The 288,358-nt window shown below is 43.7% G+C and overlaps 3 protein-coding genes across 5 annotated transcripts; 2 read left to right on the plus strand and 1 right to left on the minus strand.

Moving 5' to 3' along the window:
- The first annotated feature begins 32,794 nt into the window (after nt 1–32,794).
- On the plus strand, nt 32,795–39,198 carry NEUROD1 (neuronal differentiation 1). 2 transcript variants are annotated; one of them, XM_048486126.1, is made up of 3 exons: nt 32,795–33,103; nt 34,692–34,813; nt 36,554–39,198. In XM_048486126.1, exon 3 carries the CDS (start codon nt 36,564–36,566, stop codon nt 37,650–37,652), a length of 1,089 nt encoding a protein of 362 aa, XP_048342083.1. In that variant the 5' UTR covers nt 32,795–33,103; nt 34,692–34,813; nt 36,554–36,563; the 3' UTR covers nt 37,653–39,198. The 2 variants fall into 2 exon arrangements, with proteins under 2 accessions (XP_048342083.1, XP_048342082.1); XM_048486125.1 differs by lacking the exon at nt 32,795–33,103 and having other exon boundaries at nt 34,572–34,813.
- Nucleotides 39,199–78,744: 39,546 nt separating this feature from the next.
- On the plus strand, nt 78,745–150,268 carry CERKL (ceramide kinase like). The gene is made up of 13 exons (XM_048484018.1): nt 78,745–79,307; nt 104,354–104,596; nt 111,772–111,903; nt 119,703–119,766; nt 122,328–122,470; nt 126,100–126,174; nt 127,685–127,862; nt 128,615–128,683; nt 131,813–131,838; nt 131,916–132,024; nt 138,113–138,209; nt 139,067–139,230; nt 148,424–150,268. Exons 1-13 carry the CDS (start codon nt 78,989–78,991, stop codon nt 148,491–148,493), a joined length of 1,689 nt encoding a protein of 562 aa, XP_048339975.1. The 5' UTR covers nt 78,745–78,988; the 3' UTR covers nt 148,494–150,268.
- On the minus strand, nt 148,825–221,356 carry ITGA4 (integrin subunit alpha 4). 2 transcript variants are annotated; one of them, XM_048484015.1, is made up of 28 exons: nt 221,009–221,356; nt 218,266–218,387; nt 201,205–201,311; nt 200,635–200,764; nt 198,661–198,728; nt 196,221–196,350; nt 195,548–195,633; nt 193,820–193,879; nt 193,594–193,731; nt 192,076–192,187; nt 187,930–188,024; nt 187,318–187,408; nt 183,444–183,489; nt 181,586–181,740; nt 179,871–180,025; nt 175,079–175,228; nt 170,840–170,916; nt 166,123–166,273; nt 164,293–164,391; nt 162,555–162,634; nt 162,107–162,196; nt 159,329–159,419; nt 157,935–158,042; nt 156,534–156,650; nt 155,771–155,890; nt 155,365–155,463; nt 154,538–154,657; nt 148,825–150,388 (listed from the first exon to the last, which is right to left on the minus strand). In XM_048484015.1, exons 1-28 carry the CDS (start codon nt 221,203–221,205, stop codon nt 150,311–150,313), a joined length of 3,072 nt encoding a protein of 1,023 aa, XP_048339972.1. In that variant the 5' UTR covers nt 221,206–221,356; the 3' UTR covers nt 148,825–150,310. The 2 variants fall into 2 exon arrangements, with proteins under 2 accessions (XP_048339972.1, XP_048339974.1); XM_048484017.1 differs by lacking the exons at nt 148,825–150,388; nt 154,538–154,657; nt 155,365–155,463 and having other exon boundaries at nt 155,787–155,890; nt 156,541–156,650.
- Between the last annotated feature and the right edge of the window lie 67,002 nt (nt 221,357–288,358).

Consider the following 288,358-nt stretch of genomic DNA (forward strand, 5'->3'; position numbering starts at 1 on the left):
CAGCCAAGCACTCTGGACTTCGGCTCTCAGCGGCAGGTGTGCATGTGGTCTTCATCCTCTGTTGTAGAAAGAGTGCCGTGGTCTGAGCCACTCATGTCCTGAAGGCTCGGATTGAGTGCCTCGCTATGTCTACCCTCGCCCAGGCGGACGGCATATTTTAGCCCGCCTGTTGAGACTAATGGAACCAGAATGGTTCCAAAAATGCTCTACGTGGAACTCCTCGCCTCACTAGCCACTCTAATTTAGATGAGCTGGTAGAGACCTTGGAGGACACCAGGCTCTCTACAGAAACTTCATCGACAGTGCATATCGCCCAAAGCGCCCTCTCCTGCGATTCTCAAGATCAACCCGCTCCTTGGTACACCCAGGAGCTGCAGGAAGAATGAAAAAAGGAACTGAGACTTCCGCAAGGCTGACGAGGGTGAAGGCGGGTACTTGCAATGAGGGTGCCAAGACACTCCTGGTCAATCGCTTATAAGAAGTCCTATGGAGAGTGCTGTGAAGGCCAGATCTAAGGGCATATTTTGGTTCAGCTTCCGCCATTGAGATCTCAAGCTAGTTACTCGCTACTGCAGCCACCGTTGTTTCCGTGGTAATTGGATCGTTGACGCACCTGCTTCGAGCAGAGTCCCAAAAGAGACTGGATTTGGCATTAGGGCTGTGGCAGGCTTTAAGTATTAACTACTTCAATACACAAAGTCCTGACCTCCCGGCCAACTCCTCCTGCCTGCCACTATTGATACGGTATGTGAACTAGAGGCCCCTATGGCCGCTCTTTGGGTCCTTTCTTGGACCACTTCAGCCATTTGACCTAAATCTAATGCTGATGACAGGCGGATCCTGATGCTGTATGATCTTACCACTTGCCGTCCGCCGTTTGACCTCGCCCTTGCTTCCTGGTTGGTGAAAGTCAAAAGGAGGAGCTTCGGAGCCCACCCTAAGTTGATATAGTCAACTGCTCCCCTTGCAGGCAAGGAGGAGTTTTCCCTAGGTCGGCTTTAAAGAGGCAGTGGTCTCGCCCGGCCCTAAAAAAAGACCAAGATTCTAGATCCTGAGATTCGGGCCACCACTTTGTGCTACTTTGATTCCTAATTTACCATTCTTGGGCAAGGTAATTCGAAGCCGAAGCTGATGTGACTCAGCACTCCAGCGATTCCTGGATGAATCAAACGCATTCTGATCCTTCCAGTCTGGCTTCCGCTGGTCAGCGTGGACCGAGACGGGCGCTTGGTCACTGTTGTGGATCGGCGACCTCAGAACTACACTCACTTGGACCCAGAGGCGTGTTCGGCTATTGGTGTTGTTAGATCTCACGCGCAGCATTCGGATATGGTGGTAGACCACTTAATTCTTTGGTCCACCATGCCGCTGGTATCGGGTCTGAGATTCAAGCTCTAAATTGGCTGATCTCTCGCTCCTCCGGGATCCCGCGGGACAGCCCAGGTGGCTTATTGGGGGTGCAGGATTCCCATAGTAGCCGTCATTTCCCCATTATGTACAGTGGGTGCGCTAGCGAGCCATACTCCCTCCCCGGATGCTTTTAATATCTTTACATGCAATTCCCTGGCGAAGTCTAGTTCCTCAAAGTTTTGGGCTGCAGTGTCATGCCCAATACACGCTGATGACACCCAGCTCTTTGTTCACAATGGAGGGCAGCCCCACCTCGGCCCCTGGATGCTGCTCCAGCCGCTGTTATCTTGATGCTGTGGCTTCTGGTTGGTTGAGTGCAAGTTCGGGCTGAAGTTGAATCCCACTCAAGACGGAGGTCCTGTGGCTGGGCCGAGGGAGTGTCCGGTGGCCTTTGGCCTGCCTACCAATTCGCCTGGCAAGATCGTTAAAACTAATCTTCGCCCTCGGCCAAAGAGCCTGGGGTGACTCTGGATCCGGTTACATCTCTCATCATTGGTGGTCCAGGTCACCCAATGACAGCCCAGGCAGCTTTTACCATCTCATGGCGGCAGGCACGGCTTAACTGGCCCCGTGATATCTCCTCCCATTCTGATCTGGCTTTCACTCGTGATCCGCCACGGTCACTCCTAGATTAGGACTACTGTAACTCATTTCACGCTGGCTTACCTTTGCTGGCCATGATCCGAAACTGAAACTCGGTACAGAATGCGGCAGCCAGACTCCTTTCCGGAGCAACAGCGAGGGGATCGTGATTACTCCGGTCCCTATGCACCACCAACTGCACTGGCTGCCGCATCAGAAAGTACCGGGTCATGCTTTAAAGTTTTGGTTTTGACCTTTAAAGCCATTTGCAGCCTTGGCCCTGCATATCTAAGGGACCGCTCTCTCCTCATATACGCCTTCTAGGCCCCTCCGGCTCATCAGACGCTGACCTACTGGTAATCCCTGGCCCTGCTACACCGGCTGTGTTGGCCTCTACAAAGAACCAGGGCACTACTGGCTTTACTGCTCTGGCCCCTACCAGGTGGAACAGGCTTCCAGGTGAGATCAGGGCCCGCATGGATTTACAAAGTTTCCGTGAGGGCCTGTAAAACTTCGGACCTGTTCCGCTTGTATGCGTTGGCTCAGCCGGATGATATCAACCGCTTGATAAAAAAGCAAAACATCTGGCCTCCCATGGGTTCATAAAAGGGGGAATAGAATAGCTGAAGCCATCTCTAGTTTAATATTTTATGTATTTTATGTATTTTAATTAACTTATATATATGATGTTTTAAATTTTTATTTTGTTGGAAACCGCCCTGAGCCTTCGGGGAGGGCGGTATACAAATACAATAAATAAATAAATAATAAATAATAAATAAATTACGTGTTATAAAAATATTTTCTGACGAGAGATCAGGCCCGATTTCAGTACCACTGTACTGGCATTTACGTTTTTCTTTCGGCTATGTTTTATTCATACAAAAGAATTATATAAATAAAGGACTTTCCTGTAATAACTGGGCATAGAAACGGGATATTCTGTGGATTTTTTTTTATATTTCGTGGATGTGCCTATAAGGACAGATAAGCCTGAGACCGATAGCTAATGCTAAAAGTATCCTGCCAGCCCTAGGAGATTGCTGGAGCTGCAGAGGCATATAGGCACTATAGGGACACGTGCAGGATCATCACATCTTCCCGGCGACGCCATGCCCGAGCTTCACACCTTCCTAGCTTTACACATGCAGGCTGACTTTTGGGCAAAACCGGCCTGCATGGGAGGTTAGTGTGGGCTTGAAACTGGAGGCAGAAGTTATGCCCAAGCCATGCCCCCATGCCCAGAGAAGAAGTTGCCCGGCACCATTTCCCTCATACTCTCTGCTGAGCTGCCATATTGCAGCTTCCTGGGGACCCCAAATTGTTTTTACCCAAGATGTAGTGAGTATGGTGGTAGTAGTAGAATGGGAGCTATTGATCAAGTGGATGTGAGGATCATGGGCTTTCTCAAGCATCCCCCCCAATTATAGATCAGCTGTTTGTTTATTTATTTATTTGATTTGATAAAACTGCCCTACCCTCAAGGGGCTCTAGGGCGTGTACAACAGCAAATAACAAGACAATAAAACAAATCTAATAGCCCCACTAAAACAATACAAAACCTTAAACTATTAAAACTATACCAGCAGCAGTAACCTACAAAAAATGAATGATAATAAAAGGCGCCTGGAAGGATCAAAACCCCAGTGGACAAACCCTGGGCAGGCAGGCATTGGCCGAAGGTCAGATATATAGCCAGTGCTAAAGGCAACAAAAGAAGGGCTGGACTCCAGCGGCACAGGGGCCCCAAAAAGCCAGTGGAACAACATTAGTTTTGCAGGCCCCGCTGAAGCTCTCCAGCGGTCCCGGGTGAGGGGTCCTAACTGCTGGAGGAAGAACATTCCACAGAGCAGGGAGCCTAGGGCAGTAAATATTCCCTGGCCCGCGTCAAGGCTAAGCAGCTGTATCATGGAGGGGCCGGGGGTTTTCCAGCCCCAGGGAAAGTTTATTCCTAGATGGATTGCATCTAAGGGGTAGAGCCTCCTACCTCGAGCATGTGGTATTTTTTTTAAAAAAATATTTTCTCCAACTCCCCTATGGTAAGTGTAGGAAAGCCATCCTTTTTGAGCTGCTTTGTTCACAGACCTGGTTAAATTACATAGTTTTTCAACTCTAGGATTGGAGTTCTTTTGAATAAAAAGTACACCTTGGAAGCATCACCCCAGGAAAACATCCAGAACATCTTGTGTAAGGAATTCCACTTAGAAGCTGAGAAATAAAAGGCTTTTTTTTGGTGTGTGTAAAAGACCGGGCTTTTATTCCAGACATCCCAGAAAAGCCTTACCACGCATTAACGACGCGGCAGGAATAAAGTCTCCGCCAGAAGCTATTGGTGGTTATAACTCTGGTCCATCCCATCCCCCCCCCCCCGATTCCTATGGGAACGGAGTTCTCTCATCTCTCTCGCAGAGATAAAGGTTGTCTCCGGGCCAGAAATCTCCATACAGAGATGCTGGCCCATCGCCCCTCGGGTTATGGAGATGCAGTCAAGCTGTGCCCAGAGGCTGGCTGTCCCGCTCATCAACAATTCATGTGAATCCTTTTACACTCTGCCTCCCTTTAAAAGACTCCTCTCCCCAGGTTTCAGCGCGGAAAGGTGCTGGCATGGAAAGCAGAAATGATATGGGTAGAATTGGGAAGGCCAATATTTTCGGAATAAACTCCATTGATTATACCCAGGAGGAATATCCCATCCCAAGCAGTACTAAATATTTGCAAAGCGCTTATGCATTAAAAAAACGATGAGTCCAGGGATGGCGCCACTTTTCGCGTGAATGCTTCAGGCCATCAATTACCGGTAGTCGGTGGGGTCTCTGGCAAGTGGTCAAGCCAGGCATCGGAAACGGGAGCCTCCTTTGAGCAAACTGGAATGGAAGACAGGATGGATATTACTTAGAGAATTCAGGGCAAGTCCAATCGGGCGAAAGTGACATCATTAATCACTCTTTAGTAATCTGGAAAGGTCCCACGAATCTTTTGCCCAGTTTTGAAAATTTTATTAACGTCTTCTGAGATTTTGGTAGACAAATACCGACCCAGGCTTCACACGCATAGCGGGAAACTGAAAGCTGCGCCATCCGGCTTGGAAGTTTTGGGGAGTCTTTAGCCTGCTGTAAGGCGTGTCTGACCATTTTCCACCCCTCGGCCAGAGATAGAAATCCCACTGTTGAAAGCTCCTCGAGGATCTTGCTAACGCTTCACGCGAGGTGGAAGCTGGCGGCAACGGAGGGATGGATCGACTCAGACACAATTTCAAGGGGTTTTTTTTTGTACTCGCTATGAACCGCATTATTATAGGGCGATTCTTGCAAACGGAATTCAACTCGAATCCTTTCTGTGAATTGTCTGGTGGTGGTAGTTGGTGTAAATAAAGCGTAAATATCACTGCTCCAAGGGTTCTTGTTCGCTCTTTCCTGACTCCACGCCACTTTGGAACGTGGCAGGGCGGTGACAGCAATACCGGGCCGGCCCCAACAAAACCTGGTAAGAGTGCTTTCCAGAAATTTGAAATGAATTGGGGCCCGCAGTGGTCGAGAATCTTCACCTTAACGGTGGCAGGAGGTAGACGAGCAACATGTTGAGATGGAACAGACGCCGCTTAACTTAGGAGCCGGGAGGGATGGAAGCACATGGGATGCAGAAATGGGCTTGTTTTAGAAAAATAAGTCCACCACCACCCACAAGATCACCAGGTGGTTGCCTTTGACTTTCTGGCAAATCTGCATGCAAAATCCATGGAGATGACTTCCCAGGGGCTGGTGGAGAGGCCACCGGAGAGCTTCCTAACAGACCATGGGGTTTCCCTTCAGAACGGCTTTTGGCTTCCGCGACAAACAGAGCAAATCCTTTAACTATATGTCTCAATGTCCTATATGATCGCCACCAAAAAAATTGGACGGGCGTGGGCCAAACGGCAGAGTTTTAGGAAGCCAAAATGTCCAGCCGAAGGGCATCACTTGACAGGCCTGGGAGAACCTGCTTACGGAGGAGGGGGGGGAGGCACGCATCAACAATCCTCAGCACGCTAAACACCACCACTCATTCTCCAGGCGCTAATTGGGGAGTCACCTTCCCTCCGCTGGTGGCTCCTCAAGCAAGGCGAGCTCCGGGCCTCTCCTCGAGGAGTTCATGCCTGAGGGAAAGGAGAGAGAGATTCAGGCTGGGAATGGGTAGAGAAGGAGGAGGAATGCGTCTGATCGACCGTGCGACAGCCAGCCCCCACTGGGAGGGGAGAGAACAGTGCCGCTGAATATCCCGCCGGGTGAAGGCAGCTCCACCTCGAACCCCGGCAGGCTTGCTTTAGAAGCGCCATCAGCCAGTTTATTTGTTTTTTCGAGGAAAAAATGGACAGTGAAAGAGAAATGAGAGAAAGAAATCGCCCAACGGTTGTGAAGTTCTTATGGACATCTTGAGGGGTGGAGAGGGCTGCCTAAGTTCTTGTGATCCGATTAAAACTTTTGAAAGGGGTGTTTAGCCCCCCTCCAGCCAGTGGCCATGGGAGTGGAAAGTGCTACTTTGATGGGTACGCAGATCTCTTTATCCCTACAGTCCAGTTGGAGCTCAGCTAATCGGCAATTTCTTTGATAAATAAGCACCACGGAACCAAAGCCTTATCAGCTCCATTTGGCTCTCTGCAAGCCAGGGTTGCTTGGCTAAGCTTTGTCCGGAGTAAGGCATCCACGTGAAACCACAAACGGAAGATCTGGGTCAGGGTGTTTCCAGTGATAGGTTCCGGTGAAGTAAAAGCCGATTTTAAAAGCTGAAAGGCTGTCTGACATTCTTTAGGGACCAGGGTATTCCCAGGGACTTGAAGCAGCCCTGTGATCTTTACACCCTAGTAGTGCGTAAGAGGTCTGCAGCGAGTGGGAGAGTCAGTTCTCAGCCGCACTGGGTGTATAAAGCTCTAGGTAGAAATGCTAGCAAACCCTAGGAAAGATTGGAGTTCCTTTTCGATTGCAGTGAGCAGGAAATGACCATTGGAGGGACTGGGTCACATCTTTAGCAGAAGGATCCATTTTTTAGCCCCTCGGAAGTGAGATCCGGTAACCCAAATAGTCAATAGAGGTTTGGTGGAAACAACATTTAGAAAGTTTGGCAAAGAGGGAGTTAAGTTGAGCAAGTGTTTCAATACTTCCCTTTAGACCAATGCTTCATGCTGCTTCCATGCTCTGTGAATAACCATTAAAACGCCATCTAGGAGTACACCACTACTCCCTTGTATAATAAATCATGGAGAATCCTCGCTTGATAAGGGCCATGCCTCCGGGGGGCCCCACTTAACCCAGCAGATGGCATTATTGGCATTCATTACTGTCCAAATTTCGTGTTAAATGCAGTCAAATGTTCATAGCCTTCCAAGTAATCCTGACCCTGTAGTAAGCTTCTCTTGAAGTCCAACTTGAAGTAAAATGCCATGCTTCCTTGCCCAATGCATCTAAAAGGTCCTTGATTAATGGGCAAAGGGTATTTAGTTGGACAGGGAAACCGTGATTGAGTCCCTCGGTAATCCGGGTGGGCAGAGCCTTTTAAAGACCCATCCTTTTTTTTTTTAACAAACAATACAGGAGCAGCATGTGTGTGTTGGTAGTTCACCGTGATGAACCTGCGGCTGAAATGCTTAGGTTCTTGCAATCTAAGAAGGCACGGTTCTTCCTCCTCATTGGGACTCATGCGCGGTAGAATTCTACCTTTGGGCAGTTCGCTCCTTAGCTGTAATACCATTTTGCAGTCAGTCTCTCTATGGGGTGGCAATTTCGATCGCATTCCCCTTGCTCCTGAAATACTCTTGGCTAAATCTTGGTAAGCGAATTGGAATGCCGGGTAGAATCGGGAGCAATTAGAAGCGTGCATAAATCGCTGATGAAGCCAGGGGGGGGGGCGTCAGGCAAGGTGAGTTTCCAATTCATTGTGTGTTCTCCGGTGAGGGAGGGTCAGTGAATTCTAAGATCCTTTCTTTCCAAATGAATTTTGGGTTCATGCAGCATAACAACTATGGCATGCCCAGAACTATATGGAGTGTTTGAATACCCGCTTCAGAATAAAACCAATTTTCTCCCAATGGTCAGCGAGCGGAGGAGGACCGGGTTATGCTTTTGAACTGGCCGGTCCTTCGACCGTAGAGGACTGTCGGCCCATTCACTGGGTGAACGGTATGGGCTTACGGGCCAGGGGACTCCGGTCTAGTCCAAGTTCCTCCGGCCACCAGGGGCCGCATTAAAACAATGGGATAACACCCAGAATCTACAAGGGCTGAGGCTATAATACCAGCATGCTTTAGCGGGGTTGGCCAGGAAACGCTTTTGAATCGTAATGGGAGCCGCTGCCTTCTTACCTTTCGACCGCATCTGAGTCGAACTCCATATCCATGGGGCTGAAGAAAGAGAAAACAGCTGCTTCCCTCCTCTGCAAGTTGCCTTCGTAACTGCTCTTTAGACGAATGCCCGCTGGGGGCGCCCGGATTTTGGCGCGGGTGTGGCTTTTTTTGCAGATGGGTGCGCCGGCCGGAGCCGTTGGCTTCTTGTTTTTCGGCAGTTGGCTGCTAGATGATCTCGTCCTCCGCATAAAGACACAATCCTGTGATCGGCGACGGGCGCTCGGAGGTGGTCTCCGGTAGAGGCTGCTGGGCTTGGCTATTTTGGGAGTCGAGCGGGTGGTCAGAGCGGCGGTTTGGGCGGGCGCATGCCCTCGCACGAAATTAATCCAAACGAGACTTCACTCTGGGATCCTAAGTCGCATCCAATCAGCAAATAGTGCGGGGATCCTAATTAGGAGAAACAATCGCTTTCACGAAGCTCTGTCAGCCGACAGCATCCGGTGAAGTATTCGGTGATTTCCATGCGCCAGGCCACTCAGGAGGGAGCTTCCAGCAGCCGCCGCATCGGAAATTCACGTAAAATTCTGCAAACAGCCAGGTTGCCTTTGCTGAATAGGATTTGATGGCAGAGATGGCTTCATTTTCAGCACCCGGATCTTGGAAGCTTGCAGCCCTTAAGGCTTGGAGGAACGCTGTCACCGCGGCGCAGTATCCTCATCTTGGCAGGATTCAAAAGAGTTCACAAAACCAGCTGCTGTCAGCTTCCATCTAAGACTCTGAACCGGATAAGTCCCGTGATTTTTTCGAAGGCTTCAGACCGGGTACAAATCGGCCATAGTCCTCCGCATGGGCATCGAAGTTGCAGGATGAAGTAGGAAAGTTTGGAAGCTGCCCCATCTAAACGTGGCAGGTATTGGAGGTCTGTAATATCCTCTCTCCATTTGCTCTTTACACTTCCGCTGGGGCAGCGGTTGGCGCAGGGTTGAGGCAGCGGCGCAGGGAGTGGGCCGTGGAATCGGTGGAGGATTGGGGGGGTACCAACGCCCGGTGCCGGGCTGGTGTTCTGGTGTGGGGAGCCGGTCCTTGGAAGGTGAAGCAGATCATAGCGCTGAGTAGCAGGGACTCTAGCAGCGCCGCCTCTCTGGCGCTTTGGCTGTACCCAGTGACAGTGGAGCTCCATCTTGGGGCATCTTTGTCCTGCTGCTTCTTCAGTTCCCTCTCCAAGGCGGCTAAATCTCTCTCCTATGCGCAGGTCAAGGCATCCTTGGTGCGATGGCGTACCAAAGCCAAGCTTTCTCCTCGCTCCAGTTTGGCCAGTTCGCCTTCGCTGAACAGCTGCAGTTAGTTCACTTTATGCGACGCATTTTGAGCCTTAACGCTTCGGCATATGGACGCTGACGTTTCGCAAAGTCCAGTTTGAGCAGTCTCCAGCGGACTTTATCATGGACTGATAGGTTCTGCACATATTACGTTGCAATGCAGCCGCTCTTTGGCACGCGGTCCACTCCGGAAGTTGGATTTTCTTTCGCTTCGCTGTTCCTGTCTCTTTGCAGGTTTTCACGCCTGCTGCAGCTGCTCTCGTTCCTCTTCCCATAGCTGGGCGCCTCACGGGCCCATGCTTCTGGGCATCTCAAGCGTCGCCCACTTCCTCATCCCAGCTCTCTTTGATGGGAGGGGGAATAGGATCCGGATAAGGGAAGGCAAAGGTAAAGCTTTCTTCGGATTCCTCTTTCATCAGAATGCTGGGACCTCGTGGTCCACCGGGGCGGCTCCATCGGGCACCCTATAGGCGGTGCAGCTGCTGATCGAGGGGATCTGGGGGGGTCCGATCGGGATAAGTGGTCCGGATCGAAGGGAAGGGTCCGACCGAGAAGTGGTAACGGATACCCCTCCCCAATCCCCGAGCATATAGTCCCGTTGGCCTAAGCGGGTGGTCTTCGGATCGGGCCCCAGTGCTTTATGCCATGGTGGACTCTTGGGAGCATCACCAAAATACGAGAGTCCAGGTGAATCGCTTCAATGGACTCCTGTGTTAAGCCGCGATGAAAGGTGGTCAGACCCGCCTCTTCCGCGGACAGGTTGCAATCTGAGGTTTGTAATCCACACGGAACGTGGGGGCAGACGAATATCCGGGATCCACAGGCGCCGATCCATAGACAGCACCCCAAATTCCACTCATGTGCAGGTCCACATGATCGCCTTCGCCCCGTCCCCCCAACGGAGTAAGGGAAGACTTCGTGTTGTTGATAACAGGGACGGGGAAAGAGTTACCAGCGAGACCAAGCTCTCCGGGCCCGGTTCCTCCAAATCCATAAGGGAAAGCCCGGAAAGCCCTTTGGGGGCTACCGCGCACCTTCCATGAATTCTGGAATATTCAACCTCTCCATGCCGGTGACACCAGAGGTCCACTGCACTAGAAGATAGGATGAACTAGGATTCCTGCCACAATGTAAGGAATTCCATAGAAGCCAGAAATAAAAGGCTTTTTTTTGGTAAAAAAAGACCGGCTTTTATTCAGACTATCCTAGAAAGCTCATTCACGACACCACGACGCGATGGCAGGAATAAAGTCTCCTGCCAGAAGCAAGTAGTTATAACTCTGTCCATCCCATCCCCCCTCTCCCCGGATTCCCATGGGAACGGAGTTCTCATCTCTCTCGCAGAGATAAGGTCTCCGCCAGAGTCTCCGCCGCAGATGCTGGCCCATCGCCCGGGTTATGGAATGCAGTCAAGGCCAGGCGGCTGTCCCGCTCATCAACACCATTGAATCCTTTACATCTTGCCTTTGGTTGGAGCTAGAGACAAAAACCCCCACAATGTATAAGTGCAAGGAGAAAACTGTTTTCTCCAAAAGGAAACCTATTAACTATAGCACCACCACGTGACCATGCTTAAAACATCACATTGCTAAGAAGAAAAAAGCACATCAAGAGCCGACCCAAGAGGCATTTTTTTCAATGCCACCCTAAACAGGTCTACTCAGAATCCAACTCAAAGGGGTTTACTCACAAGGAGTATCCTTAGAATCATGCTGTTAAGCACCTAAAGAAATATGATGCATGGTGGATACCATTATAACAAGCTACCTTGAATAATTTTCTTATAAATATGGTGGAGTGTAGATAGGAACATAAGAGACCAGCTGAACAAGATCAGTGGACCAGAATTCTTTTCCCCAACAAAGAATTCCTGGATTTCTACACATCCCTGCACATTTGAGAATCACTGTGGTGCGGCAGTTACTACATCAGAGGCCCTGGGTTCAAAATCCCTCTCTGCTAGGAAACTCACATTGTTTTGCCTCATAGAAGTGTTGTAAAGGTAGAAGAAGAAGAAGAAGAGTTTGGATTTATATCCCCCCTTTCTCTCCTGCAGGAGACTCAAAGGGACTTACAATCTCCTTGCCCTTCCCCCCTCACAACAAACACCCTGTGAGGTGGGTGGGGCTGAGAGAGCTCCGAAAAGCTGTGACTAGCCCAAGGTCACCCAGCTGGCATGTGTGGGAGTGTACAGGCTAATCTGAATTCCCCAGATAAGCCTCCACAGCTCAGGCGGCAGAGCTGGGAATCAAACCCGGTTCCTCCAGATTAGATACACAAGCTCTTAACCTCCTATGCCACTGCTGCTCCTAAGATTGATGATGGTCTTATCTCCTTAGAGAAAGGTCATGAGATAAAAGTGATGTTATTGGAACTTCTTTTTAGCCACGACCAACCCCTTATTCAAAATAATGCTACTAGCATGTATAAATAAATAAATAAATATAGTGCTTGGATGAAGAACCACCAAGAAATATCAAGGTCATTCTTCAGACAAAGACCATAGCAAAACACCTCTGTTAGTTTCTTGCCTTAAAAACCCTACTGAGCTACCATAAGTGAAATGCGACTCGATGGCACTTTACGTACATATTACTGAAGGAGCACCTTTTCTGGTGAATCTCCTTAAGCCATGAAGTTCTCAGAGGAGGTCTGTTGCTGCACATATTCACTGTAAAAAGGGCCTTTCTAGGAATGAAAATCTATGGGACGTTTCTACCAGAGAATCTCAAGGATAAATTCCATCATCCCAGGTTTAAAATCTTCCTTTAAAAAAAATACTTTTGAAAAATTTCTTCCTTTTGAATCTCTCCACCCCTCGCCCAGCAATTGTTAATTTAGTCTACTGTGGTTGTTCTATATAGGTTTTATAATAATTATTAATTTGAATGTTTGGGATGGGGACCATGAATGCAAAGGCAGAAAGGCAATACATAAATAAACATATACTGTCAAATAAATAAATATTGGTTGTTATTTCATTTGTTGTGATTGTCATTATTTTTATACATTTGTAGCCATCCCTGGAACTATTTAGGTTGGGTTTGGAAGTGGGATATAAACATTTACAATCAATAAAGGTGATAATATTCAAATCTATAACTTAGCAGAATTGTCCTGATAACTTGTGCTGACTCCATTTCACCTTGTGAGTCCTTGGTGCTCTTGAAAAACTAATACTAATTGGACTTCCTTGAGGACAGCATCCAAGTCATGCTTGAGAAGAGCATGCAATAAACGGAAAGAGAAAGTGAACAGCATTCTGTTTCCACTCTGTCATTTGAGCAATGTTGTTTTGAGGGAATGACATCATTTAAAAACAGCACCTTTTGACCAGCTGCTGTATGACTTGAAATGAAATGCGATTGATTTTAGTGCAGGGTTTGACAAAGTGTTCCTTTCACTTATTTAAGGCCTCCATTGTGTGTCCCTTATTGATGGGAGCTCACGCTGACCTCTGTGGTGAGCAACTGCTCTGAGGAATGCATCCTCCTCGCAGGATGGGTGAGAATTCACTGTTCCCACAGGGCTATGGATCATGAGAAGACAGGCATCCTAATCGGTCTCAGTGGTGGTTCTCAGGAAATCAGCCCCATGTCATGCTCTTCTCAACATCTGTTAGGGATGACATGTCAGGAAGGCCCTCCATATTTTTCCTCAGGCAAAGAAAAGAAACTAATGATTGAGGGCCATGAACAATGATACCGTGTTTCCCCGAATATAAGACAGTGTCTTATATTAATTTTTGCTCCCAAAGATGTGCTATGTCTTATTTTCAGGGGATGTCTTATTTTTCCTGTGTTCTGTTCGTCAGGCATGCTTCCAAACAAAAACTTTGCTATGTCTTACTTTCGGGGGATGCCTTATATTTCGCACTTCAGCAAAACCTCTACTATGTCTTATTTTTCGGGGATGTCTTATAATAGGGGAAACAGGGTAAAAAGGCCCACTTTCCTATCTCAGCCAGGCGGGCATCAGTCCAGAGCCGTACAAGGCCCAAATGGCACCCGGGGCCTGACTGGCTCCCCGTGCCCCCCGCTCCATAGCCCATTTACCTTGGCAGCCAGAAGGGAGGCTGGGGGCGGGGCTCAGGAGGGGCTGGCTCAAACAGGGGGCTCCCCGCTGTACAGCTGGGACTGGTCTTTGGTGCCAGCCAGCCGGGTAGCCGTACCGTGGGAGAGGCCAGGCATGGGGACCTGGCCAGCACCCGGTGCCCCCCCACATGACCCAAAGGCATGCACCAGGGGACATGGGTGTCCCCATGGGCAGTACGCCCCTGCATCAGTCTGATATAGGTTTGCCAACTCCAGCCAAGGAAATTTTTCAAGATTTTCCTGGGAGGGATCTCAGTAGAGCATTATACTTTAGACTCTGTCCTCCATAGCAGCCATTTTCTCCAGGGGAACTGATCTCTATGGAATGCTGTTAAGCAAGAGTTCATGTCATGTAGTGCTGGACAAGGAGAGGGGAGACCCCAGTTTGAGTCTCTACCCTTGGAATAATTATTCTCTTTCAGCCAAGTCTTCCTCACAGGTTGGTTGCAATGAGAAACTAGGCATGGGGTGAGTCAGGTATTCTGTCCTGAGCTCCTTTGAAGAAGACAAGACCCATGGAGAAAGAATGATCTCTTTGGGGCATTGCCATATGTGAGACTGGCACATGATACTCTGCTATGACAGCAGTACACATCCTGCATGAATAGTCTGTAAGCAGGGAAACTTCACATACCTATCACAGCATACAATATAAGAGACACAATTATCATGTACCAGGACTGTTTGACATGGGACTGAGTATTCCTTCTCAGGGGACTGTGCCCCCTGCTGACCCACAAGATGAAAACCACAGGATACATATCAAAGGCAATCTGGGATTCACAGCATCGTTGATCAGGAGACAATGATCTGAACAAAGAGATGGGTTTTTCTGAGATTATGCATGGTCACCTTTTTGTATGAACAAAGACAATGTGCAACTTTTGCATGCATGTGCAACTTCAATCAGGACTTTGAATACTAAAGCTGAAAATAAATGCATTGCCACTGTCCAGACAACACTGTCTAGACCATGTATATTAGGAGGATCTATGTACCAGCTTCCGGGTATGCATTGACTTTAACATCTGAAAAGGTCTAACTTGCATGCCTAGACTGTTAGTTAAATAATGTTTGAAATACTGCTTTTATATAGAATTTTTGTGTAAATTCTCCATGCCTCCATCTAAATGTATTCAATTGCCACTATTTATGCATTTTTACCACAGAAGTCACAGTTGCTACACCTTTCTCATTTATCCTTGAGGGTTGAAGAAGAGACCCCTGTACTTCTTGGAATGTGGAGTCTGGCTGACTTGAACAACTTCTAAAATTGGAGTTGCTATGCTCTGGTTGACTAAGACAATTGTCAGTCAGAGTTGAAAGCTTGTTTAACTTCTGAAGGGATATGGGTTTTCTTGTGTTTTACTCCACTTGTAAAAGTGTTTCTCTGTAAAAGGAAAGATTTTCCTCAGCCAAAAAGCTGTAAAGTTACACATTGAAACAGCAGCTATTTTGTAACACCAGTGCTAAACCCTACTAAGAAAGTAAAGAAACAGATCCTACTTCCTGGACATCAGTCATGGCTGCAAACAGTTAATAATTCTTCAAAATAATGAACTCACATTAGTATAGCCATCAAAATAAAGTCTGGGTCACATTCCTTTAATCCACTGAAGGAGTTTTCTGTCACAACCCTCCCTCAAAATACAAAAGGCAGTCATGGTGCCTCGCGGCCACCGTTATATTTAAACCAAGTTATTGTACTTTACATGCAGTATTAGTATACTATTGCAACTGGCATCTGGGACATATTACAGGGGTGTTGTTGAACAAGCCATCTAGATAAAATATGACACCAGCAACACAAAATTCTAGGCAGATTTTTAAAAATTTAAAAACCAGACCACACACAGAAACAAAACAGCTATACATGCCGGAGAATAATTGTTCTATGAATGTAAAGCAATAAAAACTTACAAAATAAAAGTAATAAAAAATTACAAAATTAAAGTAATAAAAACTTACAAAATGTAGTCTCTCAGGGCTTCAGAAAGCCTTTCAACAACCAATATGTTGCTAAAATCAATCTACAAACCATGCTAAATCAAAAAGGCACAATCTCTCCAAGAGACCAATGTAGAATGAAAGAATGAAAGAATGAAAAAAACCTGACTTCCACAGAGCCAAAAGACCCAAACTCTTTGTACCGAAAATACAGTCACCTGTTCTTTTTGCCAGAAGGCCAAAAGAGGCCACAATAATGAGTAAAAGTACAGACCAAATACAGCAAAATAAACTCAAGAATTAACAATGAAAGTATCACAAGAATGGAGAAAGTGTTCCATAATGGTAAATACTAGCCATTTTTTAAAAATACACCAGCTTACAAACAAAAGCACATAAATGAATGCACGACTGATTCATAAATGCCCCACCGTACCTTCTAAATAAGGTTGCCCTGCCTTTTTAATAGAGGTGTAATGGGTGTAAAATGCTTTTCATGGCATGAAGTTAAATAAGATCACCTGATAATTGTTTGCGATATTAAAGAAATAGCCAGAGGGACTGTTTTAAAAGCTAGCAACCTACTTTTGAAATATGTCTTTGTTCTGTGAGAAATATTTCCTTGCTTATTTCTGGTACTTTGTATTTTCAGACATAGAGTCAACAACATGTAGTGAGTCAACACATTCGTGCTTGGATTGATAAGGCATTTTATGAAGCATCAGCAAAAATTATAGAGATCAAGTTTAGAAATTAAGTGGGATTTTGCAGGCTACCTGTAGGTGGAGCTACTCACTTATTAATTTGATAGCCTCTCTGTGACAACTCTGCGCTTTCAAGGAAACGTTAAGGAAATTTTTTCCTCCAAAAGATAATCAGTCTGTCCCCTCTGGAACTGAGTAGTCCTTATTTTATGAGCGTAGCATGTGACTGATGTTATATAGGTACACAACTTATCCTACCTTTAACTGAAACATATATATTAACTAAATTGGGCTTCCTCCCTCCCATCCTAAGGATCTTCCTAGAAAGCTGTAGAGTGTCACTGTATTTCCACTCTCTGTTCCTTGACAGAAATGATTTGGCCTCAGAGGCTTTCAAACAGTTCAAATAGAAACATTTATTCAAACTCAGTTGTTTAATGTTGTCACAAAGAGAAAACAGGTAAGTTTCAAAATCAGGCAGTTATTTACAGAGTAATGTTGCTTTTTCAGTTTAGACACCGTTACCAGAATTGGACAATTTTCTCTGTCCCTGGCAAGAGATTACAAGTAACTTAATTTACAGAAAGTCAGTTTTCCTTGGGAATATATTATTCCAGTTAGGTCTGTGCACATCTGGATGCTGGAATTATTAAAATTCCATCACCACTAGATAGCTTGAGAGCAGTCCATTGTATACTCACAGTATACTCACAGGCTTTCTCCTGGAAGGCAGGAGGGCATCTTGCTGGGTGTTTCTTGCCTTTGCTCAGGGAGGCAGGAAAAAGAATTCGCCATTTCCTGTAGAGGCTCTGGACTCCATTTTGTCAGTAAACCTCCTGACTCAGCAGTAATAACACAGAAAAAGATAGACTAGAACAGATATGAATATCTATAACCAGAATAACTTTTAGAATCAGAGTAATGATAACAAGGAACAGATAACAGGAAGTTTTACGAATTGCATTTAAACTGTATATGATAGCACATGTTGGAGAAGGGACGATGCCAAGGGTAGGCCAAGATGCCCTCCTGCCTTCCAGAAGAAGGCCCCTTCACTGTAAGTATACAAAACCGTTCTCCTGGAGGTAGAGGGCATCTTGCTGGGAACTCCCAGAGCAGTGCCCCATGTTAGGAAGGGCTACTGTTAAATCTCCAGTATGTGCTCTAAAACTGTGCGACCAAAAGCGGACTCGGCAGCTCCCCATGCTTGTAGCTTATAATGTTTTACGAAAGAAGATGGGGAAGACCAGATAGCTGCCTTGCAAATTTGTTCTACAGAAACATGATGCCTGAATGCCGCATTTGAGGCGACTGATCTAATTGAGTGGGCTAGTATTCCATTGGGTACTGGGACATTTAGTGCCTTGTGCGCCTCCACGATGCAGGCTTTCAAGTTGGAACTAATAGCAGCCGTGGACATTTGATGCCCTAGGTTCGGGGGGATGTGTTTATGAACAGGCTTTCTGTTTTCCTAATGTTGTCGGTATGGATGATGAAAGCCTTTAGAGCACGTCTGACATCCAGATTGTGCCAAATCTTTTCCTTTGAATGTTTGGGCTGAGCACAAAAAAAGGGAAGCACGATCTCTTGTTTCAGGTGGAATGGAGAGCTGGCTTTCAGTTTGAAAGTGGGGTGGGTCCTTAGAATGACCCTGTCCTTAAGAAATATGCACAAATTCGGATTGAGCTCTTAGCTCAGATACCCTCCTAGCTGATGTGACAGACACGAGGGAAAGGACCTTCATGCGCAGCCATCGAAGGTTGATGGACTGCACTGGCTCAAAGGGAGACTTCGTCATGGCTGTCAGAACGTTGTGCAATCTCCAGGATGGAAACCGGTGGATTTGTGGAGGCTGAGGCTGCTGGACCTCTTTGAGGAATCTAATTATGTCAGGATGCTGAGTGACAGTAAACCCCTGGAAGGAACTCCACACTGTGGCAAGGGCTGCTATCTGTCTCCTGAGTGTAGCACTGCAAAGACCCAATTGGACACCCTCCTGCAGAAAGTCCAAGATTGTTGAGAGGGTTGGAGCCAGTGGATCTACCTGTTTCTTTGCCGCCCAACGCACAAAGGTTGTCCACGAGGAGTTGTGAATCCTAACCGTCGTGGGTCGGCGTGAAGCCAGCATGGTGTCAATTATGTCCTGAGAATAGCCTTAGGCTCTCAGCCTTTGCCATTCAACAGCCACGCGGTTAGACAAAGCCACCCTGGATTGGGGTGATGCAGTGTACCCCGGTACAGGAGATCATGGCTCTCTGGGATCCGGAAGGGTGGTAGCTCCTGCAGCTCCATGATTGCGGAGAACCATCTTGGCCAGAAGGGGGCAATTAGGATTAGACGTGCTCTCTCTTTGATCACCTTCTGAAGGAGCCTTGCGATGAGAGGTATCGGGGGAAATGCGTACAGTAGCATCCTGGGCCATGGAGACGTGAGAGCATCCACTGCCATCGTTCTGGGGTGGTAAAACCTGGAGAAGAAGGCGTCAACTTGGAGCATTTTCTGCCATTGCAAATAAATCCACCCCTGGCTGGCCGAACCTGTGTGCAACTTCTTGGAAGACCTTGGATTGAGGGCCCACTCTGCTTGGGAGATGATTGTCTGCTTAGCCAGTCTGATTGCAGATTCGATGTTCCCTTGATGTATTCTGCTTGCAGACTGAGGAGATGCTCCTCTGCCCAGGTGAGAATCAAAGAGGCTTGCTGCTATAAATTCGAGATTCTGGACCCCCCCCCCCCTTGGTTGTTGATGTATCTCTTGACTGCCATGTTATCCGTGCGTATTAGAACATGTTGGTGCTGGATGGTCGGTTGGAAGTGCAAGCGTGCTAACCAGACGGTTTTGAGCTCCAAAACGTTGATGTGTATGTTGGAGTGGTCTTGATACCATTGACCTTGGACGTATTGATCTTGCCATGCTGCTCCCCAGCCTTTGAGACTAGCATCCGTGAAGACTTGCATTTGCCTTCCTTGCCTCTGGAGAGGTTCTGTTTCGATGTCCACCATTTGAGACTGGTTTTGAGACTGGGGGACAATGACAGGTGTCGATCCCTCTTGTCTATGATGTCTCTTTGATAAGGCTGGAGGAATCTCTGGAGCAGCCTGGCATGGAATCTCGCCCACTGAAGAAGATCGATTGAGGCTATCAGCACTCCCATGAGCTTGCTGAGGAACAAGAGTGAAGAGCTCTGTGACCGGATGGTCAGTAAGGTCATCTGCATTCTGTCCTGCATCAGGAACAGTGTGTTTTATGTTGTGTCCAGAATAGCTCCAAGATGTTGAATTCTTTGTGATGGAATTAACATACTCTTTGCCCTGTTGACTAGAAAATCGAGATTTTGAAGTACTGTGATGGAGGTTGTGAGATCCTGGAGCGTGGATTCCCTCGAGTGAGATCGGACCAGAATATCGTCCAGGTAGGGATATACGTGAATCCCTTTCTGTCTGAGTAGTGCCACTAGGACAAGGAGTAATTTGGTAAAAACTCTGGGGGCCGCTGCCAGGCCAAAGGGTAATGCCCGGTACTGGAAGTGGTCCATGCCAGTGGAGAACCTGAGGAACTGCCGATGTCTGGGCAGGATGGGAACATGCAAATAGGCCTCTGTGAGGTCCGGGGAGACCAGGAAATCTCCTGGGCATAGGGCTTCTGTTATGGTGCGTAGTGATTCCATCTTGAACTTGTGGAGCCTCAGATACTTGTTGACTGTCTGCAGATTCAGAATTGCTCTCCAGTCCCCACTCTTTTTGGGTACTGTGAAAAAGTGAGAGTAGTGGCCCAAGTACCTTTCTTCTGGTGGGACCCTCTCGATGGCTCGGATGGCAAGGAGATGTTGGATTGTTGCCATCGTCCTGGACGCCTTCTGCTGTTTTTTTGGTACTGATCAGAGAAAGTAGAAAACATGGAGGAGGTAACCAAAGAAACTCGAGAGCATAATCTTGAGTTACCACCTCCCTTGCCCAGAGGTCGATGTGATCTCCCCTGCACTGGTCCCAGAAGTGGAGGAGGCGACCGCCAACTGGAGCAGTGACAAAGTCAAGATTGAGGGGGGTGGCATCCTGCTTGGAGGACTTGTCAAAACGGTGATGGAATGGAAGCTTCCTCTATATCCTCCCCTTCTGTGAAAGGAACCTCTGGACTGTCAGGAAGTAGACCTTCTGTCTCTCTTTTGTCTGGGAAAGAACCTTTGGGAACAAAAGGAACTCTGTGGCCATTTCCTAGGTGTTTCTCTGACCACGTGTGGCAGAGCTCTTTTCTTGTCCTTGGTCTCGATTAACAGTTGATTGAGATCTTTACTGAACAGCATTCCATGTCGGAAGGAGTAACCAGCCACTAACTATTTTGAGTGGGTGTCTGTGGCCCATACCCTAAGCCAGGCGTTGTATCTTGCCACTACCTCTGAAGCCATTGACCTAGCCGAAAGAGTCAGGGCATCTAGGGTGGAATCTGCTATAAATGATGCTCCCATGATGATGCGATCCAGACCCTCTTTAATGGCTGTCTCCTCTGGGGGAAGGAGTTCTAAGATACGGTGGACCCACACGAGGATGGCCCTAGCCACAGTGGATGAAGGTGCTATAGCTTTCATAGCAAATGCAAGGGACTCATGAGCACATTTTAATACCACTTCAGATCTTCTATCTAGTACATCTTTAAGCAATCATTCACAGTCTTTGGAAACTAGGCCTCTGTTTTGCAGGGCTGCTATGGGGGCATCCACTAGCAGCGTCTGCAGCATCTTATCCACAAACTCCGGAACTAGGTACATCTTTTTTGCTGCTGAAAAAAGAGACTTAGAGGAAGCCAGATTTTCCCATTCCTTCCTTATCTTTTGGATGAAGTATTCAGGGAGAGGAAAGGATGGAAGGGACATCTCTTCCTGGGGAAAGAAGTCCTTGCTACCTTTAGTGCACCCCTTAATGGGACTGGGCTGAAGGGTCGAAGAGGAAGGAGTTTGTGCATCTGTTGGGTCTTGTAAATCTAGAGCTGAAACTGTTTTGCTAATCAGGAAGGGCAGGTCCTCCAGACTGAAGCATCGGAAGGACTGATCTGAGGAAGTTTGAGGAGAGTCCTCGTTGTCTGAGAAATGTTCCTCACCTGGAAAAGGTTCTTCATCCTCCCCACTGTCCCCTTCTACTGTGGGGAAAATCCATGGGTGGCGGGTTGAGGACCCTGCCTGCTCTCTAAGGCCCCCGAGGGACTGATGTTGAGAAAACCTATGCAAAGTAGACCTGGCCTCTCTGACAGGATGAACATAGGTACCTTTGGGGGGATGGCAATCAGTAGACCTGGTTCCCCTGCTCTGGTGGGTCCTTTCCGTTTGTCAGCGTGGGGGAGGACAATTGCCAGTAACCCTGGCTTCCCCGCCCCTATGGTATCCTGATGGTAAGCTATCTGAGGGAGGAGAAGTGCCAGTAGCACTGGCTTCCCTCTCTACAGGATACTGCCCAGACCTTAGTTGCGGCTGAGAAGAATTGCCAGTAAACCCTGGCTTCCCATGCCTGAGATTCAATTGACAAGGAAACTTGGGGGAGAGGAGAGTTGTCAGTAACCCTGTCTTCCCTCTCCTGAGTCTCACTGGGACATGGCAATTGAAGGGGAGGAGAGTTGCCAGTAGCCCTGGCCTCCCTGCCCTGTTGGAGTCTCTCCATTTGTGTGGCAATGGACCTATTTAGAATTTCCACAAAGTCTGTGGAGGAGAGAGAGCTCCAGTCGAATACATTGCCAACAGTAATTGAGCTCCCCGCTCCCATTTCTCCCCTCCGCCATGCTACTGGAGCGCTCTTGCCTTTGTTCGTGAGGATCACTGCAGGGAGCAGCTGCTTGTCTCGACTGGCCGATCAAACGCGGGAGGAGTGGCTTGCTTTTTCTTCTTGCCACCAGCCACGGCGGCTCCCTGCATGTCTATGTTCCTTCACTTGGTTTTCTTCTTGGCAGGCAGAGCTCCCTGCTCCAATGCCTGCCCTGTAGATTCGTTGTGCTGGCTAGGCTCAGGCGACTGTCAATTGGAGCCTGCCGGTCCTGGGTCTGCTGTGGTGGTGGAGGTAAGAGGACTCCTGTTTCTAGCCACGGTCCTCGTAGCCTCCGCAGCCGAAATGGCAAAAATTTATCTCACAGGAGAGAAACGCTTGTCGGCCATTTTCCCCTTGCTCCTGAAAAACCTAAACTGGGTACCTCCTGAGACCTATCCTAAACCATGTTAGGGAGACAGGGGGGCCAGACTTAGAAAGAGGAGGAAAAAGGTAGGAGAAAAGATGAAAAATAGAAAAGACTGCTGGAGGAGTCGAAGAATCCATGCACTCCCTGTAGAGGCAGGAAAAATACTGACAAAATGGAGTCCAGAGCCTCTACAGGAAGTGGCAAATTCTTTTTCCTGCCTCCCTAAGCAAAGGCAAGAAACACCCAGCAAAATGCCCTCCGCCTCCAGGAGAACATACATTTACCCTGAGGTAAAATCTTATCAGTTTGACCAAACACCAGACATGGGACAATCTATCATATGATTATTCCTTCTTCACATGGATTATGATCAGGATTTTCTCTTCTGTCATCAGAAGAATCCCTTCCCTCTTCGGGTACTGACTGAATTAGAAGCCTCACTGTCTCTCAGCATATATTTCCCAAGGATAACCAATATCTCCATTCATGTCTCTATTAAACTGCTACCAGGGAACACAGATCAGACCAGCCACATCTGCCTGACAATCCCTATGGATGTCAGGTTCAGGTAGCTGGCTCATGGTTGATTCAGCCTTGATTCTAACCCAGTGGACCAACTCAGTCATGAGGAGCAAGACTGGATGTGGTAGGCCACACACTTCAAAGCACCTCACCTGCTTCATCAGGCCTCCCCAATTGAAAGTCATCCATACAGCAGACAAGACTGCACTCCAGTAACATCTTGAGATATGATTCAACAGGTCCAACTGTGATGTCTAAATTATGGTGGATATCAGTAATTTTATCTGCAAAGTACATTGCAGAAGAACCATAGTGGGTATGTATGTTTTCTTGGGAAAGCTCCACTGAACAGCCTTGTGCACTCATCTGTGTTCTGTCATATTCATTTTGAGTTTTTCTCCGCTAGTATTCTGTTTGACCAGACATTTCATAATCCAAGGCTCTTCAATAAACAAAGTGCTATTCCAAAATAAATGGAAGGAGAGAGGCATTCAGGGGCAATTGTAGTCACAGTCCAGGTAATCTCTGTTTTTTACAAAGTAACCAGGGCTGCAACAGGAACTCCTGCCTTGCTGACTGGAAGATCATCAAGAGACATTAAGAATTCCTCTGATCCATCAGCTTCATGTGATGGACCATCCTAATTGTCCCTCCACCTTATGGAGGTTCAAAGCGCCTATGAGTCTAAATCTTATCACATAATGGTTGGTTCTTGAAAAAGATAAACCAGCCAACAGTTGAAGTGCTACTTTAATTACATGATAATAAATATCAAGTGAACATGTGCACAATATTACTCATAATATTCATTAAAAAATATCAACCCACATATAAATGGGACTAGACACTCCACACAGAAAGCAACATACAAATAAATGTACAAAATTCAAGCATGTGTACAGATGCACTTTCCAGGATTATACTACAAAGTAGATGGGATCGATGACTCAGAAAAGTCCTTAATTCTTCGAAACATCGATCCAGATGGGGTCTCTCATTCTCATCCATTTTGCGGTGGTTAGATCACTTTGTCAATGACACAATTAGTATTCCTTGCCCACAGTGAAATTTTCCAGTTCAAGCAAAATGTTTTTAAAAGCTTGTACTTATTCCCTATGTGTCTTGGGCTAAGCTTCAGATTTCCAACATGTACATTACCAAACCATGTACCTTATCCAAATTAAGTGTATGCATAGCTGCAGAAAGTTCTTGGACAGACCCATAGTTGTCATGGTGGCCATGAAGTCCTGGGGTGCACCTGTTAGGGCAACCTCATCATGGACATTGAAGCCCCCAAGGACAACAAACTTCAGCATCCTCAATGCCAAGTCCGAGATTGCCTCTGTCAGCTCAGCCAGGGAGACCATTGGCCAGAGTGATGGGTGGCACACCAATATCTATTATTCAGCATCAGGTATATGCACTTAAACTTAGGACTCTGTAACAAAGCATCTTGTGAGTGCCTCAGATGCCCATGAGCACCCTCCTCCCTGCCCACCAAACCTAGGTAGATGCTGCACAAGGACGTTTGGAAGGGCCAAGCTGGGCACAACCTGCTAATAGGATGGGCACAACCTGCCAATATATTTCTCCCCTTACCAATCATCTTTCCCCACTGCCATACCTCCCTCTGCTCACCAGAACCAAAATGGTGGCACCTTCCACCCCATATGTTATAAGCTACTGAGTCTGTGGAAAGACAATATCAAAACAACAAATACTCCATTGTACTGAGACATTGATGGGACATGTCACTGAGTATTCCTGCATGGCAGTTGGTTGGACTTGATGGCCCTTGTGGTCTCTCCCAACTCTGTGGTTCTATAATTCTGTGTGTCTGCTTTGAATATGTGCCTTTAACAAGTGGGTGGTGATGGTTTCTATCCTTCTTCTACACTCAAGCAAAGCTGGAAGCCTTCCAGAGAAACATTTATAACAATAACTAGAACAATATTTCAATTTTGTGTGGATCATTTTTAATCTAAATTTCAAATGGCATGTTAAAAATATTTGATTTCTTTCCTGCTCTGTTTCAAAGATCCTTGCTTACACAATAATTTATGCTTGCTTACACAATTATTTATATTTTTACATCAAGGAGAGAGAAAAGATACCAAAGATAGCAAAAATATTCAGCTTAGGAGATATTCATTTTAGAAGCTATTCAACAAGCAATTGTAAAACTGGAAACAATATGTAGGCAGAATTTCTCATAATTATTTTCAAAGGAGAAAGAACAAAATTGGTTATTTTAGGGCTGATACTAAGAAGATTTCGATGGACAGTCTATGTAATAAATCATTGGGGCAGTGGTTTAATCTCACCAAAGCTTTAGATAATCTGCACACACCTGTATATGCTGTTTTCCCATCCCGCAACTGTCCTTAACCAAAGGGTAAAGAATTGTGGATCCACCTTTGCTGTACCTCATGCAAGTGAACATGACAACAGAGGGAAATGAATGGGAAACCTACAGAAAGTGATTCCATTATCCATTCTGAACCTTTGGATCTCAGCATGCCTCTAAAGTCAGTCTACACATCCAGAAAATTAACCCCATGCAAAGTTTAGCACCTATACTACTTCAGAATCCAAGCTGATCATCACAAGATTGAATGACCTCATGTTAAAAAACCCCAACTTCCCTGCAAATAGAGAGCTGCCAGGACCAACAGGTAGACTGTCTCACTTGGAGAACTGTTTTTCCAGGCTAAGATTCTCCCCTCCCGTCCAGTGGTACTGGAAGGAAAGGGTTGAAAAGGTACCTGGGATAGGTGTCAGAAACCAGAAAACAAAGCAGAGACCAGTGAAGGAATTTCCACTGAGGCCCCTTCCACATATGCAGAATAGTGCACTTTCAATTCACTTTCAATGCACTTTGCAGCTGGATTTTACTGTGTGGAATCGTAAAATCCACTTTCAAACAATTGTGAAAGTGGATTGAAAATGCATTATTCTGCATGTGTGGAAGGGACCTGGGTCCCCACTTAAAATGCTCTGATGTACTGAACAAATTTTAATTTATGTGTTAAAAATAAAGCTTCTAGTCCTCAATTGTTTCCGTTATTGTAATGTGTGTAAATTCACCAAAACAGGAAGGTGAACCTGTAATAGTTAGACATCTTAGATCTGAGAAGGAAATTCAACCCACAAGAACATTTAGGATTGGCCATTAATAATCATTTAGGAATATCAGTGTAGTTGTTGGGGATTAGCAGATAATCTGTTGGGACAGAAATTGAAAATAAGGTTATTTTATAGCTCCATTTTGGTATATCAGAGAAACTAATGAGGATGTTCAAGCAAAAGCATGTTTTTAGACATGGAATATTATTTCAATTAAATTCTTTCCATCATGTGAAGAGAGTAATGGGTATACCAGGAAATATTCATTTTGCAGATGTTCCTCCAGACCTTTGGTTGAGGCAGCTACAGTGTTTGGCCACTGGCTGGCCTCCCCGTACAGCCGATTGTCCTCCCGATTGTGATACCAGTGTGATAAAATGAAATAAAAACTACTTTAAATTGGGGGCAGGGGTTGCTTTTGTACTGGAATCCATATTGGAGCCTTCGGAAATTTTAAATTGTCAGTCACTATCATTTCATATACAATGAATTCAATTTTAATATTTTGATCGTTAGTGGCTATTTGTGCGCTGAATTGTATATTGTATTGTATATTTTAATAATGTACATAAGCCACTTTGAGCTCGGTGTTTGGCTGGGAAGAGCGGGGTAACCAATTTAATAAAATAAAATAAATGTTGTATCTACATAACTGTGTATTATCACAGTCTAACTGCTAGATTTCAGTCTGGTAGCAACATGAGTTTTGAGATTCAAGCTTTCAGGGGTGCCAACTCCTCTTCTCAGATACAATGGAGACACAATGAAGATATCTGAGGAAGGGAGCTTTAACTCCCCATGGTTTATATCCGAAAAGTTCTTGTTGCTCTCTAAGGGGCTACTGTTGCTCTCTAAGGGGCTACTGTGTACACTATTCTACTGTAACATATTACTAATATTACATATTACTGAAACACATTCACTGGGTAGAGACTCGGTGAAGTCCCTGCTTCAAAATATATATCATACATCTTAGAACAGTGATGGTGAACCTATGACACACGGATCAAAGGTGACAAGCCACAACAATTTGGGTGACGTGCCAGCATTCACCAATATCGGGCAACAACTATTCAACTGTTCGAGTTTGGTTCATTTTATAGTTATTTGACGTTTCTGTGTAGAATACATAGCACTATACATGATTGGACTGTATTTATTTAAATAAATTAATATGTAAAGAATTCTCTCTCTTTTGCTTGCGGGGGGTGGGTGGGTGGTGGTGGTGACATGCCAGAAGAGTCACATTAGGCATTTTCCAAATGTTTGACACGCTAAAAGGTTCACCATCAGTGTCTTAGAATTCAATGGGGTATACTATACTGAGTGTGAGATTGATAATACAGCTTCCCAGTGATATGTTTGTTATGTATTCACATTCATATCAAAGTCACACAAAAACAATTTTTTAAATCACAGCCACTTTCAAGAGAGCAAACCAACATCATCTTGCAGCCTGACCCTTTCCTTTTTCTGTCCCCTGATTTATCCCGAGAAGACTGTGCATTTTAAGGGCAGGAAAGAAGAACTTGCCAGGTCAGAAAGCAATTTCCCATGCCAGGTGCAGAGAGCAGGTGGTACACAGCATTACCTGCAACAAAAAGGTAGCTTAGGCCTATGGTTTTTATTATTGAACATGGAAATCTTATTGCATCCTGAGCTACTCTTGGTGTGGTGCCAAAACTCCCCATGTCTGCAGCATGATTTATTATGTGGAAATACCACCGAGCTAATCAGAAGGGTTACTAATTAATGCAGATCTGCATTTTTGCATAAGCAATTAGTGCAAAGAGAGGGTGTGTTAGAAAAAAAAGGAAGTTGGGTTTGTTTAATCTCAGCACCTATTCAAGCGGAAAGGCCCACCAGGGCAAGATGAAACTATCCACACTTGGAATGGTTCCCCCCCTTTTGATTAGTTAAAGGAACGTAAAGGTCAGATTATCAATGTTTAATTCAAATGGAAATTAGTTTATTAAAGAGGAAGTGGAAAAAATAATAAAACACCTCCATGTAACATATTATTCCAAGAAGGTGAGACTCTTGAGTAAATGGCTGGATCAAAAATAATGAGATTGTCCCACTACAAATCCTGTCTGAGAAGAGTCCTAGTTCCTAATAATAGACAGGGCTGGATTTGGCAGAAGTGAAAAAAGCTGGTTGGGTGGATACAGGATTTACAGGAGGCAGTTGTGAGGGCTTCAGCTCACCATGGGTGGTAGTGGGACCCGTTTATGCAATTTGTCTCTTTTTCTTTTTAATCAACTCAAATGTTCTCCTTTTTTTAAAAAAAAAAACTATCCTGTTTTCATAATTGTGTGTCAATGACCAAAAGGCTCACTTAGCAAGCAGATAATTAAAACCCAGGTCTGGCTGTAATTTCCATTAACTAAATAGAAGTTGTCATTTATAAAATTAAATGATATCATTTAGCAAGGGAGGGGAGAAAGGAAAGGGGCCATTAAAACGAAGATGTTATGGGAGTGAAATTTTCCCCACATGGCTTGCGCAACTGCAGTGGTAAAGACTCATTTCTCAAAAGGTCGTTCCTCTTGTAGTTTGCTCACTTGTAAACAGTTCTATCAATCTGAGTAAAATTATCATGCAGAAATGTTTTCCGCAACCATCACATAACCATTTTGGAGATCACAAGGTTCAGTATTTTGGATAGTTTGTAATCTATCAACTAATGCAACTGGGATAAACACATCTGTATTTATGTACAGTCAATCTTAAAGCAATACACACACACACACACACAAACATAGCTTCATCTACATGTAATTTAAATTCACAAACATCTCATCCCAGTTTTGGATTTGGGAACGGTCTGAGACTGGAGAGTCAAAGGCCTTTTCCTCCCAAAGGAACATTTTGGAACCAATCTGTTATGAATCTTCACTGCTTTTTTGACCTTTCCGCTTTTGTCAGCAGTTAGATTTCGGAAATAAATGTGTCAGGGGCTGATATTGACCAACACAAACGATTTTTGTGTAAAAAAAAATGTTCCTCTTGGCCATTGATCATGGAAACACCCCAGATAAGGGGGCCAACCTGGGAGCCAGCAAAGCACAAACGAACCCGCAGGTCAAACGGATGCGGTGAGCTGTCCAGGGTGCTGATTCCCGACCTTTCTCTTCCTTTAAATTGCTAATTGGCTCTGGCTGGCTCCAGGCGAGGTCCCCAAAGTTAGTTTCGCCCGGGGTGATTCCAGTCTCTCTCATGCATATATTTTTGCCTCCCTTCACGTCGTTTGTGCTGCTGAAAGCCCAACGAAATCGATAGATCACCTTTGTCCCTAGCAAGGCCCTCGCCCGTTACCTGGCTCCGACTTCCCCTCAGTCTGTTTCTATGGCAAACAGGTGTGAGACTTTTTGATCCAAGCCACGGCAAACACGGGCACGCCTCCCTGCGCTCTTGGCAGAGCAGGCTCAAATCTGGGTCCTAGTATTAATGAGCTTCGTTTGGCAAAATCCGCCTTTTTTATGACACAGGGCTGAAACTTTCACTCTCTCTCTTTTAACGAGAATGTTCTGTCCTCGCTGGATATTCCCCTTATTCTTTGCGAAGGCTGGGAAATGCAAATAAGCAGAGCAGGCAGGGCGGCCGCACTTCTCCTGTTTCTCGCAGTCGTAAATCACTCAATATAAGTCAGGCTGCGCATTTCCAATAGCTTTAAGCTATAACGGTGGGGGGAGGAAAAGGGGAGAGGCGGCAGAGAACACCCCCCCCCCCGCCATTCTCGCAGGTGCAATATGAATCAATTATCTTAATTAAGATAATGCCGCAAACCCCAGAGAGTTGCTTGGGATGGATTTTGCGCTCTGGACATCTCTAAGGCGTTTTTAATAGCATTTTCTCGTCTCCCGCGTCGCTTATCCAGACTCTGCGGTCTGCCGCCGTTCTTCCTTAGGTTTTAGGATGTCGATTTTCCCCCTCCCCAACAGGGTTTGCACAAAGTTCCTGGTTTGTAAACAGTTGGTTTCTTGTTTTCTGTTGAAGGTTTCATTCTGACTGAACAGAGCGAGCGCGCTGTTTGAGGAGCAGAGGAATTAGTGGCCGGGGGTCACGCACGCTACCCTTGAAACGAGTCAGAAAAGACAGCCTACATGAGAGAACGTTTGATAATTTAGAAAAGCCAATCCCATATCCCCCCCCCCCTTTCTCTCCTGTAAGGAGACTCACTCTTTTCACTTCTCGCAGATCATATCTGCGCCTTTCTTTCAAGGATCGGGCCCTTCCTCTAGCAAAATTAAAAATCCGCTGGTCTTTTCTGTACATCTTGTTACAAATGAGAAACCTTTTCTTCCTTTGCAATCAGACTGGTCTATCTTCGCTTGACTCCGTTACCTCTGCAAAGAACCGGCAATGCAATCAGAACCACCCTCACCCCTGCTCTTGCGGTGCCTCGCGGCCGTCCCCAGTGGGCTCAGACTGGAGTCACTCCGGATCGCACGACCGTGTAAAGGTCCTGGTTCCCCTGCTGGCTCCCTCCTCCCCCCACTCCCAAGCCAGGCGTCTCGGAGACGCTCGCTTTCCTGGTCGCTGCTGGGGCCGGCAGATGAGCGCGCTGCAGAGAGAGCAGATTTGGGACGCCGCCGAAGGCCCAGCCAAGCGTGAAAGAGGCTTTTGTGGAGGGCGCGTGCAGCTCGCGTGCCGCTCAGCCCACAGGAGCCCCTGGCCAGGCGGGGGATGGGGGGAGCGTGGGTGTCGGGTGGGGGGCCAGAGGAGAACGAAAGGGGGGGCGTCTGTGCAAAATGAGCAAGGGAAGGGAGAAGATTACAGTCGGTGGGGTGGGAGTGGGGGTAACAAAAGCAGGCTTAGGAGTGGTCATGGGTGTGGGGGGAGGGGGGTGTTACAAGACTAATAAAGACAGATGGAGGGAGCAGAGGAGGAGGGGATCGCGGGTAGGTGGAGACGCCGGGAAGCCAGGCTGTGGAAGGACGGCTGAGACCGTCAACAAACACCCGCCAGGCGCCCAGCTCGCTTCGCAGGCAGGCCTCTTTCTGTAGGAGGCTTTGGACGCGTGGACTTTGGTCAGGAAGACCTGGAGTCTCCGGCCCTGAAAAGCTCCGAGGCGCCCCGCCCGGATTAGGTCTGCCCCCCTTGCCAAAGAGGGGCTTCCCAAATTGCCCCTTGCTCCAAGTCACTGAAAGATGACTAGGGCCTGAATCTTCCACCGGCGCCCAACAGGCGAGCAAATGAAAGCCGTTCGAACCCGCCTTGGGTAAATTGCTCCCTGCAGCACTCTCCGCGCAGTCGGGCCCCGGGGCGCGGGCAGAGATTAGCCAGAGAGGGGCCAAGAAGGGAAGGAAGGGGAGGGGGCCCAGTCAGAATGGAGGAGAGGATAAGCCCCCAAGCGTCTGCAAAAAGGCGTTCTACCTGAGCGCCTCTGGCTTCTCATCTGCTTCCAAACTGGCCTCACTAGATAGACCAAGCTGGAGCAGCCCCCCCCCCCCGTTCCCCCCACAACGGCCTGCAGCTGTGTTGCTTGCTTGACCAGGAAGTTGCCGGAAGGTGGAGGAGAGGATTTCAAAAAGGCGGAAGAGATGGACATCACCGGTATAATCACCCCCTTCCCATGAACGGCACGGTCCAGCCTGGTTCAGTTTCCTTGTTTTGGTGGTGGCTCATTTCGAACTCTTCATAAGCAAAATTTTGCTAAAAACAAGGATTGGCTTATCTGGTACATTTTAAAAGCAAGCGGAAATACACCTCAGAATAATTTTCCAAGTGACTCAGTGCGTAGGTGTTAGTTTGGCATAGAGTGATTTATCCTGTCAGTCACAACTTTCGCGGACTCCTTCCTTCCTTCCTTCCTTCCTTCCTTCCTTCCTTCCTTCCTTCCTTCCTTCCTTCCTTCCTTCCTTCCTTCCTTCCTTCCTTCCTTCCCACCCGAAGATACCCCCAGAGGTCTTCTGCTGCCTCACTGCCTAAACTGAGCGGCGGTAACTTACTAAAGGCCACGAAAGGAAATTTCACAGCCAATATCATGTATCCAAGATTGGGCTTTCGCTCCGGACTTCATTAAAAAAAAGGTTTCTGGCCTCATCATTGCTGAACTTTGCTTGTTTTAAATCTGCTGAAAAAAGTCAGATCCTTTGACTGTTTTCCAAAGACCTCAGAGTGGGTTGAGGGGAAACTACACGACTTTGGAAAACATATTGCGGACGCATCTTTGGGAAGAATGTAAAGGCCCTGAGTGACCGGCTTTTCTCAAGATCCATCCACTACTTCTAATAATAACTTTTGGTAGTCTAATTTCTTAAGTTTATTTGCACCTTCTGGTTTCTAGAAACACCCGTATCCTTTCTTACACTTATACTGACTCCAGGGGGAATTTCTGAAGAATCACAGCCTTCAAAAGGAGGAATCAGGCAATTCCCCCTCCCCCCAACGACCTCTCATAGAAAGATGAATATGCAGCACCCACAACCCCATTTTCCAGAGCCGTGTGCTTGGGAGGAGCCCTCCTCTTCATTGGAAATGACCAGGAGTGGAAGACATCCCCCACCCCCACCCCCATATCTCGAAATTGAACAGGCGAAGATGAGCAAATAGGACAGAAGAGATCAGCCTTGGCCACTGACACGCAAGAATCCAGATATTTATAGCTCACATATTACTGTCTGTTGATCCCGTGTGTTTCCCACCCCCGCCCCCACTCCTTAGTATGATAATTCTGTAGAGCCACCGAGAAACATACTTTAAACAGCTCCAGCTAGGTAGTGGAACGGGGGGATGTCTGATCTGGCAGTTGAAAGGCAGGGGTAGGTTTCCCGAAGTCCACAGGTGCGCTCAACATAGGAATGATTCGTTTTCTTTCTTAACAGGGATCTAATCTTCCGCTCACGTTGGCCGCATGACTGAAGGCTCCTCCGGGTCTCACTCCGAGCCAGTGGCTTTAGGAGCAAGCCCAAGTAGATCTACTCGGCTGTAAGTCTGGTGGTACTCAGTGGTGGGGCTTATTTCAGTAAAAATGGGAGAAGGGCTGCAGCAATGCTTTGGGGAGGACGGGGGGGGGGGGGATACGACCGGATCCTTGCCAATGGATTGATTACCTAGTGATTGTCCCTCCGTTGACTTTTCCCTCAGCAGTGGTGTCAGTCAACAGGAGAGAACTTTGGCTTTGAAATGAGAGATGAAATAAGGAGGACTAATTCTCGTGGAATATTACGGGTATTTTTATACATGCACAGACACGCCCCCCCCCCCCTTTACAGGCAATTTCAGAGAACGGTCTAGAGGTGTTTGATACAGGCTCTCTTCAGTAGATCAGACCCCGGAAACGTGTTTGGCTGGGAGGCGACCCAGGAAGCTGCTTGGTGTTCTTCGGAGAAAGGTCGCGTCATAAAATAATAGTGCTCATTCGTTTAACAACAACAACAACAACAAAACAAACAGGGACAAAACTCCTGCTCTCGCATGCCAGATGTGAACCACCCACATTCCACCTTTGCTGCTTTTAAAAGGGCAGATTTGATATCATAAGACCAGCTGTTTTACGGCTGGACAGCAACGAAGCTGAAATAAAAACGGCTTTATTTGCATCCCGTGGATGAAACCTGCGACATTCCTTTTTCCAGGGGCATATAAGGAGTCTGGTTTTTGCAGCTGGCACTCCGAGGGCTTTGCTTCCATCGCTGTCCCTGAAGCCACGGGGTCTTGCCAGGGAAGAGTCTTCCTCCGCCCAGAAATCAGTGCTACTTGGACAGCAACTCGACTAGCTTTTGGCGGGGTGGAGGGGAAGGCTTTTAACCCTGCCCTGGCTGGCTAGCGGGAGCTGAAGGCGGACCTTCGTCTTCCTCGTCTTGTTCGCCCCAAGAAAAAGGCGCCTTCTGGCTTGGCTTCCCTTTGCCCGGAGTCGAAGGCGCAATCAGGTGTCCAGACGAAGCTCCGCTCCAAAAAGGCTTCGTAGCGCCCCAGCGGGAAAAACCACCCCCTCCCTCCGGGTGGGGGGGGGGTCCAGCTAAAGGGCTCTCGGGAGGAGGAGATTTCCGGCAGGTCGCAACTCTCCAGCTAAAGCAAGCGGCGATCTGGCCAGGCGCGGGTGGAGGATCTCTCCTTCTCCTCCACCAAAGCCAGACGGTCCAGCGAAAAGGGGGCCTCCTCCGGGCGTCGTCCAGCAGCCTCCCGCCACGCGCCCCGAGGAAAGGGTTAAGCTCTGCGGCGGGTGCTGCGAGCAGGTCTGCGGAGTCCCCTGTTGGCGACAGATGGCCACTTTCTTTGGGCCACAAAGAGGAGGGGACGGAGGGAGAGCTGGGCGGCATACAAAGGCACCGGCGCTCCCCTGACCCCCCCCCCCCTCACACACACACACACCCGCCAGGCGCATGACGCGGGTGACCAGATGGCGCGGGAGGCCGGGGAAGGCGGGCGCAGGAGGGGAGGGGATGGAGAGAGGGGATGGAGGGGGCGAGGCCTGCCAGCCCGCCCCCGGGGCGCCTCTGCGGCCCGCCCCCTTCTCTACCCCGCCAGAGCCAGCCTGCCTGTGCCTATATAACCGGAGCGTCTTCACCCGCAGCCTCCAAGGAGTATCTAGCCAGAAGTCCCGCGCCCCCCACCCCCACGCCCAGGCAAGGCTGCCCGCCAGCACCAGCCCGGCGATGAGACCTGCACCTCAGAGTAGCCACTGAAGGACGCCAGGTAAGGCTGGGGCGCCACCGGCTCTCCATGCCGAAATCGGGGGGGGGGGGGCTTGGTTTTGGTCCAGACCGGCGGGCTTTGGGAGGCAAACCCCATCAAATAGCTCTTCTTAAAGCGAGGGGAGATGGGTGGGTGACTTCGAGTCCAACCCAGTTGAAGTGGGATTGGCCACGCAGTCCTACAACCGCTGGCTCAGAACTGAGTCCCAAGAAATTGGCTTCTGAGAAAGACATCTCGTCTCCCCGGGATTGTAGGCAGCGCTGGGCGTCTGGACGGGGAGAAAGGCCCGGACAGGTGGCCACATCCTGTGCGCGGAGAGCCAGTTGTGGAGGAAAGAAGCCGGGGGCGCAAGGAAAGGGCTGCTTCCTGGCTTGTGACTAGGAAACGGTGTGTGGGGCTGAGGAGGATGGATGGGTGGATGGGTGGATCTGTCTCCTATGCCGCAAGTTGGGCTCAAGGCGGCGCACAAAGTAACAAATAAAACCAGAATAAAAACATTTAAAGTAGTTCATTCTAATGGCACCGATAAATACAATAAAACTTAGCACATATATAATATAAAATTATATTATATTATAAACTTCGAGTTTGGGCATAACGTTGCTTTCCCTCGAATCAGGGCTGGAAACTGACTTGATTCCTTGTTGGTTAAGCCAACAATGGGGCCCCCCGAAAAGCATGGCTACCTGTTGGGGCGCGGAGTGTTCTGAAGGAGTGCTGGCCCCGTTGTCCGGCCGTCCAACTGTTGCATTGATGTGGTGGGGCTTCTTGCCCGGCAAGGGGGGGGGGGCTTTCTGAGCCTTGGGTGCCCCCCTCGAGGCGCGTTCCACTCCATCCCCCCCTTATTAGAAAGCGCCTTTGCAGAACGCCGGCGCCGCGCATTCAAAGAGAAAGCGAACTGTTTATTAGCGAGGCGTTTCGTGCACCTGATCCCCCCATTCTCTGCTGCAGAGTTTTGCCTGACTCTGAACAGTTGGTGAGACTGTGGGACGGGAGGGCATCGGCAACTATTGTGGACAGGAGGTGGGAAATGGGAATAACAGGAGGCCAGCTTGCTCCGGCTGGGGAATGGCTGGCAATTTGCCCTGTCGGTTTTGCAGAGGATTTTTTCCTTTCCCTTTTTGCCCCCCTTAAATGCCCCCCTTAAATGTTATCTATGGCCAGTCAAATGTTTTCTTGAATCTCCTTTGGGTCACCGCCAGTAATATAATGGCGTTACATAACGCTATTTGAGAGGGTGGTTATAGAGAGGGAAAGTGTAGAGGAAATGAGAAGTTTTGTCGAAGGCTTTCACGGCCGGAATCTCCTGACGTTTCGCCTGCACGAAGATGCCAGTCACAGATGCAGGCGAAACGTCAGGAGAAAATGCTACTGGAACATGGCCATACAGCCCGGAAAACCCACAACACCCCAATTAGAAGTTTGTCGCTGGGAATGGGGAATGTGGAATGGGGCAGCCTCAGTATGAACCGCTGAATGCAACAAACGATCTTTCAGAAAAATCACATCCACACGTGGACATCTATATATTAGATGACTGTTCGGGATGGAAACTCCTATCCCAGTGAAGTCTGGGTCCCAATTATTGATCTGAGTTGCCTGCTAAATTAATGTGGAAGGGAAGTTTTGAGGGGCGGATCCTGTTCACGTCCTTGGCTGGGTTTCTCTTCTGCTCATTCCCCTTCTGCTCATGATTCTCTGTTTTAAAGGTGCTTCTCTTGTGGTTTCTTCCCCACGCAGGGTTTGCAAAATGACCAAGTCGTATAGCGAGAGCGGGCTAATGGGGGAACCGCAGCCCCAAGGTCCCCCCAGCTGGACGGACGACTGCCTCAGTTCCCAGGACGAGGCGGACAAGAAAGAAGAGGATCTGGAAGCCATGCACACCGAGGAGGATTCCCTGAGGAACGGCGAGGAAGAGGAGGAAGAGGATGACTTGGAAGACGACGACGAAGAGGAGGAAGACGAGGAGGAAGACGAGGACGACCAGAAGCCGAAGAGGCGCGGCCCCAAGAAGAAGAAGATGACCAAGGCGCGCCTGGAGAGGTTCAAGATGAGGCGCATGAAGGCCAACGCGCGGGAGCGCAACCGCATGCACGGCCTCAACGCCGCCCTGGACAACCTGCGCAAAGTGGTCCCCTGCTACTCCAAGACGCAGAAGCTGTCCAAGATCGAGACGCTGCGCCTGGCCAAGAACTACATCTGGGCTCTCTCCGAGATCCTGCGCTCGGGCAAGAGCCCGGACCTGGTATCCTTCGTGCAGACCCTCTGCAAAGGCTTGTCGCAGCCCACCACCAACCTGGTGGCCGGCTGCTTGCAGCTCAACCCGCGGACTTTCCTGCCAGAGCAGAGCCCCGACGGGCCGCCCCCGCCGGCCGCCTTCGCGGGCCACCCCTACGCCGCCTACCAGTCGCCGGGGCTGCCCAGCCCGCCCTACGGCACCATGGACAGCTCCCACCTCTTCCACCTCAAGGCGCCGCCCGCCTTCGGCGCCGCGCTGGAGCCCTTCTTCGAGAGCGCGCTGGCCGAGTGCGCTGCCGCCTCCAGCCCCGCTGCTGCTGCTGCCGCCGCCTTCGACGGGCCGCTCAGCCCCCCGCTCAGCGTCAACGGGAACTTTTCCTTCAAGCACGAGGCGGCCGGAGACTTCGAGAAGAGCTACGCCTTCACCATGCACTACCCGGCGGCTGCCGGCCTGGCGGGCGCCTCCGGCCACGGCTCCATCTTCTCCTGCGCCGCAGCACGTTGCGAGATCCCCGTGGACTCCCTGCTGCCCTACGAGAGCCATGCCCACCACCACGAGCGGGTCATGAGCGCCCAGCTCAACGCCATCTTCCACGACTGAGCCTTCCCAGGCGCACGCCGAGGGGGCAGAGACTGTCCGGAGGGGCGTCCGGTCACTGCCTTGCGGACAAAGGGTAGCCTCCTCCACCCACCCGGAGAGAGACCTCCCAGCGTCAGAGGATCGGCTTTACTGCCTTCAGGAGCTGCGGGGATGTTCCGCTTGCCTGTTCCCCTTCTGTCATTTCCCTCCTCGCCCAGTCGAAGCCTGCACCGGCAACGAATGGGGTGTAGAAGGACTGCGCTCGCCTCTCCATTAATCTGATCGGGACGACAAAATCACAAGCAATAATTAGGATCTATGCAATTTTTTTTAAAAAAAGAACACTAGTCACAGGCCACTTACAAAAAGAAAAAAAGGAAAAAAGAGAGAAAAGTATATATCAGATCTCTATTTTTCAATCAGCATTTTCCTACTTGTTGACCTTTTTTGCCCACATGCTGAATTATTTTGTTGTGATTTTGTACAGAATTTTTAATAACTTTTTGATAAACTATTTTAAACCATCCAGCTTCATCATTTTTTATATGTACTGGGGAAGAAAACGAAAGTAGACTTCTATCTAATTTATACAAATAATTTAAGTAATGTTAAACCAGCAAAAAAAAAGTGCTTAGAAGAAGAAAAAGTTGTTGTGTTGCCTTAGCACCTCCACCCCACCCCCACCCCACCCCCCCAGTTCTTTCCCAAATCCTTTTACAAACAAACAACAGCACAGCCGGCAATGTATTTCTCCTGAAACTTTCCACTTCCCTTCAAGAAGAACCAGCTTCCCACTTTTTTTTAAAAAAAGGAAAGGATGAAAGAAGGAAAAGATTTATTTTCTATTAAACCATATCATTTCAATACATTTCTTGCACAGCCTTGTATATACATGCATATTCTACTACACAATTGCCAATCTCCCCTTTATTTCAAATCAAAAGCTGCTTGACGATCACGTACGATTTGCACTGTTCGTTCATAAACTTTGGCTTCTTCTTCCCTCTTCCCACTCCGCATCCTAAGATTTTTGGAAGAGAATTTGGAAGACCTTCATGTTTCCAGGCAATGTTAAAATGCATGATTTATTACCCCTTACATAGTCATATGAATCGGTGGTTTGTCATACCTTCGTCCAGGAGCCGAAGATGAATCAGGTTTATAATGGTTGGGTTATATAATATACCGATTGTAGTCAGTAGTATAAAATCAATGCAAAACAAGTTGACTTCGTAAATAGAATATTAGTGATGCATGTACAATGCAGTCCAGAATAAGTGCTGTCTGAAATGTAATGCTGGTTCAGCTGAAATCAATCTGTACTGTAATTTTGTTCGTAATCCTGTAAATGATAATGTAATGCACACTTGGGATTTTTACGTGGGGCACACACACCACAACTTTGCAACAAGATATTAAGGAGCCATTGGTCAAATGTTGCATTTCTCCTTGCGTGTGATTTTATTTTTCCCTCCTTAGTGTTAGCAATTCCTATGGGATTGTTGTAATAGTCCATGGAAGGTGCAACCTTTATTATTTGTACAATAAACTGAAATTACAAAACAAAGCAAGCAACAGAAGTGAAATGTGACAGGAATTCCAGGAGGGTGATGAGGGTTGCAGAGATGCTAAGCTAGACACAGGATGTGATTGGGTCATAACTGCAAAAGCACTTAACCCAACTGTGCAGGTCAAGGAATAGTATCAAAATTCCAGGGAGCTGTCCATCTTCACAGTGCTGAAACACTACACTGAGTTTCAACCCCCATCTTTATATGGTCAAGTCATAGCTGACTTGTGGTGACCCTGTAGGGTTTTTCAATACAAGGAACATTCAGAGATGGCTTGCCATTGCCTATCGCCATGTCACTACCACTCCATGGAGGTCTGCCATCCAAATATTAGCCAGGGTCAGGACTGACAGTGTGTGACCGGCCCAAAGTTACCCAGAAAGTTTCCATGGTACAAGTGGGGATTTGAATCTGGGTTTCCCAAGTCTGAGTCTGACACCTTAACCATCACACCACAGTGGATCTTCAACTCCACCCTAGCCACCAAGAACCTCTGGGCATTACTGCATCCCTAACTGAAGGAGGTGAGGACAGCAATTGTGCTGAATGTCACATGTGTCCAGGCTTGCTATTTAGAGAGGGATGTCATCCCTACTTTATCTGTTTAAAAGGATGAGCGTTGCCTGAATAAAACAAAAGTCCAGTGGCACCTTAAATACTAACACCATTATTTAATATGAGATTTTCTGAGTCACAGCTAGCATCTTCAACTGAGCTCTGACTCACCAAAGCCCAGATAGAAATAAGCATAAGTCTTTCAGGTGCCACTAGATTTTTGCAAGAACAGATAAACACAGGTATGTTTTTGCTATCACCTCTTAAGTCTGACTTAAAAGTAGGAATATTTTGGAAAGACAAGAGTGTATTTTCTATATTCGCATGTCTGCAATTAGATGTGATTGTTCCTTAGGAGCACCTCTGGCTCTTGTTATTCCAGAGAAGAAAGGAGAAAAAAACAAGGAGGAAATTCAGTTGTAAATGTTCCAGGAAGTTTGATCCATGTTGAGTATCTCACCCCCACCTGCACCTCTTTGCTGGCTCCATCTGGAATGAGACCCTTTGCTGCTCTGACTTTGGACATATATACTCTAATGGGGAGAGCACTATAATTGAGATTTGGAGTCTTGAAACTGCCGGTGTATGCCTGTATTTATTTCACTTATACCCTGCTTTTCTCCTTACTGGGACCCAAAGCAGTACATATAATTCTCTCCTCTCTTCCATTTTATCTTCACAGCAACTCTGTGAGTGTATAACTATCCCAAGGTCATCCAGCAAGCTTTCATGGCAGAGTGGGAATTCAAACTTGGGTCTCCTAGATACTAGTCTAACATATAACCATTACATCTCACTTCCAAGTGTGTGTGTTGCTAATAAGGATGACAGCAACTGAACAGAGGTAAAGACGAAATTCTTTCAAAGATTCTGGAATTTTAGCCTTTTTTCAGCCTTTGAAGGCTCTGCTGACCTTCTATGCACAATTCTGTTTTTATTAAGCCAAAATTAATTGACTCTGCAAAATTGCTGGCAAATCAGGGATTGCATATACATACCCTCAAAGGATCCATTCCAGTCATGTTTCAATAAAACCAGACTTTGGGTAGCTTGTCCATTGATTTTGACGGGACAAATACAGCTAACTTTCTATGGAGTGGAACTGTGCCATTTGTGGTTTTCTACTTTTTGCATGATACAGGCACATGTACATGTAAAAAAATGCCACTTGTGGTTTTCTACTTTTTGTATGATATAAGTACATGCAACAGAAAATCAGAAGTGGATGAAGTTCCTTACTGCATGAATGCATATTAATAAACATGTGGTATGTGCTGTCCAACGTATGAAATACCATTCACCGGTTGACAGGAATTGTTAGGTTTTCTCAGACAGTCTGGAAACAGTAATTAACCAGGAAGAAATGAAATAAGCAAAAAAATGCAAAATGCAAATTCCTTTCAAGGAAATCAAAGCACTAAGGGTCCTCCTGCCTCATTCCCAAATCAGTGCAAATCCTACTTTTTTCTCAAAGTAGTTTTCACTGGAAAAAAAATACTACAGACACAAATGTTTGTGAGAAATGGCTTTGTATAACCCTTTCATGCCTTGCATACCCCCATATTTCATTTTAACAAAGTGGAGGATGAACAGTGAGATCTATAAAAGTGCCACATCCATTGTTAGTTGCAAATAAATACATAGGTACTGACAATAATATCAGTCATATTAACTTTTATCATAGAACACTGGCTGAAATTGCACATGTGCCATGACCAATGGGATTTGTGGTCAATTTCTGGAAAAGAAAAATGTCCGTTGTAATTCATGGCTTGGAATTTTGTTAACCAGGAAAGCAAAAGGAGCTGACAGCAGATGGACAAGTGCTGTGAAAAGTAAGGTTAACATCATGTCTGGAGCAAGCATATATCTTGTTCATATATCCTCAGGATTCATTCCCTTTCTCCCCATAGCATTCTGGACTAGTTTTGTTATTTCTGTTGCTATTTTCCTTATTGGAACCATAGCATGCGCAGAGAAAATCACCATCCCTTGCTAGACATGAGGGTCCAGACAAGGGATCATAATACGGGTGTCTTCTAGGAAAGTCTAATCATATGTCCTTCTTCTGTCTCCAGCTTTGCAATTAATATTTTTCTCCTGGATTCTACTCCTGCTGACTTTCCTATCTAAAAATATTGCTTACTCTTTGCCTTGTGGAATCTACATTTTGATGTTCTAGAAGTGGGACTTAAACCTCTTGTTTCTCCTTGGGGGCTCTCTTGTCCTCAGAGTTAACTTACCTCCAGAGACCTTATTTCTCCCTCAATATTCCCAGCATGGTTCTAAATAGAAGTTGCGTGAAATGATTGATACACAAATGGGATTCCAGCCCTCCTGGGAAGTCCCTTAATTTCTGAGCTACAAGGAAGCTTTGACAGAGCGTTGTTTGCCCTTCTTTCAAACATATTTGTGAGAGGTGGGATGAGGGCTAGGTCCCATGATATCCTTATGGTGTTCATGCCATTTTCACATTGGTGCTTTCTCAGAGTCATCGCTGATCAGGGGTCCCATAATGATGGTAGAACTACTGTCAAAAGCACCAGGGCACTGGAGGGAAGATTATTATCACATCAACCCTGTAGTATCTCTCTGAGGTGCCCCAAATGCACTGAGAGGTGCATTTGGAATTTCAGTCCATATGACTAAGGTGGCTCATGGTTAAAACAGTTACAAACAGGGCTATTTAACTTCAGGGTGGGAGAGGTATTTCTTCTAATTACATTTTGTACCCTGTAGGGAAAGAAACAGCAGCAGAGACACAAGAGAATCAGGGAGATGCTTAACATTTGCATTCCAACAGAATATTTTAGCTACCCCATCCTCATGGGGGTTTAAGGTTCAGTGGTAAAACATCTGCTTTGCATGCAGAAGATACCAGGTTCAGTGACTGGAATCTCTGGTTTAAAGGGTTGGGTAATAGGTGATGAGAAATGTCTCTGCCTGAGGCCCTGGAGAGCTTTTGCCAGTTAGAGTAGAAAACATTGAGCTTGATACATCCAATGGGCTGGGTGCCTGGTCACGCCGCCACAGCTGCACTGCAGCAACCACACCATCCTGTTGCCCCCAAGGAGGCTTCCCAGTGGCATAGAGAGGCTTAAGATGCAAAAAAGCCTCCCTGCTACTGGGAAGCCCCCATTGGGCTTAACAGACTTACGTCACTTTTTCAGTGGCATAAGTCTAAAACCCCGGCTGCTGGCATAATGGGGGCAATGGCCTGGAGGAAGATGACTAACATGGGCTCCTCCCCTGGCCAGGCCCCAGACTGCCCCTGCTACACCAGATTTGGATTCTCCCCCCCCCCCCCACAAGGGACTGCAAGAGTCTGATATACGCTCAAGCCATTATATGTGTTTTATCCGCCCCAGATGAAAAGACTCTCCCCAGTGGCAGCTTCACCCACATTTCTTCCAGACGAGGATCTTTGGATGCTTATCCTGTATGCTTCATATTTTAGACTTTGTTGTTTTAATCGGTTTCTGGCTATCTTGGAGATCATTTGATGAAAAGTGTAGCACAAATCTCCATCAGAGGGCAGTGACAGAACTGCCAGGTATGTTCCAGAAGTGGGTTTTTGGTGCTACCTAAGTTCTAATTGCCTTATTCTGTTTCTGTAATTTTGAGTTTGTTGTTGTGAGAGTAGAAGATCAGAATTATGTTCCGCTGCTGCTAGCTTTGGTGTAGCAGTAGACAGCTTAGGTGAGAACAAATGAAGATGCGGACAGAAAAAAAGAGGAACAGATGAATAACAATCTAGATAACCTTTTTGCCAGCAGCAATTAAATAATTCATTGTACTTTCAGACGGTTAATTGGCCACCATCTCAGACTTACAGAAACCTCTTCTGTGCTGTTCCTGGCTTCTCTCTTCTTCTTTTTTGCCATTCAGTCGCAGCTGACTTATGGAAACCCTATGGGGTTTTTAAGACAAGAGACATTCCAGAGGTGGCTTGCCATTGCCTGCCTCCATGTCATGCTCCTGGTATTCCTTGGAGATCTCCCATCCAAATACTAGCCAGGGTCAGGCGTATAATAACCTTTGAGGGGGACTCACTGGGGTCAGACCTGACGAGGGCTGCCAGCTCTGTTGGGAAATTTCTGGAAATTTTGGGGTGGAATTTGAGGATTACATGGAAGGAGAGAGGCCTCAGCTGGATATAATGCCATAGAGTTCACCCTCCAAAGCAGCCATTTTCTCGGGGTGGGTGGGGAAACCAAGTCTCTGTCATGCTGAGTTCAGTTGGAATTCTGAAGGTTGGCAAACCGAGGCCTGGTGGCAACCTCTGAATGACCTGATGATCTCCAATTTTCATGACTCAACCAGCCCTGATTCTTGCTGCTGTTCAATAACAGTCAGCTTATGAAAGCCAGTGTGGTGCAGAGGTTAGAGCTTCAGTGTAGAGCCTGGGAGACCCACGTTTGAATTTCTATCTTGTTGTGAAAGCTCACACGGTGATTTTAGATAGTCACATACTTGCAGCCAAACCTTCATCACAGGGTTGTTGTGCAGTTGAAAAGGAGAAGATCATAATGTAAGCTACTTTTGTTTCCACTGTGGAGGAAGTTGGGGGTAAAAATGAAGTATATAAATAATAAATATTGCTGAAGATGGGAGGTAGAGAAAAGGTAGGTTGTTGGATGAATGGGAAGGAGAGGATGAGATAGGCGAAGAGGAGAATATATGAGGGTTGCCAGTGGGGAGGAAAGAGGAAATACTGTGGGGAGTGGGAAAGAGGGAAAAGTGAGGTCTCTGCTGTGGAGAAAGGTAGGGTAAAAATGAAGTAAATAAGTATAGCTGAAGATGGGAGGTAGAGGAAAAGATAGGTTATTGCATGGCTGAGAAGAGAATGAGGCAGGGGAAGAAGAGAAGATATAGGGGTTGCCAGCGGGAAATACTGAGGGGAGGAGAAAGAGGGGAAAGTGAGATATTCAGCAAGTCCTACCTCCTCAACTCTCCAAACCAGCTACTTCCTCCATAGGAACGGAGGCTACCAACCTCTTGGCGGGTGGAGATCACTAGGAATTACCATTGATCTCCAAATGACCAAGATCAGTTTCCCTGAAGAAAATGGCTGCTTTGAAGGGAGGATTCTATGGCATATCCTGCTGAGGTTGCTTTCCTCTCCAAACTTCACCTCCCAAGACTCCACCCCCAAATCTCCCCAAAGTGCACAACCTTAGGTAACCCTAAGGAGAGAAGAAGGCAAAGAAAGCAGAGTGTCCAGGGGCCTTTGGGAAAGGGAAAGAAGAAATAGTTGGGGAAAGGGACATGGGATACCTCTGCAATTCCTTGCGGGTTTCCACTTGTAAATATTATTTCTATCCTTTTCAGTGGGAAAGTTTTTTTTGCCTTGCCTTGCTCCTGGACCCTTCCCAATGCTAATAGAGATAAAGCAAAACACTCCAAATAGAAAGAATGACAGAATAATGCTTAGGGGAAAAAATAAAATATGAAAAGTTGTTTAATTCATTCAGGTCCTATAATTCAGTATTTTTTTTCTTGTTACAAATCTACATTGGTCGAGCATTTTTTTTCTACAACCAGACAAAAGGATACTGGGCCAAGGTTATCTTATGTGGCTGTGGCAAAGGGGCAGAATACACTTGCCTAGAAGCCGGACTACTTTGCATCCTGTCTGCCCTGTCAGGTCAAGTTGCTTGCTCATTCTGGAAACAAAGAAGCAGCACCTAGCTGTCTCTCCGTTGTGCTTAGCTACAGTGAAATGAGATATGCATCAAGGCTCACACTGAGAAGGAAACAGCCTATACAATCTCATTGTATTCTCTTATTTCCTCCCTGAATTGCTTGGCATTTGAAACAGGTGAATTAACACAATGAAGGCTTCCTACTGTTTACTGCATTGCACCTCTTATATATTCTTGTGGGTGGTAGAAGGGTGCAGAGAGAAGGCTTCCCTTGATGTTAAAGTGTCAGTATATGGGCACCACAGATACATTTATATCCCACCTTTGTTCCCTGGAACTCAAGAGGCCATAGAGATTAGTCCCATTGAACCACTAATCAGATGCATCTGCACATTGCAAAAGCTGTAAAACTTGCGTGCAGCCATGCAAGTAATGTGATTTTCACAACGTAGGCAACAGTCACTCCATGGGCTAGACTGCAGACACAAAAACTGCCTGTTTTGATCACAAACAGAAAAGAGCTGGCATGTTTCTAGGAAGCACAAAACTCTCACTGTATGGCTGAAGCAAAGTCCTCATGTTATTCCCCAACTGACACAAGGACTTTCTAATATGTAGAGGGAGCCTATGTACCAGCAAGGTTGTGGCATCATGTGCCTCTGGACAAATTATTTATTATCTGAAATATCTATTAGATGCCTTTCTTCTTTATGGAGCTCAAGGCAGCTTACAATATTAATAAAATGCATAAAATATATTACATAAAAACATATAGACTAAAATTTAAAATCACAGTTTAGGAGTAATTTATTCAAATGCAGTTCTAAATAAAACCATATTCAGCTGCTTCCTAAAGACCGAAAGTGAGGGGATCTGGCCCATCTCCATAGGTAGGTTGTTTCACAGTCATGGGGCTGCCACTGTAAAGGCCTTCTCTTATTTGCCTACCAGATGAGCTTTTTTGATTGAAGGGACAGTTAGGAGAGCCCCTCCCTGTGATCTTGATTCATGGGCAGGAATATATGGGTGAAGATACCCCAATCTCAGATGTGTAGGCCGTTAAAACTCAAAAACTACATCTTGAATTGGGCTCGGGAGCAAACAGGAAGCCAATCTACTATCAAGATCACATGTTCCTAATAGTTGACTGTGATCAGCAGTCTAGCCACAGCATTCTGCATTAGCTGTAGCCTCCAAACACTCTTTAAGAATAGTCCAAATTACAGTACATTGCAGTAGTCCAGTCTGGAGGTAACTAAGCCATGGATCATTGTAGTTATGTCTGACTGACACAGGAATGCTGCACCAGACAAAGCTAGGAAAAGTTGGATACACTTTCTGCCATAGCTGCGACAAAATTATTGAGTCCTGTCCAATGCAGTTGTTCCATCTCATGCTGGGCATGGTCAGGATGGAGCCAATCACAGAACCTAAGAAACTGTGGGATCTGGGGCAGAAAGTGTAGGGGTTTATTCTCTTCTTCAGCACACAGACTCCTCCTGCCCCAAAGAAAGGACTTGGGACTGGTCCTAGAACAGACTGTAATACAGCAAAGATAAAAATAAGGACATTCCTTAGAGCATTGCTGTAAGCAAGGAATTAATGAAGGTGAAGTATTTTAAATGTTGTGTAGATTATTTCTAAGAAATGAGTGTCTAATAAAAGTACTCAGCAGCTCTTAATTTGATCATGTGGAGAATTGTATACAGAAATCCAATATGACCAGGGTTTCTACATTTACACATACACAAAGGGTATTGCTGAAAGTTGTCTTTTTTCATTTGGGTGCGGTTGTGACCTGTAATCTACACAGAAGAATATACAGTATTTATCTGCCTGCTTTCTTGTTGATGCAGCAAGCACTAGACTGCCAAACTAATGGTCCCTCCCTCAACATCTGATTTTGGAGCCCCTTCCTTGCTGATACTTGCCACAGGCTCAACCTGGCTCCAAGGCAGTGAGAGGTGGCCAGTTGCTTATTCCACTCTGAACAATCTTGGCATCTTTTCCAGAGAAGTGATGGCTCCAAATATGGTGCCCAGAGAATAACTTTTTGGCACCATCGTCAAGATGTTCAGCTGCCATTTTATTCATTTTTACTAAACACTGAAAATTTCTTCCTCTAGAGCCAAGGCCATGATCTCAGTTTATTATACAGCGTTTTTGGGAAGATGTGACACAGGTGGTGCTTTAATTACTGCCCCCCCCCCCCTTCAATCTTTCAGGTCGTTGCATACATGCTGAATACAAAGCAATCTGCACAAACTCACAGCCAACAGGAGCAAAGTAGCTATAAGCTCTGAATACAGACAGAGGCTTGGTATCACAACTAGATGCCAAAATACAAGACTGAAATTTGGTAGGTGTAGGCAAGTTTGTGCTTTGCATTTTTATTTAAAAAAAGATCAGAGATTTCACATTTCATGTTTTCATTGCTAAGCAATTTTACAGCCAGGATCCAAACAACTAGACAATGAACTCCACATGCTCAGGATTGTTTTTAAACACCGGGCCCCATTCTTCACACTGTTTTATTACTTCATTTATAACTTGATTGATAATATCTAGGCTACTCTTTGCAGGGCAGCTTACAGCAATAACATTTCAATTAAACAAACTAATTTCAGTTTACATATTATGGAGCCTCAATAACCAATACTGAGGGGAATGAATTAAAGATCAGTAATACAACTGAACATAAACAAAAGGAAAAGAGGGAGGAGAAAAGGGATGGAAATCAGGGAAAGGAAAAGGAAGAGAGGGGGAAAAGAAGGGAAAGGGAGGCCAGTTATGTTGGATGCTGTTCCTGTCCTCAACTGGTAGAACAGCTCCTGGTGGAACAGCTCCATTTTACAGACCCTGTGGAACTGTGACTTGATCCCACAGGGGCTGAGACTCATTCAACAGAGTGTTAAACAGGCCAGGGCTAGAGTAGAAAATGCTGTGGCCCTAGTCGAGGACAGTTAGATATTTTTCAGGCTGGGAACCACAGTAAGTTATTATTCACTCTATCACACATGTGTGCTTTAATTTTTAATATAAGCTTTAATTTTTATCTTTAATCTTATCAATGGATTGATATAATGATTTATTGATAGATTGATATATCTATCAATAGATCGACAGATCGACAAAAGAGGTGAACTATTAAAGAAAAGTCTTGAATATGGCATCTGTACACTCTGCTTGAAAGTGGGAGGTGGGGAGTAATGGCAGTGTCTAAACTGCAAAACTGAAAAAGCACAACACGAACTGCCTTTTGCTAAACTCCCCAGGTTTATGATAGTTCATCTCCCAATGTGCTGTAAACCCAAGTGTCAAAACCGATGGGTTTTTTCTGGTGTGGTCTGCAATCACTGGTTGCTCGTATATAAAACTACAAGGGTGGAGATGTCTCAGTTTGTTGATCAAATGCAGGAGCAAATCAGGTGTTTGGACTGATCGACTAGTCTTATTATTTTCACTTTTTTAGTGTTAGTATTGATTTATCAATTTATCGATACAACTATTCAATTTTTAAAAAAATCTAAAGATATGCAGGAGCAGGGAGTCCACAGGTCAACAGAAATGATACGACAGGACAAGAAATGGGAAGTAGTCAGCAACAGGGAGGAGGGCAAAGGGGGAGCATGCAAAGCAGCACAAGGAAGTGGGGGGGGGGGAAGACTAGGTTGGCTGGCTGTGGGCAGAGAAAAGAAATCCGGGGCAAAGCTGTGCTCACTGGCAAATCTATCACACTCCAGCAGCATAGCAAAATTAGATAAGTAGATTTGTTTGCCGTAGAGAGAGTAGAAAATGAAGGCAAGGCTAGAGGAAATACATCCTTACAAGAAATCTTGCTACAGCAGATATTTGCCTCTACCACGCAACAGACACCTTGTGCGTAATTGGCCCATCAGAAGTCAACGCAACTCATGGAGCACTGGATGAATATAGCTTGCCATGGTGTCCCCATAAGGACCCGTGCAACTGCATTTTGGACCACTTGGAGTTTCCAGATCATCCTGAAGGGCAGCCCTGCATACAAGCAAGTTATAGTAGTTGAATCTGGAGTGACCATTGCATGGATCACTATAGCTAGGTCAGGACAGAGGTCCAGTAACCTGGCTGGGCAGGGATGGTAGAAAGCCAGTTTGGCCACATATGCAACCTGTGCCTTCATAGATAATTTTTGAAACTGAGATGCCTTTCAGGTGAATTCTAATGTGGCATGAAGCTCTGCAGTTCAAAGAGTGGGTGAGAAACAGCAAATCTCATTAGACGTACTCAAACTTTTCCAGGCGTCTAAAGGTCCCCTGTGGAGTCCAGTTTAACTACTAGCACTGAAATATTTGTGAAAAGTTAACATTTAGCTCATTCATGACACAAATGCAGCAGAGTAGGTCCTGCACTTAAAAAAAAAGTTACAGGACAAAACAAAGGAGCGAGCAAGATTTATACATCTGATGAAGGGAACTTTTACTCTCAAAAGCTTATAACCCGGATATCTTGTTGGTCTTTAAGGTGCTACTGGACTCTTCCACTCTTCTACTACAGACCATTCAGACCAACATGGCTACTCACCTGAAACTATTTATATAGTTTGTCAACTTGATCCAAAGAGTTAGTAGATCTGCTCAGAATCATCTTCAGATCTATTTAGTAGGGCCTAAGGCCAGGAAAGTGTTCTTAGAATTACGCTACTAGTCCTGAATGAGGGGGAAATGGAGTGCTAGTTTCAAAGAGAAAAGTGAATTCTCTCCCACTTTCATGCCTTTTAAAGTGTTTGCCTCCCAAATAAGGATTCTTCTAGTCAGTCAAGGGGCAACTCACATGCCACAATCTTTTATTCAAAGGAAGGCACAGATGTTCCTTCTGCAGGGGGGGGAGGTTTTAATTTATGAAAATGATATTGTTTATGCATGAATGCACTCCACACAACACAGTGCTTCCATCTGAGGAGAGAAATACTGCAGAGCCAGTGCCAGCATCAGGAACATATTCTGCAAATTTAGTTGTTTAAATGTTTAATGAATATTTGGAAGGCATTTGCAAACCACCAGAAAGCTTTTCAATTATCTTCTCTTTCTCTCAGCTAATAATAATTTGCACCTCCTCCCGGCCAATGCAATTGACTTGAGAGGTCTGACAAATGTTTGTTGCAGCAGCACTTTAAAAAAAAAGTAATTAAGAGAACAAACAAGCTAAATTGGATATTGGTGAAATATTTGGATGAACCGATGATCAATTTTATATACTTCCTCTACGTTTAAAAAATATTTCTTGAAGAATAATGATTGGGATTTTTTAAATGTAAAAATGGATCAGAATTGTGTTTTCTTATATAAAGGGGAAATGCCTTTGCAATGAATCCTATGGGATTCCACAGCAGTCCTAAGAGTCTAGGCTAGCCTGATCTTATTAGAGCTTGGATTCGAAGTACGTGGATGGGAGACTACAAGGAAGACTGTGGCTGCTATGCAGGGAAAGGAAATGATAAACCACCTCTGCTCATGTCTTACCTTGAAAATCCCAAAAGGTGCAACTCAACAACACCCTTTGTGTACACACTGGATTCCAGACACTGTGGAGGATTTTAGGATTTTAAATATGTGCTCTGCTGAGGTGGCAGTGACAATGTGCAATGCGAAGCTCCTTGAAGTTTTATGACAAGGCTGCCCCTCATCCATCTCTCCCAACCTTGGGACAGAACCCAGACCTCTGCTTTGCCAGAGAGCTGGACAGCCTGCAATGGTGATGACAGAGAGCTCATACTGAGCAAGACAGATCTGGATATACAGCCCATTATAAAATTATGAAGCGCCACCCTAAGAAGTGTGACTCTTCAGAATCTTCTGAAGCCAAGTATAAGACTGGTTAGGATGGCTTTGTTAATGGGTCAGGCAGTGCTGGGTGAACTGAAATTTGGCTGCATCGAATTCTGCATTTTCTTTTGTTTTCTACTGTGGTTGGCATGTGAACGTGTTAATCTCCTTGGTTTTATCCCCTCAGAGTAAACCCATCCCTCACAAATAGCAGAGTTTTCCTTCAATACTTGAGAGGATGTTTTTAAAAACAAAATAAGATCTTAAATACTTAATATTGGTCTAGATTTTTAGCAACTAGGTTCTGCATGTAGATATAGTTTGTGCAGTCTTACCAAAGAGCAATAAGATACAAGAGCCTGCTGTTTCTTCTAAAGAACCAGGTTTAATTCCCTATTCCTCAAAATCTGGTTCACCAGATTAGTTTTCCCACTCATCCACATGAAGCATGTTGGGTGATGTTGGCCTAGTCACAGTTTTTTTCAGAACTCTCTCAGTCACCTATGTCACAAGGTGTCTGTTGTGGGGAGAGGTAAAGGAGTTTTTAAGTCACTTTGAGAGTCCTTACAGTTGAGAAAAGCAGGGTGTAAATCCAAACTCTCCTTCTTCAGTCTCTTCTAAAGTTATAAATTCCCACCAAATTGAATTGTGTTAGTCTGACTGGATGAAGTGTTAGCATTAACATGGCCTAAATATGCAATTTAGCTGGAAGACCGCTGTTACAATTTGACTTTTTCTCAGTTGATCAACATAAATTATATTACAGCATATTAGAGTGACGAGTTTCAAAAAATCTGCAGATGAGCTGCTGTTTCAATATGTACATACATATTTTTTCTACAGAGAAGGAAGTTTATTAGGCTTGCACAAGTAAGATAGCCCAGTGTTAGTCTCACTGCATTCACTTATTCTAGTGCTGTTAAATTGTCTACATGGTATGTTAAGCACTGAATAGCTGCCTTTAATTTTCAATTTACTGGGTTGAGATGCTTTGCACAGCAAACTGTGTGATACTGAATAAGGAAAGCACACATTACTATTTGTGATACACAATATATAGTGTTATTCTGATGGGAGACACTTTGCACAGCAAACTGTGTGATACTGAATGTTGAAAGCATATATTACTATTTGTGATATACAATATATAGTGTTATTCTGTACTGTACCAGCAGACACTGGGCAGGATTTTCGAAGAAGTGCGGCTGCATTAACCTCTCCCCATTTCAATGGATTGAAGTTAATAGATTATGCATAGCCACAGTGGTTTGTGAACTGTGTACAATAAAAATAACACTTGGTGCAATATACAAGAAAAATGAAATGTTCTGGGGACAATCAGGAATAAAATGTAATGCCTCCTTCTCAATAAAACAAATATATCTGGAAATTCAATAAAAAACAAAAGTATCTGTGGTAGCTTCTACCTTTGGAAATAAGCTGCCAGGAGAGGTCAGGAAGGGGCCTGCACTTCTTTCATTCCACAGAACGTGCAAAACTGTAATGTTCAAGAGGGCATTAAAAAAAGATAAATAAAAACTGGAAGAATGAACAGCCTAGGAGGGTAATTTTACAATGGAACAGTGCACTGTAATGATTACTGCTTCTACTGCATTGTTTTTATCTTGTAACCCACTCTATAGCCCACTATAGTTATCTACATTGCTCTCTAATACTGTAATCCTACGGTAGTCTTGTTGTGTTGTTCATTGTATACTGTTTGACTATACTCTTTATATCACTGTTTATCTTACACTTCTTGACTACACTCTTTATATCCTGCAATCTGCTTGGGGTCTCATTGAGAAAGATAAATACATAAATAGCTCCTTTCAGTGTAGCCTTATGGGATGCCACCCTTCTCTTGTGCAAAACCCAAACTATTTCAAAAATTTCATGCCCTCCTACCCGGAAAAATATGGGCCATACATACTGGTAGTAAAGAGGAAGCAACTTCTCTTGGGAATTTCCGGACCGATGTAATATCCCGGGGGAAAACTGGGATCATACATACCAGGTTGTTTGTATCTTGGTTTCTCCCATTCGCATGACTGCCCTTTATCACGTTAAGATCGGGAGGAAGAACTCCAGGTAATTATGCACGAGCCCCCGGTTTATTTTCATTTTCCACGCCAACGTTTCTGTGCATGCACAGAGATTCCAGTTTTTCCGACGTTCTGATTGGCCGCAGCTGTGGGGCAGGGGAGAGCAGGCGGCGAGGCAGGAAAAATGAACCGGTCCGCCTCCAGCAGTGTTTGCATGGGAGAAGGAGCGGTGTGGGGTTTTTCAAAAGAACTACCAATTTAGTGTTTTTTAAAAAACCTGGGATAAGGGAAATCGCACAGGGCGGGCCTGATTTAGGGCCGGAAGCCCTGCAGAAGTCATGCCCAAACTGGTTTCACCTCATCCCAGGATATTTGGTCCATGTGGAAAACACCTTCGCTTCTTCTAACGTGTAACGTGCCTGAAGGAACTTAAAAAGCCCCCACCAGTTTCCAAGTTGCAATGTGAATAAACTATACATCTCACTGCATTTGTAAACTATTATCTGTTATTCAATTTGTTCTTATTGCCTCTTCCCTCTGTTGACTCCTCCTCATTTTGAAATATAGAGAGTAAGCCTGCTGGGGTTTGATTTCTCTACCAGGAATTATAGCAGTTAGGAATGAATTTCTATCTGAAACATGGGATGAAGGAAGATACTTAAACCTACCTGTTTATAGCCTTGATCCAAATCACACACACACCTTTCCCCTGCAGCTGCTTTTTTCCCTTTTTTTTAAAGTCAGTCACTGATTTCCAGCTTCTTATCCAGTTGTACCCAGACACTGACTGGCAGAAGGTCACTCAGTGAGCTTCCTGGCTGAGTGGAGATTAAACTCAAATCTCCTTGGTCCAAGTCCAGCACTCTATCCATTAGAACAGGCTGGCTTTTTGCAAAACTCTGTGTATCAACAAACAAAAAAACAATCAATCTATACTAAACTGATCAAGTGGTCTCTACAGAAGCTCAAGTTGGTATTTCTTGTGACCTTTAAAACTAAAATGATAACTCTAAGAAGTCACAAATACAGAAGAAATATGAAATATTGTTTTAATGAATAGTTTGCTGTTTGCTGTTCTTGCAATACAGCATTGGAGATGAATAAATGCACAAAACCTAAGTTGCATCTTTTAATGTTAACAGCTCTCTTTGTACAAAGTCTAATGTTACATGCGCTTGTGCTATATTAATTGTATTACTTACGGATGGAAAGCTGCCAGTTAGATGTGAGTTTAAAAACACTGGTATGAATATTGACATGAGATGAAACCAGGACTCCATTAATGTCAGAGGCAAACTTCCTACGGAGTTTTATAGGAACAGGATTTCCCCTACTGTGTGTGTAAATGTCAATTTTAATCCTCTTGAACAAAACAAGGAATATGTCCTCTCTTAGTTTTTTCCCCCTTTAATGTGTTTCAATATGAATGATTTGTTGTAGCTTGGAACAATAAGATAGTTTTCACCAGTTATTTCAGACCAATGTCTTTAGGATATATTACAGGCAGTCTCAGTGATGATAGATTGCATATTTTAATCACGAGACATGGTTCATTCTGCACAAGCTCCTGAAAACATTTTGAAAACATTTGAAAATGTTTTCAAACTCCTTCTGTTTGTCTGCACTCACCTTGTCAAAATGATTCCTGGCCACCAATCAATTTATTTTTAAAATCTTGGTGGATCCTATGCTATGAAGCTGGAAAGCCTCTTGCTGCGATTCTCTAGATGTCATGTGTTCGTAGCCTTGAAGACACAACCCCACCCCCCAAGTTTAAAAAAAACTGACAAAAATACAGCACCAGTGCAAGCTCAGAAAACGGCACCAAAGAGGAAGTCCGAGAGGCATGGGAAACATCTTAAAGAGACTGCACAGCAAGTGAAAATGTTTTCATACAAAAAAACCCACTAGGAAACAGATTGCAAATAAAACATTTTGGGCTAAAAATGTGGCAGAACTCCAGGGAGGAAAAGCGTTATTTCCTGGCTGAAAACATTTTATTTGTATTGTGTGGAATTGATCTAAACAAGAGAGCCAAAATTTCAGCTTTCAATGCAACATTTTAGCAATGGCTTATTAGTTGTTTAAAGGCATAGGAGCATTCATACAGCCTGCCTTATTATGCCAGTATTGTTACCAAGGCAGTTTGGATTCAACAGTGTCTTCTGCTCTCCTAAGGATACTTACTCCATGGATGAGCACTTCCTTTGGCAGGGGAGGGAGGTGATATCTGCCAATTTCCACCTTGCACTGCAGACCCCCATTTCACCCTTCCACACTGTTTTTGAAGATCCCCTGACCCACAGCAATTTTAGAGGGGTCAGTGAGCTGCAACAGGAGGAAGGAGGCATGGATGTCTCCTGAAAGCCTTTGCAGTTCTTTGGCTCCAACTAGGCTTGAGCAAAATAAAAAAAAATGGTAAAATTCAGATTTGGTTTTTTTTTGGCTTTACAATTATTGAAAAAGCCAAATATCTGATTTGGGGAGATACAACAACAACCAAAACCCCAGTTGTATGGATCCCCAAAAGGGTAGACCCATCTCCCACTGCCCCTTGAATCAAACTTCACCAAACATTGATGCTCTTACCAGGAGAGTCTCCAGAAGCCACCCTGAAAGTTTGGTGCCTCTACCTTAAAAATGTACCCCCTATGGACACCCCCAGAAATTCCCCATTGGCTACAATGGAGTCAAGTCCAGATTTCACTTTTTTTTCATTTAATTTGTATCCCGCCCTCCCCCGAAGGGTTCAGGGATATCAAGGGATCTGGCAGGCTCTTCAGCAACTATCTATGGTGGGAAAAATTGCTGCCATGCTTCAAAATGGCACTGTGATGGAGATTGTATTGGGGGTTAAAGTGAGGGTCTAGTGAGGGTAGGGGCACCAATTTGCCTCAGGGCTACTGGTGCCTCTTCTCACAGGAACCAACCAACTTTAATGAAATTTGATTGGTTGGGGGCACAGTTCTGTGGGCACCAAGTTTTCCTTCACTCGGATGCCCATAGCATTGGCCTCTCCCAACCAAACTTCAGTAAAGTTGGTTGGTTCCTGTGAGGAGAATCACCAGCAGTCCTATAGCAAATTTGGTGCCCCTGCCCAAGCAAGAACCCTCACCCCAACAAATCTCCAGCACAGTGCCAGCCAGGTATAACAGCAAGCCCCCTACTTCCTACTGTTTCAAATGGGGTGGGGTGGTGGGAAACAGCATTTTTTCCTCCAGGAGAGCAGCAGATGCACATTCTCCCTTCCTAATGCCTTCAACAGCAACACCCCTACACCTAACAATAAAGCCACTCTAGAACAAAACCTAATCAAGACATGACAGAACCAACTACACTACAACACCATAAGAATGTGGACACAGTGCAGTGGCATGGCCATAACAGATCAAGACAGGGGACACGTTTGCCAACCCTGACCCCAACCAAAGCATCACACTACAGCACCTTTCTAAGTGGATAAACAACCCCCGCCCCCAAACCCTTGTAAATTAATGTGGGGATACCCTCAGGCCAAAGCAGCCCACAACACCACCAACCACAAAAGCAAACAAAACCCAGCAAAAACCACCAGGTAGGGAAACCACCAAAAAGTTTGGGGAACAAAACAGTCAAATATTACAAGAGAAGCACAAAAGAAACCAGTCAACACAGGGGGGAAAAGACCCAAAGGAGAGGATGCAACTGTGGGAAACCTTGATCAGAAAAGAAATCTTCAAACCAAGCCAAAACAAAACAAGAACAGAAGTAGCAGCACACCAGGGCGGGGGTGGGGTGGAGAGGAGAGAGATTTAACTGGAAGCTATAATGAACAAGAATAAAGAAAAAACAAAGAAAAACAACAAGCAGGTTTTGACACCCTTGACCTAAATTTTAAATAACAGTACTAACTAGGTCTGTGCAGGCTTAGCCTGAGCCTCCACCTCCCTTCCCCAAACCCACCAAAAACCAAAACTAGGAACAATGAAAACTGTAACACTGGAATACTTTTTGGGAAAAAATTAAACTTGGTTAGTGAGACCCTAGCCTTTGGGCCTATGCCCTCAGCCTTCCCCTGCAAAAACTACCAGAAACAATTAAAACAACAACAATAAAACATAACAGTAAAATATTCTTTACAAATAAAACTTGGTTCGTCAACGTCAAACCTTTCGGCATCTTCTCCAGACAGGTCTTTTCTCCAGGGCTGGTATACAGGTATCCCACAGAGACATCCTCTCCGAAGACCAGATAGAGGGAGGACAAATTCAAGGGAAATCCTGAACTATCACTCCACCTCAGTCTGGAACAAAATGGATGGTTAGAAACCAGCACTGCAATTTATACTTTTGGGCCAATCAGACAGGCACCCAAAATCCAGGAGTTCCCAGGGAATAAAAACCTCCCCTGATCGGCCAAGGAGCGGTGTTGGCAGTTGTGCTCACACTTCATTGGTCACTTCTTCTATCCCTGCTCAGCTTCCTCTATTCCCGCTCCTGGCCCTAAAAGTGCAAACTCTGCAAAGACCTAGCTAACTAGGTCCCTACAGAAATGCATGGCACTTATTGGCAGGGACTGGGAATCTCGGCTCTCCTATTTGTTGCCCTGGAAACAAAACACTGAGTGCAGCTGGGAAGGAGAGAAGGAGACTGCAGCCAGCTTCAGCACCATTGCTGAGTTTTAATCAGCCCCACCAGACCCCATCAGAAAGTCCAAAAGACACCATGCAATTGGTAAGTAAAGTGGAGGGGGAATTCTTGGGGTGGGGAGATTCTCCAGTTGGAAAATTTTTTAAGCCAGTTTAAAGGGAGTCCAAGCAGCTAGCTGCTATGGAAGGTTTTCTTTAAACTTTAAATAGTTAATATTTGATAAACCAAATAGATATTGGGCTTATCCAATTTTGTACGTATTCGGCTCAGGTTTTTTGGCACAGAATTTGGGGCAGAATAAAACCTGAAAAAGTCAAATTGGGCTTTCTCCAGTTTTTTGAAACTATTCAGCTTTATCAAATCATCAAGCCTAGCTCCAACGCATAATCATTTAACACCAGAAGAATGCTAGACCATAAAACTCCCACCAATTGGTCCTTTAGAAGTGGTGTTTGGTGGGTACAGTTATCCAACAATTACAACTTTCCATTAAAGGAGTGCTGCCAGGGCAGGAGCGGGGTGGAGTGGGGCAGATGGAGGACAATGGCTGGAAACTCTGCTTGCCAGCAGTCATCAATTTCATGTACTTTGCTAACCGTAAACTGTGTTGGAATTTTTAGCTGTGGAGAGTTGTTTGTAGTTCTGGACATTTTTTAAAAATCAAAATGGCAGCAAGAGTCAGAACCCTGCAGTGTGCTAAAGGCTATTTTGGTAATAGAAATAAACTACAGGGTTGTCACACAAGAAAACTTTACTGTTGTTCAAACTTACTCACGAGTATATAGTTGGCAAGTTAACTATCGTCTTACCCATACTGGGGAAAAACCCTAATTAGATCTAATTTAAATTATTATTATTTTATTTTATTATTGTGATTTGTTTCATTGTTATGAATGTACTGCAGCAAAGTTACATGTCACAGATCTAGTACCCTCCATACTGATGAGTGCTTCCTCTCAATTGTTGAAGGGTCAATTTATATTTTGCATTCTAAATTGCATAGCTTGTTTTCTGTGTGGAGCAAACATAAAGGGGGAATGCACACACTGTTGCTATTCAACATAATTCCATCACTGTAGTCCAGGGCCTATGGGGAAGGTGCACATGGAGATGCCACTTACATTAAATAAATGGGATTTATGTGGTTACCTGTGGATAAAATTGAAAAAACTACCAAAATGTCTGAAAGTTGGGGTAAAATCCTATTAATATTTGAAGATCTGCTGTTTGGTTGCTACCACAGGAAAATACAGGGAAAAAATATAGGAATACTCATTCCAGGATAAAGATCGTTAGAATAGACTACAATTGGGTATTATATATGGATACACAGCCTGTGGAAATATACCAATTAATTGTAAATATTGCTACCAAACTTTAGAAAGAAATGTTTTCCAGATATTCAAAACTGAATCGCAAATGTTTTCACATGGGCATCCTCACAAGGAAGAAGGGCTTTCCTTGTTCCTCACCTGTTATCTTTGTGTTAAAAAAATCAATACAATAAAAAGGTGTTTCAATTCTGTTACGGGAGTAGCCAGGAAAAGAAGCTTCAGGATTTGCCCCTCTGTTCTAATCCTGCCCATCTTGCTGGACTGATTTAGTGTTCAATCTGGCTCTCCCCCTCTACATCCATTTACCTAATGCACCAGACAAGAAATAAATCTCATATTTCAAGAGGAAGTTCTTTGGATCTCAATCCTGCTAGGGTAGGTGGGGCAGAGGGGGGGGGGATTTATGGCTACTATTTCATGTTCCAGCCTTATCCTTTTTATCTCACTGTCTGAGTCCCAGTTGAATGTGTTGGTATTAACTGGATTTACATATTCCTGTATTGCAGCTTGAGAACCCAGTCGGTTGCAAGCAAGCACCAACACATTGAATGTTGTCAACCACAGAGGTGCAAAAGCAGCAGTCTAACTTAATTTAAATAGTGCATGACCTGCTCACCATTACCCTAGGGCTTATGCAGTTGAAGCAAGTCAATAAATTGTGAGCATGTCTGTAGGGATGCACTGCTGACCCAGCAGCACCGTAAGTAGAGCGCTGGCACACCGGCGCTCCTACGGCCTTCTGGTCGCACCGCTCCCCCACCCCTCATCCCCCGATGAGTCACGGGTCATGAACTACCTGGCTCACAACCACCGGGTGTCCCGGACAAAGGGACAATGGTCTTGCCCCCAGGTGAGGATTAGGCCCAGACGCTGATGCTCCTCTCCGCACGTGTAGCAGCCAGGTGAGATCATGCATCACATGATGATCTCTCAGTCTCCCGCTCTCCGCCTCTCGAATTCCCCGTTCGGCCCTTCCTAAGCCCACTACGCCCCGCTAGAATCATAATAAAAGGTGCCAGGAACCAGCAGCTGGGAGAGTCACAGCTAGGAATTTCATCGGACACCAAGGCTCCGGCCAGCTGGCACTCTCCACCAGATGTTATTACCGCGTCTCGTCTTCGTCTGGTCTTGCGCAAGCTGACACCGCTGGTCAATTTAATTACAAGCTGGTGTCAAAACCTGGGAATCCTCGAACCTCCCACCCTGCTTTACCGTCGCCTACCAGGAAAGTGGGCAGCTGTACCCGGCGATCCGCTGGATCAGGCGCATCCAGGAGACCCACCTCACCGGTGTACCGCCTCGTCCAGCTGGATCGGCGCATCCAGGAGACCAGAGTCCTAAGATGTAAGGGATCTCTAAATAGATTCTTGTTTCCCTTACAGCCTAACCCTGACCTTTGAAGGAGATTCTTTTTTGGTCAGGCGTCCGCCAGGGATATGCACCCAACCTTGTGAGAATGCTTATCCTACGCCAGCTGTTGCATAGTAGAATTCCGCTCTCGGCGAGAGCGGGACCAGAGGATGGGTTAGTCCAGCGTATTATAACCTGTTGTTTGGCGGGGATGCTCATTTCCTGCCATGTGCGTGGTTATTGTTATTGTGCTTTCCAGGATGTCTGGAATAAAGCGGATTCTTATAATCAAAACGCTCCTTTTATTTCTTGCTCTTTGGGAATTCCTCTTACATTTCATGGCAGGAATCCTAACTCATTTTTTTCTCTCTTGACTGTGTTTGGATCTCTGGTGTTCTAACGTATGCGACGAGATTGAGTAATCAATTCTGACCATGTGGAAGGCACTTATAGCCCCCATAGTGGGTTTTCCCTTCGAGCCTTCCCTTCCAGACTTCGAGGGATCCGGGAGATGATCCGGTTTCGCTTTGGTGCTCCTCCTCTCCGACCTTCCTCGTCCAGTTCGAAGTCTGCCTCTCTCTCTCCCTCTGGGACGCATCGACATGGTTCAGATCGGTGTGGAGATGCATGAAGGACTTTTGGGGCGCTATTCATGGATCGAATTTGCCTGTTGATCAGGTTCATTTCCACCCGCAATCGTGTGGATTACAAACCCCAGATGCAGCCAGTCCCTGAGGAGGTTTGGATTATCTACCATTCATGCCTGACACCCAAAAAATCCCAATTTGAAAGGTTCCTGGACAAATACTTCGGAGGACATTCCTGTAGATCAGCGAGTGGCGCTATGGTACCGGGCTTCACCCAAAGTTACACAGCCGGATGCAGGGGCGATGGCGAGTAGGTTGGTCGATGATGATGGGAAGAAGGAGTTCCACACCACCTGCCGGCAGCACCAAAACCCGAGGGGCGGAAACGGTAATAATGTAAGGTGAAACTCTTTGGAGCAGTTAGGATAGAGGGAAAAAACCATCAGAAGGAGGGAACTGGATCCTCGATCCCGGAATCGCTTACCCATGCCCCTCGAAGAAAATTGGGACAGTCGCGGTAACCATGCTGCGGACGCCAAACTTGCCTTGAAGGCCGTCCAGCGAACGAACTGTGGGAGGAGGAGCGCAAGAATCTGCAACCGGGACCGCGTGAAAGTCTGGCAACTGATCGCGTGAAAAGCAACGCCAGGAAATCCAAATGGAGTTGGACCGTGAAAGCGTTGCGCTATACAACAGTATCAACGAGAGATCTAACGATTCATGACAAAGTGCTGGATCAGTCCAAACCTGGATTTACAGTGCCAGCGCCGACAACATCAAAACCATCCAAACCCAGAATGAACTGACTTTAGCCGTTCAAGCGACCTAACGAAGCGAATAGAATTGGATCAAGAGAACGGCTTTGCAGCTTTGCGCAAGCACTCCAAGATGCCTTAACACGCAAGGAAAGGGAATGTGGCTGAACGGGAGCAAACTCTAATGCATCGGCAACGAGGCGTTGGTTAGGAGCCCCAGTTGGTGCCTACACCTTCACCCCCCCCCCGCGACCAAGGCTCCCTCCCTCCTGCCGGAGGCGCTGGGCGCCACGGCCCGGCCCTTCCAGCTTTTCAACCTGGGGCACCTCCTCCTCAACCCCCTGCTCCTCCAGCTTCCCTACCCTATCCAGTACAACAACCAGCTATTGCCATCGCGGTAGCAGCAACCCTATACACGCACTCCAAATGATTGAAAGAGGGTTCTGCTAGACCCCCCCATCCCAGCTCGCTTTGATGGTACCAAGGCCCCAAACTTCCTTACTTTATTCTGCACAGCTCACGAATGCTCATATGCAAGAATTTCTGGGCGAGTCTATATGTCGCTTTCTGAAATGCGAAAAAATAATGGTAGACATTGGGTCGGTTGATGTTGGATGGGGTAGCCGCTGAGTGGTTTTGTTTCTCTTGCATATGAATTACCCAGGGTAGACGTATACCCGCACGGTAGGCGGGCTTCCTCCAAAGCGTTATGCATTCGGACTTCCAAGATCCCCAATGCTGAAAAAATGATGCCATATCCGCACAGTAAAAACCATCCAACAGGAGACGGCAGCTCAGCTCCTTTGCTGATTTTACCTTGAGGAATTTGCGGCGCGAAAGCGGCCAGTATTAAGCTTCCAATCGGACTGGCCCGGAAAGCGCATGAAATGCGCAGGTATTTTTCGAAGCTTAATGGATATTAAACTTCGTGAAAGCGGTGATTCCGACTCGGACCCCGGATCCATAGCGTGCCTAGCGGATTGGATCGAGCTCGGCTCGCAACGGGTTGCTGCCGTCTGCTAGCCTAAGCCTTAACTGGAGGCGCGCCGCCCGGGTAAACCAGCGCCAACATGCGCCGCTACCGCCGACTAGAAAACTGGCGCCCGCCGTGAGCGGCCGAGACCACGTCGGAACGCCCGTCGCCGCTTTGGGGATTGTGCCTCTATTAAGGGAGGAGATTCCTGGCCATACCCTGGCTGCCAACTGCCCGGCGAAGAAACGAAGCCTCCCCTCCCGGGGCCCACATCCGCCTGCCAAGCCTCCACGCAGAATCCAGCCTGCCAATTCAAAGGAGCGTCCAAAGTTATACTTTTTTGATGAGGGATGTCGGCAGCAGAAACCTGCGCTTAGTCTTTCAGCTGCACCCGTGGATCTTAATCCTTCTCCTGATCCGTGGTGAGTGAAGGCATGTTTCATTACTATTTTGACTTCCTTTAGCCAACCCCAGTAAACATATCAAGGCATTTTGGCCTCTGCACTTGTTGGACTCAGGTTGCTCCGCATTGTCTTATCTAAAACCCGCCAAGTGACCGAGGAAGAACTTCGGTTTAGACCGAAGATTCCCGCTTAGGTAGAAGCCTATCATTCCTTTCACCCAAAATGGACTGGTAGCCCACTGGGTGGTGAGGGTCCGCCGGTTCAAAACCCAACCGGTATACTCGCTGGGTAAACGTATCATTGGGAAAAAAGATTAGTTTCATTCTTGCTCCAGTTGCAAAAGCACTCCATTGTTTTAGGTGGCTGCCATATGGCTACTGCTTTACACTGCTAACCAACTTTCGCTTGGAAGAGGAGCGAATCCTTCAATTCTCAGATCCCCCCCCCGCGGAGATCACATGGATGGGGGGGGGGGGAAGATCCATCGGTAGGGGAGGGGAAGCAAACCATCAGCTACAGCTTGGGTCGTAAATGTACTGTCGGCTCCCCTTGCTGTAGCAAAATCCCTAAGCATGTGACAAAGACCTTATCTAGAGTTTTCCATCAACGGGAGTCGATCAGCTTCCCAGAGAATTACCGATTGCCAAGATCCTGCTACAACCCGAGCCCAATTACCTAAGGGGTAGGATCTATCGTTATGAGTCCCAATCAGGGAAAAGGGAGTCCAGCGCCTTCTTAGATAAAGAAATTTAGCCCAAGGGGTTTCATAATGACGTAGCTTCACAAAACAAACGCACTCCATGCCTCACTTCTGTTTTATTTTGTTAAGAAAAAAGGATGGTTCGTTAAAGAATGTGTACTGATTACTTCGCGTGGACTAAATGCTGTTTTCCCATCTCCAACAAATATCCCTTTGCCCTTAATAAAGGACCTCTTGGATGCCCTAGGCAAAGGCCGGATTTTACACAAATTGGATTTATTGCGGAAAGCGATATCGTGAACCGTGTCCATCGCTGAGGAGTGCAAATGTAACATGTTGGAATAGCATTTAATACAAAAAATTCAGGCAATATGAATATTTAATAAATGCCCCGCTTTCGGGATTAGCTACTTGGGGCCCTAGGGCTTTCTATGGCCCCTTTAGCAAACGGCAAGTATTACATGATTTGTTGTACAAGGGAGAGAAGTCAGATATTTGGATGATGTTTTGATTTACCTACAGACACTGGAAGAGCATGAGGCTTCAGTCCGGAAGTTTTACAACGCTTACTCTTGATAACTTCCTCTTTGCCAAGTTGTCAAAATGCTGTTTTCTACCCAAACCTCCATATGACTACCCACTATCAATATCCTCTGACGGGTCTAGAAATGGACCTCGCTAAAGTGGCCGCAGTGGTTGACTACCTGCCCCCCCACCAATAGGAAGGGAATTGCAATCTTTCTTAGGCTTTGCTAACTTTCTATCGTTGACTTCATTCCCCATTTTACAAACTTGCCTTACCGGGCCACCTCGATCTTTTACGCACTCAAGGAAAGGGACGCCTAAGCTGCCAAGCCCGAAGGGCCCTCCTCCCCTGGTCGCAGAGGAATGCCAATTAAGCGCTCCAGCAGCTGGAAAACAGCTTTCACAACTGGAGCCAATTCCTGAAGCACATCCCGACCCTGAGCTTCCTTTCATCGCTCACGCGTGGATGCTTTTAATAAAGGCTGGTAGCTGCCCTCTTGCAGAAAAAAAAATAAAGACACAAATTGGTAACCGCGTGCTTATTTATCCAAAAAAATTTTCTGGTTCCAACTAAACTGGACTGTCAGTGATAAGTAAACCACTGCCATCAAAACTTTATGCTGAGCACTTTACCATTATTAGAAGGGAGCCAAGCACCCCTCTTCTGCTAAGTCTGGTCGGATCGCCATAAAAATTTGGCTGCGCTTTCCACACCCCTCAAAATGTCCTCTAAACAATTACGCTATTGATTTTTTCTCTCGCTTCCTTTACTTGGGTCCATTTTTCCCGGTAAAAGCAATAAGCTGGCTGGATGCATTGTCCCACTCGGAGGGGACGATCCCCAATGAGGATATTCCACGCAGACCATTCTCTCCTCCCTCCCAGCTAGGATTATTGTCACCCGCTCACAATCCCCATACCCCCCCCACTCGGCCCCAGCCATCGTCCCCCTTCCTTCAAGAACTCAAAGAGGCGGGATTACGCCAGCTGCCAACAGAGGAAAAAAGGATGCACAGCCACTTTAGCAGGAATGGTGTCTGGAAAGGGTGCGGGGTGTTGGTACGCTCCTCCTCCTCACCCTCGAAGCAGGGTTCTTCAAGCATGCCATGATGCTCGCTGTGGTTGGAGCACTGGGGTTTGTGAAAACCCCTTCATCTAGCCATCCGCTAGTTTTGGTGGCTCTATGCAAGGATCGCTTGAGTCTTACATTAAAGGGCAGGTTCCATATGTGCGGGAAGCCAAGTCAATACCGGGGAAAGCCTCATGGGTTACTGAAACCCTATCCCCGCTGCCTCCCCGAATTCTGGCAGAGTTATTTCAATGGATTTTATCACTGGACTTGCCGTAACAGTCACGGGAACACTGTGTTGTTGTGGGTGGTGGTGAATCTCTTCTCCAAACAGGCGATTTCATTCCTTTTGCACCACCATACCTTCCCAGCTCCCAACCTAGCCCGGTTGTTCATTCAACACATCTATCACTGCCATTCCTCTCCTAGAGAAGGTTGAGTAATCGGATCGCGGGCTCCCAATTCATTTCTCGATTTTAAGGAAGGCTTTCCTGGAGGTTATTGGGAACCACACCAGCAGTCGCCCTACCACGCCTTCAAAGTAATGACGACGCAAAAGGAACGGATCAACAGAACACTAAGAGCAATATTTGCCGCTTGTTATACAGAAGCTACTATCAGGGACAACTGGGGTGTGAATTCGTTTCCCTTCGCCCAGGAGTATGCTTTACAATAATGCACTTCATAGCGAGTACGCAGAAAACCCCATTCGAAGTAGTCTCTGGTCGATCCTCTTCCCGCCTTGATTGCCCCAGCTGCCAAGCGGAGGTATTGCAGCCACCAGAATTCAATCAATGGATTTTGTCACTAGCTGAAGGCTGGAAGTCAGTTCAGTCTACCTTAAAACAGGCCTAAGAAGCCCAAAAGTTTCAGTGTGCAGATAAACACCGCTCAGAATTCCCCCCACGTATTGGAGCTTGGGTTTATTTGTCCACTAAAAACCTTCCAGACGTGCATAAATACTCAAAACTTGGCAAAGAAATTTGTGGGTCCCTTTCATAGATTACAAAAGTGGATCAATGATGTTACTGCTCGCTTAGATCTGCCTAATTCGCACTAAGTAACATTCATCCCAATTTCCATTCCAGCTTGCTCTAAGGAGGCTCCCCGGCTCTAGATGCACTTGGCACCTAATTCTCCGAGACACCCCAGCCAGTTATAATACCTGATGGACATAAGCATTATAGTGAAATAAGAGCGCCATCCTGGACTCTACGCTTCTTTACTTAAACGCCTACAATATTATCTGCGCTCATGGGTTGGCTATTCTTCTGGCCATAATCAATGGGTGTATAAGGGAGAATATCGATGCCCCTCTTTAATTGCTGCATTTCACCAAGCTTTTCCCGGACAGAAACCAGGGAGGGAAAAAAAGGCAGATTTCTTTAGGGGAGGCAGAGTGTAAGAGGATCTCAGTCGCTCTTGTTTCCCCTTACAGCCCAACCTGACCTTTGAAGGAGAGATTCTTTGGCCGGCCAGTCCGGCCAGGACCTGCACCAACCTTGTGAGAATGCTTATCCTCAGCTGTTGCATAGTAGAATCTGCCTCATGAGGAACAGGACAGGGGGGGATGGCTTAGCTCGTGCATTTATAACCCGTTGTTTGAGCTGGGATGCTCATTCCTGCCATGTCGTGTGTTATTATTGGTATTGTTTCCAGGATGTCTGAATAAACGGACTTATAATCAAAAAGCCTTTTTATTTCTGCTCTTTGGAATTCTTTACACAGTTTCAACTATGTGACATCAACATGTCCCTAATGCACTCTAAGTGATTTCCCTAAAGTGCTATAGTGAAACCATTGAGTTCTTTTGGGGATCCTAGAAATTACACTAGGACACTCTCTTGTCCCACTGAACACCGGTGGGTATGGGAGCTTGCAAAAGCAGGGCTTATACGACAAGCACTTGCGTTAACAAACTAAGCGTTAAGCTGCATGCAAATCCGCAGGGTCCCTTCTATAAAGAGAGGGAGCTGCGCAATTGGTTGAGAGATTGGGAAGCTCAATGTGTCCATGGTACCCGGAGGGGGGGGGACATTGAATCTTGGCGATTGGGAAAACATCGGTAGCTTAATTTTCAAGACACAGAGCACCGGTAGCCGATGTCCCCTGCTACTCGATCGTGGAGACAATGTTAGGGTCGCCATCAGCCTGCTGGTCTATGGCCCCTTTGCTGTAGATCAGCCCTCCTTCGCACCTTTTCAACTTCAGCTTCACCCCGGAATTTTCTCCTATCCTCCTAAGATTGGACGCTTCGTCCCTCCCTTCTGCCCCTTGCCCTTCCCTGCCTCCTTCAAATTCTCCGCTCGGCACCATTGCGCCTCCCTGCTCCGCCTTCATTTTCTGAAGCCATAGCTCCTCCGCCAGCCATATGTAATGGCGTGGTTTTCAGAAACCCTCGCAGAACGTAGACAGTCGCACTCCGCGAAAAGGAAACCCTGACGGAAGATCGATGCCGATATCCCGCCTCTATGCCCCGCTTCCCACTTCACCCAATGGATACCGAGGGGAGGAGGATGGTACTTGTTCGGGCGGGTTGTCGTAGGCACCGCCTTTAAGTTATAATCATCCTCACCGAAGCTCCGCCAAAGCGACAAGTGGACGTAGGGAGTCACCAGCCCCTATGGAGAGGCATGCTGGAAGTAGTTGCAAGTGAATCACCTAATGGTTCCGGATGACTGGAAGACCCACACTTCGTGCATGCTTTTTGGAGCCCTGTACAACATGTGATCAGGGAAAGCGAATCTCCGGCCAGCAACGCCCCTCGAAGGCTAGAACCCTTCTCGAGTTGGCCACGTTTCTACACCGGCCAGCCGCAACTCTTTACGGGCTTCATGCCTTCGCCAACCCCAACCTTGATCAGATTGTCCTGCCAGAGGCCACTCCCATACGGTCGCCTTCTCTGAGATGTTTACTACAAGCATGCGTTCATCAAGGAGTTCCCAATGCCGCCAGCTAACCTAAAGTTTCTCCGCTTATCCTGCAAAACCCCAAGAGCTCCCCACGAGCCCTGAATTTGTGAACAGGCTCCAGGAGGCTACTCTAAGAGGCAGAGTAGATAGCTGAGGGAGGCCCAAACGAGCTCTCATGCTCTCGGCCAAGGGAGAACGCTTCCACTGAGTGCCGCTTGAGCAATCAATGGCCTAGGGCAAAGATCCTGAACTGGCCGACATAGCTTAAAGTGCTTGCCAGACATCGGATCCCTCCACTCCACCTTAAGTTAAGCCTCCTGCAGCAAGCAGCACTCTCTAACGCTTGTGGGGACAGCCCCAGGATGATTGTTTTAATTATGGCAGGTCAGGACATTCTCGAGGGGAGTGTAGGTTCGCAACCAGCGGGGGGTCATACACTCCGGGATGGAGGAGGCTTTCCTCAAGAGACGGTTAAGGCCCCTAAGGCCGCTTAAAACCCGGACATGCCCCCCGTGCCAGAAAGGTTTCCACTGGAGAAGACTGACCGTCTGTCGAGGAAACTTCACCGGCATCTCCCCAGCCCAGACCAAGGAGGAGAGTACTCAGAACAGCCCAAACACCTCAAGACTCCACACCCAAACCACCTCCGTGGCAGCATCTGCGGGCCACGTGCACCCAGCCCATCTCCCCTTCAAGCAGTTCCCCATCTAGGTCCTCAAGGTTGCCCCAACCTGTAAGGAGCACTCTGCATCCCTACCGGGACCATTGGGCTGGTGTTGCCAAAGGCCTCCGCCAGCTGAACGAAGGGATTGTTCATGCGCCCCGAGTAATCAATTCCACGCACTAGGGACCCATCCATCTCCAAGTCTGCAGACGTAACATCCCGCAGGGGAGTTGCCCATGCGAACCAGCTTAGCACAGCTGATCCCTCCTGCCCCATGCGCTGCTCCGCCATCACAATAAAGGCTAACAATGCAGCCCCTGCAGCCACCAGAGGCGCCAGCTAGTACCACCATCGTGAAAGGGTGGAAACACTCCATCGGAAGCTCCCCGCCTGCATTATCTGGGAGCTCACCATGGAGGGGTATCATTCCGTTCATGGCCTGGTGGACACCGGGCGCTGGATGCGGGACCGGGCTATCAAGAGCAGCCGAAAGTGGCCTGACCAGTATTGGCCAACCCCAGAACCTGTCTGCACATCTGGGTGGTGGGGAAGACAAACCGCGATCGGAGCTGCCCACTGGGCCACGGTCCACAGCCCAGGAGTTCGGAAGGTACGCTCACAGTCCGCCCCATCATAGCTGGACATCCATGTCAATCTCTGGGGAAGGGACCTCATGAGCCAGGTCAAAGCGACTCCTAGTCTGGGATGGATAAACCCATCACACAGATTATTGATCCTAATTGTGCCTTCTACGAACTCATTGCTAACTGTTCACCGCAAGGGAAACTATTCCCCTTTTCTCCTTTTCCTTCCCTCTATTTTCAAGCCAGTAAAGGCAGGAGGGCCACAATTGGCTGGACTGGCCCTCCCTGGATTAAAATCTGGGCGATCCTGGCCCCAAGCCAGCACCGCCAGGACAGGCCTCAGGTTAAAAAGGGGCTGCCACCATTATGCCCCTAATACCTGTAAACCTGTTTGGGTTATGGCTGCTCACCAGCCTGGCAACTTTACTCAATACCACGCCCAGTTAGAAGGCGAATAAACCGGGCCCCTTAAGGAGCGGTTTCAGCGGGCGGTAATTCCCCAAAGATAATTCGATTACAAATTCCAGCACCATTTCCAGCCTCTACGGCATTAACCACCAAGGTCACAGTAAGTACATTTTCCTTGCAAAGAAAGGCCCCTCCCCTTTGTTATGCGTGGAGTTTACCCCTAACCTCCTGATTGCTTTTGTCTCCTGGATGCATCCACCACCCAAAATCGTGATCCAAGCCCCTTCTTTATGTTGCAAATTAGCATGTATACCCACAATTCCCCCCCAGGGTCCGCTTTGCCCCTCACTCCCTGGGAGGCTCGGACCTCGCTCTGACAGCACTTTGATGACGCTTCAGCTAGCAAGCCTATCAGGATCGCCACCCTCTGCCCTTCCTGTCAAACACTTAAAGAAAGAGGAGCGAAATTTGCGGCCCCAGTAGACTGCATTAGAAGTAACCCTTACGCAGGCTGCAAGATAAATATGCCTTCGTATATGAGTCGCCTTATATCAAACACTAAACCCAACAAAACTTGATTTTGACCTCCTCCCGCCATCGGGCTCTCCAAGCCTGGTGCAGGACCCGACCCCCCTCCTATAACCTGGGAAGGGGGTGTGTTTCAGTCCCTTCTTCCTACAGATCTCACCGGTGGATCCCACTGCCACATTGACAGGCCAGCCCATGGAATGGCGCCAGGAGGGAAACCAACCCTATCCCGGAGATGGAACTAATCTCTTTGGAGGATCCCAGCCCAGCGGCCTCAACGGGAACGCCGGGCCACCGACGGCCTAGACGGGTCCAAAGCATCCGGATGACCTGGGGAATGTCAGCAACGACGCCAGCCAGGCTCAAGAGCTCTGCGCCAGCAAGGCTACCCCGGAGATGCCTGCAAGGAACACTCTGTGCCGCCCTCTTTGCACCATCACTGCCAACCTCCGGGCGCACTCACCATCCTTGCTCTCAGCTCTGCCTCCTGCCAGTGGCAGTCGGCCACCCCCGACGAAGCTTTGACCAAACCAACATCTGGAAGGCAATTTGCTGCCCGCTGCCAACGCTTTCGATCCCTTCTGCCTTGGCCAGTACCTAGGAGTCGGGAGCCCTGCTAAGCTCCTGCTACTGCTCCCCGCTTGTAAAGCCCCTGGAGACTTCCTAGCGGGAGTCTGGTTTTAAGCCCCTTTATGAATGCTTCATCCATCAAGTACCTCTATGAGCGCCTGACTGGGGGACCCGCCGTCCAAACCACTCCGGCCGTCATTCTCTTTGTCACCAAGACTGTCACAATCACAAGTCCACACTTGCTCTCTCGCATTGCCGGGCGCTGCAAGACGAGACCGACCTGGCCCATTCCACCGCCCGCCAATTGGAACTGCATCGCACGGAGGACATTCCCCCCCCCGGGTGGTATGGAAATATCTCTTGCTCCCCTGGCGGGCTGGTTCTGGACTTAAGTGGGAGAGAACTCAACTACATCCCTGTGCTCGGCTTTCTGCCGGGACTCTCTTCTGCTGCCTTAGCCAGCGCCACCATGCGCCCTGCCTCGAGGCTCCACCCTGGGAGCTCCGGACGCCGCCGCCGCCTTCCTTCCACTCTGCTCCCTCGACCCTCTTGCCGGAGCGACGGGTTGCCCTCTCCTCAAGCGGGAGTTCACCTCCCCTCAGCGACTTCCCTATTGGGAGAGTCCCCGACTTCGCTTCTACAACGCTTAAGACCATTGGGTCAGGTTGGCCTGTGCCCTTCTTTAAGTCCATCAACTCCACCTCCATTGCTCTTGGATGCTCTGGCCTCCGAAAGCAGCTTAGGAGACTTCGGCCAAGTTAATTTTAGATAATCGTACAGCTTCATTGAGTATTTGTTGGTATTGCATCACCAAGGTTGTGAGAGTGTACATGATATGGGTTGTTTTAATCTTGCTTATAATTCCCATTTGATTCATAAGGAAAGTCGTGAACTGCAAGATGTTGTATCTAATCTGAAGTGAAGGACGCTTTACCCCACTGGTGGTCAGCCCCTCTGGAGCTGGCTACCCGGGGATGGTTAAGATGTCATTGTACAGCTATGCATTGGCTTGATTGTGTCCCTCATCAGTCGGATCTTGTTTCATTCAATGTATATCTAATATTGCTTTGTAACATGTGTAAGAAACCCTCGGGAATTTTCCCCTTACATCGCGAACTAAGTTCTAATGTTGCAATAGCAACTCGGCTAGCTTAATGAAACGGCGGAGGGAGACGAAGGCCCCTTTAAATCGCCTCTAACATTTCGGCCTCCCCTAATGTAAAAGGAGGAGAGATGTAGGGATACACTGCTGACCTAGCAGTACCCGTGAAGTAGAGCTGGCACACCGGGCGCTTCCCTACGGCCTTCTGGTCGTGACCCGGCTTCCACCACCCTCATCCCCCCCATGAGTCACGGTCATGAACTACCTGCCTCACAACCACCGGTGTCCCGGACAAAGGGACAATGGTCTTCAAGTTCTGTGGTGAGGATTAGGCCCAGACGCTTTTGATGCTCCTCTCCTCAAGACACATAGTAGCTTGTGGGTGAGATCATGCATCATACATGATCGATCTCAGTCTCCGATGTCCGCTCCGCCTCCGAATTTCGCGTTCCGCCCTTCTACACGCCCAGCTAGAATCATAATAAAAGGTGCTGTGGAACCAGCATGCGGGAGAGTGGCGATGAACACGGACACCAAGGCCTCCCGCTGCTGGCACTCTCCACCAGATACATCACCGCTGCCCTCATCTCGCTCTTTGTGCTGAGCCTCGCAGTCACCTAATTTCCACATGTCAGCAACAACCATTTGACCACTGAACAGATGCAAAACTACTTGAAATGCTATTCAGTTTGAATTATGAGAAAATTGTCGAGGCAATCATATGAAGAGTTCAGTTCAACCTAAAAGGGTCATTCTGAACAAGGAACGTTTGAATGCATTTTTTGTGTGAAATTCTTTGCCTTCTTAGTTGCAGGTAGTAGCACAGGTCTTACTCTTTACATGTAATTCACACAGTTATTTTAACAAACCTCTAACTGATTTTAACTTTTGTTCTGTCTTTAAAAAGTGAGGAGTTGGCAAGCTGAGGTGACAGAGGAGGCATTCAGCAGGGAAGAAAATTGCATGACTTTTCCTGAATTGCATTTCCTGAATTATGTGAACATTACCATCCTCCAAAGGATTAGAGTTTTATGGAACAAAAGTCAGAGCAGAAAGCTTTGAAATAGCCTCTTATGATGAGCAGTTACAGATGACTTGTAAACTCACAGTAGAACTCCTTAACCCACAGAGGAGTCAATTAGCTACTGTTATAGCAGCTAGCCATTTTATTTTACCACATCTTCACCAGTGACGAGAAATGTAAGGTAGCTAACATTAAACCTTGCTACCTTGCTGGGTTAATCCAAAAGTATATGTGATCTTATATTCTAAAAGTCAAATGTACCCAATTTCTGAAATGGGTTCAGATTGGGCAAAGAGAGACAGTTCTGCAAACTTGGGGAACCCCCCCCCCCCCCGTTTGAAAAGAAAATCTGAACACTTAAAAATAATACATTGGAAGGGTTTAAATGCCCCCCCCCCCGCCCCGCAAACCAATAACTTTCCATAGGATGTCAGCATCCAGGCAGTTTTTTGGATCTTCACTGTGATTGTGGCTCCTGATGACCAGGCTACTGCTGCAGCTCACCCAGGGGCCCTGCTGCTGCTGCTGCCATGGAATCTTCTGGGGGCCCTGCTGCCAAGGTGGTGGTTCCTGGCAACCCTGCCACTGATGTCATGGCTCAAGTTGGGGGGCGGGGGAATGGACTGGCATAGTAGGGAGAAAAAGAGAGAGGGGCACATTGCCGGAGAAGTGGTCAGAGAGAAAGGGGAAATATTTACATAGAGGAGGAGGTTTGCATAGAAGGAGTGATGGAAGATTGGCCACGAAGGTGTGGGAGGAGAAAGAGAGGGGGAATATTTACATAGAAGGCATGAGGGGAGAAAGAGGGGGCAAGGAAAAACAACAACCAGATATGGTATTGGGGAGAAGGAGAGGAAGGATTTACTTGGAAGTGGTGAGGGGAGAAAGTGGAGGAGGGGGGGAAGGAAGATTGATAGAGAAAGGGTGGTGGGAGAAAGAAAGAGGAACGGGTGAAGAGAAGGGGGGAAAGGGAGAGCTAGGGGGATGGGATGCCATGTGGATCTCTGTTTGTTCAGCATTTATTTTCCAACTGCAGTCTTCTAGATGAGCAATATTTAATAGGAATTAGGAATTTTGTTTATGGAAATCCTTCCTACTGTTATTTATTTGTTGCATACTCTTCTGAGCCTTAGGTGCCAGGTGGCAACACGTACCCAGTTACAGATTCAATGACTGAACCATTTCAGCCCCAAAACTCTTATCTTTAAAGGGAGCCAAAACATAGGTTCTCTTGATGAGTGATTTAGCAGACTTTGGATATGGTACTCAAACTGCTGCAGATGGAGCAGTATTCACCCTTAAATGTCAAATTTGTATCTTGGAAATCCTCTTCAATCCAGTAGCTAGCATATATAGTCTGGTGTGACTTTTACAACCCCAGTAATTATACCAGCTGTATCTTCTCCTGGAAATCCACAACCTTCTGACAGTTATTCATGCTGCAGTAACATTGGACTTGATGATGACCTTTGATTCAGAATACACTAACAAGCTTATTAACTGGAGGCTACTGTAATGACCAGACAGCCAGTGCGGTAGAGAGGTAAAGAGCAGTGGACTCGAATCTTGAGAACCGGGTTTGAGTCCCTGCTCTTCCACATGAAGCCTGCTGGGTGACCTTAGATCAGTCACAGTTCTCTCAGAACCCTCCCAGTCCACATAGAGACGGGTGATGGCAAAACACCTCTGAACATCTCTTGCCTTGAAAACCTTATGGGGTCATCTTAAGTCAGCTATGACTTGACAGCACTTTACATACAGACACTGTAATGACCATATTACACCTATCCTCTAAGAACTTCACTGCAATCAAATGTGTTCCTAGACACAGTTCAAAGTGCTGTTTAAATACCTCATCTGATTGTACCTACATTGCCCTATCAATAATTCTGAGGCCTCTACCATTGGCTTTATCTTCTGAACTAAGGTAATGGCTACTGGAGAAAAGGTATCAGAATTACAAAAGCAGGATTCCTTTCAAAAGGAAATTTGCCAGGCATATTCTTTACAACCTTTTCAGCAACAAGCACAGGATGGTCTGATTAGGTCTCTCCCCTCCAGAGAATGTTATGATTCCTTTTGATTTTGTATTGTCTTTTTAGTCTGCTGTTGTTAATTTTGACGATATCAGCTCTTGTGTTCCTACTATTTTTATAACCACTAAAGTGGATGGAAAACAGTGCATACCATCTCCAGTTCCTGGAGGACGTGAGATCAAATAGTATGTATGTATGTATGTATGTATGTATGTATGTATGTATGTATGTATGTATGTATGTATTTATTTAATTCAATTCAATTCTTTGGGCTTTTATACCGCCCTATCCCAGGAGGGCTCAGTAGATTATGATGATGACTATAAACTGTTTTTATAACAAAAATTAAGTTCTTGTTGGTAATTTCAAGACTGCCTTGCCCTAGCCAGAACACTGCAAAGACAAGAGCTAGTCTACTCCTTCATTGAGCAACACAGCCAAACAGTGTGCCAACCTATTGTCGAAGGCTTTCACGGCCGGAATCACTTGAAGAAAGTTGTATTGGGCTGTACATAGCCAGCGGTTGTACTCTAGCAGCTGCTAGAACACGGCCATACAGCCCGGAAACCACACAGCACCCAAGTGTTCCAACCATTATAAGTAAATGGCTATTTATATTAAAAGGGAAATTCAAGGAAGTGGTTGTGCATAAATCAGCAGCCAAGATTACTCCTGAAGGAACACTTTTATTTATCAGCACAATAAGTCTTTGTTTTCTGCCTGCTATGTTTCCTGACACTTCCATCCAGTTCTGCATAGCATACATTACTCTCCCTTTAACATTTTCTCCTCAGAGAGAATCAGAATCTTTATTATGGTCATAGACCAGTATAAACCAGCACAAGGTAAATATAGTATACACAATTAAAAGAAAGCAAAAGGCTTAAAGCTAAAAAAAAGGGGACAATGAAATTAACAGATGAAGTTCTGTAACTATAACTTTCAAATCTAAGCTTATTTTATGGCACGGAGCCTCCTATTTCAGGTGCTGCTGAACAGAACCTAGCAACATTATATGTTGTATCAGAATTGGTATCTGTGAGAGCAGCATAGGCGTATAAAATTGTCCTCTGTGCCTTGGTAACCCTGAGATAGGTTAGGCTCTGAGACTATTGAACAAATACAAATAAATCATTTTAAACACGGGCTAGTTGCTTGTAGTATCCTGTTGTTTAGCAACTATTTTTCCTACATACAAACATCGCTTTCCCCAATCATTATGGTTATCAGAGCCTTTGATGAGCTCAAGGTGTGATAAACGAGAAATGTGTTTTCTACTAGGAATGAGCAGATGAGTCATAAGGGAGGATGCTTGTGGCAGGACAAGATAAGATTGCTGGATGACTAGGCTGAAGGAAAGGCTTGTATCAGATTGTACCCATTGAACATGCTTAACTTCTCTGATGACAAACTGTATTATAATGAACATACAGGAAGAATTTGTGAAGGGGCCACATATTAAGGAGGAACATGTAAATAGGTGAACTGGAAAGTTGTGACTCTAAGGCAATCCAGTAAAGGCAATCAATACATTCCTAAGCGGGCTTTTAAAAAGGTTTCCTTTGAGGCTAGGATTGGAAACTCCTTGTTACTGGGTAAGGGTTCCCCCCCCCATTTTGGATTTCGCACAATAAATAAATCCCATTTAATTCTATTACATTCCAAATTCCTTTGGGGAACCAATGGGGCTCCCCTAGATGTGTGCCTTATGCTGCGCTAGCATAGAGATGGAGCCAAACAACTCCTAGAAACCTTGGTACTGGATATGGTACTTATAAAATATTGGCTGCATATACATTTTCTAGTGGGATCCAATAGCATTTAGATTCCCTCTCTGTTATCAAGATCACTCTTTTATTTCAAGAATGGTATAATTTTGATCTTTAGAAAGGTTGAAGCTATTGGTTTCCCTTGCCAAAGTCCCACCCCTTATGCCTGCCAAAGGTGGAAGCCTTCCAGACTAGTTAAGAATAGGCTCTTGGATCTTGATTTTCATAATTTGACCTTTGCCGCCAGAGACAACTCTGTTCTCCTGACTACATTTGACTGATAATCCCATGAAGGCACTATGGCAGCAGTATCTGCCTCGCTAATTAATCCCACCCAGAGGAGAGGCACTTGGCTACTGCAGGGATGTAATGCTGCCATCAGCTCTGCTGGAGGGAAGATTTAAGAATATGGAACGCTCTAAAAAGAGTTTGTTCATGCGGGATATGACCATGGTTGGAAACACTTGACCATTCTTTGTTTCTATGCCCTAAATAATAATAAGATAATGCATGAAATACATGAATTCCATTTTCTTGCAATGTTCTCAGTGGCATGAGTGTTATAAGAAAACCAATCTCCTGAACAGCTCTGATAAACTGGAGGCTGGGTGCTCTTTTGTGAAACTGGGTGTAAATTTTAAACTGGGTGCTCTTTTGTGAAACTGTTGTAAATTTTATACTGGAAATTAGTAGTTTTAACTGCATTTCTTAACCTTGTTTTGTTTTAAAATTTTGTCCTGTTTTATATGCCAATAAAGACTTGTGTTGTGTGACTCTAAGTACACTTGGCCAATGGGGGAACAGAGAGGGTGTGGCGAATTCAGGAGAAGGGAATAAACCTGCTGTGGATATACTGTTTTGGCAGTCTGCCCATGCGGGAAAGGCTCCCTTTTCTTTGCAAATAAAGTGACTTAAAACTCTCTTCTGTTGGCTTGATATTTGGCAAAGAAATATTGGGCACCCCACAGGTAGCGTACATGGCTACCTCCATTTTATCCTCATATCAACTCCAAGAGTTAGGTGAAGCTGAGAGGAAAGAAACACTTGGCCCCAAAAGCTAGGTTGAAACCCAAGTTTGTACCAAACCCTCATCTATTACGGGCCTTCCCTCCAACCATCTGCGAAGGGAGCAGGAGGGGGACAGAGAGAGATTTTCAGAAGAGGTGTCCCTTCTTTTTCCATCAGGGCTAACCTTTCGAAATATCACCTGGCAGGGGATGATGAGAACTGTAGTCCATAACATCTGGAGGGGCGTGAGTTTGACACCTACTATGCCCTAGTGATTCCAGGGGTGAAAGCCTTGGACAATACTAAATTATTTGTTGGACTCTTTTAGAAGCCATCTGTTGATAGTAACTTGTTCTTAATGTCTGGGTTTTATTACATGTTACTATTCATACTGATATTGGTCGGATACCTTTCGATGGAAGCCGCCCGCCCTGGCCCATGAGGGGAACAGAGGCATTCAAGCACAACCAATCGCGGGCTTCATTTTCCCGCCTTTTTACTCAGACCGGCCCACAAGAAAGTTTCGCCCGGGGCAGAGCGCGTGGCTGGTCGCGTGACCTCGCCGAGGGAGGCGTTAACGGCCGAAAAAGAGGAGGGCGGCGGCGCGCGCGAGGGCGCCTAATAGCTCAGAGGCGAAAGCTGGCGCGCGCTTTGTGCAAGCGGCTGACCTTTCCCCTCCCCCAGTCGCTTCACCCGGCCCGGGATGAAGGCGGAGGAGAGTCGCTCGCTGCCTTGGTAGCAGCTGGGACGCGCCGGGTCACTTTTCACTCTACTTCGTGTGAGGGGAGGGCGAGGAAAACAGTCCCAATGCATCGCCCCAGGAGAATAGCGTGGGCCGAGAGCCGGGGGGATCCTTGCGGGGCGGGACGGGGCGAGGGGCGGAGGGAAAGCGACGCCTCCTCTCGCTCCTCCTCCTCCTCGTCTGCAGCGGTGCAGCTGAGGTATGCGGAGTACCCCACTCAGGAGGGGGTCCCCCGGGGGTTCGAGAAAGAGGAGGTGACGGCAGGGTGCGAAGGTGCGCAGCCTCTCCTGCGAGGGATCTTCCGGATCGGCAAGAGGAGTTGCGACGTGGTGCTGAGCGCCAAGAGGCTCAGCTGGACCCCGATTGAGCCCGAGAGCCCCACAGGTGAGTGGGGAGGGGGGATGCAGTTGGGCGGGCCTTAGAGCGCGTGTCGAGTTGCAACCCCTTCAAGGGTGGCTTGCACATTCCCCCTCCCCAATTACCCTCAGACAACCACAAAAAGCAATGCTTTCTTATTCAGCCTCAAACAACCACAAAAAGTCATGCTTTCTCATCCCCCCAATTATTATTCAGCCTCAGATCAGCACAAAAAGTCATGCTTTCTCATCCCCCCCCCAATTATTATTCTACCTCAAACAACCACAAAAAGTCATGCTTTCTATCGACCACCGAAATAACACGGTAAGGAAGTATAACGCCTTTTATTATAACCGTCCCCACACAGCCTTTGTGTAGCGAGCATGCATGCATTCTGCACGTCCATCAGTTTGAGAATGCCAAATGGTCCTTTGCTTTTCAAATAAAATTGGAGGCCAGTATCTGGACTTATGTGAAGTTTAATTGTGCATTTGGCTCTTCACCTGTTGTTTGTAACGCATGCTCAATGCAAACTTGCCTACGTGTGGATGTATTTTAGTTTTAATTATTTAAAGCATTTGTTAGCTGTTTTTCTCTCTTGGGGAACAGTTGTAAACGGTTAAAAAGTCACAAATAAATACCACATGTTAACAGTGCAGTCCTAAAGAGAGTTACTCTAGTGTCAGCCCATTCATTTCAGTGGGCTTAGACTGGAGTAACTTTGCACAGGATTGTACTTTAAGTCACAGATGCATGTTATGTATGGGCACAGTAAGTTGTTTACAGGGCTAACTGCATGAGCTTTCAGGTTTGTTGGAATTCTTCATCAAGCTGGTTATGAAAAAAGAAGAGATAAATATGTTTGTTTATGTTCCTATGGGCTGTTGTTTACATCCTGGATATGATGTTAAGCCTTTGGTTTTGATGTTGGAAACACTTTATTTATTTTTCTAACACCCTATTAAGTCTTCCTCTTCCTCCTATTCAAGTAGAGCAGTGTAACAGAAGAGTTAGTCTCCATAGAGAAGAAAAGTTTTAGTAACTTAAAAGGATTAGATGTGTTGGCTGATGATTTGAACGAAATGCTGTGCTGGAAAACCTAGCAAGAGAATTGGCATCTGAAATCAAACATGTGAGCTAGTCTTTAAGATGCCACAAGACTCCCAACATATGAAGAAGTAGACTCATCTGCAAAAACTTGCACTGGAATAGAAATTAATTAATTTTTAGATACAAGGTTCCTGTTTATTTGTGCTGCAATAGACTGATGTGGCTACCTCATCTGGAATTATTATGCAAAATTTCCCTTCTATCCAGCCTGGTCCTACTGCTGGGGAGTTTCCCATCCTGGTTGTACTTTTGTTTCCGGAATGCCCAGAGATATGTCTGTGCAACTCTGTCTTCTTGAAACAGTATCGTGTAGTAAATTATGTTACCAAAGTACTTCTAATTACTTCTTGCAATTTGCCTTCTGTAAACAAAAGAAGCAACTTGTGTATAAAACAACTCCAGAAATCTATGTATTTTGCCATTGAAGTACTTTTTTTCTCCAAGCCAATTTTAACATTTTAGAATAAAAATTACACTGTGAATTTATTAAGAAAACACAGATTAAGTGATCCATTTTTAAATGTTTTGGAGAGATACTCCCCTTCGTGACAACCTGATGACCCTTCTTGATAACCTGGAGAATATTTAGATTACTACAGACAAGTCCTGTGAATAGAATACACCAAGATGATTTTTTAAAATGTTTTGTTTTAGATGTTTTGTGATGTTCTCCTTTAAAATTTATGAGAGTTGTTTCTAATTTCTTAGGTTCAAAAAGCATTATAGCATTGTACAAAACCATAATATTTGGAGTTAATACAGGATACAAAAGAATCTGCAAATGAAACATTATTCTTCAGGTCACAGTGTGTTTTCAAGGTCTGAATGTTTGAGTACTGTTTAGAAACACAGTGACTTCTGTCCCATGAACCAATTCTGGTTTTGTGAGAATTGTTTTACCCCAAGATACTGTAAGAATTTGGCTTCTAGTACAAATGTAAACCAGAAGTTACAAGTGTGAGTTTTTACAGGGTTGCGTAAAGGTAAACAGTGTCTTCAAAATCAATCACATACATGCACTCCAATTTAATGTACCTTTATGGGGAAGCAAGTTGGATTTTTAGAAGTGTACGGGAGGCTGGCAAGACAAGTGCTCCGAGTGCGTCATTAAAAACACACAGAAAGGGTAAAACCTGAATTGAATAATTAGTCCACCCTGGTCAGTAATTGATATTAATAAACATAGTCTATCTGATAAGAAACTTTTAGAGTTGCCTGTAAGAGGGTGGAACCCCAGAAATATATAATTACATTAACTTGATGAATTTAGAATTGAAAGAAAAATGCAGTATGAAATCATAACATTCAGAGTTCATTTGTAGGTAGACATCTCCCCAAGAGAATATTCAGTAACAGGATCAGTGGTTCATCTGTTTTGGACTCACTGAGTACTGAGTCTTTGATATTCACTGAATACCCTTTTGTTTTGCATTCAGTACAAAACCTTTCTTTTTCAGCAAAAAGATGACAGAGGATTTGGAAATCAATACATCTCGTCTTCCTGGACCTTTTTTGTGGAGGAAGGCTCCCCTGGGGTCCTAGTACTTGCCCTCTCTTCTTATTGTCTCTTTAAGAGCACGAGAATTGTCTTTAAGTAACTGGGCTTGATCAAACCCCCCCAATATAAGCTGAAACATTAAAGCTGCAGCTCTTTGATAAAGAGCCGCTTTTTTAGTGCTCCATGGCCACACTATCAACCCAGCACATTCCGCTTTTAAAAACAGTTGCGCCCACCATTTTGTTACTTGAGGCAGCACAGAGCCTACAAAATGGCAGGCTATGTTTAACATTGCAATGGATAATGGATAATAACGTTGCAGTGGATAATGAAGCTGTCAATTTTCACGCCCTAAAAGAGAATCTGGTCCTCTTTGACATGTGGAGGCATGCACATCTGGTTCTGCCAGAGCACGCATTGTCGTCTTTTTACTGAAAAAGGTATAGATGTGGATGTATGATTTGGCTGTGATGAGAAGCAATGAGAAATAGTGTGGGGAACTGTTGGCTGTTATTGCAGACTTTTCTTCTCTTATGTTTATACCATTCCACTTGGAGTGGTTTACAGATGTCTGAAGCAGGCCATAGTGATCTTGAAGTCTTCTTCATTCAGCTCTCTGTTTCAGTATGTGTAGGGCTCTACTGAGTTGGCAGGTAGGTGAGATAGAAGAAAAATAGTTTTCTTACAGTGTGGTGGATGAGCTAATGAGCAAATATTTCATTTGCAGTTGTACTTAACCAAACCAAAGAGCAGAACCAGGCCATGGTAGTATTCTTTTCTCCCCCACTTTTTGGTTTTCCAGGTGTTTTAGATAATGGTTAATAGGCTGGCCTGTAAATCTTGTTTTCTGCTTAGCTGCAAGCAAATGTGAAATATGAAGTTTGGGATGGCTCTGTGCCCTCTAGATTACTGCAGGAGAATTGGGTACTTATTTTTCCATAATGACATATAAGAAACAGAAAATATTGTGGAGGGCCGGGCCAAAAGGCTGAACTCAATTCTGCATAATAGGGGCTGATAAGTGACAGACAGGTGCAATATGATCAACTTGGAATCACTGGCACCAGTTCTGCATACAACACTGTTTGAAGTACAAAGAATCACAGAGCTTAACCTACCTGCATAGATTGTCCCCTCAGAGCCAATCCAAGCAAGTGGGGAGACTTTAAGTCCCTTAACCTACTTTTTTTTTTATCGACTGAGCTTTTGAAAGATGCCCCAAGAAGCCAGTTGTCCCTTGCTGTTTGCGCGGCTTCTGGCGGGACTCTTCATGCCTCAGCTTCCCCAGCATGGGCGGGGGGGGGGGGGGGCGAGGCGATTTTGAAAGCCCCGCAGAAGCTGGCAACCAAGGTAACTGGCTTCTGTGGGGCTTTCAAAGGAGTGGGGAACGCTTCAGAAAGCCATCTGCGCAAGTACGAGGGAGTGGCTCTTCTCAGAAAGAGCCCTTTCCGGCACAGTGGCAAGGCAAGTGAGGGTAGTGATGAAGGGGGAGGGGTTAGCTGGAAGAATGAGCAGTGTGATTCCTAAACAGGGTCCCTCTTTAAGGCCAGGGCCAGGTCTGTCATATCGAGGGCCAGTCAGGGTCATCCGCGCGGTCGAGATGTGGGGTCTCAAGGGCTGTACAATGTCCAGGGTCTGCTCCTAGTGCCCTCCTCAATGTTTTGGTGCAGTTCATTTCCTTTGAACAGGGGTAGAATCCTCTTTGGCGGTTTCTCCAGATGTTCAGGAACTACAATTCCCATCAGCCTCTGTCAGCATGGCCAATTGGCCATGCTGGTAGGGGCTGATGGGAATTGTAGTTCCTGAACATCTGGAGAGCCGCAGGTTCCCTACCCCTGCCCTGGAACATGAAAGTTTAACTCTGTGTCCAGATCATGCTATGCTCTCTTGAGCTCTCTTGTTCTTACCTAGTTGCATGCAAATTGGATATTGGCAGATGTCATGAACTGACATTACTTTGGTTAGTAAATCCCTTTTCACTGACTTTGCTTAGCTTTTAGCCATGCTTCACATGTTTTGAGTTTAGCTATACACCTCACACACATTAAATACACTTGAAAAATCTGAACCTTAGATAATGTAAATTCGCTTGTCAGGGAGATAGGAATGGATATGACTCCAATGAATGTGAAATGGCCTGAAATATTTTTTTTTACTTTAAGTATTTACTTTTTTCCCTGGAGGGACCAAAAGCAAATCAGCATAAACATCTATTACTCTCACAAATTGACTTAAGCTGTAATATTGATTTTTTTGCTGCAAAATGGTGAGATGAAATTAGACAATTGTAAGTGTGTCTACATTTTAAAACATACATTTTGATATACTTTATTTTGTCATGGCTGGTCTGTGTTTACTTATTATCTAGAGGCGTTCTATCAGAAATACTGAGATGGGAAATGATTTTAGAGAAGTAATGATTGTCTGTTTTCTTTACCTTGTTCTTCTGTTTTTTTCCCTCCTGAATGTATTCTTTTAGAAAATTTCTATGGTGCCTTTCAGGGGAATCTGCCCATTTTATTATTGTTAATAGTGTATCTTAATGTTTAAAGAATGCCTACAAATCAGAATTGTTGTGAATGTCAAGCAATATGTATTTGCATGTTTATCAGATTGTTAAAATCTTGATGTATCCTCTTCTCATGAGAGAAATTCGGATATTATTATCTGCCACTTATGTCTTCTTATCGGGACATTCTGTTGGAACATACTGTGTTGTGCATTTGATACATATTTAACTGTTCTGCCATACGGGTCTGCTATTATTTTAGACACCAACTGATTTTATGATAGTATTGAATTTCTTTCACATATGTTTATGTTTTTGTCCAGATGAACTCAGCACATCTGTTACTTTTTGTGGTGGTATCTGCTGTCTCCTTTTAACTTTTTGTTAATTACAGCTGCAACTTGGCAAAGGTTTTAGTATTTTGAACTCTTTTAAAAACTTGTATATTTGGCATTAATCCTTCTTTTAATTATATGGCTTATTGGCTGTAGTCTTTAGCCTAAGCAGACTAGTTTTAAAAAATGAATTTTCTTTTTCTCCTTCTAAGCTCTCTTAAATTATAAAAGTTCTAATGTTTTTATTTTATGCTCAATTATTTAAAGACCATAGATTTAGTAATATTCGTATACTTATCTTGCAGAAGAAAACTTTTGATATTGGCTTATAAATTCATTGTTCTCTAACAATGAGGTTATCTATCTCTTGATCTTCACAAAGTACAAGGCATTCAAGGACTAAGTGATAATGGAATAAAAATGCCATATCATCTGTATACAATAGGATGGAAAGATCTTGTTGGTTAAGAATAGGTGCATAAGTGGGTTCTGATTTGCCATTAATCAACTGTTAACATTTCAATTTTGTTGTGTCTTGTCATAAACTGTTATGTCCACATATTAGACCCATTTGTGCAATTTGTAGAGTTATATACAATAGAAATGTTTAAAATATTTTAACTTTCAAGAATTAGTCGATATATTCAGTTCTGCACTGTATACAATAGTTACATTCTGCATGACTGATCTGCTGATATAAAAGATATTGGGAATCCACGTGTCAGTTTACAGATTGCTTACATCTGTATGTACTCGCATGCATAAATACTTATTACATCTTGCACGTGGAGTTGTTTTCACTCTGACAATACTTGCTAGATTTGTGCTGTTATCTGAATCTTCCCCATAAGAAACATCTGTAAACAATGTGGGATTTGTTATCTGTCCTGAGGGAAGTTTACAGGATGTAGGAATGGACCCAGTCATTAGAATCCTTGTCCATTCCTGTATATAGCTTCTGAGTTGTCTCCATTCTCTGGTCCAGTCATTGAATTCTGTACCAGATGTCGTCATTCTTTTCCTGGAAATTTCAAAAACTGAATGTATGAGGACTCCGACAGATTTGTGCGGACTACAGAAAAGTTCTCTGAGAGTCTTTCTTGATTTGTTGAACTACATGTTATGGTGAAATTGAACTACATGTTCAGCTTCACCATAACAAACCAGTATTGTTACCTCAGTTCTTGTAGTGATGGGTAAACTCCTCATTTGAGAACAGTGCTCTGCAAACTGTTGCCATTTTTTTGAATGGGAAAATTTCTTTGTAAGCTGAGTTTGGCATTCAGATCTAGTTGCGAAGCCAGTTGGATCACAGGAAATGTGATGACATTTGAATGCCTGTTCCTCAGTCCCCCTCTGAGAGCTTGTTCCTATTGCCACTAATCCTGTGGCAGAGTGGGGACTTTCTTTCTTCCTGTCATCTGGAATTATACAATAGTAGTACACTTAGCAACCATAGATTCTCCAGGATGCCTGATGATTAAGGCTGGCAACTATCTGAAGAAAAGATGCCCTATTCCCGTGGTGGCGAACCTTTGGCACCAAAGGTTCGCCACCACTGATAGAGGCTTTATTTGTGTAAGTTAAGTGCTATCAAATCCTTTCTGACTCATGCTGTTAGAAGGTGAGGACATTTTTCTCAAGACATTTTGGCAACCCTACTTACAATGGAATCACGTATTATAGCAATAATGTGCCCATGGCACATTACGAAACCTGACTCTACTTCTCTCTCCCTTGTCTCCCATGTAGCATATAAATATAAAAGGCAGAGCTGTTATCAGTTGTAGTTGGCTTGGACTTCACCCTAGTGTTGCATTCACTCAGACAGATTTTGCTAATTTAATGAAATACTTTAATGCAATCAAAGATAAAAGTTTGATAACATCAGAGTAGTTTTAGGTGCATATGATATGAATAATAAGGTGGCATTGAGTGGGAAGACTATGAAGAACTCCACTTTTATAATGGGGGAGGGCTTTAATTTCTGATTTACTCTTAACTGTTCACAGCCAGAAAAAACGATTAACTTTCTTTTATGATTGCAATTATGCAGCTGTTGTAATAATAATTTAAAGATCTTCTCTGGCTGTAAATAGTAAACCAATAATTAAAGTTCTTCTCATCTCAAGGGAGCAGGAATTGAGTAGTTACAGGCTGATTTAGGGATCCTGTGTCTTTAGGAACAAATAGGAGGCAACTAATTGAAGTTGTAGAAAAGGAGGATCAAGCCAGTTTTTAAAAGGTGTAAGGATACAGCTACAGGACAACAGTTACTGCATAAGTATACTTTTGTGTAAACATATAAACTGGATGTTGCCTTGGGGATGGGAACTGTTGGATTTTTATTGGAAGATAGTGCTATGTCAAATGTGCATAATTACTGTTCTAGTTATGTTTCCAGTTGACTGAAGAAAAGCAATGTCTCTGCAGTGCTAAAGGGAAAAAGTCCAGAGTAAAAGGAACCCTACATTCATTAGTATGGTGACATTATGAGTAGAACAGATTTCAGAATTTGGCTTCACACATGTCAGTTCATGAAGGAGTTGTAACTCATAATATGCCTAAACTCGTATGGCACTAACTGCCAACATCTGGCAACTTCTGGCAGCAAATCAATATTGCTTGACACAATCCCTCCATCCTCCATGTTAGTTGCTGCTTGCTAATGATCTAAAGCACTATGCTGTCAATCTTTTTGTTATCTGCCGAACTGCTCAATGGTTTTCAGTCGGGTAGATTTATGATTTAAATTATTAGTCAGTAAGACTTGATTTAAGTCACAGTTTTCTCCATAAAGTTTAATTCTTGCTGATATAATCTTAATATTTACCACTAGATGAAGGTTTTATTTTTAGGATAAACTTTTTTTGATTAGTTTTACAGTTATTTCAGAAATTACTTGGTTATACTATTAGAAATACATTGATAGATAATTATGAAATTATTGTGAGGTGAATTATCTTCATTTCTTTGTGTTTTACATGCATACTAGCCTTATCCATAGGTAGAAGAACTTCATCAAAATATTCTCACTCTGGATATCTTTTATGGCCTGCTGACATTATAGATTTTCTGCTCCGGGTAGAGGATAAAATGATAAACCTCTGACAATGATAAACCTCCAACAAACACACAGAGATCCCAAGACTTATGGAGTATTCTGTTTGAAAATTTTCACATTCATTTTTACTGCTTGCCCCTTCTTCCTCATACTTAGCTCTTTGTGCAGATCTATTCCATTCCAAACAATCTTCTGTTCATTAAACTTCTTGAAATTTAGCACTTCAGCAATAAGGGGTTGGTTCTGTATACATAGATTGCAAAGGAACAATGGGATTAAGGTCTTTTTCTCAACTCTGTTTTTTTAAATAACATTTTTACTGTGAAGAGGAGGCACGTTTATCTCTGCCTACATGAATTCAGTTTGAGAACTGTAAATAAAACCAAACATATGTGAAAATATCTGTGAAAATTTTTGTGAAATATTTGTGAAAATTGCCCCGTATAATCTTACAGAAACCACATTGTGAATGGATATCAAAAATTTTAAACCTGGCATGAATACAGTCTCATGCTACATAATTTAAAAACTAATCTTTGTTTTATGATGAATACCTTTTGGAGTGTAATGTATCTTAAACACAAAACTAGGTAGTTTTCAGCTAAAAGCATTTTATTTTTAAAAAATCAATTTAAATTTTAAAATCCTATTTAATTTTTTTAATCAATTTTTAAAAAATCATTTATTTTTATCTCTCCTGTTTTTTAGGATCATGGCCACAGTTGCTAATATAGGATGCTGAATACACTTCAGAATTGTGGTTGATTTGAAATTTGATGTACGAGTACAGATTAGTAAATGCTTATTGGAAAGTTGAAATAAACATATTTGATTATGCATGTATTTTGTTTTGTGTTGCTTAAAATACAAAGTTTATTTAAATAGCCTTTTCAAATATATCCATGTGTTGAAGTACTGCTGCATTGCTGAGTATTAGAACACAAATAAATGAACAATTCATGTTTTGTTTTAAGGGAGACATATCTGCAGTAGGTTGACAATCTCATTTTATTTGACCCACAACAACATATCTTTCTTGTATATTTTATACTCATCAATGAGGTATATATGAAAATATGTTTACTTTGGCAAACCTTTCAGTCTCTGAAGCAACAGATGTTTTTCTTTGCATAGTAGTGTGTATCCTGGAAACGGAGTAATTCTTAGAAAAACAAAATTTTTAAATAGATGATATAATTCCTGGTATCAGCAATAAATAATTGATTGTAATGTAGTTATATAAATATTTTTGAAAAAATAAAAATGAAAGTGTTAAGTCTATTCTGTTCAATTAAAAGGTCAGTTCGCCACATTCTCTAAAAAGTATGGTCAGTGTAGTTTACACATTCAAAATACATTGTAGTTTACAGATATCACAATACATTGTAGAAAACAGCAAGAGTCAAGAAAAGTTAGTAGAAGTAGTATGTAACAGCAATACAAAATACAGCAAAAATTCAGGAATAGGAGTTAATAAATAGTTGAACAGTAAACATAAATAAATAAATCTAATGTATTAACAGAATGCTTAGTCAGAAAGCTTTCTACCTGGTATGTATGACTTTAAAAGGCTGGGTGCTAGACAGAATGCTCTGGAAAAACATTCCACAGTGGAGGCAGCACTATATAAAAAAAGCCTGTCTGTAGTTGCCACTGACTGTTTATTCCAGAACTTGAGGGGGGCTTATAAATCAAAGCTCCATATGTTTAGCATTTTAAATATAAGAGCCAACAATTTGAATTGAGCAGAACATGAATTGACAGTCAATGTTTTTCTTTTTAAAACGGCAGAATAAATTCTTCGTAATTTCAATCAGAAATCTTTGCTGCTGCAGTCTGCTTCATGTGAAATTTCTACATGTAGTAATCTAAGTTGGATAATAGCAGATCTCAATATCAGTAACAAAGTCTTGCCTTGTAAGGAAGGTCTGCAGCTGGGGCAGCATCCTGTGAAGAAAGCACTGTTAACCACAGAGGAAATCTGAGTTTGCATATGTAGAGACAATTCTCCCACTGAGCAGAGGACTTCTTGTGGGTGTTTCTTGTTATCCAGTCAGGAAGACAGGAAATTAACTTTTCCCCCCCTTCCTGGTTGTGATCACTTCCTGGTTTCCTCCGTTCTCTTCCTGCCTAGCCAGGGGAGAGCAGCTCTTAGGTCGTTTTTTTGCGACTTTAATTAAATTCTATCGTCTATTTGCTCTCTTGTTTTACTCTATAGTTAGTTTGCTGTGTTTGCATTTTTATTGTGTTATTACTGATCTCAATCCCTTTAATCTCTATCACACTCCTACTTTCTGTTTCTATTCTCATTGATTCCCTTCTCTCCCCCACGTGCGCCCCCCCCCACCAAGCTGGGCAAGAAGAGTAAGAATCAAGAGTTCTTTATTTAATAATCTCATAAGGCACTCTGACTGAATGTCTGAGTATGCAGGGCTCCAAAGACGACACATTCCTTTCCGGGGACAACTTGCAACTGCTATAATGGCTGAGCCTTCTCCCCCCTTCAGGCAAGAAGAACAAGAGTCAAGCACTCCTTATTTTATCAGCTTGTAAGGGTTCGAGAGATGAGATGATGAGGACGACTTGCAGGCCAAGACAGATCCAGATCTGAGAATCACATTGTCCTGGGCTGTTACTATCACGGTCAAATCCACAGGTGGCAAAACTGTTCAGGCAGGAGAGCCGGTAGAAAAGTACACCAAAACCTCTCACACAATAAAAATGGATTCTTCTAAAGACCAAATCAAGCCTGAAACTGTTGCGGGCTACAGCAATGGTGGGGTTCCCTCCTTAGAGTGTTCTCTCCCTGGAGCATTGGACCACAGCCCCAAGTCCTCCTCAGGAGTAATTCCTAACAAACGATAAGGAGTACTGTAACCACCCGATCCCTACTCTCTGCCACCAGACCTTTACTCCCTTGAAAGAAATATTTTAGAGGAGCTGGTCTTATCCTTGATGCAACAAGGCATTCTGGATCTGCTCTCCAGAGATCAGAGCTGGACCTCCATGCCTATGGTCATGAAGGAATCGTGGGATGGGGAATAAAATTGCAGCCAACTAAAGCAGCCTGAAAGAAAGCAGCCTCTTAGACACCTGACTAACCCTATAGTCAGGGGTCTAGAAGCTCAGATAGTGACTCAGATTCTGGAGAGGAGGGTAATTTTTTCTCTTGAGGAGTAGGAGGATGGGGGAAGGTACAGGTCCCAGAATGGGTTGAATGATTCCTTAAGGTAAGGATGTCTAGTACCTCTTTACTAAGACCTTAGCAGCCTTGAATTGGAGAGTTCCCAGGAGGAAGGGGAAAATGCCCACACCAGACACAAAGTCCACTTGTGTAAGGCACAAATAATTTTTTCCCAACACTGGGTAAGAGAAGGAAGTCCCCCTCTTCCCCAGTTTTTTGTGAGGCAATTGAAATCTGAATGGGAAAAAGGCCCATTTCAAATAGACAATTTTCGTAGCTTTGTTAAATAACTATATGACTTAACTGCATGTGCCAATAGCTGTCTTGAAGTGCCACTTGTGGATAAGCAGGTGACAGTGCTACAGTCTCCGGGCCTACTGTGGCAAAGGCCATATCAGAGATGGCTTAGAGAGGAGAGTCATGTAAGATGCCTCAGCTACTTCCTGAAGGAAATCATCAACTTCATGGAGAGGCAAATAGGCCATGCAAAGCCTCAGCATTCACTGCAGATATACCTTAGATGTCCTCTCCTTTTGATCCTGGGCACTGGCTTCAGCTGCAGCCACTTGACACAGGCTTTGACTCAGGGCATGGCTCACCGATTACCATTCAAAAACCACTGGTTCAACATATCCCTTTCAGGGAGACAAATTGTTTGGGGAATTCCTGAAGAACATTCTGGTGGAAGTATAAAGTCAAGGCCCCTTCTTGGAATCTTAAGACACCAAATTTGACGTCCGGTCACAAACTCTTCCTTTCGTTCCAGTCACATGCTTCCAAGGGTTGAGCAAAAGCAGAGTGAAGGCAGCTGGAATAGTAAAAGATCTCAGTTTTGAAGGGGTCAATTTAAAAGGAAGTTTATCCCCAGGAAGGACAGGGTAAACTGATACAACAAATCCAAAGAGGAAAAAAGATCCAGTCCCTTGTTCACTGGACATTCAGGCAGCAGAGTCTGTGCCAGATTTTGAAAAAGGCAGTGGAGTGCCCTCTATATTCCATACAGTGCCCAAGAAAAATGGGAATTGGAGGGCTATTCTAAAGTTTCTCCATTGACTTGTAAAACTGCAGCACCTTTGCATGGAGACCTTGAGAACAATAGTTGAGTCTCTCCGGTCAAATGAAAGATTTAATTGAGGCCCACATCCATATCTGCATTGTCTTAAAGCACAGGACGAGTCCCACTACCAAGTCAGGGCTCTCTCATTTGGACTCTTTTTCACCTTGAGGGTCTTCTCTAAACCTGGTTAGTAAACCTGGTGGTGAAACTCAGTGGAGGAAACATTCTTATCTAAATGATCTCCTTGTGAGATCACAGTCCTTTCAGCAATCTCAGAAGGATACTCAGACGGTTTGCTTTGTTTTCAACAGCATGGATTTCTGGTTAATGTCAAAAAGAGTCCTTTCAACCAGTCCAAAGATTAGAACACCTCGGAGTGGTTATCGCTCCTTGATAGCAGACAAAGGTAAGAAAATCAAGGACCACATGCTGGCAGTCATAAATTAAAATCCTCCCCACTCATGACTCTCTCATCTTTCTTGGGTCTTTTATTATCTAACATAGATGCCATCCAGTGGGGGAGACTTCTTTGGAGGCCGTTCCAGCAACTACTGCCTTACCAGGAAGAGATCAGCCAGAGGCACAATCTTTCCCTACCAGTTCCGACTCAGGTGAAACTCGACTTGCCCTGGTGAACCAAATCCTTGAATGTGCTACATGGCTAGTCCTACTGGATGACGACCACCTATGAGATATTTACGGATACCAGTCTATCCGGCTGGAAAGTGATGCTAGAGCAGGGGTAGGGAACCTGTGGCTCTCCAGATGTTCAGGAACTACAATTCCCATCAGCCCCTACCAGCATGGCCAATTGGCCATGCTGACAGAGGCTGATGGGAATTGCAGTTCCTGAACATCTGGAGAGCCGCAGGTTCCCTACCCCTGTGCTAGAGGGTTTACCAATCCAGGGACAATGGTCCATCAGGGAGCCCTTCCTACCCATTACCTGGTTGGAAATTCCTGATAGCATTCAGTTCACCAAGCAACCTTCCCACGGACTATTGAGAACTGACAATATTGTCAACAAGCCCACCTGAATCATCAAGGGAGATCTTGGTTCTTAATGCTATATACGATGGGCATCAAAGTGCTCACCATGGCAGAGAGGAACCTCCTCTCCATATGTGCAAAGCACATATAGGGCACCAACAACACACAAGCAGATTGGCGTTTTTGCAGAGACATACAAGAAGTGGTATGGAGTCTGAAGAAATACCTCCTCACATGGATAACTCAATAATTAGGCCACCCCAGTATAAACCCTTGCTCATCCCCTGCGAATGGCCACACTATTACTACCCAGTGATACTACCCATGATATGACCATGCACTGGCCATAGCCACAGATGCCCTGGCATCACCTTGACCACTGAAGATACTACTTGCCTTTCCTCCCATGCTAGTCCTTCCTGGGCTGTTACACAAATATGGGCGGGGGGGGGGGGCGGAGAGAAAGTTGAAGTGATAGTGATAGTGCCTTATTGGCAATTACGATCATGGTTCTCCACCCTGTTCCAGATGTTAACACTACCTCCTGTATGCTTACTGTTGAGCAGAGACATGTTGCAGCAAGGGCCAATATTTCATCTGAATCCTTTCAGATTGAATTTGACCATGTGGAGGTTAACAGGAGGCCCTTGATCAGAGAAGGCTTGAGTGAGGTGGTCATCAATACTATCTTAGCCTCTGGAGAAAGTCTGCCATCAGGAGTTATGGCGTGATGTGGGAGGCCTACATGTGTTGGTGTAAATGGAAGAAATTGATTCCTCTTCTCCTGGACGTTCCTACTATCTTGGTGTTCCTTCAAGAGCGTCTCCAGATGGGCATCTGACCAGCCGCAATCAGGAGGCAAATTGCAGCACTGGCCACAGTTGTCCCATGGCTAGATGGTTGGCCTCTTACTCAACATCCACATGTGCTTATGTTCCTTAGAGAAGCCAATGTGATGGATTTACTGACAGCACATATGTTTCCTATGTGGATATTGTGCAGTTTTCAGTGCACTCACCAAGCAATCCTTTGAGCCTTACCTTTGGTTACAATGAAATTCCTAAGATTAAAAATGATTTTTCTGATAGCAAATGCATCAATACATTGGGTGTCTGAATTTAGTGCCCTATATGTACATCCAGATATATGCATATTCCAGCAATACTATTATAAAATGTTTAAAGTCATGCAATGTGGAAGCATCTCGATCTCAAAACCTTGAAATTCCAGTCAGAATCACAGCACATTCAATGTGCAGCTACCAATGCTGCTTGGAACAGAAATGCTTCTAGTGAAGCAATTTGCAAAGCAGCCATTTGGTCTTCAATCTTTACCTTTATCAAGCACTATAAAATTGACTCAGCTCTTTGGACGCAATCTTTCGCTAAAGAGTTTTACAGCATGTATATCAGTCTAACTAATGGTGACCCACCCATTCTTTGTGACACTGCTGTGGGAGGTCCCACAAAATGTCCTCTGCTCAGTGGGAGAATGACCATTGGATACTTAACTGAATGGTCCTGCTTCTCTGAGCTAAGGAGAACATCTTGCATCTTGCAAAGGTCATTGTGACTATTTTAAAACAACCTTCTTTACTTCTGCTTAGTCTCCTACCTAAGTCTGGGAATAAGAGTTAAAATAACATTTCAATGATAGGATACCACAAACTCTTTACTCAAGCTAAGCCAGTTCCCCTTATTATTACTATAATTTCACATGGCTTGTTTCCATGTAGGGTTCATGATCTCTAACATAAACTTTTGTGTGGTTCAAGGAGACTCCTTTCTCCCTTTTTCATCTGAGGAAAGGCTGCTTGGATCTATACATGTTCTGCATGACAAAAATGGCCAAGAAAAGCCTACTGAAATGTATAATTGCAACTACTTTTCAAACCCGGCAAGCCAACTCTTCGGTGTTAACCTTAACGAGTCCTATTTGAAGAGAAGAATTTAGAATCTGGGATTTTTTCCTGCAGGCAAGTGAACATCATGCCTATCACTGGCTGTCAGAAGTCATTGCAAATGGCAGGAAGGGTCTGAATGAAACCCCAAGATTCCCTCATTTGCATACCAATTTCTTAATTCTATCTAGTATGTGTAAATTGGCCATCTGGACCTTCTGTATATATTCCAGTTGGGGTAGGCGATGCGGTTGGCCATGGATATTGAATGACCAATGTTGACTCTTCCATGCAAACTCAAAAAGAAGGGGGGGGGGGTAGCATTTAAAATCAGAGGGCTTCAGTCACCACATGTTTCTTACAGGAACTGCTGTTCTGTATACATGGTATCCTTTCTGCTATACTGGCTTTCCAACTGATGAGTATAATCTTTAATGTGTATGTACTTTGTTATTTAGAGACAATTGGTAGAAGGAAGACAGAAATAAAGAAAAGAATATAACTTACATATGGATGAAACATGATGCACAGTAAAATGAATTCTCCTTTTTACCACATGCAATTAAAATGTATTAAAAGTATAAATATGAATTTTGCAAACCCATGTCAATCTACTTTTATGTTTGACAATAATAAATAAAAAAACAGTGTGTGTAACACCTCTATACAGGTCTCACTATTATTGAAAATACCAGTTTTTTTAAAAAAAATAAATAAATTTCCAATCCATCAACTTACTATTTCTGACCTGATTGACAAATCTGATTCACAGGTGGCTATCATGATTACAAGTACCATGCAGTGCAACACATGGCTCCAAACAACATGGGGGAAAGAGTGCACAGTTTGACTGGAAGTTATTTTGTGGTTTGAATGCCAGGCACATGTGCATTGCACCTAGCGCATCAGAGGCACAAATAACCTCGGTGTTTAGTCCACTCGCTAGTATATAAAATCTGAAAGTTGTTTTTAGTGAAAAATTATATATGTGTATATGTGTATTGATAAAATGTGTCAAATACTGTAAATGTATACAACACATCTTTTTGTAAAAGGGCTAGTTTAAAGCTTGTAAGCATACATGCATTCCCAGCTGTCAATGTAAATCTCTCAGTCTCCTTAGTAGAAGGAGCTTTATGCAGTTTTCTTGGTTTTGTTGCATGTGTGTCTTGTCACAATGTGTGTGTGTTTCTGAGTGTACTAGCAGCTTGAGTGAAGGGGAAGCATCTTGCATGTCCATCCGTGTACAGTTCTATACTGTCTGCCATTTTTGTATCTGGTTGTTTTGACCAATGTAAAAAAAAAAGTTTTACAACCATATAATTTTATATTTGTCTGAAATAAATAAACCATTAGCTACCTCATTTCGAGGCAGAAAAGATATATGTAAAAGTTCTAGTAATTAGGGTAAATTTGTATGTATTAAACATTTAACCTATCCATGTGTTTAAGTCCCTTAACTATTTAGTCATCTATATTATGATACTGCTGTTAAGTACTATAGACTACTGTAAATGCACAGATACTTTCCTATCTGCCGTAGAAGCCCAACCCTCTGAAGCTTATGGACCAAATGTATCAGAAATCACCATCAGATGTAAATAAATATTGTATGACTCAGCCCTGGGCTCATGTGCATCTTGTTCCTATTTCATTCACTCCAGTTAATTGCTTCCTGCCAGTGTAAATCATGGTTTACCATTACAATCCTGATTTGATTCTGAAGTAATGGAAAGCTGGGATTCGTGCTTAAGAGCAGGTAACTAATCACATTGGAGTGCATGGGATAGGGGGAGGTAGCATGCAAGCCCAATCTTTGGGTCTGTAACTATGAGCTGACCCACAGAATTCCAAGCACAGGATTCTTATCTAGAGTGGAGCAGCACTGAGGCAATAGGAGATCTGACCAGATTGTGTAAAGGATGATAGCACATATATACACTAATCAGGAGGAAAAACCTAGGAATGAACAAGACCATGAGAAACCTTTAAAGAAAAACAGATTTATATTACAAATATGCCTAGGAGAAATAGCCACTGAACAGAAAAATACATTATGAAGTAGGAAAACAAGACACAGAACTGATTACTGAGGTAAGAAGAGAAGTATGAGAAGCTATCAGACCAATAACAGAATAAACAAGACAGCAGGTGACCAAAACTGAATCTCCGTTTGCCTGTCACGGCCTTGCAGTGAGAATGCTGATTTCCATGTTATGTTATAAAGGTAATTAAGGTACTTTATAAATAATACAAATATTATTTATTCATGATGCGATGAGCTGTGAATAGTTTCAAGTGGATAAAGTATTCAAATTAATTATTATGTGAGGAAGAATGGTTCTGTTAAAAAACAAACACTGTTTAAGCCTCAACAAAATACCACTTTATAGATATGCTGATAAATTAGTAATATAGATACGTACTTGTAGCCAAATAGAGCATATCATTTTAATGTACAGCCTAATGAGAGCAATCAATAAAAATAATTTTAAGATTTTAAAAATGTTATGAATACTTTAGCGTAGATAAATGCTCATCACTTAATGTCTGCATCACCAAATAGTCGCTACCACAGAGCTAATGTTACAGAAGGAGGACTTTCAAATTCTCTCATGTATTTCCCAAACAAAATGGGTACAATTTATGTGGGTCATTTACAGTTCAGTCCTGTTTGAAGGGGGGGGGGGGAGAGCGAAACTACTCAGAAGGCAGTTTGTGGCAGTTTGACCCTTGTGGTGGCATAAACGCCACTTTCATTGGCATAAAGGGTATTGATGCCAATTTAGAGGAACTTACATTGGGGTTGGGGAGTCTTTTTCAGCGTGATGCCCGGGTGCTGCTGCAGCTGCAGTGCCAGTGTTCTGGCATAGGAGCCTATATCGGCACCAAAGGGAGCATTCCTGGGGGTAAAGCTGGTTGACTTCCTGAATTCTTTGAGTCTGGGAATGCCCCCATTTGCCACCTGGCAAGATCAGTTGTTCAGCCTATTTAGCTGCATAGGCCACTTTCAAAGGTAAATAAGAGTTTGGATTTATACCTCACCTTTCTCTCCTGTAAGGAGACTAAAGGTGGCTTGCAATCTCCTTTCCCTTCCTCTCCCCACAGCAGACATCTTGTGAGGTCGGGGGGGGGGGGGGCTGGGAGAATTCTGAAGAACTGTGATTAGCCCAAGGTCCCCCAGCAGGAATGCACGAGTGCAGAAATACATCTGGTTCACCAGATAAGCCTCTGCCGCTCAGGAGGAGGAGTGGGGAATCAAACCCTGTTCTCCAGATTAGAATCCATCTGCTCTTTACTACACGCTGGAAAGGGGCAGTGCCATTCTTGGCCTGCTGTCTGTGGCTCAATGAGCCTGTTTGGAGGCAGCAGCTATCGCCCTTCCCCGCCCCAGGATAGTTCTGCCTGTAATAAGCTCAAAAGAGATACAGTGTAGTGAACATGCATGAGTCATAGGGCCTTTCCCCACTCTCGTTAATCCCCCCTGTGCTGCGCACTGCTCTCAGCGCGCAGCATCCCTGGCACGCGCCCAGGCATCCCCACGACCCCGCGCTCTGCGTGGGGTCATCAAAAGGCGCCCTTAAGAAGAGCGCCAGGGATGCCGCGCGCTGAGGGGGCGCGACAGCGGCAGCATCGGGGCGGCTGCGCTGTCGCCGCCCCTGTTGGGAGTGCCAGGGGACCCCGCGCTACTCTCCTCAAGTAACGTGGGGCTTAAGGTAAGTGGGGAAAGGCCCATAGACCTCAAAATCCACCTGTTTTCCTTTTAATGTTCTGTAACATTGAACAAGGGATTGAGCAAGATTGAATGAAAATCTGATTGTACTGAGCCCATGGTCTTGTGAGCATTCTGTGAGTTAATACTAATTGTGTTTCATTTGTGTTACCTTTTGATGGATATATACGTATGCTGCTTGGAATGATCGCAGCAGCCAGTTGTGTTCTTTGTGACACAAACTGGGTACAGAGATGAATAGAAAGGCAGACAGTATGCATTGTTAATAGTTTTGGAAAAAATTCTCCCCTGCTAAAGTCTATCAGCTCTGTCAAAGATGATCTTCAGAGAGAATCATTCCCTTCTTTCACAAGAGATAACCAGCATTGTCTAATCCAGGGGTGGGCAACTATGGCCCTCCAGATGTTCGTTGACTACAATTCCCATCAGCCCCTGCCAGAATAGCCAATTGGCCATGCTGGCAGGGGCTGATGGGAATTGTAGTCCACAAACATCTGGAGGGCCATAATTGCCCAGTGTTGGGTAACATGGTTGATGGGGTTTGCCAAACCCCATCAACCATGTTACCCAACACTGCATGTTAAGTGTGATAGATGTGGGTCTTCATTCATTGTGTAGGAACTTTTTGCATGCACAGGACTTGGTCCAGAAGAGCAGAACTATTGGCAGAACTGTCTGTGTTCTTAGTTTGTCTTTGTTTGATAAGATAAATTATATTAAAATGCATAACAAAATTCTTCATAAGTATAAATTTGTATAAAGCAATACATTAATGAACAGGATTCTAACTGAAAAGGTTTTTTATTTTTTATTAATGAGACTCTCTTCATATTGCTTGCTGGGCATCAAGAATAGATGAGCAACTCCACCAAGTCAAAATCATTGTCGCTTAACCAAATGATGAAGTGATTTTACATCTATAGTTCTATGTAGTTTCTGCCCAGTTTGTGTGGGTGTATACATCCAAATGCATAACCTAGTTCAGGTGATCTGTCCATGTAGCATTATTTTCAGCAGGATGCACACTGAAATGGCCACCTGAATGCACATGACATTGAAAGCAATGCAGTGCAAATAAACATTTGTACTGCAGTGTTTTTCCATTCTGGAATCAGTTCTATTGAGGGAGTTAGTTGGGCTTGGAGAACATGCACCGAAGGAGGAGTGGTCTCTAAGCCAATCCCTTCCCCCTAATCCCCAAACAATTTAAACAATCAGGTGCCACCTGGTGGATTCTCTTCTTGCCCAGAGCTCTGTGGTGCCAGTGGGCAAGAAGACTCAGAAGACAGCTATGCCCAGGAGCTCAGCTTGTGGCAGCCATCTGTCATAGACTCTTTTTGCCCAAATACTTCTGAGAGCTAAGTGTGAGGACCTAGCAAAGCCATGCTGACTGAGGCTAAGCTAAGCCAGTTTCAAAATTCCACTTCACTCTCCTTTAAACTGCAGACAACTTAAAGGATCCAGGCGAGTAGTGCTTGGAGGATGTATGCTGAAGGGTGTGTAGCTGCCTTGCCAGTTTCTTTCTTCTATTTGCATAAGGAGCTGAATGATAAGACACTAGGAAGCATAAAGAATTCTTTCCCATTATGTTTTCAAGGCTGAAGGGAAGAGGAATTTTCCATGAAAATTTTATGTGTTAGTTAAGCTTAATTCTAATTAGAAACCATTTTATTAGAGCTGTGTTGCATAACAGTATTGTATACCTTAAGTAGGTGCATATCACATGCTGGTAGAAATTAATGTCTCTCAGGCATACTTTAATGTATTGAAAAAAGTGAACATGTGCAGAAACTGAGTACAATTAACGTCAAGCAGATAAATCCTGCTCTAATCCTATTTATGCTCTACATCAGGCAGATGTGCCAAAATTGATTTAGACAAGCTCTTGGCTTATAATAATAATTTTTAAGTGCCATGTAGTATTATTTTTAGTAAGGCTTTTCTTTAAAATGCTAAGCGATCTTAAAAAGAGAAGCAAACTTAACAAGTGTAACCTACTTTATGAAGAGCTTTGCTTTTATAGTGATAGAAGGACTTGGCAGGAAAGATTAACTTTATTCCTTGTAATTAAATTGACTTTCAAAATACAATGGGAAGTGGATAATGAATTAAATAAATAGCATGATATCTAATGTATAAAATCCTTTGTAAGGACAGATGGTACCCTGTATCCTTGTAGGTAATATGAGAAGATAGACAATGTTTTGAAACAGCTAGCAATACTCAGTATAATACTAATGAACAGAAAATTCTTTGATGGAAAAAATAATTCATGAGTGATCTAATTTATCTTTTTGCAAGTATGGCTTATTAAGAACATTTTAAATATGGTAAATACAATTTTTTTCTTTTAATGCAATAAGAAATTATTGTTATCATTCCATAGATTTAACTTCAAGTGAAGTTTGTATATGTACATCTGTTTGTGTGTGTGTGTGGATTTGGCATATTCTTAAAATCTAGAGATTTCAACATTAAAAGTTTGGAAGTAAACACTTAAGTTTTAAATTGTAGGTGTTCATAACCTGGAATACATACTAAGTTTGAAATATGATGTAAAATAATAAAACTAACACTATTTTCCTTTCTGTGCAGGAGAAAAGACGTGCATATATATCAGCGGCTCTTCTTGCTGTTGAGAGTTAAATAAAAACCTGTTAATAGAATTGGAAGGAGTATTAGCAACTTCTAATCAAAGCCTGTTGGTCTCTTTCCTTTTTAATATTGTTGAATAAGATAACCTTACATTGGCTTCTTTGATAGCGAAGTTCTAAAATAGTTCTTGATTTGGTTGAGTTGTATTGTACTCTTAATAATTGGAATCTGACTGTTGATTAATAAAGGTAGAAAGATTTAGTACTTGGATTTTCTGTTTTCTTTCTTGCTAATTTAATCATGAGGTAGGGCAACTGAAATAATGACGATCTTGGGACTGTTCATGCCAAGGAATGCCTGTTGCATTGAGATCCTGAAGAAGTGCATGGATGAAACTAAGCAAAGGGATCCAAAATCTTTGTTTCTTCATAGATGTTGTGGCTATTGAACTTTTAACCATGAAGAGGAGTTACCTATTCCTTATACTTGATGCCACCCCCCAGTAAATAAGAGCAATTTGCATGTACTTCATTGTGATCAAAAGCAGGGTACAATTGCAGGTCTTCTTTAAACATGCTTCCTGAACTTTTTGTGTTCTCCAGTTAAGTAACAACAGGTCTTGGTTTGTTATTTCTGCCGGAGAGCGGGACTGGTACAGTTCAGTGTTCCCCAAACCCCAATAACAACACACACTCTTGTCTGTGGGTTAGAATTTTGGCCATAGCCAAACCATATTTATTGAAAATAAAGAAGCGTGGGGATCTGATCTGTACACTGGGCAGCCCGAGTGCTGACCCCAGTGAAACCTTCCTCCAACCCGTTGGAGGGAACCGTTAGCCTTGCGCAGCAATTGTGGACCTCAGCTGGGCGGACTACCTCTTGCTGAAGAACTGTTTTCACTGCATAAGGAGGGCAAGCCTCAGTAGCCCCTTGTCTGGACGTCCTGACTTGTGGCTTGCTCCATCCCAAACCTCTTTAAGAGGTATCACCAAAGAGGGCAGCTCCCTAGCTCCCCTTGCCATCAGATCAGTACCCATGCACAACCCGCCAAAAGAACGGGGGAACTGCCCCCGCTCCTGCCAAACGCTTCTCATTTTCAATGGCAACCCACTACTCTGCCCTCAGGCCATGCTGCCAGAGGTCCAAACCCCAGACCAACACATGCACCTCTTCGACCCGAAAAAGTGCCTGGGTCCCCAGTGTTTGGTTCTAGGGGGCAACACGTTGGAAAAAGTGACAAAGACGGAAAGGTGTCAGTAGCACTGAGTGATTGACTCTTTGGAGGGTAGGATATTTATTGGATGAAGAACTACCTCTGGGAGTGTCAGGATAACCTTTGGGGGCTGTTAGGACAACCTCTGCAGAAGTGTCTGGGTGGATTGTTTGAGAAACATAGATTGCATTTCAAGGTAGTCCGAAGAAGTTAGTTACAGAAGGGAGTATCTGAGTTATAATCAGTGGAGGTAATGACCTCAGGAGTCTTCTTGTGGCTGGAAATGAATATCCATTCAGCAGGGCTGCAGTATCATGTTGAGGACACATTCTTCCTTGGCTGTGGAGTTGAAAATGTGCTGACATGGCAAGAAAACTGAGAGCATGAGAACAGGAAAACAATTCCTGGAAGTTTCTTGTAGGTAGACCTGGCTATTGCCAGAGAATGGGCTCCTAATCTCTGCAATGACAACCCTTTAGGCTGCCACATGGGCAGCAATAATGTAGCGCCAATGGGGCAGGAGGGTGCGACACCTCAGGTGGAGCTGCAGTGGGGGGCGTGACTGGGCTGTGTAGAGGGTGTGGCGGGGCATTCCGAAGGTGTTCCAGGGCAAGGGCAGGCGGTGCTGTGGCAGGGGCGCAGGGTGTGTACCCTGGGCGCAGTTCCCCCTTGCTCTGCCCCTGGTGGGCAGGGATACCTGTGAATAAGCACTCTACCCCAATATGTCAGGGTGGTATGGTACCAAAGGGGTTTTGGCATCTGGTCATGGCTCACCCACCCCAGGGGGAGGGGGAGGAGGTCTGTTATTTGGTTGTGGCCCACCCACCCACCCTACAGGGAGGGGAGGGTTAAGGAGGGGGAGAAGGGAAGAGATCCATCATCTGGCCATAGCCCACCCACCCTTCAAAGGGGGCTGGGAAGGAGGAATGGGTAGGGAGGGGTAACATGCTTCCTGAACATCCTCACTTCAATTAAGTAATGAGGGCTCTTGGTTTGTTGTTACTTCCATTTACAGACTTATCTCACCTTACTCACCTTTCTCTTTTACTTAAGTTGATCTTGTCTTGACCAGTGGGTTGGCTCACAGCTTCTGACATTATAAGAATAAAGGAGGGGGAGAGACTTCAAAAGCATTGCTACTTTTCCATTCTGGTCAAGAGCATCAGAGAAAAAATGTCTTTTAAAAGAACCTCCCTGCCCCTAAGTGAGCGTGGGAAATGAGTAGGGGGTAGACTGGAAATGTGCTCCTTCTATTACCAGTTTTTCTCCTTAATACTTCTACAGTGGAAATTGCTGCCATGTGTGTGGAGATCTCCTGGTCACTAGAATGCTCCAAATCACTTTGTTGCATGTACTCGACTAGTCTGACTAAGCAGAACTTTTATGGTCAGACAGAAGAGGAGTTTGAGTAGTACAAGCTTCTTCTGTCAGAGTTCTTTGGAAAACTATTTGCAAAGCCATACTGCTTTGATGATGGACAGTGTTGGTGAGGTTTATGCTCACTCTATAATGATTCTTCCATTCTTATTCCACAATAACTGGCAGGCTAAACAGGCACTAGAGTTAACCTAGCTTTAATCCTTTGTGATGTCCTGGCATCAGTGGTGATCTGGCTATGTTCACACTCTGTAAAGCAAGTGAACTGTGGCCTTGAACACTTGCTTAACCTTCTAATCGAATAACTATACATATTCTCAGAAAACTGACAAGGAAGGAGAGGCAACACTTGAGGGGATCTAACAAAGAGAAACAAAGAGAAACTTGGATACATCTGCAAAATAATATTAATGGCATTTAATATGTATAGTTTTCTTTAGAACAGAGGTATAAATTATTACATTTTTGAAATTGTTTAACTACAGTTCTTAATTCCTTGTTTGGGCAGGTGGCTCCGGCATAGACTTGCGGTGCAAAGAGGAACATGTTGAAATGGAAGATATCTTTTCTGTAAAACTGAAACGTCGCCGTTTGGCTGGACAGCAAAAAGGTGGCTTATTATTGGGCATCACGCTGTTTGTCTGCCTGAAAAAAGAACAAAACAAACTTAAGGATTCCATACTCAATCTCAGTAACTTAAGTGAAGACCACTGTCACTTGTGGTTTAAAACTTTTAAGGACCTTTTGAATGGTAAGTACTTCATTTGTGTATTTTGTGAGAAATCACACTGATTTTATTAAGCCCAGTGTCCAATCTTGTCTTGTTAGGTATATGGCCCCCTTGCTAATTGTGGTATAAAGTGGTATCTTTTTACAGCATCGGCCGTGTTGGTAGGGCATTAGTTTGCTTCATAATATTCTTTACAAGTACAGCTCACAAATTGCACTTCTATATTTTTACTACAATATTGGTATCAGCTAGCTGTTTTAGATATTAAAATGGTTTTCTGTTAAAATTTAAGGGGCATGACATCAGTTAAGGAAGCATGAGTCTTTGTTTTCCTTTTAAAGCACCTTGGCTTTGATAAATTTCCAAGCAAGGGATGTGGCATAGAACAGTGTATCTGTGGAGGCAGTACTGCTCTAAGCTGCTACTGTTGTGGAACAAAAGTCTATGGCTGATTCCGCATGGGCCAAAAACAGCAGTTTGAAAACGATGTGAAAATGGTGTAAAAGGGTTTAAAACAGTGTAAAAGGGTTTATACTGTTTTCACACCGTTTTCACACTGCTGTTTTTGGCCCGTGCGGAATCAGCCTATACTGCAGTGTCTGTTGCACAGTGAAACAAATAAGCTTCATGGGTTTTATGTTTCAAATCTGTGTGGGTTTAATTCAGTAGGGCCCCCCCCCCCCCCCCTCCCCGCGCCTCAAACTAACTGAGGCTGATTGGTAGGGAATAGGCAGTGGAAGGTATGTGTATGAATATATGTGTGATAAGGTGAGACACTATAGTTTATGACTTGAGTGTTTTCTATTGATCCGTGTAGATCCGAAGTTGTGGTAGTCATCTGTACATCTGGTAGTCATCTGTACAGCGATACACTTTGTTGATTCCTGTCTTTTCCTTGTTGCTTTTTGTGATTTGCATTGTGGCTTAACCATTGGAGGCACATGCATGTGACTTGAAACAGAGAGGTAGACTTCAGAAATTTAGTTCCTTTTCATACTGGATGTAGTGTTTTCAGGATGATAGGTGCACAGAGAAGTGTCAGCCGCACTGATTAAAAGACAAAGGTAAATGTTTATTAAGCAACTACTTCAGACAGAAAAGCAGACAGGGATATCTTGCAGCTACCTTGCTAGCTAGGGAAGAAGGGAGGACACAACTTCATAGAAGGAGGAAATTAGACCTGAGAGTATCAGTCTAAAGACAGGCAAGAGATTACTCAAAAGGACAGAGGGAACTCTGTTTCAAACCTTACAACTCTTATCTAGTTGACCACTTGCCCACCCCATGCTGAGTCTTCCTCTCAGTTCCTTTGAATACTAGAAATTGCTACTTCAAACATATAACCTGTCCATTTTTGTTTTTAGCAGCTGTATGAACTAAACACTTGAATATTAGAGTTACAATGGGCCATGTAAAATGTAGTTTCTCATTTCCTTTGAGAAGATTGATGGCTAATTTTGTTGTTCAGTAGGACAATTTTTGTTATGTCCAGACTAGTACAAGTGAAAGACATTATTACCAAAGTAAATATTACATAATGTGAACAGCTGGAAATAAACTTTGGTTTCCCATCAAAGGCCTGGAATGAAAACAATGGAGATGAGCTAACTGAAGTTGAGTATTCTGTTGAAGATAACTTCAAAAACCTTTACTGAGAGTTTTTGAGTAAAAGTGCTCAAAACCTGATGTGATTTATTCTGATGGGTTTCTATAGCTCTTTCCTCCTTTGAAGGACTCTCTTTAGATTTGATTGAGTAACTTTTCCTGTGTCCCAGTAGTACCATGGTATAAAGAAAATAAAATATTTTTAAAAGTTGACAGAAGTTCGATTTGCTTCAGCTTTCATGAGGACAAGCTTCAAAGCACCAATGTTGTCACATTGGACTTGATTAGCAGTATTATGCATTCATGTTTAAAGGAATACTTATCTCCAAGTTTGCTTTTGAAGTTTTGAAAACTTTTTAAAAGGAAGATTAAAGCCCACTTGGTTTAATGACTTATTCAAAAATACTACTGTATTTCATGTAAATTAATATTTTTATGAGAGGTTAAACATCAAAACCAGGCTAAGTTAACACAGCCATATTTTAATTCTTATCATACAATAATTTTAGGTTTACTTCTACAAAAAAATTGCCCATCTATTGGAGATGGGTAATATTCTAATCTGCATTTGCATTTTAGGATCTGAACTTTTATTTGACTTTAGAAGTGAGTACCTGAACACTTTGTTTTCAGGATAAAAGGTATATCTGTAGAACAGATGTGTTCTATGCACTACTTTTTCACAACATGCTTCTCAAACAAGGTTTTAATGTGAATGTCTAAAGCATCATCCGTGAAAGTTTAATTATCTCATTAATGTTATACATTAACATTGTAGCATCACAAGTGGTATATCTCTAGTTAGCATGAAAAAATGTTTATTCACTTCATTACTTCTGTCTCTATGTAGCAATTTTCTTATTGCTTGTTGTATAAAACATTAATAAACATATATGACTGTGACATCATTTCAGGCTCTTAACTTTTATAAACATAACCCTGCTGCCGTAAAACTAAGTGCTGAAAACAGCACAGATGTGAGTCTGAGGATAGCGTCTCTGCTGCCCTGTGAGTCTTTGTTTTCAGAACACCCTGATTAACCCCTAGCTTTCATGGTTCATTGATTCACTAATAGATCAAGTTTAAACTAGTGCATATTAGCACATTTGTTACTATTCTGTTGTAGACTGCTGTTATAGTACAGAAAGGAAGCGACCGTCAACAATGCAATAAAATATAGCTTTCAATTATGGCAGAGGCATGTACATGATGGTTGTAAGTGTTGAAACAATTTAACTTTACCTGATTTAAAGTTTATCTTGAATAATATTGCGTATTTTGGGGAGGAAAGAAAAAATGTCCACTAAAAGGATAGGGGAAATCTAGATTTTGAAACAAGGAAAGTATTTTAAATGGATTAGGATCAAGATTTCATTTACTATTTCTGGAAGTAATTTCCCACCGTTTCAGCAACCTACCTGTTCTTTCTGTCTTACTTCTCACTTGGTCGGTTCTACCATCTCCTGGCCGTTCACAGTCATGGCCCTGCTATTTTGGCTGGCTACCTTTTCTCCCCTTGCAGTCTATTGTCCCTGTAGCTTCTCACTGACTTTTCCTCCTTCTACCATTTCTTTGCCTTCCCGTTCTTGGACATTGTTGCTACCAACTTCTCATCCAGCATAAGATGTCACCAAAACATTTATATTTGATGTCTGTGCATGAGCATATGTCATGGTTTCCTTTTTTTTAAATTTCAAACCCCAATTACGTTTGTTAAATATTTTTTTTTGTAAAACTTGGATTTCCCCCCTGGTTTGTAGAAACTTGCACTCTAGTCCGGGAATACTCCCTTCATGCAATTTTTAAAAATCCCATGTGATTATTAGATATACAGTTGTTACACCCCAGCATGTTAAACGCTGACATAATATGTTTGCCTAATAATATTCAATAGAAGCTTTTTTAACTAAAAATTTACCCTAACCCTAACCATGCTGTTCCCTATTCTAAAACCAGCATTTTTTTTTACAAAACCTTAAATGTTATATCCCATTCTTCCATTAAATTTAGACGGAATCTGACATATATTTCCCAAGCAACATTTAGAAGACTTGTACAATTGTCAGTTGTGCCCATCTTCCATCTTTTTGGACTCTTGCTGAAAGTATGGTTGTCAAAGATAATTTTGCCATCATTAGTCTTATCTAGAAATATTTTAGGCAGTGCCTGTCTTTCAGAAGACCTTTACTAGGGCAATATGACCTGATTAATTTTTAGCTTCTGAATTCAGCTGTTGTTTGCATCCCACAGTCTGGAATTAATATGTTAGAACATGATCTGCTGATTGATTGACCCTGTAGCCACTTTTGGATTATATTGACTATCTAAACCCATTTTAATCTAGCACATAAACCATCTTGGTTTCTCTGTACATGAGGCCTCTGGGTGGAGGAGTCCAAGAATTTGGTGTGTGAAAGATCATAATTGAGGTCTGACTCTATTTCTGTGACTAGCCCAAGGTCACCCAACAGACTTCCTGTGAGGGAGTGGGAAAACAGATCCAGTTCACCAGATAAGAGTTCGCTGCTCATGTGGAGGAGTGGGGAATCAAACCCAGTTCTTCAGATTAGATTACTCTGCTCTTAACCACTCTGGTTCTCCAGTATATGCAAGCAGATGGCTTCAGTGAGGAAAGCCACATCCTAGGGGACAAATGTGTATGCACCCAGCATACGAATATGCACTATATTGCAGTAACACTGTCTAGAGGACGTTCGTTCAGTTATTCAGCTGAGGAGCACTGAGGCATAGCAATGAATGATTGCCTGAATGCATGGCAGGGAATTCTGAAGCAGCATCCCATTCAGATGTAAGGCTAGTGAAGTGAAGAGTTCAAGACCTAGTTTAAACTTGTGCTGCAAACTGGCATGAGGCATTTATGAATAGAGATAATAAATATAGAATGAATGAGCTGTGCAAGGCTGAGAGAGCCATAGCACATCTCCATTTGAAATTACAGCATCAGCATTGCTCCCTTTAGAAATAGAACACTGCTGGATGCGTACACACACACGCGCGCGCGCGCGCACACACAATTCCTATCCCCCCATTTCATTCCAGCCACTTTTTACAGAAATATAAAATTATACATAAAATGCAATCAGATACCATATCTGTTCTGAAAACAGGAACAGCCAGGCTAGGCGGACTGTATCGTCCTTTCAAAATGAGGACATTCATTACCTATATTTGATACCTCCATAATCCTGGAAGAACTGAAGCACTGACTTGCTTGTGCGTCTACAGCTAAGAATAACTAGTACAGATGAGTCAGTCACCATCATCAAGAGCATTACGTGTTAGCTCTAAAGAAAAGAGGTTTCAGGTCAGGGTTCAGAGACCTGAAACAGGGTAGGAGGGAAGGGGGGGGGGTGATAAAGAGAAGGCAGAAAATATTCTCCAGAGATTTTAAAAGGAAGTGCCTCTCAGCGAGGATTTGATAATAGTACTCCTTCACAGTTGTTGCTGAGATCTGATACTATAATTTACAGAGTCTGCAGATTACGCATCATGCCACACAGAAGGAGCAGGTGCAAAAAAAATTCTGTGCTTGATGAAAGGATTGTAAAAACAGGAAAATTTTAAAGCTAACGTCCTACATACATACACATCTCTACACTTTATCAATTAGCTGGATTTGCCAGGAAGCTGCTCAAATTTAAATTTAAATAAATAATACAAATATTTAAATAATGTTAGCAAATCGAGGTAAACACACCATGTACCAGAGGCATAGCTAGACCAGAGTGCGCCTGGTGCACACTCTGACTTTTGCACCCACACAGTGCCCCCCCCCGTGCCCCCCCCACTTACTTTTAGGAGAGAAGAAGGCCGGAAGCCTACCTGCGTTGCCTGGGGCTCCTGGGAAATGTAGTTCCCACCAGACCCAGGCAATGCAGTCAGGCTTCTGGCCTTCTTCTCTGGCCTGCTCCTTGCCTAAAAGTAAGTGGGGTGGCTTGCGCCTGAGGCACTGTGAGGCCTCTTGAGGGGGATTTTTCCACCCCCCACGTGACTACAAATGGTGCGTCTGGTGCGTCGCGCACCCCCCATCCCCTGGTGGCTTCGCCACTGGTCTGTAGAGGCTTCATATTCCACATTTAGCCCAGTTGACCTGACTGATTTGCAGCAACCTTGATAACTATAGATAAGCAGACTATGTTTACATATGTGAGGCAGAATTTTTTCCATGGAAAAAACTTCTTCCCTATATTATCCATTTTAATATTCTAAAGTATTTGAACTTCACAAAATTAGAAACTACAAACATTTTATCTCCAAATTACCAGACTTTTTTAAAACTAAAAATAAACATGTTTATGCTAGATGTGGCTAAACATGAAAAACGTACTTCTGCCGTGCTTCTTTACACCCGTTTCAAAAATTTATTTGGAGCAGTCACACTAGCTCCCTTCTAAACTGCAGCTTTAAAGAAGCATCTATTTTTTCATCCCTCAATGAACGTTCCTTCCAAAATCTCTAGTGTTAAATGCAAATTAGATACAAAACGCAAATTAGATTGTCTACAGGTGAGTTCTCTCTTTTGCCCACTGAAAGTATGCAAAAGGAGGGCAAGTCATTCTCGCCAAAAAAAAAAAAGCTTGGTTCTGTATACTCCCTTAATTTTGATAGTCTGCAACAGTCAACGGTGAATATTAAAAATGTAAAAGTGTCTTCTTCCAGTGTGCTAGTGATGGTGGAATGTGGCAAGAGACGTTCAGAGGTAGTTTTCTATTGCCTCCCTCTGTGTGGGCTGAGTTCTGAAAGAATTGTGACTGGCCCAAGGTCAACCAGCAGGCTTCATGTAGAGGTGCAGGGAATCGAATCTGGTTCTTCAGATTAGAGTCCGCTGCTCTTATCCACTACACCACACTAGCTCTCATTGTACTAGTAGGCTTCTTTTTTTTTGAAGAAGAAAGTTGGATTTATATCCCCCCTTTCTCTCCTATAGAGGACTCAAACTCCTTTCCCTTCCCCCCTCACAACAAACACCCTGTGAGGTAGGTGGGGCTGAGAGAGCTCCCAGAAGCTGTGACTAGCCCAAGGTCACGTAGCTGGCGTGTGTTGGGGTGTACAGGCTAATCTGAATTCCCCAGATAAGCCTCCACAGCTCAGGTGGCAGAGCGGGGAATCAAACCTGGTTCCTCCAGATCAGAATACACCTACTCTTAACCATTACACCACTGCTGCTCCTAAAGGCAACATTACTTTATGAATTGGTTATTTAAAAGATGGGGAAGGAAGAATGGAATTCATTTCTTACTAGGGGAACACTGGAGGATCAGCCCTTAAACAAAAAATATAAGTTAATATAGTTTAAAGCAACAGAGTGCTAGTTATGTAGGAATCAGGAAACTGTAGCTGTTCAATGATGAAGGAAAGACATTCTGCACATGTTCAGAGGTTAATTTTTCTCACTTTCTTAGTGGTTGTGTGGGGAAGAAAGCTGGTCAATAGCAAGCAATTGGAAATAGGCACTGTGGGGGGAGAGAAAAACCCTGTTTCTTCTTATTGTTCAAGCTATCTGTTAACTTTGTTTGAGTCAGTTACACTTTCCTCTAAAAACTTTAATTTGGCATTTGATTTACTTTTAGGTTTTTCCAGCAGGCCAAAGTCATTAAAAGTGTTTGTCAATCCAAACAGTCATAAACGAGAGGCTACTCACATTTATTATGATCAAGTTGCACCTCTCTTTAAGTTTGCTGACATCAGAATTGACCTCACAGGTAAGGTGTTTTTGCAGAACACAACTTAAGCACTTTTGAAGCTGACCCTTTTTTCCCAGGTATGCTGTTTGCACATATAATAATGAGATTCATTGGTATAATGGAAGGCATCTGACCCTGATCTTTTATGGAATCTCTTCTTCCCTTTAGTTGGCAAATAGAAGGTTGGTGCTGTCAGCACAGGGCCCAGTTGCATCATTCATTCATTCATTCATTCATTCATTCATTCATTCATTCATTCATTCATTCATTCATTCATTCATTCTGCAATTTTTCCACTGCCCATCCCTTTTAGGCTTGCGGTAGTTTCCAACATTGATAAATAAAGTCTTAAGGTTAACATCTAAGTTAAAATTAATCTTAAAAACCTAACAGTCTATCAGTATTTGCTAAATTTGTCTAAATACAACCATTCCATCTTCCTGATGGAAACTACAGTTTATTTCAGATGAAGCATTTGCAGAAGAAGACAGTAGAAAGGAAATGGGGACATGAGTAGGGTGAACAGAGGGGATGGGAAAAGAAAATGGAAAAGAGACCTGAGGCCTGCAAGGGGAAAAAGGGAGAAGGGCCTGATGATAATATTGCTGTGGCACGCCTGGAGGAGCAGCTCTGGTTACAGCCCCTGTGAAATAGCACTAAATGCAGAAGGACCCTGGTCTCCCCAGACAGTGTGTTCCACCAGGTAGAGGCCCAGACTGAAAAAGCCCTGGTTGAAGCTAGCCAGATCTCTCTCAGGCTAGGGAACACCAGCCGATTTTCATTTGCCATTTGTAACCATGGGACATATTGAGAGAAGTCGTCCCATAGATATGTGGGCCCCAGACCATTTAGAGCTTTAAAGGTTAGTCCCAAAACCTTAAAATTGACCTAGTATGCCAATGCAGCACCGGTCAAAAATGTGCGTGCCATGAGGACCCTTTTAGGTCTGACTTCTGCAGTCTGCACCAGCTAGAGCTTCCAGATCAATCCCAAAGGTAGTCCTGCGTAGAGTTGCAGTAGTCTAACCCAGGGGTAGGGAACCCAGGGGTAGGGAACCTGCGGCTCAACAGCCGCATGCGGCTCTTCTGCCCTTGCACTGCGGCTCCATGAGCTGAGCCGCCAGCCCCATCCTTGCCTGCCCTGCAGGCACCAGGGCAGGCGCACCAACTGCCCACGGCCGGCTGGGCTGCGCCGCGGGCTTCCCCTCTCGCCTGCCCCATTGGAGCGGGGCGGGCGCTTTCCCAGCAGCCGGCGAGGCCGAGCCACCGGCTTCATCCTTGCCCGCCCTGCAGGCAGCAGGGCGGGCTTCCCCTCTCGCCTGCCCCGTTGAAGGGGGTGGGCGCTTTCCTGGCGGCTGGCGAGGCCGAGCTGACAGCTTCATCCTTGCCCGCCCTGCATGCAGCAGGGCGGGCGCACTAATTGCCTGTGGCTGGCTGGGCCATGCCGCGCTGCGGGCTTCTCCTCACGCCCGCCCCGTTCGAGCGGGGCAGGCACTTTCGCGGCAGTCGGTGAGGCCATGCCATGGGTTTCCCCTCTTGCCCTCCCCGTTGGAGTGGGGCGGGTGCTTTCCCGGCAGTTGGCGAGGCCGCGCCATGGGCTTCCCCTCTCGCCCTCCCCGTTGGAACGGGGCGGGCGCTTTCCCGGTGGCCGGCGAGGCCGAGCCGCTGGCTTCATCCTGCCCTGCCCTGCAGGCAGCAGGGCGGACGCATCCATGCGCTTCTCAGAATGAGCGGAGTAAAAGGTAAAATAACCCCAATATATACAGTGTTATCTTTATTTTAAATGTCAAAAATTATTTGCGGCTCCAAGTGTTTTCTTTTCCCGTGGAAAACGGGTCCAAATGGCTCTTTGAGTGTTAAAGGTTCCCTACCCCGGGTCTAACCTATAGGTGACTGTCTAAGGGGGTTCTATCAGAAGCAGCATTTGATGGGTATCAGTGAGCTGCCTTGTGAGTCTTTGCCCTATATTTTTTTAAGAAGATGTGTGTGTTTCAGTTGCTCAGTAAACTTTGGACAGCTCAACATTCATAAAATATTAGTTTGGACTGCTAATAAAATATCACAGGCTGGGATCCAACAGGGTCATGTTTGGCATTTCATGTGATACTGGCAATTTTCAGAGCATTCTCTCTCTTTCTGTTTACTGAAAATCTGCTGAAAGTTGGGACTCTCTCAATAGAGTGCAAAGAGATGCAGCATAAGGGGGAAAAACCTGTGTATGTGCATGCATGCGTGTGTGTACCTTGCACAACCAGGGCTGTTTGAACTTGACCCTAGTTTTGTTTCTAAGGGGGTAGCCTTAGAAAAGTAAAGTGATTTGTAGTTTATTTTATAAACTACTAGGAATTTTCCCCTCCTATTTACTAGATACAACTTCATTAGATTATGGGCTACATGTTTTCTAGTTGTCCAAAGGAGGAAACACTGATTTAATGCCTAGTTTAAATAACTGATTAAAGTTTATACGACAGGGTAAAATTAAGCACATGAATGAACTGAATAATTCAGAGAACATTCGTTTTTTAAAGATAACACTCCTCCTACAGGCTAATTTGGCAAATTACATGTACTGTAGTTTTGTCAAATACATTTTATTCAGTCCAAGTAGTTCTTAAGTTCAACATAACTGAGTCCCAAGGAGTATTTTTTTCTATTTGTGCACAGAGTGTTTTTAGAATGATGATTGCAATGTATTTACTTATTTTAGTATAAATGTTTATGATTATGTGGTTTCATAAGTTCGATATTCCTTTTGTTGGTTAGGAGACAGGAGGGAAGGTAAATATTTTGAATAAATCACATGACACTGATTTCATGTAAGACTCTAAATACATATTTCAGCATTGACAAAATATCTAGGAACATGTACACACAAGAACTACCAGCTATCCTTAATATCAGATATTGGTTATCCAGAACTCTGATATTTCACTAGACTTTCTCAGTTGAAAGATGATTCATAGCAAGGCTGTTAGTCTGAGTGAAAATGCAGAGAAGGTGATTTAAAAACACAGAAATGTGTGTGTGTTTGTTCTGTGTTCACAAATCCAGGGGGAACAGTATATTCTTATTAATAAATTAGGATCCAGAGACTTAAAATGGGATCTCTTCTACCCTGTGTGTTTCCCCAGGGCTGTCCTGATGGGGAGACCCTTGAGAACAGTGTGGGATGCAGCATAGAAGGCTGAAGCTCCAGGTAGAAATTAGAGGTTCTGTTGTGTGGGCAGAAGTGCTTTCCCTTCATACAAGAGATACTTTTGAATCCATAATGTACAATGTCAGGAAATTCTGAAAGGCATTTTTCCCCAGTTTAAAAACCCCAGGCATTTTAAGATAAATCGAAATGCTTGCAATACTTCCTTATCAAACCAAATCTTATTTTACTGCTTTAGCAACATAAAATAAACCATTTATAACACAGCATATAAAATTTTACTATATGCATAAAATTGTACTATATGTATGATCATTAAATTTAAAAGTATAAAATGCCTTAGCTTTCTGCAAGCATTATTGGGAATATTCGCAGTATTACAAAAAGAACGGTTATACGTAATGCTGCCTTTGCACATTTATTTTTGCCCTCTGAAAGATAGGAAGAATACGTTTGAAAGTGTAACACAAATTTGATAGTAAACAGAAGCAAATGCAATGATCTGGATATATAGGCTCATGCAGTCAGAATTAGATTAACAGCATATTTGAACATCAAGTTTAACTATATATTGCTGATAACATTAAACTCCTCAATAATGTATTATCTTTACACACATAGTAAATTAATTGTGCACAAAATTAATCACATTTAAGCAATGAAAGTGTCTCAGAAAATATGTTAAATGCATTAGGGACAGCAGGAATTTTTACCATGATAGTTTAATTTGAGGTAAGAGCTTAACAATTCAGGTTTCAATCCTTGTTGTTTTTTCGGGTTCCAGACTTGTGGGACCTTTATTTAAGTGTCTTGGGCAGCTGATTATAATGATACTGGCACCAAATTTGCATTGAACCCAGTCCTTCCTCATGGAGGTACCATACCATCCATCAGGACACACAGACCTTATAAGCAGTGGTATCTCCCTTTAATATCAATACTCAAAATTCTCTTCATTCCTGCCTCCACTTGAGCTACTGCTGGAGGTTTCTGTTCTATTGGAAAAAGGGGCAATCCGACAGGTGCCCCCAGATCACATCAAGAGAGGGCTATCTGCTAGATATTTTAATAGACTCATTCTGGATTTACATATCCTTAATAAACATCTCAAAGTGAGGAAGTTTTGTATTTGTCCCTAACTGTTGTTCTCCCATTGTTGTTAATTGGTTTGTGGTGTTGGATTTATGGGATGTATACTTTCATATTTCAATAAGGGAAGAATGTAGACAGTATCTGTTTTTCCAATGTGTGGAAAATAGTTACATGAAACTAGTTACGAGTATACAGTACTACTTTTCAGATTGACCATAGCTCCTAGGATGTTCACTGAGTGCACAGCAGTGACCTTATTTGAGCCTTAAGGGGTTCATGGTCTTTTTATATCTGGATAACTGGCTCTTAGTGGCAAACTCCTCTTTATTGGAGGACCATGTGGCTTACTTTAGACATGCTGAATTCCTTCAGCCTTTTGGTGAACATGGAAAAATCCATTGTACAGACAACCCAATTGGTTGATTTCATTGGTGCTTTCAGGGCCTACAGAGCATTTTAACCAGAAGATAGAGCATTCTCTGTACTTTGTACTGTGCAGCAGGTTCAGAGGAACAGGGACCAGACTACCAACCATATACAGAGGCTATTAGGTCTTATGGCCTTCAGCATTTTGGTGGTGAGACATGCTTGGCTACATTTGCTGCCTTTATAGAACTGGTTTGTCAGGAACTTTAACTCCCACCCCAATAATCACTTTCAAAGATTGTCCATTCCTAGGTCCTTTTCTAGGGAACTGTCTTGTTGGAAATGCTCTTGAACACTAACTTGAGAGGGTCCCTCTAGGTAGGATCTACAACACATAGCATTCAGATATTTACAGATGCATCCCTGAATACTCAGCATAAAGTGGAGGACTTACCCTTTAAAGGGAGCCAATTTGTTATTTGATAAAGCTGATGTTACAGTCCAGTTCGTCATATCTTCCAAGTTCCATTTTTCCCAAAACATTATCTTACCTATGTTTTCCCCTAACCCAGAGTCTGATGCAAAAAGGAAGTTACATAGCCTGTATGTGAGAAGAGCCTTACTTTTTAATTTACATGGGACAAAAGAATTTAGGAAGGATAAGCCTTTATTTGTCACATATGCAGGTCCCTCTAAGGGAAAGAGAATCATCATAAACCCTGTCTAGATGGATAATAACAATAATAAAACCATGCTACAAGATAGCAGGGGTTCAGTGCCCATTGGGGGTTCATGCACATTCAACAGGGCACAGGCTGCATTCCAGGGAGGTGTTTCAATGCAGGAAGGGTGCAGAACAGCAATTTGGCCATCAGCAGATACATTAGTGAGACATTACTCTTTGGATTTGCAGTCAAGAAGAGACAACTGTGGGAAAAGCTACTCTGCAATCTGTCTTTCAGTAAAAGTTTCTTGGAACTTTTCCCACCTCCTGTGTGTGAAGCTTGGTAAAATCCCAGTGTGGGGCTGCACAGAAGACCAAAAAGGAAGACAGGGTTGCACTTAACGTGTAACTGATTTTTCTTGAGGTCTTCTTTGCAGGCACACATTTCCTCCCTCCTGCCTTGCTGCAAGTTGCTGCTATGAGGGATTGTGGCAGCTCAGGCAGAACAGAGGATAGGGTGCTCTGCCTTTAGACATGTGACCTTTTTGAGAGAATGGCTCGAGGGCTGCAATAATGGCAAGAGCACCCTCCAGATAGCAAGTTTGAGACTTCTCCACTGCTGTGCTGCACGTTCACAGTCCCAATGTGTGCCTGCACAGAAGACCTCAAGGAACATCAGTTACAGGTAAGTACAACCTTGTCTTCCTTTTGCCTACCCTGAGCCTATTTCCTAACAACTTCATTGGGTGCCCCCAAGGTATTAATGGAGAGCACCAAATATTGCACCTTTTGAGTAGCCTTAACATTTTATGTGAACAGAGCAGGGACATTTGAAGATTAAGCTTCTACCCACTTAACTTTACAATTTTAAAGGATGAGAGGGAGAGGCTAAGCTGCACATCGATGAGAGTGGGACAATGCTGTTTCGGGTCAGTCCATTCTCCTCTTTTGGCTCTTAACATTTAAAGGTCAAGAGGACAGCACACAGAGTAACAATATCCTAATTCTGTTGTGTGGTTTGAGTTCCTTATGTGCAACACCAGGCTGGAAACAATACTGTGCTGTTGTAGAAGGCTACAGGTTCCCCATCCTTACCTACCAGGTGAGGTTGCTTAATTACACATTATGAATAGGCAGAGTTTGAAATGGTTTTTGAACAGCCACACAGTGCATTTTAACAATATTTTTAGGCATTGTAGGGAGAAAGAGAGAGCGAATGTACAATCACAGAAGACAGACAAGCATGAAAGATTAATGTAATCTTGCATATAATAATGCACATTCTTACACTAAAAAATCCATCTGGAAGTGTCATGTCAGTCAGCAGAAATCCTTGATGAGTGGATGCAGCTGGGCTGTCTCTCCTGGCAAAGATGCCCCAGAAAATGTTCAATGTGGTTACAATGCTTTATGCCATCTGTAGGATGCCAGTTTATTCTCTCTTTGCTGGCATTTATTGTACTGTGTAGGATATCACCAAACAGAGACAGCAATGCAGAGTGACAGATTCATTTCCTCCAGAGGCTACAGACTCTGGTGTAGACTTGTATTGCCACCTTCCTTGTGTTAAATTCTTTTGTTACTGGTATTTGGTAATATTTCTTATTTACTGTCGTTAGCTCGTCCAAGTTAGAAATTTGCATATACTGATACAGACTCTTTTACATGTTTACATAATTCATTTATGTTTATAATATGGTTACTTTCAGCAGAAATGTCAGTTATGCCTGTGCTAATGAGTCTATACTATAGGTCACAGCATGTTATTTAAATGTAATATATTTTGCTGAGAAAATAACAAAGTATTTACTTTTTGTTTACAAACAGTTGAACAAGTCATGAGATGTACCACAACTTTTCCTCCATGTTCAAATCATAAGGAGGAACTAATTACTCTGACAGCTGTCCACAAAACTTCACAATTAGTATTGCATGCTCACAGAGACTGTTCTATTTCTAGAACTGCCTTTGGTCACAATAGTATTATTATTAGTAAGCATCGTAAAATAAATTCTCTTTGACATATTGTTCATAAATACATTAATTTAAATGATCAATAATTGTTCTGCCTTTTCCCTCTCTCTGTAGCATTTCATCTTGGTCTGTTTTTGAGATTGTATTATTTTAATATCTGGGGCCTTTCTGTAATATTAATATTATTTGACCACTGAAGAAGGCCAGTGGGCCAAAATGAATCAGGGCCAATAACAGTCCTTTGTATTTGTGCACATTTGTGAGGCTAATATTTGGGCCAGGATGTATTTTTAAGGAATATTTTAAAATGTGTGTACACATTAATATTGCCTTAGTCTTTTTCTAAATTCTAGAATTTCAGTATTCAGCACTATTTTAACAGTCAGGAGAACTTGTGCTGTTTCAGGACTAAAATGCCTGGAATTATTCTGAGTACACTGAAAGTAGCTCTCTGGAGAGTGGCTTATGCCTTCTAAGATATGATTATCATTTTAATGTTAGAAATATAGTGTTGTTTGAAATTGCTCCTTTTTTTCCTGTGTCATAACAAATTATGCTTCTTTTGTAGTTACTGAATATGAAGGACATGCTCTTGCAATGCTTAAGGAATGTGACCTGAAATCCTTTAATGGGTAAGAGTATGTTTTTTCTTCTTACTGTGAAAGTGGCATTAACTGAGGACAAATATGAGAAGTGATGGGGGCGGGAAGGCCCTTCGCTTTAATAATGACTGAGATTTTATCTCTTATTGTATTGCAAAAATCTCACAGATTTGCCCCTCCCCCCCAGTTATATTTGCATTAGCTGTGGAGTCCCCTTATCTGTATAGACTTCCGTATTGAATAGGTCAATCCATGCTCACAAGAGCTGTCTGTGTGTCAGAGCACTCATGTGGTTGAAGATCAAGTGTTTATGATCAGATCTTCTGAATACTGCACCCCTAATAGTTCAAACATGATATAAAGATTTTGCATAAGAACATTTGGGATGACAGACAGACAAACCTATTGAAAAGTTTGGGATCTTCATTGCAGGCCTAAGGATGGTTGTCAGTTGTATTTATTTTCTTATGAAACTATCAAGTCAGCAAGAATATGGTAATTGACAAAGTGGAAATTAAACCATGAGGGCAACCATGCTGGACCTGCCGGTGTAGTATGTCTAGTCCAGCATTGTGTACAATGACCAATCAGGCCGGGCCATAAATTTGACAGTATGTTTAAAGATAACCCTTATGCTCAACAGTTCAACTTGATCTAATGAGATTATTGAGATAGAGACTATCATAGCAAACATATTATCCAGCACTCATTAAAGTTGCCAGTTAATCAGATGTGCTGGATACTCAAGCTTGTTGCTCTGTCCTGCTTACTCATGGTAAACCCCAGCTCATGTCTGGTGGGACCTTTCTTCTCACAAACAGCGAAGGTACCCTGTGCAGCATGCAATCAATTGGGTGGCAACAACAGAGGGGGAGGAAGAGGAGTAGTAGTAGTAGTAGTTTGGATTTATACCTCACCTTTCTCTCCTGTAAGGAGACTCAAGGTGGCTTACAAACTCCTTTCCTCACAACAAACACCTTGTGATGTAGGTGGAGCTGAGAGAGTTCTGAAGAACTGTGATTAGCCTGAGGTCACCCAGCAGGAATGTAGGAGTGTGGAAACAAATCTGGTTCACCAGATAAGCCTCTGTCACTCATGTGGAGGAGTGGGGAATCGAACTCAGTTCTCCAGATTAGAATTCACTTGCTCTTAACCATTAGACCACGCTGGCTCTCTACAGTTTAAGGTAGGCTGAGCAGGAAGGAGGCACCAAGGGTGATTTGAGCTGGCTGTAGTGGCTGTTCGAAACTCAACTATAGCTGGAAAGAGCCAGACGTGGGGTACATGTATGCCCAAAGATGTGGGGTATGGTAGCTGAGGGAAAGAACATGCCCTTAGACCCCCCACTGGATAGCTGAATATTCTGGATAGCTAATGTGGTGGATAACAAAGCTTTTTACTGTTCTTTAACTGAATTTTTAGCCTGGATATACATACATACATACATACATACATACATACATACATACATACATACATACATACATACATACATACATACATACATACATACATTTATTTATCTATCTATACTGCCCTATCCCCAGGGGGCTCTGGGCGGTGTACAACATAAGCTTCCATCATAATTACAGGCAAACAAAAGGAGCAAAGACTAGATACAAATAAATAATTTACACATCATATAGGCTCCAACAATTATAAAATGGAACTATTAAATCCCTTTTAAAATTCCCTTAAAACAGCGGTTAATTCAATAAATACAATAAAAGGCATCCAGCGAGAACCCATTTTTAAAACCGTCCCCAAGAGGGAGAAACGGCGGGTCCCATAGATGTTAAGGGACCCTTAATATGGTGGAGCAAACAAGACGGGGCACTTCACTCAGTGGCTGGACTCTCCAAAGGCCCGGTCGAACAGCTCAGTCTTACAGGCCCTGGGGAACTCACTGAGATCCCGCAGGGCCCGGACAGCTGGAGGGAGAGTGTTCCACCAGGCCGGGGCCAGAGCCGTAAAGGCCCTGGCCGCGTGGAGGCCAGCCGTATCATTGAGGAGCCAGGAATGCAGAGGCCGAGCAGGGACATATGGGGTAATGCGTTATTTTTCAAATAATGTTCACGTTTGCTGAGACTTGAATAAAGACAGAAGAATAAGTGGTATTTTGTTTATAGCTGCATTAGTAAAGATAACAGAAACTGGAACAAAGTAATTCATAACATTGATTTGTAGTATATTTTGGCAGCTTTCTGTGGTAGTTATTTCACCAGTAAAAATGTTAGGGCCAGCTTCCTATTATTACAGTGGTTGTTGTTATTGTTACTATAATAGTTAAAAAATAAAACAGTAGTTTATGCATGTTTTATGTAAAATAATAGCTAAAACTAGTAAAATGCGTAAAATTAAAACTAGTAAGACATTCAGAGTTCTGTAAAATATATAGGCATGATGGCTGAAATTAAAGCTTTATTCTTGTGGCAGTGGAAAGAAGGATTCTCATAATGAGTTTGAGTGAATCAACAACATAGAGATTTAATTGGCCTAGAAAACTTCTGAAAGTAATATACACATGTGTGACATCTGCCAGTAAATTGCTGTTCTTGTATTGAAGAATCTTCTATTTCATTCTGTTTTAGGGTGGTTTGTGTAGGTGGAGACGGAACTGCCAGCGAGGTGGCTCATGGTATTTTGCTTAGAGCCCAGATAGATGCTGGGAGGGACAGTGATGATATCCTTGAACCAGTAAAAGCACAAATTCCTCTTGGAATAATACCAGCAGGTAAGAGTCTAGTATAATAAATATGAATCTGTGGGTTGATGTAGATAGATTTTTGGAGACAGTGGTAGTGATAGGAGAATCTCTTCAGTATTTTGCACTGTACTTAACTTTCATGATATTTTCCCACTCCAGCCTTCTAGTTTTCATTCTGAAGATTCTAATGATTTGTTGTATGACTCTTCAAAGAAGATTGTATTTTCCTCAAAGTTAAGCATGACTGCGTAAAACTAGCCTTTGCATCTACCGTCGGACCATTAGTGGAGACACAGTGTTTTCACCATAGTTGTAATAGTTAGCTGGCTTCATTCAGACTGCAATCCTAAATAGTGCTATATACCCTTGTTAAGCCAGTTGATATCCAATGGGTTAGAAGAGTACAAGTGTTTAGGATTGCACTGTTAACAAATATCTGAAGTTTTTTTGAACAGTGGTTCCCAACTGGTGGAATACAGAAGTTGTCTAGACGGGATGCAGGGTTTTCATGACAATTATTAATAATTTGCTCTTCCTTAATCTCTATATCCACCTGCAAGTTTGATAGCCGGCTGTACTGGGGGATGACTATTTCTGGAAGATAGTTTGTTCTAGAACCGTGATGGCGAACCTATGGCACGGGTGCCAGAGGCGGCATTCAGAGCCCTCTCTGTGGGCATGCGTGCCGTCATCTCCCCCTTCCCCCCTCGCCCAGCCAGAGATGGCTGCCAGGAAACACATTGGGAGTCACGCTGCACAGGCTGGCTGTGCACAAGGTGCACAAGGTGCACCCCCCTCTTGAGTCGACCTGATTTGCTGTAAGTACCATCTACCGCCCCACAAATACCCACCCTCCCCCACAAAGCCTGGGAGACTGGAGGCTGGCACGCTTTTCTTGGCGTGTAACTTTTGGGACCAAACTAAAACTTTGGGGGTAGGATTAAAAAGCAGCAGTCCGGGTGAGGGGCTTCCATTGGGAGGAGTGTGTCTGCCAAGAGCAGGGCAGGCACAGTCCACCCCGATTGGAGTAAACTGTTTGTTAAGGGTTCCCCGCCCCTGTGAGAGAGAGTGATGGGGCTTTTTGTACCTGGGAGCCCAGGGCGGGGAGGAGAGATCTTGCAAGGTCTCTAGGCTCGTGACATCAATCCCGTTCCCACAGGATCAAAGCAAAAGTACAAAAGACAAAAGGCATTTCACATTGATAAAGAATTGAGCTAAACCAGGCCCCGACCAACTGACAGGAAAGGGAGAGGAGCATCCCTTACCAACCTGGGCATCCCTTCCCCACCCCCCTTGTCAGAATTAGGGCCATTCTGACAGAGGCAAATGTGGGACAGAGAGGTCCATTTCAAAACATTCTCCATGCTTTTATTTTTCTGTTCCTGTTGCATTTTTGTGGGAAGTCAAGTGCTGTGATGACATGTGAAGGAAAAACCGCAGATCAGATGGCTGCTCCACAAATGTAGCTTTTCTGAAGTTATCCCACCCTTTGCACAGCATTCTTGCTTAGGATTGCCTTCCTTGACTGCCTTTTTACTTCTATTTTGTGTTGGGGGGTTTATTGGGTTTCGGAAAGCGAAAGTTTTACTTCCCTCTCCCTCTGCACCCCTCCCCTTTCCCCTGCCAGGCTCCCAGTGTGATAATAGTGTAATTATTTCATTATTAGCATTAAACCTAAGACCTGGTTTTGGGGCAGCAGTGTAGGTAACCCTGTTAAGTGCTGTTAAACCCCACTGATTTTCACGGGAAGAACTTAAATGCGATACTTTACCCTGGAGTAAGCTCGGTTGCTGGCAATGGGGCTTGCTTCTGAGTAAACCCTCCTAGGGTCGTGATTCACCCATTCAAAGCATTGCATGGTTGCTTCAAAGCAAAGCCACCGACTACCACCAAGCTTACCCCTGAGTAATGCACACCTTGGAGCCAACCATTTTTTCCTAAATTAAAACCTCAGTATTCAGGTTAAATTGCCGTGTTAGCACTTTGCGATAAATGAGTTTTGGGTTGCAGTTTGGGCACTCGGTCTCGAAAAGGTTCGCCATCACTGTTTTAGAAGAAGGCGGGTTGTGTTTGCCAACAACAGCTTCTGTGGGGTGGTCAAAACCATAGAGTATCAGATGGAAGTGGTCCTATTAACTATTAGGCATAGTGTTTGTTGCTATGGAAACTGCTGCTGAGGAACTCAAACAGAAAGATTTGGATAGAGGAGAAAAGCAGGAAGGATATGAAAAAGCAGTTTAATTGCAATAAAACAAAGGGAAATTTATGTACTGAGTGTAAATCTTACAGTCTTAAATGATTTCACTCACATTAAATCCCTGCTCTCAATTAATTTGTAGAGAATAAAATATTGTTATGAGCCTTAATTTCCACGATATTTTGGGCAAAGAATCACAGTGCTGGTGCAATTTTCATGAGACTTCTAGATATGCTTGACTAGGAAGTCATTACATCACATTTATCTGTTTAGATGTGGGAGACATTAACAGACTTATGAATATTCATGTTGTCTGGTTAATTAAGTTAATTGTTCTGCGGGAGTGCTTGCACTTCCAAGGACATTTTCCCCTACAATTTCTGTCTGGTACCTTCATCAGTCATTCTTTACATGAACTGCTGATATTTCTGTAAACATTCCTGTTCTTACGCCGCCCTTTGGAAGGATGAATTTAAGCTTTTCAACAGCATCTATATTTTATTGCTTGGGTAGTTTGTGAAAAAAATGTATTTATTTAAACTAAAAGTCACATCTCAATCCATCTTCAACGAGCTATGAGTGAGTTCCTTACAATTGTGACTGGGTTGTGCTGTGACTGGGAGAACGTGAAAGCCATTTTTCCTGAGATTTTTGTATCCTTCATCAAAACAGTAATATTAGGATGGAATTGAGAGCTAAAAATAATGAGTTATCCAAAGCCTTCCTTTGAGCATAGAATGCCAGTGTGGTGTAGAGAGACTATAAGAGTAGGATCTGTGCGATCCAGGCTGTAATCCCTATTCTTTTGGAAGCATGAACCACTCAACCTAACCTTGTGAGGACAAAATAAGGGAGAGTAGAATGATGTGAACTACTCTGGGGGAAATGGGGTCTAAACAGAAAAATATGTAATGTGAAAGAGTCAGGATTTGTATCTTTTCACAACATATTAGATTCAGTGGTTGTGTGTTTTTGCATTTTGGCACAGTATGTATTGTCCCAAGTCAAGAAACAAGCAATTGGATCTGTAGGTGAACTAATGCTACAGATCTAAGTGTCTCCAATGGGATTTAAATCCTATGGACCTTCCATTATGCGTGTAGGATTTGACCATGGAATATTTATCTGTAGAGCCTCAGTCTAGCAGCTGAAAAGGTAAAAGCAGAAAGGACAGAATGTGGCTTGCTTTAAAGATTCCCAGATAGGTATTCCACCAAATAATGCATACCCTTTTTGCAATTTAGCGAACTATTAACAATGCTTAGAGGGGAAGGTATTTGTAAGCCTTTCTGAGTGTCTGATTCCTTGAGGCTTTTATGATTCCAGTTTGGACCAATTGTTTTATATAAGGAGTCTCTTTCCAATTAACTCCAAAGGCCTTTTAAAAATATTCAGAGTGAAATGTTGTCTTGCATGATGTGAATTAATTCACTCTCTTTCCCCTGTCTATCATTTGCAGGTTCCACAAATATTTTGGCTCACACTCTGAATGGAGTTCAACACATACGAACTGCAGCATTGAACATAATCCTGGGCAAGTGTTCTTTATCACTGTATCTGAAATTTTCAAAAAACAAATTTATCTTTGCTAAATGGTGTTCATGGTGGTGTATTTGCAGTTCTAAAATTATATACCATAATTCAATTTTTCATACATTAATTTTTCACACTGATAATAATAAGAGAAATAGAATGACATGTATCTGAAACAGTTGTATGATTCAAACGAGGGTATCCCAGTAACAATGAAGTGTAAGGGACCTAGTTAATGCTTGCATGTGAACATTTTCTGGGTGTGCAAAATCTGATGCAAGTGACTGCTAGCCCCAGAGTCTTTTATCAGGCTTACATTAATCTTAACTACTGTGGAGTGGGGGGAACTGGTTTTGAATGTGGTGCCTCCACTGTTTTTTGTGGCCTGAAATGGCACAGGGAGGTGATCTTTGCCATGTTGTAGAAACGTAAGTGTAGTGGACAATGAGGCCATTTCAGCAACATGGAGGAGAGAAGGTTTAAGCCCTTTCTTCTCTATGTGCACCATCCCAATACAGATCTGACACCTCCACAACTCAGAATAAATTTCCAAATATGGAACTGACTGAAAATCACAAGGATTTTATAAAGTGTGAATCGGTCTTGAGTCATGTGTCCAGCTCCCCACTCTTTTTATTATGCCTTCCTCACCTTCACTTTTCCATCATTGCCTCTTTCTTTGCTGGTGTGCTGGCCCACAGTCCCTTGTGAAGGGGGGAAGTGCTTGCATTCAGAGAATTGGAAGCATCAGGTGTTGTGTCCATCTGTTTAATTCCAGTTTCACCCCTTGCACACTGCCCCATAAGTGCTACGTACCAAATTCTGTTTGGGAGTTTTGAAGTTCTGCACTTACTAGTTGCAGGCAAATCATGCCTTTAATTGTACATTTTTTAAAAATTGATTTTATAATTGGGAATATTAAAATTGGTGCATTCCTTCTGTATATGTAGAAATCCGATTTTTTTTGAAGAATGTCATTTTTTAAAATTAGAATTAGTTTTGCTCATAGGCAGCCATATTTTATTTGCAAGGAGGAAGACAACTCAAGGTAGTACATACAAACTTGAATTTGTATGAACTCTTGAGATGTGTGAGTTGATCTGCCTATTTAGTTACTTGGCCCAATTAGATTACTGTTCTAGGTATGCTGATTAACTGATGGCTAGTTTATGTGGTAGCAAACTGTCCCTTGAAAGGATCCTTAACTCACACCTCTTAGACCCTTAAAATATAATTAGCAGTGTGGTCGGATACCAAGAGGATACTAGTATAGCTTTTTAATTCTGGGGAGATGCTGGTGTCTTTGCCCTCTCCACCGGCAGGGGTGCCCCTCATGCATGTGGAGAGGACAAACACATCTGCTCAAGCATGCGCTGCACCTAAAGCCTGTTTCATCCCCCCCCCCCCCCCCCCACGGATTGGGCAGTAAAATTATTTAACAATTCAACGTTATTTCAATCCATCCTGATCCCTATGAGGATCATTAAAGAAAAAAATTGTTTCTATTTCAGGACATCTTCAATCAGTAGATATATGTTCATTCAGTAGTCCGACCAAACTGCTTCGCTTTGGTTTCTCAGCTATGTTTGGTTTTGGATCAAGGACTCTCGCTTTTGCTGAAAAGCATCGATGGATGCCTTCAAATCAGCGAAATTTTTTTGCTGTGATCAAGACACTGGCAAGGCTGAAGTATGAGAGATTTATTTTATTTTGAGTCCTTTTTAGGATAAAAAGGCAATTGTAGGATGTTTACCTAACCTTACCTTTTAAAAAAGAAATACTGATTGAAATGTATCAACTCACACAAGTCCCATAACTGTTTAAATAACTTGAGAAAATATTATTCAGATAATTTGTATAATTCCCAAGTATGCCCCCTACCTGTGGATACATAAATCCACAGATGGGGGCATACTCACACCCAAGAGGTTTTTCTTCGAATTTTCTTCAAGTTTGCAGAAAAATATGAAAAGTTAAAAAAGGGGTTGGTGGGTTAAATCCCTCTGACATTATAAAAGTGTTGTCTGCACATGTGGGGAAGGAAGAAGCCTCAGTGTGCTCAGCAGCTGAGGCTGGGAGCCTTGCTGGGCCTATGATCTTTGGTAGTGGTGGCAACGAAGGGGTAGATGCTGCAGTGAGTTCAGCAGCAGAAAGGGGGAAAGCAAATTGTGTGTGTGTTTTTTTTTTTTGGGGGGGGGGGGGTTAAGCCACAGAAGGCCCAGCAGCTAAGGCTAGGAGACTCACTGGGTCCAGGATTGGTGGTGACGGTGGTGATGGAATTCTCTTCCCCACAAGTGGGTTTCTTGTCTAATGATAATCTGCACTGGTAATTAATGCTAGTCTTGTAATATATCAGAGCAAGAAAAATTCTGTAAAAATTTTAAGACTATATCTAAACAGAATTGATATAGTGCCAGTTACTTCTCTTGTTCTCTTCTCAGATCAGAAGATTGTGAGTTATCATTCCTGCCTTTGATGCGCACACAGCAAACTGCCCCAGAAAATGATGGGTAAATAAAAATCAGCCAAGCAGTCACACATTAACAGCAGTTTCAGTCCAGTTAGCACATGTTGGGACTAACTTAAGCTCCCTTGATCTCAGTGAGATTGAAGGGTAGTTGGATCAGGTCCACTGTACTATTAAAAAAATATCTTCTGAATAAAGAAAGTAATTAGATACTTTATGGTTTTAGGTTGTGACAGAGGCCATAAACATCAAATCCGTTGAAGTCATTGGACTTAGAAGGGAGTAACCTTGTTTGCAATTGCAATGTTCAGGGTGTTAATATATCTTCATTGGAAGTAATTCCTTCTTATTTCAGAGTGGAACCTGCTTTAAAATAATAAAAGAAAGACACAAAGAAAACCATTGCTAGTATCAAAATAAAATGCTGCCTCTCTTTACTATCAGTTTTGGTTGCATGCTGTAAACTCTGGATTGGATCCCTCAAAGTACTAATAGAACAGTTTCTTACAATAACATAAGTAGTGTGCATAACCATTACCAAAGCAATGTACAAAGTATGATGCAAGACTTGCATAGTGTTGCTTATTTTGTTTGTTGTGCCCCCGCCCCCATGAAAATGGACTCATAAGCTTTGCAAAGGCCTTTCTGTAATTATTCTTCTCACTCTTCCACTTTGCTCTTCCTCTCTCCCTATTCTCTTGCTGCTTTGTCAAATATCTTCCAATTGTGCATTATTCCCAGTTCCTTTGTCTTTTTGCAGGAATAATTGGTCTTGTCTTCTCTGTGCCCTTAACTGTGTGGTTATTATGAGCATGTATGTCTCCTACCAGTATGTGGCTTTTGTGGAATAGGCAGAGCATCTAGAAAAATGGTTCTCTCCTGTGGCTTGTCCTCTGCTGAACTGCTTTCCTCCTCAGGTCCCTCCTCTATGGCTCCTTGTTTGAGACAAGTAACTGGCTCGCCCACCTGCTTCTCTGTTTCCTCCTCCTCAAGTTGCCGTCTTCTAACTTTGTGAAGCACTATAGAATAACAAGTTAGACAAATACAAGTTCAACAAGATGTGGCACAGCAGGGGCGTAATGAGGCAGCCCTGGGCAAACTGTAGCCCTGGGCAAAACCTGAATTGGATGCCCCATGGGCGGCCACTCCACCACGACCAAAACTTTTTTTTTTGCACCAGGACATTGGTGCCTGCAGGGGGTGACATATCAGCACCATAATTTCAGCATATCATCAGGAGACTGTCCTTATGCTACTCCCCAAGTTTGGTGAGGTTTGGTTCAAGGAGTCCAAAGTTATGGACTCCCAAAGGGGGTGCCCCCATCTCCTTAGCAAAGAATGGGGGATGGGGCACCCCCTTTGAGGGTATCATCTGGAGATGATGGCACCCCCCAAGTTTGGTGCAGTTTGGTTCAGGGGGTCCAAAGTTATGGACCCTCAAAGGGTAGCCCCCATCTCCTTAGCAAAGAATGGGGGATGGGGCACCCCTTTGAGGGTCCATAACTTTGGACTCTAAATACCTAACTGCACTAAAATTAAGGGTACCATAAGGACAGTTTCCAGATGATACCCTGAAATCTTGGTGCCAATACATCCAAAAATGCGCCCCCTGCAGGAACATCCCAGAAATTTGCCCAAGAATCTTTGTTCTACATTGAGTTTTCTGTATTGCTGTCCATGGGGGTTGCATGCTGGGGGGGGGGGGATTTCTGAAGTCACAGTCTCAAAACTTTCAGGGTCTCATCATGAGACTGCCCTGATGATACCCCCCAGGTATGATTCAGTTTGGTTCAGGGGGGCCAAAGTTATGGACCCTCAAAACTGTAGCCCCCATCTCCTATTAGCTCTCATTGGAAACAATGGGGGATAGGGGCACCCCCTTTGGGAGTCCATAACTTTGGACTCCCTGAACCAAACCTCACCAAACTGGGGGGGTAGCATAAGAACAGTCTCCTGATGATACGCTAGCCTAAAAACTGCTCCCCCTGCAGGCCAAAAATGGAAAACCACTAAAATACCCAAAAACGAACCCAGCATTTTGATGCCCCCCACAAGGTGATGCCCTGGGCAGCTGCCCACCTTGCCCAATGGGCATTACGTCAGTGTGGCACAGCAACGTGAGCTACCAAAAGCTTATATGACGTTCAAATTTTGTACAGCATGTTACACTGAAGGCAGCCAAGGTTTAAGGCTCCTTCCGCACATTCAGAATGATGCACTTTCAGTCCACTCTCACAATTGTTTACAAGTGGATTTGGCTATTTCGCACAGTAAAATCCAGCTGCAAAGTGGATTGAAAGTGCATTATTCTGCATGTGCAGAAGAGGCCTAAGTAAATCAGAGCCTGTGAAAGCACAACAGATTTTTTGGATCAGGCACACCAATAGGTTTCTGTTAATCTTTTGTACTTGAGTGTGATGGTGACCTTTATTGAAAGACAAGTCTCTGAGATGTAATCCTGCAGATTCTTTGGTAGACATAAAATATTTCTGGGTTTGGTGCTGTTCTGCCTGGCAACGCTCCTTCATGTCCAATCTTGAAGTCTATTTTGAAGGATTGCCATTTAAATCCAATGTATGCCATGCATAGCATGTCCTTGGCCCAACAGGGTCTTCCAAATTCTGATCCTGTGTAGCACAGCCCTTAAAAAAGAGCTGGTAATAAGGAGATACAAATCAGCACTGACTTCCACACGTCTCGAACAGGGCAGCCATCTTTGCAGTTTCCCATCCCATCCCTCTAGGAACCATTTTGCTAGGCAGGAAGTGACAGAGCTACCTGTCCAAAAGTTTTCATTTTCTGATCATCCCTGCTTGAGAACCTGCTGTATCAAGAGTGATTACACAACAGTATACCTGGACATGTATATGATTCTGATTGACATATTTAAAGAAGAATTACAGAGGGAAGTTCAAGAAATTTTGTTTCAAGATAACCTGAATTATGCCTTGTATGAGTGAAATGTTTGGTTGGGATCATTTAGCATGACCCAGTATTGCTGAAAAAGAGCCTTTCCCACTAACACAACAGCCCTTGTAATACAACATGATATCCAATTTGCTTGAGTTAAAAACTTTCATTTTTCCCCCCATTAACGCATTGTGTTTTTATTAATGTGTTATTTTACACCCTTCACTGCCTTTACTTATTCTAACACATTTTTTATTTTTAGAAAGAAGCAAGAAAGGCTTAACTCTGGTAAGTTTTCAAGTTTAATTACTTATAACGGGGAATTAGGGTATCCTGGAAGTAATGAAGTGTGATGTTATATTTAGACAGCCAGGATCAGCAGGACAGGATCCAGGGTCATTTCCTGAATGTGAGCATTATGGCAATCCCTTGTCTATGCGCAATGGCACCAAGAGGCTTGGCACCTAATACCAGGTCAGTAAGGGTTTAGAGAATTACAATAATGTCTCTCAATTCTGAGATCTGATTGCAAAATCCTTGCTTTCCCTCGAATGCATGCCTGCGTCATGAGCAGTCTAGACCTGCAGAGGTTGGGGGAAGGGATGCAAAGACTACAGTGGGATGACAGTGGACTCACACAATCTGAGGAACTGTAATCAGTTTGTGGATCAGGCGCATAAGGTCAAGTCATCTAACTAGAATAATCATTGGATAATTACAGTGATTAAATTAGTTTACAAGTCTGACTTAAGTGGTAGTCATCTACTAATAATCTCCCTGGGGCTTTGTTAATGGGAACTCAGTTCTTTGGATTTGACTGATTTATTTCAGTTTATTGTGGAGACTTAATTGGCAAAACAGATGGAAGCTGCAGTTAAAAAAAGCATGCAAAAGGAAACGTAGCCCAATGCAGGACTAGGATCATATATAAACAGTAAAACAATCAACTTTCTTACTATCACTGAATCTTTGGTTTTGTCTGACGAACATTTGTAAAAGCAGTTATTTACCGTTGCATCTTCAGTGCGGTCCCTCATGGGGAACATTTCAGGCCAGCTGGGGAGTTAGACTATCAAGCTTCTAGATGACTTTTTAGCTCCTGAGGAATTCTCTGCCCTCTATCTCAAGCCGAAGCTTTCCTATCCAAAGATATGCATGAAAATTTAGGAAATACTCCTTTCCCCCAATTCTCAATTTGCTAACTAAGAATGAGAATTTTTTCTACTGGCTTATATTTTAGTTGCTGTGGTGAGGAATTTTGAGAGGATGGCTTTTTTAAAAAAATGTCAGAAATGTAATACGACGATGGCACAAAACAATGAACATATTGAGTGCCTCTTCTGTTTGAGCAAAGGCCACATTGTGGAGACCCGCCAAGCTTGTCACCTTCTAATTCCTAAGGCCAGGCAAAAAAGGCTGCACATCATAAGACCTCTGCATCATAAGGCCTCCCTGTGGGAAAAATCCCTCAAAGCCTTTGACCTGCTGGCCGAAAAAGCTCCCAAGGACTCCCATATGCCTTCTGTGACTTCTGTGACTTCAGATTGCCCCATGCCCACTTTGGAGTTGACTGGTTGAAGAGCTGTTACACCAGTCTCCTGGAAACTGGGAACAGACCACTACCATCTCAGCATCTATTTGGTGCTGAATGTCTTCTCCATTGAGTTCTCGTGTTTCCTCTCCTTGATATTGTTCGTCTTTATGCACTTGAGGCCAAGATACATCTCTTCAGTTGGCATCTATTGGCATCTCCCTGACTCTGGGAAGTAACATCTCCTCAACTCTGAGAAACAACATCTCCTTGACTCCAAGAGAAAACATTGCCTCAACACAACTTTCACCTCAATACTGGGGACATTCGCCTCTGCCCCAAGCATCAAAATGGAGCCAATGCAACTCTGGAACAACCTGGACTTCAGAAGCCTATTGGGGCATCATTCCATTCTGCATCATTTCAGTTACACCAGAAGTCCTTCAACATCTAGGAGGAGATGGTCTTCAGTGCATTCCTCTGACAGGGGTGTCTTTGAGGTACTCGTGCTCAGTGAAATATTTTGTGGAGCTTCTTCAGTTCACCAGGACTGTATGAAAGGTGCATTGTGCTAGCTTCCTTGGGACTGTTGTTCTGGAATGCATATGTCCCACTGTGGACAATGGGGTATCCCCCACCCCCAGTTGTCATCGTCCACAACACTGGCACAAGGCTCCTGGAAGCAGCTTTCGTCTACTATAGACAAGCTTACCACCTCCAAATCTCACCTTTCACCAGAACATGAGGATGCGTCTGATATCGAATCTGATTGAGAATTAGATTGTGCATTCCTTCCCCGAAGACACCTTGGGGATCCTTCACCTGGTTCCCCTACTGAGGATTTGCAACATTAGTCAGAATAGTTAATCAATATGGCAAAGGCCTTGGGTGTGGTTTACGACCAGACCAATCCTAGGTCAGCTGACCCTGTTATGGACATTTTATATTGTCGAGATACAGGCCTGGTAGCCTTGCCCTTGATTAAGGGTATCAAAGGTATCACTGAAAACATGTGAGCGAAATCATCTTCCAGCCAGACTTCTACCAAGAAGATAGAGAACCTCTATAAAATCAAGGAACAAGGTTCTGAAAGCTTCCACCATTCTGTCACCAACTTCATCGTGGCAGAAGTGCTACCTTGAAGATATAAAAAAGGCGCTCACTCTGCACTAAACTACAAGGAAGGGTGAAAACTGAATTATTTGGGGAGAAAAACCTACTTGTCCACAGACCTGGGTCAAAGGGTCTCCAACTTCATGGCCCTAATGGGATGCTACCATATGTCTTTGTGGGATCACTTGTAGAATCAAAGAGTTGGAAGAGACCTCAAAGGCCATCAGGTCCAACCCCTTGCCATGCAGAGATACACAATCAAAGCCCCCTTGACAGATGACCACCAACCTCTGTTTAAAAACTTCCAAATCAAGAGATTCCACCACTTTCTAATGCAGTGTATTTCACTGTCAAACAGCCCTTACTGTCAGGAAGTTCTTCCTGATGTTCTGGTGGAATCTCTTTTCCTGCACTTTGAATCCATTACTCCTTATCCTAGTTTCTGGAAGAGCAGAAAACAACCTTGCTGCATCTTTAGCATGGCATCCCTTTATGTATTTAAACATGGCTATCATGTTACCCCTTAACCTTCTGTCCTCCAGACTAAACATACCTAGCTCTTCTCTTCCATTGGGCATGGAATCCAGATCTTTTATCATTTTGGTCGCCCTCCTCTGGACCCGTTCCAGCTTGTTAATATCCTTCTTGAATTGTAGTGCCCAGAACTGGAGACAGTATTCCAGGTGAGATCTGACCAATGCTGACTAGAGAGGTACTATTACATCCCTTGTTCTAGTCACTATAGTCCTATTGATGCAGCCCAGAATTGCATTGTCTTTGTTGGCTGCTGCATCACACTGCTGACTCATGTTCAGTTTGTGGTCTGCTAAGACTTTCAGATCCCTTTCACAAGTACTGTTGTCAAGCCAGGGGCAATCCATCTTATATCTGTGCATTTCATTTTTTCTTTTTAAGTGTAGTATCTTGGATTTATCTCTGTTGAAATTCATTTTGTTAGTTTTGTCCTAGCTCTCTAGTCTGTCATTTGAGACTGCTCAAAAGAGCTGAATGGCAGTAAATAGAGCTGGTGACTCACCAGAAGCCCTACCTCTCAGAAGCTGTGGAGAAGCACACAGCCAAAAAAAAAGGGGGGGGGGCCTCAAGCCCTCAAAAAACAAACACACAGGCCCTCAAAAACACACAGTTAAAGATTTGGTTTTAAGTGTATTGCTTTGTCTCAGTGTATTGATGACATTTCAGAGGACGCAAAGACTGTGGTTAACATCTTGTTTGAAGAGAGGTGCAGATTTGCAAATCAACAATGCAGATACAGCTCTTAGCCACAGAGGTTGCAAAATTGGTGGATAAGGTTGTTGTGAGGAAATTGCCCACACCTATTCCTGATAAGGGTTTTTACTCCAGGTATTCCTTTACTGATAAAAAAGGAGCTGAGAAAAGACCAATTTTGGATTTGGCAATTACAGCCCAATCCAGATCCGGGAGAGATCTCTGCAGTGGCTGGGGGCAGCATGGTAAAGATGGTGCTACGCTGCCTCCTAAGTGACTTTGGGTGATGTGGAAAGGAGGGAAATTGAAAAACCCTCCTGCGATCCAAAAAGCCTCATTGCAGAAATAGACTTACACCTCACTTTTCAGTGGTGTAAGTCTGCCGTCACAGACGAAGGCATTCCTGGGCTGAAACCCTGATGGAAGCTGATTAGTCAGCTCTACCCCTGGAATTCTCCCGGCCTGCCCCCCATGCGCCAGCATGCTCTTAGACATCAGCATTATTCCCGGGTGCTGTGGAGCTGTATAGTACCTGCATGCTGACGTCTTTGCTTTCTCCACTGGCACTGGTGCTCCTTATTCTAGTGCAGTGGTTCTCAACCTGGGGTCGGGACCCCTTTGGGGGTCGAATGACCCTTTCACAAGGGTCACCTAAGACTCTCTGCATCAGTGTTCTCCATCTGTAAAATGGATAAATGTTAGGGTTGGGGGTCACCACAACACGAGGAAATGTATTAAAGGGTCGCGGCATTAGGAAGGTTGAGAACCACTGTTCTAGTGGGTGGGCAGACGTGCCAGCATGGCCCTCCACTGCTTCCATAAACTGTTCCCCCAATTTGGATTGGGCCCTAAAGCACCTCAAGATTTAGAATGATACATCTTGCTGATATCCTCCCCTTACTGTCACAGCATTGTTGGTCTGCAGTTCTAGATTTAAAGGACGCTATTTCCATCCATCAGTTACACAGAACTTGTTTTGAGATTTGAATGTGAAAGAATCTACTGTGAGTATACTGTTTTACCATTTGGTTTAGCAACAGCTTCACAAGGTTTCGTCAAATGTGTTTCAGCTGTGGTGGCTTCCCTGAGGGTGGAGGGCTGCTCTAGCTGCCCTTACCTTAATGACTGATTCTTCATCACAGTCCAACCTGTACTTAGCTGTAGACATTTTGAACAGACTGTGGTTTGTAATCAACTTTGAAAAGTGCCAGTTGCAGCCCACACAGTCCAGTAGATTCACTTGAGCTGTTCTGAATGCTACTGAAAATAAGATGCTTCTGCCAGTCCCCAGAGTGTGAGCCATTCAAAAATTAGTTTCTCAGTTCTCTAAAGAGAGATACCAAAAATTGGTCTAAATCCAAATATTACTGGACCTTATGACAACTACCACAGCTGTGGTTCTTCACGTGCGAGTTTTACAAAATTGGTTTATGAGAAAATTCCGGTTGAACTTAGATCTACAATGGCATAGGGTAGGCTGTTTATTCCAAGAGTTATTACCAGATCCCTCACATGGTAGAACAGTGATGGCTGTCTGTTCTGGGGTATTGATCTGGGTACACTCCCTCACAATCTGTTGATTTTCATGCATGCATCACTAAGTGGTTGGTGTGTGTGATTTGGCAACTCTGTGGTACAGGGAAAACTGTCTTGGTCTGAGTTTGTATGTACATAAATGTACTCAAGAGCCATTAGACATGCTCTCACCTCTCTTTCGGTCATCATTGCAGGGAAATTATTGTTGATTACCACGAACAGTATGTTGACAAAGTACTATGTCAATAAGCAAGGGTGTACGGTCTCTCTTACTCCATGCAGAGAGTAAGGATCTGTCAGGATCTGTCTATGGCAATGTGCTTTTCGTTGCAACATTTCCTTACATGCCATACACATAAAAGGTGAGGACAGCAGCACTGCAGATTTTTGCCAGTGTTCTTCCAAACCCAAATCACTAGAAGAGCAAGCATTACACACATTTGATGTTTGGAGGGCGCTGCTTTTTTATTTACATCGTACATGCTCCTTTGTTGGACCGCTGTGTCTTTGTTTAAGGATAATATGCTGTCTCTTACTGCTAGCCTCCGAAGCTGATTATTATGTGGAGAAGATCTACACACAAAGCTGCCAGAGGACAATTCTGCCATAGATATCATTCAGGGAACCACAAGACCCAGCTTTTAATCTGAGTACTACCTCTGTGGGCCGGTGGCATCTTTGTAAACATGGAGTAGTGGTGTCCTTATTTCTCTCTAGTTGAAGAGTTTGGATTGTTGCTTTTACTTTATCAGTTATTATAAATGATATTTTAAATCAGTACAATGAAAACTCTATGACTAAAGGTTTTTTTTTTTCTCCCCAGGATAATTTGTAAATTATTTCAGAAAAATGGAAACATTAAAATGCAGTTTTTCTAACTTGACTGAAATGATTAAGAGACTGAGATGTGATTCAGTGAATTCCCCGTCCAAACCTTGTTTCAGCCATGAATTCATTGTGGCCCCTTTTCTGGCTTTGGCCCCCATTTACAGCAATAGTACTTATCTTCCATGTTATGGGTTTGTTTAGAGATTACCAAGATAACATACTTTTAAAAATATTAACACACAGGAAGGGCTGGTTGCAGACATGTTATGAATGAGATCAAAATCAGATGTGAAATTGATTGCTATAACTGAACTCTCTTCTGTTTAGATTGAATGATGGAAGCATATCTCTTATTGTTGTCCGGAACACCTCTCGTCCAGGATTTATTAAACACCTGAAAAGATACGCCAGTGTAAAAAACCAGGTAAAGGCTTACTTACTTAAAGTGTTGTTTAACTAGTTATACTTAACATCACAGCAGAAAGCAATCACATAAGGCATAACACAAAACATCTGAAGCAAAACTTATAAAAGTGCAAAGAAAAAATTTTAACATGGAGGTAAATAAACTAGAGAAGATATTAGTGTCTTCATAAGAAGACTTAGGTTCTTGTCGAAATACATTAGCCCACTTTTATCTGATTTCTGAAAATCACCAGACTAATACCGATTAGCCTATTTCCGTCCATCTGTTGTGGTTATTTAGACATCTTATAGATAGGAGTCATAAGGGAATAAAGCTGCTAAACTGATTTTGAAAACCAAGAAATACTATATTTAAATGTAGTCTGTATTGGGATTAAGGGAAATGGTGACTCATTTTAATTTTCTGGATGAAATATTTAATTTTTCACTTTATGCAGAGCATGTAGGGCCAGTGCATACAAGACAATATACGACAGATGCTCATACAGCACTCTTGGTATACAGTGAATCAAGAAACTATTTGGAAACTACTGTAGCATTAGAGAGGAACGGTAATATTTCCAGTGGAAAACTACCTTTGATTTCCTTTCAAGGAAAGAACAATTAGATCATAAAAGGAGAATCATGTTGAGCAGCAAATAATCACCCCTTATGCTGGTCATACCCTGACATGGATGGCCCAGGCTCAGAAGCATGGATGGTCAGATCTCAGAAGCTAAGCAGGAACTAAGCAGGGTTGTTGCACAGAGGCAGGCAATGGCAAACTGCCATAAAAAGCATAAATGAAAGAAGTCTTGACCTTAGACACAAGTTAGAATTTAACTGTTAATATTGTGCAATTTTTGTGTGTGTTAGTTCAACTTTCCCTTTGTTGAGACGTACACTGTTGAGGCAGTAAAAGTTCAGCGAAGAACGAAAAAGGACTGTGTCAGTGAAGAAAATGTAGAATCTGCAGAAGAGACGTATCCTTGGAATATAGATGGTGATTTGATGGAATGGACATCAGAAATCCTTGTTCGGTAGGACAAAACAAAGCATATTAACAAGAAGTTCTAATAGTTAGTGGATCCATGAGTTTCTCTGATCTTAGTGTAAATTTAATGTGTTCTCATTTAGGTCTCTAAGATTCAGCATGCTAAGAATCACCTTACATTTCTGCATACAACTAGTTTTGCTTATGCACAATAATCCCCCCATAGATTTCTGCATATTCCTTTAGACACTGTTCTGGTGACCAGCAAATATGTGCAGAAAGCACAATGGCCACAAGAGCAACTTCATTTTGGAAATTAAATAGTGATGTAGTGGTTAAGAGTGGTGGACTCTAATCTGGAGAACTGGGTTTGTTTTTCCTGCTTTTCTGCATGAATCCTGTTGGGTGATCTTGGATTAGTCACAGTTCTGTCAGAGCTCTCTCAGCCCCACCTACTTACAAGGTGTCTGTTGTGGGGAGAGGAAAGGAAGAAATTTGTAAGCTGCCTTGAGTCTCCTTACAAGAGAGAAAGGTGAGGTATAAATCCAAACTCCTCTTTGTCCATTGAGGGGCCAGTTTGACAGTATTGGACCGTTTGATGTAATGATTCAACTATGATTGGGAAATTCCACTTTACAGTGAAGCTCATTGGGTGACCATAGGCCACTAGTCATTCTGTTTTAGTATAGTAAAATGGAGGTGGGGAGCCCTGATGTTCTTCCTCTGAGTATAGAAGGATTCCCACCATTTAGTCAGGGAGGAAGGAACAGACTTGAACTTTCTGCTTCCTGTGAGGGTCATCCATCTCTCCTCAGTTTTTTTCTAGCCTTGGGAGAGCAGTAGCCAGTTGCCTGTGCTGTTTTTTTCCCTGTGCTGCATATTACCATATACCCAATCCTTCTCATACATTATACCTTATATCTGCTATTCAGTTTATTTTTCTTAGTCTTCCATGTATTCTTTCCTCTCATCTTCTGTTGGGGTGGGGGAGAGGAAGAAAGAAGTCTATCCCCTGAGCCCTGCGGGGATAGGGCGGGATACAAATTCAATAAATAAGTAAGTTGGTTATTTTTGCAGGGCTTCTTTCATAGCTCTTAGAAACTTCTAAAGGCTTGTAAGGTATCCCGCTCGGGCATCCAAACCACAGAGAGACAGCTGGCAGCAGATGGCTTCTTATTCCTTGAACAGGTTGCTCCAGTCTCAGCTTCTTTGGGAATGGTACCACCATTTACAAAGACCAAAAACTGCACAAAAAGGCAGAGGGCAGACAGAATGGCACTTGCCTTCTCAAGGGTTCCTGTCCAAACACCAGCCACGGAAACTACTCTAGAGGAGCCTTCTGCAGACAGAAAGCTTCCATTCTTACTCCCTCTGGTCCCTCCAGGGAGAACTGTGCTGCAACTCTGCAAGCTGGTAATGTTTGTTTCCTTGATGCCCCCTGATCTAATTAACATCACTATGGTGATGATGGGGGAACAGCTTAATGCAATCCTGCATCAAATGGTTATTGTAACAGAAGGCTGTCCATTCTACATCCCCACTTCCAGGGAACCAGGCTTCAGGGCAATCAAGAAAGGAGCACTGCTTTTCATGGGCTACCAAAGAGGCAAGGAAGATGGGGAAGTCTAGCCCAGTTAAGAGGTGGCTAGTTCCACATACAGCAGAGCGGGATTCAAGGAGGAAGGAGAATTCCTCTTGAAGGAAGAAGAGGAAATTCAAATTCTTGAGCAATCAGTGTGCTTTTTCAAGGTGAAGGACTATCAGTACTTGCTGACCAAAAACATTGGCCGTCTTAGATCTTAAAGAATCTTGGGGAGGGGGAGTGAAGGAAGACCTGAGAAAATATCTAAATATAAAAGGAACCGAAAGTTCTTTTCCAATTTGAGTCCAAGTGAGACTTAATTTTTCAAAAAGCTACTTAACACTGAATGGGCAAACCTATGGGCGACAGTTTCCAGGATTTGTTAAAAAAAATTACGTTATGCCAGCCTATAATGACAAACGTCTTCAAGTTTTTCTTGTAGACACAATGGTGCCTCCTCTGCAGTCCTCTGGCATACTGTGGGAAGATGGTGAAAGACAGAAACAGGATAGCCTGGAAGGAAGATCAGACCAAGCCTCAGAGAAGTCCCATGAGACCATTAGAGTGGCAATCTGGGCATCTGCCCCTGCCTCTGTTATTTCAAGAGCAGCTATTACCTGGGCCCGCAAGATTCTTCAACAGTTACCAGAAGATGAGTGTAGACTTCATGAAGGGGCTTCTAAGGGCACTGTCCTTCACAGCACATACAACCCTGGATTCAACTCTCTTTTCAGCAAGGTCAAGTGCATCAGCCACAGCTACTAGATGCCTCCGTTCATTAAGGGCATGGCAGGTGGACTTTCCCTCAAAGGCAATTGTCTTGGTGTACCTGTTCCATGGAGACAACCTCTTTGGGGAGGCCCTGATCACATTTTGATCAAAACCTGGGACAAATATAAGGTCATACCCAGAACCCTGAGAAGGTCTGATAAATGCCAAGCCAACAACTATTTTTTTCATACAAACATTCTCTTCCAAATTTTGGACAGAAGGACCGAATGGAACACCTCTAGAGAGGTGACCAAGAGGACAGCCTTCCACTGCAAATTTCCAAACAAGGAAAACAGACAGGATGATGACCCAAAGAACAATAAGCCTGACTCCTTAGCGGCTCCAGTGAGAGGAGGATTATTCCTTTTCCAGGAGCCATGAATTCAATCAAAGGTGGACTCCTGGTTGATAGAGGGGGTGGCAATGAGTTATGCAACAGACTTTCTCTTCTTCCCACTAGAGTGCTTGGTTGTCTCTCCCATCACTTGCAGTGCTCAAAAACAAACAAACAAAAAGGACAGAATAATAAGTTACAGACCACCTCCTATCCATTCAGGCCATTAAGAGAGTTTCTGCAGTAGAAAAGGGCCAGGGAGTTTACCCTCTCTTCTTCACTGTTCCCAAGAGGATTGGGGACTGAAGAGTTCCTAAACCATTTCATAGAACTGAAACACTTCCAGATGGAAACTTTAAGGTCCATTTCGGAATCACTACAACTGGGTGAATTTCTGACTTTCATCCAGCTGACCAATGCCTATCTCCATGTGCCAATTTTCCAAGGTCATTAGACGTTCTGTTGTTTCTGAACAGAAAAAAGACACTACTGGTTCAAAGCACTGCCTTTCAGTCTCTGGATGGCCCCATGGGTCTTCCTGAAGCTCATAATGAACATCGTGGTGCAGCTGAGACAGTGGGAGACTTGCTTCCATTGCTGTTTGGGTGACCTTCTGATAAGGTTGTGACCAAAAGATACCAAAAGGCTGTGGCAGACATGCAGCAGATGCTATCTTGCCTAGAAGATCACAGGTTCATTGTGAACAGACTAAAAAGCTCATTAATACCATCACAAGTTCTGAAGAAGAAGAAGAAGAAGAAGAAGAAGAAGAAGAAGAAGAAGAAGAAGAAGAGTTTGGATTTATATCCCCCCTTTCTCTCCTGCAGGAGACTCAAAGGGGCTTACAATCTCCTTGCCCTCCCCCCCTCACAACAAACACCCTGTGAGGTAGGTGGGGCTGAGAGAGCTCTGAAGAGCTGTGACTAGCCCAAGGTCACCCAGCTGGCGTGTGTGGGAGTGTACAGGCTAATCTGAATTCCCCAGATAAGCCTCCACAGCTCAAGTGGCAGAGCGGGGAATCAAACCCGGTTCCTCCAGATTAGAGTGCACCTGCTCTTAACCACTATGCCACTGCTGCTCCTGGAACACTTAGGAATTGTAATTTTATTTATTTATTTTATTTATTTATTGTTGCATTTTTATACCGCCCTCCCCCGGAGGGCTCAGGGCGGTGTCCAACATTAACAACAGACAATAAAACAAGATAAAAATAAATTAAGACTTAAAATGCAGCATTCGATATCAAACCTTATTTAAGTTTTAAAATAGATGGCATCCGGCTATTAAAACCTCCTCTTAAGAGAGGGACAGTGGGTCTAGAGTGTTTCTCAGCATGTTTGTTTCGGGCACCCACATCAGCGGCTGGTCTCCCCAAAGGCCCGGTGGAAAAGCTCAGTCTTACAGGCCCTGCGGAACTCATTGAGGTCCCGCAGGGCCCGGACAGCTGGAGGAAGAGCATTCCACCAGGCAGGGGCCAGGGCCGTAAATGCCCTGGCCCTGGTGGAGGCCAGCCGCATCATAGAGGGGGCGGGGATCACCAGCAGATTGGCCTCCGCAGAACGCAGAGACCGGCGTGGGACATATGGGGCCAGACGGTCTCGTAGGTACGAGGGTCCCAAGCCGCGCAAGGCCTTAAAGGTTAAAACCAATACCTTGAAGACAATCCGGAATTCAACTGGGAGCCAGTGCAGGCGACGCAACACGGGCATGATGTGATCTCTAAAGGCACCGCCCGTGAGCAGACGTGCCGCCGCATGCTGGACCAATTTTAATTTCCGGATCAGCCGCAAGGGGAGGCCCGCGTAGAGCGAGTTGCAATAGTCTAATCTGGAGGTGACCGTTGCATGGACCACTGTGGCCAGGTCCGCTTGGGAGAGGAAGGGGGCCAGTCGCCGGGCCTGGCGAAGATGGAAAAACGCAACCCGGGTTGTATGGGCCACCTGGGTCTCCATTGAAAGAGACGAATCCAGGTGGACCCCCAGGCTGCGAACTGAGGGCCGGTGCCAATGAGACCCCCTCCCCCCCCGGGGGCTGAAAGGCCCCTCCCCCCCCCCCCCCTCGGCCTAGCCAAAGGATCTCCTTCTTTGTTGGATTCAGCTTTAGCCTGCTCTGCTTCAACCAACCAGCAACCGCCTCCAAACAGTGCTGCAGAGCTGCAGGGGCGGTGACGGCTCCACCGCCCATCGACAGAATGAGCTGGGTGTCATCAGCATACTGGTGACAGACCAGCCCAAAGCTCCGTACCAGCTGAGCAAGGGGTCGTATATAGATGTTGAATAACAGCGGGGACAGCAGCGCTCCCTGAGGTACACCGCAATAAAGCGGGCACCCTCGGGAGGCCTTGTCCCCACACCACACTTGCTGACTCCGGTCCCGGAGAAACGAGGCAATCCATTGAAGGACAGTGCCCCGCACTCGAAGCTGGCCAGGCGGTGGGTCAAAAGATCGTGATCGACCACATCAAACGCTGCGGTAAGATCCAATAATACCAGCAGCGCCGATCCGCCTCGGTCAAGCTGCATACGGAGCGTGTCTGTGACGGCGACGAGAACAGTCTCCGTCCCATGCCCAGCACGGAAGCCGGACTGGAAGGGATCGAAGGCCGATGTGTCCTCCAGAAAACCTTGAAGCTGCTCCAACACCACTCTCTCAATTACCTTCCCCAGAAACGAAAGATTCGAAACTGGGCGGTGGTGGCCGGATCACTAGGATCTAATGACGGTCTTTAAGAGTGGGCGGACCACTGCCTCCTTCAACCCACCAGGAAAGACTCCTTGCTCAAGGGAGCTATTGATAATATTCAACAGGTGGGGTCGTAACTCCTCTCGGCATGTTTTAATAAGCCAAGAGGGGCACGGATCCAGAGGACAGGTAGTTGGTCTAACAGCAGCCAAGGCTCTGTCAACAGCGGCTTCCGAGAGCAGGGAAAACTGGGCCAAGCAAGGGCCAGAAGACGGCAAGGGAGCCTCCAGTTCGCAAATTGTCTCCAAAGTGGCAGGAAGGTCCTAGCGGAGCAACGCGACTTTATCTGCGAAATAGATCATAAATGCCTCAAAGCTAATAGCCAAGTGATCATTTTTTGAACCCTCTGATAATGAGGTAAGCGACCGAATAGTTCGAAACAATTGTGCTGGGCGGGAGCTAGCAGATGCGAGAGAGGAGGAGAAGAATACTCTCTTCGCCTCCTTCATCGCCATCTCATAGGCCTTCATAAACGTCCTATAAGATGTTCGCGCAGCCTCGTCACGAGACTTCCTCCACACTCGCTCTAGCCGTCTAAGCTCCCGTTTCAGACAGCGTAGCTCCTCGGTATACCAAGGAGCCAGCCGAGACCGGGGTCGTAGAGGGTGCCGGGGAGCAACAACCTCGATGGCATTAAAGAGGCGGGTATTCCAATCCACCACTAGTCCATCGAGGGTGCTGGTGGGTTCAGGATCCCATAGAGCATTCAGGAATCCAACAGGATCCATAAGTCTCCGCGGGCGAGCAAAAATCCGCTCGTCGCCTAGACGGGGGTGTTGTGGCATGTTCAACCGAACCTTCAGGGCATAGTGATCAGACCATGGCACTCTATCACAAGAGGATATGACCACATTTACACCCGACCCAAAGATCAAATCCAGAGTGTGACTGGCCTCATGAGTGGGGCCAGAATTTACCAAGGAGAGACCCAGCGTCGCCATGGATGACACCAGGTCCGCGGCTACCGCACATGAGGCAGTGTCGACATGGACGTTGAAGTCCCCCAAGACAATAAGTCTGGGGAACCGCAGCGCCCAGTCCGCCACCACCTCCAGCAGCCGCGGCAGGCCATCCCCTGGGGTGCTAGGCGACCGGTACACCAGAAGGACAGCCAACCTCTCCGATGCCAACCACTCCAGGCCGACACACTCCATACCAGTGATCTCCGGGACCGGGATGGCCCTAAAAGGGATGGAATCACGGATGAACATCGCCACGCCTCCCCCCCGGCCCTGTGTTCGTGATCGGTGGAGACACGCGAAACCCGGTGGCGCTACCTCGCCCAAGGCGACGGTCTCGCCTTCTTGCACCCAGATTTCGGTGACACATGCCAGGTCCATCTGCTGAACTCCGAGAAAATCTCGGAGGACTGCGGTCTTATTATTTATGGACCTGGCATTTATCACCAAATTGAAAGATTTGCACCATCTGGTGTGCCAGCCCAGGGTCATTGGAAACCAAAGCTCCTTCAAAAATACAGGAGCAGTGGGCAGAGGTGCTAGTGGTGACACCATTTTGGTCATGGAGATTATGTTTTTCTACTGTGAGATGAGTGTGTGTGCGTCCTCCATTCAGACAACCATCACTCAGGGACTTGCTTCACCAGGGTCCGCGCTTGGTGGTTGAAAATATAGTTACAGCAAGGTATTCCACATGGAAAGCCTTTGTCAGGTGGTGTTAGAGAAAAGGAATTGACTCTCTCCATCCAGAGGTCACCAACCTTCCAGACTTTCTTCAGGACAAGATCAAGACAGGTTTGAGAACTGCGTCACTCAGGAGGCAAGTGGCTGCAATATCAACAGTGGTCCCTAATCTTAATGGCTGGCTGACCTCACAACATCCACATGTCTGGGTTTCTAAAAGGAGCAACATAGAGAGATACTCCCCAGGTTTATAGATTCACAACCTCACAGCTAAATACGATATTGATAGCTTTAATAAAGGCTCCATTTGAGCTGATCAGACACATTTTACTGAAATACTTACAAATATAAGTGTCTTCCTTGTGGTCATAACTTCTGCCAGATGGATGTCAGAACTGGGAGCCTTGTCGATTGATCTGTTCCTGTGTGTCTTCCACAAGGCAAGGTGGTGCTCAAAACAAATCCCTTGTTCTGCCCCAAAGTTAATTTAGCATTTCATAACCAGCAGAAGATTAACTTGCCCTCATTTTATCCTAACCTCACACATCTTAAAGACAGGATATGGCACATGTAGGATGTTAGAAAGTTAAAACCCCTCATTGTAAGGGCACAGAACTTACATAGGACCGACACCGTGTTTATATCAATTTCTCTGAAAATCCAGGTGCCAAAATCTCTGCTTCAACCTCAGTAAGTGCCTCAAGGACCGTATTATTGAAGCTTAAAAAGCTCATAATTTTGAGCCTCCATCAGGTATCATGGTACATTCCACAAAAGGCATGGCAACCGATGCTGCCCAATACAAGAACGTCTCAGTGGAGGAGATGCGCAGGCGGCAACATGGTCATTAGTTTCCACTTTCATTCATCATTACAAAATTTACATGTATAGCTTAGCTGATGCAGTATTCAGGAGAAGAGTTCTGCAGCATGTTGAAGGTCCAAATAACGATGGCCCATCCAACAAATAGAAAACTACTCTGGGAGATCCTAGAAGATGTTCTTCGGCTTAGGGAGAACTATCATTGGGAACTTACCATGAAGAGTCCATCTCCTCCGAGCATAAGAGGACATCTTGCGCTCTTAGTCCATTGTTATGTTAAGGCAACTGAGTATCTTCCTGTTTTTCTGTAGTTCTTTAGGGCATGTTTTTTCCCTATATTTATATATTGTGAAAACTTTTCTTTCTGTTGTCTGTTAGCTTTGACTATTCTGAGTTACAATTAACAGTTATGTTTCTAGCCACTGGTGTTTGGAATTTACCGGAACTGAGGAGAGATGGGTGTCTCCCACAGGAAACCAGAAGTTCAAAGTTTGTTCCTGTCTCCCTGGCTGTGGTGAGAATTACCTAGACACTGTCCTCCTATGGCAAAGGAGAACTTCATGGGAGTTCTCAATAGTTGTCTTTGGAAGAAGGATAAATAATGGACTGTTTAGACAGTCCAGAGTGATAGAGCCAGTTGGGTCATGTAGATGGTTTTATCTTGCCACCTTTTACATCTAGAGTTCTCTGCAGATGTTACATTGGATGACTGGAATCATTTCCACTCTTATGATATTCCCAGGTTAACTCTCATGGATGTCTCTGTGTACTATGTCTGTGTAGCAAAAACTAAAGTGAGACATTTATCTCAGCTTGTAAGCTTAATCTTTGAGAAGACATGCAGTTAATCCTCATTTGCTTATTGGTTACAAACACTACACAAAACATGCTGATGTTGTCATTTCACTTGTATATTGTGTGTAGGTGGGATTGAGGTTAATTATTCATTGTTCCACGTGTAAACAAACTCCACTTACTCATTGTGTGATTCTCCCTTACTAAATAGTTAAACAGTAAGGCTCATTCTGCATAGCATATTTATGAGTTGCAGTCATTATCAATGAATTTGTTTTCCATTTATAAAAAGGGAAAACCATAAATCAATGAATTTGTTTTCCATTTATAAAAAGGGAAAACCGTAAATCAATGAATTTGTTTTCCATTTATAAAGAGGGAAAACCATAAATAGGCTGTGCAGAATAAGCCTGAAAACAGTAACTTTTTGATTTGTCCGTAGGGAGATTTTCTTAAACTTTTAAGTTTTTGATAATTTATTTCTGTGTTTAGACAAATGCAACATAAAGTGACAAAAGTGTAATGAATTTTCCCTTTTCTAACATTTTAGGGTTCATCCTGCATTAATTTGTCTATATGGAAGCAATGCCGATACAGTAGAAAACCCAAAAGGATTATGAAGTTCTCTTTAGAAGAAAATGATGAAAAGCAATTCCCTATTTTTCAGCTGAATCATGTTTACATCTTGTATATAGCAAAGTACTGTAGATTTCAAACTAAATCTGGATGAGAAATTCCTGATAAATTCTTCATTGGTATTTGATGCTTATTTTATGTCACACATCCCTTGCTAAACAGTCTTCCACGATTAAGCATCAGTCTTCTGTTTTAATTGTCAATATTCCAGATTTTAGGAATTCACTGTGAAACAGTACCAAATGAAACTGTTCTGGCTATTGATAATGCAATTTCTAAAAAAAGAAATCCCCAGTAAATATATGTGGCAAATAGTATATGTAATGGTAATTTTATTTGAGCAGACAATATTTTAGTACAGCAGTTGAATTTTTTTGTTATTTTGTGTGTTTAAATCCAGCCTTCTCTCTGGACTCAAGACTTGGGACCAGCAGCATCTCCTACTATTGTAAATATTTTTATTTCACTTGTTTGTCAAAAAAAATTAAGAAGGAACTACTTACATAGAAATCTAATTGTTATTCATTCTGGAACCATAACCAAATGTTTTAATTAAAAAGTTGCACTGATTCTACTCAGATTTAACACAGCTTTCACAGCCTATTGTTTCATCTGATGGGAAAGACCCTGTAGGGTAGGCTAAACCTATCACCATCATCCACAAACACCTCACTTTTTTTTCCTCCACAGCTGTTAGGTCCAACTGCTTGCTTGTTTGTTTGGCTTTGGAGACATAGACCGGTTGTTGGAACCTCAGCACACACCGTTTATCATTCAGATAGGCATATCAACACAGACGTGTTGCTTCGGAAATTACGTGATTACGATCCAGCAGGATCAGAACAAAAATGTGTTCCCATTAATGACCCTGCCTGTGAGTCACAGTTGACATCCCATTTCCTTTTTCTATCCACAGTGGGATTGAAGAGGCAAGGTTGGTTAGCATGCTAGGCATTTTCCAGTGGCGGCTGCAGGGCAGGGAAAAATACATTTAATAAAATAGCACCAGATCACTTTTTACCACATTTTTTCCTTTCAGTCCTCACACTTTGAAGCCTTTGACAATACAATTGGCCTCTGTTCAAATGTGTTTGGCTTGAAGTGCAATATTTTACCTTCTCCCTGAGCTGTACTATTGAGATCTTTTACAAACTAGAACACCATATGAAACTGGAAGATCTAAATCATTGCTTGCTGAGTACCATCTGAGAATTGTAAAACCGACACTTAACTCTTCTATAAGGAATGAAACATGCAGTGTTTTAGTATGAAAGATATGTTTGAAAGGCTGCATATTAACTATGAATAACTACATCTGTCAGATTTAGCACTGTACATACTGTACAGGCATGCTCCAGGGAATATTGATAATTTTTATATAAAAATATACTGAAAACATGTTGTACTGCATTCTAAAAACATATTGGAGGTACTCTTTACAGCTATGTCAAGTTTGCCCACAATATTTTGCTACTTACATTCGTGACTTGTCGATCGTCTGCCTAGTAAAGCTATGCAGAATGTGAAAATGGGGGAAATCGAATGGCAGTCTCAAGACTTCGTGCTTCAAGTATAAAACGACATTGCATTTCATAGTGCTTTCTTAGCAATCAACAGTTCAGTCTTTTTGTGCTTATGTTCCTGTAAAACTAGAGGCTGATCTCTCAATCATATCTACCATTTTTCTTCATACATTCTGACATGCATTTTGAGACTCGAATCTGTCCAGTCTTGTAGTAAATGTCTTTGGTAAAACTGATCATTGTCTACAATATTTAATTGTCACTGGAAATTTGGTTGCTTAGTCTTCCATTTGGTTGCTTTGTCTTCCATTCTCTTCTTGAGGAATAAGTTTGTATTTTCTTTGGAAAAAGCCAACCTGAAACACACAAGTTCAGAATTCATTTTAAATGTTGGCATGTTCATAATACAGATAGCTACAGATACCTTTATATGATCGTATTACTACTTTGTATATTATATCAGTGTTTCCCAGTTGGTTCATGAAGTTCTTTGGGGGACTCCAGGGATCCACAAGCCCTTGGCAAGGATAGAGGCCAACCCCTCCTCACTCCCACCCAACTAATATGAACATTATCCTCTTATTGTCAAAGGCTTTCACGGCCAGAATCACTGGGATGCTGGGTGGTTTCCAGGCTGTATGGCCATGTTCTAGCAGCATTCTCCTGACGTTTCGCCTGCATCCGTGGCTGGCATCTTCAGAGGATATGTTAGTTGGAAAGGAAAGCAAGTGGAGTATATATACCTGTGAGTAAAGGTCATTGGGTGAGGGCATCTGAATAGGAGTGGCCTGCAAGTGAGTAACAATGAAGTGTAGCATGCGAGTAACAAAAGAGATAGCAAGGTCAATAGGTGAGACATCTGAATAGAAATAGTTCAACAAGACCAAGAACAAGCCACATGAACAAAGATAAAGTGATCCATGCAACGGTCACCTCCAGGCTGGACTATTGTAACTCGCTCTATGCGGGCCTTCCCTTGCGGCTAATCCGGAAATTGAAGCTGGTCCAGAATGCAGCAGCCTGTCTTCTCGCAGGTGGTTCAGTTAGAGATCATATTACCCCCGTGTTGTGCTGCCTGCACTGGCTCCCAGTGGAGTTCCGGATTATCTTCAAGGTGTTGGTATTGACCTTTAAGGCCCTTTACAGCCTGGGGGCCTCATACCTGCAAGACCGCCTTACTCCATATGTCCCGAGTCGCTCTCTCCGTTCAGCAAAGGCGAATTCACTGGTGGTCCCTTATCCCTCTATGATGTGGCTAGCCTCCACCTGGGCCAGGGCTTTTACAGCCCTGGCCCCTGCCTGGTGGAACGCTGTTCCTCCAGCTGTTAGGGCCCTGCAGGACCTTGGGGAATTCCGCAGGGCCTGTAAAGCCGAGCTGTTCCACTGGGCTTTTGGGGAGGCTGGCTGCTGAGTCCGCCCCTCTCTGTTGCCCTATGTATCATCGGCTTATCTGAAAATCTGCCAGTCCCCTCCCGGGGTTTTACCCAACAACATCCATCTAATTTATTAATTATAGAAGGTAATTGCTGCTACTGTTTTTATTGTATTTATTGTTTTAATTGGGATTATTCGATTGTTTAAGTTGCAATGTATTGTGTCTGGTTGCCTGTAAACCGCCCTGAGCCCTTCGGGGGTAGGGCAGTCTAATAAATCGAATTATTATTATTATTATCATCATCATCATCATCATCATCATCATCATCAATAATAATAATAATAATAATAATAATAATAATAATAATAATAATAATAATAATAATAATAATAGAGCCATCTAGAGGGAAAGTGTTCTTACCATACATCAAGGGAACCACTGACCGCATAGGAAAACTGATGAAGAAGCATAACCTACAAACAATCTACAGACCCACTAAGAACATTCAACAAATGCTATGTTCAGCAAAGGATAAGAGGGATCCTCTGGCTACTGCAGGAGTCTACCGCATACCATGTAGCTGTGGACAAGTCTACATAGGAACTACCAAACGCAGCACTCCGACACGAATCAAAGAACATGAAAGGCACTGCAGACTATTTCAGCCAGAAAAATCAGCAATAGCAGAACACATAATAAACCAACCTGGACACAGAATATTATTTGAAAACACAGAAATTCTGGACCACTCTGACAACCACTACATCAAACTACACAGAGAAGCCATTGAAATCCACAAGCACATGGACAATTTCAACAGAAAGGAAGAAACCATGAAAATGAACAGAATTTGGCTGCCAGTTTTGAAAAACACTAGAGTCAAGACAGTGACTAATCAGCTCCACACAGGCACAGTATGACTACAGATAATCAAAGGGAACAAAGGCCAAACTACTTCTATTCAGATGCCTCACCTATTGACCTTACTATCTCTTTTGTTACTCACATGCTACACTTCATTGTTACTCACATGCCAGGCCACTCCTACTCAGATGCCCTCACCTATTGACCTTTACTCACAGGTATATATACTCCACTTGCTTTCCTTTCCAACTATCAGATCCTCTGAAGATGCCAGCCACAGATGCAGGAGAAACGTCAGGAGAGAATGCTGCTAGAACACGGCCATACAGCCTGGAAACCACACAGCACCCCATTATCCTCTTAGTTATGTGGGGGGGGGGGGAAGCAGAGCCTCTCAATTTCTAGGATAAGGGATAGAATCATAGTCATCCTTTTTTGAAGGCTCTTTGGAATGATGGTGTTTTTCCTCATCTAAGCAGAACAAAAAAAAATTGTTCTGTGGTTTCCTGCTGCAGGAAGGATTAGTAGCTATAACCCACCCCATTTACTAAGAAGACCCCCTCAGCTCAATGAAAGGTTTCCTGTGGGCTGCTGTCCAAAGTATCACAACTGCTATTCATTACAGAGGTGATTTTCTCAACTGTATCCAAGGAACATTCTTAACATTTATACAAATAGCATAATAAAATGTAAAATGAATGTACTACCCAAATTAGTAGTCTGCCATCAAGTGAATTATTGTGGGGAATTTATGCAAGAGGTGGGTAACAGGATATGTATGCCAGGATCCTTCTACAGGAGTTTAGACTTTTGAATAATGAGATCCATATTGACAACAGGTTTTTAATTGTTTCTCAGAACAATAATGAAAACTACTACAGTCATCTTAGATACTATTGAATGAGGTTTTGGACAAGGTATAGGGTGAAAAGCGAAAGCTGTTCATGACCAGTGTACCTACACTTGAAAGGAAAAGGTAAAGTCCGGGTGAGAGCTGCAGCAGCCCTAGCTTCCTACTTTATAGGGTAAAAATGTAGCTAAGTGATGCTGAATGATACTTAGTTTTCATGAGAGCAATAGCTGAGAGCCTTCATAAAAACAATATATTCTCTCTGTTATAAAATAAAAGACACATTAAGCAGCTGAGTGAATATTCTTTCCTGGGAAAGGATTTTTAAATGTCAGAAAGAAAAACTGCTGATAGTTTTCTATTTTAAAGGATAGGTATTTAATAGGGGGTATTACTAATTCTGTTTAAAAGAAAATATCTTACAAGAATACTGTAATATTGATGAGATTCTTACAGTGAAATAGACGTATAGGATATATAGCAATGTGTACCATTAAAAGTATGGGTGGGGTGATGTCAGCCCTCCTTAGCTATTAGGTGTGTCCTGTCTATTTTTCCTCTGATGTTGCCATGTGGGACCACACCTATCCTTGAGGGGTTTGTGTGTGTGTTATAGTCCTTATAACTGGCCCTAAGGATTATGGGAGTAGTCTGATCACTAACGCCTGTATTACAAAAAAACTAATTGGTGGAGCAAGACAGACAAAAGAGGGCCCAAGATTCACATCAGACTCCTACAAAATTGTTCTGCCATGTGATAACTCATCTGTGGTCCAGTTATTTTGGAAGAAAGACTAAGACCGTTTCCGCACGGGCGGAATATGGTGGCCTGGGGACGGCAAAAACGCTGTCCCCAGGCCGCCATTTGCACAGGGGGCGCAGCTGCATCGCAGCCGCGCCGCCCGACTGGCACCAAGCCGGCGTTTCCGGAGTGTGCTGGGAAGCGCACTTTCCCGGGAACGCCGGCTTCAAGGCGCCTCCCCCTCACTCCCTCCCTGCACTTACCTTGTCCCCGGGCCTCCGGCGCATCGCCGAGGCCTGGGGACACGCCCCCCTGCCCTGCGACGCTGGAGCAGGCGCGCAGGGCCGGGGGGGCGTGTCCTCAGGCCTCGGCGACGTGCCGGAGGCCCGGGGACATGCCGGGTCGGCCGGGTGACAGCGCTCTGTGGCGCCGTCGTCCCAGCTCTTTCTGGGACCGTCCATGCGGACGGTCCCAGCATCGTCGGGTCGGCGCAAAATGCGCCGACCCAGCCACTTCCGTCTCCGTGCGGAAACGGCCTAATTCTTTTCTGGGGTAAGAAATCCTTTTGGGGGGTTTGTTATCCCTGAAGTTCTCAAAATATGACAAGACAGTCAAAGAAGAACAAAAAAGTCAAACAACCATTTTTCTACTGTTAAAGCATACACAGAACTTACCTTCCATAAAACATATGAAAGAAACAGAAGCAAAAGAACTCCAACTATTGAACCAAATCCAATAAACAACATTTTAACACTCCATTTTGCTTTGCGGTTGTGCAATCCTTCCAGAATGACCTGCAGAAAATGAAGTACAACAAATATGACATAAACAACCAAGAATTAAAAGATTGTTCTGAGGGAGGTGTGTACATTCTTCATCCAACCATGAGTAAGCCTTGTATGGAAGGCAACTGTGCCACAAAATGCAAGTATCAATTGGAATGGATACAATCAGTTATAATACTGCTCTTCCCAGCAAGTGTGTTTCGATTGGAAGCCAAGATTAACACCAAAGGAGGGGACAGTCTGTGATGCATCCCAGATCCACTTGGAACTTTGGCTGTGATTACCACAAATGCAGTCTAGAAAAAACAGATGGCTAGATTGTTGGAGGACACAGTATTGATCACAGCTGCAACCATATATCTCTGGTTCTATGAGAAAATTGCTTCTAATTACAAACGTACTGGAATCTGATGGATAACCTGGGTATCTTGACAAAAACTAAATTGTGCCATGGAGTATGTTAAGTATGATAGGATTGTTACTGTACAGTTATGACTATACATTGATTAATTTCTAGACAGAAAAAGGCACTCAGTGTGCAATTCTTCTCTGCAAATAGTAAATAGCTCTGTTATGACGGATTACCAAAACCTGCCACTCACCAGCTGTGACCATTTGAAGCTGAAGATCTTGTATCTAACTATTCAGATTTGCCTGATATGCAGTACTTCTAAACACTGCTCTTTTCTAATTAAGCATGGTTTAAGAATACTTACATATGCAGTTTGCTTGTCTTTGTGTAGTTCAATAACTTTAGGATTCTGACCCGATGAAACTTTGCCTCTCACTTCAAATTTAAGTGCTGAAGCTGCATCCTGTTTTTAAAAGGAATATTACAATCTTTAATAACAAATGCTGCAAGGCGGATCAAAAGAAAGATACCATGGAAAGGAAACCATGGAAAACAAAATGGAAGTTATAAATTTACTCAAGAGAAAGTTGGGAATCCAATTAACTTTAAGCACTTTTTGTGAATTTTTCGACCCTTTGATTTCTGCTACATGCATTTCAGCTTCTGCAGCTGAAGTCAGTCAGACTTAAAATTGGACAGGGTCTGGGCAAGGATCCTGATTCTCAGATACAAGCGTTTGTAAACCTCAAGGTGATCAAAATATTCCTTACCTCATTTAGCAGTGATGGGGTGGCTTCTAGATAGACATGAACAGTTGCTTCTTTCCCACTTTCCAAGTCTCCAAAGTTGCAAAGTATTTGCAAGCACAGTGGGTCATTTTTCATACAGTACTGAAGACAGAAAACATCATATACTACTAAGACATTGTTTTCTTTAAAGAGAGAAAATCATGAACTGTTCTCATGCAGTATGATTGGTTCAAGGAAAAACCACCACAGTTTCCAAGACCCGGTGAATAAAACTTCAGGCCATAGTTTGGTCTAGTTGCATTGTGTTTTCTGTTATTGCTGCTACTAACATTTATTCAGGGACAACAACAAACTAAATGTCATGCACACCGTTGGGTTGCTATGCTCCAACAGAGCAGCCAATGCATTTGAACCTGCACTGGATTCTTGAATTTGCTTGACATATTTGTGGAAGTTCTATACTCTGAGGGAAAAACTAGTTTCAGTCAAGTTCCTTGAAAAAGTTCTCCAGTACTACCCCATCTAAACTGCCCTGTTCAGTCGATTCTTCCTTCCCACAGCTGTTTCCACCCTGCCCATATGACATCCCATCCTATGCCTTTCCCAAGTCTCCTCTGGTTTCCAGGGGCTGCTGTTTGGAGGGCACAGTGGGGTGTTGTGAAGAAATTACTCCACATGCAGAGCTGAACTCATGGATTTCTGGATCCAAGCCCATATATCTAATAAAATCAGGGTTTTTTTTAGAAGTTCTGAAACAAATGATCAAATACATCAAAGAGATTACCAATAACCTCTTGTCAGGCTTTGTAAGGAAAGTAATCAGATCCTTCAGTATGTTTTCATTTTTCTCCGGCAAGATGCATTCTCTATCATTTTTGTAGACACATTTTCCAACCGTTGTCTAAAAATGAGCAAGATCACAATTATCATTGGATTTAGAATACTAATAATATGGCACACTTCTGAATCTGTCATACTCCACCATTGGAAACAAACTGTTACTTAGAAGTAAGACAGTGGCCAATTACGCACAATGTGCTTACTGTGTGATGGGGCAAATGTTTTAAGCCCTGCTTTCACATTCCATTCTCTCAAGCACAACTTTTAATTTGCTTCACCACCAGAGCAAGGAAATTGGCCAGTGAACACAGCTTTATTTGTTATATTTTTATTTGTTATATTTATATACCGCCCTCCCCGAAGGCTCTGAAGATCTTTGCCCCGAAGATCTTCCCTCCACCCACAGCCAGCCTTCCCTTTCCCTCACGCCGCTTTGTACACCTTCCCCTTCGTCCCCCTTCCATTGTCAGCTGCTTCAAATAACAGAAGCTCACTCACACAACACCAACCTCTAATTCTCTTGATATTTCAAGATATTGATACAAAGAGCTTAGAAATAACAAGCCTCTGTCTTCTAGTGACAGCAGCATCAGCAGCTGTGTTGTGTGGAGGGAAGGGGAGGGGGAGAGAATATCTGCTCTAGGACAGTCCCTTTCATTAGCAGCTTGTGGTCCAGGCTTTGGCTCATTCATTGAGGGGAGGAGGATTACTTTTGGAAGAGCACTATCATTATAAGTGCAGCTTAAAGGGTTAAGCCAGCAGTTTTGACTACCAGGTGTAATGAGATCTGTGCCTTCAAGAATCACTTGATGAGCAGAGTTAAGAAAACCAGGCCTGGATTGCTCTCTGCAGAAAAACTTTGGGGAAAGGAGGGAGTGCCTCCTTGTGTTTAAACAGAGAAATATGAGGCGAACCTTCTGCAAGCCCACTACATAGAGAAGAATCCAAAGGTAATTGTGCAATGCGTAACGGGCCATATACAACAATATTAAAATGAAGTATTTCTTTGGGCTGGGATATTCAATTCTTAAGCATTGGCCAAAATTAACTAACACTTGGGGGGAAGGGGAAAAGCTGGACTAACATCTAAGCCTCATCCATAGTTTTATTTCATTCCTTCTTTTTTTACCTTACTGTTGCACTGCAGAAAACCAGATTTTCAAATGATCCAGCTTTCATGGGCAAGTCCTGCTAACAGGATGGAGATATCTCACGGTAAAGAGAGGTTGCCCAAGTGTTTTACTTTTTCCTGAGACCATGTGATCACACCATTGTAATGCATAGATCAGACTGACAATGATACCTCACTTGAAACACTATATGACCACGAACAAACTAGTCATACCTGAACATCAAAAATGTTGAACAGCCGGATGTCTTTTGGTATAATAGAATTGGGTATCTGTATCTCCAAGGCCACATCAGGAGCCAGACTTAGGCCAGGATTACTGACCTGAGAAGTAAAATAAGCCACGGTCAGGATAAGGCTGAAGCTCATTCAAAATTTCAGGAGAAGTTGGACATCAGGGGCCACAGTCAGTCAAGCCTTAGTAACATTCAGGCTGGGCTAACAAATTCTGTGTGAGGCACAGGCCAGCCACATGAAGCACACAATTCCCATCTGGTGCCAATTATATTGGCCATCAGAGTACTTCAAGGTCCAAAGAGTGCTGGTGATAACCTTTAAAATACAAGAAAAGCTTGGGTCCAAGGTACTTGGAGAACATCTGCCTCTGAAGCAAGCCTGAGATTTATTGTAAAAACAGTCAGGCCATTTCTGCATGGCCAGAGGCAATAGCTTCCCACCAGCGACGATAGAGTGATGCGGCTGCCAGCAGAAGGTAAGGACGCGTTTGGGGCCGGGGAGGGGAGGGGAATATGTGGCTGTGCGGAGTTTGCTCCATTTGTGCGGAGTTTGTTCCGTTTGTGCGAACGGCCCCAGAGCCTGCATCGGCATGATTAATGCCAATGCAGGCTCTCTCCCTTGGCTGTGCAGAAACAGCCATTTGTTTCAAAGTTTGTTTTGTTTGGATATTTTAAAATCCACCTCAAGTATTTGTTTTGTTTGCTTCTCTTTCATTTTTTATTGCACATTACTTAATAAGACAGCTTAATACAATGAAAACAGAGCAGAAATACAACATGATTATTTTTTTAAGTAAACTAATTTTGTGAATGGTCATAAGCCCACCAAGAATATGCCTGAATACACACATCTTGTGGTCAGTGGTTGGATTCTCAATGATCTATTACACTACTTCACAACACAGAAAATCTTATACACATTTCTGTTTCTTAATTTTGAATACCCTCTTGCACGCATGGACAGCAAAACTATATGGTATTTGAAGATCAAAAAACTATACAAAGTGAGTCTTCTTCACTGAACCACTGTGAATAAATAATTATATTGTGGAAATTATAAGTGGATTTCAGTGCCCACAATGTGTGTCAATATTTATTGATATTGATAGCTGCTTGATAAAAAAATGCATTTCCATATGAAGTATCGAAGTGAAGCGCAATGATTGTCCTATTTACTTATAATTTATTTCTCCAAATCCAAATCCAAAACCTTTATTAGGCATAAAACCAGTGCCAAGAATTTCAAATACAATAAAAAGATCATTATTGCTCAACTTGCAGTACACAGAGCAAAAACATAGCAATAGCTTCAGATAATTTATTTCTCAAGGAAACAGGGCACAGGAAATATTTCCCCTAACAAACCACACTTACATGGAAAGTAAAGTTGATCATTTCTTTCATGCAAGTAACCGCTACATTTTCTTCACTAGGTCCATAAACAAATGACATTGGAGATACAAGCCTAAAAACAGGTTTTCCGAAAGAAAGGATAGAAAATACAGTTTGACGTTTTGTATAATATAAGGCCATTTAGTTCTGCTTTCTTCAAATGATACCCATTCGAGTTCTAAAATCTAAATATTTAGTGTTACACTGCAATAGAAATACATTTGATTCCAGGACAGTCTGATTCTATAACAGAAGACGTGCTTAACAGAATTTGCCTCTCCTGCCTTTTAAAACCCCTCTCTCCTTCCTTATTGATTATTTGTAGCTTCAACTGTGCATCATTATCCATATCTAACAAATGCCACTATCCATGCTCCCTGCTGACAACTTCAAAGCTCAGAAACCAGAACAACTTAACTAATAAGTGTCTTGCATATTTCAACTGGAAACTACTTTTTAAAATAGATGTTAAAAAAATTCTGTCCTTCACAGTCTCATCCAAAGACTTGGGGTAGGGGAGGGTTGGAAGGTGTGGCTTTGGGTGGGGGGAGGGTGGAAAGTTGAGGCTTGGGGGTGAGGGAAGGGTTGGAAGGTGAGTATAGGGGTAGGGAGAGTTGGAAGGTCAGTATTGGAATGGGGGAGTGTTGGAAGGTGATTATTGGGGGGGGCAGATAAAATTATTTTTAAAAAATAATGTTCAGAATAACAAAAATGGGAGTTTATACAGTTAAGTAGTTAACATCCAAATGCCTTCCCTAAACAAAGATAGATGTGTACCATCAACTTAAAAAACAAGAGCAATTAACATTTGTTTTTTAAATATACAATTCTAACAGCCTCAAAATCCTATCACTCTGCAGATATTAGCATTGGAGCAAAGTCTGGAATTCCACATTTGGAATATTAACTTCCCCAGCAAGTTTTGGTTTATTACAAGCCAAGCCCAACTAGAACGTGGATTCAGACATACCCTAGCTGAAACTCAATCCAAAACCAGCTGTTTCAGATCAGTGTGGGACTATCTGAAATAACCCAAAACACTTCTGAAATATACTTTCCAGAATTTTGAGAGTATTTTGGGGGAGATGCAGGAGCTGGGATGGAGGAGCTGCATCCAGCTCTTAGCCTATTCTATTCTATATTCTATTCTACTTCTTACTTGGTCCTATCCCAGCCAAGACCAGGCTCAGGGTGATTTACACATATCAATTTAAAACATTTAGACAATCACATTTAATAATTTAAAACCAGAATTAAAACCTAAACAATAAAAGATGGTAATACAACAATATCCAATGAACCCTTAAGCTTATCAACTATCTCCAACTCCCCACACCTTACTTCTAAATTGTGTGGATGGGGAGTAACCACACACTGTGTAACAGCTGAGATGGCTTATTCTCTCCTTCCCTTCCCCGTTTCTGCTGCATTTTAAAGATTACACCTTTTTTTTAAAAAATGGGGTATTTTTTTTAAAGGACAATTTTTAGAAGCTGAAATCATGCCCTTAAAAAAAACCCCTGTAATAAAATGATTTTTTAAAAAAGTGTTCACTTCAAGCCACAAACTTGTTGGGAACTTAGGCTCAGCTCAGTTAGCTTTGCTCCAGGCCTTCTTATCACCTAAGTGTCTCCCTACCTTTTCTTGCAGAAGTATAACTGACAGCAGCAGCGATTATAAGCACTGCTGCCCAGCTCTTCAGGAGACAGTAGATGCACTGGGAGCAAAGCCCCAGCAAATGTCATTTCTCATTATAAATATTCAAGAGCCCTGGACAATTGCAATTCCCAGGCAGGGGCGTAGCTACAGAAAATGGCTCCTGGGCCAAGCACTGAAATTACACCTCCCCTTGGACTCCACTGCTCCAGCATGGCCTCCACAGTGGGGCAGTGAAGTCTAGGGGAGGGTGCCAAGCCACCCCAGTTGTATTAACAGGAAGGGAGGAAGGGGGAGAGAGAGAAAAGAAAGAAAGAAAGAAAGAAAGAAAGAAAGAAAGAAAGAAAGAAAGAAAGAAAGAAAGAAAGAAAGAAAGAAAGAAAGAAAGAAAGAAAGAAAGAAAGAAAGATTCTCTGCCTGGACTTTGCCACCCCAGCTAGGTTTTTGCAGTCCTTCCTCACTGAGGACGTCCTGTAGAAGCTGTGCTGGGGTGATGCAGCAGAGGCCATGGAGGCAGGGGGGTGCCGAGCAGAGCAACCTTCCACAAACCCAGTGCAGACTCCACAGTTCCTCCTCACTGAGGGAAGACTCTGGAGGCCACACTGGGGTGGTGGGGGAGGTGCCAGAGTCTGAGAAAGGGAATCCTCAGCCTGAGGATCCCTCCACCTGTACTCTGCCTCCCTTGTGCGGCCTCCACAACCCTCCCTAACTGAGGGCTGTGAAAAATGTGCTATGAAAGGGCTGTGGAAGTCGTGATGGGGGGAAGTGCAGTGGAGTCTGGGGAGGGTGCCAAGCTCAACTATGCTAATTTGACCCTAAACTGCATCAGGCCCCAATCACATGTTTCAGGCAACCAAATTACAGTTTGAGCCCTGAATAGATCGCCCAAGTGTAATAGATCTATCCAGGGGTCTGCAACCTGCGGCTCTCCAGATGTTCATGGACTACAAATCCCATCAGCCGCTGCCAGCATGGCCAATTGGGGCTGATGGGAATTGTAGTCCATGAACATCTGGAGAGCCGCACGTTGCAGACCCCTTCTATACATTGTTTTTCAATCCATAAACAGTTTACATCCATTTAGAAATTCAACACTCAACTTACCCATGACCATTCAGCTCCACCTCATACTTCTGAGGCAAAATTAAATTTAGGCTGTTATCCAACAATATGTCCCCATCTTCTTCATTTTCACTAAGGAAGGAAAGAAACATTACAAAGTTACTCCTGTATGCAATACCGATAGTTCTTTATTAGGCAACCATTCCTCAACTGTACATTCTAGTGCATTCCAGCCCGAGCACTCTCAAGCCCCCCCCCCCCCCAATTTAGGGAAGAAGCATTTTATGATAATACCTCATGAGGTTTTTATTTAGTCTGTAAAAATGGATTCACCAAAATAGTTCTTCTTTAATTTAGTGGGGCCTCTGCACATGGTGCAATACAGCATGCTTTCTCGCATCATTAATACTTCTCCTAATTCCCCAGCCTGACTTTTAAATGTAGGGACAATATTAGTCTAAGATTGTAATCTGCATCAAACAACATTTACCAGGTTGCATTAATGCTGATGATGAGGTCATCTCCTGCCCTTGTAAGTGAACTCGCATCCAGCAGAAAACTAAAGTCCAGCTGTGGAATAAAGGCAACATTTTAGGTACAGATTAATTAATTAACTTTATTTATAACCCTCCTTTCTCGCTGGAACTTACAGGTAGTTCATAAAATTTAGAAAACCATTCTGTATCTGTAAGATATCCACAGTACATTGCAATAGGACTAGGATTACATAACTGTAGGGAAGACAAGCCCTATCCTGGATAGTCAAGACTAGTCTGATCTCATCAGATATTGAAAACTAAGCAGGTTTGGCCTTGGTTTGGATGGGAGGCCACCAAGGAATACCAGGGTCTCTCTGCAGAGGCAATCAATGGCAAGCCACCTCTGAATGTCCTGAAATGGCAATCAATGGCAAACCACCTTGAAATGGCAGTCAGAGGCAGTCAACGGCAAACCACCTTGAAAACCCCACCAGGGGTTACCAAAAGTCAGATGTGACTTGATGGCAAAAGGAAATAAGAGGGGATAGACAATGCAAACAAAAAAAACCTGTCTAAAGCATGACATACTTTGTTTAAAATGTGGGTTATCAATGCAGTAAAAGCAAAGTAATACATACAAATAAGCCCTACAATAACTACAATTCCTATTATAAAAGTCACCCCCATTAAATTGCAGTTCGAATCTCATTATACACCTGCCCTATGTGCTAATCACGCAAAAGAAAGATGAGAATAAGCCGCAGCTGTAAAAACATACATAAAGCTATTCATCCTATTAGACCAGGGGTAGGGAACCTGCGGCTCGAGAGCCACATGCGGCTCTTCTGCCCTTGCACTGTGGCTCCACGAGCCGAGCCGCCGGCCCCATCCTTGCCCGCCCTGCAGGCAGCAGGGCAGGCGCATCCATGCGCTTCTCAGAATGAGCAGAGTAAAAGGTAAAAACCCCCCATATATATAGCAGTGATGGTGAACCTTTTTGAGACCGAGTGCCCAAACTGCAACCCAAAACCCACTTATTTATCGCAAATTGCCAACATGGCAATTTAACCTGAATACTGAGGTTTTCGTTTAGAAAAAATGGTTGGCTCCAAGGCGTGCGTTACTTGGGAGTAAGATTGGTGGTAGTTGTTGGCTTTGCTTTGAAGCAACCGTGCAACTCTTCCAACGGGTGAATCACGACCCTAGGAGGGTTTACTCAGAAGCAAGCCCCATTGCCAGCAACCGAGCTTACTGCCAGGTAAAGGATCACGCTTTAGTTCTTTGCATGAAAATCAGTGGGGTTTAACAGCACTTAACAGGGTTACCTACACTGCTTCCCCAAAACTAGGTCTTAGGTTTAATGCTAATAATTGAGCCCAGCTGCCCAGGCTAGCCTAAATGGGGGGGGGGGGGAACCCCTTTAAATACTGAGAGGGGGTTCCCCTCTGTTTGGACGTGCCCACAGAGAGGGCTCTGGACGTGCCCACAGAGAGGGCTCTGAGTGCCACCTCTGGCACCCGTGCCATAGGTTCGCCCCCACTGATATATAGTGTTATCTTTATTTTAAATGTCAAAAATTATTTGCGGCTCCAAGTGTTTTCTTTTCCCGTGGAAAACGGGTCCAAATGGCTCTTTGAGTGTTAAAGGTTCCCTACCCCTGTATTAGACTATAGGTGTGTTCTTGGACATAAAGTGAAACTTAAAACAGTAAATGAAGAAAGTTGTTTTCAAAGGAGTTCTTTGTTTTACCTTTGACAGGTGATCTACATATAAATATCCAACACTGCAGTCAAGTCTCACGGCATGAATTTCCTTTTCTGAGACTTCACAATGTATCTGCTTTTCTTCCTAGGATAATAAATGAACAATGTCTAAATCAGCTGACAGAAAGAAAAAATGGAACATTTCACAAATTTACACATATTTTTAAAATCATATTCACATATGAGTATGCAACAATTTGCCACTTTTACTTGATTTGGATGCAGTATTCTCAGGGGTGTATCTACAGAAAATGGTGCCCAGGTCAAGTATTGAAATTGTGCTCCCCACCGCTCTGCCCAAATCTGACAGGTCTTCCCCATCTTGGAAGATCAGCTCTACAGCGGCCAAGTCTACCCATGCCTTTCACCTGCAGGTTAACCAGCTCTTTGGAAGGTTGGACTACCAACCATTAAGAATTGGTAGACCTGGCCCCATTGCTTCTTAATGGCAGGTAGACCAGCCCTCTGAGTGCTGGCGGCTTCTTGCTTTGCAAAGGAGCAGCCTGGGTACCCGTAAGCAAGTAGCACCCAGGTCTCATACCCCGGCTTGTCTCCCCCTAAATACACCAGTGAGTGTTCTTTAGACTTTCTTGGAATTATTCTACTTGCTTCCCCATGTTCTCCTTTATGGGTTGGTACTTTAGATATTTACATTATTAAGTATGATCTCTGTACTTCAAAAAAGAAATAATGGCTAGACCAGGAATCCCCACCCTATTTTAGCCTGGGGACACCTTTGGAATTCTGACATAGGATGACAGGTGGAACCACACCAGATAGAGCCAACCAAAAACATGTCAGAAAGTGAGGTTATGAAGGATAATAATATGACCTGTATATTTCAGATAGAACCTCTGTCTTAGGATCCCTTTCAAAATGAATATATTGTTTAATGCCTGTGGATTATGTCCATTTTTTGCAAATATGTCAGGACCCTGAGGTGGGTCACAGGACTCCCATTTCTAGATTGTAAGATCTTGTAGAATCGTAATTTGCTACTTTTGGAAGAACTTGCTCTTAGTACAGTAGAACCTCGAAAATCGGTGCCTTCGACAGTCGTCGATTTCAGAAATCGACAATTGGCAGGCGCCAATTTCCGCCATCTAAAATCGTCTGCCGCCTCGATTTTTGGCGGCCACCAAGGTACGCAAATGCCGTTGCGCGTACGCAAATGGCGTTGCACATGCGCAAATGGCGTACCTCGAAATACGCCATTTTCATAAATCGCCGATAATCTCCGGACGGATTAGCAGTGATTTTCAAGGTTCGACTGTATATGTAAAACAAGGGCATCATGGTCTTCTCTGCATGCTTAATGAGAGGGGCAGTAGAATGGCAAAGTGGGATCAGTGAGCAGAAGAAAAGATTCTTTTTAAGCAGAAGCAGGGCTCTTCTCCCTCCTGTCATATGATTACATCAGTTACTTCCTGTCATGTGACTGTCACCTACAGGTTAAGTAGGGTTACCAATATTACAACTGATCTCCAGACAACTAAGAACAGTTTCCCTGGAGAACATGGCTGCTTTGGAGGGTGGACTCTATGGCATTATACCCTACCAAGGTCTTTCCCCTCCCCAAATACCTGCCGTCCCCAGGCTCCACTCCCAAAATCTCCAGGTATTTTTCAACCCAGAGCTGGCAATCCTAGGGTTAAAGGTAAGCCCTGTAAAAAGTTGAAAATTTCAAACCATTTTTATTAAGTTGCCGATGGCTCACCACTTCCCCCCCCTGAAAATTCAGTCCTGTCACCCTTTATTTTTTATAAAATCTACAGTAAGATGGGGGAGGGGAGAAAATATACACTCAGATTCTTACCAGCTCTAGAATTTTGATGAAATAAAGACCTTTAGGGAGTTGGATGTGGAGGGCAGTTTGATAGGCATCGTCACCCGCATTGTGCAAGGTGACATTTAACATCAACGTTTTCATACTCCCAACTGCAAGATAAGATTTCTTTTCGTGTGGCCTGTAGGAAATGTGAATATGTTTAAAATTTATGTTCAAAATTTAAGCAACCAGTAATTGATTTCTGGGAGAGCCAGAATTTGCTCCCAACCTAAGTATAACAATGAACAACCCCTCATGGAACAATTCAGCAGCCTAAGGTGATCATTAGTTTGCTCTCATTGAGAACCATGTTCTAAATCAGTGGTTCTCAACCTGGGGGGTCAGGACCCCTTTGAGGGTCGAACGACCCTTTCACAGGGGTCGCCTAAGACTCTCTGCACCAGTGTTCTCCATCTGTAAAATGGATAAATGTTAGGGTTGGGGGCAGTGGTGGGATCTAAAAATTTTAATAACAGGTTCCGATGGTGGTGGGATTTAAACAGTGGCACCGCCGCACACATGCACCTCCAGTCCCTATTGGACAGGGAGGTTGCTTTAGTAACCCCTTCTCGGCACTCAGAAAAAATTAGTAACCACTTCTAGAGAAGTGGTGAGAACTGGTTGGATCCCACCTCTGGTTGGGGGTCACCACGACATGAAGAACTGTATTAAAGGGTCACGGCATTAGGAAGGTTGAGAACCACTGTTCTAAATTAAAGAACCACATTCTCCGTTTTTCAGGAGGTACAAAAACAGTTACATTCCATTACTTTATGATCTTGTTTATATAGGCACTTGGTAAACTGGCCACCCAAGCTCACATACATGATCAAACTATCTCATGTGGGCACTCTCACTCTAAGATAACTGTCTCTTACCATCTTGCCAAGTTGTAAGGAAGTCATCACCACACATCAAATGCAAACATTTGGTAGAACAGTTGTCTGTATCCATTTACCCAGCCCATACGAACAACTATAAAATTCTGGGATAAACACTCTCGACTCCAATGTGGCCTGATTATCTGGAACACCCCGCAAAAAGGCAAGTTGGATTTTTGCCAAACATCCAGTGCAAATATCTAGCAATATTGTCATCTGTGCGAGCTACTGTCCTGGCAAAGAATAAATAGATTTTATCATTTCCCTTCTGATCAGGAATGTACTGGTAATCTACACTCTGCGGAGTATAGAAGTTGGGCCCAGGGTCTCTTTGATATTTCCTGTGTAACAGTGAAACATAAGTTTCAGGTTTTCCTACTACATACAGTGCCCAATTTGGATCATGACTGTGGCACCTATGGAGGGGCTTCAGCCCCCCCCCCCCCACCGCACATATATTCCATTTTCCTGACCCAAAATGATCTTGGGGGAGGCACTATTTGTCCTGTTGTAAAAACTCATAAGTGTACGTACATGTGGCTTTCCCTGAATCAGGAAAGCTGTCTGGGGGAACTGAGGAGAACCTGAAATTCACATGATTCTGAAATATAATGGACAAACTTTAATTCAATTAATGTTATGTTTTAAAGATAAACTCAAGGAATTAGATATGTTATTTGTTATAATGACTTATTCAATTAGTTATTTAATAATACATGAATGGCTAGTGATAACTTGGAAGATGTAGTTAATCAACATTTGATTTTTTAATTGTGCTATAACAATATTAAAATTTAATTTTAAGGTAAAGCACAAGCTTAATTTTTTATATAAGGAATTAGATATTTATTGCCAATTAATAATCTGATTAAGTATTTTTTCCACATATTTAAGGTGTATTATAGTTGCAAGCAAATCTGTAATTGCATTCTTTTCATATTTATGTAAATGATTGTTACTCTTTTTTCTCCTTATTCCATAATGTTTATACTCAAAAATTCACAATATATAATGTTGTATTAAATTTAATGTAATTTTTTTATTGTTAAATAATAATTAAAAAGAGGGGCTGTGCAATTCCCCCCTCCCCGAAAAGGTGGGCCAATCGGTATATTCTGTGAAGAGTGAATTTGTCTTACTCTCTCCTCATTACTTGGTAGGGCTACTTGAATGACTAAAGTTGGTTACATGTACAATAGTATGGTAAACAGACAACTGGTAAGCAATTTCGGTAGTCGTCATCTCTTGGCCCAGATCGTGCCTCTATTTTTGGCTGGGATCCTTTGGGAAAATATGCTTTCTTCACCTATTCACATTACTTTAAAACGTTACTAAGCACATCGATGTTTAATGATGCTTCTGTGTCACCTTGTGCAGCTCCAAACCCTGCTCTTCGATTTCTGTCAAGGTTAATATAAAACAGGACCCGTGCACATGAGTGAACATGTCTATCTTATGTTCCACCCGGTGCTCTCTAATCACGTTAACAAGCAAAGGTACCTGAGAGGATTCAAAAGTAAACTTCAGTTTGACATTAAAGTTTAATTAAGACTTGCAGAAGAGCCGCCTGGAAATAGACATTTATCAAATATTCTGGCTTGAGCCCAACACATTAGTCACTGAACACCCCGGGGAGAGAAATTGGCACTTAGACATGCAGCAGAAGGTAAAAAACACTGCATAAGAAGCTCAGTCCCAAATTCAAGAGAGAAACACAAGTGTGAACATTTCAGTCGCTGAACGTTCTAGAGTTCTTTTTTTCGCATCTAAATAATTGGTGTTCTCTTTCCTGCTGTACGTTTTGCTTCATTAACATGAAACAAAAAAGAAGGTAACCCCAAAGTGAAGTTTGTACATGCATATGATAAAATCACAAGGTACATATTTGGGAGTGAGAGAATGAAGTGCGGAGAACTAGTAGTTTTATGGCTTATTATTATTCATTAATCAAATGCAGAATATCTATATAAAATAAATACATCAAATGACAGCCTAAACTAAGGCTAAGGCAAACTGCAAAGTCCTATCAGATCCAGAGAAATGACATGAAGTTGGGGAGAAGCGGGAAAGGGAAACTGCAGAAACTACCAATTTAGTCTGGATCCAAGCCCGATACGTGAGACTCCGGAAAGAGCAGCTGCCAATCAGAACAGATAATCCTGACCTTGCTAGGCCAGTCGTCTCACTATAATATAGCTTCATGTGTTCATATATTTATGTGGAGCAACCACATACTGCATTAGAAAGCAATAAATTTAACAGGCCAATTCTATGAGCAGGGAGCAAATGGGGTCTGGGAGCCAGTGCAGGGCCATGCTGGTGCGTTTGCCCACCCGCTGGTGTAACTGGCATTTATGCCAGCAGGAAGGCCAAACTGGGAGGCAGGCGGGTGCCATGAAATTTGGTGGTCTCCAACCCAGAAGAGTGTCCGGCCCTCAGAGATGTGTCAGCATACAAGAAGATGCTGGCGCAGCTGAGGATGTTCAAGGGCGTAGCCGACATTAGTTGGCTTCCACCAGGCTTCAGAGCCAGGAACACCTTTAGTATAGCCTTCAGACTTATGCCACCCAAAAGGATGGTATAAGTCTGTTTTGGGCTATGGAGGGCTTTCAGGAAGCTGGGGAGTTTCTGGCTGCTGCCTCCCTGCACTACTTGGAAGCCCTCTGGAGGTGGCACGGCAGTAGTGCCATTCTCGGCCGCCTGAGCCCTGTGGATTGAAAGAGTATTAAGCAGACTGTGACTTCAAAGGATCGACAAGGAATGTAACTCAGTGATCCCCAGGATGCTCCCCCATCAATGTATTTTCTGGTACATACTTGCTTGTTCCCCAAAGATAAGACCCAAATCCTGGATTTCCTTGGAGCCAGGAGCTGCTTGAGAAGACTCCAAAAGGCTTCATTTTTGTGCCTGCGGGGAACATCCAATTGGAAACAGCTTCCTCCATCATAAGAGGATGTTTGGTTTGAAATGTCACAACATTTGTTGAACTTCCCAACATTTTGTGATTAGTGCTCCCCAACCAGGGGCTTAGCTACAGAAAATGGTGCCCAAGCACTGAAATTGTCCGCCCCGGCCCCCGCCCCGGCCCTCCAAGACTCTGCTGCCCAAGCATGGCCTCCACAGTGGGGCAGTGGAGACTTGGGAAGAGGGAGGGGGGTGCTGAGCCATCCTAGTTGTGTTAAGTGGAAGCTAGCTAGCAAGCTGTGGGAACAATGGGTAGAAGGAAGAGAAAGAAAGAAAGAAAGAAAGAAAGAAAGAAAGAAAGAAAGAAAGAAAGAAAGAAAGAAAGAAAGAAAGAAAGAAAGAAAGAAAGAAAGAAAGAAAGAAAGAAAGAAAGAAAGAAAGAAAGAAAGAAAGAAAGAAAGGCAGGCAGGCAGGCAGGCAGGCAGGCAGGCAGGCAGGCAGGCAGGCAGGCAAAAAGAAGACAAGAAGAAAGGCAGAAAAAAAGGCAAATCAACGAAAGATAGAAACAAACAAACTAACTAATTGTGGGAAGAATTAAAGGAAGAGGAAGAAAGGAAGAGAAAGTCAGAAAGACAAAGACAGGCTGAAAGACAAAAGACTCACAACCTGCTCTCAAAATTCCAAACATGCCCACAGGATCAAACTTTGTGGCCCGTGGAGTGCCTGCTTAGGACTGCTCTGGACTTTATTGCATTTTAAAAACAACATATTTCCTGATCATTTTTGTTCTACTGGAACAAAATGCATCTAGTTCCACCTATTTTTGAAGGTAGCTGGTAATCAGTTTGTGTAAACTCATATTCTGATCAAGAATCAGTGTATCTACCTTTTTCATGAGAAACAAGGCATACTACACTTACTTTGGAAGTCCGAGGTTTCCAGAAACCCGCAAGTCAGCAGAACAATTTTCTTGAGTGCAAAATCTTGCAAAAACAAACTGAAAGTAAAAAAAAAATATTTGTGTTTAAATACAATACGGTATAAGGGATTGGATCCAACAACTTCCTTCCTCTAAGCAAAGAGCCTTTCCTCTGCCGAACAAGAATTCTTCTGCCAGACACTTCTTACTTAATGGAAGAGAGTAGTTGGACTCAATATAATATCAGTAGTCTCTGAAACAGCTTCTTTCACCGGGAAGTTCACAACACTTCCTTCAAATTGTATATCTTGAGCCACTCTCTGATAAATTACTTCCTTTCTGTTTCTGATTCCTTCACTTACATGAAGGAAATTATTTTTCCATTCCTGTTACCACAATACAAACACAGAAGGAATAAAATCCCTTTTATTAGGACCACCCCCACCCCGCACACACACTTTATGGCAACCCCATAGTTTCAAGACAGGAAACATTCTAAAGTAGTTTGTCATTGCCTGCCTCACTGAAATGTCCCTGGGTCTCTTTGATGGTATCCCATCCAAATATTCTGCTTAGCTTCCAAGATCTGACAAAATTGGGCTGTCCAGGTTAGGGTACCAAACAAGAAAACCTAGCACAAGGTGCCAGCTTTAAAGTTCTTCAAAACTGTTTGTCAGGTGATTAAAGGGCATATGCAATTAAAGGTTGAACTGAATTGAATTGATTAAAGGGAGATGCCGCAGATCATGAACTTAAGGCTCATGTAAGCATCCTGTGTAGCTATGACAAGTTTTGCTGCTTAGTCTGAATTGCAATCCATTGCTTAGTTTCTTCCCTTCAAACTAGAATCTCAGATACTGACTTCTTGCTTTACAATCATGGTTTGGAGACAAGGGACAAATTATACCCTGTGAGACAGACAAAATGCCGAACATTGGCTTGCCATACATGTGGAAGTGATAAATTTCTGAGCAGTGTGCAACAAAGGAAGAAGTGTGCAAGACTGAGGATTTCTAAGATTCATGACTGTATAGCAGAGCCGTAGCGAGGGGGAACTGCGCCTGGGGCACATGTGTGCCCTGCACCCTGTCATGCACGCCCCCACCTTGCCCTGGAACGCCCCCAGAACAGCCATGCACTGGCAAGTGCCCGGTGCAAGATGCTTCCTGGGCGCTACGCCACTGCTGTATAGTTTTGTCTATATGTGAGAATGCAACATCTCTCATTGGTGGAACTGGCTGTGGCAAGTTCCAGATTCTTACCAAAAGCGCCAAAAGAAAAACGAAAAAGAGAGAGGGAATCCTCTATGTAACAATTTCAACCAGCTTCTTAAAGAAGCGCTTATCAAAACAAAAGAGCATCAACATCCACTGCATTAATGACAAACAAGAGTTTGCAGTGGCCTGCTTTGGACTAACCAGGGATGCTCAGACATTTGCAGGTCTGGCTCCTGACCCATTTGCCAGCCACAAACAAGGACCTGATTTTCCATGACCAGTTCTATAGTTCACCACCCATTCGTAGCTGTTCAGCATAATGCTCCACTGTATTCCTTCTTATACATGAAGTTCGTTATGACTGGCTTTTCGCACATACACACTCTCACACACCCACATCCTTTCGCACATACACACTCTCACTTTCCTCACACGCTCACATCCTTTCCAATGGTTCAAACTGACAAACCTAGGCCCCTTCCGCACATGCAGAATAATGCACTTTCAATCCACTTTCACAATTGTTTGCAAGTGGATTTTGCTATTCTGCACAGTAAAATCCAGCAGCAAAGTGCATTGAAAGTGGACTGGAAGGGCATTATTCTCCATGTGCAGAAGGGACCCTAGTCACAAATCAGTCACAAATCACACAGATCAGTCATAAATGCTGTATTTGAAGAAACCTTTTCCCTGCAGTGTTTGTCTACGTAGTCCTTAATGATGTTAATGGCTGCCAATTGGTCTGAATTGGCAGCGTCTTTGCACATTCACCGTTTCGTAAAACCCCCACATGACCCTGTTTGGCTGCAGGTCATACCAATTCTGCATGACCAAACATCAGCTCACGTCTAACACATTTCAAACAAGGTAAGTTCAACTGACCAATACATTCATGGCATAATTTGCAGCATTCCTCGACTCAACAGGCTTCAGACAAAAAAAGGTCTAACTCTAAAATCCCATGATGAGTAGGGAATGATCACAACTTCGTGTTGAATGCTTTCTGCAGAGTTGCATAATGTTTACGTAACTACTGGGTGATGAAAAATCCAAAGGCCCTATAAAATTAAATGATTTCCAAAACAGAATGGTAAGACTGGGAAAGAAAAGCTAAGCTGCTTTGCCACTAAACTGGGAAGCTAGCAAAGACAAAATTTTCATTTGACATTTTGCTGCAGTAGGCTTGTAGCTAGTAAGAAGCTTCGCGAGATGAAGAAACAAATCCATTTGACCTTTCATCACAAAAAACATTTGTCCGGGAAAACATTTATTAATTTAGAAAGGGTTATTATCTTCTTATCTCCACTCTCAGTACTGAAAAACCTACGATTAGAAAAGTTGTCCTGATCTAGACACCACTGCAAGCAGCAGATGGGTGCATATAAATATATATTCTTATTAAGTCTGGAGGGCTACTTAAGGTTTCCTTTGGAGTACAACAAGCAATTACTCCAGAGTTCATATTCCCTGAAAATAAGACAGGGTCTTATATTAATTTTTGAACCAAAGGATGAATTAGGGCTTATTTTCGGAGTAGGGCTTATTTTAGGGGAAATACGGTACCTTCACAATTCATTAAGGCAGGCTCTCGGCAGCTTTCCCGTCAGGTGAGATGCAAGCTGCATCCTCATTGGCAGGGAGTACCTTGCTGGATCAGACCATCCTGATCTGTAACTACCGGTAGGGCTTATTTTTGGAGTAGGGCTTATATTTTAAGCATCCTCCAAAAATCCTGAAAAATCATGATAGGGCTTTTTTTCGGGGAAACACAGTATCCACATTTTCTCCACTTCTGACCCTTTTGAAACCATCTTATCTGGGCTTGGCATATTTCACAAGGAATCAAAGTGTGTCATCTCAGTAGCCTCACACATATGATTTCCTTAGTAACAGCAGGGTTTGTGATCAGTGAAGAAATAGTGCTAAGCACTCATATTCTTGGACAGATTCATAACTGGGAAAACTTAGAATGGCCCCGAGAAGCTGTTGCATATCAATCCAGTTCTCTCTCACACACATGGGCGAACAAAGCTTTAGAAGGTTCCAATTACCTTTATTCCAATAATTTCAAATCAGGAAAAGAAGAAGAAGAAAAGGAGGAGTTTGGATTTATACCCTGCCTTTCTTTCCTGTAAGGAGACTCAAGGCAGCTTACAGACTCCTTCCCTTCCTCTCCCCACAACAGACACCTTGTGAGGTAGGTGGGGCTGACAGACTTCCAACAAACTGTGATTGGCCCAAGGTCACTCAGCAGGAATGTAGGAGTCAGGAAACAAATCTGGTTCACCAGATAAGAGTCAGCCACTCGGGTGGAGGAGTGGGGAACCAGGCCCGGTTTTCCAGATTGGAGTCCATCTGTTCTTGACCATTACAACACTCTGGCTTTGCAAAATATATGAAGATTAGGGTAGTCCATGTGAGGCTGCTATATTGTTTTTCCCTGCTGTGTTGATGGTTAGTTAGTTAGTTAGTTAGTTCGTTTGTTTATTCATTAATTATATTTCTATACCGCCCTCCCCTGAAGGGCTCAGGGCGGTGAACAGAAATAGAGCACATAAATCAAAAGCTAAAATCAATTAAATATTAGTTAATTTTTGGCTCTATATAAAATAACCCCATCCCATTAAAACGCAGCATTATTAAAATCAACATAATAGATGGCGCCTACTATCAAGTCTCCTAAAACAAAAGGGGGAGGGGGACAGCAGGATCCACTGATGTTCTAAGTTATTGATCCTCTCCTGGTCAACTCTTTTAATCCTACTGATTCGTGTGTAGGAGCAGAGAAACAAAACCAGTTCACCGGACGAGAGTCCACCACTCATGTGGAGGAGCAGGGAATCAAACCTGGTCCTCCAGATCAGAGTCCACCACTCTTAACCACTACACCATGCTGCCTCTCCAGTAAGAAAACAAAAATCTGTGAGAAAAAATTCTGACTTTGCAGGGCGGATGGAAGGTTTGGCTATTATAATGGAGAGGGTGTATGTAGTTTCACAAATGTGAGTAGTCCACAGTCTTACCTTGCTGTGCACAACATTGTCTTCTTTTCTTTGCTGAAGGACAGGCTGGAGGGGTGGGAGTTCATCGGCACTTTTTCTTTTCAGAACATGATGTCCGAGGTGATAAGTGGCTTCCACACGTATAGGAGTCAGGATATCCCTTACATCTTTCTATGAAAATTGGAAAGCTTACGAGTGAGTTATTTAGAAAATATGAAAACACAGGCTCTCTCAAGTCAGAATTTGAAGGTAAACAGGAAATTACCATGGGCATAAGAACAGACGTCTGCTAGATCAGACCAGTACATCATCTAGTTTAGCATCCTGTGGCCCCTTCTGCACTTGCAGAATAATGCACTTTCAATCCACTTTCACAATTGTTTGCAAATGGATTTTGCTGTTCTGCACAGTAAAATCCAACTGCAAAGTGCATTGAAAATTGACTGAAAGTGCATTATTCTGCATGTGCAGAAGGGGCCTTTGACCAACCAATTGCACTGGTGGATGGCCAACAAGAAGGGAATAATAGCTAAGGCTGTCCTGGAATGTTGCCTCTTTGGGGTTTCAAAGGTTTGCTGACCCTGTATATGGAGTTCCCTTTAGTCCCCATGACTAATAGTCATTAATGGACCTCTCTTGTATGATTCCACCACCCAACTGCAGATCCACTCAACACACATCTTAAGTGCTGCACCCAGCGATACATTTTTCCTTTAATTCTCATTACAAAATTAGCACAGGGGCAAGCAGCTACAGACAAAAGCTTACAACACAAATGGAGCCACGGTGGCAAAGCGCCAGATTTGCATACAGAAAGCTCTGACTCTATTCCAATCTCAGCCTCAGTAAAAGGATCTCAAGCAGAAGGTAGAAGAAGAATTTGGATTTATAGCTCCCTACATCTCACCAGCGCGGTGTCGTGGTTAAGAGCAGGTGCACTCTAATCTGGAGAACCAGGTTTGATTCCCCGCTCCGCCACTTGAGCTGTGGAGGCTTATCTGGCGAACCAGATTAGCTTGTGCACTCCAACACATGCCAGCTGGGTGACCTTGGGCTAGTCACAGTTCTTCAGAGCTCTCTCAGCCCCACCCACCTCACAGGGTGTCTGTTGGGGGGAGGAGGAAAAGGAGATTGTAAGCCCCTTTGAGTCTCCTTACAGGAGAGAACGGGGGGATATAAATCCAAACTACTCCTCCCCCTCCCCTTCCTATAAGGAGACTCAAGGTGGCTTCCAAACTCCTTTCCCTTCCTCTCCCTGCAACAGACACTTTATGGGAAATCTGGAAAACAAACCTGGTTCACCAGATAAGAGTCTGCTGCTCATGTGGAGGAGTGGGGAATCAAACCCGGTTTGCCAGTTTAGAGTCCATCTGCTCTTAACTGCTACACCATGCTGGCTCTCATCAGGAAAGACCATTGTCTGCTTGAGACCACAGAAGATCATTACCAGTCAAAGTAGACCATACTAAGCTAGAGATACCAATGATCCAATCTGATCACAGACAGTTTCATATGCTCATCTATTCTCATGATTTCTCCAATTTAATCTACTGTTTGGACATTGCACATTAGTATTTCAAAGTCTCAAAGGCTTTTACACGCACATCAGGTTCTGTACTCTAAAAATGCACATGAAAGAACCTGTACATTTAAAATATGCATAAAAATATTGCTTCTGTAGTCAGGAGTGATCTCCTAATACAGCCTTCCACATTTTCTTCAAAAATGAATAAGAGGAAAAGAGCTAATAAAATATCTTATATGACAATGCGGACATGAGAGGTTTGCAGGGTGGTGTATTGTCAAAGGCTTTCACAACCAGAATCAACTGCCTGTTGTTGGTTTTCTCACTGTACCATGGAGAGAAACCCATCTTACTGTTACATGCCTCTGAAGATGCCAGGCCCAGACGCGGGTGAAACAGAAGCTAAAACCACCAGGCCATGGCTACATAGCCTGGAAAATCCACAACAGCCAGTTTGCAGCGCAGTCTTAAGCAGAGTTGATTTCGAAGGCTTTCAGGGCCAGAATCACTGTGGCGTTATGTAGTTTCCAGGCTGTATGGCTGTGTTCTAGTAGCATTTTCTCCTGATGATTCGCTTGCATCTGTGGCTGGCATCTTCAGAGGATCCTCTGAAGATGCCAGCCACAGATGCAGGTGAAATGTCAGGAGAAAATGCTACTAGAACATGGCCGTACAGTCCGGAAACCACACAACACCTCAGAGTTGATTCCAATTGCCCTAAAAGGGTGTACTTAGGATTTTATTGTTAATAGTCCAGTTTTTAAAGCCTACATTTAGAGCCATGTTTAAAGACCATTTAGTGTTCCTGGATTTATGGGCATTTTAAACAGAGATTAAAAGACCACCTGTGTTAAAAAGTCTCACAGGGTGATAATATCTGACATAAATTAGTTCTTGAATGAGCACTAAAGCTGATTCCCCATTTCCCCTGTTCTGATTATATTTAAGATATCATTGCCGAGATGCATCAGAATGAAGAAAAGTAACTGTCTCCTTCGGAATCCCTGCAGTATGTCAGAATAAGTAAATTAGAAATGAGTCTATTCAGTTTCCTTTATATCTTTGTACGACCTAGCAGTTTAACTCAACCATCTTCAGCATGAAACCTTGTTTTGTGCAGGAATGTTCCAAATCAATACCTAATCAAGCCACTGGTGAACACAGAGCAGCTTGAAGCGCTGAGCATTATGATGGCAAAGTCGATTAAATTATTCCCTGGGTGGTGTAGACAGACAACCACCCATTCTCCCTCCACATGTCCCCTGCTTTAATTCTTATCTACAAGCTTGCTTTGACCAATGCATATGTTATGTAATTCATTCTAATTTTCCACAATGCCTTCCCTGCATCTGCTCCACGTTACTTCCATTATACTAATTAGCTATTAATTATTATACCCTGAGATATTTAAAATGCACAAGACCTGCTACAAGGATTATGTCTGGCAGACACACTTAGCTTTTACAGCTTCACGTATCTATAAAAATCACAGAGGAAGGAAGAGCTCTTTACTGAATTATCAATTCAAACTAAAGAACGAAGTTAGGTCAGAACAAAGTTCATCCTGCCGTGTCACCTTTTCTCTCTTGACACTTAAGATCTTTAGCGCAAAGAACCAATGAATCTTTGGTGTCAACATTCTTCAGAAGAAGGAAATTTGGAGAGTCTGTTCAAGTATATATATTGCCATGAAGTCACAGCTGACTTACTACAACCTCATAAGGTTTTCAAAGCAAGATGTGTTCAGAGGTGGTTTGCCATTGCCTGCCTCCATGTCATGATCCTGGTATTCCCTGGAGGTGCCCCTTCTGAATATCAGCCAGGGCTGACCTTGCTCAGCTTCTGAGATCTCATGAGATCAGGCCAGCTTGGAGCCATCCAAGTCAGGGACTTCCAATACTAGAACTTTATTCCTTACAAGCAGGTGAGAGCAGTGCCTACTGTCTTGAGGAATCCATCGATATATTTGAATGAAACACAAATCTGCTTTATTCATAATAAGCATATCTAAATATACATGCAAAAGTTCAGAAAAAAACCTGAAAAAGTTGCAGCCCATGGGAAAAAAATCTTTTAAAATATTCTTTTTATTATTCATTTGAACATTTTGATACCACTTTTCCACTCAGAGCCCACAAAGTGGTGACCATAAAAATATTAAAATGTTTAAACAATTAAAAATACAACCGGTTGTGGTGGGTTTTCCGGGCTGTGTGGATATAGTCTGGTAGATCTTGTTCCTAACGTTTCAGCTGCATCTGTGGCTGGTGAAATGTTAGGAAAAAGATCTACCAGTCCACGGCCACACAGCCCGGAAAACCCACAACAAACTGTTGAATCCAGCCGTGAAAGCCTTCGACAATAAAAATACAGTTAAAATAATTCAATAAAACCACACATAAAATAAAATTAGAAATAGGGCCAATAATCATTATTAGGGGTAGGCTTGATGAATGAACCCTTTAAAGATGATTTTTTATATAAGGCAATCTACAGCATTGGATAATGATAATTTCTAGGTAAACTGTAGATGTGCTAGATGTGGCTAGTTTTGTCTCCAGCTGTTATGGCATAATGCGGGGGTGGCATTATGCGGGGTGGCCCTCCAGATGTTCATGGACTACGATCCCCTAAATCAGTGTTTTCCAACCTTTTCGAGGTCAGGGTACCCTTGACCTCACTCTTCATATCTCACGGTACCCCTGCCGCCACCCTCCACCTTCCCCTCCCATTTCCCCTGCTTGCCACACACCCCGCCTTCCCCTCCCAGGGTGAAGGGAAGCACTGGGGGTGGGGGTGGCTGCTGACCTTGTGGCAGGCCCTGCCCCATGGGCCAGCTCCATGTCCTTGCTGGCGCCGGTGGGAGACACCACAAAAATGAGGGGTGGGGGTGGTAGTGTTGCCGCGGTACCCCTGGGACATGCTCACGGCACCCCAGGGTACCACGGAATCCTGGTTGAGAATGGCTGCCCTAAATGCAGGCAGGGGCTGATGGGAATCGCAGTCCATGAACATCTGGAGGGCCAGAGTTAGACACCTCGGTATAATAAATGCGGTAATGCACTACTGAAAAGCTCAAACTAACTCGCTCTTCAAATATGCGGCTAGCCCTACTATGAATCTGTTGTTGTAGTGCACTGGCTCTCTGATCTCTGCAGAACAAATTGCTGCTAAAGTCTACGAGCAGAGGAAACCATTTTAAATCCTGGCCAGCTGAAAGTCCTTAAGTCAAAACTGCTGCCATCTTGGAACCAACTATTATAATATTTAAGACAGAGAATACATTACCCTCATGAACGCTGGGTGATCTCTGCAAGTGACATTATTGTTGTAAATTTCAATGCTTCCAGGGATAAATTCGGACGTTCCATTAGAGGAAAAATAAAACCTTGCAGGGGTTTCTGACCTCCTGCTAACATCCAGGCTTAGATTATAAAGCAATACTGTAAAGTTTTGGGGAGAAGAATAATAATAATGTAAAAGGATGGTTTAGAAAGACAGCTCCAAAGGTATCTCCATTTCATTAAATTTATGGTGATTTGCGGAAATGCTGCACACAATTTCATAATGACATTTTCAGCCATTCTAATTACAAGATTTTCTTTCAGACCCCCCTGGGAATAGCAACAATATTTCTCTGATGCCATTTCCAAATCTTTTCGTGCCTAATGCTTCTAAATGTCCTTAATGTGATGAAAGCAGAAAAAAACCTTTTTTAAAAAGTTTGATCAAAGAGGCTTTTTTGTTCGTTCAGTTTATTGATATGCGAACATTCCAATATGTTTCTTGGGATCATATAGTGCTGCCAACCTACTGACATCCCTTTATAAAAAAAAAATAAACCACTACACACATGGTTGAAACGTGAACATTTTAATTGATATGATCCTGCATTGTTGACTTCAGTTTACTTAGAGTTGTATAACCCTACTTAAGATTGTTCAGTATCACTGTTTATTCATAGTTTGCCAAAGCAAATGTTTTGCCCCTTGTTATTATAGTAACAGGTGAAGGATAAAAATCACACTGATTGTAGTGGGGGTAGATTGCACTCTTAACACTTTTGACATGTTTATGTATGCTATGGTACTGGTGCTGATTTTTGCTCAGTATATCATGGCCCTGTGGGGTGGTATGGAAAGTAAGAAGCACTGTAGGAACCCAGCAAACATATAGATTTAAACCAAAATGATCCCCATTAATTTAGAGCATTGCTGCTCAAATAGTTTGCAAGTGCAAACTATCAATGGGTCATGTATGCTTTACTGGTTGTCATTAACTTAAATGACAGGCTCAGCAACAGCCATATAAGGAATTACCGGTATGTGCACACAATCAAGCTTACACATCAACTAAAAAAAAAGAATGGCAACAATCTGTGCAGGGGTGGAGCGAGGGGGAACATGTGCCCCTGCCACGCCACCGCCCTGGAACACCCCTGCACTGGCGCGCACCTGGTTCATCGTGCGCACACCCCCTTGGTGCTACACCACTGAATCTATATGCAACAAGTGTGGAGACTGGCAAAATGCCCTTTTCTGTTAATGTTGCTAGGCGTCTCTCCACCCTGCACCCAGGTCTAGCCAGGCTCTGTCTTTGCTCCTACCAAGTATTATTACGCTGCCTTTTGATCTCTCAGCTCCCAGGATTTGTTCCCTACTTCTTTAGGGTCTAAGTCTCTAGCAACCTGCCAGTGCTATTTGTAGTACAGTACAGTAGTACACAGACATCATTCACTTTCAAGGGAGGAACAGAAGCAAAACTTGGACACGTTAGCCAAAATTAATATCAATCTTACATTTTGTGACTTAGCAGTGTTTTAATAATCCTTGTCTGGACAGTATATATGACCTGTAATATGTTACGGGATACTGAACGCAATTGGCGTTACCCATTGGTTACATTTTGGTGGATTATCCTGTAATGAATTTCAGCGACATGTTGCTGGTAAGATATTCTTTTTGAGCAAAGAAAATAACTTATGTATGCAGCCAAGCACTTACCAATATGACCCGGAGCAGCTCGGCCGTGATAGGTAAAACAGATCTTCAAATTCACACACACAGCTGGCTGTCCATTTTCCACACATTCCAATTTACTTCGATTTACTGAATGAGGGTGCTCAAAGAATGCTTTAACAATCACTACTGCTCTTGTCCTGTGAAGTGAGAAGAAATCAGGTCACAAGATGCCCCTTTACCATTGTTCATTCTAGATGGCAGTACTGGCCCAGGTACCCTCATTACTCTTCTACTAGAAAGTCCAAAACACCATAATTTATACTCTACTGAGACATACTCAAATGAGACACACTCAAATTTATACTCAAATGAGACAACCCTCCATCTTTTCCTTCTTCCCATAATGCAAGTGCTATAATCTAATACCTACAGCCGTGGTGGCAAACCTTTGGCACTCCAGATGTTATGGACTACAATTCTCATCAGCCCCTGCCAGCATGGCCAATTGGCCATGCTGGCAGGGACTGATGGGAATTGTAGTCCATAACATCTGGAGTGCCAAAGGTTCGCCACCACTGACCTACAGCAATTACACCAGAGTCTGTGAGACTGCACAAAGACTGACAAAAACAGGATCTTAAGATCTTGACCTAGAAAATTCCCCTTTAAATTTTGATTTGTTTTAACATCTAGGCCAGAGATGGCGAACCTTTTTGAGACCGAGTGCCCAAATTGCAACCCAACCCCCACTTATTTATCACAAAGTGCCAACCCAGCAATTTAACCTGAATGCTGAGGTTTCAGTTTAGAAAAAACTGGTTGGCTCCTTCTTCCTCCGCCCCACCCGCTTGAGCAGGGGCTAGCCTGCTCTAGCCTCCAGCAAGTCCCACGAACACCGCTTTGTGCCTCTCTAGCATCTCTGCCTCCTCTGCCCCCCCCCCCCCGGCAGCAGCCACCTGGAGCACAGGCACCAGGCCCACCAGCCGGAGCGCGGACGTTGTGCTTAGTGGCCCAGGTCAGTCTAGATGTGTGTGGGTGTGTGGGTGTGATTTTCCGCCCCCCACATGATGAACTCTGTGTGCGCGTGCCCACAGAGAGGGCTCCGAGTGCCACCTCTGGCACCCGTGCCATAGGTTCGCCATCACTGATCTAGGCTGATGATGAGTTACAATGAGCTTGAAAGCTCGCACAGTGTTTTGTGTCATTCTGTTTGAGCCTGATAAAAAAAAGTGCCTCGTTCTGGATTGTGTGTGGGCCAATATATCTGATGGCAATATTATTCTATTACAAGATTATTCCATGTGAGCCTTCCAGTAGGCTCTTGGGTCCAAATGGGTTTTGAACTTTAAAGTCGTAAGCAGTCAAGAACGGGGGAAGCTACTCGTTCCTTAAAATCTTCCCTAGAAGCCCTGTCAAGCATTCCTCCATCATCTATCAGGCGAAGTGATTACTTAGGCAGAATAGCGAGTCTGCCCATAACTGCAGGCCTTCCGATGCTAGGCAAAGAATGTTTTATTCTGCCACTTAATGGCTTGGGCTGTTCTGTTACATGCAGCAACAATGCCTGCTGTTATATTTCTTCTACCTCTACAAGCATCTTGAAAGGTATTGCTGTTGTTTTTAATGGTGGAATATCTTAGCGAACAAAACAAAACACACTGTTGAAATGATGATTTTAAAGAACTCAGGGCTAGAAAATCCCTCAGTGGCATTTTTGTGTTGTCAGAGGTATTTACTTTAATATGCCGCAGTCGTTCAGAACCGCAGAGCTTAACTACCAAATGCAGAGCTTAGCAGAGATTCTTATGAGGCCAGTATTATAATGCACATTTCTTAATTGCATCTCGTAATTTACCATTATGTCCATTTATCCCTAAGCACTGAAATGTGTTGGCCTCACCTGAGTAGCACAGCAGAATCCGACAGAAAAGCACCAATTGCTACATCTGCGGAGAAGAAAAAGTCCAGATTGATGATGCTCATTAGTCACAAGGAATCGTTTCTCGGGCACACAATCCCCTCATTCCATTTTCACCTCTGGACTGTATTAAATCACTATTTGTACATTATTAATTAGAGGGGATATGAGGATACATGAAGCCACATATATCACTAAAACTTTTTAAACAGAGCCAGGCAGATCTAGCTGCATTCTCTCTTATGGCACGCATTAAAATAGCATTGTGGCAATTTTAAACACCATGTTTAACGTGCAGCTCAATCTCCACACAAATTTTGAAGTTAAAGACAATTACTTTAGAGCCATTCAACCAGAAAATAGTATTTCTAAACAAAATATTTATAAGGTGCAACATTTGTCCGCTTTACATTTTTGACAGAAAATGTGCAGTATGAAACAAAAGACAAAACTTGATGATGGGTGTGCCCAGCCATTCCAACAAGCAACATAAATATAGATGTTACAGCAGAATTCCATGAGGTCTTTCCAGCACAATTGACTTTCTGTGAAAGACTACAGAAAGCAAAGACCCAATGAATGAGTCAAAGACTCCACAAAAGACCCAAAGACTCCACTGATATCAGTGGAGTCAACCATGAGGTCAGTGTTTCACTTTTGGTGGCCCTGTCAGACACATTCCAGAATCACAGATGGCAGATCTACATCACAGGCTCAAGTTGATTGAAAAGTCATCCCCTCCCCCACCCACCCCCGCCTCTTGAAGGCTAAAGATTTCTCAGGCACAACACTCAAGGGAAAACTGTTATATAAACCAACATAAGTCTTCAAAGCAAATACACCCAGGATCTAGTATACTTCTGTTATGGCCTTAACAGGGGTAAGGGTTTTATTGAAGAGAATCTCCACCAGCTGCTAAAAAGTGTAACAGCACACATATAGTTTTTAAAAGTAGCAAAGGAGAATGAACTCACATTGGCAGATCAGGAGAGGGGCCAAGAGGAGATCTTTTAGACTGTATAATACGAAATAAACAAGCACTATGGATCCTTTCTCTCAAAACTAAGCAAAGTTCGTGGGTGCCTCTCTCTATTGCGTACTTCACCTTTCGGGCGGAATTTACAGGCAACCACGAAATAAACAAGCACTATGGATCCTTTCTCAAAAGGGGAGGGGAAGGGGGGACAAGCTAGCTAAAACACACAAAGGGGTCCCTAACAGTATGATTGTCCCTGTTGAGCGAGATCCCCCTAGGCTAAAATTATGATTTTCTTCCTCCCGCGGCAGAGAGTGCCAGGTTACGACCTTAACCTCACCCACTTGCAATACAGACTGGCTCACTGATGGAGCTAGTGGCCAGCTGTGGGCGTCTTGATGAGGCAGATCAGAAGATGAAGGAAAAACCACCCAAAATTCCCCTTTTTCCGTCTCTAGACGCACACACACACTGTTTAAATAAAGCTCTTGCAGAATTCCAATGCCAGAAACTTCTCTACGTCTGCTCACCAGCAAAGCAGGTCCTGCCTAGCAATTCTCCACCAAAACTGTTATGGCCTTAACAGGGGTAAGGGTTTTATTGAAGAGAATCTCCACCAGCTGCTAAAAAGTGTAACAGCACACATATAGTTTTTAAAAGTAGCAAAGGGGAATGAACTCACATTGGCAGATCAGGAGAGGGGCCAAGAGGAGATCTTTTAGACTGTATAATACGGGGAAGGAATTCTGGCAATGGATATTCCACAGAGAAGCAAGAGTCCAAATTGAATTTAAATGTTTTATATAAATTTGTTCAAAAAATACAAACACACAGTAAGACACAAGAGCACATACATTCAAGTTCCTGGTATATAAAAAAGGTTTTAAAGATAGATTGGATGATAGAAATGGAGGGGGGTTTTCGGGGTAATACGTTACCTAAATTCAGCTGAAGAAGATCTTGTAGAAGGCAAGAATTCAAATGACCAGCATCTGAATCCAGGCGAAGGACGATATCGTGTCTCAAACTGACCAGACCAAGGAAGGTACAGGCTAGTAAGAGCACATATGTTGGGGTGAACTAAACTTTTATACCCTTTTGCCCAGGTGGGGCGGGAACAAGTGAGTTTTAAGTTTCATTTTTCTAAATTCTCTGGAACTTCCCATGCTGGGCTTGGGGGTGCTGAGCCCTATCTAAAAGCTCTTCTATTGTTCTGAACCTTGGGACAATGGGAGTCAATTGGTCCTAGATTATATCAGGAAGCACAGAATGGCTTTATGCAAAGTAACTCTTACAGTCTTTGCCTTCAGTATTCAGATTTGAATGAGGCTTGATTGATTCAGGATGGGATCTTCTTGTAGGGAGATCATATCTGGAGGTTGGGGAAATGCAAGGAAACAACCATCTGTTGCTAGAAGAGATAGTGAAATTCAGCAACTGATGCTAAAGTGGCTTTCCATATTCTTTGTTTTAACAGTATCTTTGCAAGGTGTGGTAATCAAGATCATGCCCACAAACAAAATGAGACCTCCAGGTTATGCTGGAGTAACTCATTATCTTAACTCAGCTTTTGTTAAAGTAGTTTTGACCTTTTGGCTGTGTTCTGCCTTCAGCTTGGACACTCTGCTAACCACACAAAAATATGAGAGGTGGCTTCTGCCTATGTAGTTTAACAGGAAAATATTATGAAATAATATATATATATATTATAGGATTGGTCAGAGGGCTTACACTTCCTCTTTCCTATTCATTTACAAGCAGGGAGAAGTTTTGATATGAACAGTCATCAGACTTTTTGTGCTTGGAAATGTGTACTACAAGAACAAGTCAATGGGAACAAGAACAACAGTGATTGGTGTTTGGAATATGCTGCCACAGGAGCAGCAGCAGAAGGCCATTGCTTTCAGGAGCAGCAGCAGCAGCAGAAGGCCATTGCTTTCACATCCTGCACGTGAGCTCCCAAAGGCACCTGGTGGGCCACTGCGAGTAGCAGAGAGCTGGACTAGATGGACTCTGGTCTGATCCAGCAGGCTCATTCTTATGTTCTTACGTTCTTACTACTATGCTTGAGTGCAACATCATGAAATATACAAGGGTAGCAATATAACTCCTCACCAGCATAAGTAAATAATTCTTGTGCAAAGTGAACTCTGATCAATATCTCAGCTCTTCTTGGGTGCAGAGGAGGACAGAAATGTGAAAAAAATATAACATTTCTTGAATTTCATTTTTAGAGGACTAGTCTCATCTGTTCCCGCTTTTTAAAATTGGTCCAAAATCTCTCCTCACTCCTGTGGCATGTTGCCTGATCCTATGCTGGTTGCTTATCAGTAAGATCTATCAAGTTCAGCAGGACTTGTTCAGATATATACGTGCAGCCTTGATGTTCCCTCTTTGGATACAACAACTAAACAACAAATAATGCTATCAACACTGGGCAAGAAATCACTCAAAAGGCACAATTACCATAAAATTGCTATGTAAACACCAAATGGTCCATGAATATACAGCATAATTTCAGAGCTCTGAATATTCTCTCTCTCTCTCTTACACACACACCAATTAAAAACTCTTAACAGAGCCACTTTTATTTTCTGCTTCTTTGTTGTCTTCCTTCCAAACTGCCAAAGTCCATTATATGGCAAGAATAGTGGGGGGAGGGGGGAGGGGGTGTTTCTAGGATAACGAAATTAACTAATTAGCTGATATGTAACCTGATCATATTAAAAAAACCTGTGCTGATTTATCAGTAATTCATAACAGTTTTATTGCCTTATTGATGCTTGGGTTCTTATTTAATAATATGCAGTCTAGAGAGAAGTGGGTACGAAAAGCACTAAATAATAATGTAGCCTTCCCCACTGCAAATGCTTCACTTACCAGAATATCCATTATTGTCCACATCAACATTCCCAGATATAGAATGACCAAACATACGTAATGAGTTGCTGATTTGGTGGCCTTGTATTCTCTAAAAATAAAAAAAAGACCTGACTAATTTTTATAAAATTGAGGATTTTAAAAAGATTTATTTTTCAGAAGAATGAATAGATGTAGTTAATGCTTGTAGAAAATACGGTGATTCCCCACCCCCACCCTTTCATTCATTGTAGTTATTCTTCTACAGACTGAAAAAAATGCCTTTGGGCCTTTCCCCACTTACCTTAATCCCCCCTATGCCGCGCAGCTGGCGCAGGGTCATCACAAGGCGCCATTTAAAAGAGCGCCAGGGATGCCGCGCGCTGAAGGGGCGCGACAGCGTCAGCGTCGGGGAGGCTGCGCTGTCACCGCCCCTGTCGTGGGGAGTGCCGGGGGACCCCGCGCTACTTTCGGAGAGTAGCGTGGGGCTTAAGGTAAGTGGGGAAAGGCCCTTTGAGGGCCCTGAAAGGAACAGACAAAGCAAGTGTTATAGGAAGGGACAGTGTAACTTATATGCTATACTCAGACAACCCTAAATATTTTTAGACCTCATGATAGCCAAAAGAGACTCACCTGTGAGAAGGTAGGTGATATTCCATCTTCTCTCCCATTGTATATATAAAGTGCCCCTTCTAAATCATTTTCCTGTGGAGCCCCAATGGCTACATCTGTAATAACATTACATGGAAACAGTTAAAATAATCGCTATATTATCTATACAATGCTTCATCCATAGGTGTCATAGCGCCTTTTTTACATACAAGACTAGAACGTTTCCTCACTCATACCAGCGGAGGAGACGGTTTCTCAACTCTATTGGCTGTTTCTAGAACAATCAGAAGATGGGGCAAAGATGGCTTCATGGGTAGAGGGAAGGTACGGTTACATCAAAGGCTGCACCTCCGAGGCACGGGAGGAAACAGTCAGGAATTAATGTACTTCAGTTTCTAATATTGTGCTCATCTATAGTTTACCTTGTACGTCAGAGAAAAGTTACCATTTGTTTTTACTGTTTCTAAGGAATGATTTTGTTTTTGTAACTAAATCTAAACAGTATCTGAGGCCCCTTCCGCACATGCAGAATAATGCACTTTCACAGTTGTTTGCAAATGGGTTTTGCTATTCCACAAAGTAAAATCCAGCTGCAAAGTACCCTGAAAGTGGACTGAAAGGGCATTTTTTCTGCATGTGCAGAAGGGGCCATAGAAAGAACACCACCTCATGTTTTTCTCACAAACCAGGCCAGCACGGCAGATACAACAAGTACTCCCCTTATCTTGCAGTGCTGGTGTCACCTACCTGGCTTGGGAGGCAGTTTCCGCTCCCTTCTGTTTCCTCAAAATGGTGGCTGAGATCTTGTGGCATAGCATTGGTCCCTTCTGCACATGGAGAATAATGCACTTTCAATCCACTTTCAATGCAGCTGTGCGGAATAGCCAAATCCACATGCAAACAATTGTGAAAGTGGATTGAAAGTGCAATATTCTGTGTGTGCAGAAGGGACCATGGTGGGATGTCATGTTTTTCAAGTGCAATTTTAAAAATTTCTCCGTGGGGATTCTTGTGCAAACCTGGGGTTGACCTAGACTTGTACAAACATCCTCCTCTTCTGAGCCTAAACACAATGAGTAGATGTAATGATGCACATGCAACAGTCACAGTGCAAAATTAGATACAGGATGTTAGCTTTATCATCCAGGAACCTGCTTAAAACCAGACTTGGGGCCAGCAGAACAGGGTCACAAATGGACCAGATAAGATTTCTGAATGCTCAGGTAATACCTCAGATACACCAAAAAAAAAAAACAGCTTTCACTTCCTATAAATATTTTCATCTCATCCTCTTTCTTTCAAAGGCTCATTCCGCACATGCAGAATAATGCACTTTCAAACTGCTTTCAATGCTCTTTGAAGCTGCGCGGAATGGCAAAATCCTCTTGCAAACAGTTGTGAAAGTGGTTTGAAAACGCATTATTTTGCATGTGCGGAAGGGGCCAAAGTGTTCAGGGAAAAACCCATAGCTCTCGCTTTCCTCCCTTTGTCCTAACAACAACCCTGCATTGCAGGTTAAGCTAAAAAAGAACTATTGGCAAAAAGAATAACCAGCGAGACTCCACAGCTGAGTGAGGATTTGAATCTGGATGTGAACTAAATTTCCTAAGCCCTAACCTTACACTTTAACTACAACACTCTAGTTCCTAAAAATATTACTTTTTTAAAAGAAAGAGAGATGGGGAAAAGCTGGCCCTAGCAGGGTTGTTTGTATGCATATTCCTTCCCATGGGAATAAAACATTTGAAAGTTAAAAGTTCTGATAGTTAGAAAGCAGGAGGGGTCAATTCATCCCTTAAACAAGGGTGTGTTTTAACAATTGGGGACTACTGAAAAGAGACATGCCAATGGATCCATCCAAACATGAAATTTCTTCAGCTGCTCAAACGAACGATTCTGCTGTCCTTCACACAACTCCCCAATATTAGTGATAATAGCTCAATGCTGTTTCCATAGGTCAAAGAAACTCTTTCGAAATGCTTTTAGCAAAAAGATTAGATCTTTGCTATGGGCAGGGTATTCAGTGGAGAAATGAAGGCAACTGGGCTTAAGCAAGTTAATGCATTTTATATGCCTGGGTAGTTTTATACCTGTACGAGTCTGAAGACGAAAGAATAACATCCCTCTCTATTACCTAAAGCACAAAGATGGCTGAACAGCAAGAGAAAAGGATCTGGGAGGGCAGATGGAGAGAAAAAGTGCTTTTTTAAAAAAATGCTTAAAAAGAAATTAAATGGGGGGGGTGTTAATTAGAAAGCTTCGAGTCTGCAAGTAATGCCACATAAAGACAAGAACTAAAAATAGATACCAATTAACCATGAAGGATTTCTAAAAAAAAAAAAAACTTCACCAGTGAGATACTTATTCTAATTAAACAGAAGGAGCCCAAGCTACCCTGTGTTTGGATCCTAATAGATACCACTGATTCCAATGGACCTTTCTTTCAGGTAAGGCTGCATACAGTTACAGTCTTTCCCTTCTGCATGCTCAAGCCCAGCTTCTAGCTGTCCTGGCAACCCATTTGACTAACATACCAATCAATGACTCAAATATCAGCCTCCACCACTGCTTCAGACAGACTATCTATCTTTTAAATAAATAAATAGAGCACAGCATGAACGCTCATTTCAATGTTTGTTTAGGATCTGAAAAGAACACACTGGCAAAACTCAGAGAAACAACTCCAGTAAAGGGTGCAAGTATTCTCCATGTCCATCTTCTTAAGGAAAACAGGAAGAAGTAGGACAAACCTCTTTGCCCAACCCACACTAAGGCCCCTCCAGCACATGCAGAATAATGCACTTTCAATCCACTTTCAATCCACTTTGCAGCTGGATTTTACTGTGCGGAATAGCAAAATCTGAACATAAGAACATAAGAACAAGCCAGCTGGATCAGACCAGAGTCCATCTAGTCCAGCACTCTGCTACTCGCAGTGGCCCACCAGGTGCCTTTGGGAGCGCACGTGCAGGAGGTGAAAGCAATGGCCTTCTGTGGCCTTCTGCTTGCAAACAATTGTGAATGTGGACTGCAAGTGCATTATCATCTTGCATTATCAAGTGCATTATCATCTTGACTGCAAGTGCATTATCATCTTGAATAGAACGCTGTAGTATGCTCAAAATGCAGCAACTACACTGCCCTGGCATTGAGACCACAGCTCCCGTCTAAACCAAGCTTTCCAATATAAGGTCCTGGCTTCATTCAAAGCTAAAACTAATCGCAGAAGAAGAATTATGAAGTAAACTCCCCTAGCTCAGATTTATTTGTAAAGTCAAGTTTTCATAATTTTAGTCTTTTCATTGCTCTGTGGTTCCCAGTAACAGATCCAGCTGGATTTCTAAAAACTGTTCCCAGTAACAGAGCCAGCGGATTTCTAAAAACAAAGTATAAAAGCACTGACTGCCATACTAGAAGAGGGGAGAATGACCCTCAAAACTGAATTTCAAAAGCAGAAACTAAAAATGCCAAACTTTGCCCAAATTTTATTGTGGCCCTTCAAGCCAGCCAATGGCTGGATAGGATAGATAACTTGCAACTCCACAAACTTCATAAAACATGGCTGTTGTGGGTTTTCCGGGCTGTGTGGCTGTGGTCTGGCAGATCTTGTTATACACAGTGTATAACTGACGTCTCTCTGTGATACACCTCTGAAGATGCCAGCCACAGATGCAGGCAAAACATCAGGAACAAGATCTACCAGACCACGGCCACACAGCCCACAAACCCACAACAACCAGTTGAATCTGGCTGTGAAAGCCTTTGACAATTCATAAAACATGTTTAAAAGATGCTAACATTTCTCTTTGCAATATTGATTTAGTAGTGAAGCATTTCTAAATGATTACGGGATTAAGCAGAATCTAGTTTGGCCTGCTAATAACATTAACTAAGGCCCCTTCCGCACACACAAAATAATGCGTTTTCAAACCACTTTCACAACTGTTTGCAAGTGGATTTTGCTATTACACACAGCTTCAAAGAGCACTGAAAGCGGTTTGAAAGTGCATTATTCTGCATGTGCGGAATGAGCCTATGATAATGATGAATTTTGTGGCACATCAGAGAACAGAGGGAAATACACAATAGAAACAGAAATAGAGGTGGGTTCAGGGGCTGTCCAGTCTTTATTTTTGTTAAAAGATGTAAAAAGTTAATTAGGAATACCTTCAAAGCCATCATTATCAATGTCTCCCAAATTGGCAATGGATTCTCCGAACCTTGCTGCATACAAGTCACTCCCAGCCAATGCTATGTCCAGTTCTATCATCTTCGATTCCTAAAAGGAAAATACATTCGTCTGCAATACAATGATTCTAAACATGGGGGGGGGGGGGGGGGGGGGGGGGGCAAGTGATCAACGTGCTGCCCAGGGGAAAACAGCCCTATGCACTCTGCCTTCTGAAAAATGAAAACAGGAGTACTTCTGTGCAGGCACAACCAGCCAAAGTTTAAGATGAATGAGATAACACTGAGAGTTAAAGAAATGTTTAACTTTTTAAGTTAAGTGATCAGCTTCGGCTGGATCATGTTTACTTTATACATTGTACTTATTATATAATTGTATATGTATTGTTATTGTAAACGGCCCAAATTTGAACAGCGAGGGGTGGTATAAAAATAAAATAAAATTTTAAGTTATTCCATGTTTTATATTCTGCTGTATTTTTGAATGTTTTTTTTAAAAAAATAACTTTTATAATATTTCTATTATTTGTTATCTTACACAGAGATTCAGGCAGGTTCCCTGGAAAGGAAGAATACCGTATATACTCGTGTATAAGTTGACCCGCATATAAGTTGAGGCACCTAATTTTACCACAAAAAACTGGGAAAACTTATTGACTCGGGTATAAGTCGAGGGTGGGAAATGCAGCATCAATTGAGGCATCAGTAGGTTAAATGTTTTTGAATATTTATTTCAAAGAAAAACAGTAAACTGGCTCTGTAAGTGGAAAAGAGGGTCAACAAGAACAATATGGTATCAACAATAACTTTAAAAGTACAAAAACCTTAGCTCAACCAGCAACCAAGCTAAAACACAAGAGTTAAAATCCTTCAAAACTGGATTCCTCATCATCATCTGTATGTCCAAATGTAACCCAACTTAGATTTTAAGAGGGATATTATCAGAAATGAAAAATCTACTATTAGCTTCCATTGTAAACAATGGGGGATGGGGCATCCCCTTTGGGGGTCAATAACTTTGGATCCCCTGACCCAAACTTCACCAAACCTGGCTGGTATCATAAGGAGACTCTCCTGATGAGACCAGCCAGGTTTGGTGAAGTTTGGTTTAGAAGGTCCAAAGTTATGGACCCTCAAAAGGGTAGCCCCATCTACTAATAGCTCCCATTGAAAACAATGGGGAATGGGGACACCTCCTTTGGGGGTCCATAACTTTGGACCCCCTGAACCAAACTTTACCAAACTTGGCTGGTATCATCAGGAGAGTCTTCTGAGGGTACCCTGAAATTTTGGTGCCTCTAGCCTACAAACTGCGCCCCCTGCTGGCCGGCAAAGTAAAAACACAAAAAAATTTTAATGACCCGCATATAAGTCGAGGAGAGCTTTTTCAGCATTAAAAATGTGCTGAAAAATTCGACTTATACATGAGTATATACGGTAAACGTTTTCCAGATTTAAAAACCCTGTGAAGTAGGTTATAAAGAAATTATTACTTACGGAGCCTGAGTTCATGTATACATAAACCCTTCCTTCTTCTCTGAGCTCACTGTGCATTGGGGCACCCACCAGTAAGTCCGAGAGGCCATCCCCGTTGAGATCCACTGCACAGACAGCTGCTCCAAAATAAGAACCAAGCTGACAATCCATAAGAGAGATACGGTTACAGAAATATTTAAAGCAAACACTGTAAACACAAGTCAAAACCTTAATCCACAAACATTACCTTTTTACCCTCCAGTTCCGTCAAAATGGGTAGACTTGTCTCCAGTTTAAAAATATATGCCTTAAATAAAGATAACAGAAAGTCTTCTTAGGATTGCACTATAAAAGTCGATGATTACTAGGAGAAAGTAATATATACTTAGTATGAATCTACTGAATACAGCAAGAGGACACGCCTCTCACTGCTGTCTACTCCCAAACCATGCAGATTACAGCAAACTGTAAACCTCTAGGTTTCTGCCACAGATTGACAGTCTTCAATCACTGAAACAATTCAGCATGTAGGCTAACAGCTCACATACATCAGCTTCTGTGATCAACTTAATACAGTTCTGAGTGTCATAAGTCACAAGCCATCTCAAATGCAGACTATTCCTATGAATCTAGATGCCAACCACTTTTACATGAAAACAATCTGCTTTAGAAAATATAGGGGGAAAATAACCCTTGGGGGTCAAACCAGATAAGACACTGGGTCTTCCATAACTAGAAATCCCAGGATATTTTTAAAATTCATTTATCTGGTGGACTTGGGCCAATTCTGACTAGGACTATGGCATGGAGGACGGGGTTAAACATTCCCTCTTTGCCTCTTTTCCCCATGGCCTCCAGGGAGTTACTATTAGCCCCAATGAATAAATGTAAAGGTTCAGACACTTGTACCTCAACATTTACGTCAATGGAATCATTTTAGATCAAAAAATGACACAGGGTGAGATCTGGATCAAAATTAGGCCACCATGTGTCTCATTCCAGATTTTTTTTTAAAAAAAATGTTTGGAGCTCAAATCACAGAATTTCCAATCTATTAGGACCTATTAGGCTCAGTTTCAATATGGGAGGAAAAACCTTCAAGGATAGATCTCCCTGGTATCTCCACTATACCCAAGGCCCCAAGGACTCTAGGAACCTCCCCCCCCCAAACAACAGCAGCAGGTTCACTTTTGAAAGCTCATTGGCTCCTTCCACACATGCAGAATAATGCACTTTCAAACTGCTTTCAGTGATCTTTGAAGCTGTGCGGAATAGCAAAATCCACTTGCAAACAGTTGTGAAAGTGGTTTGAAAACACATTATTCTGCGTGTGCGGAAGGGGCCAGTGTGTGGGAAGACAAAGAATCTTGTGTGTCCCTGCCCTCCTCCAGCAACCCCACATTGTCATGACAGCCATTCCTTCCACACTACTGAAAACACTAAGGCCGTTTCCGCACGGGCGGAAAATGACGGCCTGGAGACGGTAAAAACGCAGTCTCCAGGCTGCCATTCGCACGGGCGGCGCAGCTGCAGCGCAGCCGCGCCGCCCCCGCGCCACCCGGCTGGCCCGCAGCCGGCGTATTCCGAGAAGCGTTCTTTTCGGAATACGCCGCCGTGAAGCCGCTGCCGAGCGAACAGCAGCAGCTTCACGGCGCCTCCCCGACCCGGCACTCACCTTGTCCCTGGGCCTCCGGCGCATCGCTGAGGCCTGGGGACACGCCCCCCTGCCCTGCGCCGCTCGAGCACGCCGGACACGCCGGAGGCCCAGGAACAAGCCGGGTCGTGCGGGCGCCGGCGCTCCGTGGCGCCGGCTGCCCGCCTCTTCCCGGGACCGTCCATGCGGACGGTCCCAGCGACTTCGGGTCGGCGCGAGAAGCGCCGACCCAGCCGTTTCCGCTGCCATGTGGAAACGGCCTAAATCTGTTCTTTACAGAAAAATATATGACACCCCTGTGAAACAAATATTAACTCTTACTTTACCAGTCTGTTCCTGTTGGGGAGCACCTCCAACTATTTCCACACTGTTTGGAGAGAGGAACCGGCCTGCTCCGACGGCATACCCTGTGCCACAAATTAATACAGCAAGATTTGAGTTCTGTAAAATTTACATCAGTACTTTGTGCTGATTCATACAACCATATAGAAACACGAGGACCACCGGAAAATGTGGCTCCTTATTTATGAAGAGCTGAACAATTGCACTCACAAGCAATTCACACCTCAGAACAATAGAAGATAATGTAGCTGATATTCAGTGCTTATAATTGCTAGCTTAGCATGGGCTAACTCCGTACATGCAGAATAATGCACTTTCAATCCACTTTCACAATTGTTTGCAAGTGGATTTTGCTATTCCGCTCGGGCCAAAAAACAGCAGTGTGAAAATTGTGTGAAACTGGTATAAAATGGTTTAAAATGGTGTAAAAGGGTTTACACTGTTTTCACACCGTTTTCACACCACTGTTTTTGGCCCATGCAGAATCTGACTGAGAGAATGTTATCATTTCAGCTATTACAATCAAGTTCTGCCTTTCCTGCAACTTTTACCCTGTCCAGCAAGGCCAAATACAGACAGTGGAAGGAAACATGCTCTTGGCAGCTTTATTAAAGTGGAGATATAAAACATACGGGGGGTGTTTCTCAGTTACCTAAATAACTTCCAAACTTTACTTGATTATCTGCATCCACATACGGGAGAAAGGTATTTGCTGTTTTGTTGTATACAAAGATGGAGCCAGTCCAATAAGTTGATCCCGGAGCTCCCATAATAATTAAATCCTGGAAGAAAACAAAAGGCTTATGTCTTAAGTTCTCAAAGATAATCAGAGTGAGTCATATTGATTCCTGCTCTGTCTGGTTTATTGTCTGTGGTATTACCTAGCTTTAGCCAAGTTTAGTCAACTTTTATATTGATCACTAGGTACGGTAAGCCAGAACACGCATGAAATGTTTTATATGTTTTAAAATATGTCAGCTCCTCTGCTGCTCAGGATTAAGTCTGACATCAATTCCAAGTGGGTCACCAGCAAAATAAAAAACCGCCCTTTTCAATATTTTAGAACTCATCATTCTTATTCAGAACTTAAAGGAACACAGTGAAGTACGCTGATCTTTACAGCCATAAAAGAAGCCCTGTTAGGCTCATTATTGCCTTGAATAGGTTATTCTGAATCAGACAATATGATCTTCCACTCTATTCTATTATTTTTATCCTTCAGGTAATTCTGTACTTTTTTATTTTAAAAAGGTAGCCGACATGTTTTAAATATCTTGCTGCAATGTATTACCCCTGTTTTAAAACTCACTGCTTTAGGAATAGCCTCCTAATATTACTACAGTGGTTCTAAATTGGCAATAGCACAAGGAATCGTCAGTCAGTCAGTCTTTATTTGTTAGCCATAGGCCTTTCAAATGACAAGACAGATCCACAAATTAAAACAGGAATAGATTATACCCTGCAGTACGGTTGCCTGCTTGAGGAATAAGCAGGATACTGAGGAAGGTGTGCTACTCGAACAATAGAGATTTCCCCTGCCACCCTACCTAGTGGAGGCAGGGTGGGAGGCTACCAGCAAAGGGTCTTCCACAATAGTCTTAGTCCTAGCAGGTTTCGCACATCAACAACTCACAACCCTCAGCATTGGGCATTGAGTACCATTGAAGGGGGAGGGGATACAGTGGTCTTGGTGGAAGAACTAAGGTCCTTTCCGGGCCAATTATCCCGGGGTGGGGGCGGGATCAAACTAGGTGTGGGTGGGAACTTCGCACAGTTCCTGCCCCTAAACCAGGTCAATCCCACTTTAAACTCCCCAAGGTGGGATATTTGAGTATCGCACTAAGAGGCAGAGATGGACCTGCAAGGATCACACCTTCAGCACAGTGCAGGCCCATAGCTACTTAGTAGCTAGCAGAACCAAGTGCAGAACAATTTCACATGCTTAGTCCAGGGTTTGGTAGCTGCTCAGTACGGCTGCACACTTGTCTGGGTTCTGCAGTGGTGGGTCACTGACTCCCAGGACCTTTCAGTAAAGATGCCATGACCCTCTCCTGCATTAACAGCGCTCCTCTTGGGGACCAAGATGTTCCCTGAAACCTAATCCATGAGCTACAACCACACAGCAGTGTGGCAAAGTGTGCTGCACTAACGTATGGAAAGCATGAAATACAGTCACTTGTGCTACATAAGAAGAACCTTCTGATAGGAGCCGTCTAGTGCAGCATTCTGTTTCTACCAATGGACGATCAGAAGCTCCCAAAAACCAAACATCATTTTGTTTTGACCTTAGTAGCTGGGTTCACAGGTACATTTCAGTTTTATAGTATAAAAGTAGAGCTACTAATAGTATAAAACTAGAGCTACTAAGATGTACTTAAAAGCAGCGGGAATGAAATTAGAAACCAACAATGCAACTCACAAAAGCTTATACCCCAGACAATTTTGTTGGTCTTGAAAGTTCTACTGGTCTCAAATTTTGTTCCACTACTATAAAATAACATGGTTACTAACCAGCGTTCCCTATATATTACACAGGTGTGCAGCTGAGTAGTCACCGTATTGGTGGGGGCCACCAGACAGGGGGAGCTCTTTCAGGTGACTCTCGTTTCCACTCAGTGTTTGGGAAGTTCCGGACAGTGGTGGGGAATGATAGAGGGACTGTTGGAGACTGTTGAGAATGATAGAAGAACTGGTAGGGAATAATAGAGGGAAAGCTTCCCTATTATCTAGAACAGGGGTCTGCAACCTGTGACTCTCCAGATGTTCATGGGACTACAAATCCCATCAGCCCCAGCCAGCATGGCCAATTGGCAGGGGCTGATGGGAATTGTAGTCCATGAACATCTGGAGAGCCACAGTTTGCAGACCCCTGATCTAGAATGTTCTTCCATCACGTAGAAGATACCAATGAAGAGAATAAATAGAATTAAGAGAAGGTGACCATGTGGAAGATTCAGCAGATCAGGATAAGTGAGGATTTATGGTTAGCCCTCCTCCCCCACCCAAATATATACATTTCAGTTCCTAGGACATAGCAGCAGCTTTAATAGAGAAGTAATATCCGGGGGGTGGGGGGGTGGGGGGGGACATACCTCTATGTAAAATGTATGTATTCCAACCTGGCATGCTCCATGTTTTTCTCCGAATCTTTGCAGGGCATCTGAATATTTGCAACAGCAAAATAGGAGGAATAATTTGAGGTATTCTTACACACAAACTCAGAACAATAATCCGCTATGAATAATATCGCAAATTCTCCACAGCTGTTTTGACAAAGGAGTTGAGATTAACTACTGACACAGAACCACAGGATAATATCCGGCAGGGCAATGACAGAAGACGAAAGGATTTGAAACGTGATCCTGATTTCAGAACTCTGGCTTACTGGATTCAAAGAAAAATCAACACGTTCATTTTGGAAGAAATTATTCCGGTCAGCAGGAACTTCAGTACAGTGATTTTTTCCAGAAGCATTATGAACAAGGTGTATTTATTGTTCGTTTAATTGGTTTTCTTCCAGTTCCATTTACAATTTCAGACAAAATGTGATGAACACCTTTATGATATTTCCCAGAGGACCCTCAGAGACAATGAAAAGGTGCTCCTATAATGCAGTTTTTAACAGATTCTTCTCTTCAGCACATTTGAAAGGAGGTAGACAGCGGGGGTCAGAATTGAGCCTCTCTCGTTAAAAAAAATGGACACAGACTAGAAGACACTTCAGGTAGCCTGCTAGAGTCAGGAGCTGAAAAGGAGCTAGGAACTAAATTTTCAGAACATGGATGAGCAGAGTGAATCTTCTCCCACCATCCTCTCTCTTCAGTTCTTCAAACAAAGATCCAAAGTTAACAACATATCCAAGAGCAAGTTCTAGCTATGAGAAGGGAACCTGGTGAGAACCCACCAGGCCACTGCACATCCTTGTGAAACACAGTTTGCTCTCCCGTGATCATATCTGACCTAGAATGCAATCTGAGCCAAGTGCAAGAAGAAAAACTATGGAAGACTCTTCCAGACCCAGGATCCACTTTTAATCCAGGACAGCATGAGAAGAATGACTAAACCATACACATGCAGCAAGAGCTCACATGACTCAGTCATGTGACAAGAAGAATCTTTGGACCTGTCCTTGCTTTAAAAAAACCCTCCCCATTGCTGAATAACATTGCTTCTCTGTCCTGCAGCTCATTTTGGCGTATGTGCAAAGGGTGGATGGCGCCTTGTTTTGGATGCATGTGCAACAGCCACAGGGGCTTCCCTGCCCCTCCCAAAATGGTAAAAAAATTGTGACTATAGGAGCTCCCAACCTGGCATTGGGGTTCTGTGAAGCGTTTGGGGGTCCTCACCTATAGGATGAAGGATCTGGACTGCACAGTGATGAGAGGAGGAACCCGGGAGGGGCATACTGTCAATATGCAGTTCTAAACTATGTATTCTCAGCAATGGAGGACTCATGTTGCCATCCACTCCAGGCTAATTATGGGACTGATAGTATTTCAGAAATCTTCTACTGACAAACTCCACCCAGTTGCCAAGATTTTGTCATTCCTGTAAAAAAATGCCAGTTTGGCTTATTTGTCCTTCAACCAAACTAAACACTTTGACAGTATCTCTTATGTAAATGATTGTTTGGGGATTACTAATCATCCATCCATCCATCCATCCATCCATCCATCCATCCATCCATCCATCCATCCATCCATCCATCCATCCATCCATCCATCCATCCATCCATCCATCCATCCATCCATCCATCCATCCATCCATCCATCCATCCATCCATCCACCCACCCACCCACCCACCCACACATACATACATACATTCATATATGTATATAAAAATGGCTCCTAAGGTAGCCTTTGTATTTATCAGACCTCCTTATCCCTGTTTCTCTTTTTTTTTAATTAAAGTTTCCTTACATTCATGGTTGCTACACAAAATAAAACTCGGTATAGATAGATTTGCAGAATTTTGGCTTTCACAGTTGTCAACATTTGAATTTTGGCTTTCTGTAAACCAATAATATAATGTATTGCTTCTGTCAATCAGCAGAACCCTTACTTACCCCGATAACAAGGACATATTCTTTGACTCAACAATGTCCGAAAATCAGAAGGTATTTCATAGCAAATGCCGTGAGGAAGTTTGTCATTATTTTTCATATGGTAGATATTTTTCCATCGATGGCCACAAACCTATGCAAAAGCAGAAGAAGAAGAAGAGTTGGGATTTACATCCCCCCTTTCTCTCCTGCAGGAGACTCAAAGGGGCTTACAATCTCCTTGCGCTTCCCCTCTCACAACAAACACCCTGTGAGGTGGGTGGGGCTGAGAGAGCTCCGAGAAGCTGTGACTAGCCCAAGGTCACCCAGCTGGCGTGTGTGGGAGTGTACAGGCTAATCTGAATTCCCCAGATAAGCCTCCACAGCTCAGGCGGCAGAGCTGGGAATCAAACCCGGTTCCTCCAGATTAGATACACAAGCTCTTAACCTCCTACGCCACTGCTGCTCCTACGCCACTGCTGCTCAAAAGGAGGTTTTTGAAAGCAAACCCCCCCACAAAACCCCCCCACAAAGGTTTTTGAAAGCACCCCCCCCCTCAAAGTTAGCCTAACAATGTTATAAGATGATACTTACAACAATAGATCCATTTTCTCCAGGCTGCCTTGACAAACTAACTCCAAGCCACTGATTGTCTCGTTCTTCCACACACCTCTTTCCACACCATTCTCCACTTGGGTGACCTATAACCAAGGGGAAAAAATAAACTGCAATCTGAAACTGCCATAAAAAAAACTATCACAGAGTCCTTGCAAAGTTGTCACACAAACAGCCTACTGAATAATTAGCCCCCTGGCGGCAACTGGTGCCCAGAATGAGAGTGGAATAGGGTGGGGGGGGGAGTTCCAAGCATCCCTAATCAGAGAACAGCACTTGGAGAATTTAGGCTGCAAAGGCAGGCAATGGCAAACCACCTCCAACCATATCTTCCCTTGAAAATCCTATGGGGTCACTATGGCCCTTTCCACAGAGCCAGAACAAAGCAGGGTGCATCCAGGGTACATGAGCCTGGTGCAGGCTCAGGCCATTCACACAATACCATTCAGGTGGCCCCAGAACTAACGTGGGTCACCAACGTGCCTTCGCACGGAGGCTGATCTTTTTCTTTTGCCTTACCTCCCACCGATGCGCAGCTATGCAGGCAGGCATACCTGAACCCCCAGAGCCTTGCTGTCCCCAGAAGTGCCTGCGTGGCTCGGCAGATGGGAGCCAGGAGTGAGGGGGAGGAAGCGCAGCCACATAACATGCCTCCTCCCCTTGGCTGTGAGACGTGTTAAAACAAAAGAATCGTCCACGATTCTTGAAAAACCCATGCTGAGGGGGAAAACCTGGAGCTGACTCATGTTAGGAGCGGGATCCATGCGAAATCCCCCCCTCCCAACCTGGGTTTTATCCTGCCCTTAACCCGTGTTTATTGGCCCATGCAGAAAGGGCCTATAAGTCCCCTGTGACTTCACAGCAAAAGAAAAAGAAAAAAAGGAAACAGTACACATAAGTTATGGCACAGTACACAAACGCCCACTGTTATTGTACACAGGATGCTCATCTTTTCAGGGCAGAAGGTCTGTAGTGCAGAAAGGAGCAAAGGAAACACCACCCACCACTGTATCATAAGGTTCAGCTAAGTTTAGGCCTCTTTGCACTTGCCCCAGACTGAATTGGAGAAGTCATCTGCTCTGCCAAAACTCTGCCAAGCAGAGCATCGTTTGGTTTTGTTAGCTCCAATTACCCCTGTCACAAGCCTTTCAAAAATATCAGAATCTAGAAGCACCCAAAAAGGTTGGCAACACCATTTCTACATTTCGTTACTGTCGTGTGTGTGTGTGTCTTAAGTGCTGTCAAGTCGCTTCTGACTCATGACAACCCTATGAATCAATGTCCTCCAGAAAATCCTATCGTTAACAGCCTTGCTCAGGTCTTGCAAACTGAGGGCTGCGACTTCCTTTATACACTCCATCTCACGTTGGGTCTTCCCCCTTTTCCTGCTGTCTTCAACCTTTCCTAGCATTATTGTTTTTTCCAGTCACTCTCATCTTCTCATTATGTGACCAAAGTACGACACAAAGGGGCTTTCCGCACTACAGAAGGGAGCTGGTTGACTCGGTTCCCTTCAGTGGGGGGCGATTCCAGGCTGTCCGCACAGCAACTTACTTGGCCCCCTGGAACCGAGCTAAGTGGGCGGGATCATCTTGGTGCCTGTTTCGCTCCTCGATCATGATTGGAGCTTGTGTTACCACGGGAAACGGGAACGTTCTTTTTTTTTTTACAGTTTACAGTTACATGCCCGCCATGACTCTCCCATTTTGCATATGCCACAAAAGCGGCTCCTGATTGGTTGAACGGATGAGGTGTCGTTTCGATGCATCCGCACTTCGAAGCTTCGAAGCGGTATCAACCTTGTTCCAGTAGAAAGGTGCAGTTCATAACTGCGACAGGGATGTCGCAGTTCTGAGGGGGGGGGGACTGAGACAAAACAACGTTGAGCTTGGTTGCGGTGCAGATACACTGAGTTGAACCTAAGTAGAAACCAGTACAACTCAGTAAGTGCGGAAAGCCCCAATGAGTCCCAGTTTAGTCATTTTAGCTTCTAGGGATAGTTCAGGCTTGATTTGACCTAGAACCCACTTATATGTTTGGTTTTGCTTGGTTTTGTTTTGGAGGTCCATGGTGTCTGCAACACTCTCTTCCACACACAACATTTCAAAGGAATCGACTTTCTTCCTGTCAGCTTTCTCCATCGGCCAGCTTTTGAATCCATACAGAGTAGCAGAGAACTCATTATTATAGAGACACTGACTGTCAATAGTCAGCTGCATCCCTGCTCTCATGATGGTCAGTACATGGGGAGCTCTTGCCTACTGTCTTGGCTTGAATATTCTACTTGAATATTCAATGGGAGAGGATAGCTGGATCTCTACCACAATAAAGCTACAGGAGTTATCTTGCCTTCAGCAGCAGTGGCGTAGGAGGTTAAGAGCTCGTGTATCTAATCTGGAGGAACCGGGTTTGATTCCCAGCTCTGCCGCCTGAGCTGTGGAGGCTTATCTGGGGAATTCAGATTAGCCTGTACACTCCCACACACGCCAGCTGGGTGACCTTGGGCTAGTCACAGCTTCTCGGAGCTCTCTCAGCCCCACCCACCTCACAGGGTGTTTGTTGTGAGGGGGGAAGCGCAAGGAGATTGTAAGCCCCTTTGAGTCTCCTGCAGGAGAGAAAGGGGGGATATAAAACCAAACTCTTCTTCTTCATCATCATACAAAGAAAATGATGATGACGCTTGTTTCAATGCTCTCAACAATCCGTAGTTACTACTGGTATGATGCTCCTGTGAGTTCGTGTTTCTGCGAAGAAAATAATGAACAGACACTACCAACATGAGAAAGGCTCTGTGTGTGTGTGTGTGTGTGTGTGTGTGTGTGTGTGTGTGTGTGAGAGAGAGAGAGAGAGAGAGAGAGAGAGAGAGAGAGAGAGAGAGAGAGAGACTGGCTTCATAGGTAAGTGAGGATTTGAACCCAGTATTACTCCAACATTTTAACCACAGCACCCACACTGATTCAACTCCACTGTTTCACTGAATTCAACAGCCCCAAATCCAAGAGTAAATAAGTCAAGTGATACAACTTGGACCTCTAGTATGCTAAGGACAAAACCAGACACAACAGCATCCTCGTAGCCATCTCAAGGACTCCACTATCATTTTAAAATGTCATAAGGGTCCAATCCTGATTGGACTTGCAGCACAACAGGCTATGTGCTCTTGTCCCCTGTGACAGATCCCCCCCCCAAAACACACACACCTTATCTTCTTCAGGCAGGAAGCCACTCACTGACTTGTCCTGTCAGTTTTTCCCACCTTTTACCCTTCAGGGACTCAGGTGCTTCAGAAAATGGTAGTGTTTGGTTGAAAGCACTTCCCCTCAGCCCCATAACACACCTAGAAGGAGGATGACCATTGGCTATATTCCTTTCCAGGCACAACTCTCACAAAGGCACTCTAAAATAAATACTGGAGGCAGATTTAAACTTAAGCAGCTTAAAGATTTATTAACAGACAGAGGAGAGGAATAATAACTTAGAGATGGTTTTTGATGAGGCAAATAAGGCAGGAGGTAGGATAAATGTATATAACTATACACAAAAGGTTGGCACAGGTTTTCAGAGGTTTGTTTCTCTACACAGCACTTAACAAGATGGTCAGTTTCAGTTCAGCTTAGATGTTACAGTTTCTTAAATTTTTCATAGATTTGTACAGTTCCTTTAACTTTACAGATGTTACTGGCTTTTGGCTTCTTCACATGCAGGGTCCTAACACTGGTTTGGTCCTTACCTGTACCCTCACACAGCCCACACAGTTAGAAAAAAACCTCAAAATAAAACATAAACTCTACTGAGGTAAACCAAAGCAAATCTCAATACCTCAGACCTGCTGGTATAAAATAATCCTTCTTTCACTACAAGATATTTCTATCCTGGCTTATTATGGCCCTACAGCTTGGCCCTCCAAGAAACCCTTCCACCAGTACACTTTGTATGTAATTTGCTTTTACCAAGGACTCAGGCTGATATCAGTAGCACTTCCACACTTTGACTACCCAGTGTTGATTAGTTTTTCACACACAGTTAAGACAGACACTCCTTAACAGAGCTTTCCATACACTGTTCTAGCTCTTGCCCCAATTCTCCACTTCCCTACATTATAGCTATGATGTAGCTATGATGGTCTGAAACAGTCGAAAAGAAATGAGTCCAGTGGCACCTTTAAGGCCAGCAAAGTTTTGTTCTTGGTATAAGCTTTCGTAAGCATGCACATGGAAGTTATGCCAAGAATAAAACTTTGCTAGTCTTAAAGGTGTCACTGGACTCAAACTATTTTCCGCTTCTACAGTTGTGAGACTTCACCACCACCCTCACCTTGTTAATCACAAAATTCTTCCTCTTCCTCTTATGTACTGATCGTTGTGCTGTGCCTGCATGCCAGCTGAGCCTCAGTTCCGCTGGTGCAAAAGACATTGCTTGCTTTTAAGATGCAGTGTCAACAACAAAGCAGTGCAGACAAATCATAGTGCCGTTTGGGTAGAATCTGGGAAATCCCCCACTGTGTTTCAGATCACATATTATCACGCTTGACAAGTCCTTATATACCTGGCTCGTGTGTGTGTGTGTGTGTGTGTGTGTGTGTGTGTGTGTGTGTGTGTGTGTGTGTGTGTGTGTGTGTGTGTGTGTGTGTGTGCTGTCAAGTCACAGCTGACTTAGGGAGACCACCAAGGGTTTTCAAGGCAAGGGATGTTTGGAGGTGGTTTGCCATTACCTGCCTCCACGTGGACTGTGAGAGTGCTGAGAGAACTGTGGCTGGAGGAGTGGGAAATCAAACCTGGTTTTCTAGTGTCCACTGCTCTTAATCGCTACGTCACGCTGGCTCATATATAAGAACCATGTATTCCGAAGCTAAACATTCTCTCCATCCTCAAATCTGAAATGGTGCCCCTTCAAACAAATTTGAGCCCATGATTATCGGAAGGAGTCCCTGATGCATCAAATTTCAGTAAAAACCACTCCCATGAATTTCTGACTTCCCTCTGCAAAAATAGTTCTGAGCCGCCCAATTCTGGAGAAAGCGGGGAGCAAAGCAGCCGTAGTAATAACAAATATATTTTTGCTCAAATTTGACAATTCCTCAAGGCAATCTTTTAAGAAAGATGATGGAATAAGAACGTTCACCAACTTCAAGATCCTGCCTCAACAGACATCCTCCTTTTGTCATCTTTATCTAAGCATTTCTCCTGATGCTGTTTCATTTGGGTCAACAGGCCTTGTATTTCTTTGTTGCATTTCTTTGTTGCGAGTATAAGAGACCAGGAAAGGCTTTGAAGTTCAAAAACATTTTGCCTGCATGCCTGCCTTACCCACAGTTAGTGGAATTTCGTTAAAATATTCCCAAATTGGTCTCTTTTACAGCCTGTTGCCATTATAGGTTCTCCCTTCCAAGGAGAGAATAAGATGATAAACCTCCTCACACTGATCTATACACACAAAGATCCCACAACTTGTGGAGTATTCTGCTCAAACGGTTTCACTTTCATTTTTACTGCTTGCCCCTCCCTCCTCACCCTGAGCTCCTTGTGCAGATCTATAAACTTTGCACTTAAGAGGAAAGGGGCTGATTCTGTGTGCACAGAATTGCAAAGGAACAATGGGGTTAAAGCAGTGGTGGGATCCAAAAATTTTAATAACAGGTTCCGATGGTGGTGGGATTCAAACAGTGGCGCCGCCGCACACACGCACCTCCAGTCCCTATTGGGCAGGGGAGTTGCTTTAGTAACCCTTTCTCGGCACTCAGAAAAAATTAGTAACCATTTCTAGAGAAGTGGTGAGAACTGGTTGGATCCCACCTCTGGGTTAAAGGCTTTTTCTCAACTCTGTTTTACAACATTTTTGCTGTGAAGAAGAAACATGTTAGCTCTGCAGTCACAAATTCACAGTTCTGAAAAATGCAAAACCAAACATCTGTTATAATATCTTCTAGACAGAAAAAAAAATGCCCCACAGAGGCTTGCAGAAACCTCTGGAAAAGCATGACATTGTGACTGGATAAATGGAATTTATTTACCAAAAAAAAATATTAAACATTTCATGAACAGGTTGGACTCTTAAACCCCCATTGTAGGTTTGAGAGATTTATGTATGATAATAATAATGCTATGTAAAATCTAAGTAACAATGTTATTTTATGTATAAAGATTTGTAAATATATGTAAAACATAACTGGAAATAAAACTTCAAAAAAATTTTTTCATGAACATACAGCCTCATGCTATATAATTAAAAACGAATCCTTATTTCATGATAAATAACTTTTGGACAATAATATATCTTAAATAGAAAACTATATTTAGATAGATTTTTTCTTTTAAAAAGCATTTTGTTTAAAAATTCAATTTAAATTAAATACAGATTAGACATGCCTTTTCAGGGACTATTTATTATTGTTAGACTAGAAATATTTGTGCACCATCTTCCTTCCAGAGGCAGCTGACAAGGTACCAGAGAACAAATTACCACAGGATATCAATAACATCAACGTGTACTTTTTTTTAAAGCCTACTATAGACCTTCCTGCCCAAACTTTCCATCCATCATTTCCCTCAACTTCTGAGGTAAAACACAGCAATGAACTCTCTTAAAGACAAGAAATGAAGGTACCCCTCTGAAGGTACCCCTCACACCTCTCATGATACATCTTTCAATAATATCATCCTCTTGGCCATAATGCCCAGGAAGGGATTTAACAGAAACAGAGCTCTCTGTGGGATGGGACACTGAAAAGATGATTGCATGAGTGGAGAAGTTCATGGAGGACTTTAAAAGATAACAACCAGCACCATAAAATATTCTATGTAGTACATTTCTAAATTGTTTATTCTAGTTGCTCAAAGAAACTTAAAAGAAAACAACCACATTAAATCTAATCAGAAATTAGACAGGTAAAATATCATTACAATCATGTCAGGATTTCTTTTAAAAAATCCTATACAGCATGCCCATTCCATAAAGACAGGGCCACCATAGAAAGCATTCTTGTCTTGGCAATCACATATCTTGCCTCCTTCAAGGAGGGAAGAGAAAAGTAGCCCTTGTTTGATGATGATGTTATCCATTCAGTCGTTTTCAACCCTTGGCGACCCGATATGCAAGCTCTTTCCACATTTTTTGATTAAGTACTTCTTCTTTCAGCTGGTTGATGTTCATGCCTGTATCAGCTTTTATGGTATCTAGCCATCGTATTCTTTGGTGTCCAGGTCTTCTGCCACTGACAAGTCTGAACAACATAGATTTTTCTAGTGAATTTGATCGCATCACATGGCCAAAGTATGTAAGACTGAGCCTGGTTATTTTCTCTTCTAGTGATGTGTCTGGTTTTATGCAGCTGCGTTTATCACCCTAACTGTCCATGGCATGCGCAGTAGCTTTTGCGAACACCACAACTCAAACGCGTCTATTCTTCTTCTGTCGGCTTTCTTTGTAGTCCAGCTTTCACACCCATACATGGCTATGGGGAAGATGATGGCTTGGACTCACTAGCCTGTGCTTGGTTTTGATGCTGATGTCTCTGCTTCTCCAAATTTTATCCATGCTCAGTATCGCGCTTCATCCTAATGCTATTCTCCGCTTTATCTCAGGAGTTACGTCTCCATTACAGTCAATTTTTGCGTCCAGGAAGATGACGTCTTGGATGCACTCTTTAGAGTTTGTTTAGAGAGCCTTAAGGTCCAGACACATATTGGCAGAAGTGCCTTGCAAGGATGAGGGACCTGGACTATAAATGGCTTTGAAGTTAAAAAAACAGCACCTTGATTTGTTCCCAGAAGCAAAAAAATAGCCTGTAGAGCATGTGGGTCGTGCAATTAAATAGACCCCAGAAAAAAAAAATAGGTAACCAGCATAGAGGCCCCTTCCGCATATGCAGAATAATGCACTTTGAATCCACTTTCACAATTGTTTGCAAGTGGATTTTGCTATTTTGCACAAAAGTGCATTGAAAGTGGATTGAAAGTGCATTACTCTGCATGTGTGGAAGGGGCCAGATGCTGAATGACATGTATTCAGATAGATTACTTTAGAACGCCTGCTACATTTTCTTTTGTTCCCACTGGTACATTCAGATTCAGCTGCAAGGGCAGGCTCACATATAGCACATTACAGCAGTCCATTCCAGAGGCAAACAACATGGATCAGCATAGTTGATACAGTCTAGATAGGGAGATAATCCATGAGCCAGATATAGCTAAAATAAGGTGTGTTTATTCACAACATCAACCTGTTCTTAATCAACCAGCTCAAAACGCCACCAAGTTCTGTGCATGACACATCAAAATAATTTTAACTCGTCTAAAACTGGTAGATCATTAGTTTACTGCGATTCCAATTTTGGCACAACGTCCAAGGGAATGCGATAGCTTACATCTCAGGGAAACATAAATAGACTTTGAACGGGGCATTTAATCAGAGTCTGAACAGGGTAAACAATATTGTGTAGAAGCAGGTTGTCTGAAGAGGTTGAAGGCTGAAGTTACCATAGTTATTTTAGTTTCATACAGGCAGAAATGTTTCTGAAGTGGCGAACTTCTGCCATCTCAGACATTATTTACTATAGGAACTTATACTTTACACATTCATAGTTCCCCAAAACACCCAAAACCTGTAAACACAATGTAGCATTTTCAGAGAAATGCATAGGTGTACTCTCAGTAGCTGTTTGTGGCCCCACAGACCACACAGACTTCCTCCTAAAACAAATAAGGCCAGGATGTGTAGTTAACATCTACTGCATACATACACACCCTTCATGTTCTTTGAAAACAGGTACTTCGTGAGCCCCAACTTTATTGTTTTCTAGTACCTGCAGTTATTCAACCACATCTGAGAAAGTTTTTGCTAGCAGGCTGTTTTCGATGTTGGGGGTAGCTAATACTAAGTAATAACATCTACTAATTTTCTCCTTAGAGCAAAACAATATTGGATGGACCTAGAAGCCAGGATGGCCTATGGCAGAGGTGTAGGTTATGTCGCAAAGGGTGCTCCCTTAAAAGATGATAAATTAGCTGTACAATTATGGGGTCCCTCTTAATACAGAACTGCTTTTATTGCTGTTAGTAAATAATGCAATGCATGGGGGGGGGGGGCAGGCACAATTAATGTCATCCACTGCACAACATCTTCTATTAATTAAGCCATCATTCAGTTCCAGATTCTGCACATGTTCAGCATTTGCAAGTAAAATAGCTATAACGTCACCAGCAAATACCAATAGGAACTGTACCTAGCACTGTTGATGGATGTGAACCATTGCCTTGAATCTAACATTTAACAACACCTTGAACCTATATCCACAAGACAGAAAGATACTAATAGGTCAACTGAAAAATATGCAGTTAAGCGAACAATTAACATGTAAGCAGTGCCCCCCCCCCCCACGTGGGGCACAATACTTTTCAATGTGAAAATTATTTATTTACAAGATTTATATTCTGCTTTTCCGTCCTCACAAGGGCCACCAAGGCAGTTAACAGTTTAAAACACACATGATAAAATCATGTTTTAAATCCATTAGAATCACCCCTGAAAAACACACATCGTTCACACAATTAAAAACAGAGTTAAAATATGTACAAGACATAAAAACAGTAATTAAAAAAAACTGGTTAGGTAGGATGGATTTTTGAGGGAATGCCAAACAAAACAAAAAAGTCTTCACCCTCAGGTGGAAGATGACAACGGGTCAGACATACTTCCCTGGGGAGAGAATTCCAGAGCATTGGTGCCGTGACTGAGAAGGCCCTCTCAAAGGACAGTGTTCACTCTATTTAAAGTAATAAATTGGATCCAACCAGCTATTCTGCTGGTGAAATAGAATAAAAATCACCAAAAAGACCATGCCGGAGAATACCAAGACCTTCATGGACAAAAGAAGAAGAGTTTGGATTTATACCCGGCCTTTCTCTCCTGTAAGGAGTCTCAAAGGGGCTTACAAGGTTCTTCCCTTTCTCTCTCCACAACAGACACCTGGAGAGAGAGGTGGGGCTGAGAGAGTTCTTAGAAAGCTGTGACTAGCACAAGATCACCCTGCAGGCTTCATGTGTAGGAGCAGGGAAACAAACCCAGTTCACCAGATAAGAGTCCACTGCTCATGTGGAGTTGTGGAGAATCAAACCCAGTTCTTCAGAGTCCACTGCTCTCAACCACTACACCACACTGGCATATGCGATAGGGAACTGAACTAAAGAGTTAGGTGAGATTGAGTGAAAAATCTGGCTTCATCAGACTTCCTTCTTTTTCAGCTCTTGGTTTATTCCTTTAACAAAAAATATAGATTTTCAGGTTCATAAAAGCTCCTAAGAACAGTCCTGTTGGAGCAAACCAAACGTCTGCCTATCCTGACTGCTGACTCCTGAAAAGCCACAAAGAGGTCATGAAGGCAACAGCCTGGGAGCTCTTGAAGGGAATTCCATTATAATATCCCAAGTAATGATAGCTTTAAAAGGGGCTTGGACAGATTTATGGAGGAGAAGTCGATCTATGGCTACCAATCTTGATCCTCCTTGATCTCAGATTGCAAATGCCTTAGAAGACCAGGTGCTTGGGGGGAGGAGGAGGAGGAGGAGGAGGAGGAAGAAGAGCAGCAGCAGCAGCAGCAGCAGCAGCAGCAGCAGCAGGCCATTGCTTTCACATCCTGCATGTGAGCTCCCAAAGGCATCTGGTGGGTTACTGCGAGTAGCAGAGTGCTGAACTAGATGGACTCTGGTCTAATCCAGCAGGCTCTTTCTTATGTTCTTACTAGCGTACCCGGCCATGCATTGCTGTGGCTCAGTCTGGTGAAGTGGAAAAGAAAGAAAAGGGCAAGCGAACGGTTCGAACATGTGTCATTGCACAATGCTTGCAAGGGAGGGGAGGGGCAAGGGGCCCCTCGCTCCCCTCCCTCTCTCCCGTTCCCTTGCATGGCACCCTGCCTCCTCCCTCCCTAACATTCCCCTTCCTCTGCTAGGGTGGGTGGCCCATGTCCAGATGGCAGACCCCGCCCCTTTCACTCCCTTCCCTTGCAGGTGAAGTGTGTTGCTGTTGACGTCCATCAGATGGCGCTGTTGCGGAACCATACCACGGTTCCAACTGGCACAGTTGTGACACGTACACAACAGGAGGTGTGGAAACAGTATGAAAACCTGGCCGCACGCAAATGCGACATTGTATGAAAATTTTAAAGCAATCGGTCCAGCCGTTTGGGAGCTGACCTGTAACCCACAAACGCATGGTTAGTTTTTTATATAGAGAGATGTTCTTAATACTACAGCGTTTTCTATTTTGTCTGGCACTCTCTCTGGCCCTCCTTCCAGTATGAGTCTGTATCAATATGTTCACCTGCTTTAATGTTTTATATATTTTCATATGGATTTTAAAGGTTGTTTTGATTTGTCACTTTGGGGGGCCTAAGTTGGATAGCAGGTGGCATGCAAATGTTTTAAATAAATATGTTGTCAGAGCATCTGACCCTAACGTGGACTTGAACAGACAATCAACAAGATACAGCCTTATTTCCTGGGCGATCGCTAAAAAGATCCCAGTTGCATTCTTTTAAAAAATTGGATTCTGAGCAGTCAGCACATTTACTTTCATTGCTCACAACAGCATTTGCAAATTTACTCATAATGAAACAGTAAAGCATAACTGATTGAATTAGCCATCAACAGATAAGATTATGACTTCAGCTTGTGATCATATCACAGTGCTGACATAGCCATTTGTAAATCATTTTGATGAAGTTCCCCCAATTAAAACTGTCAATCTGCTGCATTTGGATACGACACTCTGGAATGGGTCAACCTGTGACAATGGATCTTTCTGCACAACACAAATCAAACGTCATGACATCAGAAAATAAAACATTTTCTGGAAGACTTCTGCATAGTTTCCCCAAAACATCTTATTCTGAAAACTCTAAGCTGTCTAAGTTCAGTCTAAGAAAAGTCTAAGGACTTTTTCCCTGAAGCCATTTTTGTAACGTTTTCTACTTGCTGTGTGGTCAGCAGAAAATGTTTTATTTTTCCTGCCTGGCTGGTAGAACTCTCACTTACGTTTTCTCTGCCACTCCTGCCAACCATTTTCTGCCACTTCTCTGATTCTCTGTGAAGCCCACCATTTGTGGAGTATTTCCCACAGACTCAGCTGGCCGCCATTTCAGTGATTTAATCACATGAATGAACTCAGTTTTTCCTGTAGATTATGGCAACATGTCATTTTACGTTTTCTAATTTTCGGTGAGGTGTCTTTGATGCCAAAGAGACTCAATATGAAAATCTGAAAGTTCAAAGACACCTCACCAAATTTTTTTGTAAAAGGAAAATGGCAGACAAAAGAACCATTTCCCCCCTCAAACTCATTATTTTTCAGCGGTATGTGGATTAAAAACGGCAAAAAGATTATTTTTGAAATGTCACCTAAACATTTTCAATGGTCTGTGTGAAAAAGGCCAATGACACTAAGGTGCAGTAAAAGAGAGAAAAAGGAATCCATTCACATTTTGGAATGTACATGTGTTCCCTTTCTCCTATTGCACCCTACTATCATCATCATCATAGGTTGCTTAAAGGAAATCACAGACTTGTTGATACATTAAGGAAGTGTGCAGACTTTCCTGACCCCGAATGCCTTACGGCCCAATCCAATGGGGGGGGGGGGGATCACATAATGGAGGCAGTGCAGGGCTGTGCCAATGCGTTTGCCTCCTCTGCGGGCACATGGAGCACCCCTGCTGGCAGAGGGGGCAAAGGCGCTGGCGGCCAGCCACCCCTCAGCTTCATGGCGGTGAAACCTGGAAGTCCAGGCCACTGTGGAGTTGCACTGGCATTCCATTGGACACTGACACAGTAGATGGGTGGTTTGGGGCATTCCCGGGGGTGGAACCAAAATTAGTTGGTTTCTACCCTGGATTTGTGGGCAGTTGCACCGCCACAAAGGGCTTGGCCTTACACCACACTTTCAGGTGGTGTAAGTCTATTAAGTCCTATGGAGGTCTTTCTGGCAGCGGAAGGTTTTTTGGGGGGAGGGGTTCTGCCTTCCTATGCTGCCAGAAAGCTCTCTGGGTGACCTTGGGACCATCTCTCTCTTTCAGCCTCACCTTCTTCACAAGAGGCTGCTGTGATGACAAAACAAAAGAGGGAGAATAATATCAAAAGCGATTTCAGACCCCCATTAGGAAGAATAGGTTCTATGTTTATATTTATGGCAAAAAACCCATGTCCAGCATACCAGAGTTCCTGCCAGTCAACGTGATGCAATGCTCCTCCTATAAACATCAATCAATCGATAAATAATAGTAATAAAATTCCCTCCACTTATGCCACTCTTCACAAAAGGAAGGCAAATATGATTGTGCAGAAATCCACCCCCATTTTATGCTTAGATCCTTGTCAATTACCTAACCATCTATCTAGTAGTTCTTTCATACAATCACCAAAGGAGCTCTCACCTATCGGACAAAAATAACTCTCACTCTCCTTCCTCCTATCCATTTAAAAATAAAATAAAATGAGAATTAATGGTTCTCTTGGTTGTTAGATCTGTGATGTGACTGATGGGAATGCGAAACGGAGAGAATATGAAATGTTTTGGGGAAGGTCATAGATGGTTGCTAAAAGAGCTATTTCCTGTGTTTCATCACTTCAGTTACCTAAGTTTATATGTGCACACAGTTTCTAGAAAGACAGGCATCCACAGGAAGGAAATTGTTCAAGCATTTCTATACATGTCTATAGGACATGAATTAAAGTTATTCAGTATCAATGGCACAGACAGCTGCTTGAAATGTGTTACTGTAGTGCTAGTTACAGGACGGTTAGCATTAACTCATGCAACATATGTGCAAACACCACGCAGAAATGATGCCAGATATATGGTACAATCACAGTGCTAGAATCTACAGTAGGCCAAGAGAAAATTATCCATTGCTTGTTTTTACTTATATTCATCAACTGGAACATGGTACAGCCTGTAACACCAGTGATGTGGATGAAAAGACAGCCAGAGGATGCTTCCTACCAGTTACTTCTTCAAGTGCTGAAGTATGCAATCCTCAGTTACCCTCATCTGCTATCCTCAGTTACCTTTCCAGCTCTAGGTTTTATACGAGATGTTAGTGCATCTATAAAGAAGCACAAATGTCCACTATTTCTGACCAGACATCCATCATATGACCATGGTTATTGAAATGCCTTCCTGGAACCAACAACAAAGGATTCTTAATCATTCTCAGCTTTACCTGTGGGTATCTAGTTCAGCCTGCTGTACTAATTGGCACGTTTAGCACAAAAATGCACCAATCAACCCACTGGGAGGAAGCACCTCAGAATTATCCCAGTCTAAAGCCATTGATTTCAGTAGATTTAGACTGGAATAATTCAGCATAGGACTGCATCAGGTTCAGGAGCATTCCCACAAAGAACAGCTTCAGTTTGCAGCTTGATCTGGCAGGGGAGGGAGAAAGAGAACATTTAAGAGCTTTTCTACAAACAGATAACTATGATTTTAAATTTTCACTAAGCCACTAAGGAGAGTTCTGTTAAACAGCAGTACTTAAATATATATGCACAAGTGCTAAAGCAGCATCCACAAACCATCACATTCAACAACACAATCACTCTGCAGTACAGCTGAGTGCGGCTTTATCTCAGGACCCTTCTGCACATGCAGAATAATGCACTTTCAACCCACTTTCAGTGCACTTTGCAGTTGGATTTTACTGTGCAGAATAGCAAAATCCACTTGCAAACAATTGTGAAAGTGGATTGAAAGTGCATTATTCTGCATGTGTAAAAGTGCCTTTAAGCTCCCACAAGTTTACATAACAGCCACCTCTGGTCTCTGGAGAAGCAAGATATTATTTTCCCAAATAACAAGAAAAAATACAATAATCTACCCTAATATCATGTAAACCAAATTCAACTTTTAAAAATCTCTGGTTATGGCCCCTTCCACACAGGCAGAATAATGCACTTTCAATCCATTTTCAATGCACTTTGCACCTGTGCGGAATAGCAAAGTCCACTTGCAAATAGTTGTGAAAGTGGACTGAAAGTGCATTATTCTGCATGTGTGGAAGGGCCTATGCAAATATTTTTCAATGCAAGATACTGCTGTGGTTTTAGGGAGTGCAACAGACAGATGGGTTCATTTAAACACATGGCTTGACAAAAAGCGGATGTTGCTATGCCTTGTAAGTAGTTAGTAATGCAATCCTAAACAGATTTAAGTCCACTGAAGTCAGTGGGCTCAGAAGCATTGTAACTGTGCTTAACAATTGCATTGGAAATTCTGCCTCTTTGCACATGTGGATAACACACTCACACACAAGATGAGAATTAACTCGGGAAAGAAGTGTGCTTAAGAGAATACTGCCCAAGAACCATAAAGTAACATATAGCCTGTACATTCTCTGTTGTGGATCCCACTTTACGGAAAGGCTTGCCTAAGGAAGTCAGGAAGGCTCCTACACCTCTCTCATTCTGCAAACTGTTCAGAATTATTCAAGAGGGCATTTCTATAAAAGGAATAAAGTTGTAGTATAATGGAACAGAGGGAGATTCTATAAGGGGAATAAAATTGTGGTACATTCCACAATGTTTACTGCTCCTACTGCCTTTCTCTGTACTTCTGTGTTTTCATTCTTTTTGGCACTGTTTTACATATCATGTCTGATACTGAGGTTTGGGAGAGGGGGTTGTATTGTTCTAATTCTTGGGGTAAGTATAACTCCCTGTGCAAGCATTGGGTCATTACTGATCCATGGGGTAACATCACATCACAACATTTTCTAGGCAAGCTTTGTTTACGGGGTGGTTCACCACTTTCTTTCCCAGTCATCCCCCAGCGAGCAGGATACACATTTACCAACCTCGGAAGGATGGAAGGCCTTCAGCCAGCTACCTGAAACCAACTTCTGTTGGGATCGAACTCAGAATGCGAGGAGAGCTTTGACTGCAGTACTGTAGCTTACCACTCTGCGCCACACTGACCCTAGTCCTATTGCTGGATGTCTCATGCTATGTGACTGCACTGTCTTGCACTGTATAAACCATCCTGGTAAAAAAGGCAGGCTATAAATAAAATGTTGGGAAACATAAGAGAGTCAGGATACAGATAAATGTTTCAAAATATGTCCTGCTCAGTCTAATTCAATAAAGGGCCTCTCCCTAGCATGCTTCATATGTGCATTTATATTATGACTCAATATTTGATCAGTTTCATCTGTGACCTGAGAGAAACGCAGTGCAGTTGAGGCAACAGGATGTCATACAAAGGTCTCGGTGTGCTGCCTGTTTCAAAGTTGGATGTAGTCATCAAAACCACAGTGTTTAACACACATGGGTGAATCAGCTCCAAAAAAACCTCTTAACTGTAGAAGGAAAGTTTCGTGTTTCATCTCTGAAGCATCCAATATAAAATTATCAATAGGACACCCTGGTCAAGAGGCATTTCACTCAATAGGACCATTTTTCTTGAAAGACTACGTTTTCTAGAAAGCCACATATCACGACAACGGATACAAAATGCAAACAGCTTCAATTCATCCTTAAGACCCAGGAGAGAGAAAAAGAATTATGCAGAAGAAATTCCATTTGATTTAGACTCTTCTCAGCATGATTTAAAAAAAAATCTGTGGTACTCCTCTCATGGTTGCTGCTCTTTACTGACTGTAATTATAATTGAACTTTGCTTGGAAACTCTTGAACTCTTGTTATTTATAATACTTTTTATCTTAAGCTCCCACAAGTTTATGAAATGAGTGTTCTGAGCCAACGGCAGGAAACCAAACTGGGCATAAGGATTCCAAAATGCAATTTTTATTCATCAGCCATTCACTTTTAAACAGCTCTCTAACAACTCTGGTTTACTATTTGGAGGCGTAATTGGGACTGAGAGGAGAAAGAACCACCATCATAGATTGCGGGGGGGAGGGGGGGGACAGAATGAATGTACAGGAGCTCTTGGCCACCATCTGTGTTCAAACGATCTTGCCTGAGGGCTTTCGGAGAGCTTCGCCAGAGAGGGAACATTGTCTTTGGCTGCACACCAGCTACCAATTCCACTCACCCACTTGGAACAGGTCACAGTCCCTCTTGGGATTCCTCCCAATTTGGCATTTGAAAATCGCACCTGGGTTCACCACCGAGCTGTTTGTAGACCAGTTGGCTTTCGGAGCCCCCACAACAAGCCTGGAGGGGAAGGGAGGGGGAGAAGCAAGAATAAAATGTCAGCCAGAGAGCCAAACTCCTGGAGATTAAATAAGCATTTGATGACAGGCTTCAATCCTCCTGGGAGGGAGTCTTTACCCCCCCCCCCACTCCTTGCTTTCAAAAACACCTCTAGTCCACATCATTAGATCACTGACAGTGCAGCCCTATGAAGAGTTGCTCCAGTCTAAGCCCATTCATTTGAACAATGCAATCCTATATTCCTGTCCAAGACTATTCATTTCAGCCCTGGATGTATTTATATCTGCATAACACTTGAAAATTACTCAGGAAAGTTACTCAGACTCAGAATGGACTTACATTCACTTCAACAATGCAATCCTATGGAGAGTTATTCCGGTCTAAGATTATTCATTTCAACAGTGCAATCCTAAGGAAAGTTACTCCAGCCTCAGCCCATTCATTCCAACAGTGCAATCCTAAAGAAAGTCATTCCAGTTTAAGTCCATTCATTTCAACAATGCAATCCTATGGAGAGTTATTCCGGTCTAAGATTATTCATTTCAACAGTGCAATCCTAAGGAAAGTTACTCCAGCCGAAGCCCATTCATTCCAACAGTGCAATCCTAAAGAAAGTCATTCCAGTTTAAGTCCATTCAATTCAACAATGCAATCCTATGGAGAGTTATTCCGGTCTAAGATTATTCATTTCAACAGTGCAATCCTAAGGAAAGTTGCCACTGCAGCCTCAGCCCATTCATTCCAACAGTGCAATCCTAAAGAAAGTCATTCCAGTTTAAGTCCATTCATTTCAACAATGCAATCCTATGGAGAGTTATTCCGGTCTAAGATTATTCATTTCAACAGTGCAATCCTAAGGAAAGTTACCCCAGCCTCAGCCCATTCATTCCAACAGTGCAATCCTAAAGAAAGTCATTCCAGTTTAAGTCCATTCATTTCAACAATGCAATCCTATGGAGAGTTATTCCGGTCTAAGATTATTCATTTCAACAGTGCAATCCTAAGGAAAGTTACTCCAGCCTCAGCCCATTCATTTCAACAGAGCAATCCTATGGAAAGTTACTCTAGTCTAAGCCCATTTACTTCTACAATTAAGTCCGAAGGAAAGTTATTACACTGTAAGATCATTTATTTCAACAGTGTAATTTGGGGGGTTACTCCAATGTAGGTCCATTTACCTCTACAGTGCACTCTTGAGCTTGTTTGCAGGTTCTAGCAGGGGAGCACAGGAGGTTAAGAGCTCGTGTTTCTAATCTGGAGGAACCGGGTTTGATTCTCCGCTCTGCCGCCTGAGCTGTGGAGGCTTATCTGGGGAATTCAGGTTAGCCTGTGCACTCCCACACACACCAGCTGGGTGACCTTGGGCTAGTCACAGCTTCTCGGGAGCTCTCTCAGCCCCACCTACCTCACAGGGTGTTTGTTGTGAGGGGGGAAGGGCAAGGAGATTGTAAGCCCCTTTGAGTCTCCTACAGGAGAGAAAGGGGGGATATAAATCCGAACTCTTCTTCTTCTTCTTCTTCTTCTCTTCTATCTTATACCCTGGACCGAAGAACGGTACACTCCTTCTATTTGGGGTGGTCGTCCTCTTCCACCGAGCGCGCAGCTTCGGGAGGGACGCACATGGAGCGGTGAGGGAGGTAGGGGACACCCGCCTAGCCAGCCAGATCAGCCGAATCAACCCTGGCAATCAATGGGGTGACAGATGTTGCAGCCAGATCACCCTCACATCCATACAGTGCACTCTTAAAGAAAGTTACTACAGTCTAAGCCCATTCATGTCAATGAATAACTCTGTATAGGACTGAGCTGTATAGCAACTCTGTATGGAACTGAGCTGTGAGTTTTGACAGCACACCCTCTGCTGCCTAGCCTACCTCACAGGGCTGAAATTGGGAGAATGGCACAAGCCGCTCTGAAAGGCGAGGTATACAAACGAAGCAAACAACACAAATAAAATGGGTGGCAGGTGGGCCCTGGATGTATTTATATCTGCATAATTGAACATTGTAATAGATTTTTAAATTATGAGACAGGGTGAACAGAGATTTTCATCTAACCATGCAATGTCATGAACACTGAACAGTAATGTTCATGTTAGATTAATCATCACCATAAAACGAGGGGAAGGGGAAAAAAGAAAGTAAAGTAAATTAAACTGAGTAATTTGAAGACGTTGAATGGTAGAAAATGTAAATGACAATTGAAGTATGTGCCCCCAACTAAACACTTCAATCGTCCCGATGGGTGCAATTCATCAAACTATATTGGTCATACTTCCCCCCCGCCCCCCTTTATGGTGTGTGATAATGTTTAAAATTCGAACGTACCAGATTTTCTGGCACAGAGCTAAAAAAAACACTTTGCAAAGTAGAGGGAACTATCCCATCACAATTACAGTTGTCCGCTGCCCAGAAAACAACCACATCAATTTGTCTGGGGTATTTGGAAAGGGGTGGTAAGCCCAATTCCCCTGTTCATACTCTGACGCCCGGGGGGCAGCTTCAAAAGAAAGGAAAGGGGGAGAAGTACTTGCAAGCCAAAATCTCCCTTCCCCCCTGCTGGCAGTTTTAAAGCAACGGAACCCACCCCCACCCCCCTCCACCCCAGCCAGCTTGACCTACCATCTGCTGGGGCCGTGGCTGTGCAGCAGCACCGAGTAGCCGAACAAGGCGCCGTCGGGCCCCTGGTAGACCTGGGCGCTCAGCGTGTCCAGGTTGTAAGGCAGAGCCGCCCGCAGGTAGCAGCCGAGCGCCAGGAGCAGCCGGATCGCCCCTGCGGAGGAAGCGCCTCCCTGCAGCTCCCGGCCGGGCGCCCCCATGCCTGGGAAAGTTGCCCGGGGAAAGTTAGGCGCGCGGGGAAGGGCACCGAGGCGGGGAGAGGAGCCGCCCGCCTTTTTGCGCCCTCATGGCAGAAGCTGCGGAAGAAAAGGGCGAAACAGACACACACCCCTCGGGCCCGGCTCCCCCGGCTTTCGCACAGCCCGGGCAGGAAGAGGGGAGAGGGGGAGGCGTCTGGCCAGAGCGAGGGAAAGGGCGGGGACCAGCCGTGGGAAAGGGCTGCCTGAGACCCCTCGCCCGCGAAAAGGCCCCTTTTTAGATATCCGTGGTGTTTTTATTTCTTCTGTTTTTCATCCAGGGAGCTCAAGACAGTATGCCTGCGGCCCCCACCCCCCTTTATGGTCCTGTATGAGGCAGGTTAGACCAGGGAGAGCAAAGTTGTGACATGTGTGTCAAAGGTGACACACCACGACCGCGACATTGGGGGGGGGGGGGGCAGCCATCGTTCGCCAGCACCTGACAACAGCTATTCTTTCTGTCTGTGTCTGAGTAATTTTTGTAATGATTTGATGTTTCCTTATGTAACACATAGCACCACGCATTAATGAAGATAGATACACACATACACGCATATATATGTGTATGTTGTATATGTACATTTGTGTGTGCGTGTATGTGTGTGTATATATATATACCCACATACACACACACACAACATGCATATCCATACGTGTGTGTGTATAAAAGTAAAAAAAAAATGTTTTCCTTCTGTTGGGGAGAAGCAGTAATACCCCAGCAGAGTCAAGTTGGCATTTTCCAAGGCCCCTTCCGCACACGCAAAATAATGCGTTTTCAAACCACTTTCACAACTGTTTGCAAGTGGATTTTGCCATTCCGCACAGCTTCAAAGAGCACTGAAAGCAGTTTGAAAGTGCATTATTCTGCATGTGCGGAACGAGCCCAAGTTAGGCATTTTCCAAATTTTCCAGAATTTTTAACACACTGAGCCCAAAAGATTCACCATCAGTGGGTCAGGATGAGGGAGGGATGCCCAGCTTCTTCTCAGAATGGGAATTTGAGCCCTGATCAAGTTAGAGATTAAAAACCTTTCAGAGCTTGCATTTGCTTCTTTCTTAGGTGAGACAGAGAGATTCGAACTCAGGTGGTCTTCCTTACCTTTTCTGGTCAGTCTGGCCTACCTCACAGAGTTGTAATGATGGTTTCGCTTTAGAATGAAAGTGAAAGAGCACTGGAGCTTCAACTCAGGTAAGATCTGCCTCAATGCAGGTAGGAATAGGGATTTGAACCTGGTGGTTGCTGCTCATTCCCTGGGGGATCCCCTCCTTGGGTCCTGTAGGGAGAATGTCAGGATAGATGCCTTTAAAAGAAACAAACCAAAAGAACCTAGCTTCTCATTTGAACCTGTTGCCTTCCTTGCTGACAGATATTGGCAAATGTGGGGTGTTATACTCTACCATGGGGTCCCCAATGTTTTGGCGCTTATGGGGCACTTTTGAAATTCTGACAAAAGTGTGGTGATAAAACGGAAGCTACAGCATGTTATTGCATCTTACCTTCAATCCCGTTTTTTGGGCTGCGGTGGTGGCCACTGCTTGCAGAAACCACGTTTTTTTCAAAATGTGCACACCCAATCAAATAGTACCTGTGAGGTACTATGAGGTCGTTGAAGCATTTTATTTTTATTTTAGTTTTCGGTTGTCTGTTTTTTGTTAACTTAGGCTGATTCCGCATGGGCCAAAAAACAGCGGTGTGAAAACGGTATGAAAACAGTATAAACCCTTTTACATCGTTTTAAACCCTTTTACACCATTTTCACACTGCTGTTTATGGCCCACGTGGAATCAGCCCTAGTCTTATCTTGTGTGTGTGTGAAGTGGCGACAAGGGGCTTTCAAGGCAAGAGAATAACAGAGGTGGTTTGCCATTCCCTTCCTCTGCATAGTGACTGGGTATTTCTTGGTGGTTTCTTAGCTGAGTCTTATTTTTATTACTTTTCAGTTTTCCACCTTTGGTTTTGTTTGGTGTTTTTTTTTATCCCGCCCATTATGCTCTGAAAAAAAAGGCATAATTTGAGGACAGGTTGAAGAATAATAAAATTGCATATAGATGGTGCTTCCCATTTAGATTTACTTTTAAATTGAAAGTGGTTGAGAGCAGTGGTGGGATCCAAAAATTTTAGTAACAGGTTCCCTCACCAGCCCCCGCCCCCCCTCAGCAAAGTGGGCAGAGGCGTACGTAGGCAAACCTGAGCCCTGGGCAAAACCTGAGTTGGATCCCTCCCCACGGGCAGCCACCCCACCACAATCCCCAAAATTTTTTTTGCACCAGGTCATTTCTAAATCATCATCACATTATAGAAAATGCCCCAACTCGCAAATCTGAACACAGCAATGGTGAAACACACAGGTTCTTTGATAGAGACTGGTGAGATAAAAGGTACGAAAGGCTGAGAATCAATGAATTTCAGTACCTGAAAGGGATTAACCCAGTTCAGGGAGTTACATTATTAGTCGCAATTGCTATATGGAACCTTCCCGTTCAAAGGCAGTATGCCTCTCGGGGAGGCGAGGGCGTGGAGATGGAAAAGCGGACCCAATTAGTAACCCCCTCTCGGCACACACAAATAATTAGTAACACACTTTCAGGAACTGGTGAGAACCTGCTGGATCCCACCTCTGGTTGAGAGGGTTTCCTGGCTTGTGTATTTATAATCCCTTCCCATACATCCCACCGCCGAAGAACCACTTTTGCAAAATTCAATTGGAACTGCCATGGATGTGATTGATGCAGCCATGGCAATGAAGCTGATCAGCACTCAGATGGAGGGAGCCTATTGATTAGAAAATACCAGAGGCGTAGCGCCAATGGGGCGGGCTGGGGCACAACGCCCTGGGTGGAGGCACGGTGGGGGCATTCTGGGGCAGGGCAGGGGCAGACGGCATACGTGCGCCTCGGGCAGAGTTTCCCTTTGCACCACTTCTGGGAAATACCCATCACCTGTGCCAAATATATGGTGATCATTCAGAAATATTTGTGTGGGACATCATGACAGGAGTCCCAGGTAGCTGGCTGATGGTGTGGAGGGAAACTGGTGACTGTACCTGTCTTGTTTCCCAAAGGCCCCTTCCGCACATGCGGAATAATGCACTTTCAATCCACTTTCACAATTGTTTGCAAGTAGATTTTGCTATTCTGCACAGCTGCAAAGTGCATTGAAAGTGTGTTATTCTGCATGTGCGGAAGGGGCCTAAATGTGCCTTTGGAAAAGCAATTCAAATGGTGGGAGAAGAATGGGTGGCATGCTTTTTTCCTCCCCATCTGCAGCTTTCAAAACAGCCACTAGGGGCTGCTAGTGAGCTTCATCCAGTGTGATGTAATGGTTATTTTGATTCCCCCAAGTTCAAGTCCCCATGACCTGGATGGTCCAGGCTAGCTGATCTCATAAGCTAAGCAGAGTTGACCCTGGTTAGTAATTGAATGGGATACCACCAAGGAAGTCCTGGGTTGCTGGGCAGAGGCAAGCAATGGCAAAGCATCTTTGGACAACTCTTGCGTTGAAAACCCTACTGAGTCACCAGTTCCTATTTGGTCATAAAGCTCATTGAGTAATCTTTGGCTCTCCATTCTCTTTCAGCTTAACCTACCTCGCAAGATTGTAATGAGCATAATAGGGGGAGTAGAGACAGTGTTACTCTGAGCTTCTTGGAAGAAAGGGAGGTGTGAAATATGTTTTTTATAAACTGCAGTAGATGCTATTCATAGATCTTCTATGTTTCTGTTGAATTATTTATTTAAGAAATCATCTTGTCTTCATTCAAATAGAATGATGGGAAAACACAACATGAATGTTGGTTTGAATATTAAAGAAAGAATGCTCAACTTTTAGAGGTGTTGTATAATTTTAAGTGCTCTGTAGTGGACTCTTTGTGAAAAAATGTAGAACTATGTTGTGAAGGCATTTAAATTCACAGCTGAATCTAGTTAAGCAATATTTTTGTTCTAACATAAAAGTTAAAAGCATTGCAGAGTGGTGATTCACCTGAAACTGCTTACAGTATAGAGAAGAAAGATCCTTCAGTTCCTCTTTCATTTCTATATTTTATGGGAACACATAAAATCAGCCAAATCTGTAGTAGTAATTTTCTTAAACAGTTCATCAGTTATGAAAGAGGAAAACCCACACAGGCAGGGTGAGAACAGCATTATCTCATGATTTAAAGTCATATATTTTTATTAGTTAGAGAAAGCAAACAGCAAACATAAATAAATAAAATAGGGAAGGTTGCGTGGAATTAATTTTAAATGCTTCATCTAAACTTTTTACCATGCTGGCATTTTCTTGAAATTCTTTTATTTGTGCAGAGGGTTTTCGGCTTTAGCATTAGCAACCAGGTACTTCTCACATATCATGCACGTAGGTAAGGGGGGGTTCTCGGGTTTGAACCCCCCCATTCATGTCCGAAGCTCCGCCCACCCGTTTGTGAGTTTTTAAAACGTTTTAGTGATTTCTCGGTTTTTGGCCTGCAGGGGGCGCATTGTTTGGGCTAGCAGCACCAAACTTTCAGGGATTGTTTGGGGGACTCTCCTGATGATACTACCCAGGTTTGGTGAGGTCCGGTTCAGGGGGTCCAAAGTTATGGACTCCCAAAGGGGGTGCCCCCATCCTCCATTGTTTCCAATGGAAACTAATAGAAGATGGGGACTACACCTTTGGGGGTCTATAACTTTGAACCCCCTGAACCAAACTTCACCAAACCTGGGATGCATTATCAGGAGAGTCTCTTATTGAAACCACCCAGGTTTTGTGAAGTTTGGTCCAGGGGGTCCAAAGGGATGGACTCCCAAAGGGAGTTCCCCATCCTCCATTGTTTTCAATGGGATCTAATAGAAGATGAAGGCTACATCTTTGAGGGTCCATAACTTTGGACATCCTGAACTAAACTTCACCAAACCTGGGAGGGATCATCGGGAGAGTCTCTTATTGATACCACCTAGGTTTTGTGAAGTTTGGTCCAGGGAGTCCAAAGCTATGGACTCCCAAAGGGGGTGCCCCCATCCCCCATTGTTTCCAATAGGAGCTTAGGAGATGGGGCTACACCGTTGAGGGTCCAAACTTCACCTGAACCAAACTTCACCAAACCTGGGTGGTATCATTAGGAGAGACTCCTAAAGATACCCTGAAAGTTTGGTGCTTCTAGCTTCTTTAACCATTGCACCCGTGACAGCAGGCACCCCCCAAACTTCCCCAGATTCTCCTTTTAAATCCACCCCCTTCGGCATGGATTTAAAGGGAGAATCTGAGGTCCTCAGTTTAGAAGAAGAAGAAGAGTTTGGATTTATATCCCCCCTTTCTCTCCTGTAGGAGACTCAAAGGGGCTTACAATCTCCTTGCCCTTGCTCCCTCACAACAAACACCCTGTGAGGTGGGTGGGGCTGAGAGAGCTCCGAAAAGCTGTGACTAGCCAGCTGGCGTGTGCGGGAGTGCACAGGCTAATCTGAATTCCCCAGATAAGCCTCCACAGCTCAAGTGGTAGAGCAGGGAATCAAACCTGGTTCCTCCAGATTAGAATGCACCTGCTCTTAACCACTACACCACATTGAAAGTGATGCTGTTTCAGGGTGGGGGATAATCCACCCCCAAACAGCATCACTTTCAATGTTGTTTAACTAAGGACCCCAGATTCTCCCTTTAAGGTGGATCTAGTTTAAACACCATTGAAAGTGATGCTGTTTGGGGGTGGATTCCTGCATCACAGCGGCTGCCCCGGGGCGCAAAACTCAGATTTTGCACCAGGCTCCATTTTCCCTCTATGCCTCAGCCCAGAGGGGAGGGGCAGGGGAGGGCAGGGCAGGGGAGTCTGCCATTCCCAACCTCGGAGAGCTGCTTTTATAAGCGCTAGGCCAGGGGCAGGGCTTGGGGAGGCGTGGCCCTGCCCTGGGGCGGGTGGGGTGTGTCCCCCCCCGAACCCCCCCCATAAAAAATCTAAACCTACGTCCCTGTCACATATTATTAAAATCTATACCTGATGCGTGTGTGTTTTCTGTAAGGTAAAGGTAATGCATGCTAGGTCTTAACTGGCCCATGAGGTGACGTCACATCACAATGTTTACTAGGCAGACTTTGTTTATGGGGTGGTTTGTCATTTAGGAGCCGCATGGGTCGTAGTTAAGTGCTTGCACTGCCACTCACACGGTCAGGAGCTTGAGCCCCCTGTGGGTCAGATATCCTGGCAGCTGGCTCATGGTCAACTCAGCCATCCATCCATTTCTTGGTTGCTAAATGAGTTCCTAGCTCATAGCTAGGGGGTAAAGAATAGCCGGGGAAAGCAACGGCAAACTACCCCACAAAAACAGCTTGCCTATTAAATCACTGCTTGCAGTGGTACCCCAGGGTTGGATACGACTGAAAGGGAAACTTTACTTACTTTTTGTCATTGCCTTCCCCAGTCATCTAATTTTACCCCTAGCATGCTACATATTCATTTCACTGTCCTCGTAACGATGGGAGGCTTGAGCTGGCTGCCTGAAACTGACTTCTTTCAGGATCAAACTCAGGTCATGAGCAGAGCTTTGATGACAATCCTGCAGCTTACCACTCTCTTCCACCAGGCGGAAACATGGGGATGATCATATAGGTTACATTGTCTACAGAGCTATTGGTCTCCTGCTCAAGTTACAAACCTAAGTATGTTCCCAAGTAGCATGTGGGGTGGTAAGGAAGGGGTCCCCCCCCAGCAAATATGTCATACACCTTTTCTGATATACATCAAGGACATTTATGGCTCAGTCCAGAGGCTGCTGGGATGGCGTAGCTTCTGCCATATCATCTCCAGAAGGCTTTCAGGCTGTGTGTGGAGCCAGCAAAGATCAGGAAAACCCAGTCACCTTAAAGCTCTCCATAGCCCAAAAGGTGGCGTAAGTCTGAAGGTTATACAAGGGGCATTCCCAAGTTGCAAGCCCCCCACCAAGCTGTGTGGCCCCCGCTGTCTGCTATATTTGCCCTCCCCATCGGGAGGGGGCAAATGAGCCAGCACATTTTTGTGCTGACTCCAAAAGCCGATCCCTCACCCCCCCCCACCCCCCACCCCGACTGGGCTGTTACTATGGATGAGATATTTTTAATCATCCAACCATATTCTTAAGGTCATTTCACATGCATCTTTTGGCACAACCATCCTGAGACGGACTGTACAACTTCAGGATATGAGTGTGAAAACATTCAATCTTAGATGCTACCTTTCCAAATGCAGGGGATTGTTTCACATAAGAACATTCAAACATTTCTGCACTCTGCAGTTTTTCAGACTTGGGAGAGCTGAAACATTTAATATTTGTGAAGAAGTGTTTTGCTCAAATCTTTGACCCCAGATCAAACTCTGCTATCCCCCTCCCAGCAGATCATTTGCACAGTTCCACTTTTCAATTCTGTTACTCACTCCTCAGATGTATTTATTCATTCTCATAGGACAGCTGCCATCCATATATTCCAAATAATAAAGGTGTGCCAATCAGGGAGAGAGCAAGGGGGAAATGTGTCTGGTGTGTGTGCGCGCACCCTGCGCCCCTCCAAGCCCCCGTTCGCCCCTGAAACGCCACACCACGCCTTTGGAATGCCCTGTTCCACCCCCGCCATGCCCCCGGAAGACCCCCGGAAGGCCTCTGGAGGGGTGCGCACCGCACCCAGTGCATCGCGCACCCCCTGCCTCTTGGCGCTACCTCTGCCTCTGGTGCCGGCCAATCTGTAGCTTGCTGCTCCCGCATTAGTTAATGGCATTTTGAATGCTAAACTAGCTGTGCAAGCTTACTGGGTGATTTGGGGCCAGTCACATTCTTTCAGCCTAACTTACCTCATAGGATTGTTTTGAGGAGGAAGGAGAAGAAAATAATGTAAGCTACTTTAGTCCCCGCAATGAGAAAGGTGGAAAATAAATTAGGTAAATAAAAAATATAGCTGAAGATTTGAGACAGATAAAATCTGAGCATCTTCTTCTGTAAAAAGTGAATATAAACATAGAAACAAGAATCAAATGTTAGGCTGAACAATCAGCCTATCTGAGAAGGGATAAGAAAGGATTTTTTAAATGACGAGCAAGACTATATATAAGAAAGGAAACATCTGGAGGAAATACCAGTTCAGCTTCAATCATGTTTTCAGTTTATCATAACTCCGATGTCCCAGGATGTGGTCTGTGCTTCAGCAAATATCAGCACCTCTGATTATAGATTCCAGACCATTTTTATGGAACAGAATACAATTTAAAAAAAAAAAAACTAACAGGAAAGTCTACATTTAGAGGTTTTATTCCTGTACTTTCATTTTGTAATATTTTGTGGAGTTCCAGATTTGAAGAGAACCAACCTGTGCTTATAAATCAGAAAGGGGAATCACAGTGGAGAATTAAGACAGCCTGTTTGTTCGTTTGTTAGAAACATCTTACAAGAGTGACAGATTCATGGGGGGGGGGGGGTAGTCAGATGAACCTGTTGAAGCAAAAACAAAGGAAGCAATCTATGACACCTAAAATACTAACAAGTTTACTGAAGCCCAAACCTTCTATGTGGGCTACAATCCACTTTATCAAAAGCAGCAGATCTTGCAGTGGATTGCCCAAAAATGAAGTTCTGAAAAAAATTTGTATGCTGTCCTGGAGGATTCTCCTTACTAAACCATATAGTCAAGCAGCATTCTAATATGGTTAAGTGAAAGAACAGTGAGAAAGATAAGTGTATAAACAAATATGCTTGTATGTACACTTATTCTGATCTAGAAACAGACATATATAAATTGCACTGATTATCAGAAAGGTGTTCGATTCAGTTCCTAAGTTAGTTACACACAGCAAGTAAATGGAAATAATTTACACACGCGAACACACGGGGTTCTGATGCATAACAACTTCCTGGTTGTCTTAAAAGTTCTGCTCATGTTTGAAAGTACACCTAATGCTGCACAACCATCCTATTGTCTCATCTTTTGGACAAGCCAGGGTCTAATTTTCACAGTCTCTGGGCATTTATGCACTTGTATTAATGCTCCTTTTTAATTAAGCATACATTCCCTTCAGGTTAGCTTCTCCATAATGCACACTTTTTCCCTTCTTCCAAACAGATCATGCCTCAGATCAGAGAATCTCCACAGCTTCTGAAACCTTTGAAAGGGTGACTTTGCCTCTCCCTTCACAGGAAAAGTGTGTGTTTGGCTTACATTGAGCTTTCTCATGCCTCTCTGCCTTCCCCAACCAATACAACAGCAGTTTCTCCAACTGTTCAGGGTAGCAGTTCAGAGAGATCAGAAGAGCTTTTCAAAAAATATTTTAACACTGCTGGTCTATTGTTGGAGCAGTAGACTGGTGCAATCTACATTTTATGGTTGTTGTGGGTTTTCCGGGTTACAATAACAGACTTCTCTCCATGATACACCTCTGAAGATGCCAGCCACAGATGCAGGCGAAACGTTAGGAACAAGATCTACCAGACCACGGCCACACAGCCCGGAAAACCCACAACAATCAGTTGAATCCGGCCGTGAAAGCCTTCGACAATACATTTATATGGTCTAGCAAAATAATGCTAGACCCAAAATGGCACAAGCACACACACACACACACACATTCAAAGGCAGCGGAGAGCAACCTCCCCAGCGAAAGTTTGCATGGAAGGGACCGGTGGGTAAAATGGCGGCTCAGCTGAGAACACTCTGCAGCTGAAGAATCTCATTTAAACAACAACAAAAAGTGGGAAAAACCCACTGTGAAACTGACAGTTGTGGGATAAGGACTGCATGCAAAAAGAGCCTATGGATTCTAGACTGCTGTGTGAAAAATAAAAACCAGGAAGTTAAACTTGGGGGTCCCCAGGACTTACTTTGAATATTTGCTCAAACATTTTGGAATCAAAGCCAAAAAGTTTAATTTATTCCGAACAGAGATGCTCTTCTGCATGTTCAGAGAGTACCAGTGAGCGGAAAGAGTTGCATCGTCGTCCCATCATTTTGTACCTTGTTTGAGTATCCAAAGGAGAACAAAAAATATGAAATCATTTTCATGCCGGAAGAGCTTCCAACTTGTATTACGAAGCCACGGGATGATGTCCTTGTGGATGTTAAAATGCAATATCCCAGCAGGGAATTGAAAATGTCTTTCTCAATGATTCTCACAGAATTGCTTCTTGTTTTTCCCTGGCAAACCGGAAAGCTTTTCTCTTGCTGTTAATAATCCCAAATCACTCTACTTGATCCCAGTTCCCCTGAGTCAAATGATTAGGATCTCCTTAAGGGTCCCCCTTAAAGATGATCAGTATAATCTTAAACAGAGTTATACCCTGCTAAATCCATTGTGGATTTATTTAGGATTGCAATATTTACTCCCTGTCAAACTGACTGAAAACTAACCAGCAACCGAATTTTTTTATTACCATGGAGATAATATTACACCACTGTCAGGATCTAGGGCAACCACACTTATTACCATTAAAAGAACATTCATAGTTTGTGATACATTCAAGATATAGTGCAAAATAACTGAGTGTAATTCTGAATGCCTTCAGTACTTTGTTAGGCATAGGGGTGGGGGAAGCAAAAAAAATGACAGGGCTTGGACTGTTAAATTAATATGACTTTATTCAATCTTTCAATCTTTATTCAATCTTTGCCTTTCTCATAAACTTGATATTACCAGTCTGATTGATTAATGTCTCTTTCACTTTCTAATGGCATAGGTCAGTGATAGTGAACCTTTTCGAGACCGAGTGCCCAAATTGCAACCCAAAACCCACTTCTTTATCGCAAAGTGCCAACAAGGCAATTTAACCTGAATACTGAGGTTTTAGTTTAGAAAAAACGGTTGGCTCCGAGGCAGGCGTCACTCAGGAGTAAGTTTGGTGGTAGTCAGTGGCTTTGCTTTGAAGCAACTGTGCAACTCTTCCAATGGGTGAATCACGACCCTAGGAGGGTTTACTCAGAAGCAAGCCCCATTGCCAGCAACTGAGCTTACTCTCAGGTAAAGGATCGTGCTTTAGTTCTTCACATGAAAATCAGTGGGGTTTAACAGCGCTTAACAGGGTTACCTACACTGCTTCCCCAAAACTAGGTCTTAGGTTTAATGCTAATAATCAAGCCCAGTGGCCCAGGCCAGCCTAGAGGTGTGTGTGTGTGTGGGGGGGGGGAACGACTCTGCTTGCACGTGCCCACTGAAAGGGCTCTAAGTGCCACCTCTGGCACCCATGCCATAGGTTCGCCTCCACTGGCATAGGTCATGATCCAGCTAAAGTCAAAGGAATATGCATTCTTATTGCATTCAGTTATAGACAATGTAACCCTTTGAAGAGTTACTTCAATCTCTGGATGGGGTTGTATGATCATTGATTTCAATGGATTTAGGCTTGAGTATCTCTACGTAGGACTGCACTGATAAACTTCAGTATAAATTTAACACTCCCACTGAAAGCAATGAGATTTAAAAGCACTGAATTTTGACAGATTCAGTGGCCGCAATCCCAGTCTAAACCAGGCACTGTATGTATGGGAACTGAGAAGAACCAGCAATTTCTGTCTGAATATTACACACAGTGAGGACCCCCCAGACTCAATTTGTTTTGCTCTTTAATGTGTGAATCTTTTGCAAGTTGTCTTGCATAACTGATGCTTTGAAGATTACTTTCCCCCCCAAATTAAAAAGAACAAACAGATGATGAAAATAAACAGGTGAGAGGGAATGGAGTGAACTAAAAAAAAATGGCACCAAGGAGGAAATTTGGGGAGGGGTGGGGCACAGGCTCTCCTTTCCACACCCTCAGGTGCTTGTCCCTCACTGTTGGTGGTTCAGGTATGTTAGCAGGCAGGTGGGAAGCAAACAACTTTCTTCCTTCTTTCCCTTGTCCTGCATCCCTTCCTGGTTGTGGAGAGGCTCAGCCGCATACCCCAGTCCCTCATCCTCTTGCTGTCAGGGGCACCCAGCCCTCCTCAGGGCAATTGAGGCTTTGTGGCTGCAGCTTCTAACAGACTCCTTTCAAGGGTAACCCCCACATTTAGCTGTTTAGTTTGTGTTGGTGGTAATTGGCTGAAAGTGAGTCATGTGTGACGATTGGCTGGAAGTGGGGTCGAAGTGAGTCATGACAGCAATTGGCTGGGAGTGAGTTGTCGCCACCTGCCTGAGGCTTACTCAATTATATTTTACTAGCAGTAAAGCCCAGTGTGGTTAACAATTACAATGGGCTCTAGAAAAGTAGGTGGGGTAAGGGCTTTATTCCTGTCTTTATTCTCCTCTTGGACTGGCCTCCCGGCCAGATTTCATTAGCTCAGCTCATGTATAAAGCTGCCTGAGTAAGCTGCCAAATATTAAAACCATAATATCATCAAAACATCATAAAACTCTGAACTGGTCCCGCACAGTGAGAATGAGTCCTTCTGGGGGCTGCAGCTCAGCTCGGGAGGGTAGCACCTCCACCAATTGCTGCTGTCATTTCTGGATTTTCCCCCAGAAATGACATTACACCATTAGCCCAACAAGATTTTTTTTGTTTATTTTAGTTCCCTGATTTCTCTGAATGTTGGTGGGATGAGAGGATTGCTGGCAGGAGGTCTCCTACCCTACATCACCCCCTCCCCCCAACACTTATCTATGCTCACTTTGGGAACTTGCACGCTCCCGAGAACTGCTGTGCACCTCAACAAACTGACTGTAACTTAAAGCATTCTTTCACACTGCAGCAAAACTGTTAGAAAGCACCTCCTGAAAATGCCATAAAACACAATAGTGGGGAAAAAAATTGACATTTTGAAGCAAGACAAGACAAGACAAGGATAACAGTTCCGCATAGAGAAGATAAATTATGTAATCGAGTATTTCATTGAATTAGCTTTAGGTAGGTTTGACATCTGTTGCTTACAGTCAATCCAGAGGCCACCATGGCCAGGGATGGCTCCATCGCTGCACCACTGTGCCACCTCCAGAATAGAGACCTGAAGTAGCCTAAGGAGAAGCCAACTACAGTTGTCTCCCCGCCCCCGAGAAAGCCTTCCCCCCCCCCCCCCCCACTGTGCCGACTGGGCCGACTGCAGCACAGGAGCACTGATGCAGCATCCCGGAGTGTCACAGCATCTGCCCACTAATATTTTTGCCCCTCCACCATAGTGCCCCAAAGAGGGCAAATCTGTTGACGTGGGCCCACACTGCATCCAGGAGTCGATTCAGGGGCCTGCTCTGGATTGGTCCGGTAGCTCAGGAGACCATTATTGATTGATTGATTGATTGAATATTAATGGAAGAGAAGATAAAAGAATCAGATACAATTTATTACAAACAGGCTACCGTACATTTTAATAAAGGATTGCTATTGTCCTGTAAGGCCCAATTTTCTTACACTGTGTTCCCTTTTGGAGGGCAGGGCGGGATCTGTTTTCAGCCCTGCTTTGGTGCTCTGTTTTGTATCAGTCAGAGGGCCAGTACAGTCTGAACATTTGCTCGGAGCATTTATTTATGCTCTCATTTTGCTCTGGATCATGTTTCACCTTTCTGATACCCTAATTCTGCAATCCAGGATACAATTACTCCGGTCTAAACATATTAACAGGAATGGCCTTAGCATGGAGTAACTTGACCTGGGATTGCAATTGTAAGATGAATACATGCCAGCTCAAGACTCATCAAAAAAGGGGGCACACAAGAACTCCTCCATCAAATGCCCCAGAGCCTAATTAGTTCGTTGTGCTCTACAGATGGCATTAATTAAAAAGAGGGCATTACGTAGATCAAGGCTACAATGGCATCTTTGATTTCAGCTGCATTTGTCAGAGCAATCACACCTGCTGTGTGCCTATGCTGAACTATGTTATAACTTCAGGCAGGCCCAAAAGTTTACCTTGATAGACATGGAGGTCTTGTTCAAAAATGGAGAGATTAGCCCACTGGTCTGAGCTGCAAGTAGATGTTCATGGACACAATTTCTGAACACTTTCTTTGGAGCATGGAAGTACCCAGAGGTGGGATCCAACCAGTTCTCACCATTTCTCTAGAAGTGGTTACTAATTTTTTCTGAGTGCTGAGAGGGGGTTACTAAAGCAACCTCCCTGCCCAATAGGGACTGGAGGTGCGTTTGTGGGCGGCGCCACTGTTTGAATCCCACCACCATCAGAACCCATTATTAAAATTTTTGGATCCCACCACTGGAAGTACCACTCCAGTGTTGTAGCAAGCAGCCTTCGATAGACCTGTTTTTTGGTTGACTTGTTCTATTTTTCAACACAAGGTATCTGAACCCATGGCTATAATCACATAAGATAGAGCCATCAGGGTTTCAGAAAAGACAGCTGTTTGGGGAGGTATCGGGGGATAGAATCAGCTCAAGCAGAATGCTATGGGGCAGACTGCACATGCTGTGGGAGATCCGACCTCTTATGTTGGGATGCCAACTCTGTCTTGGAAATTCCTGGAGATTTGGGGGCAGTGCCTGGGGAGGGCAGAGTTTAGGGAGGGGAAGGAACTCAAGCAGGGATGTGATGCCATAGAGACCCCCCTCCCTCCTGTTACTTGTACAGTTGCTTCCTTTTTGGCTATCATTTTAAAACGATAGTTACTGTTTTACTTTGACTATTGCTGTTGGTTTATACTTAATTATTTTACATTATGTTGTTGTTTTATGCTAATAAAAGGCACTGACTGACTGACTGACTCCCCCCTCCCCCTGCAAGCTACAATTTTCTCCAGAGGGAATAATGAGTGGTAATTCTGAGAGAACTCCAGGCTCCATCTTGAAACTGGTAACCCTGCCATGGATATTTTTTAAGACGAAAAGCATTCATGGGGGGGATTCAGGTTATAAGCATGATAATGGGGGCAGGGGCAGGGCAGGATAACTCTTTCTCCTGTGCCATTTCCCAATGCAAATTTCCACTGTCAGTTGTTATTTGCCCCATGTGGGGAGGGGGAATATAAGAATACCACATGGATTTATGTATCTTTTCTCCTACTGGGGAAGTAGCATCTCTGGAGAGGATGATTTGATCCAGGAAATTGTCTTAGGGAAATAATTTCACTAATTTCCTGCCACACCCACAACCTGAATCTGTCAACCCCCTCCAACCCCTTTAAAAAAAAATCCTTATCCCAGATCTTCCAGGTTAATGTGATTTAGGCATGAATAAGGACATTGAAAGTTGCAACATAGAGAAATAATCATGTGACCAGCAAAATAATTTTGCCATCACAATCAGTTGCTTCTAAATATTTCAAACTAGTGGGGCCCGGCCATGCGTTGCTGTGGCAATTGTCCTTCTCATCACAGTCCGCAACCCACACAGATGTCCATGCAGGTCCAGTGATCCGCAGCATAGCCTTTTGGGGTGGTTAAATGGAATCCCTCTTTCTCTTTTCAATTCACATTGTTATAAGGTGGTGTCTTTTTTTAGTATAATGTAACCCTTTCCATTCCACAACGGAACTGTCCAGAGTGCGAATCCTGATGCCCATGAGGCTGGTTGACACGCACAGTCCTGGCTTGGGTAAGGCAGAACTGGGGCAAGGAGGCTATACCAGTCAGGCAGCAGAGGCAGGGTGGTGAGGCGTTCAGATTGAGGCCAGCTCCCTGGGTTCTTAAAGGGCCACGTGCAAAAGAAGTGGAGCCCCCACCCCGCGGATTTTCTTAGAAGAAAAAGGCAAATTCCAGCTCACTTTTAGTAAAAGAGAGCTGTGGCGAATATGGGTGAGGAAGTGGGTAAGTGGTGGTTGGATGTGAGGGAGGACAGAGTGAGATGTGTGAGGATGAGCTGGATGTGTATTGTGCGGTAGCAGTGGGTGAGGCACAGAGAGTGAAAGTTACCTGCGTGTGAAGGGGGGGAACCCCACCTGACGTCTCACATGGCAAAGTGTGTATGTGTTTCACTTCCAGTCGTATTACCTATTTACTGTTTTCACTGCTCATCTCTGCCCATCTGCGCGAACATTCTGAGCCCTCATACCAACCCCTCAGGCCACAGACAGGCTGCACGAACATTCTAAGGGTGACAGTTAAACACAGCCAGCTCCATGGCCTGGTGCGCCAAGGAAAAGACATTTTACCTGGCTCAGATATGGACTTTTGGCGATTTGAAGGTCCGATTACCTGCCCAGAACAGGGAGGAACGTCATGTGAAAATCTGGGTGCGATCCGTCCAGCCGTTTTGGAGTTAGGGCATGACTAACAAAGTCACTGGGCGTTTTCCCACTGACCTCACCTCCGCTTTGCTGCGCGCTTCTCTCAGCGCGTGTCATTTCTGGCGCGCGCCCCAGCTTCCCTACGCAGAGCGCAGGGTCATCAAAAGGCGCCGTTGCAAAGAGCGCCAGGAATGATGCGCGCTGAGGGGGCGCAACAGCGGCAGCGTCGGGGCGGCTGCGTTGTCGCCGCCCCTGTAGTGGGGAGGTGCGGGGGACCCCGTGCTGCTTGCGCGCAGCAAAAGGTAAGTGGGAAAACGCCCACTGTTAGCTTTTTATATATATAGAAGAGCTGGGCTGTGGTTTAAAAGTGATATAATTTGGTCTTCTGCTGCAGTGGTCAGAGTGTTGGACAGGTCTGCAGTGGTCAGAGTGTTGGGAGGTTTGAATCCCCCACTCTGCTCTCACAGTTTGCTAAGTGACCAGTCATGCACTCTGAGCCTAATTTACCTCACGGAGTTGTTTCAAGGATTAAATGTAGGAGAGAAGAATGATTGAAACTGATTTGGGTCTCCATTGGGGAATAGGGTGGAACAGATGAAGTAAATAAAATAAATCCTTTTGAGACATGTGCTTGAATGTTTAGGCATCAGCCTGTATATGAAATCATAAAGAAATTACTCAGATAGCTTCTATATTGGGAATGGGAGTTTTATTATAGAATCATAGCACTTAAGAGACTTTCAGGATTATAAAATGTAATTCACCATGGACAGAATTACCAAGATAAAACACTTAACAGGTTTCACTTTTTAAAAAACCGTAGTAGACGAAATCTCATAGGTACATTTCAATGGTCAATTTTACTTCTGGGAAATTATGATTTTTACATGCTAAGAAGAAGAAGAAGAAGAAGAAGAAGAAGAAGAAGAAGAAGAAGAAGAAGAAGAAGAAGAAGAAGAAGAAGAGGAGGAGGAGGAGGAGGAGGAGGAGGAGGAGGAGGAGGAGGAGGAGGAGGAGGAATAGTAGTTTGGATTTATATCCCCCCTTTCTCTCCTGTAGGAGACTCAAAGGGGCTTACAATCTCCTTGCCCTTCCCTCCTCACAACAAACACCCTGTGAGGTCGGTGGGGCTGAGAGAGCCCCGAAAAGCTGTGACTAACCCAAGGTCACACAGCTGGCATGTGTGGGAGTGCACAGGCTAATCTGAATTCCCCAGATAAGCCTCCACAACTCAAGCGACAGAGCTGGGAATCAAACCCGGTTTCTCCAGATTAGAATGCACCTGCTCTTAACCACTACACCACTACTGCTCCTAGGCAAGAAAGGATAAGAAAGGAGGAAGGACAAATAGTTATTTTTTGGATATGAATTACATAACATTTGACACAATAAGATCCTGGTGAAATCACATGCTCTTGAAAAGGAATTACTAAATAAAACCAGCCTTTTGGAGATTTTCCACATTATGAATAATGGAGGTTCCAGGAGTCGGCATGATCCCTGCAGAAGTATTTTAATGAGTGTATTTTGGCAAGTGCCAGTGCTGACTAAGATATTTTACATATTTCAATAATTCTGGTCAAAGACCAATGTATAAAATAATGATTAGAGCAGCACATGCAGTGTTGGCGTTGGGCTGGAAAGATAATAAAAAATGGACAGTGTCAAAATGGATGGAATACATATGGGAACAAATACAGTTAGAGATCTTTGAGAGACTGACAAAAAATAAACTATGGGAAGAAAAGATGGAAGACATTATGAAATTATGGACAGTGTATGAAACATGGATGGAAGAAGCCGGATTTAACAAAGAACTATGGAATAAGAGAATAAGAACAATGAATCTCCTGCTGCTTGCATAAAAAAATCAATAGAAAAGGGGGGGAGGGGGGGAAAATGAAAAAATGTATAGATGAAATGAAGATATTGAATGTAACAAATGTATAAATATTCTATACAATAAAAATCTATTAAAAAAATAATTCTTGTCAAAGTTCAAGGGGATAGAGACCCAATTATAAGAGGGAAAAAAGATAAGGGAACCTAGTAAAACTGAGGTCAATAAGTATCCTAAATTTTGCCTCAAACTAAGACAAAAATTCAGCAGCAGTGTAAAGGCCACAATTTATTTCAATGTGAGCATTCACGAATCACCATTCTCCTGGGCTGGTGAGCCAGTGTGGTGCGGTGGTTAAGAGCAGATGGATTCTAATCTGGAGAACCGGGTTCAATTCTCCACTCCTCCACATGAGTGAAAGACTCTTATCTGGTAAATTGGATTTGTTTCCCCACTCCTTGAATCTCCTTACAGGAGAGAAGGGGTGTGTATAAATCCAAACTCCTCCTCCTTCTCTTCTTCTTCTTTAAATCTTTTTCTCAAGTACTACATACCTTGACAGTCTTCTTGATCTCACTGGATATGTATAAATAATAGTAATAATCAGAATGTATATGGTGCTTTCTGAGTATGCAAAGTCTTCCACATACATACTAGAGTAAGATAGAAAATCAAACTTTTTGGTCAGGATGAAGAATAGGTATATTTTCAAATTATAAACAAAGTGTTTCTAGATAATTCCATGTGTGCTTAATCGACTAAACATACATTTTCTAATGAAAGGTGAACAGAGAAAAGACATTCCCAAAATGAGCAATGGAGGCTCTGATATCTGACAAGCAGTTGTCCATATGACATGCCTAGAGGCATTTCAGATCTGTGAGCACAACGGCCTATGGATATCACCAAACACCCAGATGTTACTGCCGAAGTCTTCCAGAGTTTGGCATCTGGGTCCCAACATGCCTGAAGAAATGCCTTAGGTATTAACCCGATTGTTGGAATAGGTGCAGGAGGATAAGGAAGCAGCAGATGAAGGAATTGATTCCTTTGCATCGTTTGATCTGAAATACAAGCTCTCTCGTTACAAATGTTAAAGATACCTGGAATGAAGTAAATGTTTGTGTAAATAATCCTGGGCAAAATATGTACATGTGTATGTTATAAAACACCTTAAAGTACAATTAAGTTCTCTTTTTACTGTGGTTAGAAGTGTACTGTGTGTACATGCATGAAACTAACTAACCCTGAATCAGCCTATGGGTCCATCAAAGTCAATATTATCTACTCAGACGGGAAGCTGATCTTCCACATTACCTACTGCCAGATTCTTTAACTGGAGATTTTTGAGACTGAACTTGGAGCTTTCTTCATGCCAAGCAAATAGTATACCACTGAGCTACAGTCCATATTGAACCTCATATTTCGTAGTGGTACCAATACAATTAAAAATAGGTTCCATGGTGCAGAGTAGTATAGTGTGGTGGTTAAAGATGGAACTACATGATTACTCCTCTTCCTAGCAGTGGCACTGCTTCAGAAGAGGTGTAGAACTACCACTGGCAGCACGAATCCCATGTCTGTCCTTCTTTTTTCCTTGGGAATGCCATAGAGAAGGGAACCATGTGACATGACATCATCATGCTTCATGTTTCCCTAGCCCCATAAACTGCAGGGAAAGGAGTGGAGCATGAATAGGAAAAGTTAGAGCGTGAGAATTATGAGAATTATGGATGCTGAACACTTTTCAGCGACCACACTCAGCAGACTATCGTACTATTTTCAAAAGTCACAGTCGCTCAAGAAACGAACTTCAGATGTTCTTTGTACACTGAGGCCCAACTTGAGAGTGTGCCGAATAGCTTTGTGGCTGCACAGTAGATGTGGTAGTGGAATTCTCCAGATTGGAGCCCACTGCTCTTAACCATTACACCATGCTGGCTTTCTGAGTCCGGCTCCCCAGCAATATCAACGATTATGAGCCTACACAACAACTGAACTCCAGTTCAAATCTCCTATGTGCCCAATAGGGTGGCTTTATGCAAACTACAGTTTTAAAGGTTCTTGTCAGGATTATCCTAATTAGTGGGGATGCCTTCCAGTTGGAAGGCATTCCTGTTAATGGACATGTCTGCTGATGTTCAGTCACTCTTAAATATTTCTGCCCCGGCCTTTCCTCTCCCCACATCTTCTGCTGGCTAAGAAATTTAAATCAGCCTATAAGGTTCCAGGTTGTTTGGTCAGAAAGTACTCCCAAACATCAGAAACAATTCTGGTCAGGTTAGGAATCCTTTCAACATTTCCAAACAAGTTGCTGATCAGGTCTTACCTTCTCTAGTAAATTTCTGCTGCAGATCTCTGCTTTGTTAGACGATCCCACAGAGGCTGAAATGTAATTTTTGCATGCTTGGATGAGTTCTCGCTTGGATGTGAAGGAAGAGTGTTGGACCAACGTTTTCTCCTCCATAATCTTTACTGGCAGGGAGCTATATCATTGAGTGCTTCCCAACTTCAATGCTCTCCTGGTATAAAATGATCTAATACTGTATGAATGCATCCAAAGCATTTTTAAAATTACTTCTGTAGAATGTGGATGAATATTCCATGGATGGAACTCTACAGTTTATAGGGCTGGCACGAAGATCACAGAGACTTTGCGTCATGGACTTGGCAGCGCCCGTGAAACTTGGCATGGAGAGAACAATATAAAATCAATGTCTGTCTTTTTCCGGGGAGGGCGACATTAGCTCAGCTGTGCCTCCAGACCCCAAGCAGAAGCTGTGAAGCTCGCCACGTAACCGCAGACAACCCTAATGATCGGGCCTGATGAAATTACACTGATCTAATTTGCACGCTGCAAAGACATTTGGCACGGCCCGTATTCAGGCCTTGACATCTTCATCAGAATGAAATGCGCCCCTAAGAACAGGGACATTACATTTCTGACTCCGTTTCAACAAGACTAGAGCCTTTCCCCTCCTCTTGAAAGGGATTGTTTTGAGGACAATTCCATTTGGCTTCGGGGGGGTGGGGGGGGGGGGAAGGTTCTGCCATTTTGCTTTGCCCGAATGTGCCGAGCCAGGAAACCTCAGCTGTAATAAAGTTTAGCACCAACTGCCTACCGTATACCTGCACCATCCTGTGCAATTTAATTGGCATTCAGTGGGTTGATAAATGGATTGGCTTAATGAGACAATATACTTGACATATGCAGGGCTCTCCTGAGGAATAAGATTCATTTTTGCCCTCTGCACACCAACGTGCTGCAGATACCAACACAGCCACCTCCAACAGCTGTGCTATAAACAACGACATGCTTTCCTGTGCGTTGACCAATACGTCTGCCATCTCTCTTAATGCGCTCTAGCCTAACGTTATTCTCCATATAATTCACTTTGTTCACACAAAGCTTTACAGCATGAGCCTACGCAGGTTTGTCCAGATAATAAACTCCACTGAGTTTGATGGGGCTTGCTTCCTAGGCAAATGCATTAACACTGCAGCCTAAGGGCTCAGAAACATGCCACGGAATGGCTTTGCGTTAAGTCAGTGGTTCCCAAACTTATTTGGCCAACCGCCCCCTTTCCAGAAAAAATATTACTTAGCGCCCCCTGGAAATTAATGTTTTAAAATTTTTAATAGCAATTAAACAGAAAGATATATGTATTAATGTTTCTACCTGTGGCCATCACCGCCCCCCTGGATTGCTGCAGCACCCACTAGGGGGCGGTGGCGCCCACTTTGGGAATCACTGTGTTAAGTGACAAATGGTCTATGGGCAGGCATGGTTCCCACTTATGCTGGGTGTTGACCCAGTGTCTCTGCCGGACCGGCCAGATGGAAACCCAACTTGACCAGAAGTGACATAACACTGGAGAGCCAGCATGGTATAGTGGTTAAGAATGGGTGGATTCTCATCTAGAGAACCAGGTTTTATTCCCCACCTTAGACTAGTCACAGTTCTCTCAAAGCTCTCTCAGGTGTCTGTTGTGGGGAGAGGAAGGGAAGGAGTCTGTGAGTTGCTTCAAGACTCTGGTTAAGAAAGGCTGGATATAAATCCACACTCCTCCTCCTCCTCCTCCTCTTGCTCATAAGGAGCCCTGAGTTGAGAAGCCAAGGAGGAATTTTTTACTTATCAGGGTCTCCTCCTCTGTACCAAGCAAATGGAGGTGTGGGGATCTATAGGAGAAGGGCCAACCTGAGAAACATTGTGCTAGCCCCAAAACTGAGAACACTCTGTGAACAAAACTGTAAGTAAAAAAGCCAATGAGGATGAACATTTGGGTCAGCCCAGCCACCTAATGAGAGATTATGTTGGCCTGTGGTCTGTAGCTTTATTGGAGGCAAATGGCTAAGGTCTTATGAGAACAAGGGTTTGGGTCTAGTGATAAATCTCCACTGTTGCAAGGGTTTTCTATTTGTAAAGGAAGATTTCCTTGGCTTCTCATCATGGTATTCCTCCCCCATCCCCAGGAACAACATGAGTGAGAAGATGGTCCTCAGTGAGAGGATTAAATTGGCAAAAATGAGCTCTTCTAGAAGTGGAGATGTTTTGTGGGACCTATTCCAATGACTTAAGAAAACAACAGGCTGATGCTGGAGAAGGTGAACCATAAACCTATCAGTCCAGCTCTCTACACACATGAGGTAGTATGACGAGGAGATCATTATTACTCAATATCTATTTACCTGATCATATTAACTCAAAACACCAGGTTTTAGTATAGCCAAGGGATAGGTGCCCTCTTTGTGAAAAATCACTAGAGTCTACTTGTGAAAATATTGATGTACTGCCAAAAGGAGACAGGGAAAAGAACTTGGTCTGTACAGTGTTAAGGATCTGAGCCCCAGTGGTCCTCCAGAGCTCGGGAGGTTGCCTTGGTCCCTTGAGTAGAGAACAGCTGTACATGCTAAACAAAATGGCCTCATGTGGTGCTGTTTGCTATACAAGGTAGGGGTTATCTCCCAGGAGAAATCTGTGTGTGCCCAGGAGAAATCAAGAGATACTATACAGAACTGGGGGAAGTCACAGATTTCCCAGAGAATATGTTCATTGTGTTCAGAATATGTTTGGAAATTAGAACACAGCTATCCCTTCCACATCATTGGGGTTAGGGGTTCAGCACCCCTTGCAATCTGGAAATCCATGTAAAAACTTTTGGTCTTCCTTTCATACCAGAAAAAAAGTCTGCATTTTTTCTTTTTCTTTTCTTTTCTTTTAACTTTAAAAAAGAAATTGTGTATATTTATGGTATTAAAAATAAAATATGTTGACAATATGCAATACTAAACATACATTTTATGCATTTCTGAGTTACCTAAACTTTTTGTGTGTGTCTTCTGCTGGCCTTCACGTGTCATCCACAACTTCTGCAAAACTCCCCTCCCCCCCACCCCAATTCCATTTAATTTCTTATGCCGACCTGCAATATATCAACACTGCAATGGGGAAAAATCACAATGTGGAAGGGATAACTGTATTCTATTCTACAAACAGAAGGGAAAGGTTCCATAGTCAAAAGGCATCTTGTCTTGGTTGAAAATATCTTTCCTTGCCCTAGATATGAGAACTGGTCAGTTTACAGATGACTAAAATAGAAAAAGGGTTTGATCCAGTGGTGGGATCCAAAAATTTTAACAACAGGTTCCGATGGTGGTGGGATTCAAATAATGACTGTTAAAAAGTATTAAAAATATTTTAATATCACTTTTTATTTTAAGTATTAAAAATATTAATACTTAATAAAAATATTTCAAGTATTAAAAAAGTGATATTTTAAATTTTAACAACAAGTTCTACAGAACCTTAGGAACCCCCTGAATCCCACCTCTGGTTTGATCCAGTGGTGGGATCCAAAAATTTTAATAACAGGTTCCGATGGTGGTGGGATTCAAACAGTGGCGCCGCCGCACACACGCACCTCCAGTCCCTATTGGGCAGGGAGGTTGCTTTAGTAACCCCTTCTTGGCAGTCAGAAAAAATTAGTAACCACTTCTAGAGAAGTGGTGAGAACTGGTTGGATCCCACCTCTGGTTTGATCCAACCATCTTTCTTGACTGAAAAGATGATATTGGAGATCATGAAGCCTGAAAAGATGGAAATTATGTGGGATGGGGGGTGCTGAAATAAGCAGGGGGACTGGGCCAGATTGAGTGGAAAAAAGTTGTTGGGATCCAACCCAAGACTGGTATAAGAAGAAACAAAGCATATTTTAAAAATGCTCAGTTCAAAATGGGGGTGGGGGGATGACTGCGTACACATATCCAGGAATCATTTTCAAGAGTGAAAATTGCCTTATTATTGTGGACAAGAATGCCATATCCTGGAAATGGGACAGAGCTTGGCTGCATCTGGCCACTGCCGAGCGGTGCTCTGGGCTGCTTCAGTACCTGCCGCTGGCTCTTTGTCCATGAGGTGGAAGAGGCCCATGTGTCACTGCCTCAGATTTTAACTGGGTGCCAGTTTGATGCTTGCATAGCCACTCTGAGGGAAACCTCAACCGTGTAAATAAGCCTAAGGAAACTAAAAAAATGAAACGGTGTGTGACAGTTTCTAATTACTGTGTAAAAAGAACATATGGAAACTTCATTGTCCATTTCATCCCTCAACATGTACTATCAAGTCAGATTTCTTTTGCTCAATCATTCTCTCTGGAGCATTTGGGGCCATTTTGCAAGCATCTAGGGGAAAGGGGAGGGGGAAACACTATTTGATAGTTGCAGTTTAAGGGGTTTTGTTTTTCATTCAGACTTAACAATCTCCTACAGAACAGTTTATATTTGAAAAACCCTTTTATTGTGCTTTATTGTAAGCCACACTGTTATTCCACAAATGACACATATATTTTCTGAATTTGCTTTGGAAATCTTTCAGATCAAGTTCTTAATCTTAACGAAGGTCTATTGACATAATCATTTTGTTGACGTATTGAAAGACCTCAAAGCCAACTAAAGTGGAATAGCAAGTATCATCTTAGATTATCTTAAAACGCAGTTTCAATTATTGTAGTTCTAAGACAATCTGTCCGTAAGATTTCTGTATTTAAAGATAATACATTTATTTGTATGTGCATATGTAAATATATTTGCTAATATAAGTATTTATATTAAACATATATGTATATATATGCATATGTGCGCTGAATGTCTTCAATATTAATGGGTTACAAAGGATCTTCCAGCACTCACATTTAAATACTAATAACGAGATGTTGAAAGAAATTTAAAAGCCTAAGTCTGGGTCAATGAAATGGGGCATACATCAAGGTCCTGTTTTTGAGGAGCAGAAGCCTCCCAGCTTTTCCTCTCGTTCCCTCTGGCCACCGAAGCAGAGTCAGTTAATGAATCAGAAAAAAGCTGGTTACCAGATGTCCGGGCTTATTAACACACACATCGCATTCTGTAATGGCATTCATGGAGCAATCTGTGCGGAAAGCCGACTCTCCTCCAGTAAAAGGACCTCTACGAAGCCCTCAGAACTTCCCCTCCTCTGTGCTTGATTTTAGGACGAGGTTTGTTGTTTGCCTAAATTTGCTTACGATGGTGCTAATAAGCATTTGGCTGTGGATTCTCCCTTCCTCCCCATCTTCCTAAAAAGATTCTTAAGGTACTCTGAGAGCGAACTCATACACAGAGTTGACGTCACCTTTTTTCCCCCCACCACCTTCTGCAGTGGACTCGTTTAGGCGCTCCGTGAATAAATACGCCAAAACTTCCGTCCTAAAAACTTAAAAAGGGCAAAGGAAATCAATTCTCCCTGATTGGTTTCCCCTGCTGGTAATTTTAACACCACCCATTGTTCAGACTGAAAGTCTAATTTTATGTTAATGTCCTGAAACTTGTCAAATCTTGGCAAAACCCATGCATAAATTACACAGAAAGTAGCTCACAGGAGGGGGAAAGTAATGACTGTCATGGTTAGCCAAACCCATTAATAGTCTGACAAGCAATAACCCAAGAGCTCCGGTCAACTGCTGCAGACATCTGTGAAACTTTTGCAATTAATTTTTTAAGGGGGAAGAGGCAGGGGGAAGAGGAGGTATCAGCTGCAAAATAATACATAAGTGACTGATTATTAACGGCGCTAGCAAGGGCAAAACTGATCGGCTTCCTTTGTTGAGATTTGTGTTTAATTGCATGGATGTAAGTTTTATGTTTCCTTTTCTAAGTCAGTTTTGGTAATGGAAGAAGACAGGCACGGGCAGTCAGCCATACAGTCGAGAGGAGGGATTGTGGCAAACCACAGTAAGAACAAGGCAGCCGTTTTACCTGCTCACTATTTCAGATTTCATTGAGCAAAAAGAAGTAAGACTTGAAAACTTATGTAACAGCTAAAGAAGGTCAAACTCAACAAGAGTTCCCAAGCTCACCTTGGGAGCTTATCACCATTTCGCAGACAGAGTTCCCACTGGAAGTTACTTTTAATATTTAAAAGTCCCCAGGGGGGACTTGATTCCATTCAGAACCACCACAGCATGGGGAGACCAGGGGCTCATACCTTCCCACATTGGTGCAGACTGGGATCAGGCCCCCAAGGCACTGTTAAAAGTTGTCCTGAAGTGAGAACTCCTGTTGCAAATAGCAGATCACCCCACAGGTGAATTTAAGAGACACCTATTCCATCTGCCTTGGCCCTAAAGTTTAAACAACAAAATGCCATAAGGCAACTTGTGTTTGAAACTAATCTCAGAAGGGCAGCTGTGTTTGTTGTAACCCACTCCCCCCCAAAAGGATTATTGTAATATTTTAAGAGTAATGAAATCTTATTCTCACATATTCTTCTGCAAAGAAACTGAGGATGCATCCACACAGGAAGTGTGAAGACCCTAGCAGCTGCTGCAAGAGAAGCAGGAACAAATATGGCACCCATGCACTGCTATTCTTGATACTACTCGCTGCTTGCCTACCCCACTCCCAATCAATCATCCCCTCTCCCCCTATCATGACTATCCTGACACAACAGAAAATGTGCCAGGATCCTCCCCAGTCCCAAAGTCCCTCCTTTCCCCATGGGACATATGGGGTCAACTGTCCCCAAGCTGCAGCCATTTAGTCACGTGGGGGGTGGAAAATCGTTCCACGCCCCTCCTCCTCCCCCCCGGTCCATACACTGACTTCAAGACAAAACTTCAAGATGGGAGGGGGGGGGGGGAGGAAAACTCAGATTTTGCACCGGGCTACATTTTCCCTAGATCCACTTCTGCCCACATTAATGTTACAAGTTGGCTTGGTGGAGAAAGAGGAAAGTGGAGTACAGCTCTGTACCTTTCCACATAATGATGATGGAGGGGGTATTCTCACAAGACTCCCCTATTACCACTCCATGGATTTCTCTTTCATCTGGATTCAAAATGCTGCTGCCAGAATGCTGACAGGAGTGGGTTGTAGGAGTCATATCATGCCTGCCTTGTTTTCCCCTTGCCAGTTCCCAGTTGCTCTAGAGCCCCAATTCACGGTACTGGTATTGGCCTTTAAACCTGTATGGCTTGGCACCAATATGTCTTAAAGACCACCTACTCTCATATGAAGCTGCCCTAGCACTGTGATTGTCTACGGGACCCTTCTTTGGCTGTGTCCACAAGATTAGTAGCAACCTGATTGTCATGGCACCAAAATTATGGATTCTTTTCTGCTGGTGGGTGAAGATGTATCTGACTTGTTTGGCATTCCCTCATTTTTTTGTTTTGTTTTTCTATGCGCAGAGTAGACTCTAATCTGGAGAACTGGGTTTGATTTCCCACTCCTCCACATGAGTGGCAGACTATTATCTGGTGAATTGGATTTGTTTCCCCACTCACATGAAGCCTGCTGGCTGACCTTGGGCTAGTCACAATTTGTTCAGAACTCTCTCAGCCCCACCTACCTCACAAGGTGTCTGTTGTGGCTAGAGGAAGGGAAAGGAGTTTGAAAGCCGCCTTGAGTCTCCTTACAGGACAGAAAGGCAAAGTATAAATCCAAAATCATCTTTTTCTTGATAGTTTTTATACCATATATTTCAAAACCTTGTTTTAATGTTTTCAATTGTTCACTTCCTCGGGGACCCTAGACTGTGTAGAAAAGTGACAGAAATATTTTAGATAAATTGAATTGACTATTGCTGCATATCACGGGGTGAAAGAGTTTGGCATAGAAATGTAATTTTTGGTAGCAATGTGTGATTTGTAGTATACAGTTCATTTCCTACTAAACCTAGAACTTATACTGTCTTTCCTGTACATATTTAATAGTTCAGTTATGACTCATGAATGTCATCTTCTCTTTTGCTCAGTACTACTCACTTAATGATCAATAAAAAGAACTAGAAACCAAATGTTAAAGAATCTGAAACAAGGGAAGTCAGTTTAGCTCTCTGATGAAAGGCGACCCAACTTCCTAGGTCAGTTTCAAGAACAAGACTGAATTGTCCAAAACTGCTGGGTTAAAAAGGAACAAAGGACTTTTTCACATCGGCATCAATTCACTTCACATTTCATATCATCAGTAATTTTCTGAATTATCTTGGTCCTGGTTTCTCTGCTGCAAAACTGCTCCGAGGGGAGGGGTATTCTTGTTTATCTATTGCACCCAAATTTACCAGGAGTCTTGTTGCTCTTCAAAGTTAAGGGTAAGATCCACACCATGTTGGCTATTGTGCTGTTGTAATCACTCATCTCTGTATTTCCCTGCCTAACCTTATTTATTGTGGCACAAGCTTCCATGAGTCAGAGGTCAAGAGGTAAGATGGCTAATAACTATGGCTAATGAATGTCGTGATCCATACCTGTATGAGCAAAGGGTCATACACATATATTTACTCATATTTACTTTCGCACAAACGGTCCCAGAAACTACCGGAGTCTCAGGGCAGGGGAGGGCATGTCTCCAGGCCTTGGCGACGCGCCGCACAGTCGCAGAGAAGGTAAGTTGATGGGGAAAGGGGGGAGGGATGGCGGGAAATGGCAGCTCAGCCCGTTCGCTTACGGCAGCAGCTGGAAGTCAGCCATCCCGGCCCTTCCTAAAACGGCTCAGCTGGGGAAGTGAGAGGTGGGAAAAGCGGCAGTTTCAGCAAGCAAGCTGCGCAGCTCCCATGCAAACAGCTCCCTGGGGACAGCGTTTTTGCCGTCCCTAGGGCGCTGTTTAAGGCCCGTGTGGAAAGGGCCATAGTCCAGAAAATAGAAGTGGTCAGAGCCACAGCAATACAGACAGGGAAAGAGAAATCTACTTCCTGTCTTATTGATCTTGATATTCAATGGCCCTCAGTATCCAGTAGTTTTGTTAAAGCCAATACAACTCAAAATGAGTAAAGACAAAAAATAATAGTAAGATTTATGATAACCAATATGTACATTGAACTGGATGGCCCAGGCTATCCAGATCTCATCAAATCTCAGAAGCTTAGCAGGGCTGGCCTTGGTTAGTACTTGGATGGGAAACCACCAAGGAAGCTCAGAGGCAGAAGTTAACAGTGGCAAACCACCTCTCAACATCTGTTGCCTTAAAACATCTACTGTCAACACAAATTGACAACACTTTCCCCTTCCCATACATTGAGCAGATGGAAAGCAAACACCTCTGCAAGCAGAGCTATCCCAAAGCAACATCTGACCTGCATCCCAATCTCTAAGAACGAGTAATGTTTATAGAAGCTTGGAGCTTGTTAGGAAAAGAAAGCTAGCAAGATTGTGGTGGGTAGAAACAGCATGTGAAAGACCAGTGTTCTGGACAGATGTTGGCATTGAAATCGCATTGCCTATATATGTACTTGCTTTCCATCTTTTCAACCTATAGATTTGTAACTAGAATCCCATTTATTAGATAAGACCTTATGTCTCTCTCAGCCTTTCTTTATATGAAATTTATCTAGCTAAAGATTGTCTTTTATGATTTTGCTCAATGAATTTGTTACCATAGAACTATTATCAGAGAATATAGAATTTATAGAGAATATATACAGAGAATATATCAGAGTAGTATAATATCCTGAAAGACACTGTTTTTAGTTAAGAAAGCTTTCCAGTACTCCCCCTCCCAAATTCCCTACATAAAATGTAATATTTCAAGTGCAGAGGAGGAGATTGGACTGAACAGTGAATGTCAATCATACTTGGGAAAGGCTTAAAGGATTGTATTTTCTTCATTGTTTTATAACAGAATACTTGGAAATCTGAATACTACCATGATATAGAAGCTCTTTTTAAAGGGTCTTTAAAATCAAATTTAAAAAACATCAAGTTACGTATATACTTGACAGATAATCTATTCAGATTGTAGGCATGACAGGACAGCCATGTATATTTTTATTTTTATATATTTGTGTTTATTATTTATATCCCCTGTTTTGTGTCAATGGCTTCAATGTATAAAATAAAACTGACTCTCAATTTCAACCTCAAATGTTATAAACTTTCCCCTCCTGAAAGTAACAACTTGTAGCTGAATCTCAAGTGAAGCAAATAAACCCTGAAGAGAGATTTGATTTTCCATTCTCCAGTACCTTCATTTACAAGGTTTCACTAGAATCCAATTATACAATTGAGAGGATTCTTCCCAGGCTCAAGGTGGCTCTTTTAACTCACAAGGCCATGTCCACAGAACCTGTACATGGGAGTTAGGAATGTCTGGGGCCTTTTTTGCATGGCAGAATTACACTGGGGTTGAACCGGGATCATATATACATGGGTTTTTTAATCCCGGTTTCTGTCTACACACGGCTCCCTGCTTCTGCCCAGGAGCAGAGTTAGGACCAGGAGGAAATGGTCCAGTTTGCTGTGCATGAGCTGGACTTCTGTATTTACTTCGGAAGCATGTCTGAGCATGCCCAGTGTCCCATGTTCTGATTGTTGTTTTTGAGTGGCAGCTGCAAGCACCTGTAAGGTTGCCTGGTGTATCACATTCTGATTGGCTATTGTTTTTGAGTGGCAGCTTGAATGGACATTAGGCAGGGAGATCAGGTGGCTAGGCGGGAAAAATAAACTTGGTCTGCTCCCGATTGGTGTTTTTGTGTATGTGCTGTGTGAATGGAAAAAATTGATCTGTGTTTTTAATGGTTTAAAATAAGATTTTGCTGTCAGAGGGAGAAAACTGGTAGTGAATAGGTCTGCTAATTGATTTAAAATAAAGCTTGTACTGAGGGAAATATACCAAATGATTGTTCTGATTGGCTGTTGCTTTTGAGTGGCAGCTGCAAACACCTGTGAGCTTGCCTGGCATCCCGCGTTCTAATTGGCAATTGTTTTTGAGTGGCAGTTTGAATGGACACCGGTGGGAAGATCAGGCAGCTGGACAGGAAAAATAAATTGGTCCTGCTCCTGATTGGCTTTTGCACAGTAGCAGGCACAAGCTGGGTCACACTGGAATTTTTAAAAATAACCTCCAGACTGGCAATTTTTGAAAATCCCAGGCTAAGGTAAATATCATGGGGCAACACCAGGACAGACCCTGTGCAGCTTCAGGAGCTGTGCAGAATTCCCAGCTGCACAGGGATATTTTCCGTGCTCACCTGGGGATATTTTGACTGTGCAAAAATGGCCTGGCTCTGTGTCTCACAGAAACAAGCTTTCTTTCCTAAAAGGTAAAAGCAGCTCCCATGTGCAAGCAGTGCGTCATTACTGACCTATTGGTGACATCACATCACAATGTTTACTAGGCAGATTATGTTCATGGGGTGGTTTGGGGTTGCCTTCCCCAGTCATCTACACTTTACCCCATCACACAGGGCGCTCACTTTACCGACCTCAGAAAGATGAAAAGGTGAGTTAGCCTTGAGTCGTCTACCTGAAACTGACTTCTATTGGGATTGAACTCAGGCCATGAGCAGAGCTTTGACTACAATATCGCAGCTTACTGCGCTACACCACAATTATCCGCAGCCACCAAAATCTGTGTCTGAAGAAAAAAGTTTTTCATCACCTTTTAAAGCTGTAGCTGGCTCATACCAAGTGGAGTTCCATGAGCTCTGATTGGCTGACAATAATTTGGATTTGCATGAAACTAAAATCACAAGGATTGCTTCAAAGTCCTGGAGGAGAGGTGGGACTTTTTGGGATGACTGCACATAGGTTAAGCTGGGTATGTATTACTGATCGGTGAGCTTCCATGTCAGTGGGAATTCCACTCCAGGCCTTTCAGGAACCTAGTCCAACACTCTATCCAATATGCAGAATATCTTTAGTGTTTGTGTATAAAGCTGATGGTGATGTTTTAAGGAGTGTGTGGGTGAGGAGTGTTTATGTCTTTGACTCTTAACCCTTAACTTTAAGCTCTTTTCATTCTAGGTCAGTGACTCAGGGAAAAATGCTTAAAAAGACAGAGCAGTGATGTCAAGTAGAGATGGGAGAGGCTTTAGCTTAGTTTATCCATGATAAATAATCCACGATTATTCTTGAGTAGAAAATAGACCTCCCCAATCTGGAACATATTACACTTATTTTAGGCTGCCACAGCAGGAACAGATACAATCTACCGTTCTTTAAGTGAAGCTTCTTGAAGAATTGAAGGTCATCTGATTCCGGAGTTGGCTTCTCAACTTCCCTTTTGCACTTTGCTATATGTGCATGCCCATATACACCAGCTGGCAATTACAGCTTGGAAATTTCCTGAAGACAATGCCTCCGGAGGGCAGAATTTGGGGGAAGAAGGGAACTCAGGGACAATGTCATGTCATGCTTTGTCTACTTTCCAAAGCTTCCAAAGTACTAACCTCTGTAGTCTGGAGGTTGGACATAATTCCAAGAAACCACTGGACTGACCTGGCACTTGGTAGCCCTGACAGACACATTTAAGAAATATTAAATTAAAACCCATTCCCTAGTTATTTTTGCCAGGTCCTTCCTGGCTACTGACAGGGGATGGTGAGGAGAAATGTTGCCAAATCCAGGTTTTGAAACTCCTGGAGCTTTGGGGATGGAGCCTGGGGCGGACATAGACCTCAGTGGGGTGCAATGCCATACAGCCTGAGCCTCCATTTTCTCCAGAAGAACCCTGTATCTGTAGCCTGGAGATGAGCTATAATTCTGGGGGATACTCAGGTCCCATCTACACCGGGTTTGATTCCCCATTCCTCCACCTGAGTGGCAGAAGCTTATCTGGTGTCTGCTGTGGGGAGAGGAAGGGAAAGGAGCTTGTAAGCCACATTGAGAAAGGTGGGGCATAAATCCAAACTCCTCTTCCTCCTCCTCCTCCTCCTCCTCCTCCTCTTCTAAAGGCTGGCATTCCTACTCTTATGACTGCATGGTAAAGTCCTACTATTGTACAGGTGATTTGAAAATTACATCCTTTGTAGATATTATTAGGGATTTAACCTTTTTTCTTTTTAAATTATCTGCTTTGGGGAGGTCTCTGGAGAACAAAGATACAAATGCACCAACCAAATGAATAAATAAGACCAGATGAAAGGGTGTGTGTGTGTGTGTGTGTGTGTGTGTGTGTGTGTGTGTGTGTGTGTGTGTGTGTGTGTGTGTGTGTAAGAGCTTAACTCTTCCCTCCATGCCTTTTCCTCAATCTAGACCACACATACCACGCCCCATTGCTGCTATATCAACGAGGAAATATGTTTGGTATTGCCTCCAAAGTCCAATCTCCCTTCCAAGATATCTTTTCAGACCGTGAAAAGAAAATGGGTGGGAAGAGAAATGCACTTCCTCTGATGCCCTCAAATCAAATTCAAAGAAATTTCCCCCAAAAGGGCAAAATGAAGGAGTAATGAAAAGAATCAATCAGTATAGTTTGGGGGACATAAAATAAAGGAAAGATGGGGGGAAATTTACATGATGGCATTGCTCCCTGTATTTTTTTTAAATATTGTGACTCCCTAATGTCTGCATAGTGAGGTTCTACTCATTGCAAATGAAGAAGTAGGTTCTAATCCATGGAAGGGTGTGCTGGAATAAAATGTTGCTGGTTTTTAATGTAACACAAGGTTTCTGTTTACTTGTATGGTGTGTTTCCAAGAAATGGGAAATGTACTATCAGTCTTTGAAACACTGTTCTGTGTTTTTTTTTAACAGAACAGAATCAAGCTATCACACGAGACACTGTCATCTATGTATTGGTGGGTTGCCTATTATGGCTATGAATGTAGGTCTCAGCCCTAGATTCTTCTAAGCCCATTGGATTTAGATGAGTGTAAGTCTGCTTAGGATCACCCTGAAGAACTTCAATCTAAAATTAATCTTCACAAAATCAGGCTAGAGTGGATTAAAAAGCAAGAAAGGAGGATGGAAAATACCCTTTCTACAGGTTAATGAAATGGACAAGATCTAATCCAAAAGAAACTAACAGTGCAATCCTGTACAAAGTTACTTCAGTCCAACCCCATTGAATTGAATGGGCTTAGATCGGAGTAATTCTGCAGAGGATAATGTTGAAAGTGATTTTAAACAGGAGATTACTATGGAATAAGTCCACTGTAAGCTTTTTATACTTGGCATTGTTATGTGTGACTTTTAAAAGACAGGGAGATGGATCTACACTGAACTTTAATTCACACAGTGATTTTCTCTTGCCAAAACACTTATATAACTAAAGAAGTCATATGTATTAGGTTTACTAATCAAAAATCTACTAGTATATATACATACATTGATAATTAATGATCATGAGCCATTATCAAAGACATTCCCCAATTATTTCAAATACTCCTTACCTACAAATGCAGTCTCCTCAGGAAAGAATTTTCCCATCCAAAGCAGTTTTTCCTCATAGTCTGTTGACCCTACGTTATAAATCAACATAAATTCTAAGGTTCTAGTGTTTTTGTTTTGCATGGTTGCTGTGACAAAATACATTTAGATTATATATTCACCCAAATAACTCATCCTTCTCAGAAGTAACTCCCATTTCAATCAGTGGGGCTTACACCCAGGAAAACAGTTTTAGATTTGCAACTAATGTCTTTTAAAATCTGGGCACAGACTATCCTCACTATCTTGTTTTCCAGGATCGTTGTGATTGCTTTTAATAACTTAATTCTTCTAATATTCTGCATAGTGTTCAGTAGCTTCCAGAACTATTGAACCCATGGGGACATTTAGTCCCTGATGCAATTTAGTACTTTCACCTGTATTTATTGGGGAAGTAATTCACACAACAGGTTTAACTCTAATGAATTAAGTTATAATAATGATATAATATTGGTGTGGGGAAGGGAGAGAAAGAAAATATGGATGGAATCTCTGAACAGATGAGATTTTCTATACGTTGGATATTAAGGACTGCTTCTAGGTGCGTTCACACAACTCTTCATTATACCGAAGAAAAAGAAAAAGAGTTGGGATTTATACCCTGCTTTTGTCTCATGTAAGGAGACTCAAAGAGGCTTACAATCCCCTTCCCCTCCCCACAAAAGACACCTTATGGTGAGTTCTGAGAGAACTATGACTAGCCCAAGGTTATATGTAGGAGTAGAAACAAATGTCAGGACTGCAACTCCCAGCATGCACCGGCTCCCACCTTTTCCCAAAAAGAGCAGGAACGCAAACTGAGAAGCTACATCCCACCAGAGCTTCACGGCCAATGAGAGGTCAGAGACTGGGCAGGGGGAGAAAGCTGATTGGTTGTTGTTGAGTTCAGAAATAAAATAAATACTGGAACTGAGGACACGAATCCTCAGCTCCAGCACCCTGTAGTTAGGGCGACATAAATCAATAAAGTTCCTTTTCTCAAGTTAGCTTTGTCTGAGTGTGTTCAGCCTTACAACAAATCCAGTTCACCAGATAAGAGTCTGCCGCTCATGTGGAGGAGTGGGGGAATCAAATCCAGTTTTCCAGATTCCACTGTTCTTAACCATTACTCCATGTTGACTTAGCAAGATAATTTCTGTCAAATTAAATAAGCGAACTAGAGAAAGGGGAGGGGTCTCAGTTTACATGGCTTCCTTTCTGATAATTTTGGCCAATGAATTTTGTCCTGTGCCAAGAGCTTAAAGGACACCTGTTACGCAATACATTGGAAAAGGTCAGAAGCTGGATCTCCTTGTTTCTTGGTATGGATTGAAGAAATATCTTGCAAGCAAAACCCTATCAAGCTGCTGCCTGTGGTTCCACACAGAAGAAGGTATGGTTGTTGGCATGATTCCATCTCCAGGCTGGAGCCAAAAAGCCCTGGCTCTGGTTGAGGCCAATCTGATGTCCTTGGGACCAGGAGCCTCTATTGGAGGACCAGAGTGTCCTCCGCAGGCAATATAGGGTTGTACAGTTCTGCAGACATGAGGGTCCCAGATCGCTCAAGGCTTTGAAGGTTATAACCCAAATCTTGAACCTGGCTTGGAATTCTACCAGCAAGCAGGATAGCTGTCATAATATAAGTGTTATATGCTTTCTCACCGATGCTCTGATGAGGAGTCTAAGTGCAAATAGTATGAGCCTTGACAGATTCTGAATGAGCCAGCTTTAAGCGTTCAACATCATTGCCATGTGATCAAAGTAGCAGCCATTTTGGGTTTTGGTGTACCTTCTGTGGCAGCCATTTTGGGGTGGCACTTAACACCCTCTTCAAAATTCCAAAGGTGTCTGTCAGCTCAACGTGGTTGAAGAGTTTTGAGACAGGATTTCTAAGGGTTAGTAATACAGCTCAAGGAATTTGTGGTTGGAAAAATACACACATGAAATTCTGGGATGTAGACCAAATACAAGTTTCGTATCCTTTGGTTTCTGGTCAATATGTGTGGTTTGTTTTTGTAGCTAATAAATCTTGGCATTTCTTTGGTCATGCTTTTTCATGTATTACATTCATCATCAGCATTATTTGAGATTAGAAATCCAATATAATAAACTTAATTCAATCTCCTTTCTTGAGATATTAATATGCTAACAGCTACCTAGACAGTTATATCAACATAATGAAATAAAAGCTGGAATCCATATAACCAAAAACATATTCAAAGTTTAGCTAGACCCCACTTTTGGAGGTGGGGGGAGAAGGGAACCAAGTTGTTTATTTTAATATACTGACATTTCATTTTGTGATTAATTTTGGACTAACAGTGTAAAAACTACAAACTCATTTTAATGTGACAAGCGTTTGGTAATTAATTTTCCAACAATGCCGTGGGATTCTAAAAAGCACTCTTCATTTGACATGTATTTTATAATTTATTTTAAAACAATGCTGCACAAATCTGCAAAGGCATTATTCATTGGAGAGTTCATTAATTATGCAAATGCCTTGCAATTAACAAATCTGTTTTGAGGATGGCATTTGCATAATAATGAACTTCATGTTTGTGACATTATTTAATAAGATACCTTTGTGCGTTTTTTCTTCAGCAAAACACTCCTGCTAACACTTTGAATCAGGAGGGGGCCCACAAACGACTGGTGGTCTATGAGATTAAAAAGCCCAAAATCCAAGAAGCACTACTGAGAAAAAATGCACCACGATTTCCAGGTCCTAATACAAATAATAATAAGTCATTTTATAAGGACCACATTTTGAGTTATTTTAGGCCTTTTGAAACATCTTTTGGTTTTGATATATTGTATGAAAACACTGTAAAATACGAGACATATCAGGCCAGCTGGAAATAAATCAAATTGCATTCAAATGCCAGTTTAGTATTTCTAGAGCATGACAAATTAAGAGCATGATTACAAGTCCCTCTTTATAAATATATACCTGATACTGGGCAGTCCAATCAATTCCAATTGATATCAATAACAATGTCTTATCAATGTCAGAAGGCCTAGAGGAGCTGATACTATAATATTGCTAAACACATAGGTAAGATCTGCATGTCATCTGATGTTGCAGGTAATCATTCACCTCTTGGCTGGACTGGAGAAATTCAAGAGGTAGCCCCATAGACATCAGTGTGGACAGCACTACAGACATTATATAAAACCCTTCCCATTTTCAAGTATTACAGTGCTATGCATTCCAACACATTAATTTGCAAGGGCTTGTTTCAGATTGTACCGTGGAATGAGAAGAAGAGCATTTTTGGCCTTCTCGCTTGCTGTTTTCCCCGGTGAACCACAATTTGCCCCACTGAGAAACTGAGGTGTACTCCATCAGTACCCAACCAACAGGGCCCATAGTTGCTTCCCTGGACTTGGAAAAACAACATGGGTGAAGGTTTAAATCCCCACCTCTCCCAGTCTGCATTGGATCACCATATGCTTGGTCAGTGATTTTTTAAAAAACTGTGGAAACCCATGGTCCTTTTCACACAAACATTTTGAGGTCGGAAATAAAGCACTTCCCACATTGTTTTTACCTCAAATGTTCTATTTCCAGCCTCAAAACATTTTAAATGAATCCCCTTTTAAAATGATTCTCTGACTGAAATGTTTTGAAAAGGTCTTCCGCTTCAGTGCAATCTATTGACTGCAGCTGTTTCCACACAGGCCAGATCTAATGGGTTGAGCCCCTTTTTAAAAGTGTTTTGGGGAGAGGGAAGTTCCCACAGAACTCATTTCACCTCCAGCTCGTTATATTTGCCAGAACTTGGGTTGAATGGAAGTCACTAAATTAGAGAGTTTTTCCCTTTAACCTGGGTTTCAAACACTTCCTGTTTGCTGTAGAGTTCAATTCCCACCGGCTTCCACCCACCATTATGGTGGATTCCACAGGCAGCTGCCATTAGAGTAGAATCTCTAGTAGGCAGCCTCCATGCTGTGCCAGTAGGAGGGTGGGGATTCTCGGATGGGGAAATTCTGGGGTGGGGGGATTCTTGGCTGTGTGGTTTGCATGGAAACACAGTGTCTCCTGTGCAGTGGCGTATCTGCCAGGGGATGGGGGGTACCCCTAATCCCCAGGAGCCACTAATATGGTCACATTAGGGGCACAAAATTGGCCTCCCACATGACTAGGTCTGGAGTGAAGACGACAAGGCAGCAGGAAGTCTGTTGCTTTGTCATCTTCAGGCTCCCTCAGCCTCACCCACATCATTGACATGGGCTGGGCCAAGGATGCCTGAGGATGCCGCCCCCCTGGGCTCCTGGGAGTCCAGGAGCTGGCAGCCTGGCTTCTGCCCTCCCCTCTGGGGAGAGCAGAAGAGACTGCCATCCTCTGTCCTCCAAGAGGTGCTTTTATAAGCACTGAGGCCGAGGGCGGGACTTGGGGGCGGGGTCTGACTTAACGTCACATGCAAGTTACTGTTATGTACAGCACTTATAAAAATAGTATTACACTAGATTAAGGCAAAATATTAATTTTTCTAATTTTTAGTAATTTCACAATTTTAATAATCTAACAATTTAATTATGTTTTCTTTCTTCATTTTTTTCTTGTGGATAAAGAATTGTGCCTGCTCTGATTTAAGTTGTATAACCAGAAGTACTTGTAACAAAGGAGAAGTCTCCTTTTAATTGTTTCAATTCTTTATAGAATACTAATGTATATGATTTTGTATATTTTTCAAAACATCTTCTAATAAAGCAAACCTTTTTAGGGAAATCAGAATACTAACAGAATACTAATGTATATGATTTTGTATGTTTAAAAAAATCTAATAAAGCCTTTTTAGGGAAATCAGCTTACATTCAGGGTTGTTTTTCTTTTAGGTAAATTTAGGGCTAGGAGTGAGCTATTTTGGAAAGTGTTTTCTGATAATGTCCTAAGAAAATTCAAAAGACCCTCACAAAATATTAAAGTAGACACTTGAAGTTACAATTAACTCTAAATCCAGCTAAAGTTAGTTGTGACTAATAACGTTTTAAACTGACATAGCAAAATCCCTTACCTCCACCCATCTATAAATTGCAAATTGTGCTACCTCAATTTGTCTTGGGCTGAGCGGGAAAGGAAGTGGAAGTTACACCCATGAAGTTGCGCTGGTATTAAAAACTAAAAACGTATCTTCCATCCTGTGGTTAACATCTGAAAGGGAGGGGGGAAGGGTGTTATTAAAGGATGCCGTTTTAAGGTTGCACAAACAATGGATTGAATTAGCTGAATATATCTGCAGATAGAAGCATTTCCACCTTCTGAATGTGACAGAAGGATGCTCTGCACCCCGGAAACATTTGGCTAGATCCCTGCCAATGTGTTGTAAAAGGCTGAAACTCACTTTTTGTCAATGGACCAGAGATAAGTAATTGTCATCACGTCTGTTTGGCTACAAGTCCTAAAGCAATAGGACACATTATTTGTACCTGAAAGGGAACATTCTCCGAATAATTACTGGTTCCATGTGCAGGGCCAACTAAAGAGGCACAAATTCAGGGTTTCAATGCAAGGAGGAAATGTCAGATGAAGGATTTGGATTTGTTAGGCACTAGGGAACCTTCTGGGACAAGATGAACCTGTAGAAAAGAAACAGGTTTCATTTGAACCAAAAAAGGGAATCAGACTGCTGGCATTTTATAACAAAAAGGCAGCAGAGCAGTTTTTAAACTAATTCCAGAAGAAAAACTGACCTAAATCAGGGAGGCACTATTCCAGTACAATTCAGTCCCTAAGGATAACAGTGTAAACATGCAGGGTAACAATGGCATTGGGTATATTGGTTAAAAAGCAGTTTGTTCCGTCATGGAAATATGATATTGAGTGCAGTAAAAATCAGTCCTCCCAGGAAGTAAATTGCAAAAAAAGGGTAAAACTTAGGCCCCTTCCACACACGCAAAATAATGCGTTTTCAAACCACTTTCACAACTGTTTGCAAGTAGCTTTTGCTATTCCGCACAGCTTCAAAGAGCACTGAAAGCAGTTTGAAAGTGCATTATTCTGCATGTGCGGAATGAGCCTTACATTTATTCAAGTAGATTCTGTTCACATTCTTGTTGCAGTTGAAAGAAAGATAGACATCCTAATCTAAAGAATACACTTCCCCATATAAGTGGCCAGCTATTTTGGTATTGTGTGAGTGCAGGTATGGAATGTTTGCTTCTACAGGAGACACCTGTAGAAATGACTCCGTGCAGGTCCATGTGGAAAGTGAGACAAAGAACAATGGCTACTGAGAGAGAAGGAGGAGGAGGGTCGGAGGTCAGCTCCCAGGTACAGACGAAGAGTGGAATCTTCCCACCAAGAGATAACTCTTAAACTTAGAGAGATATAGCACCCCCCCCCCACCATGTCTAGGCATGCTGAGTTGCTCTCACTCCAACAACTAGAAATTGGGAGTGAGAGTATGGTCGTTTCCCCACTTACCATCGACCACCCTTTGCTGCGCGCTACTCTGAGCGCGCGTCATTTCTGGCTCACTCCCGGGCTTCCCCACGACCCCACGCTCTGCGCGGGGTCACCAAAAGGCGCTGTTATGAGGAGCGCCAGGAATGATGTGCACTGAGGGGGCGCGAGAGCGGCAGCGTTGGGGCGGCTGTGTTGTCGCCGCCCCTGTAGTGGGGAGTGCCGCAGGACCCCGTGCTACTTGGCGAGAGTAGTGCACAGCAGATGGTAAGTGGGGAAATGACCTATGACAAAAGAGGACCAGGTGCAGACACAAAAGGGCAGAGGAAAACTAAGGCCGCTGGAGGGGAAAATGTGTTATATGGAGGCTTTATGTCTAGGATGGCCAGGCCCCCAGTGGAGGATCCTCCACCCCGAACTCTCATTGCCCACCTCCACTCTAAGCAGTTGCAGGGGAAAATGTTAAGAAAACTCACTGGCATTGCAGGCATGATGATATCACTCCCAGGGAAAATCTGGAAGTTACAGTAGTAGCTTTAGGAATTGCTTCCAAGTAATCTGTGGCCGTTTTTGCTCGGGTCATTATGCCCTGGGGATCTTACATGCCATGGTGTTTCCCCCCCGGTTTTTTACTCTGCACGGCTTGCCGGTTCTTCCTGGGAGTTGAGCCAGGGCTGGGACATAATGCCCCTGCTGTTTATGCATGACCCAGGGTGTGAGGGAGAAACCTTGGATTTTAGACAGGGTGGGAGGTTGAAATTGCCCTGAACAGAACGGACGATTCTCTCAAACACACATGGATTTAGACAGGGGTGTGTGTTTGAAAGTGATCCAAATGGGAGGTGGGACGATTCTCTCAAACACACATGGATTTAGATGGGGGGGGGGGTTTGAAAGTCCCCTGAATGGGAGGGGGGTGATTCTCTCAAACGCTCATGGATTTTAGATGGTGTGTGTGTGTGTGTGCGTGTGTGTGTGTGTGCGTGTGTGTGTGTGTTTGAAAGTGCCCCGAACAGGAAGGTGTTTTCATGGCAGTGGAAGCTCACAGAGACAAGTGGAGTCACACGGGGCATTTCAAAAGAACCTCCAATTTGGCAGTTTTTGAAAGCTACGGGGAAAAGGGAAAATGGTGGTGCAACGCAGGAGCTGACCCAGTGCAGCTTCATGAACCGTGAAGAATTCCAGGCTGCACTGGGATATTCCCCATGATAACAGCGGTGCTATTTCGCTGTAAAAAAACGGCCTATGTTTGTTTCTTCCCTTGAAAACCCTATGGGTGTCACCTGCAACTCGATGGCCCTTCTGACCACCACAAATCTAGAACAGAACACAAGGGGAAAGGGTACAAATTTCAAGCAAGACAACCTAAATAAATGTGTCATGAGGGGTGCCACAAACTTTGCAGTAGGAAAAACCAATTCTCCCTGGGGGTCATGCTAATTCAGCAATGACAAAAAGGAATTACCCAAAGCAAATGCTTAGTTTTTTACAAGGCAAAGAACTGCAGACTTGCATTGCCCTCTATAACAGCCTCTGGGGAGGGGCCTCCACAGGGTATAACACTATAGAGTCTAGCCTTCAAAGCAGTCATCCCCCATCCCCAAGGAACAGATCTCTGTAGTTGTGATTCCAGCAAAAATCCAAGCCCCTAGCTGGAGGTTGGCAACTCCACCCGTGACCAATTTCAGGACAGTCTCCTGTATTACCCTTGTAACTCTCCTCTTTCTATGGTGTCTTGGTGCAAAGCCTGACACAGTTCCTCCATTACTGTGTTGAAGAAGACATTTCAGCACACAGTTTCCTTTATGCATGTAGATGCTTTGCCTGCAAAAATTAAATTTCCCCCCATGACTGTGTAAAGACAGCTTGAGTTGGATGGCCCAGGCTAGCCTGATCTTGGAAGATTTCAGAAGCTAAGCAGTGTTGACTCTGGTTAGTAATTGGATGGGAGACCACAGAGAAGTATCAGGGTCACTATTCAGAGGAAGGCAATGGGAAGCCACCTCTGCTAGCCTCTTGCCTTGAGGACCCTGCTGGATTGCCTTAAGTCGACTGTGACTTCACACACACACAAACGTAAAGGCAGAGGTTTGTTCTCCTTTGCGTCACCCCCTTTTCCACTTCAGTTTTGGCACTCAACAAATGTTGTACGAACAAGCAGCTGTTATATGAATATGATCTGCAAAAGCAGTTATTGTACCACGGTTTTGAATCCTGCGTGAACTTTTTTTTAAAAAAGGTGTGAACATCTTGATATTTTTCAGGAGCGATTGTCCTTTCTCTCGCCTGGTAAATGGTATAAATGAGCCTGTAGACATTCAAAGCACACGCAGGCCTGAAGTCTCCCCCCAGGCCCCTCGCCCAGTTCAGCGGCAGTCCATTTGCATTCAAACAGTCTAAATGATTTTGATGGCCTTCCTCCCTTTGTGATCTAATTACCAAGAACTTGGAATGGAACCAACCCCAGCTATTACAGAGAGCTCAGGCATTCTGGTGGGTAATCCCTGCAGTTTCCCTCATGTCTCTTTCAATGGACGCTCCAGCACAGTTAACAATTGCTTTTAGTGCCTGCATTTCCCTGGGTTTTTCCCGCAGCCTTCTCCATGTCCAAGGACTGCAGTGAAGTCCAAGATCTCTTCTTCCCCGCCCCCTGCCCAAATCCACATTTATTAATGAGAAGTTCTCTGCCAGCTCTTCCCCTACAGAGTTGGCTTGGCTATTTACCAAACATCTACTTGGAGATTTCTGCCATCGTCAGGAAAGATATTGTAGAGAATGAAGCCTAAGCCATAGAACCATAGAGCTGGAAGGGACCTCAAGGGTCATCAAGTCCAACCCCCTGCACAGCACAGGAAATTCACAACAGCACAATGCAGCTGTCTGCTTAGCTCATTGCTTAGAAAGAAGAAACAGTAGAGAGAAAGGCACTGGAACAAGTAGTCCTAACTGCATCACTTCACTGCAGCGACGGTGTTGAGAGACATTTCAACATGCTCATTAACATACTTCATCGTAAAAAAACATATTCCAATGCAAAGAGTACCAAGAACAGTAATAACATTTTTAGGATTATTGTACCCGCACCCCAGTGTTATTTAGCTAAATTATGACTTCAAGGCAGAAGTGGCTTTACTAGGAAACTATTTTCTATTCAATGCCACCAGGGGCGTACCAACCAGGGGGATATGGGGTCAAATGTCTCTGGGCTGCTGCCATTTAGTCATGTGGAGGACGGAAAATCACCCCCACACCCGTCCTCCTTCCCCCTGGGTCCAAATACTGACTTCAAGACCTGGTGCAAAAAAAGTTTTTTGGGTTGTGGTGGGGCGGCCGGCCGCCCATACGGGGAGATGGTGCTACACTGCTACACATAGGGTTGCCAACTCTGGCTTGGTGAATTCCTGGAGATTTGCAGGTGGAGATTGTGGAGGACAGAATTTGGGGAGAGGAGGGAACTCAGCAGGTGTGTGATTCTTAGGGTTGCCAGCTCTGGGCTGGGAAATACCCAGAGATTTGAGGGGCGGAGCATGAGGAGGGCAGGGCTTGGAGAGGGGAGGGACTTCAATGGGAAATAACGCCATAAAGTCCACCCTCCAAGGTGGCCATTTTGTCCAGAGGAACTGATCTCTATAGTTTAGAGATTACCAGTGCTATTCTGCACCAAAAATGCTCACTGCACTTCTATTTTTGCCCGCAATATTTGCCTTTGGGCAAATGCCCTTGTAAAACCACAGATGGGAGGATGGAACACCTAGAAAGCATAAAAGTACTGCTAAGACTATGTACCTCAGCTTGTGACAAATAAGCAGCTGGTTTCACCATATAACTTGTATTAATAGTGGACTGGACAGAGAGCACCCTTTCAATATCAGTCTGCTGCTCAGTGTCTGAGATCCTTTGTTTCAAAGTCCATTTTGCCAAATCATATCCCATAGTTAACAGTTGGTGAGGTGAAAAACCCAGGCCCGCAAGTTTACTCAAAACTGCCTTTAGCCACAGGGATTGAAAGGGATCTAAAAGAAGCACTGGTAGCTTCTGATATACGATGAGATTGGGGTATTCTGTCTGTTGTCCAGGTTAGAGCCCAGTAGAACTAATCTAGTATGTAGAGTCCAGTTCTAAACAGAGGCCATTCTTTACAAGCCAGTCAATGTTTCTTGCTTGTGGAATGATCCACATTTCTGTCCAACACAACCATGGGTGTAGATGCTTGAACACAACGTTTTCCTTTCTCCACTAACAGTTAACAGTCTACAGCTGTCAACCATTCAGTTGAACCCCTAGAAGGGCTTATAACTTGCCTGCTGAAGCTTACATCTGTCTATGATTTTGCAAGAAGCAACTTGTATCTCAGGTTCAGTAAGCACAGAGGATGAGTGTCTGAAAAGCAAATGTGAAAAGCAGAATTCATTCTGGAGAGGAGAGTAAATTTAAACAACCTGTCAACCATCTGCTTGCTATCTAGTTGTGCATTTGTATGCAGAAGTATCCCAAGTGTATTTATTGAGTTGGGGTGAGGTGCGGGGGCGGGGGGGGGGGTCTGTGTTAAAAACTACAAGGTGACATTGTTACCCAGATTGGTGGTTTGCCTTCTGATAGCTAATTGTGGGGAAAATTTATATACGATGGTGAAGCAAGAGATGGGCAACTCTAGGATTTTCCCCCATTGTCTACCAGGGTCCTTCTTAGGAGATTAGACCCAGAAATAACGAGGACAACTTTGATTTTAAAAAGAGGCTTTTATTAAAAGGGGAAAAATATTGCCTGCACACAAGAATGCTGCAGGCATACAGAGCCTGAGAAAGTAAAGTATTGAGTCAGCCTCTTTGAATGCCAGCTGTCTTCTGCCTGGACTCCATTTTGTTCCCTCTAGTCTAGAACCATGTTGAACCAGATATCCATACTCAGCACACTGTCCACATAACATGGACAGGTGTTGACATTCTCATAACTGCCCCATAGGATCCTAGGACTGGTCTGACCACTAATAACATCATCAAAAAATATGTGGCTCCTAACATTAGCGTTACTGCTCTCTCTCTCTCTCTCTCTCTCTCTCTCTCTCTCTCTCTCTCTCTCGCTCTCTCTGGCCCACTCCAATCGCTGCCTGCCTGAATGAATGCAAACCCAAAAAACAGGAAAGCAGGTTACTTTATCTCGAATGCAACCTACTATACATTTGCTGTGTGGAAAGGGCCTCTGTTAGTGCATGTCTCTCTTTGGACAATAAAATGGAAACAACTACATGATTTAGTGTTGTTGTTGTTTGTTTGTTTGTTTGTTTTATATACTGCCCACCCCCAAAGGGCTCTGGGCGGTGTACAGCATAGAAGAAAACACAACATACAGGAAGAGCATAATCAAAATTGCAAATATAAAAAATAAATATAGCTCCATAACATTAAAATAACTAAAACCAAGTAAATACAGTGTACATACATAATAAACAGCATCCGACAATTTAACACACACACACACACACCCGGAAAGGGGAACGGAAGGCCCCATAGATGCAATAGGGGCCACCTAGTTAAAGGGGGGGGGGGTGCCATCAGCGGCCAGCCTCCCCAAAAGCCTGGTGGAACAACTCAGTCTTACAGGCCCTGTGGAACTCACCAAGGTCCCGCAGGGCCCGGACAGTTAACTGTTTTACCTAACTGGAGGGGTGTGGAGAATCACATTACCAAAAAAGTGCTTGATACATAAAAGGCAAGTCGAACACCTGAAGCTGTCTTGATCTGTCTACTCAAGTGGCAAAGGGCTCATTACAACATTCCTCATCCTTTTGACTAGACATATCAGGGACTGAACTTGGACCTTTTGCATACAAAGTAGATGCTTGGCCACTGAGCCAGTCTTTCCCCTAATGCTATGATTTGAAGTCCAAATAGATAACCAGCAGCACCATGCAAATAACGACCTAGTTTTACAGCGTTAGCAATCATCCTCGATGAGTTATACAGGAAGTCTCTTGGCTCTGGCGCCTTCTGGAAAATTTGGTTTCCATTTGCAGCCTCTGAATGTTGGAAAAGTTCCGTCGCACCTGTGGCTACTTTTCATCACCATGACCTTTCCAAGCAAAGCCAAACACAGACTATAACACTGGAGGCAACTGAGAGGCAGCAAAGAAATGTCACTATTGTCGTCCCCAGGGAAATGATGGTAATCTCTACCATTATGTTATGGAGCACAGCTTTATTATCTGCACACTGTGTAAATGCTAAACTGACTTGTTCGCAAGATGGCAGGAGGAGAAATATCTCTGTGTTATTTAGTTATGTTTAGATTCCACCCGTCTTCCAAAGACCTCACGACAAGATACACAGTTCTCCCCACCTCTATTTGTCCTCACACCAATCCTGTGAGGTAGTTTATGTTCAGAAGAAATAACTGACCTAGCATCATCCAGTGATTTTTATCGTGAGCAGGGATTTGAGCATTAGTCCCCTCAGGTCTAGCTCAATAAGCTGAGGATTCCCCATGGCCTCAAGTATAACCTCGAAAACAAACAAGCAAACAATGAAAACATCAAACACAGTTTAATGGAATTTATGTCCAAACAGGGGCAAGAATGGGGGAAGTATTAAGCCATGCACAGCAACGATGCATCAGTTTTTCTGTATTTCATCACCTCTGTTCCACGTCATTGATTGTTTTAGGAGATATGTAGAAGACTATGTCTATATGGCCGAATTCCCACTGAAAATTTAGTCTAGATACACCCAAGTTGCAAAAGAATTGGCACCTTTTCATCCAGGTTCCAACATTCTTATTGCAGCATGTTTCTAGCGATAGACATCTAGGCCTGCCCCATGGGGGGAGGGGTGCCTGCTGTCAGGGGTGCAATTGTTAAGCTAGCAGCACCAACATTTCAGAGTATCTTTAGGAGACCCTCCTGATGATACTACCCAGGTTTGGTGAAGTTTGGTTCATGGGGGCCAAAGTTATGGACCATCAAATGTGTGGCCCCCATCTCCTATTAGCTCCCATTGGAAACAATGGGAGATGGGAGCACCCCCTTTGGGAGTCCATAGCTTTGGACGCCCTGGACCAAGCATCACAAAACCTGGGTGGTATCAGTAGGAGACTCTCCTGATGATGCTACCCAGGCTTTGTGAAGTTTGGTTCATGGGGGCCAAAGTTATGGACCTTCAAATGTGTAGCCCCCATCTCCTATTAGCTCCCATTGGAGTGTTTTCCCCCCAAAAAAGGTGCATATACAAGCAGGTCCAGGAAAATCCTGTGATGGGGTGGGGGGTGGGGGAGTGCCAGAAACGGGACTGATCTGTGTTCCACAGTTCATCTGTGAGGAGATCTCAAGGGAACCTGGATATTTCGGGTGACTATGCCAGGATTAATCGCCAGTGAGGATATCACCCCAGATACAAAGTAAGTTCTATCAAATGTTACAGAGGGGAGACATTCATGGCTGAGGGGAGATTCTCATCCACATGGGTGTCATTTTTAGTTGCAATTTACAGGAATGTCCCTCTCCCCTAATAAAGCTAAGCCTGGATACACGTACCTGAAACAGTAGCCTCTTTATTGGCACTATCTACTCATCTCCCCTGTCTTCATCGTCCCCCCCTGTGTTCAGTTTTAGATTCCTGAATGGGATCTTGGTTCTTGTTATCTGTAAAGAGCCACACACACTTGTGTCACCCTCTTAATGAGTCTGTTCCTAAGAATATCTCATTTAAGGAGTGTACATAGGATTTCAGTCTTTCAGTTATTGATAGAGAATTGTTCTCATTATCAGAGTCTGTTTAGGGAGGAATGTTGATGCTTTCCGGTTGGGCATTCATGTGAAACACCTTAAGCATATAGTTGGTTTCCTGAATAAAGTAAGGATACTCTTACATGGACATGGTAAGAATCAGATAACACGACACATGTAAGGTTGCTGGTATTGAAGGAATATTGCTTCGGCACATTTGTTATACTGGCAATCAAAGTGGCTGGTCCATAAATGGTTGATATAATCTTGCACAACAGTGAGGATTACTGGGTTGCCCAAATTTTGCAGGCATGGTTATTTTGCAAAGAAGACCTGCAGGGCGGGAGACAGTTGATGTGGAATTCATTTGTGTCTGTTACTGTTTCATGTTGACGCCTTGTCTTCTTTCACTGGCATACTTCATATATGCAATCTGTTCATTATGTGTGTAAGAGAATGGGACAAACCCAGATTTTAAAAAGTAGTATCAAAGTGCCCTTTGAGTTTGTATGTTGCACAAGTCTTTATAAGCCCCAGTTCTTAACTACTTATCCATAACTAATTTTGTTTCTTTTAAAACAAATGTGTTTACAATGAGGCAATACTACTGAGTCTAGAAAAATACCCTGCTTAGTTTTGTCTCATCTTTTAAAGTTTTCCAATGATGATGTTAAGATATTGTTGTCACCATTTTCCCCACCAATTATTATGAAATGGGGGACGATACCGCCAAACTCTCTCTTACTATTATCTGAGATCTTTTTAAAAAATAAATGTGTTTTAGAAGTCATAAAGTAACCATCTTCCAACATTTTAGTATTTCTCTCCATTTGTTTTTTGTCAAAAAGTTAATTAAACCTTTGGATATGTACATTAACACCAATTTGCTTTCAGGCAAAACCACTTTGCAAAGATGATAACCAAAACAAATGTGCCAATCTTATTTAATTGTTAAGCAATATTTATCAGTGTTCTGAGTTTTCAGGACATATGCTTAAGTCATTATAGAATGCCTACGAGCATATGGCACCTGCCTTGTTAATTGTGTACTGAACTACGGTGGGCCGATGACTTACAATATTCCCCAACTGGTTGTCGTAAAATATAAAGCTGTTAAGATGCCGACAATCCAAATAACAAAGAGCTAGCACTCAGTTATTATACAATGGCAGTCACTTGACTCCAGGACATTAATATCTTGAGATTTGACAAGACACCATTTTATCTCCCAGGCTATTTAATAGCAAAATAAAACAGCTGGTTGCGGTGCCTGGAGAGTTGAAAGAGGCCATAATATGCAAATTACGCCAATCTCTACTTCTCCTCACCTGGATTTGTTGATGTGTCAGAAACAAACAAGTACCTGGATTCAATCATTAGCTATATCTAGAGTCGCCAACCTCCAGGTGGTGGTTGGAGCCCTCCTGGGTTTACAACTGATCTCTAGGTGACAGTTGCCAGTTCACCTGGACAAAATAGCAGCTTAGGAAGGTAGATTATGGCATGTGAAACCCAAAAAAGGCAACACAGTATATATCTAAGATCAAAAAAAATGAATTTGTGTTGAGTCTAAGTATCTATTAAAATTCAATACACATTACTATTATAACCTATTGAAGTTCCTTCCCTCCTCAAACCCTTCCCTCTTCAGGCTCCACCCTCAAAATCTGAAGATGTGTCCCAAACCAGAGGGACAAGAGATGTCCTTATCCATCCATCCATCCATCCATCCATCCATCCATCCATCCATCCATCCATCCATCCATCCATCCATCCATCCATCCATCCATCCATCCATCCATCCATCCAACCATCCATCCATCCATCCATCCATCCATCCATCCATCCATCCATCCATCCATCCATCCATCCATCCATCCATCCATCCATCCATCCATCCATCCATCCATCCATCCATCCATCCATCCATCCATCCATCCATCCATCAACCATCCATCCATCCATCCATCCATCCATCCATCCATCCATCCATCCATCCATCCATCCATCCATCCATCCATCCATCCATCCATCCATCCATCCATCCATCCATCCATCCATCCATCCATCCATCCATCCATCCATCCATCATCTGTGCTGCCTGCCTGCCTGCCTGCCTGCCTGCCCGCCCACCCTATCTCCAAGGAATTCAGGAAAGCAGACATGGTTCTTCTTTCCTCCTCTTATCCTCCCATATGCTTGTGGGTGGGTTAGAGTGGGGCTGGCCCACAATGGCCTACTGAGCTTTCATGGCAGTGCTGGGAGGTTTGAACCTGATCCTCTCCCATTTGAATCAGACACTCTAACTGTTACGTTACCCTGGCTTTTGAATTGATCAGTCCAAATAAACTGAAACTGAAGTACTCCAACAGAATGGGATTTCTCCTGTTCCAGATAGAATCGCAGTCATGCTCCTCTGTAATGGTTAGATTTTCTGCTTTTGGTAGCTTCTAGCTACAGTTCAGAAGTTGGATATTTAAGGAGGTTGGCTATACAAGGTTCTGCAACTCCACACTTTTACAGTTGGTTCTGCAACTGCATACTTTTTTGGATATAAGCAGAGGTTGGATCCAACCAGTTCTCATCACTTCTCTAGAAGTGGTTACTAATTTTTTCTGAGTGCCGAGAAGGGATTACTAAAGCAACCTCCCTGCCCAATAGGGACTGGAGGTGCATGTGTGCGGCGGTGCCACTGTTTGAATCCCACCACCATCGGAACCTGTTATTAAAATTTTGGATCCCACCACTGGATATAAGGGATTTTCCCATAGTGGGGATGGGGAAGTAACTGCCATAGGCCATTCATGCATGTGCTACTTACCCCATTTGCTTCACAATGGGGTTTTCCTGCAGTTTTTTTTGTTTGCACAGGGATCCTCCTCCTTCAAAGTGTCCCTAGCCAAGCTGATCCACCATTTTGCCTGCCTGCCACTGTTTCCATGCAACCTCCATTTGGGGAGGTTGCCTGCTGCCTTTCCCCCCTGGCGTCTTTGTTCTAGCATTAGTTTGCTTAACCATGTCAATTTCTTGTCAATAGCACAAGTTTGCTTGACCATGTCAATTTCTTATCAATTTCACATTTCGTTTTTTTTAAAAAGCCCTTCTTTTCCTTCTGAAACGGTGTCCTGAAGAGTGGGAGGAGCTGCTGTAGTGTGGGTGGGGAAAGGTGAAGAGGATTGAGAAAGCCTAAAGAAAGTTATCACCTTTCTTTTCCCTGTGAAGGAAGAGGAAAAGTAGCCCTTTCAGTGCTTTCAGAAACTGCAGGAATTCTCTGATCTGAAGGCGGGGGAACTGCCGAAGAAGGCAAAACAGCTGTGTAACTGAGAATCAAATCTGAAGGGAATGTGCACTCAATGCGAAGCAGACCATAAGTGCATAAAAGGCCATAGACTTAGGAGTCAGGAGGTGGGTAAAACCAGAGCAAGAATGGCAAGACAAAGGAAGGAGGGAACAGACCTGCCGCAAACTACTTTCAGGGGTTGTGTAGCTTGTTCCACTTCTAGTAAAGAGTTGTCACTGACCAAGGTTCTGAAGTTACATGACAATGTAAGGACAGTAGCATTCGAAACAGGCAGGAGTTCACTAATGTATAAAATAATACAGAAGGTAAAGTAACATACATTCCATTTTACCTTCATATTTTGCCATTGTTCTTTTTCGTAAAGAAAAAAAATGCCTAGACAAAATTGAAGCTACGGAAACCTTATTTTTTTGCCATTTAAAATCCATTCACATTAGAACACCAGCAGGAGGAGGGTTTTTTTTTAATCTTGTTTCCATTCTTTATTAAGATTCTTTGTGTAATTAGTAGTGTTTCTATTGGAATAAATGATAATTTGGAATGCATCCAAATTGAAAACCTAAATGGGAAAGGAGCATTAGCAATGGGTTGCATGTTAAAAGAGAGGCAAACTTCTCTGGGGCAGATGCGTTTTGTGCTGTTTGGCTCAGCTTAAATAAAATTTATAGAATCCTTGTGGAATTTAAGATGGAATGTAGTGAAAGGAAGGGAAGGGAATGCAAAGCAAAACAGATTTTCCGCCAGAAGGGCAATTCACTTATAGTTTAATGAAAAACCCCTAAAACCAGGCAGAATTATGTATGCTACACTGAAATTTGTTTTGGAATTAAAGAGCCTATAAATAAATGCAAAAATATGACTACATTTCCTCCCTCCCCCCCCCCCCATTATTGAATTTCTTTTGAATCAAGAGGAGCTGATGTAAAATCCTCGTTGCCAAATGAAATTACATGGGGTTGATTCTCTCTGTGACAGAATTATAATAGCTGTCTTGAAGCTGTTACCCGGGGCGGGAGGTGGGGAATACGTCACCAGTTGCAAATTACAAATTCCAATTTTTCGTTTGCACTGTGGAAAGAAGAAAGCATATGTGAGACTGTGAAGTTGTGGTTTTGTGTACCTTGTGTTTGTGTGTGAGAGAGTGGGGGATATCTAACTTCACTCACTGATCTGTGATACCCTACGATATTTTGGAGTGATTTGTAGCAAAACTGAATATTTAGGTGGGTTTTTTAAAAAAAAAAATCAGGAAACCACTGATGGGAATGCACATAAGTGATGTGGTGATTAAAGTTTCATAAGTAGTTTTTTTTAAAAGGCATCAATGCTTAGAGCACAAATATGACGTCCGGGGAAGCCTTAGAAAGAACTGTCAAAATGCATTGCATCAGCTGTCTGTGAACCAAAAAAAGTTGCCACTGCCTTAAAAACACATAGCAGCAGTGGCATAGGAGGTTAAGAGCTCGTGTATCTAATCTGGAGGAACTGGGTTTGATTCCCAGCTCTGCCACCTGAGCTGTGGAGGCTTATCTGGGGAATTCAAATTAGCCTGTAGACTCCCACACACACCAGCTGGGTGACCTTGGGCTAGTCACAGCTTCTCGGAGCTCTCTCAGCCCCACCCACCTCACAGGGTGTTTGTTGTGAGGGGGGAAGGGCAAGGAGATTGTAAGCCCCTTTGAGTCTCCTGTAGGAGAGAAAGGGGGGATATAAATCCAAACTCTTCTTCCTCTTCTTCTTCATTATGGTTCTTATTTAAATGCCTTTCCAAATTCCCCAAATCTCCAAAATGACACCCACCAAAAGTGCACTAATAATGCTGAGCCTTATTTTCTGGCACATCATTGTCTTGATTTTGGTGCCCTCCCCTCTCTCTAGCCAGATCTAGTTTTATCTCCTCCCATCTCTGATCATGCCCTGTCTTCAGCACATTGTGTGCAATCTCGTGATTTGAGTGTCAGGCTAGGCCTGGGTCACTCAGGTTCAAATTTCCATCCAGCCATAAAGCTCTGGGTGACCTTGGGCCTACTGCTTTCTCTCAGCTAATTCTACCTCAGTGTCTTCTGGGAAGGGTGGGATAAAAATGCAGTAGATAAATATGTAATCATGTCTGGTCAAAGAATACTCAAAAAGATTGTTCCAATTGATAATCAGTGAATGTTTCGAGGGGAGACCATCTGCTTCCTGATGGGAGAACTACAAGTTGGTTTTGTAAGATGGCTGCTGGAATGGTTGCAGTTAAGGCTATTAGGCTGAAGTTATGTAAAAGAAACATCTCAGTTGCCTTCATAAAAGTCTGGGGTCAGTTTTCTAGGGGCCTTTCCCCACTTAGCTTAAGCCCCGCGCTACTCTCCTCAAGTAGCGCGGGGTCCCCCGGCACTCCCCACGACAGGGGCGGCAACAGCGCAGCTGCCCCGACGCTGCCGTTGTCGCGCCCCCTCAGCGCGTGGCATCCCTGGCGCTCTTGTAAACTCTGTGCGGGGTTGTGGGGACGCCCGGGCACGTGCCCAGGATGCCGCGCGCTGAGAGCAGCGCGTGGCATAGGGGGGATACTGGTGAGTGGGGAAATGCCCTAGGTCACCTGAAGGGTCTGTCTAAACTCCATGGCAACCAGAGGGGCAGTTTAGGGGTGGGGGACTTACTTGTCTGGCATCCCCTGGCACCACAATATCATTTCTGCCTAACTTTACAGACATTTTTATTATGTCACATTGGCTGAAGAAGCTGTTAACCCCCACCCTCACCCTCCCTCACCATATAACCATGAAAATAGAGGGCAGAGTTTCCCTCACCATCCTTTTTCTTCCTTTCAGTGCTCTTTTTCTCATATTTGTTTCCCCAGTTAGTACCATTGTCAGCACCACACAACAGAGAGCACTTCTTGTTTTGGAAATCCTCGTCAATGCACTAATGATAATGATATTTATGGGATGGTTTGCCATTACCTTCCCCAGTCACCTACACTTTAACCCCAGCAAGCTGGGTGCTCATTGTGCAGAAGGAAGGCCATATCAATCTTGAGCTGGCCATCTGAAACGGACTTCTGTTGTGAGCAGAGCTTTGACTACAGTACTGCAGCTTATGGATCTATACCATGGGGCTCCTGTATCTGTTTCTAATATTATGATACTGGATGCCTCATACTTTATTCAGCTAATACTGGATATTTGTCGGTATCTTATAACTAACAGCGAAGTGTGCCCCAATCTGTGGATACTTAAACCTGCAGATTGGGGCCATTTACACAGAAATTTGAAGAAAAATCTCCCAAGTTAGTAGAAAAATCTGAAAATCTTTTTTAAAAGGTGGTGATGGGTGTGTGTGTGAAATCCCCCCAAAGACAATATCATTGTATGTGCAACCATAAATAAATGCTTCTCCTGTTGCAAGCAAGTGGGGAAGGCTAGACATCTTCCCATCGATGTCTTTCTCTTTTCACAATGTAGCTGTAGGAAGGAGGGTTGGGAAATGGACTGGGAAGGAGCCCCTTTGCAAATGGCATCAGAGGTAGTGGCTGTGGGTAGGGCTGTGGGAGCTGGCAGCACGGCAGGGGGAGAATCTCTAACAGCTATACCAACAGAAGAGGAGATGTGTGAAAGGAAGAGCTGTAGTTGTGCCACTAAACAATGGGGAGAAGAGAAAGAAGGAGGGAGAGATGGGGAAAGGGAGACAGAGAGATAGAGGGAGAGGGAATGATAATAGCCATAGACTTAGGAGTAATAGCATGGGAGGAGAGAGAAGGAATGGCCGAGAGAATGACAGACAGACACACAGAGTAGAGAGAAATTAAGAGAGAGAATGAGAGAAGAGGTGGGAAGAGTGGAAGACACAAAGACGGAGAAATGGAATGTCTGCTCTCAAAAGTTTCTTGCAGGCGCCACTTGTTTGATATGATTTTTAAGAACTGACAGGGATGATGCTGATCCTTGAACTGCCTCCCACCAGAAAGGCTTAGCTGGGCCCAGCAGCAGCTCAAGCATTAAGGAGGGACAGGATCAGGTAAAGCGAGGGTAGCCCAAAGGGTCCGTCCCAGCCTGGAGTACAGCCAGTGGAAATGGTGGCTGGAGGGGGGAAAGCTGACAGACTTGCAGGAGGAAAAGAGGAGAAAGCAATTTCTGCTCCTCAGGACAAGATGTAGCTAAGAAGATAGGGACTAATGAGTGATAGTGAAAGGTGAGGCTAAACAGCCTCTTTAAAATGGTTCATGTAAGAACTTAAGGAAGAAGGATGGATACAGCTCTATATCGAGAAGGTCTGCTGTCCTGGGTCAGAGTAGGAATCAAGTGAAGCAGCTGCCTTCTGTTCCCAATTTTGAGGCCTAGGGAGATCTGTCAAAGGGACCCAACAAGATGGCCGAGGGATAGTTGACAGAGCTGGATTATATGCCATTAAAGGTATTCGAAATTGAATTTATCGAATCGACAGAGCTGGAGAGAGGAGTCTCACGTATCAGTTAAAATCTGTATTTGATAGCCGACATGTCACTGTACTCAACATTTGGTAGCCCTTATGAGGGCAGAAAAGAGAGGTATCACATTTGTAAACTAAATAAATAAGCATTCAAAAAAAACCCTGGAGTAAAATGGATCAAAGTAGCTTCTCCAGTTCTGGCAGCACCATTTGTCTGAACTAATCTTTTGGAGTTGCCCCTTGGTGACTCAACTGACTGAACAACATTTCTGTGGCAAAGGAGAAGTAAAAACTGAGTGGCAAGAATTCTCACAGGATGTCAAATATATGCAATAATGATGAGACAGATGTTAGGTTTTTGGAGGCTTCTCACTGTATAATAGTCTGCTTTGTTGAGTTGGGTTTTGGGGGATATTTCTCACTGACACTGTTCAAATCTCAAAAAGCACATTTCCTTTCAATATGTTCATTTAAAAAAGTATTTGTAACAGATTGCTACTGTGATAGACCCTTATATGTGATGTGTAGTGTTGAAGGCAGCACAGTGATTGACCTGAACATTCTTGGAGGATATCCCAACTTTAGTAAGCAGGACAAAATTGTATTATGGCAAACATCGTAACTCCCACCATGCAACCTTCATTGGTTCATAAACTAACGACGAAGATGCTTAACAATTAGGCTGCAAGCCCACTGAAAGTAACACCTTCCAATTAGCGCTCTGCAGCATGAATTCTACTATTAACATTAAAAACAAAGACAAAAATTGGTTACCCATCTACATAATTGAAAATAATTGATGAAATTTGAGGGTGTTGGTGGTTACTTTGCAGTTGTACGGGGGAGGGGGGGAGAAGGAAAAAAGGATGAGAACCCCAGTTAGTAGTTAATCTGTGGCTACCTCTTTGAAGATAATGAAATTGGCTTCCTACGGCTGATTATTCATTAACAATTAATTCTTTCTCACTGATCTGCTTCATTTTCAGCTTCTCACCACAAACATTCAATGGAATAATTACAAGTGGAAATGAAAAAGCAATTAGTGGCAGATAATGCCAACATCTGATTAAACGCACACACGCACACCCTGTAGGACAGATTAACAGTTTAGTGGTTGCAGATCGGTTGCTTTCAGCAAGGAGATGAGAGTCGCCCGGTTAAATTTCTATTCTGGTTGCATGTCTCTTTTTATTGCTTCCCCAACTGTGTGGTCTGGCACATTTAGTGTGCCCTTTCATTGGACAGTCATTTGGATAGTCATAAACATTTTCTAAGGATTAACCAGGCATTTGAGATGGTTGTTCATCCTGAGTGTAGAAGATCAATATTAAACAGTAACAGACAAACAGCTCCCTGAGATAATCGCCAGAGGCATACCAGGGGACAATGGTGCCCAGGACAACACCTTCTCTGTGTGCTCCCCAACCTCCCCCCACCATGCCCCACGTACTTTAGCTGGTGGTGGCGGTCCCAGGCAACCTGGTGGGGCCGGGCCTGGTGGGGCTGGGCCTGGTGAGGCCAGGCTGAGGGGTGCCCAGCATGCCCGCAGCAGTCTTGTGGCATGGCTACTCCTTCAGGAGCTGGGAGCCACCCCGGCCCAGCCCAGCCGGTGCAGCCTGGTGGGGCCAGGTGAGGGGCGCCCAGCGTGCCCGCAGCAGGCTCCCGGCCAAGCTTCTAGGTGCAGCCAGACTGGGAGCCTGCTGCAGACCTGCCAGGCAACCCCCATATGTGATCTAATGGGGGTGCCTGGGGTCAATTGACCCCCCCATGTCCCTCAGGCAGATAAGCCACTGATAATAGCAGGGGTCTTCAAACTATGACCCTCCAGATGTTCATAGACTACAATTCCCATGAGCCCTACCATTTGGCCATGCTGGTAGAGGCTGATGGGAATTGTAGTCCATGAACATCTGGAGGGCCATAGTTTGAAGACCCCTGGATAATAGCATACTCAAGTTCTTCCCCTTCCACTTTAGAAAGACATAGTGGAAAGAGATGTTGGTTAGATCATATGCCTCTGAGCTATAATGCAATGTAATGTAATGGGCATTTTTAATATGTGTTAGGACATGGAATTAGTAAAAGAAATACTTCAAGATGCAGACGGGAAAAGTTTGCAAAGGGAAATTATACTCTGTAATAAGGAAAATTGATTTCCGCCCCCCCCTTCCTGGGTTTGAATACGATGGGAGGAAGGTTCCTGTCTTTATTTAAATGCCACTTAAGTAGGAGATTACAGTGCATAGCCCTCATCCTATATGGCTTATGACCATTGATCATTATCGCATAGTTTAAAGTAAACACCTGAGACTTATTATTTACATGAGTATGGAGCAAGCTTTGTTTTCTGCTGCTCTAGATAGTAGGACAAGGAGTAATGGATTCAAAGAGCAGGAAAAGAGATTCCCCCTAAACATTAGGAAGAACTTCCTGGCGGTAAGCGCTGTTCGACAGTGGAATACGCTGCCTCAGAGTGTGGTGGAGTCTCCTTCTTTGGAGGTTTTTAATTGAGTCTGGATGGCCATCTGTCAATGGTGCTTCGATTGTGTATTCCTGCATGGCAGGGGGTTGGACTTGATGGTCCTTGTGGTTCCTTCCAACTTTATGATTTTATGAGTAAATATCTTCAGGACTAGCATGATACAGTGGACTCTAATCTGGAGAACCAGGTTTGATTCCCCACTCCTCTACATGAGTGGTGGACTTTAATCTGGCGAACTGGGTTTGTTTCCCCGTGCCTCCACATGAAGCCTGCTGGGTGACCTTGGGCTAGTCACAGTTCTCTCAGAACTCCCAGACAGAGACATAGCGCCAATGGGGCAGGGTGAGACGCAACGCCCTGGGCGGAGCCGCGGCAGAGGCGTGGCCAGACGCAAAGGGAACATGGCGGGGGTGTTCTGGGGCGTGGCGGGCGTCACCACAGCACGCAACCTGGGTGGAATTTCCCCTCACTCCACCTCTGGCAGCAGACCAGACCTTTTTGCAGCAGCTGAGTACATGATCTACAGTTTCATTGGCTTACTTGCACAATCTGCACTTTTAATTCAATTTTTCTGTATTCCTGTCTGGTTCTCTGGGCTTTCAGTCAATTTCTGTTCTGTACTTCAATCAATTCTTGATTTTCACTGTACTTCTTTCTTTTTGAAGGTTATTTCGTTTGTAGCCCATTTGTCAACGCATGCCTAGGAACTTTAGCATGCGACATGGCCCTTCTTAACCTGCATGATAACCAATGTGGTATAGAATTATTTTGGATTTGTTTCGCCATATTGGTGGACACTCTTAGTCTGGTTTCTCGGTTGAGACCTGTCTGGCTTGGGAGACCCTTGTGGTAGTATATACTACCTCCAGCATAGCTCTTAACATCATCAAATCATGCATCCTCCTTCCCCACAACAAGAGGGTGTCCATAAGGGAATTATTACTGTTATTATTTTGTTTAATATCACAGCTGCCAGTTCTTTAGCTGGTTGTTGGCTTTTCATTACAATTCGAACCTTACCCAGAGGCCTAGGAAGTTGTAATGTATCAGTGTAGTATTTGTGCAGATCCCAGCAGGGCTGCCTTCTGAATCTGACAGATGCGCACTTTTCCAGGCCAAATTCCATCGAAATGTCTGTGCTGAATATTCGGACAGTGTTCACTAGTGACTGGATTTCTGTGTCTGATTTCCCATACAGCTTCAAATCATCCACATACAGCAAGTATGAGATTTTTTCTCTTTGGCCATTTGATATCCCAACTTTGTTTTCTTTAAAACTACTGTATTGTTTTTGTTATTATTGTTGTGAAATATATGTATTGTCAAAATACATGTAGTTGAGCCCTATGGTATCCAATATATAAACTACCATCGTCTTATGTCAACTGTTTCACCACAGTTAGTAGCAGCTTTTGCCTTATTGAATTTAAGCTTTCTTGGAAGAGTAGAGGGGAGCTCTTTCAGGCAAATAATTTTCTTATGGTTTCAAAAAGTGTTAAAAGTAAAATGGAAAAATAACAGGAAATGGTGTTGGATAAAAGTATGAGCTGTGAGCTCTTGGGTGTTCACTTGGGGATTTTTGGAAGGTCTCTCTCTCTCTCTGCCTGTGGAACAGGGTTCTTCTGAAGAGTTAACTACAGTATCAGAGGCAAGTTTATTTATTTATTTATTTATTATTTGATTTCGTATACCGCCCTATCCCCAAAGGGCTCAGGGCGGTGAACAATATAAAAGCATATATAAACATAAATATATAAAAGTTTAAATGTTGTTGAAATGTTGAAATGTCAACAACATTGTTGAAATGTCAACAACCTCTATGTCAACCTCTATAGAAACACCAAATATTATTGTCTTCACAAGGTGCGTCAAATTCACAGTGCTTGTAGCCGCAACTTTTGCGTAACAACGAGGTTCACTCATTGCTTTCTTAAGTTTTGGTGAGCAAAAATGTGATATTGTGGGCTGCTCACTACATCTCTGCTACTTGAGCTTGTTGTACAATTTGATCTAAAAGAAGCTGAAAAGATTACCCAAGCAGAGCCAAAGGGAAGCAGGGTCCTAAAAATAATTCTATGCACTGTGTACTTACAAAGGCACACAGGGCAGCAACTATTTTTTTTAAGAACTATAACTAGAAAAACCAAGTATTAGTCAGGAAACACAGAAAGCTACAGCTGTTTTGAACGAATCGTAACAACTAATGCTAGAAGAAGAAGACTTTATTTACAGTCAATGACCAGATATAACAACTAATGCTAGGTAGGACACACTCAATCGTGCCTGTTTCTCAATATTGAAATGTAAAAAAAAAGTCATTACTGAATTTGGGTGCTGTGTGGTTTCCGGGCTGTATGGCCGTGTTCTAGCAACATTCTCTCCTGACGTTTCGCCTGCATCTGTGGCTGGCATCTTCAGAGGATCTGATGTTGGAAAAGCAAGTGGAGTATATATCTGTCCAGGGTGTGTGGGGAGTGTCCAGGGTGGGTGGGGAAACCTTGTCTGTGAGTAACAAAGGCTGACAACCAGGTCAATAGTTGAGGGGCACTCCTGAATATTAAGTATGAGTAATAATGAAGACTATAGCGCTAGGAGTAACCCTGTAGATATAAAGGTCACTGGTGGGAGCATCTGAATATTAAGAGTAATCCCTGGCCTTTGTTTCTTTTTTGTCTATGAGATCAAATCCACTGTGTTTATTGTGTGGAGCTGGTTTGACACAGTCTTGACCCTAGTCAGCTGTGACCCAGTGACCCAGTGACCCAGTGACCCAGTGACCCAGTGACCCCTGTGACCCAGTGACCCAGCTCCACACAAACACAGGATGACCATAGACAAAAGAAACAAAGGCCAGGATACTTCTATTCAGATGCTCCCACCAGTGACCTTGCTATCTACAGGGTTACTCCCAGGCTATAGTCTTCACTGGCCTCATACTTCTATTCAGATGCCCTCTCAACTAATATTGACCTGAAGTTGCTGCCTTTGTTACTCACAGACAAGGTTTCCCCACACACCCACCCTGGACACTCCCCCACACACCCTGGACAGATATATACTCCACTTGCTTTTCCAACATCAGATCCTCTGAAGATGCCAGCCACAGATGCAGGCGAAACGTCAGGAGAGAATGCTGCTAGAACACGGCCATACAGCCCGGAAACCACACAGCACCCCAGTGATTCCGGCCGTGAAAGCCTTCGACAAGTCATTACTGAATATTACTAAGACAGGTTTGGTGGCCCATCATTGTTTTACTGGTCAAACTTCTTAATTACATTCTGTGGGGCAACCAATATTGAAAGATACCAGCCAAACTATTGTTATTTTGCTATTTATTCCAACCTATTCAGGTTTCTGTCATGACAGGCTAGATTCCCCCTTGTCATTCCCCTAAATTCTGCCCTCCTTCTGTCTGGTTCACCAATTTGCAACCGCTGGCTCCATTCACAAGGCCAATGTTTTTTTTAGGCTACAAGTTTTCCGTACGGCATGAGGACATAGTAACCTCCTTGGACACAATATTCAGGACTTGAAAGCCACTATTCTACACACGTCGCAAACAAAAATTCTCCAGTGGGAATACAGAATGCGAAAGTGCTGAATAAAACTGATGAATAAATTATTGATTGATTGATTGACTGATTGTTTAGATTTCATAGACCGCCTAATCCCCGAAGGGCTCTCGGTGGTTCACAGAGAATATTGTATTGGCATGTATTACATGACATCCTGGTTTCAACAGGGAGGCGGGTCTCCTGGCCTTACACATGAGAGCGCCCACTTTCGAGAAATTTTGGATTGGCTGCTCTTAGCATGTTTGTACATTTTTTTCTTAACCTATTATAAATACAAGGTTAATACTGAAGGTGTAATACAAGAGAAAGGGTTAAATGTGTCCACAAAGGTAAATAACCAGGTAGGCTGAGAACCTATAATAACGACATAGGCCTCCTCTGCCCAAGTCCAACCATGATTTCCACCCCTGCTTTGAGCTCCTCGGGACAATTCCGCCTTGGCTAATGTGTGTAGAATAGAAGAAGAAGAAGAAGAAGAAGAAGAAGAAGAAGAAGAAGAAGAAGAAGAAGAAGAAGAAGAAGAAGAAGAAGAAGAAGAAGAAGAAGAAAGAGAGAGAAAGAAAGAAGAGAAAAGGAAAGAGAGAGAAGAAGAAGGAGGGAAAGGTTTGGATTTATATCCCCCCTTTCTCTCCTGCAGGGAGACTCAAGGGAGAGCTGACAATCTCCTTGCCCTTCCCCTCACAACAAGCACACCCTGTGGCAAGGAGGAGGTGGGAATTTGGGGCTGAGAGGAAGCTCTGAAAGGAAGCTGTGACTAGCCCAAGGTCACCCAGCTGGCGTGTGTGGGAGTGCACAGGCTAATCTGAATTCCCCAGATAAGCCTCCACAGCTCAGGTGGCAGAGCTGGGAATCAAACCCGGTTCCTCCAGATTAGATACATGAGCTCTTAACCTCCTACGCCACTGCTGCTCTCTCAGAATACAGTGGAGAGAGACATTGTCACAGGAACAAAAGACCTAATGGAACTTGCCACTGGATTCCCGGAGCGGGGATGCAGAACACCTTCTGACCTAGTCACATCGCCTCTGTGTGTCCTGACCACAGGGCATTTTTTAATCTCTAAATTGAAAGGTTCTCTCTCTAAAACGAGAAACCGGCTAGACAAATCACCCTGACAGTATCCATCCTCCATTTCTCATATAATCAGCTTTGAAAGGTACATGGTTTAGATCCCAGCACTCCGCTGATTGGTGGACTTTTAGTTTGGGGAATAAATCCTTAAGAAAATGTACTTTGATGTCCATTACAAAGCACAAAAATCCCCTTTGAGCTCCATCCTAATAGTCCAGAGATATCTACTGAGTTACTTGTTTTTTTGGTGGGTTTTTCCCCCACTGAATTTGTGTACTTTTTTTTTAATAGCAGCATTACATTGATGAAAAGGGGAGCTTAAGATGCTCTTTATGATAATGCAAAGGGGAGGAGGGACTGGGAATGCATCACGCTGCTAGATCAAAATGCATGCGGTTGTATTAGAGCCGAAAGGCAAGGGAAGGAAAATATCAACAAAAAACAAGCAGAACAGAGGGCTTGAGCTCTTGTAATTACTGGGAAGCCTGATTATCAGCACTGGAGACAGGGAAATTCCTTTCCTGACATTTCAATTAGTTTTACAGACAGCTCAGACTACCCATATACTTGCAGGGTGGAGGGAGGGGTGATGAAGAAAAGAAGCCCTTCTTTAAAATGGTAGTTGCCTTCACCAAGGACCTGGCAGTTTAGGAGTGCAAAGGGTAAAAAAAAAGGCCATTATTACAGAGTGGGAGGAAGCATTTTATGCCCTGCGCTTATCAGATGGAAAAAGGAATCTCTGCCATCCAGTGATGAAGATTTATCTGTGGAATTAAGTAGACAGATACACAGACCTTGTGAATCTGGATCCATGTGTGTGTGAGTGTGCTTAGAGCCATTGAGTCGCTTTGGACTTATGGCAGCCATCTGAATTGATGACCTCCAAAACTGAGGGCCATGGTTTCCTGGACAGAATAAATCCATCTCATGTAGGGTCTATCTCTTTTCTTAGCATAATAGCCTATTCTGCTGAGGAGAGAGAGAATTCCCTCCCACAACTTCTTACTCCAGTCCAGCCAAGCTCATTGCTGTTCCTCTGAGTAGATCCTGCAACCCCTGGGATGATCTTTCCGGGACTGGAGGGAGATGCCACGATGGATGGACACATGGGAAAAGCTCTTTAATTAATAAACCTTTAATGGCATATATATAAATTATACAATGGAAATTAAAATTGACTGGTAAAAAAGTTTAAAAAAACAAGCACCATGAGAGCTGAAATATTAAGCCACTGAATTGGGATTGAGTCTGCTAAGCATTTGGGAACGTTCAGTGATGACAACACACAAGAATCTAGCAGTTTGTTCGATGGTAACAGTTGAGTTGCTGTCTAACAAGAACAAAGTTTTGACAGCATCTGTAGTGTTGCCTAAAGCAGCTAAGAGAGGATTAAGTAGTCTTTCCCGCTCTACAGCATATAGAGGGCAATATAATAGAACATGATGGACGGTTTCTTCAACACCAGGATTGCAGGTGCAAGATCTATCAGAGGATGGAAGATGGTGCTCTCTGTTGTGTCATCTGGGAAAAGCTCCTTGTGCCTTCTGACTTGAATGGTAACATACTGCCCATTACATCTAATAAATTTTGGGTTTTTCACATCATTCAGTCTTTGGAGAGACGAGGCCTCTGTTTTCTCTCTGCCTTATCTCCAGTGGCAGAGATTTGCTGTGCCAAATCCCAGAACTGAAGAAGAATTTATGTGCTTATGGAGAAGGTAGGAGGAACATCAGAGAGAAATAAAGCAGTCTTCTCCTTACCTGCCTTTTCGTTCCCTTCCCCCCCCCCCCCAGTACATTCTTGGATTGTGCCAGTATACTTTTAAATTTTCCAAAGATTTAATTGCATGCATTTATTTATTTGTTCCCAGTCAAAAATGAGCCTAAGGTAAATATATTCAGGGTGAAGTCCTACGGTTACTTATACAAAATTCAGTGAACTGCAGCAATGCTGACCCCCTATCATTAATACTTGGAAAGTATTTAGTTAACGAATCTATTTTTAAAATTTTTTGGTAATGCCAAGGATTTCTAGCAAATAAGCGGGGCACTTGTTTGCTAGCAAGGCTGTCAAGATGCTATCCTACACCACTTTAACTATGTGGTCAGTTTCATAATTTCTTCCATTACAAGTCTTGCCTAGACACATTTGTGCAGGGAAGAGCTGTGTCATTTTGTTTATAAAAGGTGTTAATTGGACTGCTGTGTTTGTGTCTTTGCAGCTTGGTGTTGCAGGTGGCTGGACCCAGACTAAATTTGTCTCTAGCGGAGGGGGTGGAGTAATTTCCACCAATTCCTTCATCCTGCTGCAGCCCCTAGATTTGCCTCTCACGCTAGGAATGCCAGCCTCCAGGTGGGATCTGGGCAGTGGTGGGATCCAAAAATTTTAGTAACAGGTTCCCATGGTGGTGGGATTCAAACAGTGGCGTAGCGCCAATGGGGCTGGGCGGGGCATTCCGGGGCGGGGCATTAATAATTTCTCTGTTACTGTAAAAAAAAGTGCCTAATTTCCAGCTGGTATCTTTCTGTCCATAATTTAAACTCATTATAGCAAGTCCTATCGTCTACTGCCAACAGAAACAACTACTTCTCCTCTAATTGACTGCCTGTCAAATACTTAATACTTTCAAATACTTTTGTTTCTAGAAATCAAAAGAAGGATACTTTCCTTAAACAAGGAACTTTACCATATTTCTAAAACATGTTTTTAAAACAGCCCAACAGGGAGAATTATCCCGTTTTCTACCTTTGCTAACCAGCCACATAGGAAACAACAGGACTTTATGATTTTTGGACCTAATGGAATTTCTAACGGAAAAGCAGACCCAATTAGTAACCCCCTCTCGGCACACACACATAATTAGTAACCCACTCTCGGGAACTGGTGAGAACCTGCTGAATCCCACCTCTGGATCTGGGGATCTCCAGAATTCACCTCATCTCCAGGCTATAAAGATTAGATCCCATGAAGAAAATGGATTCTTAGGAGGGTGAACTCTATGGCGTTGTAGGTCCCTGTCTTCCTCAGGCTCCAGTCCCAAATCCCCAGGAATTTCCCAACCTGGATTTGGCCATCTTACCCTTCCTTCCCCCACCAGCGGCAGGGGGTACCTGGCAACCCTATTCACACTGTTCCTGGGAGGCTTGGCCAGACGCTGGTACGCTAGGCTCACGGACCCCGCCGTTAGCGGGAGGGCAGGGGGCCCGGCGAAGGCTCCTAAGAGCCCGTTCGCGCATGTCTGGCGGCTGTCCCAGCGCATGCGCCAGAGGAGGCCAGGCAGCTGAGCCCGTCCTGCTTGGCGGCGCTTGAGGGAGCCCCAGCTGATTGGGGGGCGTGCTCACCAGCGATCTTGGCGGGAGACGCGCGCCTGCGGAGTGGAGCCAGGAGGCTGGGCCTATAAAGGAAGCCTGCCTGCCGTTGGTCACCTAGGCCCCACTCCGCTTCAGAACGTTGAGGGATTTTATCCAGAAGAGAGCACGAGGATTTGTCTGGTATGGTGGGGGGGGAGAGGAGAGCCGATGGGACGCGGCAACGGCCGCGGGGCCCTAGCGGGGGCGACGGGCCTACATGCCCCCCCCGCCTTTTTCAATTTTGGTTGTTTT

This window comes from Sphaerodactylus townsendi, linkage group LG02, assembly GCF_021028975.2.
Source record: "Sphaerodactylus townsendi isolate TG3544 linkage group LG02, MPM_Stown_v2.3, whole genome shotgun sequence".
NCBI classification, from domain to species: Eukaryota; Metazoa; Chordata; class Lepidosauria; order Squamata; family Sphaerodactylidae; genus Sphaerodactylus; species Sphaerodactylus townsendi.

Excerpts from the sequence above, each read along its gene's own strand:
- NEUROD1 (XM_048486126.1), top strand. The coding sequence starts at position 36,564 with ATGACCAAGTCGTATAGCGAGAGCGGGCTAATGGGGGAACCGCAGCCC.
- CERKL (XM_048484018.1), top strand. The coding sequence starts at position 78,989 with ATGCATCGCCCCAGGAGAATAGCGTGGGCCGAGAGCCGGGGGGATCCT. Across the intron at positions 111,904-119,702 it reads CATCAGAATTGACCTCACAG|TTACTGAATATGAAGGACAT; the intron begins GTAAGGTGTTTT and ends CTTCTTTTGTAG. Across the intron at positions 119,767-122,327 it reads GACCTGAAATCCTTTAATGG|GGTGGTTTGTGTAGGTGGAG; the intron begins GTAAGAGTATGT and ends ATTCTGTTTTAG.
- ITGA4 (XM_048484015.1), bottom strand. The coding sequence starts at position 221,205 with ATGGGGGCGCCCGGCCGGGAGCTGCAGGGAGGCGCTTCCTCCGCAGGG. Across the intron at positions 183,490-187,317 it reads GGACAATAATGGATATTCTG|ATGTAGCAATTGGTGCTTTT; the intron begins GTAAGTGAAGCA and ends TCTTCTCCGCAG. Across the intron at positions 150,389-154,537 it reads TTTCATATGTTTTATGGAAG|GTTGGCTTTTTCCAAAGAAA; the intron begins GTAAGTTCTGTG and ends TGTGTGTTTCAG.